This window comes from Oryx dammah, unplaced genomic scaffold (genome assembly GCF_014754425.2).
Source record: "Oryx dammah isolate SB20612 unplaced genomic scaffold, SCBI_Odam_1.1 HiC_scaffold_5, whole genome shotgun sequence".
NCBI classification, from domain to species: domain Eukaryota; kingdom Metazoa; phylum Chordata; class Mammalia; order Artiodactyla; family Bovidae; genus Oryx; species Oryx dammah.
Genome location: NW_024070189.1, coordinates 49,924,526 through 50,193,196, shown reverse-complemented (window position 1 = coordinate 50,193,196; position 268,671 = coordinate 49,924,526). Strand labels below are relative to the sequence as shown.

General features: G+C 40.5%; 2 protein-coding genes and 1 non-coding gene across 9 annotated transcripts in view; 1 reads left to right on the top strand and 2 right to left on the bottom strand.

Moving 5' to 3' along the window:
- The window catches only part of FBXO38 (F-box protein 38), a 66,226-nt gene extending 43,173 nt beyond the window's left edge, over window positions 1-23,053 (top strand). For 3 of the 7 annotated variants that reach the window (XM_040239654.1, XM_040239648.1, XM_040239649.1), the window contains 10 exons: window positions 6,374-6,493; window positions 8,294-8,473; window positions 10,009-10,746; window positions 15,834-15,934; window positions 16,154-16,256; window positions 18,013-18,179; window positions 19,545-19,690; window positions 20,811-20,914; window positions 21,403-21,516; window positions 22,189-23,053. In XM_040239654.1, the coding sequence (XP_040095588.1) occupies window positions 6,374-6,493; window positions 8,294-8,473; window positions 10,009-10,746; window positions 15,834-15,934; window positions 16,154-16,256; window positions 18,013-18,179; window positions 19,545-19,690; window positions 20,811-20,914; window positions 21,403-21,516; window positions 22,189-22,367 (1,952 nt within the window). In that variant the 3' untranslated portion in view covers window positions 22,368-23,053. The remainder of the gene's footprint in view (window positions 1-6,373; window positions 6,494-8,293; window positions 8,474-10,008; window positions 10,747-15,833; window positions 15,935-16,153; window positions 16,257-18,012; window positions 18,180-19,544; window positions 19,691-20,810; window positions 20,915-21,402; window positions 21,517-22,188) is intronic. The other 4 variants (XM_040239653.1, XM_040239651.1, XM_040239650.1 and 1 more) reach the window with 4 other exon arrangements.
- An 8,283-nt stretch (window positions 23,054-31,336) lies between these two features.
- On the bottom strand, window positions 31,337-207,320 carry HTR4 (5-hydroxytryptamine receptor 4). The gene is made up of 6 exons (XM_040241546.1): window positions 207,218-207,320; window positions 121,270-121,432; window positions 119,571-119,771; window positions 93,479-93,632; window positions 89,612-90,180; window positions 31,337-32,297 (listed from the first exon to the last, which is right to left on the bottom strand). Exons 1-6 carry the CDS (start codon window positions 207,318-207,320, stop codon window positions 32,213-32,215), a joined length of 1,275 nt encoding a protein of 424 aa, XP_040097480.1. The 3' UTR covers window positions 31,337-32,212.
- Window positions 107,247-107,318, bottom strand: TRNAE-UUC. The gene has a single exon. It is a non-coding gene; the product is annotated as a tRNA-Glu (tRNA).
- Window positions 207,321-268,671: the final 61,351 nt, after the last annotated feature.

Sequence of the window (268,671 nt, the reverse complement as noted above, 5' to 3'; positions counted from 1 at the left end):
TTGGACTAGTGGCTTGTCAAGCTTTCCTGGTTAGGGGAGCTTGCCTCTGTGTTCTGGTGGGTAGAGCTGGATCTCTTTTCTCTAGAGTGCAGTGAAGAGTCCAGTAGTGAGTTTTGAAGTGTCTATGGATTTGGCAAGGCTTTGGGCAGCCTGTGTTTTAATGCTCAGGGCTATGTTCCTGTGTTGCTAGAGAATTAATGTGGTATGTCTTGCTCTGGAACTTGTTGGCTCTTAGGTGGAGCTTGGGTTTTAGTGTAGGTATGGAGGCTTTGAAATCCCTGGTGGCTCAGAGCTTAAAGCGTCTGCCTCCAATGCGGGAGACCTGGGTTCAATCCCTGGGTTGGGAAGATCCCCTGGAGAAGGAAATGGCAATCCACTCCAGTATTCTTGCCTGGAGAATCCCATGGACAGAGAAGTCCATGGGGTCGCAAAGAGTCGGACACGACTGAGCAACTTCACCTAACCTAAGGAGGCTTTGGGATGAGCTCTTGTCTATTAATGTTCCCTGGAATCAGGAGTTCTCTGGTGTTCTCAAGTTTTGGATTTAAGCCTCCTACCTCTGGCTTTCAGTCTTGTTCTTACAATAGCCTCAAGACTTCTCCATCCATATAGCATAGATGTTAAAACATCTAGGTTAATGGTGAAATAATTTTCCACAGTGGGGGACACCCAGAGAGGTTCAGAGTTACATGGAGAAGAGAAGAGGGAGGAAGGAGGTAGATGTGACCAGGAGGAGAAGACATGGAGTCAAAAGGGGAGAGAGCAGTCTAGCCAGTAATCACTTCCCTAAGTGTTCTCCACAACCCGGAACACCCAGAGATTCACAGTGGTAAGTAGAGAAGAGAAGGGGGAGGGAGGAGATAGAGGTGATGTGGAGGAGAAGAGGGAGAGTCAAAAGGGGAGAGAGCAATCAAGCCAGTAATCACACCCCCAAGTGGAAATGGATACTGAAGATTAGATTCTTAAAAGTAAAAATTGATAACAAATACCAAAAAGCAAAGATTAAGAATCTAGAGTAGAGGTTAAACTCTCAAAAATACAATATTAAAAAAGAAAAATCAGTCACGAAAATTATAAAAAATATATATATGAAATTTGCTTTAAAAATAAGGTATTTTTTTTGCAAGGTAATAGTAGGTTATAAAAATGAAAATTAAAGGAATAGTAAAGAACTTTTAAAAATTGTTTTAATGATAATAATAAAAATACTTCTAGGAATTTCTCTGGAGCTCTTGTGGGCAGTGTGGAGTCAGTTCAGTTTCAGATAGTTCCTTGTTCCTCCTTGTGCTTCTCAAGGTCTCTATAGGCCCCTTCCAGTGCTTCGTCAATGTTTACTACAGGGTTTTAATCTGTTGCATCTGTCACTTCCAGAGTCACTTCCATCTCTTTATTTATTTTGGCTTCCTTTTTGTAAGTCTCTTCAGTGTCTAATTTCTGTCCTGACACAATGGGGCAAAGGTGTTCATTATTTAGGCTCACTTGTTCAATTGTGGAGAGGGAGGAACACTGCAAACAAGTATCACTGGTGTGTGTGGGGAGTGCTCATGGTGTATGGATAGCACTGGGTTTGCCCCAGCTCACTGTGGCCTGTGTTTTCCGGGTCTACACTGCTCAGACTCCAGGTTGCTCTGCAGGAATATTGTCCAAAGCTGGCCTGCATTTTATGCACTTCCCATGTCTAAGCTGCTCAGGTTCAGGTTCTCAGGTACTCCACAAGGGCACAGACTCACTTGGGCATGTGTTTTGTGCCCTTCCCAGATCCCAACAGCTCAGGTGACCAGGTGCTTGGCGAGCACACTGTCCCAGGTGGACCATGCATCTTGATCACCTCCCCGGTCCCTGCCACTCAGTCCCGGGTGTGCCAAGAGAGCACTGTCTCAGGTGTGCTTTGTATCTCTTCTGGGGAGCTGATCTCAGGCTATGACCCTACTGGCATCTGTCAGTCCTCCAGAATCCTAGGGAGACGTGGTTAGCAACTGGGAGCCTGCTCACAGTTTGGTGGAGGATGCAGTATCTGGGGCCGAGATTGCCCCTAGCCTTCTGGCTCTGGCTGTTGCATCCCTGCCTCTCTGCCTCTGGCAGGGGGGCGGGGGACAGGGGGGCGGTGGGAGGGGGGGCTGTATGCAGCCAGCTAGCTCTCCTTTGGTATTCTTTCAATCCTTTGTTCTGTGAGAGGGCCAGGTTAGAGACTTTCGTGGGGAAGTTCTCTTTTTTTTCCTCTCTCTCTCTCTCTGGCTATCCCACAGTTTGTTGCTGTCTCACATTAGCTCCCTCAGATTGTCCTCAGGGCATTCAGGCCTGGTCCTTACCCTAAGCATGCAGCCGAAGCCTCCCTGTCTAGCCCCCACTCACTGGTGGCGGACACAAGTGTCTGGGCTACTTCTCCACTGGGAGTTGCGTTTAGGCGCATATTCTGTGGGGTCTTTTTTTTTTTTTTTCCCCTCCTGGTTATATTACCAGTCCATTCTGAAGGAGATTAGCCCTGGGATTTCCTTGGAAGGAATGATGCTAAAGCTGAAACTCTAGTACTTTGGCTATCTGATGCGAAGAGTTGACTTACTGGAAAAGACTGATGCTGAGAGGGATTGGGGACAGGAGGAGAAGGGGACGACAGAGGGTGAGATGGCTGGATGGCATCACTGACTTGATGGACGTGAGTCTGAGTGAACTCCGGGAGTTGGTGATGGACAAGGAGGCCTGGCATGCTGCAATTCATGGGATTGCAAAGAGTCGGACACGACTGAGCGACTGAACTGAACTGATACTGCCCTGTGAGATTCCAAAACTGCCCACAGACCCTCCAGTGAGAGGGTTTCCTGCCTTGGAAACTTCTTCTTCACAACGACTCCCTCCCCAGGGCGGGTCTCCATCCCTAACTCTTTTGACTCTCTTTTTGTCTTTTATATTTTGTCCTATCTCCTTTCAAAGAGAATGGGCAGCCTTTCTGGGTGCCTGGTGTCCTCCACCAGCGTTCAGTTGTTTTGTGGAAGTTGCTCAGCATTCAAATGACCTTTCGATGATTTTGTTGGGGAGAAAGTGGTCTCCCCATTCTATCCCCCCGTCATCTTGCCTGTCTTTCCCAAGACATTATCCTTTCTTTGCTTTATACCACCACCTACCTGCTCTCTCCAACATGGAGTCTTCAGTAAGTTCTGTTGACTGTCTCTAAAACATCTCCCCAGTGTATCTACATTCTTCTTCCTCATTGTACTAGACCTTTTACAGTAAAATAAGTTCTTAAAGTAGGTAGGGCAATTTTTAAAAAAGAAATAGCAGGCAGTGTTACTTCCTTTCATAAAACTTTCTGACAGCTCCCCTCTCCCTTAGAATAAATCTAGTTTCTTGATTTGGGCCATAAAGTGCTGCATAATCTGGCTTGTTCTCACCTTGTACTACTCCCCACCTCATACACTGTGCTTGAATATGCCAAACTGGCACCAACTGTTGTACTAACTGCTGCCTCTTCATAGAATGTCCTCCCCTCCATCTTTACATGGCTGGCTTCTTCTTGATATGTAGGTCTTAGCTTAAATATTAATCTCAGAGCTGTCTTTCCTTACCACCTTAATCTTTTTTTTCACTTGAGGTATAATTGACATTATTTGTACATATTGCAAAATGATCACAATAAGTTTAGTAAACATCGATCACCATACATAGTTACAGTTTTTTACGGTGATGAGAAATTTTAAGATCTTCTCTCAGTAATTTTCAAATATGCCATAGAGTATTAATAAATATAGTCTGCATGCTGTGTGTTACATTTCTATGACTTATTGAACCTTTTGATCACCTTACCAATTTAAGTGCCACTAATTCTCTTTTATATCACCCTCTTTTAGTTTTATTACATAAGATATTATTTTCTGATGTTTTTATTGTTGACTAAAAAATAATTTTACTAAAAATCTTTTTCTTCCCCAACTAAACTCCATGAGATTAGAGATGTTGACTATAACCACTGTCTTTTAGCACCTAGGAACAATAACACATTGTAGTAAGCTGTAAATAAATATTCAGTGAATGAATGCAATTAAAGAAGTTTAAAATAACTTTGGGGTATTTATAGTATTTCTACAGGTTATTGTGGCAACCTAAAAAGCAATTGCTGAAAGCTTTGAAAATCTTGATTGTGATTGATTGTGAAGTCACTCAGTCGTGTCCGACTCTTTGTGACCCTATGGACTGTAGCCTACCAAGCTCCTCCGTCCATGGGATTTTCCAGGCAATAGTACTGGAGTGGGCTGCCATTTCCTTCTCCAGGGGATCTTCCCGACCCCGGGATCAAACCCAGGTCTCCTGCATTGCAGACAGACGCTTTACCCTCTGAGCCATCAGGAAAGTCTGTAGTTCTGTCCTAGTGGTTTTCTTCTACCTATAAGAGGCAGTTTTAAACTTTTCACAGTCTGGGACCCAGGCTACCTTTTTAACCTCCTTTCCTCTTTCACACCTTTACCGCAACTCAAACTCTTGTTCTTTTTATCACTGACCTACTTACTCTTCGCTTCCTGGTATATATGAAATATCACTCCATCTCAGTGAAACCTTCCCTGTCCAAGACTTAACAGCTGCTTTTTTGTCCATGTCCCCTTTACTTGGACGGTTCTAGCGCTTAGTGAGCATGTTTTGTGCTGTGTATGTGTTGTGCTGTGCTTAGTCGCTCTGTCATGACCAACTCTTTGCAACTCAATGGACTGCAGCTCACCAGCCTCCTTGGTCCATGGGATTCTCCAGGCAAGAATACTGGAGTAGGTTGCCTTGCCTTGACCTTATTTTATATGTCTTGACATTTCTGCTAGAAGGTGTGCGTTCTCTGAGAGCAGGGACTATAAATTTTCCACCTACTCATCGTCCATGTTTTGTAGCAGGCTTTGGAAATGGACCTCATTTCAAATCCCCTTAAATTGCTAACCCTTCTGAGCCTCAGTTTCCTCAACCGCAAAAATGAGACTAGTAATAATACCCTCATAAGATTGCTATAAGAAATAACTAACGTATATGAGGGCATTTAACACAGAGCCAGACATAGTATATGTACACATTAATTACTAGCTGCTATTCATAATTGCTCTTGAGAATTGAATAAAAGATGCAAATTGATTGATGTTTAATCATGTAATATTTCTTGACAAGGTCAGTCCTTTTTTTGGCCCTAAATGAAGTGTAGAAGCTAGAGTTGGGCAAGAGTTCTGGATGGGAGGCTAAACATGAGGGGGAACGTGCTGTTGTGTATTTTCAAAACCAAAGCAAACCCCAGTGTCCCTCTGAATCTCAGACCTCTCTGCTGTATATCCCAGTAGCATTTATCTGAATAGTATGTTTCGGGCATTCTCATATTTTACCTTGTTTCTTTGTTGACTATATGAATTTTTCTTATCTCCTTAAATAGATTCTTTAGTTCTTTCAGGAACAGTATCTTGTTTCCTTCTGTGTCGGTGTCTTCATTTCATTTAAATGGTTCGTTGATTTGATAGCAGTAGTGTGGTACACCCATAGGTGTTAAGTGGTGCACAGGGTAGACACAGCCTGCCACCATCTGGGTCCTGACAATGCTACAAGTGTAAAGGACACTACTGGTATTGTCCTGATTCAAACTGAGAGCAGGCACCCTAGCTTAGGGGTCGGGAGTAAGAGGGTACTGGGGTGAGTGCTTTGAATACGGACTTGAGGGATTTGAATTTAATCTTTTAAAATCTTGAAGCTTATCAGTCTGAAATTATTCAATGTGCTTATCATCTAGAAAAATATAAACATACTCATTCACTGATAGGCACTAATAGCCTTAGAAGACTTAGATGCAGATTAAACATTTGAATGTTGCTAAAATGTTAAAAATGTACTTCCTGTGTTTAATAATCCTTGCTACACATGAGCTGAAAATATGACCGTATTCTCTAGAGAGCAGAAAAAGAAACAATTTGAGCTTGCTTGCTCAATGCATCCTGGTTCAGGCAGCAGATACAAGACTAACTGCTTACAAGATGATCATGAGATCTTGCAGTAGCTGGCTGTCATCAAACAAATAGCTTAGAGGGAGACAAACAGTTGCCTTATATAGCCATCCCTGGTAACATCTTCAGGAATAAATAAGTGCTTTCTTCTTTCAGCTATACCTTTCTCCATCCTTTCATCTTAAAATGATGGACTTTCTCTATGAAGTAGTCCTTTTGCCATCTGTGGTCTCCCCTCCTATAGAATTGAACATTTCTTGTTGATGTCAGTAGAATGAAGCACATTTACATGATATTCTTTTAGAATGGGCCTAATGATCATGAGGCTGTTCATTTCTTAATGGTGCCACAGTTTTGCCTGCCATTGTGGTTTTCTTAGACACCTCCTGGTTTTACTTTGACTGTGGTTATTTTTGTTTAAGCACTGAATGAGATGGAAGACATGGTGCAAGAAGATGCAGAGGTGATGGCCGAGAGTGGACATGAGACTCCAGCTCACAGTCAGGCAGTTATTCCTGTGGATGTTGACGAGGAACAAGCTGGTAATCATGTGACTTCCCACATTCATGGTTCTAAAAACTAGGGCCTGACTTTAATGAAGAAAGGAAAACATTGAGAATGATGGGGTTTTTTTGACATGACAGCTAACGATGTGTTACATGCTGTTTATTTTTGACTGCTGCTGCTGCTGCTGCTGCTGCTAAGTCGCTTCAGTCGTGTCCGACTCTGTGCGACCCCATAGACGGCAGCCCACCAGGCTCCCACCATCCCTGGGATTCTCCAGGCAAGAACACTGGAGTGGGTTGCCATTGCCTTCTCCAGTGCATGAAAGTGAAAAGTGAAAGTGAAGTCGCTCAGTTGTGCCTGACTCTTAGTGACCCCATGGACTGCAGCCCACCAGGCTCCTCCGTCCATGGGATTTTCCAGGCAGGAGTACTGGAGTGGGGTGCCACTGCCTATTTTTTTGACTAGGCTTGTGTTATTTCTTGCTCTGTGTATGTGTGTGTGTATCTTATTAGTTTTTTTTTTATTTTTTTGTAAATGTGGCAGCAGTTCCTCTTTATTGGTATATACACATATGTGTGTATATAGGGAAAATAAAACACTCAAGTTATAAATAAGAAAATAACCTGATTAAATGTTCTGCTTATTCTCTCCCTTCATTTTGGTGGGGAGAAGAAGCAGTGGAGAGGTTGATTTGGTATAATAAAGAGAACAAGATCTAGTCTCAGTTTGGCACTGGGTCATTTAGAGCAGTCATATAATCCATAAAGATTACCTGATATAATCTTTCATCTTTACAGATAGGGAAACTAATATTCTTTGAAAAGTTTGACTGGTTTACTCAAGACCACTCAGCCATTGATCAAGGAACAGAATTGAGATGAGAACTAAAATTTTCTCACTCCTGGTCTGTTCAAATGCTACCTTGCCTTTGAATTGAAAACATCTTTAACTACCCTTGTTTTAAGTGTCTTACAGATGCAGTCACTCACTCAACAAATACTTGAGTGCCTACCCTGTGCCAGGCATTATACAGTATGACAGGAAAAAGGCAGGAAAGTTTCCTCACTTGTCAGAGAAAAGTGGGTTGTGAGAGCTGAAGGTTTACAATGTGCAGTGCCAGGCAGACAAAAAATTTTTTGTTGTTGTTTAGTCACCAAGTCGTGTCTGACTCTTTGTGACCTCATGGACTGCAGCCTGCTGAGACTGCATTGGGTGCCATTTCTTACTCCAGGGGATCTTCCCAACCCAGGGATCAAATCCACGTCTCCTGCAATGGCAGGCAAATTCTTTACCACTGAGCCACCAGGGAAGCCCAAAACATTTTTTACATAAATAATCAAAGAACCAAATTGTAGCATGCATCCAGCCTTTCAAGAACATATCTGTGACATCCAGTGCATTAGACCTGTACTTAAAGAATGCAGAATTCTCACCAGTCTATAGATATCAGAGGCTTGCTTTCACTCAGACATTTGCAAAATTTGGAAAATATCTAGCCTATTTTTCAAATGATTATAATGAGTATTATTTTTAGAATAATTATGTGACTCTTTCCAACAGTGAAGATCTTAAAGGAAGATGCCATATGCTTTTCTGCTTTAATTTTTCTTTATAATGTTGATTGGTACATTAGTCATACTTAATGTTTACATAATGCTTTAGAATTAAAGTGTTTTCACAGTGTCTCATCTGAGTATATGTGCATGAAAATGAGTGATCAGGGAGGTTTCATAGAGCCAAAGCATCTCTCTGATCCCAAAATACTGGAACAATATTTTGAGTGAAAGTTGTTCTTCGGCAAAAATTGACTGTTATGCGTTTGCTTTTTGTTTTAGGACCCAGTGGTCTTCAGCGTGTAGTAAAACCACCCCCAATTACTGTTCATGACTCAGAGAGTGATGATGAAGAAGACAGTCTAGAACTCCAAGAAGTCTGGATTCCTAAGAATGGTTCCCGGCGTTTCTCTGAGCGTGAAGAAAAAAACGGAGAGTCTGTGCAGTCCAGGGAATTATCAGGTGAGAGGTTGTGTCTCACTGTGGCCTGTTGGTGAGAGTCACCACGAGAGCGGACACACTGGTCTTTACATACTGTGTCCCTGCCACAGCCTGTGGTACAGTTGACATGTCCTTATGCAATGTGACAGGGGGCAAGAAAGGCAGCAGAGCAAGCAAGAGAGGGAAATCTGAGTGGCACTGCCAGGGGTGAGTGCAGCACAAGAGTATTGTAGAACTGGGGCTCAGGGAAGAGAAGGTCTGAGGATTGTCAGTCCCATAGTGGAGGCTTTAGGAAATCGTGGCATCAGAGTATCAGGGATTAGTGAGGGGCCTGTGCCTCACATAAAAGATGACAGCCGAGTCATCTAGAGCAGTGAAGAACAACCGTTCCCAGGTGGTCATCTGTCCACTTGTGCTTATTTAGCAAATGTTGGTGGTTAGTTTGGTGCTTGAGGAACTCCTGAAGTATGTTCTTATAATCCCTTGTCTCCCTTTAAATGCAGTCTACAACCTTCTGCCATTTGCCTCACCAAGAAACTTTAATTCTGTTAACTTTTAGGTTTATACTTCTTTCCTTGGTCTTCCCGTCTATTTCTCAGAAACATATGCTTACCATTTTGTGCAAAGGATGAGGTTTTTTTAAATTGTCCACTCATTTTTCCTTGAAGACCCTATTCCTTAATGTATCTGAATGTTTAGTATATATTTGTACACATTTAACACCGAACCTGAAATATACACACATTTCCGTGTATGGTAAGCTGAGTTCTTTAGACTTGGAATAACTTACTAACCACTAACTGATTACTCACTTCTTACTTTATTCCTTTTAAGAAATTCACATTTATCTTTACACTTGTTTAAAGGAGGTTTTATGGACACTGACATTTAGGAAAAGTCATGTGACCAGCTGACTGACCTAATGTTTCCTAGAAAGTTTAATTTCTGAATTTAGAAACCAGATTTTGTGTCAGCCAGACAAAACCTAATATAAGTATGCTTTTGTATATTCATTCAGCCTTACTGTGCCCACAGTTACTGTGTTAGGTGTTGTGAGGGGTGAGATGAATAAGTCTTGACCTCTCTATTTCCCTCCCTCTGTCGGGAACCTCTAGTCTGGTTGAAGAGTCAGATCAGAAACAGATTATATTTTAGGGCATGTACTATTGTGGCTCTGGGGTGGGAGTGCAGAAGAGATTGAACAGATGTCCAAAGCCAATAAAAACGGGTGAGAATAAAGGCTCCTAGGTAATAAGCCAGGGGTATATTCAAAGAAGAGTTTGGGTGGGGGTGTAGAATGTTTATAGACGGGACAAGAATGGAAGGTTAGTTTGCAATTAGGTCATGACAAGCCTTGACAGCTGATATCAAGAGTGTTAATCAGATAGGCACTAGAGAGCCATAAAGAACTCTTGAGCAGCTGAGTGATATGGTCACCATTATGCCTTAGGAAAATTAGTGTATGTTGTTCCTGTTCCAGATTTACTCTTACCTTTTGTCCAGAATTTGTACTGAAATCTTTTCTTTTCCTCGGGCCATTCTTCTTTTTCGGTAAGCAGTAAGTGGAAAAGGCAAGACTCCACTTCGAAAGAGGTACAACTCCCATCAGATGGGCCAGTCGAAGCAGTTTCCTCTCGAGGAAAGCAGCTGTGAGAAAGGCTGTCAGGTCACCAGTGAGCAGATCAAAGCCGATATGAAAGCAGCTAGGGATATTCCTGAAAAGAAAAAAAACAAGGATGTTTATCCCAGCTGCAGCAGCACCACCGCCAGCACAGTGGGAAACTCCAGCTCACACAGCACTGCTTCTCAAAGCCCCGACTTTGTGAGGACGGTGAACAGCAGCGGCTCTTCCGAGCCTAGCCCTGCAGAAGTGGATGTGCCCAGGCAGTGTGTCTGCTCCCCCGGTGGGTCAGAGGACTCTGAGGCTGTGGAGGAGGGAGATGCAGAGAGCTCTGTCTGCCCCAGATGCTGCTGTCACAGGCCCCAGGAGCCCCGCAGGAGAACTGGCAGGTGTTCTGACGAGGAGCGTCCTTCAGCCAGCCGAGCCTGTGTTGTGAATGGCCCGGATGGTACGAGACCCGCCTTTTCCTTTAGGACTCTGCCACCAGGGGGGTCTTCAGGCCCAGCACATGATGCGAGGACTAATGGGAGTGGCTCGGGGGCTACAGGTGAGGACAGGAGGGGGAGCTCCCAGCCTGAGCGCTGTGACGTGCAGTCTAATGAAGACTACCCTCGGAGGCCCCTAACAAGGGCCAGGAGCAGACTCTCCCATGTACCGCTGGTATCTGAGTCAGGTATGACAATGCTGCCAGGATTAGCTACTGCAGGTTAGGACCAGAGAAGAGCATTTGCTCATTCTAAAAGTTTTCTTACAGAAAGCCAGTTTGGCAAATTGATTTCTATGTTTGGGTTCTATGATCATATAGATCTTGAGCTAATTTTCAGCAGTGGGATGGGAGTGGGGAGTGGGGGTGGCATGTGAAACAGCTTGTAAGAGCCAGCCAAGAAAAGCTTAGATAGCTATGCTTCTAAGAAAAGTATAATTGTGTATATGTATTGACCTTAAATACTGTACTGATTCTGATGTCTTATTCCCAATATATAAGCTCTGCTCCCATTCCACATTCAGAAGTCTTAACTTTTAAGACTTAACTAGTTAAGTTTTAAAACCTTAAGGTAAGGACTGTAAGTTGTTGGGTATACCCATATATCTGCTTTTGCAGTATTTAGTAATTTTTTCCGAAGTCTAGTTTTGTTTCCAGTCAGGTTTGCCAGGAGATAAGCAGGTAAGTAAGTGGTTTAGCTAAGAATTATTTTGATGAAGATACATTCAAGATGTACATATATATAGTTTCATTAATATTTATTTGTATGCCAAGGCATTGGATTTGGTAGGGGTAAAGCACATTTCTTAATTATAATTGTTTATATTTTTGATCTTATTTTTAAATACTCTCTGCTGCCTTTATTAAGTTGTATATAGCTGTCAGTGAATAATAATACATTTCATTTTCTCTAAGTCTCACTCAATTTTAAAATCTTTACATCAACACCCAGCACATAGAGTACCTTTTTATATACTAAGTAGAGTTGATTAAATCATGTGGAGTTAAACTAACAAAAGCAAGCTTTCGTAAGGTAAATATGAGACCTTACTTATGTACTGTTATAAGTCATAAAGTATATGAGTTTTATTTGAAGATTTTATTATGCTTTGCAAACATTAGTTCTGCCATGATGAAAATACTTTTCCCAGCTTGAATTTTAAATGCTTTTTATCTTTTTTTATACATAACATGGATTTACCATTTTAATCATTTTATAGTATATAGCTTATTAGCATTAGGTATATTCACATTGTTATGCATCCATCACCACCATCCAGCTCAACTTTTTCATCGCCCCACATTGAACGTCTGTGCCCGTTAAACAGAAGCACCTCATTAGGACACCCTTTGTTGTATGGTTTTTCATATTTGTAAAGTCAGATCTACATGTTTAGTTTTGTCAGAGCTACATGGTTTAGTTCTGATCTACATGTCTAGTTTATTTTTAGGCTGCGGAAAGCCTTCTGTACACCTAGCTCAGATCATTGTTCACATCTTCTCATTCTTTTATTCATGCGTTTACTTATTTTAGTTTAAATCTTTATTATAATCTTTGGGAACTGTTTTTTAATTACAAATGTCACCTGATTGTCTCAGCACTACTTACTGACATCCATCCTCATCGTTGTTTTGAAATGCTCTCTTATCGTGTACTTTGCCTCTGTTGAGTTCACCTCTTGGCATGCTGGCCTATTCCAGGGTTCTGTCCTCTTTCATTACTCTTTGCGAAATGTCCTTGGTTAGTCATGCATTTATCACTTATTTTATAGTTTTATAATTTGTCGAGTTGCAGAAACAAACATTCCTATATTTTGTTTGTAATTCCTTTACATTGATTGACTGAAAAGATAATGATCAGTTTTTGAGTCTTCCTATTTAGGGACTATTTTTGTCTCCTGTGCCTTGGTAAAGTTTTAAGAGTTGTTTCTTTTGTGTGTGTGTGTGTGTGGGGGGTTTGCTTGTGTTTTAATATGGGTCCTTCACATTAACCATCTTAGGGGAGGGAGTTTGACTTCTTTGCCTTATGTTTTGTTATTCTCTTTGCCATTTTCTTCTGACTTATTTCATGACTAGAACTTTTTCTTAGGTTAAATAATTTACTAGAATTAAATTAATGTGCTTTTTACTTTTTTAGGTAAATTATATCTGTTGTCTTATTGATTTTTTTTTATTTCAATTTGGGAAGACTTATAATGTCTATAGTTAATACATATAGTGTATATGGTAGGTAAATTACTTGCTAATATTTTTAAACACAATACAAATGTTCATTTACTTTCAATAACAGCATTTCTGGGGAAATTTCAAACTGCTGATTTTTAAATTTTCCCTATCTCTTTTGGGAAGAACAAGTTATGTGAGTGACTTTCAGTTTGCAATTTTTAATCTAGCATGTTTTTTTTTATATCTGTTGGCCATTCTACTTTAAAAGTTTTAAGGAGAAAAGTCCAAACCAATAAAGGAACAAACTTGACTGAGTGTTACAGATATTTTTAAAGTCACTTCAAAGAAAATATTTGAGTTTTTAATTTGGCTTTTTATTTATGGCCCTATGTCGTGTTAAAACCGTGTTAGAAGTAGTTATTTGTCTTGTGATTTCCTATATTGGGAATAAATGCCTGTAAGTTGTTCTTTTTCTCCTCATTGTATAATGATTTATAAAATAAAATCACAGAAATAACTAACTGGATTGTCAGAGAACGGCATTAAGATGAGTATGGTGCGGGTCCCATGAACCCTGACCTCTTCCCTTAACACCCGTGACTACACTGGTCTGCTTTTCTGTGTTTCTGTAGCATCTTCACTACTGTCAACTACACTGTGTATTGTGATTCCATGTTTTACTGTCTATTTTCCCAATAGACTATGAGCTCCATGAGGGCAGGGACAGTGTCTGCTTGCTCACCGTAATATTCCCAGCTTCTAGCACAATGTCTTACATGGTATGGGTCTTGAGTGAGTAACTGTGAACTTAATAAGTGGTAGGAGCCATCATATGAGGTATGTTGATGCTGGTGGATGTATAAAATCACTAAAGATTGTCCCTAAACAAAGAAGGAGGCATAAGAAAAAAGCACAATGAACTCTGGGAGTTACATTGGGAAGCATTTGTTTTTCAAGATTGTCGACATATACAATGTGACTTAGTTTTATAATTTTTCTTAGAAAACAAACTGCCAATTTAGGTACTCAGGAGAACAGGAAATTTAACTTTGAGCCCCATATTCTGATCAGTTGAAGAGTAGGGGAGGGAAGCAATCCATGACGGTGAGAGGTTGAAGATTGGAGCATGAAAGGAGAGTGCCGTTATAAGAGTCTTATTTGAACACTGTGATGAAGGAATGGAAACAGACCTGTTTTTGCTTTTGTGGTACTGGGAGAAGGAACCAGGACTACTTATTGGTGGAAACAGGTGTGTGAAATTTGACTGTTGTATGAAATGGTGCTGCTGTTAGATTCCCTGTCAGTGAAAATAATTACATTATTCATGAAGCTCCTTCAGGAGTACTGTGTAAGTTGGCCTTCGGAGTATCAGTAGTTTTCTTTTCCAGAAACCCAGGGTTTTGCTTGGGTTCAAAGTCCTTGGAGGAGGTTTGATAGGTAAAAACTCTTGGACTCCCTTCTAGGCTTCAACCAAAGTAGCTGTCTTCAGTTGTTTTGTGTAATGTTTCACAAAGATTTTGAATGGTGGAGGAAAGAGTTCTGGTATATTGAAAAAAGAAAAAAACCACTTGAACTGGTTATATAGGATATAACCCCAGGCCTTCGGAAATTTTCAGTATTTGTACCTTGTTTCCCTTTCTTTGTGGTCTTTTTCAAGTTTGAAGTGAGAGAGTTACCAAGTGGAATTTTTATAATCTAGTAGTAGTGTGCAGTATGGTGGGATTTAATTAATAAATGTCAACCTTACTCCATTCAGTATATGCTCTGCTACAGAATGACTCTAAATGAAGACAGTGATTTAGTGTCTTGTCTTGTCTTGGAAAATATATGTGCTTGTTAAGTTTTTGAGATGAATTTCGAACTTGTACTTAAATAATATCAACATGATATTTGATGATTATATAATTATAATGTTTTAAAACAATACTAGTAAGTGAATTAGAGCCTTACTAGGCAGGGTTTGAAAGTGAAAGTGAAGCATTGGAGAAGGCAGTGGCAACCCACTCCAGTGTTCTTGCCTGGAGAATCCCAGGGACGGGGGAGCCTGGTGGGCTGCCATCTATAGGGTCGCACAGACCTGGGCACGACTGAAGCGACTTAGCAGCAGCAGCAGGCAGGTAGGCTCTGGCAGATAAGTAATTGCAGGTTTTCTAGCACAGTGGTAAATACCTTGGTAAACTGTTTTCTTTTTCCGTGTCTGAGTTTACTTATTTGTAAAGCAAGGAGAATAATCTATCTCAGAGGGCTGTTAACAGGATTAAATTAGTTAATATAAGTAAAACCCTGAGAAAAGTGCCTGACACACAGTAAGCGCTTAGTAAATATTTGCTATTATTGTTACTCCATTGATGTATCTGTGATGCTTTCAATCATTCAGTGAATGTTGAGTGCCATTTCATTCAATAAATGTTCATTTTAGCTCATCGTTAGCAGCTGACGTTGATACAAAGATGAAATAAGACAATGTTGTTGTCTTCAAGGAGCTTTTAGTTTAAATGGAGAAATAAAACATATACAGGGAATTATAGAACCAGATGTTCGGGGATCCAGGTGACTTATTAGAGCAGGTAGCATTTAAGCTGGACCTTTCAGGGATGGATAGTATTTCAAAAATTAAAGTCAGGAAAGGTGGGCAGGAAAAGCTAAAATGATCAGTGACTTCAGAGCCATTGGCAATAGGAGATGACTAGGATATGGTATGGGGTTGAGAAAGGTTGGGGCTAAAGTATAGCTCCAAATGTCAGGCATCAATATGTATTCCCTAAGCAGCAGTCAATGATTTAAAGTTGTTTAGCAGGAAATCGGTGAGTTTAATCTTACCAGTAGTATTTAGGATGAGTTGAGTGTCTAGAGGCGACAATGTTGATTAGATTGTTGGAATGGCCCAGGTATGAAGAGCATGGTGTATATTTGACATTGGTATGTTTGAGACAGTGGAAGGTTATCTTATTTTGGAAGTCATTTGGAAATGGCAGTCTGTTTGTATTCCTTTGAGAATCAAGTAGAATTGAGAGTTGCCTTAATGGAGTTTATACCTATGCATTTGAATGTGCTCTCTTCGAAGGAAAGACAACAAAGCTAAAATTTTAATTTCCCCTCGCCTTTTTTAGAAGTTGCCAAAACAAAGCCACGTCATGCCATGAAGCGGAAGCGGACAGCGGATAAGTCCACCAGTACCAGTGATCCTGTGATTGAAGATGACCATGTGCAGGTGAAGGGGAAAACCTTCACTTACCTTTCAGTCCTGCCCAGTTCCTGAAGAATGTAAAGGAACTAAAGTTTCCGTCTTTACATATTTTCTTTGCCCTAAAGAGAAGAGATTGGTAGTAGTTGCTTCTCAATTGTGCCAGTGAAAACATTAAAGTTTTGTTTTTTTAAAGAAAAAGTACATACTCTAGAAGGTATATCTCTTAAATTTTTTTCCTCGTAGGTCCTTGTATTAAAATCCAAAAATCTTGTTGGAGTCACTATGACCAACTGTGGAATCACCGATCTAGTGCTGAAAGACTGTCCCAAGATGATGTTCATCCATGGTATGTACTCAGGCCCATGTCATACCACAGTGTCTGACTTAGCTTAAAGGATTAAAGTCTCATAAATACTATAACAACATTACTGTATTGCTTCTTCAAAAGAATCGGTTAGATTTTTCTAATTCTGTCCTCATTCTGTAGTTCTCACCTCTGTAGTATTTGCAAGGGGTCATGTGCGGAGACTTAGTTTATCTTTTAATATAGACACTCCTCCAGTTTCCTCCTCAAGACAATTGCAACTTGATCTGATAGAGGTTAAGTCAACAGGATTTTTGGGCTTTGGAGTCAAGTAGGCCTCACCTTGAATCCTTCTTTGCTATTTTCTAGCTGTGGTGTTGGACATGTCTTTATGTGTGTGTTTACAGAGGGAGTAGTGACTGCGCCTTAAATGCTTGACTGCTCTGGATATGATACCATCAGTCATAACCTCAGTTCATGGCACATCCTTAGTCTAGGCCCTACTTTTCTTTCCAGGCCCATTTGTCCCTCATTGCCAGTCCCATTGGCTCCCATTACCTTTGTCGTGTATTTAATATATATCCTTCCAGTACATTTCTCATGTCTTTTTAATATACATATTTATCTCTGAGCAAATAAGTGAGTTATTCAAAGTTTAAAATTTTTAAGTTGAAAATGCATGAGTTAAAAGCTTCAGATACATAGTATGCCCCATGCATTATCTGTTTATTTTTCCATTATTACTCAAAATTGTTTTTGATACTATCCATGTAAAATCATTAAGAACTGACTTGTTTCTTGCTTTGTGCAACTTATATATTCTGCATTGATTTTTTCGATCTGTAAAGTGTACATAATTATACTTACTTTATAAAGCATTTGCCAAGGTTTAATGGAGTGATTGATACATGCTTACACATATGTATATGATATGTGAGATTAAAAAAAAGGAAGGGGGTATTTTTCTGAAGTTGGTATCTTACTGTAGTTAAATGTGTCGCATTTACTTTTCTCCATATCCTCACATTTGTATGTTAAATGGGAAGAATACTTAATCATGTTTCAGAGCAGCACTTTCAGTAGTTCTTTCTGCAGTGATGGAATATTCTGTATCTCTGTTGTTTTATGTGTAACCACTGGCTACTTTTGTCTTTTGAACATTTGAACTGTGACTAGTGTCTGAGGAACTAAATTGTTTTATTACATTTTAGTTAATTTAAATTTAAATACCTCCAGGTATCTAGTGACTACCATACTGGACTGTACAACTTTAGACCAAAGTATCCAGATATTTCTGAGTTTGTTTTTTTTTTAATGTTCTGGTTTTATACTGTGATAAGAATGGAAATGAACACTGCTTATTCCCTATGGGCAAATGAAAGATAACATATGTGAACCATTACCCATAAAGTTGGTATAGTTCAATAGTTGCTATCATTCATCCTCTTCAAGAAACATTTCCTAAACAATTCCTGTATTTAGGCAAGTCATTCTCTGAGACTTGAATTTCTTGTCAGTAACATCTTAGATAGGAAAAGGTACCTTCAGCTCCCTTCTAGCATGAGGGTGACAGTCTTCCTTTGAACGGGACAGAATCATATTTTCAAGTCATTTTGATGACTGTCAGTTGTCCTGTATAATAATACTTGGCCTGTGTTAAAGATATTTTTATCTGCAGTATTTTATGCTAATGAAAGATGTGCCAGTCCTCCAAAGAGGATTCCAAATAGGCTATATTCGTTGCTCTGTTATTTTGTATAAATTATTTGTAGATCTTACCTTTGTTTTCATTTTGTAGCTACAAGATGCAGGGTACTGAAACATTTAAAAGTAGAAAATGCACCAATCGTAAACCGATTTGATTATGCACAGTGCAAGAAACTGAATATGGATCAGGTATTAGACCAGATACTAAGGATGCCTCCTGAAAGAAACCGTATCATATACCTACGCCCCATGCAGCAGGTAACAAGCTCTGCTTCTTTTTGGTGATGACATATTGCACTCATCCTTTATTAGAATTCAGCCTTTTTAAAATTGGCTTTTATTCAGTTGCTGAATCCACAGTAATGTTTCTTTGGATTCTCCAGTCTTTTAACCAGCCTAGACTATCTTGCAGTTTTCTGCATCATTGCTTCTCTAATAGATCATTGTGAGGCTTTTAGCAAGTTATATGATGAAGAGAGTTGTTTTTCAACAAGTTTTTATACTTATTAAAAGTTGCCTGTGATAAAGAGCAGACTCTGGTTTCAGACTTCCTGGTTCCAGTTCTGGTTCACTGATGTGTAACAGATTGCTTGACTTCTATGTTTTAGTTTCTTCATCTCTAAAATTAGAAGAATAAAAACCTGCAGTTACTGTCATGGTTAAACTAATACATGTTAAATGCTGGTACAGTTTCTGGCATATACCATGCAATCAAATGATAGTTGCTGTCATTACCACTATCATTATTAAGAGTAAACATTTTATAGTATCCATATGAGATGATGGCTGTTAGCTGAACCTTTTGTGGTAAAATTTCACAATATATATATTAATAAATCACCGTGCTGTATACCTTAAGTGTATACCTTAAGTGTATACAGTGATATGTGTCAGTTACTTCCCAGTAAAACTGAGGGGAAAAAGAGTAGCATTGCATGTGAAACTGCTTAATGTCGAAAGAACGTTTAAAGGAAACAGTAGCCTTTAAACAATCAGTGTTTGCAGTCAGTGTTTGAACCTGGCCTGAAAAGAGTCATTTCAGTACACAGATTGCTTGTTGAATGTTTATAATTTGCTGAGGCTGAAAAATACACAGGTTATCAGCCTTCCCTTGAGAAATTTGCCTTTCCACAAAGGAGGCAGACATGTATGTCGGTAAGATGGCAAAGTGGGAATTCGTAAGTGTAATAGGGATGCAGTGTGAACAAAGGCTACAAGGAAGCAAGGAGATATGTTCTGTCTTTAGGAGTGGACAGTAGTCCAGTTAGAATGAGGTGTATGGTTCTGCACTCACAGTTCTATAATGTATTGTCTTTAAACCTGTAAAAGACATACTCAGAAGTGAATTGCTGGGATCAGTTACCTAAATCCAGATTCTCTGGTTTAATGTGCATTTATACAACAGTGAGATGTAAATTGTTGAGCTTGCTAGACAGATGAATTTGCTTAGCCTTATTCCTAGCATGGCAAGTTGTGTTCAGGGCAGAATGTGACTATTTGATTTTCAAATCAGCCAAAGATTCAAAAACTGAGGTCCCAAGGAAAGATTGTTCAAGCCCGAGGAGATAGATTGCTAAGGCATTCTCTTCCTTGGTTCCAAATCCTCTCTGGTACTTTCCACAGGTGGACACACTAACATTGGAGCAGAAGCTATTTAGTGGTCCCTACCCCTATCATATCTGTATTATCCATGAATTCAGTAACCCTCCCAACGTCCGGAACAAGGTGCGCATTCGCAGCTGGATGGACACGATAGCAAACATTAACCAGTAAGTAATCTGCAGCCCTGACAGCCTTCTGTATCATTCCGTGGAGCAAGGACACCCAGAAACAAATCCTAATTGTTTTTTATTTTAAATGATTTCATCCAGGCTTTTCAGGCACTGACACACATGAAATAGTGAAAAAAAATGAGGGAAATAAAACTTAAAACTAAAATGCATACATGTATGTTTGTAACTTTTTATTTTCAAACTTAAAAACCACAAGAACAGGCTGTACATGTACCTTTAGTTTCATGCCTTTAGCCTACAGCATGTTTGGTTGGTTGTGGTGGTTTAGTTGCTAAGTAGTGTCCAACTCTTGGGACCCCATGGACTGTAGCCTGCCAGCCTCGTCTGTCCATGGGATTCTCCAGGCAAGAATACTGGAGTGGCAGAAGATCCAGGGGATCTTCCTGACCCAGGTGTCAAACCCAAGTCTCCTGCATTGTAGGCAGACTCTTTAATGACTGAGCTACAAGGGAAGCCCCACAGCATGTTTAAAAGAGATCAAATTAAAGATCTTAAAAACCTCTGTGTTTAAAAACAAAAACAAAAAAATGTTTATTTTTGGCTCCACTAGGTCTTTGTTCCTGTGCGTGGGCTTTCTCTAGCTGCAGTGAGCAGGGGCTGCTCTTCATTGTGCTGCACAGACTTCTTGTCAGGGCGGCTTCTCTTGCTCTGGAGCATGGGCTCCAGAGCACGTTGGCCCCAGTAGTTGGGACCCACCGGCTTAGTTGCCTTATGGTATGTGGACTCTTCTTGGAACAGGGATTGAACCCGTGTCTTCTGCATTAGCAGATGGATTCTTAACCACTGGACTGCCAACCCACTCCAGTATTCTTGCCTAGAAAATCCTATAGACAGAGGAACCTGATGGGTTACTGTCCATGGGGTCGCAAACAGACACAACTTAGCAACTTAGCATGGACCACCAGGGAAGTCCAAAACTGTGATGTTTTATATCATCAGAATATAGGCATCAGTCTTTATGCATTTGTTATTTTAATACTTTGTTTGAGATCTTCATTAGAATCAAGGCAAGACACATTTTGATAGTTCCTTTCTAACTTATATCCCAACATTTTTTTTCAGTTTTATAATTTTTAAATTTTCTTGTTGCCTCCAGAGAGCTCATTAAGTATGAATTCTTCCCTGAAGCCACACGAAGTGAAGATGACTTAAAGAAGTACCCTAAGTATCCCTGGGGTAGAGAAATCTATACTTTAGAAGGTGAGCATTTATTTGTAAATGGTTGGAAAGCTAATAGCTGTTAACTATTAGATGGAGAGACATGTCTTAGGGAAGATAGGAAGGAATGGGAGCTTTACAGTTTGTCAAAATAATGGGAATATTAACTATCTGCAGGTAGCAGGGATGAGATAAATATTGCTCTCCCTGTATGAGTTTTTGCCATCTCTAAAATAATCAATAGTATGGAAACAAAAAGTAAAAGAAATTGAAACTTGATACAGCTTGAGTTGCAGTGACTCGAGGGAACCTGTGTTAGCCTCTTTATTTGTGTATAAACACATACACACACACACAAAGGGAGAGAGACTGAGGCTTAATGAAAGCCAAGGATGATCAAAATCACATGACCAAGTAGTAGCAGAGCTAGAATTGGAATCCATAGCTCTGGTGCTGCTTTTGAAATGCTACAGCATTTGGCCCTGTCATTACTTCCCCACCGGTAGCACTGTTGATCTGTCTTCTTTTAGGTGTTGTGGATGGAGCGCCGTATTCCATGATTTCAGACTTCCCATGGTTGAGATCACTACGGGCAGCAGAACCTAACAGCTTTGCCAGATATGATTTTGAGGATGATGAAGAAAGTAATTATGACCTGACTTGATTTTTATTCTCTAGTTTGAGCGTTAGATCCTGAGTATTTTGTTTGCGTTACAAGCAGTGCAGCTTTTAATCACTTCCCATATAAATGTTTTTGCTTTTTGTTATTAATTTGGTTCTCCCCTTGCTCAAAAAACAGAATAGCTCTAAATGCGTACAATAGGGAATCATTGACTTAACTAGGGATATTTAGGAAGGAACCCTTCAGACAGATTTTCCTGCTTAGTTTTTTTTTTTTTTAAACCTAAATGTTGATGATCTTGTTACTCTTTTATTAAAGAATTGGTCAATTATATTGTTTCAAAATTGTTCCACTTATACTAATTCTTCTAATTATGAGCTGCTGCTTGGGTAGCTTGTGGGGACTTAACAGTTTAGGTACAGATTTTAGGAGGAAATAGATTTCATAAACTAAATTACATATATATGACTTACATCTCTGGTGCATTTTCTCCTTGGGCCTTTAATCATATGCACTGTTTTTGGCATCAAGCATAGTATTATAACCACACTGATGGGAACCCATTCCATGAGCTAAACATATATCAGTACACTGCATGAGAGGATACAGGCATATCTCATGGACCAGCTTAATCAGAGTAGCTTCCCAAATGATTTCGATAATCATGTTTCCCCTTTGCTTTCTACTTTCCAAGGCACCATCTATGCTCCTCGAAGGAAAGGGCAGCTGTCTGCAGACATCTGTATGGAAACAATAGGAGAGGAAATTTCAGAGATGCGGCAAATGAAGAAGGGTGTGTTTCAGCGAGTAGTGGCGATCTTTATCCACTATTGTGACGTCAATGGAGAGCCTGTTGAAGATGACTACATTTAACTGGCCCTCTTCTTTCTAGCTGTCCTGGGAGTGCTGCTGGAGCCGTCCAGCTGCCAACAAGCCCCACAGAGACTTGGCGGTGTGCAGTTGGGAAGCCTGGGCTCATTTTGGTGTATAGAAAATGTATCAGGAACATTGAAGTTGTATACAAAGATTTGTACATAGAGGAGATATACAAAGATACTTCCTAAGTACCAGCTTTATATCATATGTTTATACAATTTAATTTAAAAGTTCATTTTAATGAAGGCAGGTAATTGGAAAGAGTTCATTTTGTTCATTTTTCCAGACTTAGTTCATAAAGTATCACTTTTTGGCTGAGCCCCCATTTACTATATTCTTAATAATCACTGTCATCCCCTTAAATCTGTGCCTTTTTCTTCTCGAGCGAAGCTGTTTGAGTAAATCTGTTGAAGAGTCTTTTTGTCTTGTGCCCTTTTGTGTTTATTAAAACTCCAGCTAAACCTTATAGTCAGAGGCGGCTATATGTTTCTGTACAAAGTTGTGGTTCTTTTTTCTCTTGGTATTATAGTTGCCGTATTTCTTAAAATGAAGTTAAAAAAAGACTCATGAGTTTGAGGGTGAAATGGAAAAGTTTCCAAAGCATTTCTAGTTATTTATTTCCATATTCAGTTGTGTATATGCTTTATCTTGAATATAAAAAATAAAAGTTTATTAAAAAATTTTTTTCTTGCCTTGGAACTGAATCGCTTATTTTAAAGAAGAGGAGCAAATACTACACAGCAAAGGAATGTGTAGAGTTGTGTCTAAGTAACATTTTAGTGTAATCTAATTTCTGATTGCTTTTTTAAAAGTTCTGTGGCTGCAAAATGTTGAACTCACAGAACTCTCGGTGTTCTGTGAGAGCAGCAGAATTCCCCCAGATGCCTTGTCTTCAGGAGGTGTCCTTTCTCAAGGAGAGAAATTTACCTGGTACACAGCAGTGATAAACCCAGTATCACACTGTCCAGGATTAAGGCAAAAAAAGCTTTAGAGCAACACCTGCATTTGGGTGATGGTTTTGCCAGTTAAGTGTCCAACCCCTTCATTTACAGGGGATTAATTGAAGCCTAGAGGGAAAATGGCTTTCCCATGGCCAGGGGCAGATTAAGGTCAAGTTGGACAATAATTCTAGTGTCTGATTCCTACCAGGCTGCCTCTGTCTTCATCGTTAATATTTAAAGAAAGACAAGGTGCTGGCAAGTATTTACTAACACTAACACTGCTAAATCAATTTCTTACGACTTTAATTAAATTTGCCTATTTGTTAGGAAGAATGGTGCCACATTCAGTCATTTCTTTATTACCTTGTTTTTAACTCAGCTACCTCTCTTCTAAGAGTGTATTCCTCTCTCCAGGTGAGAACTGTAACCACTAAAAGGTGGGAAACCAATCACAGGACGTTCTAGATATTTCAAAGTAATACAGAGCCCTCAACTCTCGGCCAAGACTCATCTAAACCTGTTTTCCACTGTAACCACGATGTGTTTATGTGTATGTTAGTTTCTCAGTCGTTTCCAACTCTGCAACCATCTTGACTGCAGCCTGCCAGGCTCCTTTGTCCATGGAATTCTCCAGGCAAGAATACTGGAGTGGGTAGCATTCTCTTCTCTAGGCAATCTTCCTGACCCAGGGATCGAACCCAGGTCTCCTACATTGTAGGCGAATTAATCCAAAAGTTGCTCCGTCTTGCAACCCCATGGTCTATACCATCCATGGAATTCTCCAGGCCAGAATACTGAATGGGTAGCCTTTCCCTTCTCCAGGGGATCTTCCAAACCTAGGAATCGAACCCAGGTCTCCCGCATTGTGGGTGGATTCTTGACCAGCTGAGCCACAAGGGAAGCCCCAAGAGCCATCAGGGAAGCATAAACATAATAACCAAATCTAAGTAATGCTTTTGGCTTAAAACTCAACATTCAGAAAACTTAAGATCATAGCATCTGGTCCCATCACTTCATGGCAAATAGATGGGGAAACAATGGAAACAGTGACAGACTTTATTTTGGGGGGCTCCAAAATCACTGCAGGTGGTGACTGAAACCATGAAATTAAAAGACACTTGCTCCTTGGAAGAAAAGTTACGACCAACCTAGACAGCATATTAAAAAGCAGAGACATACTTTGCCAACAAAGGTCCATCTAGTCAAAGCTTTGGTTCTTCCAGTAGTCATGTGTGGATGTGAGATTTGGAGTATAAAGAATAGCTGAGTGCTGAAGAATTAATGCTTTTGAACTGTGGCATTGGAGAAGACTCTTGAGAGTCCCTTGGACTGCAAGGAGATCCAACCAGTCTATCCTAAAGGAAATCAGTCCTGAATATTCATTGCAAGGACTGATGCTGAAGCTGAAGCTCCAATATTCTGGCCACCTGATGCAAAGAACTGACTCATTTGCGAAGACCCTCATGCTGGGAAAGATTGAAGGCGGGAGGAGAAGGGTTCAAGAGAAGATGAGACGGTTGGATGGCATCACCGACTCAGTGGACATGAGTTTGAGTAACCTCCGGGAGCTGGTGATGGACAGGGAAGCCTGGTGTCACAAAGAGCTGGACGTGACTGAACTGAACTGAAGTGAAATGCTTATATTTTAAGCCACTAGAGGCCGCTGCTCTCTAACTTTTGTGTCTCAATGTCTCACCTGATCCACTCTTAGAACAAGCATACCTACAGCAGGGGGCGCATGAATTATTAAAGATCCCCAGACTGGAACAACTGAGAAACAAAACTTGGAAGATGGCTACCATTGAAGGCAAATTGTCTGTAGAATGAAAGGCTGGATAGTGATTGCCCTAAAACAGCTGTCAGCACACTTTTTCTGTTCAGGGCCAGAGTAAATATTTTAGGTTCAACTATGACAACCACTCTGGTGGCTCACTGGTAAAGAACTGGCCTACCAATGCAGGATACCTGGGTTCAATCCCTGGGTTGGGAAGATCCCCTGGAGAAGGAAATGGCAACCCACTCCAGTGCTCTAGCCTGGAGAATCCCATGGACAGGATCCTGGCAGGCTACAATCCATGGGGTTGCAAAGAGTCAGACACGACTTAGCAACTGAATGACAAACAAAAATGACAACCACTCAGTTCTGCTGTTGTGTGAAAACAGCCATAGAGAAAGCATCAAGGAATGGGCATGGCTGTGTTACAGTACAACTTTATTTTTGGAAACAAATCTGAATTTCACATAATTTTCACAAAATTGTCACAAAATATCTTGTTTTCCAATCACTTTAAAAAGTAAAAACCAGTCTTAGTTTACAGACTAGAAGATTTGGTCCCCAAGTTGTTTGCCCATACCTACCTGCGAAAGAGAGCGGAGCTGTCCTGTTGGTCCATTCAGTTTTGTGTAATCAGCTCTTGGTGCAGTGTCTGGCAGATATTTTTAAAACCTTAAGAAATGTTTCATGGATGGATTACTGAATTAATGTCACTTCTGGAGAATTAGGCCAGGTGTGTGAGTCCTAACAATCTTAGCTGATGCCACAGTTCTTCCAGGAACTTCATATTCGAATAAAAAAACTCAGGCTCATCAGATGACTGCTGGGTGCTGTGGATGGTCAAAACCCTTAGACTGGAGCCTGTTTCCTCATGTAGAAAGGGCTAACACCGGTGCCACTCGGCAGTTGTGAAGGTCCAATGAGAGCTTTCAGTCAACTGGGCAGTGTGATGCAGGTGGAAGTAACGTTGCTTCCACCATAATTCCCTTTACTGTGAAAGGGTTGTGTTTTTTTAAACCTAATTTTACTATAACTTTCTGGTTCCTTAGACTAGATTCCAGGATGATAAGCAGAGATAGAACTGGTGAGGCCATTATGAGGAAGCAATGATACCAAGAGGGCAATCTAGTGACTCAGTGTCTCCACCTGCCAACGCAGGAGACAGGTTTGATCCCTGGGTCGGAAAGATTCCCTGGAGGAGGAAGTAGTAACCCACTCCAGTATTCATCTGTGAAAATCCCACGGGCAGAGGAGCCTGGCAGGCTACAGTCCATGGGTCATAAAAGAGTTTGATGTGTCTCAGCAACTAAACAATAACAATGATGCAATGAAAACATTTTTAAAATGTTTTACCAAGTGCGGACCATATATATTCCTATACCAACAGTTTAAAATATGTATGATCATTAGTTCCCTACTTTATTGCTGGGAAAACTAGTGTTTAATAGGTTTAATTTCTTGCTTACAAACAGACTGCTAAGAAGTGATGGAAGCAATCTGACTCTAAAGCCCATGCAACTGAGCAAAGTGGCTGAGTTCTCAAAGGGAGGGAGGAGACCACGTGAGGCCCATCTGAGAGTGAGCCCCACCCCCGCCCAAGGAAGCTGCCCTATCAGAGTTCCTGCTGCCACTTAAACTTGAAGCAATTTCTTGACCTTCATATGTTAGCACAGCCCCAGAAGAATAGAGGCTGCTGATTTTCTGATGCAGGCCTCAAACGCCCCACTCGGATGTGAGATGCAGTAAGAACATAAACCTAGACAATGTCTCGTATGAGATACACACAGCAACTCAAAAGAATGAGGAATCACGTATTGCTGTGACATGAAGCTATACCTGAGCAAAAGTAAGTTGCAGTTATACACTGCATCATCTTATTTATATATAACAACAAACCAAAACCATGCATTTGTATATGTACATTTTGACATAAATACACAGAATATGTTCTTAAATTATATAAGCCAGATAAGGAGGGCAGTAACTTCTTGGGAGGGGAGTGGAACTGAGTTGGTATCAAGTGGTATTCTGTGGTATCTATTATTTGATCATTTTTACTTATTAGGTCTTTATTATTTTATTATTATTAGATGAGGATGGCATGCATAAATACATTATCTATATAACCCATCATTTATGTAGTCTTAAACATATAATTTGCATATTTAGAAATAAATGTTAAGAAGAGGAAGAAGAAAGCACTCAGCTAGGACTGAGTGACCTGGCATTTCAGCCCCCATTTCTGCCCCATTTATATGCTTATGCTGTGTTCTTGGGCAACTCAATTTCCGTGACAAAGTCTGCTTCCTTTTCTAGAAAATGAATCCCTTTCCCCAGGCTGCTGGGAGAGGCTCAGAGATCCCGCTATGAAAGTGCGAAGAAGCCATAAAGGGCCTGCAGTGCTGAGCTGATGGCACGAATGGGAGCCTGTCTGCGTAGCGTTCCAGGTTCCAGCTAGAAATGTGAGGAGGTCAAGCTGCCCTCCACTGGGGCCCCCCCGGCTGATGGTCAGGAACAAAAGACTCATCTCTTTGGCTTACACACCTGATCCCCAAGGTCCGTTGCTGGTTATTCAGTGACTCCCGGCTGTTGAATACTGAGAAGACTATGAGACGTCAGTAGGGAAAGGCCTTTCCTTCTGATTAATCTTCAATCTGAATCCCTGCAATGTTTAAAGATGGAAATTGAGGCTCAGAAAGTGAAAGGGAGCAGAAGATACAGCGAGTGCGTGGCAGTTTCACTCTGGAGTAGACGTGTCCCTAGCTCCTCTCCAGGCCCGAGGCCTACAGGGAGGGACACTCTCAGGCAGCATAGGACAGGGGCCAGCCTTGTCTTGCTCACTGCTCTCTCCTCAAACAGGGCTCAACATGGGGATGTCGAGTCAGCCAGTCCCAGTAAGGAACTCTGTTGCACGCAGGGCCGTGGGGTTTAGAGTCAGACTGACTGCCAGCATTCCCACTCCAAATCCACAGTTCCCAGGTCTGTTACCGTGGACTAGTCACCAGACCTCTCAGTGGAGGTGTGCTCAACTGGAAAGCAGGGCAAAATCTTGTACTTATCTTGTAAGGAATTTATGAGGATTATAGATGATCCATGTAAAGCACTTACCACAGTGCCTAGCAGAAAGGAGCTCATTAGATGTTCCTTCTCTTATTATTGATACATTATATTATTATCATTTTATTATTACCTAAGACATGTTCTGGGCTGAACTGAAAAAGAAATGGAAAGAAGAAACCCAATCTGAACCTAGTATAACAGTAGTTAAGCAGAAAATATAAGCAGTTTCACTTCCCTTCTATGTTGCCAGAATGTAGGAATGCAGCTTGTCATGAAACGACATTAACTCAAAGTTTGGAAGTTCCTCTCGGGTGAGTCCCCTTTCAACTATTCTTAGCTTAAAGATACCTCATGGGAGGCGGGTGCCCTAACAGCTCTCTGATACTCACTGTTTCCCTTTCTGCTTCTCTGGGAAGCAGAGAGCAGGCTCTATTAAATCTTAATAAGCTTGTTCTGTGTTCATTTATTTCTCTCTATGGCTGCTTTCTATTTATGGCAATACTGATTTTCTATTTGGGGTACTGATAGAATGTTTCTTTCTAAAATAAATCTATGTAAAAAACTTGAATTGACTTAAATAAAAATATTAAATAAATAACAGTAGAGGCAGGACACATGTTTGGTAAAAATCCTTGGGTGACACATGTTAGAACACTCAACAATCCTACCAGCTCAGAGATTTTCTCCATTTTGTACATAAGTAAGTCAAGCGCTGGTTAAGGAAGGTCCAAAGTGACACGGTGTCTCAAACTCGAGCCTTCAAATCCATCCCTGATTTGTTTACATTCAAATCAAATATTCAGCCTCAGTTTTCTAGATTGGATGGAGAAGAGATTGCACGTTATGGCTAGAAGAGGTAAGTGCAGTCAATAGTCTTTTTTCTCCCCGCTCTAGACCAGCTATTGGAGAAGGAAATGGCAACCCACTCCAGTGTTCTTGCCTGGAGAATCCCAGGGACGGAGGAGCCTGGTGGGCTGCCATCTCAGGGGTTGCACAGAGTTGGACACAACTGAAGCGACTTAGCAGCAGCAGACCAGCTATTACAGTAAGGATTTTAACCAGAGTAAACCAGAGTCATACAGAAAAAGAGAAAAACAATATTGATCAAAGCAAATATCTCAAAGAGAAATAGAACACCAAAGAGAAAAACAGATAGACAGCAAGGCACCGAGAAGACGTTATTTTGTTTCTTACTTGAAGACAATGAGGAAGGAATTTATTTATAGCCACTCCCCAGCAGCCCACCCCCTTTCCCTCCCTCATCCACCCCCATGCCCACCCCCCAACCCCCAGCTAGACAGCAATTTGCTACAGCACAGAGCAAGTTAGCAGCATGAAGAGGAAATGGTGAGATGAAAGGTGAAGTCTCAGAAAGGATTTTTTTGCAGACACATACTTGAGTGTTAACTGAAGTTGGTGTTTTATCATCTTTGCTTCCTAGCTGCTGATCATGAGCTGGATGGGGAGTGTCAGGGCCTGTACCTGGATAGCCCTGTGGGCTGGAGAGTCACGGTGCAGAGCAGCACAGGTGATCCCCGTTTATCCCAGGCAGGGGGAAGTCTGGCTGTCAAGGCTAATCTGGCAGATGTGGCTGGGGTCATGTGCCCTTCTCCCTGGGAGCATCCCTTCATGATGTTGCAGGCTTTCTGGAAAAGGATGACCTCAGAGAAGACAGCAAAATACCTCTTCCTTGAAAAGCTCCAGTTCTTCTCCTTCTGACTCTTCCACACACATGCCATATTAACCTAGATTCCCAGAAGCCAGAGGTTTAAGTAATGCCATGCCAGCGGCTGTCCAGATAGAGCAAGTCTGCTTCTGTTTTGTGAGGCTCCAATGTGAGCATCTGGTGCATCACCCACATCATCCCAGCCCTCCTCCAAAGAGACAGCAAAAGATGCTTGTGAGACTCTCTCTGCAAAAGGGACCATCTTCCTGAAAACGGCAAGGGCTCCTGTTCCTGCAATTGCTGTTCTTTCCCTGACCCAGGGTGCATGTGACCTCTACAGACACCATTCATGGGCTGGCCCACATAAGCATATCCAGAGAGTCCAGAAATATGGACCCGTGACATATTGTAATCTTTGGATCCCTGATGAGTTCAAGTTGCCACTTAATATGGGAGACTACCACTGAGAAATATTTTGCATAAGCAGATATGCTTTCTACGCTCCTAGGAAAAGAAACATTTCATAGGGGAGAAATCCTACTGTATTTGTGTGTGCATGTATCACATATGTATTATATAGTAGAAATTATTTACTTCGGGAGGCATTAAAGTGTACCAGCTGCCTCAAAGCTAGGATGGTCTTAGTCTTTCCCTAAGAAGTCCTTTATCCTTTGAGGAAAACAAAGACCACATTTAGATAGCATGTGAAAAAGTCTGGACTTCCAAATTCACTTATTTCTGCCTTTTCCATGAAAAAGTGAAACTAAAGGAAGTGCAATTCTGAGGAGGCATATTAACCCTCAGCACAGGGAGGTTCCCATCAACGGGGTGATCGTTCAGCCTAGTTTATGTGAGATGGAAAAGTTTCCTAGAATGTGGGGCTTTGGGTGCTAAAACCAGGGTGTAGTTCACCCAGATCTTATGTTGAGTCTGACCATCCTGCCCCAAATTGATGGGTCCTTCCCTTGTGGATGAAATGGCTGATAAGGAGGCAACTGTGGCTTCTGGGATCACTTAGGAAGGAAAGTGGGGACAACAGAAAGTAAGAGGGCGAGGAGAACTGGTGAGGTTAGAAACTTCTGGCACTTCTTTATCTTGTAGTTCACATTCCATACACTCCCAACTACCCACCACATTGCCCCTTCTCTAGGCTTCCCCATAAGGACCAGCAGTGAACACTCTCAGTAGGGTTTTTATCAGCAACCAAAAGAGAGACAACTGAAAAACCATAGAGTCTCCAGCTGAGGGGATAATTCACCCCAACATAAAGTCATTTGGTGTTGGCTTTGACATCAGGGAAGCATCTCCTTAGGAGCTGGGAGGAAATGAGATACCTAGACAGATGTAGAAAAATGGTAGCCCAGGAACTTCACAGGAAGGAGGCCAATGAAGTTTCCCAAGAAAGTAAGCCCCTAAAAGGGGCTTATAGGAGCAACTGAGTTTCCCTCCCAAAATCTGAATTGTAGGACAATTCTCAGTCAACATTCTTCGTAAAGGTGTAAGTCCTTTTCCCACTGTCATGGAAGGGGAGTGAATCAAGATTTATTTTGAATGACCTCACATCAAGTCTGCCAATGAGAAAATATCTTTAAACACACACACACATACATACACACATCAGACCAGCTGTAAAGAGGACTTTTGATAATGGATCCAAACCAAAACTTAAGCACAGTTTCCAAAGTCTATCCCCAAGAAAAAAAAGAAGAAAAATGTTCATGTCTATGAACCAATAAACACTGATGCTTCACTTAAGAAAATTCAGTTCTTCTGGACAGACATCTTGGCACTGACATCAACCTAATTTTTTGTGAGAGCCTTGATTAATTCACCCACCAATGCACATCCAGAAGAAGATGGTCAGAATGGAGAGGAAATTGGAGTTGTTGAGTTCAGAGAGAAGACTTTAAAAGGTGGGGTAGGTGGCAGATCATGGTCTTCCAATATTTAAGAGCTCTCAGTGAAAGAAGGGGGCCAACTGCTTGGTCCCAGATGCAAACTACAGCAGAGACAAATTTGTGTCCCAACAAAGGAAAGAGCTTCCTTATAACTAAATCTTCTCCGCAATAGAAGAAGCTGTCTTAGAAGGGAGTGAGCTCCTGTCCCTGGAGGTTTACAAGCAGAGACTGACCAGCCTCCAGAATGCAATGGAGGACACCGCTTCTGTGTTGGCTGGGAGCCTGCATCTGATGGCACCTGAAGCCTCTTCTCAGCTCTGAGGTCCTCCACGCTCTGCCCTTAGGTCCCGTCCAACCTGGTCACCCACGGGCCTTCCCTGGGCCCTCGGCCCCATGGCCCCCTGCCTCACAGGTGGTGATGAGGGTCAGAAGAGATGGCAGGGTGTTCTGTTCATGCAGACATGAATGGGAATGAATGGTTTAGTTGTGAGCCATGTCCTCAATCAGAAGCATGATTCCAGGGATTCCGGGTCATTGTGTATGGGCAGTTTCTCGAGTTCCTGGTGTCCACTGTGCAGAACTGTGTACCTAAGGCGGAAGAAAAGAAAGCTTGAGAATCTGACAGGCATTCTTCAAGTGTACCAAAGAGGGCACTCCCATCATTCTTGATGTCCTTTCCCTGCACACTTCTGAGAGCTTGGTGAGGTGGGGCTGGGCAAGGGCTGGCACTTTAGCAAGAGGGAAGAGCATCTGAACTGCTCCTTTTAACTAAAGTCCCAGAGGAAAGGACAGGTCCAGGGTTATATAGAGTGAGGGGTAGAACTGGCATTGGTACTCAGATTTATTTCCCTGCAATAAAACCTGGAGTTCTTGTGTTACTCATCAAAATGGACCCTATGTACCAGTTCAAGCAATGTCTATTATAAATATCTCAACAGGGATGGTGCTGGATTCAGCAATACCCAAGTTCTGAACTGAGATTCATAAACCACTCAGAGCCTGAAAGACAATGTAGCTGTACTTGTTAGTTGGATTTCTTCTGGTGACACTGGGGACAGTAACTCAATTAGATGGATCCAACAGCATGTTGACTCTAAGCATCAGAGTGAAATTTACTATTTGACAAGTGTTTATTATTTTTCTGCGGTATCACACACTTGCACTCAATATGTTAATTGTGTTTAAATCAGTCTCAATCACAAGAGGGTCTTGTCATCAGTAATCCAGTTTACAGCATCTGACAGTGATTCTTTTGACATTTCTAGTTTAGAAGGGCTATTACCTCTCATTCTCACAGCAAGTGTCAAGTCCATTCAGTAAAATAAACACACGCAAGTTACTTGGCATCATATGCTGACAACCAACTTGTTTGTGGTTTCTCAAGAATTATACTGATGCTTCCCTTCGAATTATATTAAGTTATTGCTGACTTGTGTTGACTGGTTGGTATATAGCAGATACTGTACTAAACTCTCTCCACTCTCTATAATCTGCACAACAACCCTATGAAATAAGATTATGTCTATTTTTCACTTAAGCCAAATTACACATAGCCTCAGTGACTTGCCCAAAGGAGTACAGGTAATATGTGAAGATACAACCTACCAAACCTGGTCTATTTGGTGCCAACACTCATGTGCTTAACTGGTTTACACACAAGTCATGGACCAGCTATAAATTTAGAACAGTGAGTCTCAACAAAAACAATTTGGAGGCATTTTTGCTTGTTGTGGCAGGGGTGATGCTAATGGTATCTAGTGGGTAGAGATCAAAAATGCTGCTAAATATTGTTCAGTACCCAGCAGACTCCCACAACAAAGAATTAACTGGCCGAAAATGTGTATGGTGCCCTGATCTAGAATAAAATGTCCTCCTAGCTGGACAGAAGCAGGTGTTAGCTGAGAAACACAAGAAGAAGGGCATGAGTCTGCTTGCTGACAGAACTGTCACTGCAGATGGTGCTAATGGAGAGGTGAGCACCAGATCTCTGACCTGAAGAGCCACGAGCACCTGCTAGGTGAGTGCTGAGGAGAAAAGCGAAGTGGAAAGAGTTAAAGAAAGGGTTGGATCACACAGTCTCCATGAGGGTGGCCAGGACAGGTCCCAGTGAGATATGTGAGTAAAGGCTTTAGGGTGGTCAGCATTCCAGCCATAGAATCATAATCTCTCCGCCTCAACACCACTCTTCTAAGCTTGGCTTTGTGGTTCAGCAAATCAAATTCTGGATTGTGAGCTGGCTCCTCTCATGCTCCTCCAGCAGAGGACTGGAAGCCTGGATGGAAGAGAAGAGCCTTGCTCCTCCTGCGAGCTTCCTACCTACTCCTGCTTCTCATGAGCATCACCCCACCCATGCTTCCTCAGCAGCAGCGCTGCCTTGCAGTAGCAGCAGAAAGTCTTGTTTACAGTCTTTCCAACTCTTACATAAGCAGCTTCATAACAGCCCCTCAGAGATAGTGCCTCCTTTTCCTCAGAGGCCCAAGTTTCTGCTCTGTGGGATCTCTCTAAGTTTCTAGGTTTTTTGTTTTTGTTTTTTGCGGGCGGGGCTCAGGGTGGGGGTGGTTTACTCCTTTTGTTCTCTCAGCCCTAGAGGGAGCAGTTGCTTCTTACAGTTGCTACCTATTAAAATATTGCTTAAATAGCTGGTGTGGTTTCTGTCTTCTGACTAAATTCTATGAAATATAATGAAGAATGGAGACAGGTGCATATCAGGGAGAAAAGCATTCCAGGTAGAGACAACAGCAGGTGCAAAGGTCCTGAGGTTAGATTCTCTCTGGAAGGTCTGAAGAAAAGCAAGGATGCTGGGCATCGAGGCAGAAAGAGTGAGGGGAAGAGTGGAAGGAATTGAGCGTTGAGGTCAGTGAGGTAGCTGGGGCCAGAGTGGAGGTGGAAGGGCCATGGCTTGCAGATTCCTGTAAAGCTTTGACTTTTACTAGATGTGAGAGGTTTGAGCAGCACCCTGACAACCTGAATGCCTTCTTAGCTGGCTCTCTCTGGTTGCTTTAGGGAGAGTAGACGGAATGGAGTTGACATGAGCACGGGGATTCGGGAGGTTACAGGAATGGTCTGAGTGAGCGCGTAGTTTGCTATCACACTTAATTCTGCCAGGAGGTCTAGCCTTTACAGCTGTCTCAGACTCTGCCGTGTGCGCTGGCGCCCCCTGGCCTTGTCTCACCAGCTAGAGGCTGTGTCATGCAGCAGTGACAAAACCTGTGACGTGAGTTAGCAGACCTTTTTCCCAAACCAGGCTCTTCCACTTACCAGCTCTGTGATACTTAGCAAGTTATTCAATGTCACTATGCCTCATTTTCCTCCAGTGTGACAGAGCGACAGAGACACCTCACAGTCCTGGTGTACGGACCAAATTACATCGTGCGTGAAAAACAGGAGCACAGTCTGACACAAAACAGAACCTCAAAATATTGAAGCTAAATTATTCTATTTACTTCTTTCCCTCAATACCGCATTTAGATGTGAGTATATAATAATGACAATAATTATATATGCATAGCATATATAATTCTAGGCTTAAAAATATTTTCCTCCTTTATTTCCTTTACAGGCAAAACTTAAAAGAAGTCAAGATATTGAAGGTTCCCAGATCTTGTTCTTTCTCCCTTACCAGAAATACAAACTCTCATTTGGCAAGCATGGGCACCAAAGCAGCACTAATTGATTTTCCCACCCATGACTTCATAAGTAGCTTTTCAGGCCAGGCAAGGTAGGCAATAAGACCAACATTATATGGAGAAAAAAGTGAAACTTGGTGTATCCAAGTGAGTAATGAGCATTGTGGTAAGTGAGTGGCAGAGCCTGACCAGGACCACAGTCAGATGCCTACCTGTTTGCTCAAATTCACATCCATTGAGTTGGTGATGCTATCTAGCCATCTCATCCTTTGTTGACCCCCTCTCCTCCTGCCTTCAATCTTTCCCAGCATCAGGGTCTTTTTCAATGAGTTCGCTCTTCGCATCAGGTGGCCAAAGTATTGGAGCTTCAGCATCAGTCCTTCCAATGAATATTCAGGGATGATTTCCTTTAGGACTGACAGGTTTGATCTCCCTGCTGTCCAAGGGACCCTCAAGAATCTTCTCCAGCATTGCAGTTTGAAAGCATCAACTCTATGGCACTCAGCCTTCATTATCATCTAACTCTCACATGTATACATGACAACTGGAAAAATCATAGCTTTGACTATTCAAACCTTTGCTGGCAAAGTAATGTCTCTGCTTTATAAAACACTGTCTAGGTTTGTCATAGCTTTCCTTCCAAGGAGCAAGTGTCTCTTAATTTTGTGGCTGCAGTCATCATCCACAGTGGCTTTAGAACCCAAGTAGAAACTATACCAGGACATATTTTACAGATGAAAAAACTAAGACTCAGAGAAGTCAAGCAATTTGTTTAAGGCCACAGTGTCCACGACACCCACACTCTTAACCTCAAAACACATTCCCAATCCTTTGCCCTTTTCATGGCCAATAAGCCATGCTCACGGGCAATCAATCAAGTCCACATGAAAAGGGTGCCCCGGAAGAGGCATCTTTTCATATTTATATAAAAAGATATGCTGCCATGGAATCAGGCACACCTCCACAGCAGCCTTCAACATGTCTCTCCTGAGTATCTGTTTCTTGTGAGCTAACGAGTGAGTTGTTTAGGAATAACAAGTGGAGACTCCAGAGTTCTGTGGAAAGGCAAAAGCTCCTATTATACATGGGCATGTTTCCTGTTACAACATTTGGATAGTCCTGTCACCATCGTGGGTGATACACCCAGAAAGGAGAGGCCAGTCTGAGATTTCCTCAGTAGGACTCTAGCAGAGGGCGGTGTGTCTTACATGGTTGTCTGACGTGCAAAGGTTTCTCCAAATCTCATGAGACCTATTTTTAATTTGGTATTTTCACTTTGATAGTAAATAAGTAACCTGAGTAGATTTGGGATGATATGGTACACTATCTTATGAACTCATACTGCCTTGTGAGCTTAGGCCCGCCTGATGTGGTGACAGTGACAGGCTTTGGGCAGCGTTTTTCTAATGAGGGTGCATGAAAGCACACGATACTGCAAAACAGCATTCAGACCCTGACTCTACCATTTACTAGATGTGTTACCTAATCAAGTAGCTTAGTTCTACCTACCTCACAGCTTTGTTGTGATAAAATCAACAACTGTAAAGACCTTCACAAAAGGCTGGACATGCAGTGGGTGCAGAAATCTTCACTGGTAAGGAAACCAAGGCGCAAAAAATATGACACTCCCAGGGTCAGAGAAGTAGTTATGTATGAGGTAGTTAGGAATATAGGCTTTTGAGTAAGAATGCCTAAGTTTAACCCTACCTCTAGCACTGACTAGCTCTGTTGATTTACTCAAAATGTTCTGAGTCACTGTGGGTATTCAGTGAAATAACACACAGAAAATGCTTATTAGAACAGTGCCAGTCAGCTAGTAAGCACTGCATAAGTGTTTATGAGAACTGTTGCTATTTGATGATAGAAGTAATTCCTGAACCCAGTACTTGATGACTGATTTGCAGAAATCCATTCTTTAATAATTAATCAAATATTTGTTCACTTAGTCACTGATCATAGGGCTGAAGGAAATCTTCAAGATGGATTTACAGGTAAAGAAACAGCCCCAGAGAGAGGTTGATCTGAGTGACAAAAGTCTCTAGCTCAATTTGGTATAAAATTTGTTTGATGTAAGAGCTGCAATCTTGCAGCTGAATTGTGGAAACCAGACCCCAGATGTGTGAGTGTACCTGGACAGCTCTGAGTCCAGATGAAAAAACCCAACTGCTGTCTCCCAAGCAACAGGAAGGCAGGAGGCAGCTCCCTTCAAGCTGGATTGCTTTCCCTCTCTGCATTAATTTACTCAAACATGACTGAAGCCACATTAGGTTTGGTAATTACCTGAGTCTACAATTCATTCACTGAGCAATTAGCATCGCACTTAGAGCAGCCTGGATGCAGTAATTAGTCGCATGATAATAGCCCCCTCTGCCTGCCCAACCTAGTATTATAAGGAAATGATTAGACTTCATTACACATGCTGCCCTCCCCCTCTTGGCAGTGCTCACATGGGGGCACTTGCGAGAAGATGATTTAATTAAAAATGCAAGGTGCATGAGTTTAAAGAGATTCAACCCTAAGGCAAAGTTTCATGGAAGCCGGAGCACCATCACCTGGAAACAAAGATCTCATATTGGGTGCTTTTTGATGTTCAGGGGAATATGAGATTTTCAAATTCTTAGGTATTTATTCATTCAGCCACTTATTTATTTAAAAACATATTATGAGTGCTTACCACTGTGTCATGCCCTGAAGGTAACAGGGCAGTGAGGAAAAGCTACAGTCCCTGTCCGCGAGGAGCTCACAGGGCAGTGCGGGAGACCCACAGCGAGATGGAAAACGGCTAGCCTGAGAAGAGTTAGGGATGAGAGGTACTTGGCGGTGCTGTGAGAACATGTCATAGGAGGTGTGGCCGAGGTGAGTGTGTCAGGGTAGCATGACTGAGGAAGTGAGGGAGATGAGAGCTGAAAGATGGGTAAGGGTTAAACAGGAAGGAAGATGTTGGCTAAGGTCCAGCAAGATTAGAGGACCACGGTCCTGAGGGCAGGTGTGACCGCAGAACAGGGTGCTCAGCAGTCTAGCAGGAGGGTGAAGGCCCCAAGGCTCACCTTGCTAAAGGCCATTTTGCTCATCCTCAGAGCAGTGGGAAGCTGGCCAAGGGAACGAGAGTGGGCTCATGAGAACTTTATGATTTGGAAGACTATTCTAGCTGTGATGTGTAGAGTGGGCAGAGGTGGGGTTGCAGAGGGGGCCAGAGGCAAATCAGGAGTTATCTTAGCTTCCCATTGATTCTATAATAAATTACTATAAACTTACTGGCTCAAAAGAATGCAAATTTATTATCTTCCAGTTCTGGGGGTCTGAAGTTCAAAATGGGTGTCAGAAAGTCAAGGTTCTGGGTAGAGCTGCACTCTTTCTGGAGATCCCAGGAGGAAACGCCATTCCTCACCTTTTCCAGCATCTAGAGGCCACCCTCATTCCCTGGTCTATGGCCTCACTGCTCTGAACTCTGCTTCCACCATCACATCTCTTCCTCCACCCTGATCCTTATAAGGATGCTTGTGATTACAGTGGGCCCACCCAGATAATCCAGGAAAATCTCCTACCTGTCTCACTACCATAGCTTAATCACATCTACAAAGTCCCTTAGCCATCTAAGGTAATAGATTCATCGGTTTTGAGGATTAGGACGTGAACCTCTTTGGACAATATTTTGCCTGTCACAGGTGATTTTCTTTCTTTTCTTTTTTGTAAGATGGTATATACGGAAGCAACTTTGCACACATGCATGTGCTGATTTTAGGGGCTTCCCACGTGATAAAGAATCCACCTGCCAATGCAGGAGACACAGGTTTTATCCTGGGGTCAGGAAGATGCCCTAGAGTAGAAAATGGCAACTCACTCCAGTTTTTTTTGCCTGGAAAATTCCATGGACAGAGGTGCCTGGCATGTGGGCCACAGAGTCTGACACGACTGAGCAACTGAGCATAGCAACATGTTGACTTTAACATCATTGTTATGCTTATGTTGGGGGAGTAGGCAGTGTGGACTGGCACTCTTTATTTTTATTCTATTTCTTAATTTTTATTGTGGTATAGTTTATTTAAAATATTGCGGTAGTTTCAGGTGTACAGTAAAGTGAGTCAATTATACATATATATCACAGGTGATTTTTAAGGTGTCCAGAGATGTCAGACATCTGGTCCCATCACTTCCTGGCAAATAGATGGGGAAACAATAGAAATAGTGAGAAACTTTATTCGGGGGGGGGGGCTCCAAAATCACTGCCATGAAATTAAAAGATGCTTGCTTCTTGGAAGAAAAGTTATGACCGACCTAGACAGCATATTAAAAAGCAGAGGCATTACTTTGCCAACAAAGGTCTGTCGAGTCAAAGTTATGGTTTTTCTAGTAGTCATGTATGGATGTGAGAGCTGGACTATAAAAAAAGCTAAGCGCCCATAAAGAATTGATGCTTTTGAACTGTGGTGTTGGAGAAGAGTTTTAAGAGTCCCTTGGACTGAAAGGAGATCCAACCAGTCAATCCTAAAGGAAATCAGTCCTGACTATTCATTGGAAGGACTGATGCTGAAGCTGAAACTCCAATACTTGGCCACCTGATGCGAAGAACTGACTCATCTGAAAAGACCCTGATGTGGGGAAAGACTAAAGGCAGGAGGAGAAGGGGACAACAGAGGATGAGATGGTTGGATGAGGTATCATGACTTGGAGATTTGGGATGGTAGCAGTGGAGGTGGTGGGAAGTAGTCAGATTCAGGCTCTACCTTGAAGGTAGGGCTCATAGGACCTGGTGGTGCACTGGACATGGGGATGATGAGGGCTTTCAAGGTTTGGCATGGGCTAGGTGAAGTGTGGAGGCAGGAAAGAGCTTAGAGTGGCATCCTTAGTTTATGGAATGGTGATTGTTCTAAAAGCATCCTACATGGTAGGGATGAGGTTGCTGGGAGATGAGGCTTAGAGGAAGCTGAGGCTCCATGACTGAGGGTAAGGAAGTTGGGCTGAATCTTGCGGTAAAGGAGAATGAAATGAATACAGGCTGCACTGCAGGAAATAACTGGGACAATGGGGACACTGAGACCAGTGTGGAGGCTCGTTCCTCAGGAATAGACAAGACAGGTCATAAGAACAAATAGGAGCAGTAAGTGGGACGAGAGAGAAGGACCTTGCAGAGAGCAGTGAGCAGGACACCCTCACTGGTCCCACCGAGTAAGAGTGTCTGGTCTGTTTAGCCTGCAAACCTAACGGGATGCCAATGTCATTGAGAGCTGGAACTCTCAATCACCTATGCTGAGACTTTTCTTCTCCAGGAGAAACACCTCCAAGTCCTTCAGGATTCCTCATAGGCCAGGGTTCCTATTCTCCTTTGGCTCCCTGGCTGTTCCCCTCTGCACTAGCTTATTTCTGTAATTAGAAAACAGATATTCTTGCTAAAGGACCCTGGCCTCAGGTCTTCTCTTTGATTATCAGTAGAGCCGGGATTAAAATCCACACCTATAATTCAGCTGTTTGTTTTTACACAGGAATTTATAACTACTCCAAAACAGGAAATGTTTCCTTTAACTGTGTTCCTCTCTTGGTCTCCCCACCCCATGCTCACAAGCTCACAGTTTCTTACACGTGCTTCTTTACCACAGCACACAGCCGTGGCTGTGGTCTCCAGCCATTTCTTCCATAATCTAAGGACCAGTCCCCATCCCTGCAGGAGGCTCTACCTCCTGGCCGTGTGTTAGTCAGTAGGCTCTACCTCTTGGTCATGTGTTAGTCACTTAGTCGTGACCCCATGGACTGTAGCTCACCAAGCTCCTCTGTCCATGGGATTCTTCAGGCAAAAATACTGGATTGAATTGCCATTTCCTTTTCAGGGGACCTGACCCAGAGATCGAACCTAGGTCTCCTGCATTGCAGGCAGATTCTTTACCATCTGAGCTATAGGGAAGTCTACCTCCAGGTCATAGCAGAATCCAAAGTTAACTCTGCTTCTATCTCCAGGAAATATGTGACTGGGGAATGTGGAGACATTATCATGGTCTTAGTGCCTGAAATGAGAATGGGAAGGGCTGCCTAGGGGAGCCAGGTTTTACTCATGTGTTCATAGAAGCAAAGAAAGGTGATCTAGAAAGAGAAAAGAATAAAGCTGAAAAATAGAAATAGATTATGGTCTCAGAGAGATGGAAGGAGGAACTTAATCCCTAAAAGCACCCATGTTCCTTATTTGTCACCAGGAAGGCCAGTGAGTTTGCTATTCTGGGGATCCATGAGACATTTCTTTTCAATAAATCTCCCTGTGTTTTTCTTCAGGAAGGATAAATGGGTTTACAGTCTGTAGTAAACATTGTGAGCTATTTAAAGCAAAGTCTCACACATTCTTTTTTCTTTCTAACAGAGCCTGTCTCTGAGTATAGGCAAAAATACCAGGTGCATTACAGCTAAGGGCTTGGCCTGTGATCTTCTTCTGATTAACAAGACTTGAAGGTCTGCTAGGGGCATGGAAAATGTTTTCCTCCTGAATAAAAGACAAGTACAATAAGAGTCTACCTTATCTTCTAGCACTTGGTTATGATTGTGTGAGGAAGATACAATGTTTGAAACTGTTGCAGCTAGTTTGTGACCACAAAAGTATCATTTAGAATGAAAACTAACAGGCTGAAAAGAGCAGAGGAAAAGCAGCTGGGTCCTTCACAGTGCTGTTGAATCACTGGAATAACCAATCCTAAAACTACCAAACTCTACCAAACCAAGCTTTTTATCATGTAAATGGATAAATAATCTTATTTTTAAAGTTAATTTTAGTTAGGAATTCTAGCACTTACAGGCCAAAGTATTCTGAATGACACAATGCCCACAATCCCTGTATTTCATGTCTACAATGATTTCCATATTCTACCGCATCCAAATTCTACCCATTCTTTAAGATCCATTCAATGCCACCTACTTCCAGGAGCCTTCTACACCACCCATGAGCATTTATTATCTGTAGGAACACAAATTATCTGCTAATGTGAAGTGTCTGATTGGACATATGTCTGGCCTCCTGACACTCCTGGAAGGCAGAGCTGACATCTTATTAAAAGAAGAATCAATCTTTTAGCCCTCTGTACCCCACCCTGCACTGAGTACTTTAAAATGTTATTGCATTTAATACTAACAATGAGTCTATGATGTTAGCACTGTTATTTTATATATTTCCATTTCACAGATGAGAACACTGAAACTCAGAGAGGTTAAGATTTGCCAGAGGTTACTCAACTAGCAATGGCAAAGCCAGGATTCAAACCCAGGCATGCTAGAATCCCAAGCCCTTTTTGCTATTAGTACTTGCAGCCTTACTCTTTTTAATACTTGCTACATAGCTCACAATATATAGTGCAGAATATCATAGAATATATAGAAATATTTACTGACTGGATTACAGAATGAGACAATCCTCCTCCACATTGCCTGGAATTTATAGTGATTACAAAGTATGTTGGCAACTGTTCTCCCACTGATCTTCACAGTAGCCCTGTGTGTTCACCACTCAGATTATCTCTGCAATAATGATGGCACTTTCCATTCTTTCATGTACTATGCCATATCTTCCAGAGGATGGGGTGGGGAGATGTAATCCCCTCCAGACATTCCTCTTTTGGAAAAAAACAGGCTGAGGGTATTTCTGGCTGTGGGTATTTCATGTCAGGAGGCCAGACATATGTCCAATCAGATACCTCACATTAGCAGATAATTTGTGTTCTTACAGATTATAAATGCTCATGGGTGGTGTAGAAGGCTCTGGAAGAAGGTGGCATTGAATGGATCCTAAAGGGTGAGTAAGATTTGTATGTGTTAGAATGTGGGAAGTCATTGTAGACGTGGGATACAGGGATTATGGGCATTGTGTCATTCAATCCTTCCATGAGGAGGATACTGAGAAACACAAAACTCACATCACGGGTTGGGTCACTTCCATGGACACTCCCTGGCAAAGAAGCTAGGAGTTTGAAGATTGAAAAAGGAATATCTCTCAGCTGGTACAGGATGGAAACATATTATAAACCGAATGTTTTTATTTTTTCAAAAATTCATATGTTAAAGGTCTAAATCCATTATGATGGTATTTGGAGGTAGAACTTCTGGGAGGTAATTAGGTTTAGAAGAGGTCTTGAGGGTAGGGCATCCATGATGGGATTAGTACCCTTATAAGAAGAGGAAGAAAGAACTGAGCCCTCTCTCTCCATCCCCCACCTCCACACCCTCTGTCTCTCTCTCTGCCATTCGAGGAGAGTGATAAGACGTGTCTTTAAGATAGGGAGAGGATCCTCACCGGGAACCAAATTTGCCTCCACCTGAATCTTGGACTCCCCAGCTTCCAAAATTGTGAGAAGTAAATTCTGATATTTAAGTTACCTGGTCTCTGATATTTTGTTATGGCAGACTGAGCAGGCTGATTCAGGAGGTCTCAAGGAGTCAAAGAAAGAATGTGGACGGAGAGAAAAGAAAACAACAGTATATGTTGTGGAGACAGGACTTTTCACTGCTAGCCGTTAATTCAGGAAAACCTAAGGCATCAAGAGAAAATGAACCATCAGGGGGGCATCTGTATGTCTGTGTTCCTGTGAATCTTTTGCTAGCAACACTTCATTTATCCAAAGGTCAGTATCCAGTGACCTTAATTATCCAGAACCCTTTGGTTTGCTTGTTCTTTTCAAAAGTCTCTGAGTAATCAGAGCAGTTGTCCCAAAGGTGTGGACTTTCCTTGCAGTCTTCCTTTTCTTTCCCTCAGAGAATATGTAAACTTAGTTTGCATCCAACTCTAGACAGCTCCGCCCTTCTACACACAGCAGAGCAGAGACCAGAAACTAGGACGAGAAGGGAAATGTGTGATGCTGCTGTAGATAAACTGATCACAGGAAACAAGGATAGGCGACATGTGCAGAGAGAGCAGAAACACAAGAATGTCTACAAAAATCAGCACAGCAGAACCCGCTGGGACCATGCAGGGCAGAAGAAAACATTTCAAACGCCCCTCAAGGCCTTTACAGTGGCGTAAAATAACTTAATAATGGAAATTCACAATAATGACTTTGAACAAAGTTACTCAAAATCTGATTTGATGCTAGGGGAATCCAAATAAAGTCTGTGTTTCACTTAATAGTATTGGATAAATGCTCATTTTCTAGCTTTTGATGAATGTCCCAAGGTTATATGAACTGTTAGCATGAGGGGAAGCTGCGTGCAAGGCATACATGCACACCATGTACTTACTATCACTGTACTATCCGTTGTAAGTAACTTATTTATATGACTGTGTTGGGTCTTAGTTGTGCCACGTGGGATCTTGGTTACATCATGCAGGATCTTTCCTTGTGGCACACAAACTCTCTAGATGTGGTTCATGACCTTAGTTGCTCTGCAGCATGTGGGACCTTAGTTCTGTGACCAGGGATCAAACCCACATCTCCTACACTCCAGCATTCCTGCCTGAAAAATCCCATGGACAGAGGAGCCTGGCAGGCTACAGTTCATGGGGTTGCAAAGAGTCAGACATGACTGAGCAAGCATGCAGTTTCTTAACCACTGGACGACCAGGGATGACCCTCCACTATTCTTCTACAGATACAAAAGTATTTCAAAACAAAAGGATTTTTTTAAAAACTGAAAGAAAAAAAAATTTAGTCACAATTATTTGTTTGAGAAAGATGGAGTTCACCACTTACAGCCAAGGAGACACAGGATGAACTGGGGCCTGGGAAAAGCCTCCGAGGACCACGGTTAACACTGGTGGAATTCAGCTCGGTCAAGTGCTCATCTGCTAGAGGGCTTGAGAAGACTGTGCACCCAGAACAGGGAAGAAGCCCAAAACAATGTTTAAAATTAAGTGATAGAAAATAAAATAAAGCTCTCAAACCATATGAATCTTTGGCCTTCAGGTCAACAGCAATCAAGGTCCAGAAGGACCTCTGCACAGGCTTCAGCCAACAACTGTAACATCTCCATGTTATGTGATGTGTCCACTGGACTCAGCGTGGCCCAGTGAGGGCAGGAGAATAAGAGAAACCAAGGACCTTTTGTGGGAAGAAGTGAATGGACAGACGCAGGTATACTCACAAAACAGACAGTGACAGACTTACAGAGTACGTTCAGAGCTATACAGGAACCGGTCTATTGCAGAAGAGCAGGAAAAAGCTGGAGACAGAGGAGCAGCCACTTTTAGTTGAAACAGAAAACAGCCACAGAAGTTGTGGGGAAGAAAAAAAACGCAGAGGTTAGTGTACAGGTGATCTTAGCCCAAATGATCATTCTACTAGAATCAAAGTGCCTTTAGGGGAGGGTAAGGAAGGGAGCATAATTATTGCACAACATGGTTATATCACTGAAAAGCATGTACCTCTGAAAAGCACTTTAATAGCTAGAATTTCATTTGAGTCACAGAAATGCTTGGAAGGTTTACACTGTAGGTTGCCATCTTAATTAACCAAGGCAGAAAACAGGCACTGGGAGGAAAGTTACCAGTCCGAGCGCGTCCAGTAGTTAGCATCTGAGACAGAACCAAGGCCCAGTACCCTAAAGTACCTGTTATGGTATTATGGCGCTGCTATGTACAGAAAGCCACCCTCTTTCCTTCCTCTTCCTCTTCCTCATCACTAGCCAGGCCTTGTCTTGTATTCCATACGTGAATCATCCCATGCAATATTCCCATATACAACATCACCATATACGATGTTGCACATAATATTCAAGCCAACCTTGTGAAGTAGACACTATTAACTCTCATTTCCTAATGTGGAAGCTGAGGCTTGGAAGCAGGATTGAATGTGACCAAAATAATCTGGTTAGTAAGAGGGATGGGGGGTTCAGTTCTATGATCTTTGAAAACAGTTCAAAGAGAAAGGCTTAACCAAGAGAAGACTGAGAAAACACTGGAAGTCGTGTTGATTGTTGCATAATGTTGAGTAAAGTTAAAATGGTTTTGTGGGGGAAAAAAAAGAGGGAAAGCCCTGATCTGACCTCAAAGCCCTCTGACAGAACCACACACATTTAAAGTGAGCATCTTGATCACAGAGCCTCCCTTCTAAAGGCTAGAGCAACATATTCCCCATCCCCATCTGGCTAGCCCTCAGTAGATTCTGGATCAGGCAAGGAATAAAGCTCATTTTGAGCTCTGGGTCTCATTCCCAGAAAGAAAAGCCATGCATGGCTTTCTTTTATTTCCCAGAGCAACTCTAATCCCCGCATTAGGAAACCCCATCCAAATACTCCTTCATACCTTCAGGGCCCCAGGTTCTAAAAGTCTCTCCTCCCTTTGCCCACCTCTTCCCTCAACAAGACATCAAATTTCACTTTTTCATGAGGCAAGAGGCCAGGTAGAAAGCCAGGATCCTGGAGTCAGAATTGTTAAGGGCAAGCTGATTAAAACAATTCCCTTTCCCCTCTCCAGGGGATCTTCCCAACCCAGGGATCAAACCCAGGTCTCCTGCATCACAGGCAAATTCTTTACCAGCTGAGCCACAAGGGGAGCCTGAGAATATTGGAGTGGGTAGCCTAATCCTTCTCCAGCGGATCTTCCTGACCCAGGAATTGCACCAGGGTCTCCTGCATCTCCTACTTCCCTGGTGGCTCAGACGGTAAAGCGTCTGTCTACAACGCGGGAGGAAATGGCAATCCACTCCAGGACTGTTGCCTGGAAAATCCCATGGACAGAGGAGCCTGGTAGTCTACAGCCCATGGGGTCGCAAAGAGTCGGACACGACTGAGCGACTACACTTCACTTCACTTCACTCCTGCATTGCAGGCGGATTCTTTACCAACTGAGCTATCAGGGAAGCCCAGAATAATTCATCATAAGAATGAAAAAGCACAGACCATACCCTCTTTGCCTTTCTTCCCTCTTCTTTAACTAACTTCCTATGGTATGTCCGTGCTGAGGAATCTTTGAGAATGTAGTTGGGTAGGGCCACTTCCTCCTTTCAGCCATCTCTGGCCATCTCAGCATGATATTCCCTTTCCCTCTTTTAAATAAACATAGCCCTTTCTGCCTCTATAATTTACTTGACAATATAAACTTCCTTTGTGATAGACCTTACTGTGTCTTGTTAAATACAATTGTACATACACTTGATAGCGTGTTTCCAGATAAATTACAAGCCTCTTGTGGGAAGGAACTATGACTTATTCATCTAGTGGTTTTTACTTTACTGACCATTAGCCAAACAATGGTGGTTAAGAGTCAAATGTTCAGAATTCTAATCACAACTTTATTACTTAGAAGCCTCACAATCTCAGACCTCCCTATACCAGTTTCCTCATCTACCATAGAGATAAGAAGAGTATCTCCCTCAGCTAGCTACGGTGAGACATGATCATATTGCTCATCATGCCTGGCATGGTGCTCATGAACTATTAGCCAGTATTGTGCTGCTGCCGCCAAGTCGCTTCAGTCATGTCCAACTCTCTACGACCCCAGAGACGGCAGCCCACCAGCTCCTCTGTCCCTGGGATTCTCCACCGTCCCTGGGATTCTCCAAGCAAGAACACTGGAGTGGGCTGCCATTTCCTTCTCCAATGCATGAAAGTGAAAAGTGAAAGTGAAGTCACTCAGTTGTGTCCGACTCTTCGCGACCCCATGGACTGCAGCCTACAAGGCTCTTCCGTCCATGAAATTTTCCAGGCAAGAGTACTGGAGTGGGTTGCCATTTCCTTCTCCAGTATTGTGCTAGTCAAACATTAACTACAAGATTTCACAGTGACATGGACCCACATCTTTTTTCTTCCTTCAATTGGTTCTCTCTAGCCCTTCATTAGCCTGATGACATGCTTTTAATATCCTTCACAATCAAGGCTCTCCTAAGGGTTACCATAACAAGTACTATGTTTATTCTATGAAAAGTTTCATTTTCAATAACTCATATACGGTAAGAAAATTTAAGAAAGAAACTCAGAAACTTTCAGTGAGCTGTAAACCATCAGCTGAAGATTTAAATATCTGAGTGTCTGTTTGTATGATTTGTTTTCCTGGAAATCAGACAGTTAGTTCTTGGCTACTTAAACAGTAGGAGCCAGGATGTTTCCGAGTGCAAGAGGAACTGAGACACTCCATGGCTCTGAGCTTCCACAGTTCAATAGTTTCCAGTATTTGTGTGGGGTTGAGATTACACATAGGATAATACAAACTACTATAAATAACTAATACTACAAATATATGTTAGACCTTAATAATTACTTAATTAAAAATTTCATTACTCTTACATTACTCTTACTCCTTACATCCTTTTAAATGTGACTAACAATATTGTTTTTCTTGGATATAACCCTTAACGAGTTTAATGAGCAAATTTTGGGTAATGTATGAGCAATGTATAGGTAAGTTATAGACATGTCTGGAATAGTGAGCAATTCTAGGGGAAAAAAAACTTTCCTTATAAAAATCTCAGAAGATATAAGCTTATAAACACTTTTTTTGTGCTGCACTATACTTAAGCGTAGGGGATGAGATTAAAATTACACATTGCAGAAATGTTAAGATGAAATTTAAAATATTCATATAAAGTTAAAATTTAGATTGTCATAAATTTTATAAAATGTTTTAAAGACTTTATTCCCTGTCACTTGTCCATGTCAGCCTTGCTGAATAGTTTTCCTGTGACCTCTGGCTGTTTGAATTTTTACTGGCTGGAGTGTTTTTTTTTTGTTTGTTTGTTTTTTAATATAACAGAAGTATTTTAATTTTAATTTTTTTTACTTTACAATATTGTATTGGTTTTGCCATACATCAACATGAATCCACCACGGGTGTCCACATGTTCCCATCCTGAACCCCCCTCCTACTTCCCTCCCCATACCATCCCTCTGGGTCATCCCAGTGCACCAGCCCCAAGCATCCAGTATCATGCATTGAACCTGGACTGGCAATTCATTTCATATATGATATTATACATGTTTCAGTGTCATTCTCCCAAGTCATCCCACCCTCTCCCTCTCTCACAGAGTCCAAAAGACTGTTCTATACATCTGTGTCTCTTTTGCTGTCTCGCATACAGGGTTATCGTTACCATCTTTCTAAATTCCATATATATTTGTGTTAGTATACTGTATTGGTGTTTTTCTTTCTGGCTTACTTCATTCTGTATAATAGGCTCCAGTTTCATCCACCTCATTAGAACTGATTCAAATGTGTTCTTTTTAATGGCTGAGTAATACTCCATTGTGTCTATGTACCACAGCTTTCTTATCCATTCATCTGCTGATGGATATCTAGGTTGCTTACATGTCCTGGCTATTATAAACAGTGCTGTGATAAACACTGGGGTACATGTGTCTCTTTCAATTCTGGTTTCCTCGGTGTGTATGCCCAGCAGTGGATTGCTGGGTCATAAGGCAGTTCTATTTCCAGTTTTTTAAGGAATCTCCACACTGTTCTCCATAGTGGCTGTACTAGTTTGCATTCCCACAAAGAGTGTAAGAGGGTTCCCTTTTCTCCACACCCTCTCCAGCATTTATTGCTTGTAGACTTTTGGATTGCAGCCATTCTGACTGGCGTAAAATGGTACCTCATTGTGGTTTTGATTTGCATTTCTCTGATAATGAGTGATGTTGAGCATCTTTTCATGTGTTTGTTAGCCATTTGTATGTCTTCTTTGGAGAAATGTCTATTTAGTTCTTTGGTCCATTTTTTGATTGGGTCGTTTATTTTTCTGGAATTGAGCTGCAGGAGTTACTTGTATATTTTTGAGATCAGTTGCTGGAGTATTAATGTAAGATTTTGCCCAGCTGAATCTATGTTTTTATATACAGCTATTTTCCCTTACATTTGTACTGTAGACCATGATCTTACAAAGCCTTTGACATCCATCATTTTACTTTTTACCCACCACGAACCCAAGAGGTTGCCATTGTGAAAGTATGAGCAGAAAAGAAATCACACAGCCCTTCCCTTGCCCAGACAAGACATATAGAAGACCATGCTAACTGATCAGCCTTACCTTTCTTAAATTCAAACATGTTTGGTCCAGGCAGAGCCTTGGCCTGGCAGCTTGGGACAGAGCTGGGGCAGGTCACAAACCCAGGAAACAGCACTGTGCAGGCTGCCTTGGCTACTGTTTGGATACGGATGTGACAGGCTGGGGATTGGTTGGTAGTTAGCCAACGGCCTGACAGCAGGTGTTAGATAAACTCATAGCCAAAAAGACAATGTTTGGTGGCAGATAGAGGGAAGAGGACAGACAGAGAGCTGGCATCCTAGATAATGGCTGGGAGTGCTTTGAATACCTGGATAGCTCCTGCCGCCTGCTGTGAGTAAGAACCTTGGCTTTCCTGATTAGCTCAATCCCTGTTATGCTTGGAGGAATTCTTTGCTACTAGACAGGGTCTTATCCACAAATACTGAGTTAATACCTTAAAATCATTTGCCATAAGCTCAGAGGAGAAGCCTGTATCTGGCCCGAGGTAGGGACCCACAGCAGTACCCTCCCTGGGAAGGGAGGTCATATCATCCTCTTCCTCAGACTGAGGGCTCTATGTCTCCTGGACAACAGCTGAGGACCAAGTCTCAAAGCTGTTTTTAAGCAAAGCTTAATGCCATAACCAAAGACAGCTACCCCTAGCGTGGCAAATCCCTACAAGGTGTACTTTCATAAATCCTGCCCTATACATCAGGAACAATGATGAAATTTCTTAAGGGTAATTTTCATTATTTTTGCAGCAACAATATCAGGAAACGCAACTTTACATACTGCCCAACAACAGTGTGTGTTTTTAATCTACTGCCTTAAAAACATCTGACCTGAAGTTGTTCTAAGCTAAAGCTGATTGGAAATGACTGGGACTCCTTCCATGAGCTAACTTTGCAATATCACCTATTTTTATAGTCATTAACTCACTCTGAGGCTGCACTACTAACGATCTTAACAACTTGCTGTAACATCACTCTGAGGGCACATTTTGCTCAAATCAAGTTTAGCCAAAGCCAAATAAAATATAGTTCTGATCTGACTACATCAGCCCTGCTGTCAAAAATATCCTGGCTCCTTACCTCACTCTTCCCTATGCTAGGGACCTCTGCTTATCCCTAGTGGGAGGCTAAGTTCTGGCACATTCTGAAGCCACCTCTGCCCTGGATAGGAACTATTAGATGCGATCTGGTTGCTGTTGATGAATTTCACTCTCTGTAGCATTAACAATGAGGTCCTGCAGGGGGGTTGTGTTTGTTTGGTCAGGGCTTTTTCCATTAGGTTTGGTCATCAGCAGTTGGCTGGTTACAAATGCAGCCCTAAGATTGAATGCCTGGAATCCAATTATCCCAGCTTCCTGTCTGCTGAGCCCTGCCAGGGAAGAACACAGTCATGTTTGCCTGCCTTGTCAGGCTCCCAAGACTCAAAGTATATAATTTGGAGAAAACTAATAAACAACAGATCCTCAGATGTTTTGATGGAGAGGCAACATGGTGAGGAAAGAGGATACACTGGTCCAGAACACAAAATCTAACGTGATTCCATATTTTGCCTCTTTCTGGCTCAATGTCTCTCCTTTCATTTCTTTGCACTTTCATTTCTCATTTATTAGAGGGAGATCACAGCACCAACCACTGGGCTGTTGGGAGATTTTAATGAGATGTTGTATGTGAAAGAGCTTTGAAAACTATAATACTGCTGCTGCTGGTGACGATAACAAAGTTAGCTGACATTTACTGAGAGCCTATCATGAAAGGGCACCCTCAGTTCAGTTCAGTTCAGTTCAGTCGCTCAGTGGTGTCTGACGTTTTGCGACCCCATGGACTGCAGCACGCCAGGCCTCCCTGTCCATCACCAGCTCCCGGAGTTTACTCAAACTCACGTCCATCAAGTCAGTGATGCCATGACTATGGTTTTTCCAGTAATCATGTATGGATGTGAGAGTTGGACTGTGAAGAAAGCTGAGCACCAAAGAATTGATGCTTTCGAACTGTGGTGTTGGAGAGTCCCTTGGGCTGCAAGGAAATCCAACCAGTCCATTCGAAAGGAGATCAGTCCTGGGTGTTCTTTGGAAGGAATGATGTTAAAGCTGAAACTCCAGTACTTTGGCCACCTCATGCGAAGAGTTGACTCATGGAAAGGGAACCCTAGTGGGTATTTAATAGACACCATTTCATTTAATACCTACAAAAATCTTTTGAAAAATTGATGATGGTGGTAATAGTGATATTAATAATAATAGCTAACATTTCTTAAGTGTTTACCATATACTGGCCTCCAGTGTCAGCATTTTATACATGTTACATCATGTGAAATAGGTACTTATTATCATCTCTAATTGACACATGTATAGTCAAAGTTATGGTTTTTCCAGTAGTCACATATGAATGTGTGAGTTGGACCATAAAGAAGGCTGAGTGCCAAAGAATTCATGCTTTTGAACTGTGGTGTTGGAGAAGATTCTTGAGAGTTCCTTGGACTACAAGGAGATCAAATCAGTCAATCCTAAAGGAAATCAGTCCTGTATATTCATTGGAAAGCCTAATGCCGAAGATGAAACTCCAATACTTTGGCCACCTGATGCGATGAGCCAACTCATTAGAAAAGATCCTGAAGCTGGGAAAGATTGAGGGCAGGAGGAGAAGGGGATGACAGAGGATGAGATGATTGGATGGCATCACCGACTCAATGAACATGAGTCTGAGCAAGCTCCAGGAGTTGGTGATGGACAGAGAGGCCTGGCGTGCTGCAGTCCATCGGGTTGCAAAGAGTTGGACACAACTCATTGTGATGTATCTCTAGATGGTAATGTTATGTGTGATTATCTCATTTTGTGGGGCTTCCCATGTGGTGCTAGTGGTAAAGATTGAAGGTGGGAGGAGAAGAGTTTGACAGAGGATGAATGGTTGGATGGCATCACTGACTCGATGGACATGAGTTTGAGCAAGCTCTCGGAGATGGCGAAGGACAGGAAAGCCTGGCGTGCTGCAGTCCAGGGGGCCGCAAAGAGTTGGACATGACTGAGTGACTGAACAAGAACAAACTGACACATATGAGAAAAACTGGATATGTCAGTTGGGTGATCTGCTCAAGATTAAGCTGGTGGAAAGAGGCCACAAGGATCCAACACAGGCATTCTGATTCAACAGGAGTTGGCAAACTTTTTCTATAAAAGGCTTGATGTAAGAATTTTAGGTTTGGGGACCACATACCATTTCTGTTGCATATTCCTCTTTTTTGTTTTTTTTCTGAGAGGGAACTCTGTTTAGTTCTTGTTATTGTTGAGTTTTCACACCCCTTTACAAATGTAAAATCATTCTTATCTTAAGGGTTACACAGAAATAGGTCAATGGCTGGACATGGCCCACCATAACTTGATGACCTTTGCTCTAGAGATAATCAATTTCACAGATAAGGAAACTAATGCTCAAAATACTCAAGTACTTAAGTCATTGAAATCAGGATTTTAATTCAGTTTTATTGACTTTCATAAAGTGTGTTAACCCACACTCTATTGCTTTCACATATGCTGTTAAAATGTAAGTTATTATTGCTGAGTTAGGGACACTATACTCATCCCAGTCAATTTCCAAAGAGGACAGGATTTTCCCTATTTGAACAAATTCCCTGTATCTTGCCTTGGGGACAAAATAACAGTCTGAGGTTTAGCAGACCCAGTGCTGTGTACAATGCCTGACACATAGTAGGCATGCCATAAATCTCTATTGAGTGAAAGATTTCTGATTAGATTCAGCAACTAACCAAGATCTCAACCATTTGCTCAAATTCTCTAGACCTTGTGTTTGAGTCTGTAAGTGAAGGCAATGACATATTCTTTGGTCTAGCTCATAGGAAATCTATAACAATTTATGGGATCATTTCCACAGAACTATTTAGGGGAAAGATATTATGTAAAGAAATATGATCTTCACAATGAATTGCTCTATTGACAACAATGGCACTTGGAGACTCTATTTATGACTTTGAGATACATACATCACTAGCCAGAAACAGAACAATAAGGATGAGTCTGTGACTTCATCAAGTTAATACTGTCGTATCCACCAATACAGTCTTATAACAAAGCAGGAATTTTTATTTTAACCTTGGGTTTTTACTTCAGGGAACAAGTGAACTTCTTGGAAATGTATTCAAAATTCTTTCTAGATTTCTAAGGGAAAGGCTATAGATTTTATCAGACTCTCAAAAGAGTTTTATTATACCCTAATTGTTAGAACTACAATAAAATTGATGCAGTGTAGTTTCCACCTGATGAGGAAAAGGGGAAGATAAAACCTGCCAGTGCATAGTGATCAGTGCTAGGATTTCCAGATGTCCTGGACAGGATGATGCTTTGTTATACTCTCAAAATACCCACTTAGGATCCTACAGCAGCTCCCCAGTTCCCCACTAGCACAGGTATCTGGGTCTGGAATCCATCCAGAAGATTAATCAACCATCCATGCTGGGTGAGTGACCAACACTCAGGGAAACCAGCAGGGTAAAAACAGCTACCAATGTAGCAACAGGGTCTCTTCCATTTTTACCTTTGCCCACAGAGGGCGTCATAACAAGCCTGAAGCTCTTTGTTTCCCCCCATTACTAGAACTTAGCTAGCACTTAGTACTGGATTAGTAATAATAATATTACTTTGCATTTGTTGTCCATTCCTATATATTTTAGATAGAATATTGTGTCTTAATTAACCTCACCAAACATCACTTTTTGCCTGGCTTTCTAGTTTTTGTAACCGTATCTTTCCCTGACTACTAATATTATAGCCATAAAAGGCCCATGCCGAAAAAAAAAAAATTGATTTATTTCTCTTTCCTCCAGCAGCACAAAAACCTTTGCCAAGTGAATAAATAAAGTTTGGTATCTGTGAGGTGGGCTACGGAGTTTGTTTCATGAGAAATTTGGGACCCAGAAGGGAAGTGGCTTGCCAGAAGTCACCCAGCTGGTGACTCACAGTGGTATCAGAATTCATGCTTTTTTTTTTTTTTTTTTAGGCTATCACAAGTGAAGCCATCAGTTACAAAGGAAGGTTTAAATAGAAAATAAATGCCAGGAAATTAGAAAATAAACAGAGACTGCTCCCCACCGAGAGGGCTTCTATTAGATGAGACAGAATTCTGGAATGACTTTGGCATTTTACTTTTATAACTCAATGTTTCCGGAAGGCTCTGCATTGAGACGAGGAGATGCACTAATAAGAGTAACCCTGATAAAACCACTCTTTCCTGGTTCCTTCCATTGACTCACATCCCCTTGACCAACTGCCCACTCTCTGGCCAGCTGGTACAAAAGGCCCACTAGAAATGGTGCCTTGGCTCAGTCATCCAGGGGCTTTTCACTTGAAATTATGAATCCCCAGCTTGACTTCCCTTTCGCAAAGCCTTAGTAATGGATGACTCACAGTCTTCTCCATGGCAAGTTCCCGAGGATGATAAAGAGAGATAGCTATAAGGCTTCAGAGAATGAATATGGGGTGTAAGGGGGCAGATTCTGTGTTCTGGCCAAGAATTTCATCATCAAGCAATGGCGTATGGGCCCCCATTTGGACCCAGTTGACAAGAAGACCATATCCTAATGATTACCATGCTAATTCAGGGGACCAAGGCTGGAATGAAATACTATAATCCTTCAATGACATTCAGTACTAAGAAAGACTCAATTGAAATTGAATTATGTGATCTCAACCAAGTATTTTAAAAACACGGATAATGTCTGAGCTTTTATCGAAGGCTCTAGACCAATTTAAAAGACTATCCATCCAGGCTACCAAGATATCCAGACATATTATAAAACATCTTCTAATTTTGGAAGGGGTGCCTCTTTAAAGTTTGATGACATTGTTTCTACACAGGCCGAAAAACAGAGTAGGAACTCTGAACTCTTAGGATAGACAACTCTACGCTTGTATCCTGGCTTTGCTCATTATTACTTGTATAACCTAGGTTCAGAAACTTAGTCACCCGCAGCCTCATTTCAGTTATCCATAAAATGGACTATTATATAAAATGACAAGGACTTCCCTGGTGGCTCAGTGGGTAAAGCGTCTGTCCACAATGTGGGAGACCCGGGTTCGATCCCTGGGTCGGGAAGATCCCCTGGAGAAGGAAATGGCAATCCACTCCAGTACTATTGCCTGGAAAATCCCATGGACAGAGGACCCTGGTAGGCTACAGCCCATGGGGTCGCAAAGAGTCGGACATGACTGAGTGACTTTACCTTACCAATGAAAATAATAATAAAATACCAATTATCTCCCTGGTGGTATTGCAATTGCTATCATATACAAATTTAATTTAAATTATATAACCTCATAAGTCAGGCAGCATTAACACTTCATGAAGAAACTGAGACTCAGAGAAGTTAATTAACTTGCCCAAGGCAACTTAGCTGGCAACTTGAGAAGGATTCAGTATAGTCAATACTATTTTTGAGAATTAAATGCTATAATACATGTAAAGGCTCAAAGTAGTATTGACATATCTTAGGTGCTCAATAAAGTTGTGTCCCTTTACCATCTTAAAAGGTAAAGTGCAGCTACTGCTTAGGAAACTCATGAATTGGAGAAAATGAAGAGACATTTTAGGCTTTCCATAATAAGACACTGAATCAACTAAACTCTTGTTTCTTGCCTACGCACATCATATAAATCTTCTCTGATTCTGTAACCAAATATCTTACCATCTCCAGCTTCTCCTGAATAGTGTTCACAGCCTGCCCTTTTCTGGATTAGACACCTGACATAGAAATAACCACTGCTTGCCACTTTCACCACTTCCCCACCCCTGGTTTCTCAATTTCCTTTCCATATGTCTCTACACGCAGCTTCAGAATTTCAAATGTCATGGAATCAGAGTACTAATAGTAACAGGTACACTTTAGTGAATGTGTATGCCAGGGACTAAGTTCCACTGTTTATGAGCTTTAACCCACTGAATCTCACAACAACACTCTAAAGGATGGGCTATGGTTATCCCTCCACTAACAAGAAACAGTGACATCAAAGTGATGCACAGTCAGTAACTAGAAAAGCCTGAATCTAAACCCATGTCTATCTAATGACAAAGCCCAAGCTCTTAACCACGAAATGCTTCTCAATTTATATTTGCTAAACTGAAGGCAGAGAGAGGCAGGGACATGTGGAGAGTCATACAGTAAGTTAGATGCTGGGGGAAAAGGACACATTTCCTGACATCTCTTGAGCATGCTGTATCATACCCTAGCCTGGGCAACTCCTACATCCTTGGCCTGGACCATCCAATATTCATTCCATTCTCTGTGCTGTGTCAGTAAATGCCATTACAGGTAAAATGGTAGCCAATACTCTCTAGGATTATACAATGTCAAGTAACTCACACTTCAGTCTGATTCACCACCATGTTCTATAAATACAAAACTTTATTTAAGCTTAAGTTCTTTTTCGACAGGCAGACATGAACCAAAAAGGGGGGGAAAGCTTGCCATAAACCATGGAAATAATAGTATTTTAAAACTCTAATCTTTTGCTACTTGCAAGAAATATGATAAAATCTTGATTCTATTCAAAATGGTCACAGTGAAATTTTCTTCTTATCAGAAAGCTGCAGGTACTGCAGTGGATGGAGAATTAAACAGCAGAGGAGCAGTGAGATTTGAGGGTTGAAAGAGCTAAGCAGCCTGTGCAGTGCAGATGCTATAAACAAAAACAAGTTCTTCCAAATAAGTAAATTCAATGAATTTATTGAAAAGCTTCAGTGCATAAAAACCTGTGTTGGGCACAAGGAAAAGGCAAAATAATGATGATTGATAAGAATTGGCTCTTGTCCTCAAGGAGCTCAAAATCTGGGCTCTGGAAGGTAAGCTCAGGATAGGAATCATTAATGAACCCTGAGGGCTTCCCTGGTGGCTTGGAGGGTCAAGGGTCTGCCTGCAACGCAGGAGACCCAGGTTTGATGCCTGGGTTTGGAAGATCCCCTGGAGAAGGAAATGGCAACCCACTGCAGCATTCTTGCCTGGGAAATGCCATGGACAGAGGAGCCTGGTGGGCTTATTGTCCATGGTTCAGAAAGAGTAGGACCCAACTGAGCAAGTAACAATACAAACCACACTGAAAAGCACAGGAAAAAGTTATAGGAGAGCAAATAAAGTGCTTTAGGGACTGAGATAGATTAAACCCTCACAATGTCCTGGAGGCTGGAAGAGACTTCAGTAGAAGGTGGTATTTGAGATAGACCATATAAGAGATGCTAGGAGATGCATGCCCAAGGGAAAGAACAGAAGAATCAATAAACTGAGGATGAAAATGTGAAGAGCATGTAAGGGGAACACGGAGCAGATGGCTTGCTTTGTAACTATGTATAAAGAGAAATAACTGGAGGCAAAACTCTGGTAGACTTAGAAAATTACGGGCAGCCCAGATTTGGTTAACAACGAGGAGTCCTTTGGGCTTCCCTTGTGGCTTAGCTGGTAAAGAATCTGTCTGCAACACGGGAGACCTGGGTTTGATCCCTGGGTCAGGAAGATGCCCTGGAGAAGGGAAAGGCTACCCACTCCAGTATTTTGCCCTAGAGAATTCCATGGACAGTCCATTGGAGGAGTCCTTTGGAGGTTTTCATCTGAGAAACGGCATGCTCAAAGTTGTGTTTATAGCCTAACTCCCCAGTCCAGAAGGTGATAGCATCAGTTGTAGAAGGATGATGTCAAGTAGGATGGAGATTTTAAAAAATGCGTGAGAAAAAAATTTACTGATTACATAACCAGATTCAATTTCCTTTTATTTCTAATGAAATGAATAGTTTTATAGGAAATCACTTTCTGGCTAGATAATAATTGGCTTTTTTACTTCCAAGAGAAGTAAGAGAAGCAGAATATATTAAGAAGAGGTGGCAAGAATATACAGAAGAACTGTACAAAAAAGAGCTTCATGACCCAGATAGTCATGATGGTGTGATCACTCACCTAGAGCCAGACATTCTGGAATGTGAAGTCAAGCGGGCCTTAGAAAGCATCACTACGAACAAAGCTAGTGCAGGTGATGGAATTCCAGTTGAGCTATTTCAAATCCTGAAAGATGATGCTGTGAAAGGGCTGCACTCAATATGCCAGCAAATTTGGAAAACTCAGGACTGTGGCCAGGACTGGAAAAGGTCAGTTTTCATTCCAATCCCAAAGAAGGCAATGCCAAAGAATGCTCAAACTACCACACAATTGCACTCATCTCACACACTAGTAAAGTAATGCTCAAAATTCTCCAAGCCAGGCTTTAGCAATACATGAATCGTGAATTTCCAGATGTTCAAGCTGGTTTTAGAAAGGCAGAGGAACCAGAGATCAAATTGCCAACATCCGCTGGATCATGGAAAAAGCAAGAGAGTTCCAGAAAAACATCTATTTCTGCTTTATTGACTATGCCAAGGCCTTTGACTGTGTGGATCACAATAAACTGTGGAAAATTCTGAAAGACATGGGAATACCAGACCACCTGACCTGCCTCTTGAGAAACCTGTATGCAGGTCAGGAAGCAACAGTTCGAACTGGATATGGAACAACAGACTGGTTCTAAATAGGAAAAGGAGTACATCAAGGCTGTATACTGTCACCCTGCTTATTTAGCTTATATGTAGAGTACATCATGAGAAATGCTGGGCTGGAGGAAGCACAAGCTGGAATCAAGATTGCTGGGAGAAATATCAATAATCTCAAATATGCAGATGACACCACCCTTATGGCAGAAAGTGAAGAGGAACTAAAAAGCCTCTTGATGAAAGTGAAAGAGGAGAGTCAAAAAGTTGGCCTAAAGCTCAACATTTGGAAAACTAAGATCATGGCATCTGGTCCCATCACTCCATGGGAAATAGATGGGGAAACAGTGGCTGTTTTATTTTGGGGGGCTCCAAAATCACTGCAGATGGTGATTGCAGCCATGAAATTAAAAGACACTTACTCCTTGGAAGGAAAGTTATGACCAACCTAGATAGCATATTGAAAAGCAGAGATATTACTTTGCCAACAAAGGTCCGTCTAGTCAAGGCTATGGTTTTTCTAATGGTCATGTATGGATGTGAGAGTTGGACTGTGAAGAAAGCTGAGCACTGAAGAATTGATGCTTTTGAACTGTGGTGTTGGAGAAGACTCTTGAGAGTCCCTTGGACTGCAAAGAGATCCAACCAGTCCATTCTAAAGGAGATCAGTCCTGAGTGTTCATTGGAAGGACTGATGCTGAAGCTGAAACTCCAATACTTTGGCCACCTCATGCAAAGAGTTGACTCATTGGAAAAGACCCTGATGCTGGGAGGGATTGAGGGCAGGAGGAGACAGGGATGACAGAGGATGAGATGGCTGGATGGCGTCACCGACTCAATGGACATGAGTTTGGGTAAACTCTTGGAGTTGGTGATGGACTGGGAGGCCTGTTGTGCTGAGATTCATGGGGTCGAAAAGAGTCAGACACAACTTAGTGATGGAACTGAACTGAACTGAACTTCCAATTATGTGCTATTTGGGATTAGCATGGCTTCCCTGGTGGCTCGGATGGTAAAGAATCTTGCTGCAATGCGGGAGACCCAGGTTCAGTCCCTGGGTCAGGAAGATTCCCTAGAGAAGAGATTCTTGCCTGGAGAATCCCATGGCTAGAGGAGCCTGGCAGGCTACAGTCCATGGGGTTACAAAGAGTCAGACATGACTGAGTGACTAACATTTTCACTTTCACTGGAATTAGGATATGTAAAATAAATGAAGAATCATTACAAATGTAAGTAACACTTCATGGAGAAATAAGGGAGACAAAAGGAAAAAGACAAGGAGAGAATTATCTGTGTTAAGGATGGTTCTTGTTGCTAAAGGGAACAGGTATCAGGTGGATCAAGTCCCCTCAGCTAGTGACAATGGGGAGACAGGCTACACTTGGCAAGTTTTGGGTTCCATTTCCCCATTTCTGGCTCCAAATAATCTCTTTGTTCTTGGGGAAATTCCCGGTTAACTTCTATGTGATGGAAACATGATACCTACCTTGTAGAATTTCAGTTAAAATACTTCCCATAAATCCTGGCCCATAGTAAGTAACTGATGAATGGTAACTAAAATGTCCTTATTATTGTCAATTTTTACTTACTTCTGTGATCCCATCTCCTACCGCTTTCCCCACATTCACTCAGTGCCATGCACACTTACCAGGCTCATTATTGCTTCAGATTCTTTGCAGTTGCTGTTTCCTTTGCCTGATGTAATATCCCCCCAGATTAACACATGCAGACTCCTCTTCAATATTCTTTTCCCAGGTCATAGGGGGCTGATCTCTTGAAGCTTTCTGAATACCTCAAACAATGTCCACACCTCTGCCTCATCTCTTTTGTTGTCGTTCTTCATAGCACTTGTGTGTATATAAACTTGTCTGATTCATGTTTTGTATGTTTCCTTTCTTATTTCCTGGTTCCCAATGAAGGAATCTCATCAGTATTATTTTTTAGTGGATCTTTGACAACAGGCCCTAGCACATGAAGTGAAGAAGAGAAGTCGCTCAGTCGTGTCTGACTCTTTGTGACCCCACGGACTGTAGCCCACCACATAGTAGATGTTTAAAATATGTTCCTCTATTGACAGAAATAAACTATGTAACACACAGAAACCACCCACAACATGGCGACTGTTAAATCAATGTTAGTTCCCACCCCCTTGCATGGGTCTAGAGAATGGCTGCTCCAAAGCAAAGAAAGACAAGATGAAAGAGAAACAAAAGACGGTAGATTTGTCCAGGGTTAGGCTAGCCCAGGTTTTGAGGTCTAGTTCTCTGCCGTGACACAGCGGATGCTTCACAGGAGGTGAAGACTCAGGTGGTCATTCTAGATGGATGTTTCAGGAGATGAGGCTTTTTCTTTATGGAGGAAGAGGTTCTGTAAATAAGTGGACAAGTGTGATTCTGAGGAACGTCATCAGGAAAAATGGCTCACAGGAATCTTACAAATGCTTTAGAAAAGTAAAGAAGGATGGAAAAGCCAAGCACCATCACAGACTTTCAGTGGAGAGTGCCTTTTCCAGCTGCTTGAGGTTTTTAGATGTCAAGAAATCTCCTTCCAACGATGGATCATAATGAGTAGAGATGAGGGAACCCAGATATACCTGTTCTCCACCCTACTTCACCCTACTGCAATAGAGTTCCAGGTAAATCTTGTGTATGAAGAAAGAGCTTTGATTCTTGCCCACCCTCTGCATTTCATATGTGAGATGATGGTGGCCCCAAGGATTAAACAGAAGAACTGGGTGAGTACACTGCCCCTGACTGCTAATGGGGGTCTTTCCATCACCCCATTCTCAGAAGAGCTGGGACTTGAATTTCACTGACATGTATTCTGGGCCTCAATTTCCAGGAACTCCAGAATCCTGAGTTGTTCATGACACAAAAAGAGGAGGCACATGATTAACCACCTCAATTCAAGAGCAGTGAGTATATAGTACAGCCGCCACGCTGACGTGAATGGCTCCTATGGGGTATGCCCTGAGAGTGGCTGGGCTAAAGCCTTCCCTATGCCCTTCCTGGGGTGACGCATGTAAGAGAGATATATCTTAGTACTTGAGGCTGACAAAGGTGACAGGAAGACAGGAAAAATCACATTATTTAGGAGTCCTGGGCTTCTGTCTTTACCTTGAAGAGAGCCTGATGCTGGAGACAGAAAATTTTCCAGCATCAAAGCTTCTGAGGGGTGAGTTGGGCTATGAGACAACAGAGAAGCTGCAGAGAACTGAGGCACAGGATTGACTTTGGCATTTTATTGTATACTCAAAATTCTCCTAATAGTTTTAAGACATTAGATTTCCCTCCATAGATAATTTCTATAACATGTAAAGAATGTACAGATATAAACATATGCATTTTATTAATTTTATCAATAAATAGAATTTATCAATAAAGAAAACAAGCCTCCTGTTTTTCCTAGAACACATTCTTGGGAACTGCATCAAAAAGTGGATTGCATCATAAAGCCAAGGGTATAGAAACAAATTAGAATCAGGGGTCCTAGTACTTCAAAGCGTTAGCTTCAAATAAATCATATGTATAACTAACAATTTCATAAAACCAAAATATAATCATCATTAAAACTTGCAAGCATTTGAAGATATATATTTAAATCCCATGTTCTGTATAATGGGCACACATGTGCTTTATATGCTGATTACACAAGGGGACTTAGTTTGCTAGAAAATGCATGAGTGGCCCCACTTGTAATTCTGCTTTATTAAAAATGTAAACAAAATGAAGGTGCTATCTAGATAACACTAAGTGATAATTAACAATAATTTACATAGACTATCAGATTTTTAAAAATCTCAAATTATTTGCTTCAGTATCTCAATACACCCTTTATATAACTATTAGCTTATCATTCATGATCTAATTCATGTTGAAGGGTTATTTTCATATATATATATAGAGAGAGAGAGAGACAGAGAGAGAGAATTAACAGGGTGGGGACAATTTCGATGACCCACGTCTTTGTCTAAATAAATGTTTTCATGGCAAAATGGTATTTGAATTTATTCCATGTGACTCTGAAGTTACATGAAAAATTAGGCTCATTATCACAAAATTTAGACTGTAGTCCTCATCTCTCTCTACCTACCTCTTTACTTTGAGAACAACAAAACCCTTTAAATGAGAGTGGTTGTGATGTACAAATTTTCAGTGTTGGTGTGTTTTGGGTAGCTTAGAATAATCAAATGCAGAGGGGGTAAATTTGGGCGAATGGACCCCCCCAAAAGATGATCCCTTGGTACTTTCAGTATAGGAAGCTCACTCTCTAAACTGGTCCACCTCTTGGTGAAGAAATTCTTAGACTTTGACTACCCAGGAGCACTCAAAGTAATTCAAAGTCATAGTAAACAAAATGGCATTTTATGATTTACAGAACATCATCACAAAAATTATCTAATTTCCCTCCACAACAGCTTAATGACATAGGCAGGAGAGATTGTTTCTGAGGCCAGAGAAGTCCAGTTACTAGTTCACGGTCACATAGTAAGTCACAGCAGTTGATTCAGGGCCCGTGCAGCTTCTCTTCTCTCGCATCCTAACTGCACGTTCATGGAAGTTGTGGACAATGTGGGCAGCAGCCCAACAGATACAGTGTGAGTCTCACTGCCAGGATCAGGGCCTTGCGGTTCAAGACTTTGCTGATCTCTCCTTTGTATTAGAGGAGGATCATCCTCCTAAAGGTGGTTGCCTCCTAAGCTCCAATCTTGTTAATGGCACAGGGACAGTGACTCAGAAAAGCACAGGCAGTTGGTCCATCCAGAGTCAATGTACAAGACAGGACTTAGATAAACTTTCTTCATATATGATGAGAATAGGTCCCCAGATGAATCTGCTCCCACTGATCAGTGACAACCCCATGCTACACCAGGAGCATTTCAGCATGGTGCATCTTTCTCAACAGCATTTGGGAGTTCCAAGTCACATTTCTCATTAGAGTCTTTTCCTGTTCCCTAACAAGTGATTTTCTCCACATAAAAAATTGTAAGCCTTTGCAGGACTTTTTTCTTTTTTGGCATTTGGATTGTTTGACGGCAATCTTTTAAATTCCAAAGTCTCTTCCAGGCTGGTGCAATTCCAGAAATAAAGTAAACATCAGTGGAAATGATATCTGACTTCTTAAACAGCAGGAACAAGGACAGTATGATGAAGTCCTGAGATGCTATTAAACCACAGCCAAGACCAAAGTGGAAACCTCAAAGGGCTCTGGGACGTGGCAGTGTTTACTTCCCTGGGACCTTCACTCTGGGACAGGTGGCAAGAGCTGTGAACTTAGTTTTGAATGAAAGACATCTAGGTTTATCTGAAGGGCAAAGCTGGCAAAGTCAAAGGTCTAGAAGGCCCAGATGAGGCAGCTAGTTCCTTTGAAACAAAGTCAAAAGGCAGGCAGGTCACACCTTTTCGAGGTAGCTGATGGCTATAGCAGCATCCTGTTGTCATAGAAACATAAAGGAATCTTAGCAATCCCCTGGTCCAAACTTCAGTTGATAGATGAAGAAAGTAAGGTACAGGGAGGGAAGGGCATGGGTCACAATCTCACATCATGTTAGAAGTGGAGCCAGGGCTGGAATCCAGGTCCTCTGGTTTCGAGTGAAACGTTGTTTTTCCACCTTGAGCACTGCTTGGTCCTGCTCCTCCACCTGGGGAAACTGCAGTGAGTGACAAGTCTTGGCAGCGCGAGCCTCCAACAGTTCTCTCCTTTGGGAGCAGCAAGGCCAGATTCAAGGGTTATAAATTGGTACCATGGACTTTGCCACAAGCTCATGGGAGAGATTCCAAAATCTTTCAATAAACACTATGATGTCACTGGTCCTGCCCAAGGCTCTCGAGGAAATTATTTGTTCCAGGAAAGTGAGCATCTCAGAGCAGGAGGGCTTGAGGCCATGGCACTGGTCGGGAGCTGTCTGTCTTCTGCTTCCCTCCGAGGTTGCTGCAGAAATGGTTTTCCTCTGAAAGATGGTTGCTCCGTTTCTTCCATAGTGAATAAATGGAGCATGTCCTGAACAGAATGACTGACACGGACATAAGGAAGAGCAAGTAGAAGTCTGTGATGGACACGGGAGGACGCACAGTTGGACCCAGACTCTGGGTGGAAAGTGTATTAGTGTCTGGCACAGAGTAGGACAGAGATGAGCCAGTGAGCAGTCTGAGCATGGCTGTGACAGACATGAACAAGCAAGAGATGCATGCTTTTGGAACAGAACTCTGACCAAGGCAGGCGCGGGGAGGATGTGTTTTGGCAGTGCATGTGAGCAGGCACAGCAAAGAAGGACTATTTGGAAACGTCTATGATTGAGATAGGACACAGTGAGCGATCCTGTTTGGAACACGAGCAAGACAAACCAGGCATAGTAAGGGTATATATCGGGGACAACAGAGACTATGAGGCAAGGGTGACTATGAGGCCAGAAAGAGGGAGTGCTAGGAAATAAAAAGATCCTTTCTGGGGGGATCTCTGGAGAAGAACCTCCCAGTGAACAAGGGGGCCATCCTGTCCCCTGCCACCTGCTAGAATCCTGGAGGAAAAGCTCAATGGGCACAGGGAGCCTACACCAACAGATGGAATGCTGGGTGAAGAGGACACCAGGTGCAGTCATGCACAGGCAGCAGCTCAGGACCTGCCCTCTCTCGGAGGGATGGCTGTCTTCAGGGTCACTGCCCCAGGGGCCTAAGTGTCACTGGGCTGTGCGGCCACCAGAGGAGAACTTGCTGGGGGGTGGGACTGACTCTCCCATTGGCCACCACATTCCACTGCATCCCTAGAGAGGGGAAAAGATCACAGAACCTCAGAGTTGGAATGGACAGATAGTCTGGTGCAAGAACCCGCCCACTGCAGGAAAGCCCCTTGTGCCATGCAGACAGGTGGCTGTTTAGCCCCTGCTTAGGAGTCTCTACTGACCCACCAGGCCATATTATTTTTGATCAGCTTTAGTTATTAGAAATAGCTTATTAATGTTTTGCCAAAATGAGCCTTCCTACAGCTTCTACCCAGTGGAACCACGATGCCCTCCAGGCCCACTCAAAATTCTTCTCTCTGCTAATTATATCCTCCAAGTTTTCTCTTCTCCAGGCTACACATTTCCATTTTCTCTAATAGTTCATTATATATTATGGTTTCCAGATGATTGCCCATAATGGTCACTGTTCTCTAAACACAATCCTTATTGAAATTATCTCTTATGGAATACAGAACCAGGAAAGAGCCCAAATCTACATGGTGAATCTGATTTATGTCACAAACTTTTCATCATCAATTTAGTTTACTTCTATGGATGTGATTAACATTAAGTTCATTTCCAACAATAATATTCTATTGGCTACGTGTTCAGTTAATTGCCAGGTTTTCTCTTTTTTGATACAAATAGCTGTCAATTCCTGTGGTTCTTTACTATACTGGTGCAATTTTTATTTATGTGTATATTTGTTTATTTATTTACTCATTCACTTATTTTGCCAAAATATAGGACATTACATTTGTCTCAGTTTAATTTCATTTTATTGATTTGGTATCATTTTAGTCAATTGAGGTCATTCTAAATCATAACAATTTCAACATTCAAGATAGGATTATTTAGCACTGACTCAAGTGAGACTTTAAGCCTTCTACAGGCACAAAAGAAGATCAGATATTTGGAACAAGGGGACACATGTACACCCGTGGCTGATTCATTTCAATGTATGGCAAAATCCACCACAATATTTTAAAGTAATTAGCCTCCAATTATAATAAATAAATTCATCTTTAAAAACATGAAAAAAGAAGATCAGATAACTATTGCTACCTAGATCTTTCAGTTTAGTATCATTTGCCTTTTCAGTCAAGAGAAAAAAACTATTGATCAAACAGGGATAAACCAGAACCTGTGGTACCCCAACACAGACTAGCCTTCCAGCAAATGGGTAATTATCAGGGTGCCTGAGAATGGACCCACCCATGGAAGGCTTTGTGCAATGCCTTGCTGAAATGTCTCTGTCAAGCAGTAAGTCTGTCCTAATAGATAATGAAATGAGTTGACATGATTTTTTTTTTTAATGAAACAACACTGATTCTTGCATACATACCATTGTGTAATAACTGTTTTCAATTTTTGGTAAGGTCTATTTCAAGTTGTGAGGCTACAGTCTGGACTCTATTTTATTCTTTTCTTAAGAACTAGGGCAATATTTACTGATCTCCAGGCTGCTATAAAACCCTGAGTCCACAAAAGAGCACCAGTCAGAGGTCTCATCAACCAGTTCCTTTAATCCTCTGAGAAATATTAATAATACATCTTGGCTCAGAGACAGTTAAAAGCTTTCCATAAATCTCAGGCAGCAACTTTCTCCCTGTGATGTTCTCTTCTTTCCAGTTGGAAGACTATTCTTACTGAAGCAGAATATGTAAGATTTCTTCCCTAAATAATGAGAGCTAACTATTTTTGGGTTTTCTACTTGCTCTGAACATAGCTATTGATTCATCCTTAGTTATATTTTCCTTCGTTCAGATTTTTCACATGCCATTTTCAAGCATGAGCTCCCTAGAAAAACTCAAAATGCAACCTCATGTCTTTACATACCCCTTATATTTTCCTCTGTTTTTATTCACTACATATCTATTAAAAGAATGACTGAATAGAAAGGAAGAAACAAAAGAAGGAGAGAAGGAAAGAAGAAAGGGAGAAAGGAAGGAGGGGAGGGAGGAGAGAGAGGAGAAGGAAGGGTTTCTCATTTCTTACTGGCCAAATTCCCTTTGTATCATACTTTTCATTATCATTGCTGCTGCTAAGTCGCTTCAGTCGTGTCCGACTCTGTGCGACGCCATAGACGGCAGCCCACTAGGCTCCTCTGTCCCTGGGATTCTCCAGGCAAGAATACTGGAGTGGGTTGCCATTTCCTTCTCCAACGCATGAAAGTGAAAGGTGAAAGTGAAGTCTCTCAGTCGTGCCCGACTCTTAGCGACCCCATGGACTGCAGCCTATCAGGCTTCTCTGTCCAAGGGATATTCCAGGCAAGAGTACTGGAGTGGGTTGCCATTGCCTTCTCCGTGTTTATCCACCTATTTCATTATTATTAGCAACAATAAAAACAATCACTCATTAGGGTAGCGCCTGTGTGTCAGGGCCTGGGCTGAGTCTGTTATATGCATTAATTAGTATAGTTTATATCCATTTAACAGACAAGGAAACTGAGTTTCAGAGTTAAGTAATTTGCCCAAATTTATTCAGTTAATAAGTAAATCAGACCTTAAAAATTCTGGTCAGTTTTGATTCCAAAATCTGGACCCTGAATTGTCCTGATACACTGTCACTCATCATCTCAAGAACCATTACTGCTAAGTTCAGTATTCAGGTTCTGTGTCTCCAGCATTTCCATGTCCCATTATGATGGACTTAGGGTAAAAGGAATATACACATGGGTGTATACTACATCTACTCCTCCTATGGGAAGCCTACAATATGATGTCTTCTTTTACTGAAATAACAGTTTGACTGGGACACTAACATGGAACTCTTTCCTCTTGCCCACTAAAGGAGCATCTTTGCCAAGAGGTGCACATATTTTCTGTGATGCAGAACCAGGGAGACTAGGTGGAAAAGGGAAAAGAAACTGTGAAGTCAGGATAGCAGAGAGAGTAGAGGAAGGGGTTAAGTGAGTAAGCATAACAAAGAATGAGCAGAGGGGATGGAAGACAGAACAGGAAGACCTGGGATACACAGAACCACTGAGTTGGGTGTGTGGAAGGCTCCAGAGCAGTTGCAGAGCTTGGGAGGAGGTTCTTTGAGAAGTATCTCCAAGAGGTTACACTGGTTCTCTCATATAATCCTTCCAGATAGTCAATTAATGATTGAGACTTCTGCAGAATTGCTATTGGATGCTTGGTACCACTCCTTTTTATCCAGACAATATCAGTATAGCTCTTGTCAAGGAGAGAAAAAAGGAAAATATCCCAGCCTCCTAACTCCATGGAGAACTCACAACTGACTCCTGCTCAGCAGAAAAGGAGCCCTGAGGATAACGATGGGGTGATCTTGCATCCTGGTTGGCCTGTGTCAGTCTTAGTTGACACTACTGTATGAATCACAGTTAATAGTTTAATGTCTTCTCCTTTTAAGGTCTTCATTCAAGATACAGAATCATGGTGCAGTGTGCTGTGCCCCAAGAGATATCATTCCCACATCTCTCCATAGAATTTTCCAAGCAAGAATACTGAGGTTGGTTGTCATTTCCTACTCCAGGGGATCTTCCCAATCCAGGGATTAAACCCACATCTCCTGCATTGGCAGGTGACTTCTTTACCACTGAGCCACTGGGAAGCCTCATACAATGGGAACATGACTTTAACATTCAGTGAGTGCCTTTTGCTTTCAATTGCAAGGCCACCCTATTAACTAAGCAATGCAAACAGCAAACCAGGAGACAGTAACCTGGATTCTGATGTCTTTTTAGCCTTCAGTCATGGCATGCCTCTGATGACTGAGTCCCTTTCCTGAACCTCACTTTTCTCATGCCTTAAACCAGGAGGGTAATCTATGAGATCCTTTGTAGCTTTGACATTCTGGTTCTATGCGTAGCAGAGATGGTGGGTGACAGATACAGGCCTTCTGACTGGGCACCAGCTGTGTGTGGGACTGTTCTCCAAAGCTGTGGGTATTTGAATTTGGCTTTTAATATTCTATTGTTAGTATCTGATACTTTATATTCTGTGTGGAGGGAGGAGGTTTCTCTGGAAACACAGGAAGATAATTTTGGGATTTGTATTAAAGAATCTGAAATACCTCAATTTTTGAATCTGTGAAGTCACACTACAAAGCTGTTAAATGTATCTGGCTAAGATAGGACAGGGAGGGGTGGAGATACCACAACTTAAAATGCAGCGAGATCACAACTGTCTTTCCTCAACCATATGCTTGATCAGAAACATTGGCAGAGCCACTCAAAACCCCTGGTGCAAAACACCATTAAAAAAGAATCTCTGATATTTTAACAGATGAGTTTTTAGAATGCAATTTCTTGTTTTAATAGTTTTACTAAAATCCTCTACAATTCATGAAACATTCTTATATCATTATATCATTCCACATATAACCTTCAACATAACTCTGTAAGGAAGGCAGGTAGGTACAATGTAGGGGCATGGATTGACTGATAGGTAGTAGTGGATCTAGTGCTATCAATCAGGTGGCCTGCCTCCCAAATCAGGAATTCTGTCCACTGGGAAACATGGAAATCATTGTACAGTGGGAAGAGTTTTGTGATGAAGTTTAATATGAATGGTTGATGAGACAGAGTTAAAATTACATTTGTTCCAAAAGAAGAGGGAGAAGGAGGAAAAGAAGGAAAAAGAGGAAAAGAGGAGAAAGGTCACTAAGTCACCTTTCACAAAATTGTCAAGAGACTACGTGCATCAGAGTTATCTTGAATACCCATAACAAATCCAGATTCTTAGGACCCATACACCAGACCTCTAAGGACAGTGTGGGAGTAGGGAGTAGGGAGAGGGCAGAGGTGAGGAGGGGAGAGTAGAAATCTGCATTTTCAAATGGTGCTTTCATTTTATTCTTGGGCACATGGAAGTATGATTCCCCGAGGAGGTGAATGTCCAATTATTCTACTCACACCTGAAGCAGAGTTTAGCAACAGAAACATAGGGAAGAGAAAGGACATGTGAATAGGAAGAACTAGAGTTTGAGGCATTCAGTGATTCTTCACAAAGGATCAGAAAGAAAACATTGAATTGCACGCAAACAGTTCATTTTAGCTGGGTGGACAAGTGGTATTTGTTGGCTTTTATGACATTGATGATGAAATGAGGAAAGATTTGGTGATGAATCATAAAAATGAGATACCAAAAAATGTAAATACACAAGAAATGAGTTGCACAAAGCAATATTTTTTAAGGTGTTCTTTATGTGATGAAAAAAAAAAATGACTGGGTACAACTAACTGATAAAAACTAATAGAACTGTTTATAAACAGTGAGCATGTACTGAGTTATTAGTAAGTTCAATGGCTCAGAAGGTGACAGTCTAGGCCAATTTCTTCATTTGTCTTTAGAGCACTATCAACCAGAACAGAATATTGACGCTGGAAGATCCAGTATTTCCCAAATATGCAGTGCTTTCCACAGATGATATACCAAAGAAAGAGGCATAGCATTAAACAACCTGACTGCAGTAAGGAGATTCAATACTTCTTTCACTCATTCTGCTCATTTTAAAGAGAAATACTCAGTTTGGTCCCACTCTGACTTTAGTAAGTCTCTAGTACCTAATAAAACAGAGAGTAGGCCTTTGCTCAGAGATTTTGGCAAGCAATATTATTAAATTTTAATACTAATAAAAATTTATGCAAATAACAATAATTTGCTTTGTTTCCACTGTATTTGTTTTTTAAATTATCTTCTGTATGTGATTTTGCATTTAAAGTCATGATAGAGTTTCCAATTTCCAGAGATCAAATTGCCAACATGCACTGGATCATCAAAAAAGCAAGAGAGTTCTAGAAAAAACATCTATTTCTGTTTTATTGACTATGCCAAGGCCTTTGACTGTGTGGATCACAATAAACTGTGGAAAATTCTGAAAGAGATGGGAATGCCAGACCACCTGACCTGCCTCTTGAGAAACCTATATGCAGGTCAGGAAGCAACAGTTCAAACTGGACATGGAACAACAGACTGGTTCCAAATAAAAAAGGAGTACATCAAGGCTGTATACTGTCACCCTGCTTATTTAACTTATATGTAGAGTACATCATGAGAAACGCTGGGCTAGAAGAAGCATAAACTGGAATCAAGATTGCTGGGAGAAATATCAATAACCTCAGATATGCAGATGATACCACCCTTATGGCAGAAAGTGAAGAGGAACTAAAGAGCCTCTTGATGAACATGAAAGAAGAGAGTCAAAAAGTTGGCTTAAAGCTCAACATCCAGAAAACTAAGATCATGGCATCTGGTCCCATAACTTCATGGCAAATAGATGGGGAAACAGTGGCTGACTTTATTTTTGGGGGCTCCAAAATTACTGCAGATGGTGACTGCAGCCATAAAATTAAAAGACGCTTACTCCTTGGAAGGAAAGTTATGACCAACACAGGTAGCATATTAAAAAGCAGACACATTACTTTGTTCACAAAAGTCCATCTAGTCAAGGCTATAGTTTTTCCAGTAGTCATGTATGGATGTGAGTTGGACTATAAAGAAAGCTGAGCACCGAAGAATTGATGGTTTTGAACTGTGATGTTGGAGAAGACTCTTGAGAGGCCCTTGGACTGCAAGGAGATCCAACCAGTCCATCATAAAGGAGATCAGTCTCGAGTGTTCATTGGAAGGACTGATGTTGTAGCTTAAGTTCCAATACTTTGGCCACCTGATGCAAAGAGCTGACTTGTTTGAAAAGACCCTGATGCTGGGAAAGATTGAGAGCAGGAGGAGAAGGGGATGACAGAGGATGAGATGGTTGGATGGTATTACCGACTCAATGGACGTGAGTTTGGGTAAATTCTGGGAGTTGGTGATGCATAGGGAGACCTAGCGTGCTGCAGTTCACGGGGTTGCAAAGAGTTGGACATGACTGAGCAACTAAACTGAACTGAACTGAGAGTTTCCTTTAAAAATAGATCTATTCAAATTTCAAAAAATGTATTTAAAGATAGATAGCAAATAGCATGGGCAGAATGCTGATGTGGGTAAAAATTGTGAAAATAGCAGGCAAATGACCCAAAAAACCCCTATCAGACAGATGCAAAAACCTAATTGCAGAGAGTAGTGTCTTGACAAGGACGTAAAGCAATGCACCCTCAGGGTAGAAACTCTGGGATCTTAGGCCAGCACTCTTTTTATTATTTTGTGCTCCTTGCAGAAAGGACCCCAGTTACCTGAATTTCAGTTTGGAATGCCTAAACTTGTAGCTTGGACAAAATATATTTGAAGGGGTTCTTTAGTTGCATCACCAGTGTCAGACATGTCCATGTTTCAACATGCCAAAGTGCAAGATCAAATCAGTACACGTGGCTTATTCTAATCCCAATCCACTTCTGTTTATCCATAAGCACATATAATTAAAGTCAAACCAAGTTGCTTGTGAGACTTTTTTCCATTGCCTACCATAGTTCTTGAAAGACAAATAAAAGACTAGAACTTTTAATCTTTGGGGGATCAGACCGTCTGCCTGCTTCTTCTGCTAAACTATTTTGATATGAAAGAACCTAAAAATCTGCACGAGAAAAATGTCTTAAAGGTATGGATCCATGATAAAATCAGCCAGTATAAATTTAAGTGAACGTTTATTATGTGTCAGTGATTGTGCTAGGCTAATCACGGATTATCTCATGTAATTTTCACAACAATCCTATCACAGAGCCTTTTTTTACAGTATCTAGTTGAGTGGAATGAGGCCTAGCAACTCACCCAAGTCAAAGGCTAGGGAGAGGTGGAGCCACAATCTGAACCAGGCAAATTCAACAGCAGCATGGCTGAATGTGCACCTTCACTCAATAAGTACCCTTGACTCTTAGACACTGCAGGTAGGAAATGGCCTGCTTTCTAGAAGGTGTCCAGGTGAGCAAAGAGTGTTTTAAATACATAAAAGTATTTAAGATCCCACAGGATAAGCTGAGTCTCCAAGAAAAAGAGAAGCAGGTGGTGTGAGGGCCCAGAGGAGGAAGTGATTATCTCAAAGACTGGGGGAGTAGGGATCAGGAAAGTTTAGAGCTCATGCTGGAACCATGCCTTAAGGAATGAGTAGGCTTGTGCCAGGCAAGAAAGTGAGAAAGAGCATTTGGGGCAGCAGAAGTAATTCAGAGGCTGGAGAATTCACTGTTTACCTAAAGACAAATGATCAATCTTGCATGCTTATTGCATAGGGAGTTAGGTGGGGGAGAGTTGGGAGAAATGAGTTGGAAAACCAGATTGGGTCAGGCAAGAAGGACTTTATGTGCCCTTCACTATCTGCCCACTGCAAATCACACTATCTTGCTCAAGGTTATTCTATTACAGCTCAATCCAGTTGGCACTTACAGTTTAAAATCCCACATGCCTGAATGGCTTTAACATCCTCTTAAACAATACATGTGAAATAGCTTCTCTGTCTATGGTGATATTATACACATAGTCCCAAAAGAAAACCAGAGGCAAAAATTTTATAATTTTCAACCCTGCCAATGTCTTGCCTTGGGTAATAGTAAGTTACCCCTTACTGGGAGGAGAAACAGACAACTACCTACCAGATAAGTTATAGAAGATATCACTGCACTGGTTGGGATATTTGACCATATTGCTTCTGAAGCCCAGTCCATGTCTAAGAACCAAATGTCCTCCATTATTTCAAGAGTTTTCAATTAACTAGCAAGGAGCATAGCTTAGTGGTTAACAGCAAGAGTCTGAAACCAGATGAATATCTGTTAGAATCCTGGCCCACCACTTGCCAACTATAGGATAGTAGCCAAGTAATTTAACCTCTCAGAGTCTCAATTTTCCCATCAGTAAAATGGGGATAATAATACTTGCTCCATGGGTTATATTAAGAATTCCATGAGATGATATATGTAATGCACTTAGCTTAATCCCTGACAAATAAAACCAACACTCAGTAAATGGCTGATGCTAAAATAATGATAATAAAGATGGTGATGTCTGGACCAGGAACCAAAGTATTCATAGGCAACTAGTTGGTATACATGACAATCATACACACACATACACACACACACACACCTTCCCCCATAGTCAGAAACTCAAAGCAGACAATGCCAATTCACAAATAGAAGAAAAATTTCATGATAACAGCCAGCAAAGGAAATAAAGTCTGAGAAGAATAAAAGGAACATGAGTAGGCACCAAATATGTTTGTTTGTCAAGTTTATCAAAATACAGACCCATTTCTTAGAGAATAAAAACCTCTCCAAGAATAATTCTAACTGCGAAATGTTTCGAAGAATCTTATAAAAAATGAGGATGAGAAAATAATTCGGAAATCATCTTGTGGAAAGCAGGTTCTTGGCTCTTTGGTTGAACATAACCTGGAGCACACTCAGATGTCTGTTTACATAACCAGAAGCCATCCACCAGCTTTCTTCACCTAAAGGTTAGGGGTGATTTCACAGAACTTCTTGGAGGACAGAAGCTAGAACTTTCTGCCTCACTCCCTTCCCCACAGTTCCCCTTTCCTTGCAGTTGAAGTAATTTTCCTTCTCCTTCTGAATTTCTTGTTCAGGAACTATCCTATACCTTATGAAAAGGATATTATGTGATTTTGACCCCAAACCATTTCCCCTGAGACCCAGTTCTGACAACGAACCAGTGTTTCAGAAATAGGAGCCTTGTCTTCCCAACTTAGAGTTCCTGCTTTTTTCTCCTACTGGATGATGATTATGAGAACACAGTTCATCAATAACTTACTTATTCCAGGCTCCATCTGTATAATATCTCACATCAGCCTCATAATAATGTTATGAGGCAAGAATCATCTTTACTCCCACTTTTGCATAGAAAGAAATGGGGGCACCAACAGGTCAAGGAACTTTCCCAGGATCACACAGCTTCAAAGTAGCAGGACCTGAATTCAGACAGGCTCATCAAATGCCAAGTCCTAATCTTTTTTTAAAATATAAATTTATTTATTTTAATTGAAAACTGGAAATAGAACTGCCTTATGACCCAGCAATCCCACTGCTGGGTATACACACCAAGGAAACCAGAATTGAAAGAGACACGTGTACCCCAATGTTCATTGCAGCGCTGTTTATAATAGCCAGGACATGGAAGCAACCTAGATGTCCATCAGCAGATGAATGGACAAGTCCTATTCTTTTAGCCCCAATACCAAACTGCTTCACCAGTGCTCTGATTTCCTCTGGATTGGGATCCTGCCTTATTACTTTCAGACCAGTGAAGTCTGAACAGTCTTAACTGTTCACATGTAAAAAAGGAAGAACATGAAAACCAGGATGAGGGGATGTTTCTTGAATCTCAATCCTTCTCCTTAAAAATCTTTATCAGCAATTCCTTTCATATTAAAGCTGCAAACAATAGACATTTATCTTGGTGGGTGGATATGACATTTTTCTCAGACAGAATCTCAGGCATAAAATCAGCTGCTTACCACTGAGCATCTACAGAGGCTGGGAATGGATTCCTTCCTTGCACGCATGCATGCTCAGTTGCTTCAGGTGTGTCTAACTGTGTGCAACCCTATGGACTCCTACTCTCTGCCAAGCTCCTCTGTCCATGGGATTCTCCAGGCAAGAATACTGGAGTGGGTTGCTGTGCCCTTCTCCAGGGAATCTTCCCAACCCAGGGACTGAACCTGCATCTCCTCCATTGAGGATGGATTCTTTACCATTGAGCCACCAGGGAAGTCCAGATTCTTTCCTCAGGTGCATCTAAATTTCCTACCAGCCAGAAGAATCATAAAAGAAAAGAGAACTGACAGCATCACTCTGGCATATCTCTTCCCACAAGTAACCTTTCCAGAAAGTCTCCAGCTTCAACTAAAGAAAATACTACGCTGGCTGAAGAAGGTTTGCTCTCTCTTGTGTTTAACTGCACTGTGGGAGGATTTTGTGGATCTGTAACTCACACAATCACAAATGAAGGGTCTGAGAACATCTCCTTTGACCTCCCGCCCCTTCCTTGGCCAAGCTGACTAACGATCAATCAATGCTTCCAGTGACTGGTGATCATCCAATTTTATCCTTCTACTTTATTAGGAACATCTTAGTAAGCAGTCCGTTCCATTTTGTGCTGAAATATGTGTCCTTAAAACTTCAATCCTTTATAACTACCTCTTTTCTTTGGTGTTGTTGTTTAGTTGCTAAGTTGTGTCCAACTCTTTAGGATCCCATGGACTGTAGCCTGACAGGCTCCTCTGTCCATGGGATTTTCCAATCAAGAACACTGGAGTGGGTTGCCATTTCCTTCTCCAGTGGATCTTCCCAACCCAGGGACTGAACCCATGTCTCCTGCATTGGGAGATGGATTCTTCACCACTGAACTACCAGGGAAGCCCACCTCTTTCCCTTGGGATCCTGCAAAACAAATTGGTTCCCTCTTCCTAAAACAGTCCTCAGATATATTAAAAACAACTCTTATGACCTGAATCATCTTTGAGCCCTATGCTCATCATCCCTCATTCCTTACATTATTCTTCACATGGCATGAATATTGCAAAAAAAAAAAAAAATCACGATGTTTATCTTCTCCTGGAGACACTCTTGTTTGTGGACACCCAGAATAAGATGAAGCTTTACCACTGCTATGCACCAGGGCCGAGTGTCACTACAGAGAGGACTAAGCACACATTTACATGGTGGTATGGTTTTCTAGTGGGTCTCTTAGTGTGCTTTGGAAGCGATTCCTTCCTGAACAGCTGCTCTGACTAAATCGGGAGGGCTGTGTCTCTGCCAAGTACATGCTGTAAGGGAACAAGCTTGTAGAGCCTGCCTCATAGAAAGGGCTTATCTGCAAGCTTACTGCCGGCACTCTAACCACGGACATTCAGAGCTCTTCCTCTCACAAACACCTGTCTTTTACAGGGGTTTCCACTCCATTGTCCTGTCTTGGGGGTGGGTGTGGATTAAGAGGAGTCAAATGATGCAGGGGCTGCACGGTAGTAGGCAGATAACAGCATACAGAACTCCTGGCTCCTGCTATCCCCTGGCAGAGGTAAGGAGTTTCTTTGTTGCAAAGCCCAGAGGATTAGTTTAAAGCAGGGTTTCTCAACCTCAGATTTATTTTGAAATTTGGGACCAGACAATTCTTGGGAGGAGTGGGATGTCTCATGCATTCTTGGATGTTTAGTAGCCTCTCTTGCCTCTATCTATTGGCTACCAGTAGCATCCACTATTTTTTTTTTTCTTTTTTGGCCATACCATGCAGCATGTGGAACTTTCCAACCAGAGATAGAACCCATGCTCCCTGCAATGGAAGCACAGAGTTTTAACCACTGGATTGCCAGGGAAGTCCAACATCCACCAGTTGTTAAAACCAAAAATGCTTTCAGACATTGCTAAATGTCCCCTGGCAAACAAAACTGCCCCTAATTGAGAACTGCCAGTTTAAATCTAAACTATCTCAATAGTTTAAGACATGGTGTTAGTTGCTCAGTCGTGCCTGACTCTTTGCAACCCCATGGACTATAGCCTCTGTACATGGAATTCTCCAGGAAAGAATACTGGGGTGGGGAAGCCATTCCATTTTCCAGGGCATCTTCCTGACCCAGGGATCAAACCTGGGTCTCCTGCATTGTGGGCAGATTCTTTACTGTCTGAGCCACCAGGGAAGCCCCTTAAGACATGGAGCTAGACCTAAACTTGAAGCATTATCTACTTCTACTTTCTCATTTTATTGCTGCAGAGAGAAATGATAGCAATGAGCAAGAAATTAGAAGACAAGTTTCACTTGTTTCAGTATACTAATGGTACTCAATCCTGCTATATACATTAGAGCTCCTAAAACATATGCATTTCTGGTCCCTAACCAGACCAATTAAAATAGAATCTCTACATGTGGAAGCCAGGAGCTCCCAGTGACTCTAGCATGCAGCCAGGGTCAAGGGTCAGAGACTCACATCGCACTGCCTCTGTGCTTGCCTCCAATAAACCACCTTGAGCACCTCTGGAGTTGGGTGTGGTTTGTGGTTTGCCCTGCAGGGTGACATGCACAGTGGGGCACCAATCTCAGAGGCCTGGTACATGGGACCCTAATACCCTAGAAACAAGAGCACTTGCAGGGCAAAAGGGGGAAAACAAATACACATAGTGTGTAACCAATTTGTTCAAAAAGCTAGCATGTTTTGCACTGGATCAAAGAAATGCCTACAGGTAATTTAAAAGCCAGAAGTCATATTCAAAATAACAGTCCCAACTGTTTAGCACAGGGCATGATGTACTCAGGAAACAAGTCTTGTCTCATGTTGTTTAAACAATTATTTATAAACAGTGTGATTAATTTCATTTCATTCATTTCTGGCTTTTCTCCTAACAGAGGAAGCTCAGCCTTCCTTGTTTAAGCAGTGTTTATAACATAGAGATTTCTATTGACTCATTCGTCAAGAAACACTTATCAGGAAGTTGAGAAAATAACTGGATAAGTTGTTTGTTTTAACCAAGACATGAGCAATGTTATATCTACAATTATAATAACAATGGTCATGGCAGCTTCCATTCATGGAGCACTTTTCTGTGTAACAGAAGCTGGGCTCAACTCTGCACATATGTTATCATATTTAATCTTAACAAAAGTCCTATGAGATGGGTTCTAATAATATCACTGTTTTCAGTTCAGTTCAGTCGCTCAGTCGTGTCCGACTATTTGCGACCCCGTGAACCACAACACGCCAGGCCACCCTGTCCATCACCAACTCCCAGAGTCTACCCAAACCCATGTCCATCGAGTCGGTGATGCCCTCCAACCATCTCATCCTCTGTCACCCCCTTCTCCTCCTGCCCTCACTCTTTCCCAGCATCAGGGTCTTTTCAAATGAGTCAGCTTTTCGCATCAGGTGGCCAAAGTATTGGAGTTTTACAGGTGAGAAAATAGAAGCCTAAAGATGTTTGGCCACATTGCTAAAGATTATATAGATGGTAAATGACAGATCTGAGACAGGACTGACAGCCAGGTGTGTCAGACTCCAGTCCCTACAGCCGTTATGCTACATTGGGTCGAATGCCTGTTTGGTTACAAACCAAAGCTCACCTTCCTCTGAGTCAGAGACTGGAACTTTTCCTTGACAATATGTCTCAGTGGAAGGGAAAATGTTTAGGTCTCAGCACTTTAGCCCAGAAGTGGGCATCCTGGAGGGCGCTTAAGCCATTTGATTACCAAACTTTTGCAGGTACACTCTGCAAACAGCACTAACTTTTCTAACCCTGAGTATTTGATGAGGCAAGTGGAGCTCTTGTGATGTTATTCTCACTATCTTCTAGTGTGATATCAACAAGAACCATGTTTTGTGAGAGCTGCCTCAGGTAGAGATGGGACAAAATTGAGGACAGGGCCAGCTTCATGGCTGTGTGATCAGAGCAATCACATAGGAACTCAGAGCTTGCTGTACTGCACTGCTTGTCCTCATCTCGGAATTTACAATAACTTTATCTTTGAACTTGTGAACACTGAGGGACAATGAGGCATGCACGTGAGCACAGACATGTGCAATGTGCACGCACACCGTAGTTCCTTGCTGCCTATCACATTAGCGATGCCCCGTGAGCACAGAATTCTGGTAGACCCACCGAACATATGAAGTTTAGTCAGATTCAAAGCAAGCACAATGTGAACATATAATTTATATGAAGTATTTTCTATTCTCCCATTGTCTTTCTGTCAGCAGCTTTTTTAACATGCTTTACCCTGTGTTTGCTGAGTCTTGCTGAATTTCCACAGAACATGGGTCCACTATGAGTCTGCACCCATGTTTCCTATCAACACATCTACCAACACCAGCAGATGACTGGTGGCCCTGAGAGTAAATGTTTTCCACCTGAACCAGAACTTGCCGGATGCAGAAAGAAGGCAGTGATTGTCTAAGGAAAAGAAACCATCAAGGAACCCTACCATGTCTCTTTCACAGTGTTACTCTCCTGTATTAGCCAAGCATTTATGTATAAAGTACTGACATAGAAAGAAAGGATATGATAGAGCAAGTCATGGTTCTTTTCTCTGCAGTCCTTCTTTACTCCTCAGTAAGCTGAGAGGAGAATGTTAGTAGAATATGCATGCATCAAGAAGTAAAATAAAAATAATTGCATTACTTTTATGCACTGTCTGGTAAAAATAAAATAAATAAGCATGTCTGAATTTCAAAATACAATTTGTGTAGTTATGGTTATTCCACATACAAGTTAAACGCTCTTATTTTTGCATTTAACACAGCCACTGCACAGCATAAAGATAGATGGTAAATTTTCTGCTAATAATTTAAAAATGCATTTTGTTTTTCTACTAGAGAACAGGTAAGTAGCAAATAAAATACATATGACAAATTAAGAGAAAGACTGAGGAGGAAAGAAAATGGCTTTACATTTTAATACTTTTAAGAGGAATTTGTTCCTGCCCTTTGAACCAGAAGCCCCACATTTTCATTTTTTACTGGGGCTACAAATTATGTAGCCAGTTCTGGAGGTGACTGAGGAAGAGAAGGCGAGGTCATTCTCATCCATCCTATACTGTCCGAGCTAACAGGGAAGCCCCTCTCATCCATCTTTGACGCCCCTCTCATCCATCTTTGACTTAGCCGGAGTAAGTCTGCATTGACTCAAAACAATGAGATAAATGTTGAATCCAATTGTAGCCTTCAAAGTTCAAGGTAAAGGCCAAAAAAAAAAAAAAAAGGCTTTTAAACGCCAAACAGCTTTTCAACATTAGCAGAAACCTTTAGGGATCTAAAGTAAATCAAACCTAAATTATTTCCTCATCTGTGGGTAATCTTCCAATCTACTAAATGAAAACCTTTATTTAAATACAGAATTCTGATGGGATGAAACTAAAGGTTGGCAAGTGGCTTCACCGTGAATAAAGCAATTATTCCAGTTAAGAGTTAACAAAAAAAAATTTCTTTTTGTGGTGAAAATTTATTTGAGTACACAGTCCTGGTAAATGATAGGGTCTAGGTAGCGGCTGATAAGGGTATCCATCTATTCATTAGACAAATGTATTAACTAAACAATGAGCTACACCCTGTGGGAACTTTTGGGAATAAAATGGACATTATCAGCCCTCAGGGACTGACAGTCTGGTTGCAGATAATAAAGAAGTAAATGAAACATAAATATAATTGAAAATTCTGATAACAGGAAGCAATAATGAACCTGAAGAACTTTTTTCTCCTAGTGTTATTTGGGGGAACTTCATTCTCTTTCTTACTTTCACTTTTTCCTATTTTCACATTTCTCTTTATTGATTCTACATATAAATCTGAATATACTAATCTTGTGCATGGAAATGTCAAAGATTATACAGTCCATCCATTAGAATCATTATATTTATTATTAAGCTCTAGTGGATAATAAGAGTTAATTGTATGAGGAAAAATATATATTGCTTCCTTCCAGAGAGAAGGATCAAATTGCTTTGGAGCAGTTTGTCCACTGGGACTTTTTACGATAAATGAAATAGTCTTTGTTTGCACTATCTAACCTTGCTATATGTAACCACTGAGCTCTTGGAATGTGGCTACCAGACAGGGCAGGTCTAGAGACCTCCAGGTCAATGGAAAGACTTCATCAAAGAGATTGAGGCTGGAGAACAGAAGATGATAGCAAAGTCAGATAGGTAAGAAATTCTTTGGGAAGTGCTGCAGTACTCTTGCCTGGCAAATCCCATGGATGGAGGAACCTGATAGGCTGCAGTCCACGGGGTCGCTAGGAGTTGGATACGACTGATCGACTTCACTTTCATTTTCACTTTCATGCATTGGAGAAGGACGTGGCAACACACACCAGTGTTCTTGCCTGGAGAATCCCAGGGACGGGAGAGCCTGGTGGGCTGCCATCTATGGGGTTGCACAGAGTCAGACACGACTGCAGTGACTTAGCAGCAGCAGCAGCATCAGGAATGTTCAGCCTTCTTAGAAATTAGGTGAGTGACTTAAGTCTGAGCAAGATCTAATCTTGCAGAATGTCAAGGAAGATACTGAAACCTGGCATGAGCAGAGAAACTCACCCCCGAAGCTAAACTTTCCATGCAAATTCTGCTTGTGTTCCCTAACTTATAAATAGTCTGCTCTTATAATTATCTCCCCCATGAGGACAGAGCTTTGCAGTTAGCAAAGCAATTTCACATACATTATCTTGTTTGATTTTCACAGTGAGTTAGGCAAGAAAGGAATTATTTACCCAAAAAGCCCAAACTGGAATTCTCAGTGGATTTCAGGTAGAGAAAGATCTCTGTTCTGAAGTTACTGTTAGCAAGCCAAGTCCCTACTCTGTCAGGGATCATCTGAACTAATCAACATAAATAGAAGAGAAGCTAGACCACGGGAGAAGAAACAGAACCATCCTTCATTCCCCTGTCAAATCACACAATGTTCCAGGCACTTTACTAGGCTCAGAGAACACAGTAGTGAACAAGACTGGCAAAATCCTTGGCATTTATCCAATACACAAAGAACTTCAGAATCAAATCCCTATATAACCCCACATCAATTCAACATGGCTTATTCCTATCATCTGTCACCCAGGTGACTATACATGGTCTCAGTCTATGGGTCCACACTATGCCTCCCAAGTGTGGAGCATCACTTGACTTAAAGAATGACAGCTGAAGCAAGCTTCCAAAGGAATATTCTCCCATATTTTACTGGTTAATATCAGATAAATTCTTCCTTTTGTCATTTGAATTTTGTATACACAATGTTGACCAGCAGAAGTGAAAAGGCATCATTTTCTTTTTCCTGACTTGAGTAGGAAAGCAGCCAATGCTTTCTCATAAGGTTATTTCTTCCTTTCTCTGCCATTATATTTGATGTGAGTTTCCTATAAAGTGACTTCTAGAAGACTAAGAGAGATATTGGCAGATGGGGAAAACCTAGCTATAGAATCAGGTTAAAGACATGACAAGGAGAGAGAAGCTGGCTCCAGATTCACTAACAATTTATACACAGGATGAACCTGTTAGAATCCTGCTCACATGGTACTAGCATTATGCCTCTTTCTTACATATGTGTGCATACAAATTAAAACTGCCCCAAGAAACATTCATATGATATAATTCATGTTTGGAAACTATTTTTTTTAAAGACTGTATAACCTACATATCTGGACAAACTATTTCATTAGATAACCAAATGGTATCTTCACTTCTGTTTTGATTGTGGGCTGGATATTCCCAAAGAAGATAATTATCCAACAGAAAACAACCAAACACAACTGCAGATTATTCTGCTAGTGTGGGCACATTAGTCAGTACAAGCTGAGTGACCAAAGTTCTCGAAAAATGTCTTGCAAAAATGGCTACCCAACTGCCTGTTTAATAATAAAATGTCATGTAAGTCAAAGGGCTGTGAAAATAGGACCAAGTATGAGAAATCTACTGTTTTAAACCACTGAGGCCAGATTGGCTTGTTTTTAATTCAACCTGGAAAAGTAAAATTCCATTTTTTCAAAAAGATTTTAAGAGGAAAAAAGGTCAGAGTCTCAGAGTGCTGCCATTAACTGGCCCTCCTCAGTGTGAGTCTTGGATTGTAGACTAAGTCCTCTACATTAAGAATCTCAAGGAAGATTTAAAAAAAAAAAACAAAAAACTTTCAGTTTTGACCATGTGAATCTTTCATCAGAATGTACTGATCATTTGGTTATATACTATTTTGTAGACACTGTGTGAGGGGTTAAATGGTATACAGAGAAAAGAAAGCCACAGTTTCTACCCTCAAGGAATAACTAGCCTTATAGGGGTTAAATAAGGAACTCTATAATCTCAAGCAGTACAAATGCAAGAAAGAGTACTATAAACAGGTCACTGCCATTCAGAGGAAGTAGAGAAGAACAAATGATCCAATTGAAAAAACACAAAAAGGGTGTTTTCTATAGAAGAGGTTATATCTATCCTGAGATGAGTTTCTATTAAGTTTATTATTTATTTGAATAGTCAATGTGTGCCCAGGCAAGAAGTCAATATGAGATTACGAAGAATAGACTTATCTGATATAACTTTAGTTCCTTTTTAGAAAAGAGATGGAAAAAATGCCTGAATTTGAACAAGTTACTAATCTTCACAGTTTGCAGACAAGATAGAGAAACATGAGCATGATGGCACAGTTGACAGACTGATAAATATCTCATTGGATTTATCCAAAGAGTCAAGATGAACATGAGAAGTGGTAACCCTATTCCTGACTCTAAGTGGGCTGGACAAGACTGAACTCTGGAGTCAGGAAGAGTAGGATCTTGATTCCAGCTTTGAGCTTCATCATTTACTATTACTTGTATGAGTTTGAGCCAGTTACTTACCCTCTCTAAACCTTGGTTTACTCATCATTAAAATGACAATAATGTGAAAATTAAATGCAACAATGATTTCAAAGTTCTTAAATACAGTAATTGGCACACTTTTCTGGAATTATGTTAGGCATCATGATCATAATCATAATTATTAATGATATGGAAGGAGGTCTCTGGTGGGTGCCCCATACTTTGTCAATAGATGCCTTGGAAGAGGAAACTGACACACAGTTCCAAATTTGACATGGAAAGCTATAAATTTGTTCAGGCATCATCCTACATTTCTGTGATTTATATTTTGCTTGTATGGATAAATTTTGCATTTATTTAGATTTAACTCCATATTTCCAACATTGGCTGATTGGTTTTCCTTTCTAAAACCTTTAAGTCTGCCTTCTAACATGTTAGCTCTCCCTCAGGGCCATTTATTAATATGGTAGATGATAGCTCTACTTATGGAGACACGGAAGACTCAGGAAATTTGTGGTTGGGGTGTGAGAAATAGAAGAATTCTATTCTGGAGGCATGAAATTTGATATTCCAAAGAAACACATAAATGGGGTTGTCAAGGAAGCAAATTGGATCTTGTGGTCTGGAGTTCAAAGGGCAGCTATGACCTGGAGATATAAATTAATGAGAGGGCTGACAGCATGATGATTGCATTTAAAGCTATGGATGCTTAAATCACATAAAGTGAGAATGTAGTTTGAGGAGAGTATTAGGAACCAAGTGCTGAAGAATTCCAACATTTAGAGGCCAGATAGAAAAGCAAGAAGCTGTTAAGGATTCTCAGAAGGTACTGCTAGTGAGTTAAGAGGAAAACCAGATAAATATGGTGTTTAAGAAAATTAACTTAGGAAATTTTTCAAGAAAAAAGCTGAGTCAACTGCAAGAGGTCAAATAAGAAGAGTTTTTTTCAAAATTTGAAACTTCTGTAAGAAAAAAGCTAACCAAAGTTCAAAATCAAGCAGAAGATGGGAGTGTGTTTTTGCAAATTATCTAACCAAGGATTAACATTTGGAATATAATAAAGAACATCCAGAAATTAATCAGAAAAATAGAACATAGTTTTCATACGAAGAACCAAATATAGGAAGGTGCAGTCAATAACTAATTTTAAAAAGGGCCAATCTATCAAATCATCTGGGAAATGCAAATAAAATGAAAGAGCATATTTCAAAGTAGTATATTAATAAAAGATGCATAATACCCATTGAGGGGAAAGAGTAGCAGATACTCTCACAGCCTGCTGATGAAAATGCAAGGTACTATGGTGCTCTGGGAGGTCAGTGTTATGGTAAACATAACTTTCTTAAATGCACATAATTGTCAATAGTGCAGTTTCACTTTCAGTAGTTATCTGAAAGGAATACTGGCACATGCACAAAGAAATGTGTTTCAGGACATTAAAAATAGTACAGTTTGTAATAGCAAAAGATTGGAGACACCTACATATCCATTAATGGGAAGTAATTAAATAAAATGTAATATGTATTTTTAGTACAGAAGATTATGTAACAGTTAAAAATAATGAGTTAGATCTATATGTCTGAGTGGGATGATCTCTAAAATGCATTGTTAAAGAATAAAAAGCAAGGTCCAGAAAAGTATACACAGAATGGCTCCATTTATGTAAAATGAAGAGAGAAAAATCTGTGAATCTGTTTTATGAATATTTGTAAATGCATTGAAAAGATTATAGACTAGTGGTAATTGTTGTCTAGGGGCTGGGTTAGTAGGATAAAAGCTGACTTTACTTTTCATTGCTACAGGTTTTATATTTCATTCATTCATCTGAATTTGTTGATGTCTTACTTGCGGGATTTTTAGGAAAAACACACATTTTTCTTTGAGTTAAAATAGTCAATCTGGAGAATTAATTTTATGATTTGTTAAATTATCCATCAAGCACCATATTGTGCATTTGTTATGTCGCAGAAAATAAAACAGGCAGGATTCCTGTCCTTGCAAGGCTTATACTCTAGTGGATTCAAGTTTCAAATAGTTTTCTCTTCTCTGTATAGGCTACCTCCAGTCTTACAAGATTCTTCACCTCCACAGTGAAATACCTGATACCAATTTCCTGTACTTTTCATGGCCTCAGGAAGAAACAAATCTTAGGAACAAAGTGTGAAGAATATACACATAAGCCATCTCTAAACTGCTCTCTCTGCTTAACAATCATGCTGCAGATTTCCAAAAGCAGGAGGGATAAAATAATGCAGTATTAGTAAAATAGGTTTCCTGGGCTGCCCTGCTGCCCTAGAAACCCTAAACTCCATGACTGTTACTGTGGGGAAAAGGCATCAGTTCTAAACAACTGTCTTAATAAAGGCACTACTAGAACAGACTCTCTAAGTAGTAGGCAACTAAGCTTAAATAACTAAAAGCTCTCTGGCACCCACACAGAAGTTCTTATACACAAACTTCACTTTACTGTAAGATCCTTTCTGCGATACTCATGAAGGCGCAATAATTATTAATAAATAAGAATGCCAGCCTATAGGAGTATCCTTTGAGGCCTTTCCACCAGCTGGAATCTCAACATCATACTAGGATTTAACTACAAGTCTGTTCACACCAGTAGCAGAAAACTGAATTTATGTTTCTGAGAAATCTCTGAAGCAAAGTATTGATATTTCATAGAAATTCCTATGTTTTCTTCTTTTCTTACACATGCAAATGAAAAGTCCCCAATTTTCAGCTGCCAAAACAGCTAAATATTGTCATCATCAGAAAAATTAAATGCTTGTCTCAGAGAAGGAACTGCTCTCTTGAAATTCCTGTGCATCTCAGGACAAAGGAAAAAAATGTTGATGATTCATCTTTGCTAAAGGATAAATGTACTTATCATACATGGCTTTTCACAGCTAAGAACAACTGTAAACCAGGGTAGCAAGAAAATTATCAGAGTTTGGAAAGGGGCATCATGCCTAGTCACTGAAATTCAACTCCAGATTTTCTCCTACCTCCATCAACCTATGTGACCTTGGGTAAATCACCTGACTTTCCTCATATTTCTTTCATATTCCAATGCTGCTTTCATATTCCTCATGCTGCTCATTCTATCTGGAATGCCTTCTCTGACATCTTCTCCAAGTCTAAAATTCTTATAAAATGCTGTTCTGTGAAGTTTTCCCTCATTCCCTTAACCAAATCAGCTTCTTTCCTACTCATATCCCCAGTCTACATTGTCCATACTTCCATTATATCATTTATCATATGGCATTACTATTGCACATTTATCACTTTATTTTATTTTAGCTTATCTTGTTATTTTATAGCCATCTTATGGTATCAGGTTATATGCTATTAGTTCTACTCCTACTAATATTTACAATATTATTAGTAGTATTATAAGCACTTTCTATGTGTCAGGCCATATATGAATACATTACCCCTAACTGTCATAAAAGTCCTATATGATAGTGTTATATTTATTACCATTTTTTACAGGTGAAAAAAGTAAAAATCAAGAAAGATTATGCAAATGATTAGTAGTGGCACTGAGGATCAAAATAAAGACTATTTTACTATGGCTTTAATTACTACCCTAAAATAGTACCTGTAAATAGAAGTAGATAATACATACTATATTCTTACTAGGTGTCAGATTCTGTACTATATGCTTTATACATACTAGCTAATATGATTCTCAAAGAAACACTGTGATGTAGAAATTGTGATTATGATTTTCATTTTTTAAAAGAAATCAAAGGTTCAGAATGGTTAAATGACTTGCCTGAAGTCAAAGAACTCTGGAGGCTGGATTTGAATACAGGTCATTGTGCCCCAGTGCCTAAGTGCTTATCCACTACTCTATTCTATTAACAGATGGGAGAAGTTTATTTTAATCTTTGAAAATACTATACAGATTTTTAAGAATAATTCATCTGGAAACAGAAAACTCGAAAGTTACCTCTTCTGAGTCATGCAATTGCACATAACAAGCCCCAGAGCACTCACCTTAGCACATGTGTGGATCCATTAATAGTTGTGGTTGAACAGGGGACAGTCTGGCCCAAAATGGAAGGTCTTCGGTAGCGTTCATCATCACAGCAGAGGATGATGAGGAAGGCACGTCTAAAAGACTTATTCAAGAAGGCGTAGAGAAAGGGGTTCAACCCAGAATTGATGTAGCCAAGCCAGAGGAAAGCGGTCCACACCTGCCCGGGAACAGTATAGTCTACGAATGGATCCACAATATTGGTGACAAAGAATGGAGCCCAGCAAAGGCAGAAGCAACCCATGATGATGCAGAGAGTCTTGGCTGCTTTGGTCTCTGTCCGCATGCGATGAGTGTTATGCTGGTCTGTGGGTTGGAGCCTGCCCTCTGTGGGGGCTCCTGCCCGTTGTAGCATCTGGATCTGGTGAGCGTGCTCCTTAGCTGTGACATAGATGCGGTAATAGGCCAGCACCATGAGGAGAAATGGGATGTAGAAGGCTACCACGGAGCAGGTGATGGCGTAGGGCTTGTTGACCATGAAGATACAGTACGTAGAGTTAGAGTTCTGATTGACTTTCCTTTTTTCTATCTGAGAGTTAGAGGGAAAGAGGAAGTGAAGAAGTAGGGTGGGTGGAAAGGAATAAAAAGGTGAATAGGAAGAAGCAGGAGAAGAATGAGAAAAATTGTAAGAAAATACAAAGAATAAAAAAGAAGAAGAGAAAAGGAGGATTTGGAAGGTTGAACAAAAGAGGAAAGGAATAGAGAAGGAAAGGGAGGGATCGATAAAAGAAAAGGGTGAAGGGAAAGAAAATAAAAAAGGCTTATCAGCAAAGCTTTTGTTTTTCTTCTAATAAGCCTACAGCATATAGAACCATGATGGTAGGAAAGGAATATGCTTTTGGCTGCTTTGGGTCTTCTTATATCTCAGTATTTCCATAAAAATCTTCTAGAATTTTGATAGGAATTAGAATAGCATGACTGAGGAAAATTGACATTTTTTCAATGTTAAGATTTCCAATTCACAAGCATGATAATTCTTTCTCTTTATGTAAGTCTTTCAGAATTTATTTCAGTAATATTTTACATTTTTGTAGAAACATCTTTTGCCAGATTTAACCTAAATATTTGCATTTTTATTCTAATGAAAATAGTACTATGCTAAATTCATATTCCAAACTGTCTGCTGCTAATATGCAGAACTCTGAAAAATTTTTGTATATTGGCTATGTATTCAACAATTTTGTTAAATTAGTAACTAATATTTCATCTTTAGATTCTTCTGAATGTTTTCCATGAATAATCATGTGATCTGCAAATAATGACAATTTCATTTCTATCTTTCTAGTCTTAATACCATTTTTCCTTACATGTTGAACTTAATAAGATCTCTAGTACAATACTGAATAAGAATGGTAACAGTGGACACCATTTTTCCAGTCCCAGTTTTAGGAGGGGAGATTTCAATATTTTACTATTAAGTATGACATTTGCTGTCAGTTTTTTATCAATGCCCTCTATTTGAGAAAGCTCCCTTCTATTCCTACTGTGATGAAAAAAATTTAAAATTATGATTGTATATTGAATTTTGTCAATGCATTTTTGATAGTAATAAGATGATCATGTGGGTTTTCTCTTCTTTCTTTAATTCATACAGTGGCATATAGTGTTACATTACTGGTATAAATCTCACTCGCTTTGAATATTGTGATATACTAGATTCATCTTAGGAACTGAAAGACTTTTTTTCCACCTATAAACTCTGCATGCTGATGGCTCTTAGTTATCAGTCTTCTCTAGGAATAGATCTTGGTTGAAGAGAGCTGTGTAACCCAATGACACTTCCCTTCCTGAGGTCAGCCTGCATCCAGTGTGAACATACACATGAATAGAGATATGAATAAAAATATGTATGATAAATAATATGCTATTTCATTCATTGTGTACTCATTTAGTATTTTGTCTTATAGTATATTGTAAGGTTATAGTCTTATTGAATTGACATTTTTATCAAATCTCTTTTTATCTCAGTATTATTTGCTTCAAGTCACAGGAACCTAATCCTATATTTCACCTAGGAACAAAGATTCATGATTTGCTAATTCAGTATTTGCAGCAAGTTTATTACCATGAATAACAAGGACCAACTACACAGGTATAATGAACACCTGGGTTACACTAGTTTCTCTCAAGGCCAATTCAACGTGCAAATGAGTGAAAGGTATGAAATGCAATTACAATATCATGGAGCAAACACAAAGCATGTTAATAGTAAGCAGATGCCCCGTTCCCCAGTTACATGAATTAAACAGGGGATGCTTCTATCTCACTGTCACAAAAGAACACAGTTCACTAGGTTATTTCTCTTGGAAGTTCTACATCAGAAGGTAAGAGTGCTGAGTCCTTGTTACAAATTATGATGCACAGAAGCTTATACTTCCAAAGGTCTTCTCCATTAGGGATTAAGTTTAGCACAAACTTAAGGACATAGACTCTTGGGTCCAGTAAGCTTGGGCTTAGCTCTAGGCTCCGCCATTCCCTACCAATGTGAATTAACCTCGTTGACCCTCAGTTTCCTAAGGATGATGACAGGATTACTTCACAGCGCTGTTGTGAGTCCTGAGTGAGACAATGATTAAATTAACACAGGGCTCAGCACACAGTAAGTGTTCAACATTTGCTGGCCATTATTATATTTATCTACTCATTATTAGAAATTTGAATTTCATTTCCCCCAAGAATGATAAAACTGAAAGCTTGAAAGAAAAGGGATAGGATTTAAAAAGAATATCCATACAGTCTCCCTTGTACGGATCCCCTTTCATTTCTCCACTCCTCTGTCCCCAGCACTTCTTTCAGAAGCCCAAGGAACTCTCGTTCTGACATACCACATGCAAATCCTGGCCCAGTCTTGGCTTGGATATCCTTTCCTGGACAAAGAATAAGGCAAGATTAGGGGCTAGGAATGGGATGGAGAGAGGAAGGGGCAGCTCCTATTCTGACTGGTCCTCTTGGGTCAGAGTTCACTCTCAATCTCTCCTCCCCATTCCCTGGTCAGAGTCCTGGGATCCATCTTAAAGTGACTGCCTGACAACTTTCTTAGGGGAAAAAATAAATAAATATATATATATATACACACATATATATATCCCTGCTAATGAATCTAGATCATAGCTTTCAATCATAAATGCAAGTTTGATATTGAAAACAAAGTATGTCAGAGTTGGAAACTCTCCAAGAGCATCTAGACAGGAGTTGACAGATGCCTGCAACCTGTGTTTTCCTGCACTGCTCAAAGACACTGTTCCCAATGAGGACCCAAAGATCTTCTCATCACAGCCCTTCAGGAAGTTGCTCAGTGACAGAGCTGGGCTCAGGGTCCAGTTCTCTGGACTTCGGGCCCATACACTCTCTGGAAACCTCCACCCCCAGGACAGGTTTTCCGTGGGTCACCTTAAGCCTCAAAGGGTCTCAGCATGAAATGAGATGAAGGCCTCTTGGGATACATCACATCCCTCAGGCTCTGGAGTTTGTCTGCTAAGCTTTGAATACCTGTTCCGCTATTCACTAGCTGTGAATTCACAGGCATATTACTTCACCATTTTTGAACCTGAGTTTTCTCATCTGTGAAATGGGCAGAAATTATTATAATTTTCCCAAAGGGATGCTGCTGTCAGGATTACATGTATTTAGTGTACTACTTTCTGGTATACAGTAAACTTTCAAAAATGTTAGCCTGCTTTTTGCTGTTGTTGTTGTTGTTATTGTTGTTACTTTGTCAGGATCTTTCTTAGGATACCCACCTAACCTGACATTGTTTGTTTATTTAGAATCCCAAGAAAACAAAGTTAGTCAAACAGTAAACCCATACAGTCTGCATGAGTACTCACCAAATCAATTATTCCAATGTTATTCCAGCCTTGCATTATAGGGAGAAAAGAGATAAACATGGGGATGACCCAGCAGCCTCCCAGCATTAATGCGATGCGCAAAGGGGTCATCTTGTTCCTATAGACCAAAGGCTGGCAGCAGATGGCATAATACCTGGAGAGAGAATAGAGGGGGTGGGTGTCAAGTGAAAGGATAGATGAGAGGGAGAAGGAGGAAGCATAATTCATGAGAGAGAAGTACAGAGAAGGGAAGTAAGAAGAGGAAATAGTGGGAAAGGGGCAAATTAGAGGGGGAAGTAGAGAATATAAATAAAGAAGGAGGAGAAAAGAATGAGAAGGGGGAAATTAGATGAGTGAGTAGTAGAGGAAGGGAGAGAGAAGTGGGAGAAGAACAGAGAAAATAAAAAGCAATTGCACAATAAAATATTGTATTGTCCAGTGAGTTTCTGCTACTATAAATATAAGCTTTAGATCACACATATGCGAACCATTACCAGACATTGGTTCCATATCCCTCTTTCTCTCCCGATACCTGAGAAACTCAACATATACCTGAGAGTCTGCTCCATCTCAGGCACAGACCTAACACTACCCTTATGCCTAGGAATTTTAAAGGCCACTGCCCAGCTCTCTGGGCATCTGCATCCAGATATACGCAGTCCTTTTGATAACAACGTGAGGTAACCCAGAGTTGGCCCTACATCTGAGCTCTAAGAACAGTATCTCAGACTTGCCCTCATCCTCTTGATACCTACCTATACCGAGTTGATGCTCTAAGTCAGTGTTCTTTAAATTTTGGTCCAGGGATTCTGCCCTTCTTCTCTATATTAGACTCACCTGAGGAGATCTGCTTAAAATGCAGATTTCAAAGATCTCCCGAAATAGAGCCTGAGGGGGACGAACCTGGAGTTTGCATTCTGACAAGTGGAAATCATCACTGCTGTTTGCTACATATGTCCAGTTCCTGGCCTCCTTGTGGTTGAGTGGGGCCGATTGACTATTTTGGTCTGAGTCATGAATAAAATCAACATGTGTTATTTCTGGACTGAAGCATTTAATTGTTTCTCTGCTGCCAAGAAAGTAAAGTTTCAAATATTTCCTGCTCCATCATTTCCTACCTACTAGTAGAGACCATCTTATTTCCATTTATCAGGGTCTGATCTTTTTCCAGGGACTCTCTGCTCATGGTTTCCAGAGCTCAGATTTTGCCTATGTTACTGAAAGTGAAAGTGAAGTCGTTCAGTCATGTCTGACTCTTTGCGACCCCACAGACTGTAGCCTACCAGGCTCTTCTGTCCATGGGATTTTCCAGGCAATAGTACTGGAGTGGGTTGCCATTTCCATCTCCAGGCTATCTTCCTGACCCATGGATCGAACCCGGGTCTCCCGCATTGTAGACAAATCCTTCACCATCTGTGCCACCGAGGAAGTCTCGCCTATGGTACTAGCTTTCTTCTTATCTCCAGAGAGAGGTACAACTTGCCCCACTCAATGATCTGGCCTCTAACTCCTAGATTGCTCCTTGTATGTTGTTCAAATCTTGGAGACCATTACTTCCATGCCCAGACAGTTCACTGACTCTGACAACAAGTAAAATATCATGGTAAGCTTATCAGCCATTTGTCTTTGGAAAAGACAAAGAAAAAAAATGCAAAAAGACAGCTTGGAGGCTAAGCCTATTCTTTAAGATTTTATACCATTTAATGATAAGCCACCCCCTTATACCTTTCATTTTATGCAATTCACTTTGTTAATTTTTACCACCTCTTCCTTTCTTTTCTTAATTTCAAAGCCTAACTAATAGAACAAAGGCTATATTCTTTGAAAAGCTGGTGGTAGGATGATTTGGGAGAGAGGGTGAAATGAGAAGGAGAGCCCAGTGTTGGAGCAAGAGAAGAGAGTGCCATAGGATCTGGGAGGGGAGAATTATACCCTTCCCTCTAAGGCATCAAAGAGTAGCTGACCACATTGTGTCAGGGAACTCCCTGTGCCCAGCAAGACAGTGGAGTGTCCTGATCTGGACCAAAGTGCAAAGAACAACAAACCAAAGAATGGGAGAGGGAATTACTCAGGAACTCATTTTCTTTATCTATAAACCTGACATGGTAGCCAAATCTAACTAAGGCTAACTCAGTAATGGAAAGAATCATGATTAAGTGGAATTCTCTTCACACTCTTGACTTATATAAGAAAGGCAATTTTTTTCTGAATGGCTGTATTATAATCATTAGAGGTTTACTTACAAAAAGTTGATGAATTTGGAGTACATGAAAACTTTTTTTTTTTTTTCAAAATTTGCTCCCTTCCTCACTTCCTGCTAGAGGGCCTAGATTAGCTAGATTATATATTGGTTTTGTACATTTACCATCTTCCCTCTTTTTTGTTGGTAATAGCATCCCAAGTCCTTTGGGAATTCTCTTTTCACTTGTTGTTGTATAGTTGGGAAAATAAATGATGTCATTCTGACTTTTCCAGCCAGGGAGTGACCTAATCAGACATTTTCCTGGAACTCTGAATGCCATGCAGAGTGATGTGGAGATGGAAAAGTCAGCAAAGGTCCCTCTATTCCCACAGCTGCCTCCTGCTCTCAGCAGGACTGAGAGCAGTTCCTGTTCCTTAGATATTTGGGCAGTCATGCTCTTGCCCCTTTAGGTTCTCAACTCTTTAGTTCTTCCTTCAATTAAACAAGCCACCTCATATCTTTCCACTAAATTCCCTTTTGTGCAGATGATGTTATAGGTTGAAATGCGCTTCCCTCTCCCAAAAGATATGCTGAAATACAAACCTTCAGTGCCTTGGAATATGGACTTATTTGCAAGCAGGTTCTTTAGAGAAGTAATAAAATTAAAATGAGGTGATTAGGATGGGCCTTAATCCAACATGACTGCTGCTGCTGCTAAGTCGCTTCAGTCGTGTCTGACTCTGTGCGACCCCATAGACGGCAGCCCACCAGGCTCCCCCATCTCTGGGATTCTGCAGGCAAGAACAATGGAGTGGGTTGCCATTTCCTTCTCCAATGCATGAAAGTAAAAAGTGAAAGTGAAGTTGCTCAGTCGTGTCCAACTCTTCACGACCCCATGGACTGCAGCCTACCAGGCTCCTCTGTCCATCGGATTTTCCAGGCAAGAGTACTGGAGTGGGGTGCCATCGCCTTCTCCAACATGACTGAAATCCTTATAAAAATGGAAAGTTAGACAAGACAGACACACTCAGAGACAAAATGGCAATGTGAAGACAGAGGATTGAAATGATGCTTCAGCAAGCCAAAAAAAACACCAAAGAGTACCAGTAAAACACGTGAAGCTAGGAAGAGGCAAGGAAGAATCTTTTCCCTACAGGTTCAGAGGGAGAAGGGACCTGCAAACAGCTTGATTTCAGACATCTAGTCTCTAGAACTGAGATAATAAATATCCTGTTGTTCCAAGCCAGTTTGTGGTACTTTGTTATGTCAGCTCTAGCAAAACCTAATAAAGTTGGCTAAAAGAAGTTTCTGCTACTTGTAACCAAAGTACCTTGCCTCAGTGAAAATGGTTCTGAATGCCAGATATGTCCTTCATAGAAACTTTGTTCTAAGTAAGAATGCTATCATTTTTATTCACTACACCTCCAGGTCAAAGCTCAAATTATAGCATCTCTTCATCCACCAACCCAAAGAAGGCAACCAAAAGATAGCTGAAAAAAGGTGCTTCCCTTTCTTTGCTGAATAACTTATGATTTTTGAGGTTTGGAATGGGTACCATGATACTGGATGAAGACAACAGACTTTAGGAATTGGATCTCCATTGTCATGTAGATCCAAAAATTCAAAAAGACAAAACAAAATCAAATATTTTATAGGACAAAAGGTATGTTTGAAGAGGCAAGATGAAGCTTCTTCTGATTTCCATAAGTAGATATGTATGTTTAGAAGATTATGTTTGGAAGACAATAGAATTTACAGAAAAGGACTATGACCTCATGGTTATACTCATGCTCATTCATAGCTCAATTTGTAAAGAATCCACCTGCAACGCAGGAGACCCTGGTTTGATTCCTGGGTTGGGAAGATCCTCTGGAGAAGGGAAAGGCTACCCACTCCAACACTCCTGAGCTTTCCTTGTGGCTCAGCTGTTAAAGAATCCACCCACAATGTGGAAGACCTGGGTTCGACCCCTGGGTTGGGAAGACTGGAGAAGGGACAGGCTACTCACTCCAGTATTCTGGCCTGGAGAATTCCATGGACTCTATAGTCCATGGGGTCGTAGAGTCAGACACAACTGAGTGACTTTCACTTTCACTTTCTTTTCTAAGCCTAGTTTGGCCAAGGTGATTGTCTGATTTCATAGCATGATGAATATCATGTGGACAATAAGATCTCCCCAAGTTCTGCGTCTAAACGTTTGATGCATTAATTTGCATTGTTGTTGTTTAGTCACTAAGTCATATCTGACTCTTTTGTGACTTCATGGACTGTAGCCTGCCAGGCTCCTCTGTCCAAGACATTTCCCAGACAAGAATACTGCAGTGGGTTGCCATTTCCTTCTCCATGGAAATCTTCCCACCCCAGGGATCAGACCTGCATCTGTTGCATTGACAGGTGGATTGGAGCTGCTGTTACAGAAATAATGGTGACAGGCTCTTTTTTGAAATTCAACTTTAAGAGGCATCCTGTGGGTGCAGTACACATCCTACCTATCCCTTACACATTTACCTACATAGTCTGTGACCTGAATGATGAGGGCCTGGAATAAAGTTGCTTGAAATGTTCATTTCCCAGACAAATAAGGTAGGACATAATGATGGTGTCATGCACAGACAGCTGTAGAAAGTTACTCTTGCATGATGTGAAGTGGGGGCTTCCCTGGTGGCTCAGATGGTAAAGAATCTGCCTGCAATATAGGGGACCGAGGTTCAATCCTTGGGTTGGGAAGATCCCCTGGAGAAGGGAATGGCAACCCACTCCAGTATTCTTGCCAAGAGAATCCCATGGTCAGAGGAGTCTGATGGGGTACAGTCCATAGGGTCACAAAGAGTCACACGACTGAGCAACTAACACACACACACACACACACACACACAAACTGATGTTAGGTGGTGGAGCAAGCCTAGGAAAAATCCTTTATTTCCTACTATAAAAACTAACAATAAGTAAAGGGGAAAAAAGAATTTTATTTTATTTTCTCTAAACTCTATTGCTGCTGCTGCTGCTGCTGCTGCTAAGTCGTTTCAGTCGTGTCCGACTCTGTGCGACCCCATAGATGGCAGCCCACCAGGCTCCCCCATCCCTGGGATTCTCCAGGAAAGAACACTGGAGTGGGTTGCCATTCCCTTCTCCAATGCATGAAAGTGAAAAGTGAAAGTGAAATCACTCAGTCATGTCCAACTCTTAGCGACCCCATGGACTGCAGCCTACCTGGCGCCTCCATCCATCAGATTTTCCAGGCAAGAGCACTGGAGTAGGGTACCATTGCCTTCTCCAAACTATACTGAAATTGTGAATTACAGGTAAGGATGATTAAGAAAAATACTAAATTGTGTCTATGTATGTGTTTTACTTAAATATTCTCCTCTACACTTTCAATCTGGTGTCATGTCCTACAATAAAAATAATATGATTTTTAAGTGACATGGAATAGAGCCTTTAAGACTAAAAACTATAAGGTTTTTATTTGGAGCTCAAATTAGAAAGCTCACTTGACTTTGTGAGCCAAAGATTCTTACCAAGGCCCTGGCACCCTTGAGACAGCTGTTAAGCCACCTCATATCCTTCTAATTTCTTTCCTCATATCTCTAATATTTGCTTTCTAGCAAAGGATCCAGAAAAATAAACATCCTCTTGAAGGATGTAAATTAAGTATGTGAAAATCAATATCACTGAAAACCATGATGAATAAAAATTGAGTTCCACTATTAACTGATTAATGGAGGGAGCTTCTTTAACATTCTAGCTTTGTTTGTAGATCAAGGACCAGATAGATATAAAAAAACTTGATTTTTACCTATCATGGTTGCTTTTAATACTTACTTTTGGATTATATAACCAGTGTTAATAACAAACATATTTTTCCTATAATGACCTGCCCCCCAAACACATGTGCAACATTGGCAGAAATAACTAGTTAAATTTGCAATTTATTTGGGATTTATGAAAAGCATGCTGAGTTAATAATAAGAGCTACTCTTCATTTCCTTAACAAGGAAATTTCCTACTTGTATAATCTCATTTGGTCCTCCTCACAACTACTTTTGAGAAAGGAACTATAAATGCACCCATTTCACATACGAGGAAACAGAGAAGTGTCAAGATTTGTCCAAAGTCCCACTGGTGGTAAGAACCAAGCTGGGATCCGGCCCAGGCAGCCTGACACAAGGGCCAGGACGTTGACCTCATTACTATCACTTCACTCTGTCACTCCCCTGAAACCCCCAAGGGATTATTCTAATTTTTTACAAGCCATTTTAGAAAACAATCAAAACATAAAAAACATTGAATCTCAAAACTTGAAGCATCCTCAAAATCCCCAAGTCCCCAAATCTCTTCTAAAATGAAGCATATCCAAGCCTGCATGAAAGCATGAAGGACTGGGAATTCACCAAGTCCTACAACAGTACACTCTAAACTTAAGACTATCCCGAAGTTAAAAAGTCTCCGTCAAAAGTGATTTTCTGTAACTTCCAGTTTTACCCTCTGTCTCAAATTAAAATTTCTATCTCTGATTCTCCTTCTGCACAGTGGTCCTAGGTATCTAAGGAGAGCTTTTACGTTTCTCTTGAGTTTTATTTTCTGGTAAAAATATTCCTAGTTGCATGCAACCCAGGTTGATTTTTCATACCAAAGTATATTTTGCAATGTACGGAGACATATTTTGTTGTCATAATTGGAAAGGGTGATGTTATTGACATTCAGGGAGCAGGGGTCAGAAATACTGCCAGATGTCTTACAATGCACAAGACAGCCTGCTACAACAAAGAGTCATCTGATCTACAATGACAGTAGTGCTGCAGTTGAAAACCTTTGGTCTAGAGGAGGTGATTTTCACCAATAGCAGGGACTCTGTGTCCCCTGTATGAGTTAGTGTGCCCTTCCCTGTTAAGAATGGTAGCTATAAGGACAGCATAAATCTCTGGTGTATTCTATACAGATCAGAGAAGCCTAGAATATTACCTTCCACTCTACCCACCATAACTTAATACAACCTACAGGACACCCAGCAGTACAGTATAAGAGACCTGCACCTTCTCAGAGCTATTCTAGGACAGGCTGTAAGAAAGTCTACCCCTAACTGATTTATACATTTCACAGATGTTTGCCTGTTCTAAATTGTATCCTCAGTTCCTAGTACAATGCTATATATAGAGTTATACTCACAAAAGGGCTGAATAAATAGTAAACCCTTGATTACTACCAATTAAAATAAATAACACTAAAATGTGGGACCAGGTTTTGAAAATGTGAGAAGCTGCATCTATCAGAGAGATGCAGGAAAGGCTGTCTCCAATAAGTGTCTTTTAAGTTGGATTTTGGGCTTTCCCGGTGGCTCAGAGGTAAAGATTCTGCCTGCAGTGCAGGAGCCACAGGTTCAATCCCTGGATTGGGAAGATCCCCTGGAGGAGGGCATGGCAACCCACTCCAGTATTCTTGCCTGGAGAATCCCATGGACAGAGGAGCCTGGTGGGCTACAGTTCACAGGGCTGCAAAGAGTTGGACTGAAGCGACTTAGCACAGCACAGCACAAGGACAGTGGAGGAGAAAATATGATCCAGGTGTTAAAAAGAGCATGGACAAAGACCTGGGACAGAAATTTTATATATATACACATCCATCTATAAATATACATCCATGTATCCACATACACATATAAATATAACAAAGTACAATGAGCTGGATGGGAGAGTGTTTATATGGAAGTAGAAGGAAGTAAGCCTAAAATAGCTGACTGAAGGGCAGATCTCAGTGCAATGGTTCTCCAATGATGATGTGCTTCAGAATCACCTGGAGAGCTTACTGAAACACAGGTACAGGTAAATCTTGAATGGGGCCTAAGAATTTGCATTTTTGATACATTCCCAAATGATCTGTTGCTGGTCATCCAGTGACCACACTTTGAGACAACTGTCTTAGAGGTTTTTGAATGCTATGCTAGGAAGAGTCAGCAAAAGTTTTTTTGAACTGGGAAATGTCCATCACAATCAACACTGCTCTACCAAAGGAACTGAATTACAACAAATTCAAGAAAAAGAATGGTTGGTTCACAGGCTAGCTGGATAGTATTCATCATAAAAAGCAATTCTGTCTCAGCTGCTGCGGCTACTAAGTCGCTTCAGTCGTGTCCGACTCTGTGCGACCCCATAGAAGAAGCCCACCAGGCTCCCCCGTCCCTGGGATTCTCCAGGCAAGAACACTGGAGTGGGTTGCCATTCCCCTCTCCAATGCAGGAAAGTGAAAAGTGAAAGTGTGGTCGCTCAGTCATGTCTGACTCTTAGCGACCCCATGGACTGCAGCCTACCAGGCTCCTCCATCCATGGTGTTTTCCAGGCAAGAGTATTGGAGTGGGTTAATCCACTGGATTAATCTAGGTCTGTTCTCTAGACTTCCACTGGACAATTCACACTCTTTTTTAAACTAGAATACTTTTACAAAGTGGTTAAGTAAATGTTTAAATGACAAATGAGGTTCCAGATGGCCAGGATTAACTAAAATGTAGCAAGGATATTTACAAAGTAATATATTATGCAAAACATTTCCAAGTATTGCTCACAAAACTCCATTAAAATCCCCTTTGGTAGACCAGTCACTAGCTTCCCCAACTATGCTGCTACTGCTAAGTCGCTTCAGTTGTGTCTGACCCTGTGCAACCCCATAGACGGCAACCCACCAGGCTCCCCTGTCCCTGGGATTCTCCAGGCAAGAACACTGGAGTGGGTTGTCATTTCCTTCTCCAATGCATGAAAGTGAAAAGTCAAAGTGAAGTCGCTCAGTCGTGTCTAACTCTTAGCGACCCCATGGACTGTAGCCTACCAGGCTCCTCCGTCCATGGGATTTTCCAGGCAAGAGTACTGGAGTGGGGTGCCATTGCCTTCTCCTAGCTTCCTCAACTATAGCCATGTGTAATGTGTGATAAATGCTTCTAAGTGTCTCTGGGGACACAATTTACTTTGACAACTTTTAGAAGGCAGTCATGTATTTTTATGTCCCATGCTAAACTTTCCCACTCCTCTTGCAATTAAGGAAAATTCTTCCTCCTCACTTACTACCCTTCCAACCACAGTGAAGGCAGAATGAGCAAAGAGAACAACTTAGAGCCCTAGACTTTCAGAAGCAGAAGAGATTTTAGCAGTCATCTTACGTTTTTGCATCTGGGTACCACCAACTCTGTGGTCTTAGAATCAGTTACTTAACCTCTCCAAGACTCAATTTCCTCATCTGGGACTGTTATGTCCAGCTCATTGACTGGCTGTGAGAATTGATGACCAATATGTTTAAAACTTAGAAAGTTTCTGACACATAAAGCTTAAGAAGGAGTTCAGTTCAGTTCAGTTCAGTTGCTCAGTCGTGTCCGACTCTTTGCAACCCCATGAACTGCAGCACGCCAGGCCTCCCTGTCCATCACCAACTCTCAGAGTTCACTCAAACTCATGTGCATCAAGTCGGAGATGCCATCCAGCCATCTCATCCTCTGTCATCCCCTTGTCCTCCTGTCCCCAATCCCTCCCAGCATCAAAGTCTTTTCCAATGAGTCAACTCTTTGCATCAGATGGCCAAAGTACTGGAGTTTCAGCTTTAGCATCAGTCCTTTCAATGAACACCCAGGACTGATCTTTAGAATGGACTGGTTGGATCTCCTTGCAGTCCAAGGGACCCTCAAGAGTCTTCTCCAACACCACAGTTCAAAAGCATCAATTCTTCGGCGCTCAGCCTTCTTCACAGTCCAACTCTCACATCCATACATGACCACTGGAAAAACCATAGCCTTGACTAGATGGACCTTTGTTGGCAAAGTAATGTCTCTGCTTTTGAATATGCTATCTAGGTTGGTCATAACTTTTCTTCCAAGGAGTAAGCGTCTTTTAATTTCATGGCTGCAGTCATCATCGGCAGTGATTTTGGAGCCCTCCAAAAATAAAGTCTGACACTGTTTCCACTGTTTCCCCATCTATTTCCCATGAAGTGATGGGACCAGATGCCACAATCTTAGCTTTCTGAATGTTGAGCTTTAAGCCAACTTTTTGACTCTCCTCTTTCACTTTCATCAAGAGGCTTTTTAGCTCCTCTTCACTTTCTGCCATAACGGTGGTGTCATCTGCATATCAGAGGTTATTGATATTTCTCCCAGCAATCTTGATTCCAGCTTGTGCTTCTTCCACCCCAGAGTTTCTCTGCATATAAGTTAAATAAGCAGGGTGACAATATACAGCCTTGACGTACTCCTTTTCCTATTTGGAACCAGTCTGTTGTTCCATGTCCAGTTCTCACTGTTGCTTCCTGACCTGCCTATAGGTTTCTCAAGAGGCAGGTTAGGTGGTCTGGTATTCCCATCTCTTTCAGAATTTTCCAGTTTATTGTGATCCACACAGTCAAAGGCTTTGGCATAGTCAATAAAGCAGAAATAGATGTTTTTCTGGAACTCTTGCTTTTTCCATGATCCAGCTGATATTGGCAATTTGATCTCTGGTTCCTCTGCCTTTCTAAAACCAGCTTGAACATCTGGAAGTTCACGGTTCACGTATTGCTGAAGCCTGGCTTGGAGAATTTTGAGCATTACTTTACTAGCATGTGAGATGAGTGCAATTGTGCGGTAGTTTGAGCATTCTTTGGCATTGCCTTTCTTCGGGATTGGAATGAAAACTGACCTTTTCCAGTCCTGTGGCCACTGCTGAGTTTTCCAAATTTGCTGGCATATTGAGTGTATCACTTTCACAGCATCATCTTTCAGGATTTGAAAGAGCTCAACTGGAATTCCATCACCTCCACTAGCTTTGTTCGTAGTGATGCTTTTTATTCCAAGCCCCTCCGATCTTATATGTATGTGTGCGTGTGTTCTAAGTCACTTCAGTTGTGTCAAACTCTGTGTTACTGCATGGTTACAGCCCACCAGGCTCCTCTGTTCATGGGGATTCTCTGGGCAAGAGTACTGGAGTGGGTTGCCATGCCCTCCTCCAGGGGATCTTCCCAACCCAGGGATCGAACCACTTGCATCTTTTACATCTCCTTCATTTGCAGGCAGGTTTTTACCACTGGTGCCATCTGGGAAGCTCTGATTTTATATATATATATGTATATGTGTGCATGTGTATATATATATATATATAAAATATTATTGTAAACAAATTTAAATACATTTTGGAACTGGGACTCTAAATCATTTAACAAATAACATAGAAGCCACTGAGTTCAACCTGGTCATTGATTCTAAGAAACAAAAGGCAAAGAATTGATCCCTCAAGTTGAATGGAAACAATGAGACCATACTGGCTAAAAGCAGTGAGGTTGATTAGATGTAGCATCCTCTCATAGACTTAATCCAGGCCCAGCTTTTCTACCTGGGATGGCTGAAGATCACATCTTGAATGATCCACAGAAATCAAATCTCCCATTAAGATAAGCTAAAGAAAAAAATGTCAGTAACTGGAGAGAAGAGATGAAGTATCTGGTGGCTGATAAGACCTGGATTTTGGAATGGAATAAGAAAACAGAAACCTTTCACCACAAATATTTTCACGATTCCTAATCAATAAAGCACAATCATCTTTAACATCTAGGAGTAAAGTGTTTAAGATCTTCACTGAATCAGCAAACTTAGGATTTACAAATGCATTTTGCCTTTAGCAAGAAAATCAGTAAGTTCTAGTCCCAAACATTTCATGCATGTTCCTTTTGACTTTGGACAAATCTTTGGACACTACACATCTTTGTGTATCTGTTTTCTTATGTGTAAACAGGGTATTGACTTACATCAGAGTTTTTATAAGAGGTTGTAATTGTAATGAATTAAAGATGGCCACATCTCCCATCCAGGGACAGGGCATCTGCACCCTTCCCACAGGGCTGCCCTGTGACTGATTTGACCAACAGAGTACATTGGAAGTGTTATATAACAGTCCCAGGTTCAATTTTTAATAAGACTCTTGGTTTCTTGGAGTCAGGGGCTGTCATGTAAAAAATCTAGCATGCATCAACATGAGATCATGAATAGGGATCACATGGACAGAGAGAAGAGCCTGGCTGAGCCTAGCCTTCCAGATGACCCCACCAAGATGCCAGGTATATAACTAAATGACCTTGGACCCTCCAGGCCAGTTCAGTCTCCAGTTAAAAGCCACCAAGTGACTTCAGCCAAGCCGAAGCTCCTGATGAACAGAACTGTGACATCTAATAACAATGCATGGTTGTTTAAGGCACTAAGTTTTGGGGTAGATGTTACACCCAACCACAGAGGTAATCAGGTAGCATACAGTCGGGGGTAACTGTGGGGTTTACCGGCAGGGCAGTAATTCTCCTTCCAGGAGGTGATCCATATTTAGGGCGCAGAATTTTAGAGAAAAAGACCAATCTTTCTGCTCTTGATTTTTTTTATATTTTAGTTCCCCCAGTTCTCTTTTGAGGAGGTGGAGAAGACAGAAAAGCACCAGTAGCTCAAGAAGAAACTAAAGCCCTTTTTCTTGGCATCCCAAGAGGCTCAGCAAGCTGCCAGCCACTTGGGGGATCAATGGGGAAGACCTCACAGGGATGTTTACCAGGAGCCAGGCACAAGAAGGGGCTGAGAATGCAGCCATGAGCAGAGATAAAACTGTGGGTTCCAGTAAGGAAAAACTATAGGGGTGGAAGGACAGGGAAAGACTGCTTCCTGTCAAAGATGCAGAGGGCATCAGATTGAGTCTTTGCACATAATCCCACATGCAATGTGCAGATCTAATGTTTACTATGTTCTTCTTTATTAAATATTCTTCTGTACACTCACGATAAGAAAACTTGCAAGAAGGGGAATATCAGTTGTCTAGGAAGGTGTCTCCTGAGTTATCACTGACTAAAGAAAAAAGGATAATCCACTAAAAATATAGTCTCCAAAAATCTTAGAAGGGTTTACTGAGCACACACAAAGGTTTCCAAGGTATACTTTGATATACATGAACTGATCAGTCTGTCAGTAGACACTGGATGATTATCCCACTGACCCTTCGAGACTAAGCCCAAGGGTCACATTCCCTGGAAAGTTCTTCTGGCCCCAAAAAGCTCAGGGGAGACTCTGTCCTGTCAGAGATGAGGATTGGTTCTTCATCTCTGCATTTCTTTGGGGGGGGTGGGGCGAGGCATGCCACATGACTTGTGGGTTTCCCTGGTTCCTCAGTGGTAAAGAATCCACCTGCAGTGCAATAGACACAGGAGATGTGGCCAATCCCTGGGTCGGGAAGACCCACTGGAGAAGGACATGGCAACCCATTCCGGTATTCTTGCCTGGGAAATCCCATGGACAGAGGAGCCTGGAGGGCTACAGTCTTGTGCTTAGTCACTCAGTAGTGTCTGACTCTTTGCAACACTTTGAACTGTAGCCTGCCAGATTCCTCTGCCAATGAGGATTCTCCAGGCCAGAATACTGGAGGGGGTTGCCATGCCCACCTCCAGGGGATCTTCCCAACTCAGGAATCGAACTCAGGTCTCCCGCATTGCAGGCGAATTCTTTACCGTCTGAGCAGCCAGGGAAGCCCAGGCTACAGTCTATGGGGTTGCAAAGAGTTGGACATGACTGAGCAACTAAACAGCAGCAGCAGCACATGACTTGCAGGGTCTTAGTTCCCTGACCAGGGATCAAACCCATGCCCCAGCAGTGAAAGTGCTGAGTCCTAACCACTGGACCACCAGGGAAATCCCTCTGCCCTGGTGCTTTACAGTACCTCGTATGTATGTGTGACACAGCATTTCTCTGGCAATATTATAATTGTCCGCTTATTTCTCTGCTACAATTACTACTATTCAAACCATGTTGCTGTTGTTTAGTTGCCAAATTGTGTCTGACTCTTTTACAGCCCCCTGGCCTGTAGTCCCCTAGACTCCTCTGTCCATGGAATTTCCCAGGCAAGAATACTGGAGTGGGTTGCCATTTCTTTCTCCAGGGGGGCTTTGTTACCCAGAGGTCAAACCTGTATCTCCTGCATTGGCAGGTGGATTCATTACCACTAAACCACCAAGGAAGCCCAGTCCTACTATACACACCACCTATTTGTTTAGGACACACTTTGTGTCAGAAGTATTCTATGTTATTTCTAATTCCTACAGCAACTCTGCAAGGCAGCATTTAACATCCACACTTTAAATATAAAGAAACTGAAGCCCAGAGAATTTAATACACTTGCCGAACATCACACAGCCAGATATGATAGAACTGTGTGGGGTTCAGTTCCCACATTTGCCAAACTTCATACCCTGGTGATGTTAACAAAAGGGCAAGGCTTGACACAAGTAACCTTATCTAGAAATAGGAAGGACTGTATGCAACGCCCTATAAGCTTTCTGAGCTGAGGACACAAGAAAACAGACATATTTAAAGATGAAACTGACAGATAAGATAATACACAGGAATAATAACGAAGAAGCTACTGCAATAACCCAGAAACAAGATGAAAAAAGTTTAAGATGGGGAAGATAGATTTGAAAGATATTATGAAAATATAGCTAAGACTCAGCATTTGGCTGGTCATGGTAGATAAGTAAAAGATGCCCTCAAATAATTACCTTTAAATGATGAAAAGTTAACTAATAAATGCACCTTTGATGTACAAAGTGGAAGAGGATAATGTTTATGATGGAGATTTCCAATTTGGGATTAAGAAAACAGAAAAATCTTTAAGGCAAGATGTTGAACAGGCAGCTACCTGTTCTACATAGACCAGAGGCATGAGGCATGGGACATGGGACATAGGAAAAGACAGCAGGAGAGATGAAGGCAGAGGTGCAGATAAAGCCACAGGATGGGTGATCCCTCCAAAAAAGAGAAGGAAGATGTCCAGGGCTGGAAGGCTGAGGGTCTAACCTTGAAGGACACTCAACTATGCAACAGGAAGAAAAAGATGACTATCAGTGTCAGAGAGGGCACTCACAATAGCCACCAGGAATTCGCATTGGGACAGGGAAGCAATAATGGAATAATAATTGTGGCTAACATTTACTGAACATTTACTAGTTGCCACACACTAGTATACCTTTTCTGGGCATATACTCAGTAATTTAATCTTCAGAAACTCCAAACAGAATATGGGACTTCTCAAGTGGCTCAGTGGTAAAGAACCCACCTGCCAATGCAGGAGACACAGAAGATGTGTGTTTGATCTTTGGGTTGGGGAGATACCCTGGAGGAGGAAATGGCAACTCACTCCTGTATTCAAGGATGCTTATTCAGTGGACATGAATCTGAGCAAACTCTGGGAGAGAGTGGAGGACAGAGGAGCCTGGCATGTGGCAGTCCATGGGATGGCAAAGAGTGGGACACAACTTAGCAACTGAACAACAAAATGGAATACACTATTAATATTATTGGACTTCCCTTGTGGCTTAGCTGGTAAAGAATCCGTCTGCAATGCAGGAGACCTGGGTCCGATCGCTGGGTTGGGAAGATCCGCTGCAGAAGGGAAAGGCTACCCACTCCAGTATTCTGGCCTGGACAATTCCGTGGACTGTATAGTCCATGGGGTTGCAAAGAGTTGGACATGACTGAGCAACTTTCATTCACTCACTCATTAATATTATTAATACAATTTTGCTGATGAGAAGATAAAACCCAGAGAATTTAAGTAACTTACTTAAGACCATATAATTGGTAATTAGTCAAAGCTGGGTTTGAATCCAGGAAACCTAGGATCCTAGGTCTCATTCTTATACATGTATATATCAAGACTTCTAAAAGGGTAGAAAAACTAACACTAAAGTCATATCAAACCACAAGTCACACTTCAGAGCATTCTTTGCTCAGCTAAACACGCCTGGAGCAGCTACTATTGATCTGTAAGAACACAGAAACAGACAAGATAAAGACTGACTCTTGAGGAGCTGGTGAGAGACAGATAAATAAATCAAATTTTTTTAAGAGTGATAACTGCTGTGTTAATATTTAACATTCTCTCTCTGTCTCTTTTTAACATTCTGTGGGAGCTCAGAGAAAGAAATAACAAATCTTCTTTGGGAATGAAGCTCAGCCAGTTAGTGGAGAAGGTGAGTACTGAAGAAGGGTGGATATTCACCTGGAAATGAAGAGGAACTCAAGACACAAGTGCAACATGGAATTATGAGGAATCACACCATACTCAGGAAATGATAACAGACCACTCCTGGGTGGGAACAGAGATAGGAAGACATAGACTGAGGATAATTCTGAGGAAAAGGACTGAAATACAAGCTAAGAATTCAGCCTGTATTTAATAATGTGTCACCAAGAAACCTCTGGGGCTTTGCACATGCTGTTTTCTAGAGCTACTGTGCCCCATACTTCACCCTCTCCCTCTTCACCTGCTGGCACCTACATCACCTACAGACCCCAGCTTCAGAATCACTTCTTCTAATAGCTGTCCTGCATAGGAAGTCACGTGCTCCAACAACTGCTTCGACTTCCCCTTATTCTATTTCAATAACCACCAATTTTACTATAATTATCTACCTACTATCTGCATTTTTCACTAAAATCTCTGTGATTCAGAGCTATTCTGATTGTTCACCATTGTACTTCCAGTGCTCTACTCAACTCAAAGCAATTAGTAAGCACTCAATAAATAGTTGATAAAATGAACATAAAAATAAGATTTCATATTCTCTAGCATGAAAATTGTCTAAATGATCTAGATAGAAAGATCCTCCTGGAAGATTTAAAACCTCTTTAAATATGGCTGTGAGAAATGTCCTCTTTTTTTTCTTCTGTATTTCTGTAATTTATTATTATTCTGTAGGACAGTGATTTGTGACCTGGAACCATTTTACTCCCTAGGGACAATTGGCAATGTCTGGAAGCATTTTTATTTGTCAGAATTGGGTATGAGAAGAGTGGTGGTACTATAATATAACTAGAATACTAGAATATAGAATGATACTAGTAGAAGGCCAGAGATGCTGTTAAACATCCTACAATATACAGAATAGGCTTCAAATAATTATCCTGTTGAAATTATTATCAAATAATATATATAAAATCAAATATATAACAAATCAAATAAAATATATATCAAATCAAATATATAACAAATAATTATCCTATTGAAAATATCAGTAGTACTGGGATTGAGAAGGAGAAGGCAATAGCAACCTACTCCAGTACTCTTGCCTGGAAAATCCCATGGATGGAGGAGCCTGGTGGACTGCAGTCCATGGGGTCACTTAAGAGTCAGACACGACTGAGCAACTTCACTTTCATTTTTCACTCTCATGCACTGGAGAAGGAAATGGCAACCCACTCCAGTGTTCTTGCCTGGAGAATCTCAGGGACGAGGGAGCCTGGTGGGCTGCCGTCTATGGAGTCGCAGAGTTGGACACGACTGAAGCGACTCAGCAGTAGCAGCAGCAGCATAAACTTCAACTCAAAAAATATTACTATTATATAAAAGCATGAACTTCAGAGAGTATGTGAGAAGGGGAAACTTGTAATCCCCATTCCTTGCAGAAATGCATTTCAATCCTCTTGGGAAAACAAATTAATTGTGTGACACAAGCTCACAGTGACAGACACTTTTCATTTATACACTACAAAATTGAGTTATGCTCCAGGGAGATCATTAAGAAATGCCAGCACATTTATCTCCAGCACAGGATGAAATAAACAATCTTTGACTCAGAACTGTATGTTTTAGAAGCAAAACTGTTTTAAAAGAAAATGTGTGACTGAGTATCTGCTGGAGGAGTTTTGCAGATAAAACACATATTCCTGGGAAGGATGGCAATTCAGATGGACATCAAAGAGAAGATCATGCAGTGCTACAGATAATGGTATCCTCAATGAAGTGAAAGGGAACTACATTTGAGCCAAATACAGGGCAATACACAGCATGATCAGAGAAAGAGCATCAGCGGCAAAAAGTCAAGAAGTATGGTATGCGCAGCCAGTGGAAGGACCTAGCGATATATGGTGTAGTGTAAAGAAGACTTGGGGAAGACACACCTCTGTCATGTTGTGGAGACTCCATAAAGATACCCATCAGTCTTCAGGTCAGCTCAAGAGAAGCTGATAGCTGCTATTCATGTCGCCCAACATCCCTCTTTCCAGAGCGAAAGAAATGTCATTCTCCTGTGACAGATGCTCCTGGTAAAGGTGGCAGTCACAGGGCCTCATCTCTGCTCAGCAACCATGTGTCAGCCCCACACCATGATGATTAGTCAAGAGGAGAGTGTCTGGCTCAGGCACAGTCAATGGTCTTCAATGAGAAACAGCATTTAGGTTTATCTTCTTTGGATTCATGAGGTAAGGATGCTTTAAGACTCATGTTGCCTACAGCTATTTTTCAACCCAGCCTGAGAATGAATCCAACAAGTAAACAGCATAGGGACAGAGAGGGACAGACACAGAGAAACAGAGACACAGAGAGAGGACAGAGAGAAAGAGAAGGAAAGAAGGAGACAAAGAGGAGAGGGAGACAGAGACACCGGGAGAGAACTAGACTAGATGATAATGGTCAAACCCTGCAGAGCCATGTCTGAAGCCTGACTTTTCAGCTACAAAACAATCAGTTTATTTTCTGTCACACGATAATGAAAAAGACCTTACTAAAATATCACCTGAGAAGCAGGTTGGTAAAAACACTACACTCAGGCAACTCATTAGGATATATAAACAGAAAGCCCTCTTCAAGGTCTTACTTAAAACATAAAACCATTGAGTAAACTAAAAATATATTCACATAACAAGTCTGCTTGTTGCATATGAAATGATTGGCATTTAGAGGGGACTATTATTTACAGTTGTTAACTCTAGAGTATACAGTTGTGGAGGTGGAGAGGAAGAAACAGGGACATTTTTATGTTTTACTTGTGAAATAAAGACTTTTTTACAATGCTCAGATATTGGATGAGTGAAGATGAAGGTGAGGGTCATCGTGAGGAAGAACCTGCTAATAGGAGATGGTGAGGGCTCCCCTCGGAGGAGATTTCAGGGAATTTTGTGAGAAAGCAGAGAGAACTCTTTGGTCAGAAAGATGTCCATGCTCCCCACCTTGTTCTGACCCCAGAGGGAACTTCTCACACCTAAGTCAGAATGTTCTCAGAGATTTGAGGAATGTGCTATTCGAGGAGCATGTCCAGCTAAAAGCCCTCTGTGGACACACTTACAGTCAAGAAGTGTTAACTTCCAGTAAAGAGAAAACTGAGTGCATATTTCAGAAATTAGTAAAAATGACCAAGATCCAAATGACCATCCAGCCTAGCCAACACTACTCTCTACTGCCCCCAGATGACCATTTTAATAGTTTGGTACAATTTCATTCCTACTTTCTCTCATACACACTAACTCATGTACACCCAAATACAAACACCTACATATTTATTTTCCAAAAGTGAAATTACTCTAAACATTAAAGTCTGAAACTTGCTTCCCCGCCCCCCAACCCCGCCACATAATATACCAGTGAAATCTTTCTAGGACATCACACATAACTTTTTCTTATGGTTTTAATGGCTGCATTATATTTCACTTTAAAAATTAGCATTTTATTACAAATACTTGGTTGGTTTTAATTTTCACAGTAAACCTTAGATTTAAAACAATCAATTATATGTAAAGCTTTAATGCTTTTTTTGACCTCCCATGACCCATATTACGTGATGCATGTATTTTAATCATATTTTGGAAATTATTTCCAATGAGTCAATAAACTTTCATTAACAGTTCTCAGTCCTCAAAGCACTAGGAAGCACAGTGGATACAGAAATGCATTATATATATATATATATACATATATATAATTTTAACATTTTATATTGGAGTATAGCCAATTAACAATGCCATGATACTTTCAAGTGCACAGCAGACCAACTCAGCCATACATAGGCATTTAATAATATATTAATGGAGTCTTGCATTTTGCTTTGATACAGAGGTCTACCATCTGGGTGGAATTAGGAATCAAGGTGAGCATTCTTGCTTGAGAGGCGCTACCTACATCAATCACCCCCAAAGACTCAGAGGAGCTTTAGAGAGGACAAGACATCCTTCTAGGCATCACTTAGTGAGCAGTAATATCACACTTCTCTGACACATTTATTCTGTACTTCAGCCCAGCCCGGCCCAGCCCAGTTGTAATGCTGGGAGGAGCACAGCAAAATAGAAGCTAGATATACATAAGATCACACTCTTTCAGGCTAAACTGTCCTGTAACATCTAGAGTGAACCTTCCAGCTCAATGAGAATGTCACTCTAGTGACAGAAAATGATGGGAGATAAATGGCAAGTTTCCAAGACTCTCAGAAGAAAACAAAATCATTTGACTTCATTTATTAATAACTTATGGATTCAGTTCAGTTCAGTCACTAGGTCATGTCCGACTCTTTGCGACCCCATGAATTACAGCACGCCAGGCCTCCCTGTCCATCACCATCTCCCGGAGTTCACTCAGACTCACGTCCATCGAGTCAGTGATGCCATCCAGCCATCTCATCCTCTGTCGTGCCCTTCTCCTCCTGCCCCCAACCCCTCCCAGCATCAGACTCTTTTCCAATGAGTCAACTCTTCACATGAGGTGGCCAAAGTACTGGAGCTTCAGCTTTAGCATCATTCCTTCCAAAGAAATCCCAGGGTTGATCTCCTTCAGAATGGACTGGTTGGATCTCCTTGCAGTCCAAGGGACCCTCAAGAGTCTTCTCCAACCACCACAGTTCAAAAGCATCAATTCTTCAGCACTCAGCCTTCTTCACAGTCCAACTCTCACATCCATGCATGACCACAGGAAAAACAATAGCCTTGACTAGACGGACCTTAGTCGGCAAAGTAATGTCTCTGCTTTTGAATAAGCTATCTAGGTTGGTCATAACTTTTCTTCCAAGGAGTAAGCATCTTTTAATTTCATGGCTGCAGTCACCATCTGCAATGATTTTGGAGCCCAAAAAAATAAAGTCTGACACTGTTTCTACTGTTTCCCCATCTATTTCCCATGAAGTGATGGGACTGGATGCCATGATCTTCGTTTTCTGACTGTTGAGCTTGAAGCCAACTTTTTCACTCTCCTCTTTCACTTTCATCAAGAGGCTTTTTAGCACCTCTTCACTTTCTGCCATAACGGTGGTGTCATCTGCATATCGGAGGTTATTGATATTTCTCCCAGCAATCTTGATTCCAGCTTGTGTTTCTTCCAGTCCAGCGTTCCTCATGATGTACTCTGCATATAAGTTAAATAAGCAGGGTCACAATATACAGCCTTGATGTACTCTTTTTCCTATTTGGAACCAGTCTGTTGTTTCATGTCTAGTTCTAACTGTTGCCTCCTGACCTGCATAGATTTCTCAAGAGGCAGGTTAGGTGGTCTGGTACTCCCATCTCTTTCAGGATTTTCCACAGTTTATTGTGATCCACACAGTCAAAGGCTTTGGCATAGTCAATAAAGCAGAAATAGATGTTTTTCTGGAAGTCTTTTGCTTTTTCCATGATCCAGCAGATGTTGGCAATTTGATCTCTGGTTCCTCTGCCTTTTCTAAAACCAGCTTGAACATCAGGGAGTTCACGGTTCACGTATTGCTGAAGCCTGGCTTGGAGAATTTTGAGCATTACTTTACTAGCATGTGAGATGAGTGCAATTGTGCAGTAGTTTGAGCATTCTTTTGCATTGCCTTTCTTTGGGATTGGAATGAAAACTGACCTTTTCCAGTCCTGTGGCCACTGCTGAGTTTTCCAAATTTGCTGGCATATTGAGTGTAGCACTTTCACAGCATCATCTTTCAGGATTTGAAATAGCTCAACTGGAATTCCATCACCTCCACTAGCTTTGTTCGTAGTTATGCTTTCTAAGGTCCACTTGACTTCACATTCCAAGATATCTGGCTCTAGATTAGTGATCACATCATTATGATTATCTGGGTCGTGAAGATCTTTTTTGTACAGTTCTTCCGTGTATCCTTGCCACCTCTTCTTAATATCATCTGCTTCTGTAATGGAGTAGCCATCATGGTCAAAAAAGATTCCGAAATGCAGTACTTGGATGCAATCTCAAAAACGACAGAATGATCTCTGTTCATCTCCAAGGCAAACCATTCATATCACAGTTATCCAAGTCTATGCCCCAACCAGTAATGCTGAAGAAACTGAAGTTGAATGGTTTTATGAAGACCTACAAGACCTTTTAGAACTAACACCCAAAAAAGATGTCCTTTTCATTATAGGGGACTAGAATGCAAAAATAGGAAGTCAAGAAACACCTGGAGTAACAGGCAAATTTGGCCTTGGAATGCAGAATGAAGCAGGGCAAAGACAAATAGAGTTTTGCCAAGAAAATGCACTGCTCATAGCAAACACCCTCTTCCAACAACACAAGAGAAGACTCTACACATGGACATCAGCAGATGGTCAACACCGAAGTCAGATTGATTATGTTCTTTGCAGCCAAAGATGGAGAAACTCTATACAGTCAACAAAAACAAGACCAGGAGCTGACTGTGGCTCAGATCATGAACTCCTTATTGCCAAATTCAGATTCAAATTGAAGAAAGTAGGGAAAACCGCTAGACCATTCAGATATGACCTAAATCAAATCCCTTATGATTATACAGTGGAAGTGAGAAATAGATTTAAGGGACTAGATCTGATAGATAGAGTGCCTGATGAACTATGGACAGAGGTTCGTGACATTGTATAGGAGACAGGGATCAAGACCATCCCCATGGAAAAGAAATGCAAAAAAGCAAAATGGCTGTCTGGGGAGGCCTTACAAATAGCTGTGAAAAGAAGAGAGGCGAAAAGCAAAGGAGAAAAGGAAAGATATAAGCATCTGAATGCAGAGTTCCAAAGAATAGCAAGAAGAGATAAGAAAGCCTTCTTCAGCGATCATTGCAAAGAAATAGAGGAAAAGAACAGAATGGGAAAGACTAGAGATCTCTTCAAAAAAATTAGAGATACCAAGGGAACATTTCATGCAAAGATGGGCTCGATAAAGGACAGAAATGCTATGGACCTAACTTATGGACTGGAGTTTCTGATGTCCACTCTAAGAGAAAGAAATGGAATTATTGGCAGCACTGTTCAAAAAGAGAAATGTGCTGAACATTCCATTTGTTCACTGGTGTTTGTAAAATTCCTAAATCAGTATTTATGTAATTATTGGTTAACTGACAACCTCCCAAATAAAATGTAGGTTCTGTGAGGGCAAGAGCTGTGTCCTTACTCATGCTCTTGCACTTTTACCCACTGCGGGAGATAGAGACATTTAAGGGAAAAAAAAATGAAAGAAAAATCAATTGTGGTTTTAATCACAATTGCACTAAGTTTTTAAAGGAGAAGACTGGATCTGACCAGCTTGGACAGGACTTATGCAAGAAAGAGAGGACTGAGCTAAAATGTGAAACACATGCAAGAGAGGAGGGAGCAAAGGAGCTGTGTGGGCAGAGGGATGAGCCAAGGCCCTGAGGTGGCTGAGTGCAGAGCACTGGAAAGAGAGAAAGAAGCTCAAGAGTGAGGCTGGTGAAGGACATCAGAAGCATGAAGTGGGCTGGACATCTAGGCGGGAAATAGATGATGCAAAACTCTACAGGCCAAGGAGTTTGGTCTTATTGTTGGTGCAATGAATAGCCATTGAGGGGTTTTAAGCAAAAGAACTGCAGATAAGAGGTGCAGTATTAGAAGACATCTTGTAAACACTGAGTGGATTAGAGGGGATAAAAGAAATATGGAGAAAATAATTAGGAGGTTGTTGCAGTGATATCCAAAAGACGACAATAGTCTGGACTAGAATGACAGAGATGGGAAGCAATAGACTCAGATCTGTGCCAGGAGGAAGGTTAAAGGACTTGTCATTATTTAAATGCAGTGGATATGGAAAGACCAGATTAAGAGTAACTACCTGGTTTCCAGGTGTGGCAGCTGCTGAAAAAGCTACTCACTGAGAAGGAGGTCCAAGTTTGTTAAGAAAGACCATGGGTTGTATGGACAGAAACTGAAATTAGCATCCACTAACATTGAGGGCTGTGCCAAGCTGGGTCAATGATATGCTTTAAATGGATCATCTAATTCATCCTAACTGCCATCCTATAAAATAGGTGCTGTTGCTCCCATTTTTAGAGATGAGAAAACTGAGATTTGGAAAGGCTTAGTAATTTATCGCCATTCTCAGAGCTAAAAATTGGCTGAGCTGGGATGTGAACCTGGATTTCCTTGGTTCTAAAGCAGATGGTTCTTAATTACCAGCCCATACTGCTTCATGACAACTGAGGTCTACTTAGGAAAAATTTCATGGTTTCAAAAGGGCATGATACTTACCCTAGAACTCTGAAGCCAAACCTTCCTCAGAAACCTTCAGTTTTCCTCTCCAGGCCTCCCAGAACAACTGTCCACATCAGCAAGATGATTCTACACTTTGTCCCATCCTTAAGTCCCCACCCACTCAGGCTTTTGGCCAAACTTCAAGGTTACCTCCAGTTGCCCTGATCTCCTCAATTTTGCCTTCCCTGAATTAATATGATATTTTCAGTCTCACCACTTAGTTTGGCAACACTCACATGAGGGCTACCCTGCAGGATGTCCATATATTCTCAACTTCCTCACATTTTATTTTTCCTATTGTGGATTCTTTTTTTTTTTTTTTACAGTATATACTGACTGTCTTATAAAGCCTTTCAAGCACTGAAGTCAGATTGTTGTAAATAAGCTAATAAACACAAAAACCGTGACACTCTGGTTCTGGCTGCCAAACAACAGCTCTGTTTTACCAATGTTATTATCTCTAGCTGTGGAGTGGAATCTCATTATACATTGCATTTAAATTACACACATTCATCTATATATTCTTGGCAGAGCAAGAGACAGAGAACATGCACATTTTAAACAGAGCAGGCCACTATGCATGCCATTCTAATCCATAAGCATGTGTCCCATAAGATAGGAGAGGAATTAACTGATTTGAGTCCCTAAGGATCTTTTCCAGTATGAGTAATTATCTGGACAAACTCTGATTTTAGTGTATAAAGGTACATATTTTAGATAAACCACAATCTCTAATTTTAAGTCAACTATTTTTCCTATTGCTCTATTAAGGAACCTATCCTAGTGACTTATCCCAAGATTAGGGGGAAAGTTGGGTCTCCTGGACTAATCAAGAGACAGTAAGAGATTGTCCCTGGCAATTCTGATAACACAAGACTTTCACACCATACTTTCTTTTGGGATCTCCCCCTAAGATATGACTACAGTGATGGCAGTATATGTTCGGTTAATCATCTGACTTTTAAATTGTATTCTCCCTTTATTATTGAAAATAAATAAGGGAACTAGAAAATGAAAAGTGCTGATACAACTGATAAACACATGTCTCCAACAAATGAGGCAAAGATGGAAATCATTAGGCCTCCTGAAGTCAAATGTGAAAAAAAGAAAAACCCAGCTATGCAAGAGGAATGGAATTCTAACTTGGGTCCGAAAAGCAAACAATTATTAGGGATTTTATAATCATCTTTGATTTTCTGGAAAAGAGCCTCCCCAGTCACAGGCACAAATCTAAATACACACATAAAATTATGATACGGGTGCATTATCAGAAGGTCGTGTTCAAACAGAACTCTATCACTCTGAACTACCCTGCTGCCTCCTGGGCAGATAGATTAATTCTTGCTTCTCAGCATCCTCAGGATTTTCTTCGTGCCATCAGCATACAATTTCAGGCTTACCTATGGGAAACATGGTTGCCGGTACCTATCACTATTTAGACTGTAAGCTCCTTGCAGGCAGCTTCTAGGCCTTACTCATCTCTGTGTCTGCAGTCCCTTAGAGAATGCCTGACTAAAAGAGGGTGCTGTACAAGAGCCGGAGAGTGAATAAATAAGTGAACAGCCAGATTTACCTCTCTGAGATTCATTTCCTCTTATGAATCAGAGAAGAAAAATGACACAGCCCAGTGGCCATCAGGTTGTTGTCTCCAGCACGGAGCTACACTTTGTACATGGCTCTGGCCTTACCTATCCAGAGAAATGCAGCACAGGTGAAAAATCGATGCTGTTGTGAGCAGGACATCCAGAGATGTCCGGACAAGGCAGAACATCTCCCCATAAATCCAGATGTCTTGAACCAGCTCAATGGCACCGAAGGGCATCACCAGCACTGACACCAGCAGATCCGCAAAGGCAAGAGACACAATGAAATAATTGGTTTTTATTTTCCTGTGGATGAAAAAGTGTAAGGGAGGAGGCAGTGGGAAAGACAAAGGAAAGAGGTTAGGGGGAAAGGAGCAGCGGAGAAAAGAGAAGGAAAGGGAAGCAAAGAAATAAGAGAAGAAGGGAGGAAAAAAAGGAGAGAAAAGTCAGATGTGCAACATATTCTGTGAGATTCAGTTTCCCCTTCTGTCTTGTGTGCGGTCCAGTCACTTTGGACTTTTCCAGACCCCTGGCACCATAAGTCCTCTCTTGCCCTCATCTGTGACCACACTGCCCTGACTTGAGCTCTCCCATGCACAGAGACCCTCCCGAGGGTCTTTATGGGGTGTTCTCTCTCCCTACTGTTGGCCTAGCTATACCCTACCGAATCATTGGGGCTCAGTTTAGTTGTTCCCAGGAAACCCTCCAAAGGTGACCCCCCTCACAAAGAGTGTCAAATTCCACCATTTTCCACTTTTAGACTGACTACCATGTGCCTCACATTTGTCACAGTGCTTAGAATTTCATTTTTATGTTTTATGTTGATTAGAGCATGTCTTACTTTAAGAGGAAGATAGCAGCAGATGGGACAGAACTTAACCTTTCATCCCCTTTTGTGGCCTGGTGGATCTTAATCTAGGCTGCACAATAGAATCACCTAGTAAATGTGTCTAAATATCAGTGCCCTGGTCTTGCCCTGGATCTATTACTTCAGGGACTCTGTGTGATGAATCCACTTACCCACCCCTAAGCTCACCAAATAAAATATATGGCACTCAGTTAAATGTGAACCTCAGATACACAACAAATAATTTTCTAATATAAGTATATTTCAGATATCACATGAGACACACTCCTGCAATACATTAGTAATTTTAAAAGGGTCTTTAAGTGATTCTAATTGCAGCCAAGGATGAAGTGGAAAGAGCAGAAGACCAAGGTTTAAATCTTAGATCAGCCACTAGTCAGCTATCCTTTTGGAGCTTCCCTGGTGGCTTAGATGGTAAAGAATCTGCCTACAGTGTAGGAGACCCAGGTTCAATCCCTGTGTAAGGAAGATCCCCTAGAGAAGGGAATGGCAACCCACTCTAGTATTCTAGCCTGGAGAATCCCATGGACAGAGGAGCTTGGTGGGTTATAGTCCATGAGGTTGCAAAGAGTTGGACATGACTAAGCGACTAAGCACACACACAGCTATCCTTTCTTTGAATCAGTTAATAAAGTGAGGAGGTTACATACGCTCTCAGACATTATATATATAGTGATCACAACTATTGCAGAAAAAATAACATAGGAAAAAAGTCAGGATGGAAATGCACTTACATGCTTATACTTGTTATATTAGAACTATGAGATTATATGTGATTTTTTTCCCCTGCTCCATTTTCCAAACATCATTGCCATGTATCTTTTCCCCTTCACAGCTATAAATTCTAGTGGAAATTATAAATTCAGACTCCAGTTCTCCAGGGAGAGCCCTGAACTCCACCCAGGTTTTCTCATGAGATTGCCTCATGTGACTCACCTGAGCTGCCTGTCCCTGCACACAGCCACCATCACCAGCAGGTTCCCCAAGATAGCCATCAGGATAACTGCCGAGAGAAACGTGAGCAGCACGACCTTCTCCACTGACCTGAAACCCTCCTTGGAACTGGAAGACACACAAACACGAAGAACTGAAGGAAACTCTTAAGACACAAAAAGAAAATTAGTTTTTTCCTTCATTCATTTTCAGAAAGGTAACTTCACTGTCGAAGCTGCAAACACACGTGTATTGTACACCTAATATATGCCAATGTTTGCACTTGTCACTTTACATGTTATTTTGGTTAACTCCTACATAATGAGAAGGAGGAGGCTCAGAGAGGTGTTAACTACCCTGAGACTGCACAGTGATTCTCTATGAGAGAACTTGAGGCTTTCCTTCAAGAGCACTGAGCTTAGCTTGTGCTCAGAAAGCTTATTTGGTCGATTCTTGTTTGGCACACCAGTACAGCTAGGTTGTAAGCTCCATGAGGCAGGGACATTGCCTGTTTTCTCCACTGACAAATTCAACTTCAATATATCATTCATATTTAGTGAATGAAGGAATGATGGCATCAAATGAGCAAATGAAGGTAACTTGAACCTGTATCTATGTGAACACAAAGGCCATCTGTGTTCAATATTTCATCCCAGTCCACACAGAAGCTGCTGTGTGCAGGTGGGCTGTCCAAGGACTAGGTCACGGCTTGAAAATTGTTTGTTCCTAAATGGCTGACTTGGACAAACTGTTCTTGGATTATGTGAAGCCCACTGGAAATACAGAATCCATCAATAAATCCAGGGATTCCTTTCACTGCCTTGAACTACATTTCTTTTGGTGCCCAATACAACAGTTCAAATTTGTGTGCTTGTGAATTTCAGCAACCAATTCGTTTCTATAAACTCAACCCTCCTAATGTCAATTCAACATTTTGTCTTACTAACTTGGAAGTGAGTGTTCCCTGTCAATAAAAGCACAATAAATGCAGATTATTCAAAAGCTGCAGGAAAATGTTTGCTTTTTAGTATGTTTTTTTTAAATGTTCTTTTTAAATGACGTTTCAAAGGATCTTAAAACTTTTAGACTCAAACACACATTTCAATATGGAGAAACTAAGACCCAGTGAGAGGAAATGAGTTGCCAGAGTGTGTTAGCATCTAGACTGGGAGAAGCTGCTTGTTCTTTAGGGCACCACTGAGTACTCATGCAAGAGTGAACATCGACATTTTAGGAATCAGCGAACAAAAATGGACTGGAATGGGTGAATTTAATTCAGATGACCATTATATCTACTACTGTGGGCAAGAATCCCTTAGAAGAAATGGAGTAGCCCTCATAGTCAACAAAAAGAGTCTGAAATACAGTACTTGGATACAATCCCCAAAACGACAGAATGATCTCAGTTCGTTTCCAAGGCAAACCATTCAGTATCACAGTAATCCAAGTCTATGCCCTGACCAATAATGCTAAAGAAGCTGAAGTTGAACTGTTCTACAAGACCTTCTAGAACTAACACCCAAAAACGATGTCCTTTTCATTAAAGGGGACTGGAATGCAAAAGTACAAAGTCAAGAAATACCTGGAGTAACAGGCAAATTTGGCCTTGGAGTACAGAATGCAGCAGGGCAAGGCAAACAGAGTTTTGCCAAGAGAATGCACTGGTCATAGCAAACACCTTCTTCCAACAACACAAGAGAAGACTCTACACATGGTCATCACCAGATGGTCAATACTGAAATCAGATTGATTATATTCTTTGCAGCCAAAGATGGAGAAGCTCTATACAGTCAGCAAAAACAAGACTGGGAGCTGATTGTGGCTCAGATCATCAACTCCGTATTGTCAAATTCAGACTTAAATTGAAGATAGTACGGAAAACCACTAGACCATTCAGGTATGACCTAAATCAAATGCCTAATGATTATACAGTGGAAGTGAGAAATAGATTCAAGGGATTAGATCTGATAGAGTGCCTGAAGAACTATGGACAGAGATTTGTGACATTGTACAGGAGACAGGGATCAAGACCATCTCTAAGAAAAAGAAATGCAAAAAGGCAGAATGGTTGTCTGAAGAGGCTTTACAAATAGCTGAAAAAAGAAGAGAAGTGAAAGGCAAAGGAGAAAAGGAAAGATATACCCATTAAAATGCAGAGTTCCAAAGAATAGCAAGGAGAGATAAGAAAGCCTTCCTCAGTGATCAATGCAAAGAAATAGAGGAAAACAATAGAATAGGAAAGACCAGAGACCTCTTCAAGAAAATTGGAGATACCAAGGGAACTTTTCATGCAAAGGTGGGCACAATAAAGGACAGAAATGGTAGGGACCTAACAAAAGCAGAAGATATTAAGAAGAGGTGGCAAGAATACACAGAAGAACTGTACAAAAAAGATCTTCACGACCCAGATAATCATGATGGTGTGATCACTCACCTAGACCCAGACATCCTGGAATGCGAAGTCAAGTGGACCTTGGTAAACATCACTATGAACAAAGCTAGTGGAGGTGATGGAATTCCAGTTGAGCTATTTCAAATCCTAAAAGATGATGCTGTGAAAGTGCTGCACTCAATATGCCAGCAAATTTAGAAAACTCAGCAGTGGCCACAGGACTGGAAAAGGTCAGTTTTCATTCCAATCCCAGAGAAAGGCAATGCCAAAGAATGCTCAAACTACAATGCCATAAGCACTCATCTCACATGCTAGCAAAGTAATGTTCAAAATTCTCCAAGTGAGGCTTCAACAGTACATGAACCATGAATTTCCAGATGTTCAAGCTGGATTTAGAAAAGGCAGAGGAACCAAAGGAAGCAAATATCAAGTTGCCAACATCTATTGGATCATTGAAAAAGCAAGGGAGTTCCAGAAAAACATCTACTACTGCTTTATTGACTATACCAAAGCCTTTGATTGTGTGGATCACAAAAATCTCTAGAAAATTCTTCAAGAGATGAGAATATCAGACCACCTGACCTACCTCTTGAGAAATCTGTATGCAGGTCAGGAAGAAACAGTTAGAACTGGACATGGAACAACAGACAGGTACCAAATAAGAAAAGGAGTACATCAAGGCTGTATACTGTCACCCTGCTTATTTAACTTATATGCACGGTGCATCATGAGAAACACTGGGCTGGATGAAGCACAAACTGGAATCAAGATTGCCAGAAGAAATATCAGTAACCTCAGATATGCAGATGACACCATCCTTATGGCAGAAAGAGAAGAGGAACTAAAGAGCCTCTTGATGAAAGTGAAAGAGGAGAGTGAAAAAGTTGGCTTAAAGCTCAACATTCAGAAAACTAAGATCATGGCATCTGGTCCTATCACTTCATGGGAAATAGATGGGGAAAGACTGGAAACAGTATCAGACTTTATTTTTTGGGGCTCCAAAATCACTGCAGATGGTGACTGCAGCCATGAAATTGAAAGATGCTTGCTCCTTGAAAGAAAAGATATGACCAACCTAGACAACATATTAAAAAGCAGAGACATGACTTTGCCAACAAAGGTCCATCTAGTCAAAGCTATGGTTTTTCCGGTAGTCATGTATGGATATGAGAGTTGGATTATAAAGAAAGCTGAGCGCCCAAGAATTGATGCTTTGAACTGTGGTGTTGGAGAAGACTCTTGAGAGTCCCTTAAATAGTAAGAAGATCTAACCAGTCCATCCTAAGGGGGATCAGTCCTGAATATTCATTGGAAGGACTGATGCTGAAGCTGAATCTCCAATATTTTGGCCACCTGATGCGAACTGACTCATTTAAAAAAACCCTGATGATGGAAGGTTGAAGTCAGGAGGAGAAGGGGATGACAGAGGATGAGATGGTTGGGCGGCATCACAGACTCAGTGGACATGAGTTTGAGTAAACTCCGGGAGTTGGTGATAGACAGGGAGGCCTGGCGTGCTGCAGTCCATGGGGTTGCAAAGAGTCAGACATAACTGAGCGACTAAAGTGAAGTGAACTGGGCACTCAGGTCCCAACAACAAGAAAGAATATCTTCACTTGAGCTCTTTTGATTGAAAACCAAGATAGCTGATAGTATGAAATGGCAGCAGCCCGCCAAGTTTGGGCTCTGGCTTTGTCTGAAACCTTTTTTGTTAAACCTGGCATGGAAGACAAGATGACAACTGGAATAAAGAATCAGAAATTTCCACTCAGCTCACAAGTAGCTTTGTTGCTTCACTGAAATCCTTACGGCTGGATTCAGATGAAAAGAATTTTAGGTTATGTCCATCTAAATCACACTTCTGCACCTAAATTCCAACTATTGCTGGTACTAATCATAGACAGGTGAGATTTAACTCAATGAGGAAAGACTTCAGTAGGCTGTTTAGCCCACCCCAAACTATTTCGATTTTAGGCCATGTTAATTGAGGTAAAGTGTCTAATAAAGGAGGTAATAATGCTTTTTGCCTTGTCTTCTTGGAGGCTCTGACTCAGAACCCCTGTGAAACTTGTTCCCTTCTCTAGGTCTCTAAACCTGTGCATTCTTCCTGGAATGCTTCTTCTCAATATTCAGGTCTCAGATTAAAGTTCACTCCCATTTAATGTGCCACATGCAAACATTTTTCATTTTCTTATAACCTTTATTGTTATCTAGAATAATAACTTTTGTTATTATTGTCTGTGCCCTACCTCGACAGACTGACTTTTGGTTATCTTTTTCACCACACTGCACCTGGCACAGTGTCTAACCTATACTATATGCAGTGTAAAGGTAGATGCAGTATATAAGAAGTGCATAATTACTTGCTGAGAGAAAGATATTGAATCATAATGGTGAGGTTTATTCTTCAATGTCTTTGGACAGGTTGCAGGTATAGAAAAGGTTTTATCTAGACAAGAGGAGACCCAGGGATGAGACATAAAAGCTATTTTTAACTCTCTGAGGACTGTCCTTTGAAATAAGAGTAGATTTATGCATTAATTCATTCAACAATATTTTCGAAGCACCTGCCCTGCATGAGGCATTGTTGTAGCCTTAGAGCAGCAGAAATAAGCAAAACAGAGAGCAATAAGTAGATAAGCAAGAATATAGATACATTTAGCTAGTAATATGAACTGCAAGATGCAGATGACACCACCCTTATGGCAGAAAGTGAAGAGGAACTAAAAAGCCTCTTGATGAAAGTGAAAGAGGAGAGTGAAAAAGTTGGCTTCAAGCTCAACATTCAGAAAACGAAGATCATGGCACCCGGTCCCATCACTTCATGGGAAATAGATGGGGAAACAGTGTTAGACTTTATTTTTTGGGGCTCCAAAATCACTGCAGATGGTGACTGCAGTCATGAAATTAAAAGAAGCTTACTCCTTGGAAGAAAAGTTATGACCAACCTAGATAGCATATTCAAAAGCAGAAACATTACTTTGCCGACTAAGGTCCGTCTAGTCAAGGCTGTGGTTTTTCCAGTGGTCATGTATGGATGTGAGAGTTGGACTGTGAAGAAGGCTGAGCGCCGAAGAATTGATGCTTTTGAACTGTGGTGTTGGAGAAGACTCTTGAGGGTCCCTTGGACTGCAAGGAGATCCAACCAGTCCATTCTAAAGGAGATCAGCCCTGGGATTTCTTTGGAAAGAATGACGCTGAAGCTGAAACTCCAGTACTTTGGCCACATCATGCAAAGAGTTGACTCATTGGAAAAGAGTCTGATGCTGGGAGGGATTGGGGGCAGGAGGAGAAGGGGACAACGGAGGATGAGATGGCTGGATGGCATCACTGACTCAATGGGCGTGAGTCTGAGTGAACTCCAGGAGTTGGTGATGGACAGGGAGGCCTGGCATGCTGCAATTCATGGGGTAGAAAAGAGTCGGACACAACTGAGCGACTGAACTGAACTGAACTGATGAACTGCAAGTGGGGGCTGAAAGCCTGGTTATTAAATGGGAGTTGTCAGTGAAGCTCAGAGATAGGATTGTCAAAGTTTATGACCTACAAGTTATGTAACTATGTGGGACCAGTGAGCAGTCTCTAAACAGTGGCTCTCAACATTGGCTGCATATGGAAATCACCTGAAGAGCCTTAGAAAGTGCTGATGGTAGAACCCGACTCTCAAAGACTCTGATTTAGTTACTCTGGGTTGCAGCCTGAATATTAGAATTTTTAAAAGCTCCCAAGTGATTCTGATGTGCAACCAAAGTTAAGAATCACTGCTAAAAGGAGGGAAGGGATTCCCTGGTGGCTCAGAGGTTAAAGCGTCTGCCTGTAATGTGGGAGACCTGGGTTTGATCCCTGGGTCAGGAAGATCCCCTGGAGAAAGAAATGGCAACCCACTCCAGTATTCTAGCCTGGAGAATCCCATGGACGGAGGAGCCTGGTGGGCTACAGTCCACGGGGTCGCAAAGAGTTGGACATGACTGAGCATGGGCACAATAACTTTCTAATAACTAAGGATGATCCACAGTAGCTTCCCAGTGTTGTTTTGAGTCCCCTGGCTCAGGAAATGTTTAAGAATATCTAGGTGTCAATTAGATACGACTTCACACCTATTAGGATAGTTATTATAAAAACAAAACAAAACTGAGAAATAACAAGTGTTGGCGAGAATGACAATAAACTGGAATTCAGTGCATTTCTGATAGAAATTAAAATGGAACAACTGCTATGGAAAACAGTTTGGTGCTTTCTCAAAATGCTGAATATAGAATGACTATATGATTCAGCAGTATCAGTCCTAGGTGTACACTCTAAAGACGCAAAAGCATGGACATGAATAGAGATATTCACTCCAATGTTCATCACAGCATTATTCACAATAGCCAAAAAGTAGAAACAACTCAAGAGTCCATCAACAGGTGAAAGGATTAAAAGAATGCCGTATATACATACTATAGAATTTTCGTTCAGTCATAAAAAGATATTATGTTCTCATCCACAATACAAGATGGATAAACCCTGAAAATACTATGCTCTGTGAAACAAACCAGACACAAAAAGACAAACATTGTATAATCCCATTTATAGGAAGAACCTAGAACAGGCAAATTCTTAGAGAAACAAAGTAGAATAGTGTTTACCAGGGGCTGGGATAGGTAGAGGAGAGGGGAATAGGGATTTATTTAATGAGTATAGAATCTCTATTTGGGGTGATAAAAAATTCTGGAAATGGATAATGGTAATGGCTGCACACCACTGTGAGTGATCATCTTGTCACTCAATTGTACATGTAAAATGGTTCCTGTATATATTAACTGTAAGTTTTATGTCATGTACATTTTATCACAATAAAAAAGAAGAATACACCAATTCAGTTCAGTTGCTCATCCATGTCCAACTCTTTACAACCCCATGGACTGCAGCACGCCAGGCCTCCCTGTCCATCACCAACCCCCGGAGTTTACTCAAACTCATGTCCACTGAGTCTGTGATGCCGCCCAACCATCTCATCCTCTGTCATCCCCTTCTCCTCCTGACTTCAATCTTTCCCAGAATCAGGGTCTTTTTAAATGAGTCAGTTCGCATCAGGTGGCCAAAATATTGGAGATTCAGCTTCAGCATCAGTCCTTCCAATGAATATTCAGGACTGATCCCCCTTAGGATGGACTGGTTAGATCTTCTTGCTATTTAAGAGACTCTCAACAGTCTTCTCCAACACCACAGTTCAAAGCATCAATTCTTGGGCGCTCAGCTTTCTTTATAATCCAACTCTCACATCCATACATGACTACCGGAAAAACCATAGCTTTGACTAGATGGACCTTTGTTGGCAAAGTCATGTCTCTGCTTTTTAATATGTTGTCTAGGTTGGTCATAACTTTTCTTCCAAGGAGCAAGGGTCTTCCAATTTCATGGCTGCAGTCACCATCTGCAGTGATTTTGGAGCCCCAGAAAATAAAGTCTCTCACTGTTTCCACTGTTTTCCCATCTATTTGCCATGAAGTGATGGAACCGGATGCCATGATCTTAGTTTTCTGAATGTTGAGCTTGAAGCCAACTTTTTCACTCTCCTCTTTCACTTTCATCAAGAGGCTTTTTAGTTCCTCTTTGCTTTCTGCCATAAGGGTGGTATCATCTGCATATCTGAGGTTACTGATATTTCTTCTGGCAATCTTGATTCCAGTTTGTGCTTCATCCAGCCCAGTGTTTCTCATGATGCACCGTGCATATAAGTTAAATAAGCAGGGTGACAATATACAGCCTTGATGTACTCCTTTTCTTATTTGGAACCAGTCTGTTGTTCCATGTCCAGATCTAACTGTTGTTTCCTGATTTGCATACAGATTTCTCAAGAGGTAGGTCAGGTGGTCTGGTATTCCCATCTCTTGAAGAATTTTCCAGAGTTTTTTGTGATCCACACAGTCAAAGGCTTTGGCATATTCGATAAAGTAATAGTAGATGTTTTTTTGGAACTCCCTTGCTTTTTCAATGATCCAATAGATGTTGGCAATTTGTTATTTGGTTCCTCTGCCTTTTCTAAATCCAGCTTGAACATCTGGAAATTCATGGTTCATGTACTGCTGAAGCCTGACTTGAAGAATTTTGAGCATTACTTCACTAGCATGTGAGATGAGTGCAATTGCACAGTAGTTTGAGCATTTTTTGGCATTGCCTTTCTTTGGGATTAGACTGAAAACTGACCTTTTCCAGTCCTGTGGCCACTGCTGAGTTTTCCAAATTTGTTGACATAGTGAGTGCAGCACTTTCACAGCATCATCTTTTAGGATTTGAAATAGCTCAACTGGAATTCCATCACCTCCACTAGCTTTGTTCCTAGTGAATACATGTATGATCCTATATCAGGATGCTGTATGGTTTCTTGTACTTGAGGCAGGTAGGACTGACTGATTTTAGGTTCCTCTTTTGTCTATAGACAGTATTTGAACATATCCTCAGAACACAGATTGTCCATCAACCACACCCTCACCATAAGAACCATCTCCTCTGAACTGCCTTTCCTCTTGCAGAAGAAAAGAACAGACTCAGAGTCTGAAGTGAATACATTTGGCTCCAGAGAATGTATATTACAAATTAAGTGTGAATGTCAGGGTCAGAGATCCCCAAGTTCAGTGTCACAGTTCATTCATGGCATGCCAATTAGGAGCTAGATACAGTGAAACTTTGCAAGTGAAGGGCAAAATGTAACCACAGAATTTTTAATTAGGCAGAATTGTCCTTTGAACTAAATGTAAGTCCAGCCAAGATAATTAAATAAGTTAGGAACTACGTCTACTAACTCCATGGTAGGTCCTTAGATTACCTCTGACACCCTTCAGGATTACTATCAACCACCACCAGACAATTCTCATCTGGTCAAAGGGCTAGCCACTCCACAAATTGGTTCTTTGACAGTTATTCTTATGAGAAATTTTACTTTCTCTCCCTCTCTTCTTTTGCTTTTCCAGTGATCTCTTGACCCATGAATAAGGAAATTCTACAAATTTGCTGGCTCTGTTTACTACTTTCTCTGTTCTTAACAAATGAATATCTATGAGAATAATTCTGGATAAAATTTTACATAGTTAAATACATGAAAATGGATTGTAAATAACAAAATGTAATATAAACAAGTAATCACTGTTATTAATACCAGAAGCCCATATAGGGACAATAGCTAAGGAAGTTTTAGGTTATGCTCTGATATATCATCCAGAATAATTGGTCTCAAGGGCATACACAGACATCTCCTTTCCCCCAACTCCTGCACTCCCACTGGCTTTGTTAAAATAGCTATGTGTTTTCAAAATTTTCTGAGCCTCAATTTCATTCTGGATCAATTGAGGAAGGCACAGTAAATCTCCCATTTATCAGATATGTATTTATTGCCAACCATATGCCAAAATCTATGCCAAGCACTAGGATTCAACAGTAAACAAGGTGGATAACGTCCCCACCTTCATGGAGTTCACCACTGATGAAAGTACACAACTAACAAAGAAATACAGTTTGTGATCAGTGTTTCAAAGTTACACTCTTAAACCTTAGTGCTCATATGTATCTTTGGGGAATATTGTTAGAATACAGATTCTGATTATTTTGGCCTAACATGGGGTCTGGGGTTCTGCGTTCCTCACAAGCCCACATACAGGCTCATGAAGAGCATCAGTGACTCTCTTGCCACTAGTTCATGAATCACACGTGGGGCTGTAAGACTCCCAAGGGCATTGGCATGATGATGATAGAGAACTGGATTAGAGGGAACAGTTAAGCAATCAGGGAACACTGGATTTAGTTGTTCGATACACACAAAGGATCCAAGAGCTAGGGTTAGGGGAACCAGGAGAAGAGCAAGTACAAAGGCCTTGAGACAGGAAAGATGTTTCTTGTTTTCACTATCAGAGAGGAGTGAACAAGGGATAAAAAAAAAAAAAATCCGAGATGAACTTCATAAAGCAGTCAAGAGTCAGATCCAGAGGGTTTTGGATGGGCTGGTAAGAACTTCATGCTTTATTAACCAATAAATGAGAATATAGTAAAGTGATTTAAGGAGAAAAATGACATTGGGGATCTAAATGTGAGAGAAAGTAAGTAAACCCTGGACCTTGCCAGAGTCCAGGTAAGGGAAGACAATGGCTTGGAGTAGGGAGGTGGCCCTGGAGATGCAGAAGTGGGTGGAATAAAGGTATATTTGAGAAATAGAGGGATAGGTAAGAACAATATATTCCATAAGTGGATAGAAACAGAAATGAACATGATAATTCTGATTTGCTCCTCTGAGTAAATGATGGTACCATTAAATGAGATGGGAAACCCATTAAGTGTGAGATATGTATAAAACATTCAAGAGGAGATGTCAAGCAGGCAATTGGAGTTCAGAAAGGATGACTGGGTCTGAGATACACACTTGGGATTTCCAGCATTTCTATGCCATTTAGAACCTTGAGGAAGGATGAAATCATTCAAAAAGAGGGCCAAAGTCTTGATGAATTCTGATACTGAGACATGCAGTAGAGAAGGAAGAACCAGCAGAGGAAACTGAGAAAGAAAGCAGAGGAGACATCACTGGAGGACACCAGGTGAGTGTGTTGCTATAAAAGTCAAGTGCAAAGAAAATGTCAAATGAGGGGAAAAAAATGTTTTTCTTGACAGTTCCCTGGGAATTACCGCAGGGCCCCTTCTGGGAAGGAAGGGAAACAAGGAGACAGGGTAATAAGAGTAGTTCTTTTTCTTTTTGCGTATTGCACTTTGCAATGAAATTATGTTTGACCACAGAGCTTCATCACTGGACCAACAACCTCTGCAGAAAGTCTCTCCTCTGCCAACGCTGTGCATGCCAACCACACAAAAAAACACTCTTCTTGAAAATACACATAGCACATCCATTAAGCATTCCAAACAGTTCAAAATACTCCCTAACCAAGTGCTTTCTTTACCCATCCTGCCCACCACTACGAAGTCCTTTGTCAAATAATTGCAAGTAAATTAGAGAAAACAGTGTTCATTTTCTTACCAATCAACAGTCAGCACAAAGAATGCAAAAGCACTCTGAATTAAATGGGAGAGCCTGACTAAAACTGGATGGTTTCTTCCCAGTGTGAATTTTATTAACCTTAAGTGTAAGGTCCATGGTGTTTCCTATAGTGATAAAAGACTGGATGTTGAACAAGAAGGCCTTAACTTTTTCACTCAGTTTGACTAAACTTCAGATAGACTTCTTATTCCAGACTCTGGCCTCCCTTTTCTTAGAGCATTTACTTCAGAAAACTTGTAAATTCTTTCTCTGCCCTTTGGGATGTAAGTCTTTTTAAAAGCCTCTTGCCAGTTTTTCAAGCAAGGATGTCTTCTGCAAGGACGTGGTAGCCATCCCTTTGAAGTGCAATCAAGGAAGAGAAAGCCCCCACCTCCCAGTCTCTGTGAGAAAGTAGAAACCTATGGTCCTATCTTCCATGGGCACGTTGCTCCAAGTTGTAAAACTACTTTGTCTTTCTTTTGTTGTTGTTCAGTTGCTAAGTCATGTCCAACTGTGACCCCATCAACTGCAGCATATCAGACTTCCCTATCCTTCACTACCTCCTGGAGTTTGCTTAAACTCATGCCCATTGAGTAGGTGATGCCATCCAACCATTTCATCCTCTGTCAACCCCTTCTCCTCCTGCCTTCAATCATTTCCAGCATCAGGGGCTTTTCTGTTGAGTCAGCTCTTCACATCAGGTGGTGAAAGCACTGGAACTTCAGCATCAGTCCTTCTAATGACTATTCAGTTTGATTTCCTTTAGAATTGACTGGTTTGATCTCCTTGCAGTCTAAGGAACTCTCAAGAGTCTTCCCCAACACCACAGTTCAAAAGCATCAATTCTTTGGCGCTCAGCCTTCTTTATGGTCCAACTCTCACATCTGTACACAGCTACTGAAAAATCATAACTTTGACTAAACTTTGTCGACATTCCTTTAAATATATGTCGTTTCTTTCTAGATTTCTTGGGAGATTAACATACAAACAATAGCCAGACCCTATACAGCAATAAAACTCTGGCAGTCTCTGTGGCACCAGCCCAGAAAGGTTAGGACTTGTTCAGTGGCTGCTAGTTTCCATATTTTTCCCCTCCTACTGTTAGGGGAAACATTGACAAAAATCACCCACCCCACCTGCTTCCAACTCAAGACTTACCACAGAAAGCCAAATGCACTCCCCAAAGCAATTACATTAGATGCCCCACTTCTTGTTTGTGCACTTCCTGCTTTCCTAGGTCAACAATCTCTGATCAGAGCACAGCTAAAGTTCTGTTTCATGACAAGCTTTTCTACTCCCCATCCTGTTTGAGTCTTTGCTAAATGCAAGTAATGATGACTTGTTACAGCAAGTGCTGAAGAAACAGCTTCTGTTCTCATCCATGTGATCTTTCTTTTCACATGCTAGATATACACCTATCTGGAATCCTATATTTTCAAACCAGGTAGAATCTTTTCTGGGGAGAAAAAATTTCTTATTTTTTGGCTTATGTTACTTTGGATTTTTAATGGTAACTTTTCAGGTGGCCCAGCTAACTTCTTTTTTTAACAGTATGGTTTTATTCTTAAAAATGCTTAAAAAAAAACAGAAGGACTAAAATAACTCATATGAAATATTTTCATAATAAGAGCATCAGACCTGTGCTGCTCCAGGATCACAAGAGAGCATCAAAATTACCAGGAAAGCTTGGTTCAAACACATGGCTGGATTCACCAACAAAGTTTCAGTACATCTGGAATGAGGCCCCACACCTGCATTTCTTTTTTTTTTTTACTTTACAATTCTGTATTGGTTTCGCCATACATTGACATGAATCCACCACGGGCCCACACCTGCATTTCTAACAAGTTTCTAGGTGATGCTGCTGTGGCTGGTCTGGGGACCACAATTTGAAGACCAGCTGACCAAGAGCATTGTGAAAGATGTCCTAATCCTCACATCTCCACTGCAAATTACTTTCTTTGTTCCTAGATTTAGAACTTCCTCCTTGGAAGTGGGGAGACTGTGACATTGATTAAACTCCTATTACATGGCAAGCAGTTGTCCAAAAAAAGGACAGTTTTAACATTGGCTCATTTCATTTTCACAATAACTATGTCATCTATAGCATGATGCCCTTTTTTCAGAACAGACTGGTACTCAGCATGGTAAGGAGACTTAAGATCCTACTTAAGATCAGTAATAGACCTGGGATTTTAAACCTACACATTCTGATTCCAAGACCAATGCTTTACCCACTAAATGTTAAATGTGCTCATTTGAAATTGAATAAATTTCCTTTTAATAGAAAAAAGACAAGCTAAAGTTTTACTGTGTATCTAGAAACCTAGAATCAAACATGTTGATGATGACAGCTTAATATGCCTTTTAAAAATATGCTGGCTATAGAAAATGCCAGGGAAAAAATTCACACAGATGGAAATTATGCTTAATGGATTTTCTATGCAATTTTAAAAGAACTCCTTTTGATTGTTTTTGAAGACCTTATACAGGAAGGTGGGAGGGTGAGGGTGGGGGTTAGTACATAAGGGAAGTAGGCTAGGTATCTTTCAAATGCCAACACATGGAGGAAAATTCTTATGGCAAGCTCTTAATAGGCTATTCCAGAGCCTCAAAGATCACACACATTGGGAATGAGAAAAACTTCAAAGCCCAAAGAGGATCTGTTTGTACGGCGTATAATAGACTTCAAAGCTGCAAGGAATACAAAAGATATCAGGATCAAAGACACGGTGCTCCAAGGCCATGTCTGGATGTAAGACCAAGCCAGAACTGATGTGACAAGATTCTCACTGCTGCACAGTGTGTAAACTACCAGGGCTTCCATTCTTCCAGGAAATAAAATGCTAGATGACAGTTGCCAGTAAGTTATACCTTAGAGGTGAGTCTCACTTTAAGAAAACCTATTCTTCCAAAATTGGAACTCAGCAAACAGTTCCAGAGATAGATCTTTTTTTCTTTCCCATATGTTATTTCTTCTCTGGTTTGTTTTACAAACATCTCTTTGCCCACATTTGCTCAGGGTATAGAAATATTCATCAGGTACAGAAAGGGCTTCCTTTGGAGTAAAACACATGGCATGTTTTCAGTGTTTAGCTGATCATTTACTTCCTTGAAATTATTATTATGGTTATGAGAAATCCAGCCCAGGGAAAATATGGACCACAGGGAGTCTCTCTACTATGGTCAATCATTTACCAGAAAGATAAGGCCTCAAGGAAAAGTGGAATTTCCCCTCCTCTGATAACATCTTGCTCCCCATTGCTCTGTCATTGGGCCTCACTGCTAATGAATCCAGCTCTACACATTTTGCCATGGTTCTAGCTTGTATGGTAAATATTATGATTTCCTGTCTCACCTCTGCTTCTGAAAATATAAAAATCTTATGTTCAGATGAAAGAAGAAATTGCTTAGTGTTACTCTACTGCAGAAGTAGCCAAACAAAGGCCAATGGACCAAATTCAGCGCACTGTCAGTTTTTGTAAATAAAAGTTCATTAAAACACAGGCACACTCAACTGCTTATGTATTTTCTATAACTGCTTTCCACTATAAAGGCAGGGTTGAGTAATTACAGCAGCAACAGTATGGTCTACAAAAGGTGAAACTATGTTTTGACCCTTTATGAAACAAGTTTGATGACCCTGCTCTTTTGGAACCAGAGATATGTTAGGTCTAGGAGAGACACTAAGACTTTCTGTTTAATTGGGGGTGATTCATTCCTCTGGATGTTCTAAGTGAGAAACAATATCATTCCCGTTGACCAAGCCAGAAGCTAGGCATCTTCCCCCATTTCTTCTCCTTTACCTAAGTTATCTACTTTGAGTATCTCCCTTTCTTTTCTTTTGGCTCTGCGGCATGTGAGACCTGAGGTGCCCCCTCAAAAGGACTGAACCCACTCCCTCTGCAGTGCGGATGCATAGTCTTGACCACTGGACCACCAGCGTGGTCCACTGAGTATCTGTTAAGTCTCTTCACTTCTCTCCAGTCCACTGTCAATACTCTAAGCTCCACCTATTTTGCACCAGGGCAGTTTCATGGAAGACAATTTTTCCATGGACCGGATGGTGGAAGTGGATGGTTTTGGGATGACTCCAGCACATTATATTAGTTGTGCACTTTATTTCTAAGCATCAGCTTCACCTCAGATCATCATGCTTTACGTCCCTGAGGTTGGGGACCCCTGCTCTAATGGAAGTCTTTCTGTCATTTTCATTTGCCTAGACTACTACAAGCAGTACTGTCTGCTCTGTCCTCAGCTACCAGTCTATTCAGTGAGTGAAGTCGCTCAGTCATGTCTGACTCTTTGCGACCCCATGGACTGTAGCCTACCAGGCTCCTCCATCCATGGGATTTTCCAGGCAATAGTAATGGAGTGGGTTGCCATTTCCTTGTCCAGGGGATCTTCCCGACCCAGGAATCGAACCCAAATCTCCTGCATTGTAGACAGATGCTTTACAGTCTGAGTCACAACTGAACTCTCGATTTCCCTCACCTCAAACCTGCTTCCTGTCTCAATAAACAGCAAGTATATTGTTGCTCAGGCCAAACTGTGGAGTAATTCTAAACAAGTTTCTCTCTCAGACCTCACAGTTCAGTTCAGTGGATCAGTCGTGTCCGACTCTTTGCGACCCCCATGAATCGCAGCACGCCAGGCCTCCCTGTCCATTACCAACTCCCGGAGTTCACTCAAACTCATGTCCATCAAGTCGGTAATGCCATCTAGCCATCTCATCCTCTGTCGTCCCCTTCTCCTCCTGCCCCCAATCCCTCCCAGCATCAGAGTCTTTTCCAATGAGTCAACTCTTCGCATGAGATAGCTAAAGTACTGGAGTTTCAGCTTTAGCATCATTCCTTCCAAAGAAATCCCAGGGCTCATCTCCTTCAGAATGGACTGGTTGAATCTCCTTGCAGTCCAAGGGACTCTCAAGAGTTTTCTCCAACCACCACAGTTCAAAAGCATCAATTCTTCGGCACTCAGCTTTCTTCATGATCCAACTCTCACATCCACCGACCACTGGAAAAACCATAGCCTTAACTAGACAGACCTTTGTTGGCAAAGTAATGTCTCTGCTTTTCAATATGCTATCTAGGTTGGTTATAACTTTCCTTCCAAGGAGTAAGCGTCTTTTAATTTCATGGCTGTAGTCACCATCTGCAGTGATTTTGGAGCCCCAAAAAATAAAGTCTGATACTGTTTCCACTGTTTCTCCATCTCTTTCCCATGAAGTGATGGGACCGGATGCCATGATCTTCATTTTCTGAATGTGGAGCTTTAAGCCAACTTTTTCACTCTCCTCTTTCACTTTCATCAAGAGGCTTTTTAGTTCCTCTTCACTTTCTGCCATAAGGGTGGTGTCATCTGCATCTCTGAGGTTGTTGATATTTCTCCCGGCAATCTTGATTCCAGCTTGTGCTTCTTCCAGCCCAGTATTTCTCATGATGTACTCTGCATATAAGTTAAATAAGCAGGGTGACAATATACAGCCTTGACGTACTCCTTTTCCTATTTGGAACCAGTCTATTGTTCCATATCCAGTTCTAACTGTTGCTTCCTTACCTGCATATAGGTTTCTCAAGAGGCAGGTCAGGTGGTCTGGTATTCCCATGTCTTTCAGAATTTTCCACAGTTTCTTGTGATCCACACAGTCAAAGGCTTTGACATAGTCAATAAAGCAGAAGTCGATGTTTTTCTGGAACTCTCTTGCTTTTTCCATGATCCAGCGGATGTTGGTAATTTGATCTCTGGTTCCTCTGCCTTTTCTAAAACCAGCTTGAACATCAGGAAGTTCATGGTTCACATATTGCTGAAGCCTGGCTTAGAGAATTTTGAGCTTTGCTTTACTAGCGTGTGAGATGAGTGCAATTGTGTGGTAGTTTGAGCATTCTTTGGCATTGCCTTCTTTGGGACTGGAATGAAAACTGACCTTTTCCAGTCCTGTGGCCACTGCTGAGTTTTCTAAATTTGCTGGCATATTGAGTGCAGCACTTTCACAGCATCATCTTTCAGGATTTGAAATAGCTCTACTGGAATTCCATCACCTCCACTAGCTTTGTTCATAGTGATGCTTTCTAAGGCCCACTTGACTTCACATTCCAGGATGTCTGGCTCTAGGTGAGTGATCATACCATCGTGATTATTTGGGTCGTGAAGATCTTTTTTGTACAGTTCCTCTCAGACCTCACATATGTCAACAAATCCTATTAGCTCTAATTTAAAAATGTTTTCTGACTCTGGCTCTTTTCCAGCTCTTCTGCCACCCTCGTTTAAACTACATCATGCCTCACCTGGGTGATGGAAAAGGCTCCCAACTGGGTTCCTGCTTCCACCATTTTCTGTATATAATCTTCTCTTCAAGCAGTAGACAGATCGAGCTTTGCAATATGTTTAGGGTGGAACATATCACTGTCCTACTCACCACCCTTGAGATGCCTTGTCATCACACTCAGAATAATACGCAGAGCCTTTACCTTTGCCCAAATGGCTCTATAAGGTTGGATCTTGGCCGCTTCTATGATCTCAGCTCTTGCCACTCTCTCCTTTTCCCAGGCTGCTCCTGCCATGAAGGTTTCCTCATCATTCCCTAAAGGAACCAACCAGGCTCCCCTTTTAGGGTCTCTCATTTGATGCTGCCTCCATCTAGATCTCTTTATTCCAAGGGATCACTTCATTCAGGTCCATGCTCAGACTCACTTCTAAAGAGAGGGTTTTCCTGACTGCTGTATTCAAAACAGGACCTCTCACTCTCTATTCCTGTGCCTTGTAGTTTTGATTTTCACAGCTGTTACTTAGTATGCCCTCCCACACACTAGAATGGCTTGATTGAAATCTCATTGAAAGCAAGAACTTAATCTGTTATGTCTACAGATGTAGATGTATTTCTAGTACCTTAAACAGTACCTTGGACATACAAGTACTTACTAGAAAAGTATTTGTGGAATAAATGAATGAATGGAGTCACCTTTCATTGGTCATCTCTGCCTTGACTCTTCCTTTTCCCACCCATTGTCAGCACTGAAGTCAAAGTTTTCTTTCTGTATTTGTGGGCTAAAAAGAAATTAGCCCATCACCCCTGGCCTGTCCAAAATTCTTAAAGTAGTCTCATTGTAATTTTGGTAAAGTATCAAATTTGACTTCATTTAACCCAGTCCCTACTTAGTTCTCCAGCTTTATTTCTGACATGAGTGCATGCATGCTCAGTTGCTCAGTCATGTCTAACTCTTTGAAACCCTATGAACTTATAGCCTGCCAGGTTCTTCTGTCCATGGGATTTTCCTGGCAAGAATACTGGAGTAGGTTGCCATTACCTGCTCCAGAGGATCTTCCCATCCCAGGGATCAAACCTATGTCTCCTGTATCTTCTGCATTGCAAGATTATTTCTGACACTGCTCCATAACTCTACCAGAGGAAAATACTCAAATGCCCACACAGGGAGCTGGGACACACTTGTTAAGCCCCACCTCTCTTTCCCCTCCTTTACATGGCAGGCTCTTTCATGTCCACTGATACTCAATTAAACGTATTCTCTGGGAATACATTTAAAGATAAGCTGAAGTCCATGGGGTCGCTAAGAGTCGGACACGACTGAGCGACTTCCCTTTCACTTTTCACTTTTATGCATTGGAGAAGGAAATGGCAACCCACTCCAGTGTTCTTGCCTGGAGAATCCCAGGGAAGGGGGTGCCTGGTGGGCTCACACAGAGTGATTGCTGGAGTTTAAGCCTTTATCTGTAGCCTACCAGGCTCCTCCCTCCATGGGATTCTCCAGGCAAGAGTACTGGAGTGGGTTGCCATTTTCCTTCTCCAGGGGATCTTCCCAACCCAGGGCTAGAACCTGGGTCTCCTGCATTCCAGGCAGACACTTTAACCTCTGAGCCACCAAGGACTAATTCTAAGCAATTTCTTCTTTCATCTGAAAGAAGGTTTTTTTTTTTTCCTTTTTTTAAACTAAACAGGTCTATTTAATCCTACATCTAAACCACTCCCTGGTCAGGAGTATTAGGGTCATCAATCATCTCTGTGAATTACAACTTACAATGGCTAACATTACAGATTACCAAATAGTTTGCTAGTTTCTCCAGCGAATAATAGAAGCCTTTCCCACAATTTGCTCTGAAGGATAACAATACTTCCAAACCTATTTCCTAGAACAACACTTCTAAATATATCTTCTAGTCATCTCCTAGGCACTGAAGCTATTGTAAGCAGTAATTAAGAAAATACATGTAAAACACTTGAGATATTGCCTGGCATATACTACATGCCCAATACATGTTAGCTATTAGTATTCCTCCTTTCTGTTCATTTTGAAAATGCACAAATGGCATTTACATTTTTCCTGGTCCTCGAGCTCATAGGACTGCAAGAAAGTCTGGTCGATGACTGATCACTATGACAGCATGTTGTAATTTGGCTGGAGGCCGTTGAAATAACAAGTAAAAATAGAGTCCAGAGATGAGAGATAGTAAGAATGCACTGGAGTTCTTCCAGACAGAGCTAGTAGAAAAGCAAATGTGATTGAACAGAGAAGGAAAAAAATGTGCTGAATGTTCACAGATATGGAGATAGAGTTTGGAAGTTTTCTTGGTTGCTCAGTGGTAAAGAATCTGCCTGCCAATGTAGGAGACAGGTTCAATCCCTGGGTCAGGAAGATCCCCTGGAGAAGGAAATAGAAACCCACTCCAGTATTCTTGCCTAGAGAATCCCATGGACAGAGGAGCCTGTTGGGTTATATTCCATGGAGTTGAAAAAGAGTTGGACATGACTTAGTGACTAAAGAACAATAACATACAAATGTAAGGAGTAAGAATTTGGGAGCATACAGAGCTGCCACAAGCATCAAATAAGTGGGGGATATCTAACATCTTGATAGGCATGAGGATTTTGAAGAGAAAGGCTCTGCGTTCAAGTTCACCATCACACAAGCACACTCATTCACACCTCCATGAATACAACCCAAAAGAGCAGGCTGGGCAGTGATGGGGATAAAGGAAGGCGGGTAGAGAGTAAGTGTGGTGTCAACCAAGGATAGACACATCAGAGTTAGCCTCTCCACCTGGATACTACTAGACATTCTAGAGCTTATAAAGTAAGATCATTTAAAAATGACTGCTGGGATTTCCCACTTGTCAAACCTAAGAACTGTACTGTTTACAATTCATAAATGCATGTCCAGATTATGCTTATGACAAATGTAAAAAGAATCTTAAAGACATTCATGTTCCAATTATTCTACTTCTAAGAATTTAACCTTAAGAAAGTATTAGAACTGCTATTAAAGATTTATGTATGAGTTATAACCATATTGCTTATAATTAGGAAAATTGGAGACAACTTATGTCTAAATTTGAGCATCAGTTATATCAACAGTTTTATATTATATCAACAGTTTTATATTTATTTAATATTTACAAAGCCATTAAAATCCAAGATTGAAAATAATATTTAACAACAGGGGAAAGTTTTCATTAATATTATTCAGTGCTAAAAGCAAGTACTATTTTTTTATAAAAATGTGTCTTTACATAAAGGTCCAGAAAAATAACATTGAGAGATTGATTTGTCACCTTTTTCTTAATACCACAAAAAAACACTAGAAAGAATGAGTAGTTCTCTTCCTCTTCTGTCCCAAGAAGAAAACTAAAATTTGTGTTTTGAATTATTAGCAACATTGGTTATGGGTTTTTTAAGTTGCAGAGTTGAAGGCAGCAGTTTCTAGTATGAGAGCATAGCCACCTGACCTAAAGGCAGAAGTATCCAACTATGGAGGAAGGAAGGTTTGAAGAACTATAACAAGAAGAAAGCAGGGATTTGTAGATTCAAAGAAGAGCCAGAAGGAACACCATACTCCTTCTCAGCATCCATGGAGATCAACGTCTGTAATCAATGTCAACTTGCTATGGAAGCAGCAAAACCACCTTTCTTCTGAGGACCAGGTAAAAGTGGACAACTAGCCTGGTGTGGTAATCAGAGTAGACTAGAAAGTAAAAGGCCCAGCATGTCCCATCAAGTGGGAGAAGCCCTCCAAACGTCTGAGATTAAATTTCTCCCTGAAACCCACTTGAGGGCTATATTAAAAAGGTAACCAATTCAGAGATTAAAAGAAATGAGGCATTTCTTATACTTGAATTTTGTAAAATTCCTTCCAATAGTTTATTTTCCTTCATGACATTTATCTAACATATTGCCTGTCTCCTTGCTTGGTTGTGTAATGCTACTGAATGTATCTCCCACCACACCCCCACCCTTCAGAAGACTGTAAACATCATGAAAGCAGAGCCTTTGTTTTCATGGTGCATAGTGGGCACTCAACAAATATTTGTTTAAGTTAAGGAATAAACGATGCTATAAGATTATCTTGGAAATCATGGTTATATCACTTGCTACAATAATGCCTTAGTTTCAGGCTTCCATAACAAAATATCACAGGCTGAGTGGATTAAACAACAAAAATTTATTCTATCATAGTTCTGGAGACTGAGAAGTCCAAGACCCAGATACCAGCAGATCAGTTTCTGGTGAAAACTCTCTTATAAACTTGCAAAAGGCTGCCTTCTCTGTGTGTCTTTACACAGTGAAGAGAGAGCAAGATATCTGGTTTCTCTTCTTAAAAGGGCACTAACCCCACCATGAGGGATTCTTCTAAATCTAATTATCATTATTTTCTAAAGATGTCATCACCAAATACCACCACACTGGGGGTTAGGGCTTCAACATAAGAGTGGGAGGAGACAAAATTCAATCTGTAACAAATAACATGTAGTTATTTATTTTGACCAAACTACTGCTTTCAGGTACTTTAATAATCTATTTACAAATCAAACATGCTATCTTTCCACAAAGACTTTACATATTTTATGTCCAAATAAAATTACATTTGAACGAAAATAAAACCAGGGAGAGGAGAGCTATGTAAGCATAAAAATACATATATATAATTAAATTCAGAGGTTATGGCCATTTGAATGTACAACCAATTGTCAATCATAAATGTTTTGGGTGGAGGACTAGAAGATAATGGGAGATTTTTTCCTTTGGGATATTACTGGAATTTGAAATGACAAGAATAGATTTATGTATTGCTTGTTCAACTGAAGAATAAGGAAGTACTACCCCCTCTACTGTGAATCTCATCTTGTACTTCTCAACCACAACACTTCTTACTTCACGCTAGAAGGTTAACATATTGTTCTTGCCAAATAAGTCAAACATGACAGCATTAATTTCTCTAAGCAGTTGGGTGTGAGCTCTGCTGTGATTAGAAAACAAATAAATTCACTGACTCAACTAGACTTGGCCCAGGAATGTTAGCATAGCTATAGGCATATGTTTGCTCATTTGTTAATTCAGCCATCTCTTTGTCTAGTCAGTTATTTGTGTATGCATTCAACAGAATATGTGAGGGGCTTTGCTATTTCAGTCACTGAGAAGAGAGAGCAGGCATGGTTCCTTCCCTCGGAAAGCTCAGAGGCTATCAGAGCAGACAGACATGAATCCAACTATGCGTGTACGTAAAATTGCAGCTGCTATAAAAGTGGAGGCTATGAGAAGAGATATACGTGGTGGTGCTAACTTTGTTTCCAGATCAGCAAACACTTTCCTGAAGGTGTGGTCATTGAGCTGCAATTTAAAGGGGGAATGGAGTTAACTGAAAACAGGTAGGAAATGTTAGGGGGGCTTCCCTGGTGGTTCAGTTGATAAAGAATCCACCTGTAATGCAGGAGACCTGGGTTTGATCGCTGGGTTGGGAAGATTCCCTGGAGTAGGGCATGGTAGCCCACTCCAGTATTCTTGCCTGGAGAATCTCCACGGACAAAGGAGCCTGGCAGGCTACATGGGGTCGCAAAGAGTAGGGCATGACTGAGAGACTTAGCACAGCACAGGGTTGGAAGTGTAGCAGTGAAAACGATATGATGTATTCTAGCAGGTGAAAGAAGACCACTGAAACGGGTGCTGGGAGCCAGGGGAGCCACCAGATCAGAAGGGGACCGCAGACTGGGCTAAGAACTTAGGTCTTCCTCATGAGTTCAGTGGAGTCACAAACTGTCTAAAGAAATCTGGCCTAAAGGATGGCATGATCAGGACTTCCTGGTGGTACAGTGGGTGGGAATCCTCCTGCCAATGCAAGGAACATGGGTTCAATCCCTGGTCTGGGAAGATTCCACATGCCTTGGAGCAGCCAAAGCCGATGTGCTACAAATACTGAGTCTGTGTGTCGCACCTACTGAGGCTTGTGTGCCGAGAGCCTATGCTCCACAACAAGAGAAGCCACCCCAATGAGAAGCCCACACATCACAACAAAGAGCAGTCACTGCTCGCCACAGCTGCAGAAAACCCTTGTGCAGCAATGAAGATCCAGCACAAGCGAAAAAAAAAAAAGGATGACAGGATCAGATTTACATTTTGACATGTCTGGAATGCAGAGTGTAAACGGACAATTGTAGGGTTATTTTGGAAGGCCTTTGGCCTTAGTAATTTTTCAAACATACCTAGAACACGGTTCTCAGTAGAAGTGTTAATACCCCCAAAAGCACTTTAAGATCCTTGTGGGGCCTAGGTTTGTGGTTATGACTGGGGAAGACTATAGGCATTTAAGCCTTCCCTGGTGGCTCAGCTGTAAAGAAACTGCCTGCAAGGCAGGGAACACAAGAGATGTGGGTTCAATCCCTGGGTCAGGAAGATCCCCTGAAGGAGGGCATGGCCCACTCCAGTATTGTTGCCTGGACAAGAATGGACAGAGGAACCTGGCAGGCTATAGTCCATAGGGTTGCAAAGTGTCAGATAGGACTGAAGAGACTTAGCACACACACACGCAGGCATTTAGGGAGAAGACAGGTGACATTATAATATGAGGGACAATCTCTCATTAAAAAGATCACATCCCACATTCTTCATGATTAGAATGTCCTATCACCCAGCTGTGTAAGTAAAAATTGGTTTATAATTACTCACCTTAGAACTTAACCCCTTTTACATATAAACACTAATAATTTTTTGCATGGTAATTTATATACACTAAACGAAGGGGAAATTATATTTTCATTTTGTTCAGAACAGGGATTCTCTAAATGTCACCAATAGTTATCCCACCTGTGGTACTAGAGTTGACAATCCAACACACCTGTGCTGACAGTCATTAGTAGGGTGCATTCACAGTGATTTAATGTGCAGACACGTATCTGACTGCTTTATTATGTTTTATACTGTAGACAAATCTGAGCATTTATATAATGAAACATATATTACTTTATTATAAATAACTTTTGCTTTATTGTTTTTTGTATTGTAGTTAAGGAAATATGTGCATAATTTAATTATGAATGCTGCTGCTGCTGCAGCTAAGTCGTTTCAGTCGTGTCCGACTCTGTGCGACCCCATAGATGGAAGCCCACCAGGCTCCCCGGTCCCTGGGATTCTCCAGGCAAGAACACTGGAGTGGGTTGCCATTTCCTTCTCCAATGCATGAAAGTAAAAAGTGAAAGGGAAGTCGCTCAGTCGTGTCCAACTCTTAGCGACCCTATGGACTGCAGCCTACCAGGTTCCTCTGTCCATGGGATTTTCCAGGCAAGAGTACTGGAGTGGGGTGCCAAATAGATAAGTTATATTACCCTCGGATTTCATTTCTGTATAGTCAAGGGTTATTACAAAATATTTGTTTAAAATAGGGCAGGGTAGTGGTCTAGATTACGGTCAAGAATCACTAGTCTAGCAAAGTGTAATGACTTTCAAGAGCCTGGCTTTTCTTCTCCTGAACTTCAGGTGTCTTGTCTAAAATGAAAGCACTGAAGTTTTCCTGATTTATCAGTCCTGGAAAAAAGCAGTTAAAGATCAGTGAATGTCAAAGGTTGGAAATAAAAGAGGAGGGGCAGAGGCAGCATACTACTTATCTACCAAGAAAATCAGAAAGATCTACTCTAGCTTTAAGTTTCTCTCATTCACAACCCTGAAGGATTTTTAACAGCTATAACACACATCTTCTGTAAAAAGCTGTATTTCATTATCTTATGAATATCTAATTTGACAAATCAAGTTTGTGGCATTCTGGTGTGTGTGTGTGTATGTGTGTGTTATTCATTCTCAGTAATTTATGGGGGTAGAAATGCTTCTCTGTCCTAGAAACTGCTGAGCTGGAAAAATTAATTTTTTGGTTAGCTTGAAAACAAATGCTAGGCTGCAATATGTAATGTAACATAATGTGATGTAATATAATTAGGATATTCCCTTAGGGTTGACCGTGGCAATTTTCCAACACCTCAGGCCTCTTTGGCCTCTCTAATAATAATGGGATAAAGAATATTAGTTGTTATCATTACCTTAGTGCCACCACATGCCAGCAGAAGGCATCAACTCATTCCTTTGTCACAACAAGATGGCTGTTCCAAATCTATCCAATTTTCAGATGAAGAAACTGATACTTAAAGATTTGAACTGATGTGCCCAAGCCATACAACCAGTAAACAGTAAATTCAAGGTTTGAACCTAGATCTTCCTAATTCCAGAACCTATGATGTACTAGGATAAATGTTCCAACATGTTAGAGAAAATTCAATAATCAGTGGTATAATTTATGAAGATAATCTAAAAGTTAAGATACATAATCTGGAATACAGATGAGTATAAATGCTACATCTTAAAAATGTTCTAACTTCCTTGAAACTCCTTTGAGAACTATTAATACCAGTTTCTAAACCTGCTCTCCTACAGTAAGCTGTGTTCCATACTTCCTCAGTTACTCCAATGTTCAAACCTTAAATTTATTACCAATAGTTGTAACTCCCAACTACTCAGTTTCAAATATTTCACTCTCCAACCATTATTTCCTATCTTAAGAACCCATTCCTTTAGCAGTATAACTCTAGAAACTCTTGGACTCTCCTAGAATAGTAAATCCATTGATCCTAACACTTTTTAACTAGCCCTCACTCTTCTTACCTTAGAACATCACATACCACCGATAAGTTATGGGATCTTAAATACAGGAATGATTAAGATGCTAGAAGTCTAAGGCTATCCCGAGAATTGTCTTGGATAATGATTATCCAGGGATGTAAAAAATATCTAGAGAAAGTTAAAACCAGAATTTTAAAAAGCCCTTTGAATTATTCCTTGCATCACAAATAGAGCAGCTGAGGAAATGGGGATTTCAGCCTAAAGTCCAAAAGGCTCAGAGGTGCTGGGATGGCAAACTCTAGTCTCTGAAACACTGTCAAGTAGCTCTGAAAAGTGTGATGGGATCCAGTAAGGGAAAATACTGACAGGTAGAATTCAACTCAACCAAAGAGAAAATGACAAACACATTTTTTCTCAGATTACAAGCTTAATCCACTTGTATAGCTGAAATGCTATAGTGGGAAGGTTACTTAGAAAGGGCCTTCAGTCATCATTGTGTCAGTCTGAGTAGGCTAGATTCTTTCTGGTAATGAGCAACTCCCAATCATCAGTAGTTTCAAAGAACAAAGGTTTAGGGAATTCCTTAGAGGTGCAATGGGTAAGACTCCAAATTTTCAATGCAGGGGGTGTGGGTTCAATTCCTGGTCAGGAAACTAAGATCCAGCATGCTGCATAGCATGACCAAAAGAATTAATAATAGTAATAAAATAACAAAGGGTTATTTTTCACTCAATATACATGTTCATGGTGGTTGGTCAGGGAGGCTCTGCTCATCACTTCACTCACAGACCCAGACTGATAGAGTAGGCACCATCTAAAATGCTGCTTGAAAGTTGGACTTCCCTGGTGGCTCAGACAGCATCTGTCTATCAATGCGGGAGACCTGGGTTCGATCCCTGGGTCAGGAAGATTCCCTGGAGAAGGAAATTCCCACTCCAGTACTCTTGCCTAGAAAATACCATGGATGGAGGAGCCTGGTGCAGGCTACTGTCCATGGGGTGGCAAATAGTTGGACACGACTGATTGATTTCACTCACTTCACTCAAAATGCTGCTAGCTGCCATGCCAGAGGGACAGAGAACCCAGGCAGTGGGTGGATGCACGTGTGTATCACAAACCGGTAATGAAATGCTCCTGCCTAGAAGTGGTTCATGTCACTTCCACTCAACAACTGGCCAGATCTAGACACACATCCCCACACATCCATGAGGGGGGATGATATTCAAACCTACAATGTGCCCAGGAGAGAACAGTGAGTAGCATGATGAGCACCATAAGCAGCACAGTGAGCAGTGGTGTACCTCATGGGTCCAGTTAAGACATTCTGGCATTTAAGTCTGATGCTTTTCATTGCTACCTTAATCACCAGAGCTACCCTGCAAAACTCCTCAATGTAGTGAGCTACCCAACAGCACGGGGTGCCAGAAGAGCTTAGAGCACTGTAACTCAGCAACACCACAACGCCTACTCACTATCTAATAGGCTGTGTGCATGTGTGCCCAGTTGCTCAGTTGTGTCTGACTCTGCAACCCTGTGGACTGTAGCCTGCCGGGCTCCTATGTCCACAGGATTCTCCAGGCAAGAACACTGGAGTATCATGCCCTCCTCCAGGGTTGTCATGCCCTCCTCTGGGGGATCTTCCAGACGGAGACACCTCTCCTGCGTCTCCTGCATTGCAGGCAGATTCTTTACCGCTGAGCCACCAGGAAAGCCCCATCTATTATAATAGATTAGAGGAACAATAAGGAAGTCCATGGTTATAAGTTTATACATGAGTTCTTTACCACAATAAAATAAAACAAATTGGGCATTGTGGAACCCTGTACTAAAAGCAGCCAGATCTTTAGAGAGAAATAAGTAGTTCTGAAACCAGCTAAATGGCCAAGCACTGGCGCAAATTTTACTCAGTTGAAACAGACGAAAATGTGGGCTTACCATCACTGTTGCGTCATTGCTTCTCTTCTTCACAAGAGAATCAATCATATTACCTCTCTCCTTGGGGAGAGATGATGATCAGAAAAATCAAACAAAAACAAGGCAATAGACTTCCACTGGAAGAAACCCCTATAGCAAGATTTGTAGCTCTACCAAATTTCTTTATAAAAACCAGAACCTTACTAGAAGCCTCCCTATTCAGCTACAGATAAGACAGCAAGTGGTTAGGTGAGGAAACAATCAGCTGTTCACCCAAGCCCATTAGCAACCAGTCAGACTAAGTAGTGACAGATAAAATATGCGAGAAACTGTGTTTAAGGCTGTCACACACATACACACACAAAAGATTTTTAAAATTAGCATCTGAATTCAGCCTTCAGTTTAATGCACATGTTTCAGAGAAGTTAGGATTGTTACTATAACTGACATTTCAGATAAGGAAACTCAGCTTCAAAAAGATGAACTTCATTCCTTCACTCTTATCTAAGTCTCTCTCTCTCTCTACGGGTGTGTGTGTAGTACACAAGAAAACCTCTGAATGGGTGTGTGCCAAAAACAGACTTCTTGTGTCAAAGTTGACATGTTGACATAAGGGAAAAAGAACCATCTCATCACCCCACTAACACCTCCCCATTGCCAGAGTCAGTGATGGAAGATTGGGCTTGAGGCACCATGAGTCCTGTACTATATATAAGGTACCTTCTTATGTTCTCAGGGAAATTATTTATCTCTGACATTCTACAGTAAGTCAAATTTCCACCCACCACGGAATTCATTTTACTTTTCATAAATTGCCAAGTGACATAAAGTAATTTTCTCTGGTTTATGCTGTTAAAATGTCCTCATAGTGAAGCTGATTATTGTATCCCAAGAGAAGGCAGCATTACAGGATAATTAATGACTCTGGCCGCATGAGAGTTAACCACCAAGCACCCTGAAAATGAGCCACATTATCTGTAGATAAAAGGGCTGACTGTCTGATGGTCCAGTCAAGAGAAGAGCTTCTGAGTGCATCTCCTCTTTGTCTACCTGCTTCTACCTGTCTCTTCTCACCAACTTGGAACCACTACAGGCTCCTCTCAACTTCCAGTTCTGAGGCTAGTATGGGCTTCCCTGGTGGCTCAAATGGTAAAGAATCTGCCTGCCATGCAAGAGATCAGGGTTCAGTCCCTGGGTCAGGAAGATCCTCTGAAGAAGGGGATGGCAACCCACTCCAGTATTTTTGCCTGGAGAACTCCATGGGCAGGGGAACTGGGCGGGCTACAGTCCATGGGGTTGCAAGGAGTCATATACAACTGAGTGACTGACACTTTCACAAAACATAGCCTTTAATAAAAGGAGAGGTAAGCAGCCCTGGTCAGTTACCTAGAGGCCTCAACCTCAGCTCAGCCTGCTTGGGGCTCCAGTTTGGCCCTATTCAAACACCAAAGCTGCACTCTGGTTCAGCAGTGGGATTCCTTTCCTGTGCCTCTTGCCTGATTTCCTTTTTCTCTTTCTCTCTCTCTCTGCCTCTATCTCTCTGACTCCCTCTATCCTCCCCTTCCCCTTTCTTTGTAAGTACATGGGTACATGTAAGTACTAAAGAAGACATGTATATTCTTTAGTAAAAAAATGTTGGATTTGTAATAATTAATATGTGTCATGGCCAAGTGTTGACAGAGATCTGAAACAATGGAGTTTCCTATGAGCTGCTGGTAGAAGTACAGTCACATTGGAGAGGATCTGGGCACTGCCTAATAAAGTCAAGATGTATACCCTACAAACCACTCTTAGGCACAGAATCTACAGAAATGTACACATATACCCAGTGACATGATAATATAATTTTCTGTAATGGCAAAACACTAGAAATTATCTAAATGTTTGTCAACAGAACCAAAAAACAAATTATAGCTGACTATACAGGAGTGAAAAAAATTAAACTAAAGTAGATAAACAATATCAATACATTTTGTACATATGATGCTGAGTTTAAAAAGCTAAGTTGTATAATAATACATACACTATATTATTACATAAAGTTAAAAACATGAAACATGGCAATTTCATTAAACTATAAATAATTTTTAAATACATGCTTTATATACTAAATAGTGTAAGGAAATACAAGAGAACAACAGACTCCAAATTCTCAGGTACAACTGCCTCTGTTGGGGGAAGTAAGGAGATGCAAACATGAGGGACTCAACCATATTTGTCATGCCTTATTTCCTAAACTGGATGATGGTATCTGGGAATTTTTTCTATTATACTATGTGTCGCTTTGTTCATTTGATCTATATCAAATGATATAGATAAATAAATTGTAATACTAATTATTGTAATAATTAGTAATAAATTGTAAATACTCTGGAAACAAATCAAACATTTTAAATAACCTTAAACCTCATTTTGACTATTATCCAATGTCCATTCTGGTCATACTCCAAAGATATACACTGTTATTAATTATTAGTTCTTCTCTACTCAATATATATAGCATGGTTTGAGCAGTGTCTTTCCTTTTTATGTGATAATGTAACATATACTTTCATTTAACATTATCTCTTAATCATTTAAGTACACTTTCCTCATTAACAAAAATACATTTTCCTAGAACTTTAACATTTTTTCCAGGAAGAAGGATCCAGCAACTAATAAAACAGACTTTGGAGACATGCCTGAGTTCCAGTTAATGCTTAATATTTACCTAGCGTAAATTATTCAAGTTTCCCATCTTAGGCTTCTCATCTTTAAAACAGAGATAATCACAAGTACTAATCGCTCAGGATTGCTTAAGGATTGGATGAGGAAATTCATGAAAAGCATTTAGAGAAATGCCTGGCACACAGGGAACCCTTGATAAACACTACTATTATTCTTTACAGCTACTGTCTATTATACATTATGGGGAAGGGTTCTCACGACACCCTTACACTAAGCCCAATGGCCACTCCACAGGACAATTGTGATGTTCCTTTGTCTATCTCTTCCACTTGTGCTAGACTTTGGAAATCAGTTACCCTTCAAAATACCACAGAACCCTTGGCAATGTTCAGCCTCTGGGTTTCTGCACACCAAGTTCTATTTGTCCAAATTCCAGCCATTCTTTTCCTACAGAAGAATTTCTTCAGCTCTCTCATAGCTGTCAGATACTGCCAAGTTAATCTGGCAACTAGAGAAATACACTGAATTATATATATGTCACCATCCTTTTTTTTTTTAATTAAGCCTGGTGTCATGGCCAACTTTCCTCTCTCACATTCATTTTAATAATATTTTAGGTTGAGTTACTCATAGAATATGTTAACTTTCAGGCAATCTATTGTCCTCATAGTTCAGCGTGTTTATTCCAAATCAACTACATCATTTATTAATACTTGTTTAAACTTGCACTAACAATTTAAAATATATAATATAAAATTTGGAATTTGCATCATCCCCCAATATAACAGAGATTTAGAATAAAAGCTTTAGAGTCAGCCAGGCCTGAATTCAAATTCTTGCTCTGTCATTGGCCAGTCAGGTTTCTCAGGGTAAGCACCTCAGTTTTCTATAGCTATATAACAAACTACCTCACATTTAACAGCCTAAAACAACACTCAATCTTTAGTTTATTTTTGTAGGTCAAAAGTCTAAGCACAGTATGACTGAATTGTCTCCTCAGTATCTCACAGGCTGAAATCAAGATGTAGGCAGATCAGGGTCTCATGGGAAGCTCAGGGTCCTCTTTTGAGCTTCCATGTTTGTTGGCAGAATTCAAACCCTTGCTGTTGAAGGACTGAAGCCCCCATTCTGTGCTGCTGTCAGCTGGGGGCCACACGCAGTTCCTGGGGACTGCCCATGTTCCATGCCATGGGGCCTCCTCCTTCATCTTCAAAGCCAGCAGACATTTTCCCCCACATCAACTCCCTCTCCAACTTCCTTAACTTTTACTTCCAGCCCTAGATTTAAAGGGCTCGTGTGATTGACTCAGGCCTACCTGGATGATCTCCCTATTTTAAGGTCAGCTGACCTGGGGCCTTAATTTCATCTGCAAAATGCCTTCACTGCAGTACCCAGATTAGTGCTCCATTGAGTACACAGGAGAAAGAATGAGCATTGCAGAGAGCAAGAAATCTTGGGGGCATCTACAAGTTCTGACACTCATGGAAAGCGACTTTGGCCCCATAAGCTTCGGGCATACAATAGGGACAATGGTGCTCACTACACAGAAAAAAAAATCCATTGGATACAAAGAAACAATGACAACTGCTTCCAGGCACTGAATATGCTCAGGGTTAGTTTCTCTGTTTTCATTATTTTATCTTCTGAGCCAATGTTTGAAATGAACCTAGTATAGAAGCTCCTTGGATGACTGCTGCTGATTAGGTCCCTAATAATTATTCATTCTACAAAAGAATGAGGCAGAGACTAACACACCTACATTTTAAAGATGAATAAATTGAAGCTTAGAGATAATATTTATAAAGTGGTTATTACAGCCTCTGGCATATACAATTAATGCTCATAAATTTATATTAGTTACCACCACCACCACCATCATAATTCTTATATTAGAAAGTGAAAGTGAAGTAGCTCAGTTGTGTCCAACTTTTTGCGACCCCATGGAGTGTATAGCCTACCAGGCTCCTCTGTCCATAGGATTCTCCAGGCAAGAGTACTGGAGTGGGTTGCCGTTTCCGTCTCCAAGGGATCTTCCTGACCCAGGGGTTGAACGTGGGTCTCCCGCATTGCAGGCAGATGGTTTACTGTCTGAGCCACCGGGGAAGCCCCTTATATTAGAAAGGAGAACCTTAAAAGCCTAGAGGAGCACCTACCAAACACCTACTCCTCACACAAGCCAGGAAAAGACCCTGGAGATGGTGAGCACTTTGTAAGGCATTTCTATGGAGCAGCTGTTCTCTGGGAAGATGCTTGCTCATTTTTTTTGGCTGGTTCTTTAATACCCTAGAGTTACTATTGAAACACTAGTCCTAGAACTGACCACATCAGAATCCAGAAGTTTCCAGCCTCTTAATATCAACTTGATGGTGAAATTTGCATTGCGAAGTGCAAAATCCAGTCCTCTTGGCATTTTCATTTGATCTTTGTTTCTTGGTTATACAACTTCCTTTGTCTAGTTTTACCTGTTATTTATTTTTAAGCTTTTCACCCCCTCTCACTCAACTTTCAGTAGAGACAAGTGGTATTCAAAAGCTCTCTCACATCTTATAAAAGCATATAAAACATTTTGTGCCTATTAAACTAACACCCTTCATTCTTTCAACTGTCACTCCATAATCGACATAAATCAGGTCAGCAAAGCATGGTACTCAGAGACACTTTAGATGTCATATTTAGCTTTGTAGAATATAAGATGCAGAAGAGATCTTGGAACAAAGTTACTCCAACCTTTCATGTGGAACAGGAATGAAGTGAAGCCCAGGACTTGCCTCAAGATCCAACTGACTCACTGATTATTAGAGAAATATAAACCAAAACTACAATGAGGTATCATCTCAAACCAATCAAAATGGCCATCATTTAAAAATCTACAAACAATACATGCTAGAAAGGGTGCGGACAAAAGGGAACCCTCTTACTTTGCTGGAAATGTAAATTGATATAGCAACTAAGGAGAACAGTATGGAAGTTCTTTAAAAAATTAAAAAAGGAACTACCATATGACCCAGCAATCCCACTACTGGGCATATTCACAAAGAAAACCATAATTCAAAAAGATACATGCATCCTAATATTCATTGAAACACTATTAACAATAGCCAAGACACAGAATCTAAATGTCCAACAACAGAGGTATAGATAAAGAAGATGTGGTACATGTATACAACAGAATATCACTGAGTCATAAAAAGGAATGTAATTGTGTCATTTGCAGAGACATGGAAGGACCTGGAGACTGACATACAGAGTGAAATAAATCAGAAAGAGAAAACCAAATATTGTACATTGATGCATATATGTAGAATCTAGAAAAATGGTATAAATGACTGTGTTTGTAAGGCAGAAATAAAGACACAATGTAGAGAACAAATATATGGATACCAAGGGAGAAGGGGGTGGACTTAATTGAGAGATTGAGATTGAATTTATACACTACTGTGTATACTGTATAGCACAGGGAGCCCTACTCAGTACTCTGTGGTTACCTAAATGAGAAGGAAATCCAAAAAAGGGGATCTATGTATACATATAGCTGATTCACTTTGCTACACAGCAAAAACTGACACAGCAGTGTAAAGCAGCTATAAAGTGAAAGTGAAAGTGAAGTCGCCCAGTCGTGTCCGACTCTGCGACCCCATGGACTGTAGCCCACCAGGCACCTCCATCCATGGAATTTTCTAGGCAAAAGTACTGGAGTGGGGTGCCATCTCCTTCTCCATGGGATCTTCTGGACCCAGGGATTGAACCCAGGTCTCTTGCATTGCAGGCAGACGCTTTACCGTCTGAGCCACCTTAACAAAAAAAAAAAAAAAACAAAACATTCAACTGACTAAATTAACTAATGTGTAATAGAGGATGAGGTTGGGGGTGAAATCTATCACTGGCTACCTCCCTAAAGAGTTAGATAAATGCTGGATGAGAGAGCAAAAGATGACTGACGATAAAATGCCCTTACATCTCTCATCTCTTTACTCCCTGCTGCCCCCGGTCCTCTTAAACCTCCTGTGATCGATACCCAAAATTCCATCACAGAGTTTCCTTTTCTTTTAATCAGAGGCTGCACACTAGTGGCTCTTGGTCCAAACCCAGCCCCAGAAAACTGTTTGTTCAGCACAATGTTTATGAAACATTTGCACGTGAATGCCTTTCCGTAAGCAGACACTCTCCAGTTCCCCAACACCCACACTGCCCCCTACTATGTCACACCTGCCTGCTTCAGAAATTTATATTACCTCCCTGGCTCCTGAAGACATCTTGGTATCAGGGCCAAAATGTAATTTCCCCAACTCTTAGCAGTAGATAAAACATGACCAAGAGTAAAGGACTCAGGGCTAATTTTGTGGCATGGAGAGAAATATCTTAAAGATATTTACAGTTGCATAAAATATCAGAGGTAGGAAAAAATGTAGACGTGGTCTGATTCCACTTCTTCATTTGAGGATGGGTAATGTGAAGCTTAGAAAGGCAGATTGCATGCTTAAATCACAGAGCAAGCTACTGGAAGATCTGGGATGGGAACTCAAACTTGCTTATATCACAACAAACTGGTCTGGTACAGGGTAGGGGTACTTTGAGGCCCTGGGGATGAGAGGAAGCTGTGTGATGGGGGCGAGGGTTTTCAGAACATCGTCAAGATTCTGTCTGGACTGAGCCTACCTTTTACAGGCTTTTCTTCCCAGCCGCAATCTGAAAGGTAGGATGATTGCTCCTCCCACATAATGATACATTTGTACTTCCATCCTCCTTCACTAATTTGTGTCTGTATCTTTTCTGTCACTTTATGTAACTAATTACTGTTTACTCTTTCCAAGCTGGTTATGTGGGGATCCAAACTGTGGGAGAGAATGATGTTCCTTTAACCAAACCTCTAAGGAAACAAGACAGTCCTGAGTAGAGGGCTCTCCTGTTTTCTTGCCTATCCTCCAACCTGGGTTCCAGAGAAAGTCCTACCAAGAAGTAAGAGTCAGTAAATCAGACTCAACACCTCTCAGAAGACATCAAAGCTGCACATAGAAGGATCTCCTGCTACCTGTTTTGGATTCTTTGCCAACTAAGCTATCAGGGAAGCCCTATCACAGCTGACTACAGGTTAAACTTTAGGATAGCACTGGGCTTTGATGATAGGGAAAAACCAAGTATAGCTAAAAGCTTCCATTCTCCTATGAGGGACAGAGAATTTGTTTCCACTGTCTTGTTATCATAAGCTAACTGCTATAAATATTCCTATTCCAAGTTCAGTTTCTCTAATGAGAAAACCTAGAAGGCAGATTGCTAAGTTACTGGGTGTGGGTTCTTTAATTCTAATGCTCTTCAAAATAGTTATATTAAAACTTTGCAAAATATATAGATGAAAATTTTGCCAAATGGCTCTTTAAAATAATTATATTTTTCAATTATCCCATTAATAAGAGCTCTTGTTTCTCTACAGTATGTGTCAACACTTGGTATCTTTGCCTTATTGATTTTCACCAATATGATAGGTATCAGATGGTATCTCCTGTGTGGTAATAAGTAGTTCCTACAGTGAACATGTAGACTTTCGTTTATTTATTGGTCATTCAGTTTCCTTTTTCAAAAAATTCCCTATTTCTCATTTTCTGGTTGTTTGTTTTTTTTCTCCTGCTTTGTAGGGACTGTATATTCCGTGCACTAATTCTTTGTTGGTTATATGGTTTACAAATAATTTCTCTAGTTTGGCTTGTTTTTTTAAATTTTCTTTTAGTATATTTGCCATATAGAAGGTTTAATTATAATATAATCAAACATAGCAACATTTTATTATAGGTTATGATTTTGATGTCTCATTAAAGATGTTTTTTTCCTATTCCAATATCATTTTTTTTTCTATTTTTCATCATGTTTTTCCTATTCCAATACCTAGGTCTTTGAAATATCCTTAGTTGCACCTTGTTCTTATTTCATCAAATCATTACTATTATTATTTTATTTTCATACAACAGTATAACAGATACTTGCTTAGTATTATCCATATGCTCATCAAATTCTTTGCTTAATATTGCTTTTTGCATTGTATTTCTACTTTCTAGCTCAGTTTCCTTCTTCCTAAATTCCACCCTTAATACTTAAGTGAAGGACTCAAATATAATTGCTCTTAGTCTTGCCTCAAATGTCTTTTTTTAATTAAAATCAAAAGATTTTTGATTAGATACAGATGCCTAAATTAATAATTATTCCCTCTCAGCTCTTTGAAAGTCCTTTGTCTTTCAGCCTTTATGGTTGCTGAAAGTCTGCTGCTGCTCTGCACTTAAACTTTTTCTTCCCTCTGATAACTTTTATTAATAGTCTTCTATACATCTTTAATGTTGTACAAGTTCACTAAAATGTGTTTACAAATATATTTACTCTTCATTTATTCTGGTTAGCATGCATTATGATTACTATACATTAATACTGATCTCCATCAATTTTGGAAATTTTTCAGTCATAATTTCTTTGACTATTACCTCATGACTGTCTTATGGTATTGGTTTCTTCTTTTATAGTTTTATGCATTATAAGCAATTATTTTGTAGCTTCTATTACATTGGTCTATTATCTCAAGTCCTATAAGTTAAAATCCTATTGATTGGGGGGTCTGTTGACTGGCAACCCACTCCAGTATTCTTGCCTGGAGAATCCAGTGCACAGAGGAGCCTGGTGGAGTGCTGTCCATGGGATCGCACAGAGTCGGACATGACTAAAGCAACTTAGCATGCATGCATAGCATAGCATGGCTCACTGACTTTTCAGCAGTCTTTTCCCTCATACACTAAGTTCATCTTTGGTGGGACTTTGTGAGAATTTTAGACGACCTAGGTTCAGCATGTGTCTCTCTAGAAGATATCTAAATTTTCTTCAGGTAGGAGACCTTCCAGGTCCAATTTTATGATATTTTCTTGGCTTGCCAGTTACTGGACTAGTAAAGTAGCAGAAATTCAAATCTCACATCTACCTTACAAAATAGGACTTTTCATCATTTGCTCCAAAATTACTCTTCCTTCTGACTTGATGCCATTAAACTAAGAAAATAATACAACATCCTCCTTCATATGCCTATTATTTCTTTACTCCCTCATCAGGAGCATGTCTTAGAAGGAAAGTTATGACCAACCTAGATAGCATATTCAAAAGCAGAGACATTACTATGCCAACAAAGGTCCGTCTAGTCAAGGCTATGGTTTTTCCACTGGTCATGCATGGATGTGAGAGTTGGACTGTGAAGAAGGCTGAGCGCCGAAGAATTGATGCTTTTGAACTGTGGTGTTGGAGAAGACTCTTGAGAGTCCCTTGGATTGCAAGGAGATCCAACCAGTCCATTCTAAAGGAGATCAGTCCTGGGTGTTCTTTGGAAGGAATGATGCTAAAGCTGAAACTCCAGTACTTTGGCCACCTCATGCGAAGAGTTGACTCACTGGAAAAGACTCTGATGCTGGGAGGGATTGGGGGCAGGAGGAGAAGGGGATGACAGAGGGTGAGATGGCTGGATGGCATCACCGACTCGATGGACGTGAGTCTGAGTGAACTCCGGGAGTTGGTGATGGACAGGGAGGCCTGGTGTGCTGCAGTTCATGGGGTCGCAAAGAGTCGGACACGACTGAGCGACTGAACTGACTGACTGACAGCTTCTCTTACCATTTTTTTCTGGAATGCATTTACTTTCCTCCACGTCTAATGCAACTAATTTAGTTTTTAAATCTCATATCTGAAATACTGTTGCTCTTCAGTCGGCAAGTCGTGTCTGACTCTGCTACGCCATGGACTGCAGCATACCAGGCTTCCCTGTCCCTCATTATCTCCCAGAGTTTACCCAAGTTCACATCCACAGAATTGGTGATACTATCCAACAGTCTCATCCTCTATCACCCTCTTTTCCTTCTGCCTTCAATCTTTCCCAGCATCAGGGTAATTTCCAATGAATAAACTGTTTGCATCAGGAGGCTGAAGTATTGGAGCTTTAGCTTCAGCATCAGTCCTTCCAAAGAGTATTCAGGGTTGATTTCCTTTAAGATTGACTGGTTATACCTTCTAGTTATTCCCTCTGCCACAAGACTTGACTTCTTCTAATTTATTTATCTGTACTGCGGTCAGACTGATCTTTCTAAAACTCAAATCTAATTATATCACTTTTCTGTTTAAAAACCTTTACAGTCCCTCTATTGCCTTCAAGCTAAAACCCAAAATCTAAGATGAAATTCAAGGCCATGGATGATCTGAACTCTCTTTTAAGCTTTCATCTCTTACAAATTTCCTCTCAATGCCTCCAAATGACCAGTGCCTCAACCATCCTAAATTTTTAATCTACTTCAGTTCCCCAGAATATAGTACTTTGAATATACTAAAAAATCAGTGAACTGATCCATAAAGTCCAGGTGCAAGCTTCTCAGCATGAATTATTGTCATATCTTTCCTGACAATTTTCCTGACCAGTACATTCTGAAGGAGATCAGCCCTGGGATTTCTTTGGAAGGAATGATGCTAAAGCTGAAACTCCAGTACTTTGGCCACCTCATGCGAAGAGCTGACTCATCGGAAAAGACTCTGATGCTGGGAGGGATTGGGGGCAGGAGGAGAAGGGGATGACAGAGGATGAGATGGCTGGATGGCATCACGGACTCAATGGACGTGAGTCTGAGTGAACTCCGGGAGTTGGTGATGGACAGGGGGGCCCGGCGTGCTGCGATTCATGGGGTCGCAAAGAGTCGGACACGACTGAGCAACTGAACTGATGTATGGATGCACACTAACATAAGGGGTGGGTTATTTTAGAGACTTCTTGCTGTTGTTTAGTTGCTAAGTCATGCCAACCCTTTGCGACCCCATGGACTGTAGCCTATCAGGCTTCCCTGTCCATGGAATTCCCCAGGCAAGAATACTGGAGTGGGTCACCATGTCCTTCTCCAGGAGATCTTCCCGATTCAGGGATCAAATCTACATGTCCTGCATTGCAGGCGGATTCTTAACCACTGAACCACCTAAGAAGCCCCATTTTAGAGACTGTTGATTGGTTAATTCAGTACTTCCCCCTAACCTTCATTCTCCATGCCCCATCTATCACAGAGGCCAGAAAAGCTAAACATATGCTGTCCCATATGTTCTCCCATATGCTGTCCCCAGGTGAGCTCTTTCAAATCCTGAAAGATGATGCTGTGAAAGTGCTGCACTCAATATGCCAGCAAGTTTGGAAAACTCAGCAGTGGCCACAGGACTGGAAAAGGTCAGTTTTCATTCCAATCCCAAAGAAGGCAATGCCAAAGAATGTTCAAACTAGCGCACAATTACACTCATCTCACATGCTAATAAAGTAATGCTCAAAATTCTCTAAGCCAGGCTTCAGCAATACGTGAACTGTGAACTTCCAGATGTTCAAGCTGGTTTTAGAAAAGGCAGAGGAACCAGAGATCAAATTGCCAACATCTGCTGGATCATGGAAAAAGCAAGAGAGTTCCAGAAAAACATCTGTTTCTGCTTTATTGACTATGCCAAAGCCTTTGACTGTGTGGACCACAATAAACTGTGGAAAATTCTGAAAGAGACGGGAATACCAGACCACCTGACCTGCCTCTTGAGAAACCTGTATGCAGGTAAGGAAGCAATAGTTAGAACTGGACATGAAACAACAGACTGGTTCCAAATAGGAAAAGGAATATGTCAAGGCTGTATATTGTCACCCTGCTTATTTAACATATATGCAGAATACATCATGAGAAACGCTGGGCTGGAAGAAGCACAAGTTGGAATCAAGATTGCCAGGAGAAATATCAATAACCTCAGATATGCAGATGACACCACCCTTATGGCAGAAAGTGAAGAGGAACTGGAAAGCCTCTTGATGAAAGTGAAAGAGGAGAGTGAAAAAGTTGGCTTAAAGCTCAACATTCAGAAAACTAAGATCATGTCATCTGGTCCCATCACTTCATGGCAGATAGATGGGGATACAGTGGAAACAGTGTCAGACTTTATTTTGGGAGGCTCCAAAATCACTGCAGATGGTAGTTGCAGCCATGAAATTAAAAGATGCTTACTCCCTGGAAGGAAAGTTATGACCAACCTAGGTAGCATATTCAAAGGCAGAGACATTACTTTGCCAACTAAGGTCCATCTAGTCAAGGCTATGGTTTTTCCAGTAGTCATGTATGGATGTGAGAGTTGGACTATAAAGAAAGCTGAGTGCCAAAGAATTGATGCTTTTGAACTGTGGTGTTGGAGAAGACTCTTGAGAGTCCCTTGGACTGCAAGGAGATCCAACCAGTCCATTCTAGAGGAGACGGTCCTGGGTGTTCTTTCAAGGAATGATGGCTAAAGCTGAAACTCCAATACTTTGGCCACCTGATGCGAAGAGGTGACTCATTGGAAAAGACTCTGATGCTGGGAGGGATTGGGGGCAGGAGGAGAAGGGGACGACAGAGGATGAGATGGCTGGATGGCGTCACCGACTCGATGGACGCGAGTTTGAGTGAAGTCCGGGAGTTGGTGATGGACAGGGAGGCCTGACGTGCTGCAGTTCATAGCGTCACAAAGAGTCGGACACGACTGAGGGACTGAGCTGAACTGAACTTCCTGACAATGAGACTGTTATTCTTCATTATGCTTAATAGTGAAAGGATATCAAATTGTTGTATCAGCAACAATAGTCTACTTTTTAGGTAATTCTGGTGAAATTATGTTCATTTGTTCATATTCTAGTCATAGCATAATATATAATAATAATAATGTATTTTATGTTCTATAAATATACTGTCAATGGCAAATATAATGATAGATTCTTCATAAACAGATAAATGCTTTTCTTAAGGCAAGTGAGCTCTTAAAAGGGAACTAGCTTCTTAGATATGATCAGAAACTATTAGAGTAAAAATATGAGGTTTTTTCAGCATTCTGTACTTTAGTGTTTTATGTGTGTGTGTGTGTGTGTGTGTGTGTGTGTGTAAAGCTACCTAGTATTATAATAAAGGCAATTCAGTGGGAAAAGTAATAAATCATAGAATATCAGGACAAAAAGTGACCTTAGAGTTAATTTAGGTCCATAGTTTCTCAAATCTGTTACAAGTCAGGAAACTTAAAAAAAAAAAAAAAAACTTTGAAATTCAACATACAAGACAAATGCATGTCAATCTTTTCTCATTTAATTTAAAGTATAGGGCACTGCAGCCCTTGGCACATGTAATCCTTTTATCCTTTGCCAGAAACACAGAGGCTATACAGAACCAAATTTAAAAATCATTCATCTACCCCAATTCAGTCACTGCGCAAATGAAAGAACATAAACCCCAAAAGACGACGATGTACTCAAGATCACACAGTTAGTCAAAGATAATGCTGGCAATGAACAGCATCCCCTAAATCTTCACAAACTGCTATGGCTATGACTCCTATTTTTAAAAAAACAATAATATCAACCTAATCTCAGAAAATCAATAGAATTTCTCATTTCTCATCTTCCGTAAATGGATTAATGCTGTAAAGTAACATATTTCCCCATGTATTTACTATCCAGAAGCTTTGACATAAGAAATAACTTCTACTCATTGTAAAAAATTTCTAAACTGAAGACAAGCAAATACATAAAAGATTGAGATCTCCAGCAATTCCACCTGGCAGAAATAATCACCGAGATATTTTTTTTCTATGCAAACATAATTTCTTTTAGCCAAAGAGTATCATACACGGGTTATTAGCTCGCATTTATATTTGCAAACAGCAAAATACTCTTCAGCTAATTTAGACAGAGAAGACATTTATTAAAAGACATTAGGAAGTTTCAGAATCTCTAGGAAGATAAAAGAGTTAGGGTTGGAGTCCAGTTGACCAGAAAGCCACAAACATTATGAGACTACTTCAGGGAAAATTTCAACATTGGTACCACCTCTGGAAGGAAAGTTATGACCAACCTAGACAGCATATTAAAAAGCAAAGACATTACTTTGTCAACAAAGGTCCATCTAGTCAAGGCTATGGTTTTTCCAGTGGTCATGTATGGATGTGAGAGTTGGACTATAAAGAAAGCTGAGCACCAAGAAATTGATGCTTTTGACCTGTGGTGTTAGAGAAGACTCTTGAGAGTCCCTTGGACTGCACGGAGATCCAACCAGTCCATTCGAAAGGAGATAAGTCCTGGGTGTTCATTGGAAGGACTGATGTTGAAGCTGAAACTCCAATACTTTGGCCACCTGATGCGAAGAGCTGACTCATTTGAAAAGACCCTGATGCTGAGAAAGATTGAGGGCAGGAGGAGAAGGGGATGACAGAGGATGAGATGGTTGGATGGCATCACCAACTCAATGGACATGGGTTTGGGTGGACTCCAGGAGTTGGTGATGGACAGGGAGGCCTGGTATTCTGCGGTTCATGGGGTTGCAAAGAGTCGGACACGACTGAGTGACTGAACTCACTGACTGACCACCTCTGGGCACAGAAGCCACAGTTCACATTCTGGTCTTGGGTAGGCATTAGAACCAATACTACTTGTACTGACCTCCTGCCAAAACCAGATCCTCCACTGCCTCCCAAAGCCAGAAAATGGCTTTCCCATGGCATCTGCATCCTCATATTCTTCTCTTCCAAATACTTCACTGAAGTGGATTTGACTAACAGCATCCAGGACACAGGACATACTCAACTCACAAAGAAGAAAAAATGCCCCAAACACAGGAGAGTTGTTTAAAGATCTTACAATATAGTGATATAACATTTGTTGTTGTTATTGTTTAGTCACCAAGTCGTGTCCAACTCGGTGATCCCATGAACTGCAGCACACCAGGTCCTTCACCATCTCCCAGAGTTTACTCATGCCCATTGAGTTGCTGATGACATCCAACCATCTCATCCTCTGTCACTCGCTTCTCCTGCCCTCAATTTTTCCCAGCATCAGAGTCTTTTCCAATAAGTCAGCTCTTTGCATCAGGTAGCCAAAGTACTGGAGCTTCAGTTTCAGCATCAATCTTTCCAATGAATAGACAGGGTTGATTTCCTTTAGGACTGACTGGTTTGATCTCCTTGCTATCCAAGGGATTCTCAAGAGTCTTCTCCAGCAACATAATTCAAAAGCATCAATTTCTTCAGTGCTCAGCCTTCTTTATGCTCCAACTCACACATCCACACATGACTACTGGAAGAACCAGTTTTAAGATCTTTGTCGCAAAATGATGTCTCTGCTTTTCAAACATATGCTGTCTAGGTTTGTCATAGCTTTTCTTCCAAGGGGTAAGTGTCTTTTAGTTTCAAGGCTGTTGTCAGCATCTGCAGTAATTTTGGAGCCCAAGATGACAAAATCTGTCATTGTTTCCACTTTCCCCCCCATCTATATGCCATGAAGAAATGGGACCAAATGCCATGATCTTAGTTTTTTGATGCTATTTTTTAAAATTTATTTTTAATTGAAGGATAATTGCTGTGAAGGATAACTGCTTTTCAGTATTGTGTTGGTTTCTACCAAACATCAACATGAATCAGCCATAGGTTTACTCATGTCCCCTCCCACTTGAACATCTCACCTACTTCCCTCCCCATGAATACTGAGTTTTAAACCAGATTTTTCACTCTCCTCTTTCACTTGCATAACATTTGTAGCAGGAGAAATTTTCATATATTTCTGTTGCTTTAATTTATGTTGTTACTGTTTAGTCACTAAGTCATGTCTGACTCTTTGTGACCCCATGGACTGCAGCATACCAGGCTTCCTTGTCCTTCACTGAATCTCAGTTTGCTCAAACTCATGTCCATTGAGTCAATGATTACATCCAACCATCTCATCCTTTGCTGCCCCCTTCTCCTTCTGCCCCCAATCTTTCCCAGCATCAGGGCTTTTTCTGAGTTGGCTCATCACATCAGGTAGTTAAAACACTGGAGCTTCAGCTTCAATATCAGTCCTTCCAATTAATATTCAGGGTTGATTTCCTTTAGGATTGACTGTTTGGTCTCTTTGCTGTCCAAGGGACTCTCAAGAGTCTTCTCCAGGACCACACCTCAAAAGCCTCGATTCTTCAGTGCTCAACTTTCTTATGGTCCAACTCTCACATTCATACATGACTACTGGAAAAACCATAACTTTGACTATACTGACCTTTGTCAGCAAAGTGATGTCTCTGATTTTTAATACGCTGCCTAGGTTTGTCATAGCTTTTCTGCCAAGGAACAAGCATCTTTTAATTTCATGGCTGCTTTAATTTATACTGACATCATTATATTATTAACCTGATGAGACTGACACATTGACCTATAAAATCACCTTGGTGAAAGCAATTAAAATTGATTCTAAATGTAGTAAATAACTCATTTGTTCTGTGGTCTTAAAAAATATTCACAACCTAAAAGTTGAGAGCTGTGTTTTATTTGGTGGAGATTTTTAGGACTCCAAGCCTGGGAGACAGCATCTCAAGTAATCCTGAGAGAACTGCTCTGAGGAGGTGAGGGGAGGAGCCAGGTTATGAAGTTTTGCAACAAAAGGCAGGTAGTCTATTGTTAATAAACAAAACCAAATATCCCAAGTTAAGGAATTTAGCAATTTTTTATGTATGGGAAGGTGAAGGAGACTTGGCTTACTGAAATCACTCCTCTGATATGCACCTTAGCTATCTGGGGCCAGTATTGTGTTTTCAAGTCCTGAGTTTCCTGAGTGCTCACCATAGGGAGTGGCTGTAGTCTGATGGCTGCTAGATAACAGGTATTCTTTCCTTCCTGAGTTCCCTCAGAGCTCATCAGCTCACCATCCATGGTGGCTGCAATTGCTGGTGACTGTGACATCCCTGTTCACTGATATGGCAGCAAATATTCCACTTAATCCTTTCCTATTCATTTATGCCAGAGGTGAGAGATAATTTCTAAATTTTCTTTGGATTTTACTTACTCCATCCTCCAGCATTCTCAAAAAAATTTTTATTTAAAAGCTCTTTCCAATTTAAATGATATAAATTCTAAAAATGATACCAATGATTTACAGGGATGAAATCCATAAAACTGTGGGCTGCCTGAGTTAGAGTAGTGACACATTTATTTATCGCTATGACTAATAATCATTGCAACATTATGCTTTTATCTTTCCAAGTTAGTTAAAAATATAGCGCAAAAGATCAGTTACTTCAGACACCAATCAGCAGCCCACAGACTTCTGATCAAAGTGTGTGGCTGGCAATCAAACACAGCGTATGGCATTTCTGCTTCTATTACAACCTAGAGCAGCAAATAAGGACATGGTAGTTAAGCGAATGCTAATGTGCTGTCTTACAACCCAAAACGTATGGACTGTAGTTATTTGACATCTTTTTTGACAAGCACCACATGTGTGACAATGTGCTTATGAAAGCTTTAGGGCATGGTGATAATGGCCTATTAGTAGTCTCTGAATGTATTCCAGGAAACATTTTTTTTTCCCATTACTGCTACTGCTGCTGCTGCTGCTAAGTCGCTTCAGTCATGTCCGACTCTGTGTGACCCCATAGACAGCAGCCCATCAGGCTCCCAAGTCCCTGGGATTCTCCAGGCAAGAACACTGGAGTGGGTTGCCATTTCCTTCTCCAATGCATGAAAGTGAAGAGTGAAAGTGAAGTCACTCAGTCGTGTCCAACTCTTAGCGACCCCATGGACTGTAGCCTACCAGCCTCCTCCATCCATGGGATTTTCCAGGCAAGAGCACTGGAGTGGGGTGCCATTACAATTACCCCTAACTCATTAACAAATAATCCTAATTCAACATCCTGAAACAAAATGCTTCAATTCAGTCACTCCCTATGTCAACCCTAGACTGGGTCTCACTGTGCACCGTTCAAAGTTCAGTTCTTACCGAGGCATTCAAAGCTCTTGACTAAATGTTATTGAAGGCAGAGAAAGGTTTATTTGAGATTACTTAAGTATTTGTCAAGCTTGAATCCAGTGAACTCTGAGATTCTGAGATTAAGAGTAAACAGTAGGACTAGGAAAAATGAAGGTGGAATAGAACAGTCAGAAGGAATGAGAAAATGAGAGAAAAATAGATTGGGTGGGAAGGGAAGGGGGATGAAGAATTGGAATACGAAGGTGATGCTCAGAAGGCTGGAGCTGAGATCAGAGTAAGTGAAATTAGTGAAGGTTAGTGGTCATTGAGATCATCAAGCCATGTAACTTAGCATTTTAAAAAAGTGATGTGGCACATGGAGGGTACTAAATAAACATTTAATAGTTTCTAACCAAATCCCTTTCTACTTAAAATAAACCTACTATTCAGCAGTATGGCTAATGTCCTTGGGCCTGCCTGACTATTAGCTTTCCTTCTGGTAACAAAATTCATGTTGAATTGTAGAGTGAATCACTGGTAGAATTACTGGTGGGTAATCCAGACCTTGGACTTTAAAAAAGACAAAGATTCTAAAATAACTATAATTAATAAATCCAAGAAAATAGATGACAAGGTGGACAGAATTTCATGGTAAAAAAACTTTATTTTTTTAATTGAAATGGAAATTCTAGATCATTAAAATTCAATTATTGAAATTAAGAATGTAATAGATGGGTTTGGGACTTTCCTGGTGGCTCAGTCAGTAAAGAATCTGCCTGTGGGAGACCCAGGTTTGACCCCTGGGTCAGGAAAATCCTGTGGAGAAGGGAATGGCTACCCACTCCAGTATCCTTGCCTGGAGGATTCCACAGACAAGGAGTCTGGTGGGCTACAATCCATGCAGTCACAAAGTCAGACATGACTGAGTGACTAACACTAGAAGAGTTTAATAGCAGATTTTATATGAATGAAGAGAACATTAAAAATCAGGATGATAGGTAAATAGAAAAACGCTGACTGAATCTTGCAGGCACCCAAAGCTGGTGCTCTGTGACAAACTGGAAGGATGCGGTGAGGAGGGAGGTGGGAAGGGGGTTCAGAAGGAAGGGGACACATGTATACCTGTGACTGAGTCATGTTGATGTATGGCAAAAACCATTACAAAATTACATAATTATCTTACAATTAAATAAATAAATTGTAAAGAGAGTTTAAAAATACTGAATAAAAAAATAACATGGTAATAGGATACTTTGACGGAGAAGGCAATGGCAACCCACTCCAGTACTCTTGCCTGGAAAATCCCATGGACGGAGGAGCCTGGTAGGCTGCAGTTCATGGGGTCGCTAAGAGTCGGACACGACTGAGCGACTTCACTTTCACTTTTCACTTTAATGTATTGGAGAAGGAAATGGCAACTCACTCCAGTGTTCTTGCCTGGAGAATCCCAGGGACAGCGGAGCCTGGTAGGCTGCCGTCTATGGGGTCGCACAGAGTCGGACATGACTGAAGCGACTTAGCAGCAGCAGCAAGATACTTTGAAAAGGCCTAATATAAATGAAATCAATATTTGAAGAGAAAGTGAAGAGAATGAAGAGGTAAAGGCATTATTTGAAGACGTTTTAAAAATTACTCAAATACATCAAACTCCAGATTCAAGAAATACTAGCAACAAGATTTATACCAAACTTCTAGTAAGTATACAAACCAAAAGACAATAAAATATTTTTGCAGTGCTGAAAGAAAATAAAAGTGTCAACCTAGGCATTTTGTATCCAGTGAAAATATTCTTAAAAAGTGAAAGAAAAATAAAAGCACTTTCATGCAAGTAAAATTAAAAGAATCATTAGTCCTTCACTAAAGAGAGTTCTCCTTATGAACGAAAATAACCATAGAGAAAAACAAGGGAATATGGATAAGAATAAGGAAAAATGGGAAGGTTAAATACATGCATAAATCTAAATTACTTTTTACTAAAGAAACAATACATAATGTGATGTTTATGTAGACAATATGCAAAACATAAAACAAGGAATAAATATATGGGAAAATATTTAAGAATTTAGGGTTGTCTGAGAAGTGGTAAAAGTACAAATTTATGACTTACAAATTTAATAATGTGTTATTAAACTCTAATAACACATTAATGCATATTTTCATCTCTAGGGTAATGACTAAAAGGATGTACTTCTAACAAGCTAATAAAGAAGATAATGCAATAATTGAAAATAAAGTGTTAGTGCAAAATAAGGCAGGCAAGCAAAGAAAATAATAAAATAGAACAACTAGAAAATAAAAGTTAATTTAATAGTTAATATAAAAATATAACAAAAGTTAATATAATAGTTGATATAATAAACAAGTTATAATATTAATTATAATATGTTATAATTATAGTCTTAATATAATAATATAATAAATAGTTAATATATTTTTCAAGTATATTGGAAAATAAATAGTTTAAATACACCAATAACAAGGAAAAGATAGATGACTAAAAATACAGGCTGCTTATAATATAGTTAAAGGACACAAGTAAAATATAAGCATAAATATAAATATAAATATAAATACAGTTGACCCTGATTAACAGAGCAAGAACTGTATGTTTCCACTCATATGTGAATTTCTTTCAATAGTAAATACTATACGATCCACAGTTGGCTCAATCCACAGATGTGGAATGGGAGATGCAGACAAACCAAGTATACCAAGCTATACCAACTATAAATTATACACAGATTTTCAATTGCAGGGAGGGTCAGCATTCCTAACCTCCACATTGTTCTAGGGTCAAATTGCATTTACATTAATACATACATACATATGCACAAATATACATGACATTACCTAAAAGAAAACTGGCAGAGTTATTGTAACATCAGAACAGATAAACTTAAGGCTACAAGTATTTTGGAGGTAAAAAGAAATATTTCAAAATTGTAAAACTGTCAATTCATCAAGAAGATATATTTATTCCATATTTTTATGTATTTAATATAGCTTCAAAACATATATAGTAAAGAAAAAAGAGACAAAATTAAAAGGCAAAATAGATATATCCACAATCAGAGTAGGAGACATTAATGACCTCTTCTCATGAACTGGTAGCAAGAAAACAGATTTCAAAAAAATCAATAAGGACAGAGAATCTGAATTGACAGATGTGGCTTAATTGACCCATACAACACTGTATCCAACAATGACAGAATTTTTTTTCCAAGTACACATGGAAATTTATCAGACTGACCATATGCTGATCAGAAGCATATCTCAAGAAATTTTTTGAAAAATTAAAATATTCAGAGTAATCCACTGACTACAGTGGAATTAAACTAGAAATCAGTAGCAAAACAATTAGAAGATTTTAAAAAATATTTGGAAATCAAGCAGTATGTCTTCAAATAAACCATGGGCCACAGAAGGAATCAGAATGGGAACTGAAAGTATTTTGAACTAAATAAAAATTAAAATATGACATATTAATACTTGTGAGATGTAAATAAAGAGGTGCTTAGAGGTAAAGTTATAATCTTAAATTCACATGTTGAAAAAAGCATTTATTCAGAACATAATAACTTAAGTAATTTAAATGTTCACCTAAGAAGTTAGAAAAACAAAAACAAGGTAAAGAAAGTAGAATCCCCAAAAAAAGTAGAATGAAGAAAATTGAAAAACCTAAAGCAGAAATTAGTTAAATTAAAACAAACAATGCAGAAAATTAACAAACCCAAACTTCCTTCTTTGAAAAGACTAATAAAATTGATCCAAGACAGACAACAGACATTATTTTAAACATTTTTTAAAGAGAGAGCTAAGGCACCAGTTATTAGTGTTAGAAATAAAATATGGAACATATTAGAGACACATGTTGTGTGTGTGCTCAGTCACTCAGTCGTGTCCAACTCTGCGACCCCATGGACTGTAGCCCACCAGGCTCCTCTGTCCACGGGATTCTTCAGGCAAGAACACTGGAGTGGGTTGCCATTTCCTCCTCCAGGGGATCTTCCTGACTCAGGGATCGAACCCACATCTCTTATGTCTTTTGCAGGTGGGTTCTTTACCCCTAGCGCTATCTGGGAAGCCTATGTAACCTTAGGCAAGTCTTTTAACCTCAGCTAGCAAACTAGGGGTAGAGGGAAATTTCCTTAATCTCAAAGAATAACCTATAACAATATTGTATACCAAATATCATATTCAATAGGGAGATAGCGAAATCTTTTCTATAAGATGAAACCCTGAACTTCCCTGGTGGCTCAGACAGTAAAGTGTCTGCCTGCAATGCAGGAGACCCAGGTTCAATCCCTGGGTCAGGAAGATCCCCTGGAGAAGGAAATGGCAACCCACTCCAGTACTCTTGCCTGGAAAATCCCACAGACAGAGGAGCCTGGTAGGCTACAGTCCATGGGGTCACAAAGACTCAGACACAACTGAGTGACCTCACCTCATCTTTTCTATAAGATCAAAAAGGCAAAGATGTTCACTTTCACCATGTCTATTCAACAGTGTGTTGGAGGTCCTAGCCAGTATAATAAGGCAAGAAAATAAAACACAAAGATAGGAATGAAAAAAGCAAAACTGTCATTGTTTTCAAAGAAATCTGGTTTTATATATATAGAAAATCCAAAATAATATGAAACAAGTTAATTAAAGAATTTAACAAATTTGCTAGATACAAGGTCAATTTAAAAGCAAATTTTATTTCTATATATGAGCAACAAAATAATTAGCATAGGAAATTTCAAATGATGCTATTAACAGATGCACAATCATACATTAAATATCTTGAACTACAGTAATTAAGACTCTGGTGTTGGCATAGGAATAGACCAACAAAAGACTAACAAAAGAACACAATGGAATCCCGAAGCAGACCCCTATCACTGACTTGGAATACAGAGTGCAATGGGAGAAAATGACTTTTTTAATGAGTAGTGCTGGGTCAATTAAATATCTATATTAAAAAAATTCATTTTCATTTTTGCCATATACCATATAAAAAAAATCAATCCCACATGGATTATAAACTGAACATGAATAATAAGGTAACAAATTTCTAAAAAGTATCTTCGGGTATATCTTCCTGACCTTGAGGTAACCAAAGATTTTAAAAAGTACTAACCATAAAAAATGTTATTGATAAACTGGATTGCATTTTTAAGAACTTCTGTTCATCGAAAGTCACCTTTTAGAGAATGGCAGAAGATATTTATAATACATATATCAAGAGAAAAAAAAGTTTAATCCAGAATTGTAGAAAGAGTCCTTAACAGTCAACAAGGAAAAGGCAGTCAATTCAATAGCAAAATGGGCAACAGATTTGAACAAAAATTTCATTAGAAATACCACCATTGGTAAGGATATGAAGCAATTAGAACTTTCATGTACTTTTATAGGAAACTGATAGTTTCTTCTAAGGCTAACTAAACACACTCATATCCGTGGCCCAAGCAATCTCACTGCTAATTCATGTACAATACAAACGGGTATGCATATACACTAAAATAAAAAGTCTGTAGAGCATGAAACATGATAGCCTAAAATTGTAAACAAAGAGTCAACAGTAAAATGAATAAATGAATTGTGGTACACACAACACAATGAAGTACTTAACAGCCTTGAGACTGGACTAACAACTTCTACAAGCAGCAAAAGGAATAAACATCATAAAGATATCTCAAAGATAAAATGAGTAAACACAGAACCTACAATTCCACTTATGTGAAATTCAAAACTAATTTAAGATGTCAGCTGGTGGGAAAATGGATACCCTTAATGGGGAGGGATAGTAACTGAGTGTTCTGGTGTAGGAAACACATTTCTTAATCTGAGTTTAGGTTACATAAGTCTTTTCATTTGAGAAGATTTATCAAGGTGTACCCTGATCTCGGTACATTTCTAGGTACATTTTATAATTCAATAAAAAATTTACTTAAAAATAATTAGCCATATTTGCTTTTCTCATCAGGCTCTTCCCCAACTTGTTTTCTCTTATGCAAGTCATTTCCTAGTCCTCCTGATTTCTTCCTTTGACTTTATAATCCAATTTTCATTTGAAAAGATTCCAGAAACACCTTTATCAAAACTGACATCTTAACAAGATAATAATGCCACTTACATAATATAGAAGGTTACAAATACAGAATACTTCATCCCTCATATAGCTGTAACTGTTGTAAAAACAGTAAAATCACAGGCACAGCTGTTCCAAGAGTAACACTTTTTTCTACCACTTCCTCAAGCCAGCTGGGTAGGAAGATGGAGAAGATGGCTGGCTACCTAGTACATTAAATGAGATGAGGAAGGAAAGCATTTTGCAAACTGTAAACCACTAAGCAAAGTAAGATATTACTATACCCATTCTATTTCATAGCTCAGGCAATATAGAAACTCACTGAAATATCTCACATAGCCACAATAAAGGGTGTTGGCTCAGCTGAGTATGAGGACCAACTGGACCCAACAGATCTAACATGGCCAGGACATGTTCCTGTGTGTTCTCTTGGGGTTTCTATTTTTCTCCAAATGTTTGAGTCTTTCTTTGCTACTGCAAACTAGATTTCCCTAGATAAAGAAAACAAGTATCTGACAGCTCCTGATCCTCATACTCCACAGCTACCACTATGAAGGAGGGTAACATACATTCTCAAGCCTGTACATAATGATGTTTAAAAACCAGCTTTTGAAGTGTTGTAAATTTTATTATAATTTGTGTATGTGATGCTATAGATTAAGTCAGTAGATAATATTTAGTGGTGGGAACCTATCTTTATATATATATATATATATATATATATATATATATATATATATATATATGGTGCTATGCTAAGTCACTTTAGTCATGTCCTACTCTTTGTGACCCCATGGACTGTAGCCCGCCAGGTTCCTCTGTCCATGGAATTCTCCAGGCAAGAATACTGGAGTGGGTTGCCATTTCCTTCTCCAATATATATATATAAGAGGGGTATATAACTCAGTTGTCACCTCCATAGATTAGCTTCATATAAAAAATAACACCATGTTGGAAGTATGCAACTTTTAGTTGAAGGATGTGGATACTCTAGCTATAAAGCCTACCTGTTAATGTTTCCATGCCCCTCTCATTTGAGCAGGGCTCCAGTAAACCATTTCTGAAGAATAAAGCTGGTCCTGCCTCAGTTAAACCTTAATCATCATGGGAGAAATAAAAAGGTATTCTGGGGAAAAGCACTAACTTTGAAATCAGCTTGATCTGGACTAGTGTATAATTCTGTTCCTTTCTCTTCAAAGAAGTTGATTCATCTCTCAGGCATTCAATTCCTCATTTGTAAACTGAAATAAAATACCTGTGTTTTAACATAGTATCGAGGTATATGATATTTACTTCTTTTCCATTTTCTCAGAACACCACATTAAAAAAATGTAGTGGGGCACAGATTGGACCAGACAACTTGAGATAGTTTCAACACTGACCTAGCCTGTCCAATTCTTCACCATCGGAAGTAATAATGAATGTTGTACAAGTGCTATAATTGATTGAAGATATTAATAGTTGAAGGAAATAAAATTAGTCATTTTCAATGGGTCTTTGTTATTTTTATACCCTTCTCTCCAGTATCCTTTCCCCATTTCTCTCCTAACAGTACCTTAAATCGTTTTGACAAATTTCTCCACTCCCCGATTCAGTCCAACTGGCTTGGGGGAGGGAGGGGCACCACTTGCTTTCAGAGATAAAGCATGTGACTCAGACCCAGTCAGTCAGAGAACCAAATTTCTCTGGCAACAGTGATGAAGTGAAAATGATGAAGGAAAATGATGATGAAAGAAAAAATTAAAAGTACGATTTTGATTCAATGGTTCATCGTGCAGATAATCTAAGTTGGACCATTCATAAGAATAAGGATACATATGTAGGAGCTACCAAGAGAAGACTCTCTATTTTTCTTCTTACTATGTTTGAATACTTAGAACATAAAACTTAATTAAGTTCTATGGTTTAAACTCTACCTTACTCAATGACTAGTTTTTAGGTGAGCTAATGTAGAAGTGAAAAAAAAAATGAACTTATTTCTTTAGACTTTCAAAGTTAGCTTGTCAAAGTTTTACACTGCCAAGTCCCTGATCACTGGATTCGTCAGAACATTGGAGGGTGACAGCTAAGATTACGAATGGTCGAGAAGCCTATACACTTACTCTGTACTAACTACAACTAGAAACTCAGGTAGTCTGGATCACCCTCCAAGATCTGAACTCCACCCAAAAATACAGTCTATATAGTCTTGTCTGGACGAAGAGCTATCTTATCAAGAAGCAACTATGGCTATTTTGGAACCCAACATGTAAACCTGGTTTACCTTTGCACTTACTCAACTAGTATTTATTGGGCATAAACTTCACTAAGAATTTGGTTAAAACAAAACAGTTTCTGCCTTCATAGATCTTAAGACCCTGTAGAGAAAACAAACAGGCAATTATCATATAAAATCATAAATATTATAATGAAGTATTAGGAGGATACCTTAGAAGGTTATCTAACCACCCAGGCTTGGGTGGTCCACAAAAGCTTTCTGGTAAAATCGACATGTAAGCTGAGACCTGGAGGATATGATATAACTTACTCAGGTAAAGAAAGGGAGAAGAATGCTCTCAGTAGCAATAGAATGCAGTATATGAGAAAACAGAAGTACTTCACTGGGACTGAATGCAATCAGTAAAGAGGAGAGTGGTATGATGCGAGGGAGACAGACCAGGGGCCAAACTGCAGAAATCCTTAAAAGCCATGTTAAGAAATTTGGATCTAATCTGAGAACCACAGAAAACTGATAAAGGTTTTTAAGTAAGGAAGCAGTGTAACAAGATTCATGGTTTAGAAATGTCACTTCAGATGCAGTGACAGAATGGAATGAAGGGAGAAGAGAGGAAAACATTTCCATCAGTCCTCTGTGTGACCAGCGAAAAGGCTTTTGCAGTAAGCCAGAAGAGAGTCGATAATGTTCTAAGAGACAGAGCACTGGACTTAATATTTTATTAGTTTTTGAGCCTGCCTGATCTTCAGCTATCAACTCCTAGGTGGTTAATCAAGATGATATATTTTATTAAAGGTTTAAATACAGAAGAGATTCTTATGTCAGGTAGGGGGCTGGTTCACATCACTCAGGATCCCTTTCAAGTCTGCAATACTTTGTGCTGGCAACAGGGATTAAGAGTAAATAATTACTTATTCACTGATTTCTTGGATAATAGAAGTAAGGATCCCCTTGTTGCCTAAAAATTGGAAAACTATTAGACATAAAAATAAAGCACATTACTTATAATGAAGTTGCACTGTGCACTCATTTAACTAACCCTGAGAAAAAGGGAGGGGCCAGTTGAATTCTCCAGGCATTCTGCTCACTGCTCCACTGAATGACCACTGCCCCCAAACAAGCATGAGAAGGGAGCCGGGTAATCAGCTGTTCATTCAATCAATTTGACTCCCCCTGTTCCACACTGGGTACAAAACTTGCCACTCTGGTTGTAATTTTGATAATCAAAAACACACAGTTTTGAATTTCTAAGAACATGCTTTCCCAAAATATAAGACAATTGCTTCATATTGTTTTCAAGGGAAGAAAAATGGTGATGTAGCTTTACTGAAAGAGGGCATTTGGTCTCTACTTTTGTATACTGTACTTTAACTTTTATAGCTTAAGGAATTTTTTAAGGATGATTATTTTTTTACTATGAAAATACAACTTAGGCACTGATCTTAAAAACCCTTGAGTGAAATTCAACTTCAAGGAAAAGTAAATAATGGAAGTCAGTATCCTAAAAGTTGTAGAACCTAAAAATTCCAATTGATATCAATTTTATAAGTACTAGAAAGGTTATGAAAAAAACTAGAAAGGTTTCAGAACAATGCTAATATGATGTTATCCTTCCAAAAAAAAAAAAAAGAAAACATCACTCATCACTACTATCCAAGAAAAATAATCAATTGGATTTTTTTCGCAGCCCTCCTGACCCTGCAGATGGATATTCCTGAAGAAATGAGTTTTATGACTGCTTTTCTTTCCAGCTGCTCAGGTAAAATGTGACTCAGGACTTTCATTTGTCAATCAATCCCTCAGGTGAAACCAAAATTATTTTTGTAAAATGTTCCCCTGCCTACCATCTACTCAGATCATATGATTTAATTTGCAGTTGAGAGATACAGTCTGGGCATTTTCTTTTTCATTTTGTTTTCCATAGTTTTTCTTTTCCCTTCTTCTCTCTATTTTTTGATATAAAATAAAGGACAAGACTTTATAGTGATTAAGAAGCTAACATAGCAATTCTACTCATGTTGCTAGGCAACAAGGGCCATGTATGAGCTCAATGAATGGATTCTGAGTATCTGCGTGAAGGAGAAATACAAGGAGCCGATGAGTGAACTGTCTGGATAACTGCAAGGGTTATTACTTTTTGACATACATGCTCCTGGATTTGCCTGAGAATGGAGAAGGCACACTTATTTTAATCCTTTCTGGTGGTTTATTTTTCTAAGATGTGTTAAAAATTGTCTTCAATGGAAAGTTGGCACAGTATGCTATAATGATTATCAGCTCAGATGGAGAAAGTAAGTAAAAATGATCTTTGTCTCTATTTGCCAAGTTCAAGTATGCATTCCCCATAACTCTGGCTATTCCAGCAGCCTTCAGCCTGATCCCTACTTGTTTTCTTCCCATCCACACCAGTTCATCTCACCTAACTTACTAATTACAAGGACGTTTTCTATCTCCTTACAAGCAACTCCCATCCTCTATGATTAGCATTTACCCTATTTAGTTGTGGTGAAAAATATAACATTGTTGACAATAATTAACTCTGGCTTATTTTATTCTTATTATAAAGTAGTGCATAATAATGAACAAAAAGCAGAAAAATAGAGACACATAAATGAACATCAACATCCATTATCCCATTCACGAGAGACAAGCAACATAAATATCTCAGTTCATATCAATCTAGATTATTTTCTGTGCATATACACACAGAATTTTTCCTTACATAACTGCATCACCTGTATACATGAAGTCATAAAGTCAACAAGAGCCAACATAGTATTTAATGGCTTCTATACTGTGCTGGGCTTCCCTGGTAGCTCAGCTGGTAAAGAATCTGCCAGCAATGCAGGAGACTCCAGTTTGACTCCTTGGTCAGGAAGATTCACTAGTGAAGGGATAGGCTACCCACTCCAGTATTCTTGGGCTTCCCTGGTAGCTCAGATGGTAAAGAATTCACCTGCAATGTGGGAGACCTGGGTTTGATCCCTGGATTGGGAAGATCCCCTGGAAGAGGGCATGGAAACCCACTCCAGTATTCTTGTCTGGAGAATCCCTATAGACAGAAGGACCCGGTGGGCTACAGTCCATGAGGTCTCAGAGTCAGATGCAACTGAGCAACTAAGCACAGCACACATCACATACTATGCCATAATAATTTAACCATTTCCATAAAATTGGGATAATTAACAGCATAAATGACCAGTTGCAGATACTTTTACTAATCTTATTGCATTGTTTTGTTCATCTCCTGAACATACCACAGCTAGCTTTATTAATTCCCCAATCTCACATCATTACTTCCTTTCCATTTTTACTAGTATTAACCTAGTACAAGTCTCTTACCTGGCTTCTTACAATTATGAGTTATTTAGTACTCTTTTTGGTATTCTGGCCTGGAGAATTTCATGGAATGTGTACATGACTGAGTGACTTTTTCCACTTCACTTTGGTCCTAAATGTCAGAAACCCCAACTCAAAGCAGCTGAAACAAAAGTAAATGTATAGCTTTACAGCTGAAAGTTTCAGTAGCTGGGGCTAGCTGAATGCATAGTAAAATCCATGAACTCAAATAAAATCTATGGGACAAGGCCTCACTCCCTCTACCTCCTGGCAATTACTTCTTTTGTAAAGGCTTAATTCTTGGGAAGTCTTCCCCCTAATAGTGACCAGATGGCTGGTCAACATCTCTAGGCTTCTACATTCTCAGGAATTCCAAGGGAAAGAGCATTCCTCTGATTTAGTCCTAGAAGTTACTCTGATTGTACCCACCTGAACCAAACACTATGGCCAGAGGCCAGGTGCTCTGATGAGGGCCAGGCCTAGAGGACATGCCCATTCTGGAGCCTGGGGACAAAGTCTACCACATCCAATAACCACAAATCCCAAGAGTCAAGGAACGGTCAAAGCAAAATCAGTGTGCTATTACCAGGGAAAGTGGGCACAGATACTGGGCATTTAGGAACAACAACTGTTCACTGCCATTATCCTCTGTGCCCCATTTGCTCCTTCAGATCCACTCGCCATCTTTCTCCACCTGGGCTCTGTGTAGGGACCATATCAATCAGCTCCCTTTCCCCTGGCTTCTGGCTGGGTTTAGTCAACAGGAGAGTCAGGTCAGAGAATATCTCCATCTCCCTCCTTGCTAGTCTCCAGTTGGCAGTAGCTGTACCCCCATACTGAAGATCATGGCTCCTCTTGGATGAACTTCTACAACCCGCTGCAGATCCTCTTTGAGTTCTATTAATAACTCTCTTCCTTTGCTTCTCAAACACATGGGTGGTAACAGCTCCCTGTTGTGTGAGCTCCACGGTACTCCACTACCCCCTGTTATTTTAACCCTGCACAACTTTACCTCATTCACATTCTCTTTCCTGGGGAAACTTGGCAGGTGCAGCCTCCAATCAGGTTGCACAACTTATCATTGCTCCTTCAGATCAACCATAAATCCGGTTAACCATTAAAATCCTCATTCAAGAAATAAATGTGAACACTGAAAGTTCAAGGCTAAGGGCTACAGTCAATTTAATACAATTAACTGTTACTGTCATCTAAGCTTTGGCAACCACAGAAATACACTGAAGATGATAACACATACTAATCATTCCAACTGCTTTCATATTTGTTGGAGGCGCTAGTGGTAAAGAACCCACTTGACAATGCAAGAGAAGTTAAGAGATGTGGGCCAACCTGGGTCTGGGAGATCCCCTGGGGGAGGGCACAGCAACCCACTCCAGTATTCTTGCATGGAGAATTCTGTGGACAGAGGAACCTCATGGGCTACAGTCCATAGAGTTGCAGAGTCAGACACCAGTGAAGCAACTTAGCACAGCACATCTAGAATATACCTTGTGAAGGTTATACATTAATGCCGTTGATCCAGCTTTCCTAATAAAAACTGAAAGGAAGGAAGGAAAGAAAGAAAAATATAGGGATAAAGAGTTCTGACTTGGGAGTCAGTAAACCTGAAAACTCAACCCAACTTTGCCTATAACAAAGATGTTGGGGTCTTTCACTGGATTTCATTGTCCTGATCTGTCAAATACTGGGACTTTAATAATGTAGTTATTGTAATTATTGTAGTTCATTAAGGCCTAACAAACTACAATAAATGATGTCTGCAAAACAAATGCACTTACAAACACTGCCAGTTCAAAGAAAATAAAGATACTTTACTAAGTTGGATAAAAATGTCTCTCCTGACCAAGAAAAGTAAATTCTTTTTGAAAACCAGGCATTCATTTAAGTCAATAATGGAATGGAAACCTGAAGCACTGACCTCAATTCAAAACAAAATTGTTTTTGTTCGGCTTCTTGCCTCAGACCAAATTTTATGTAGAGACAATGTGGGGCTATCAATAGGAATCTGCAGTGAAGCCCAAGAAAAGCACTAATGAAGCCAGCAGGAACCCACACAGCCTGCCCGTGGACGCAGAGCAAGACTAGAAAGACAGCTGCAAGTCTGCAAAGGAAGGAGTCTTGCACTACTTTGCGTAGTTTGCCTGGTTCAGCCAAGACCATAGAAGCTGTAGGAGGAAGATCAAAAAAAGGCTGAAGCAGGAAATGAGCTGTAACTTGACAGAGTCACACACACACACACACACAAAATAGAAAAACATGAAACATATCAGGTCTGAAGAAGGAGCATGGAAAATGTAGCTTGTTTATTCAAGAATGAGGCAGTTGATATTATTAAAAAGGATTAAAAAAAACCTTTTAAGCTCTGAGATATTTCATGGTAGAAATATCCATTATAAATAGATATAAAAACAGGCAATAGAGAGACTGAGTGTGGGAATCTAAGTTGTGAGTATATTGGGGGAAAACAGAGGGGAAGATTTAGATGTTTACTCAGGAAAAGGTCAAGCAAGGACAGGATACCTGTAGCAGAATCCAGTGAGAAGAATAGAGAGAAGAAATCAGAGGCTGAACTATGTGCACTGGCAAAATGGTTTCAAATCACTTGCCCAGTAACTGGTCATTTGGTAGTGTCTGCCTTAAAACCTGTTCAGAAGGATGGTAAGGTCACAGACCAGACACAGGAACACAGACCAATAAACTGGTCTCTAGCATTTGCAGTTAGGGCGAGGGGTGGGGTAAGAATGGAGAGTGGTGGCTCATTCAAGTAATTTGCTGACCTTGGAACATGAGTTCAAGGGCTGCATTATCCATTATGGTAGCCACTAGCCACACATAGCTATTTAACATTTGAAATGTGCCTGGTCTAAATTCAAATGTGCCATAAGTGAAAAACCATACCAAAATTTGAAGACTAAGTATGAAAAGAAAATGTGAATGATCTCAATAATTTTTATATTGATTACATGCAGATACAATGTTTTGGACATACTAAGTTAAAATAAATTATTAAAATTGATTTGTCTCATTTTACTTATTTTAATACAGTTACCATGTGTTAGTCACTCAGTCGTGTCTGACTCTTTGCAACCCCATGGACTGTAGCCTGCCAGGCTCTTCAATCCATGGAATTCTCCAGGCAAGCATACTGGGGTGGGTAGCCCTTCCCATCTCCAGGGGGGTCTTCCTGACCCAGGGATGGAACCCAGGTCTCTTGCATTGCAGGCAGATTCTTTACTGTGTGAAACACAAGGGAAGCCTAGAATATTTTAAACCACTTATGTAGCATGTATTTGTGTTCTTCATTATAATTTCAACTGGACAGAGCTGTTGTGTAAAGTTCTTTCCTCTCTCTACAGGCTTCTGTGATATTATATTGGAGAAGACAAACTTAACCCTCACTGTCTTTCCTGTCTCAAGCAGAACCTAATTTCAGTCTAAGTAAAAGAAAACCACATTGAGATTAGACAGCTGCTGTATCCACACAACAACTCACATCCACTCAGGAATATATACTTAGAAAAACAGTCATCACCACCTCCTCACATGTACACCCACTTACCCTATATGTACACAACCATACTTATATGTGTCAGAATAATATCCATAAATAGGGAAGGAATATTAGCAAAATCATTAGTTACAGTGAGATTTACATTTCTCCTGTTGATGGAAATCTTTTGTTTGAATGAAGGAGAGTCATTAGTGCTTGCTGATAAGAAGAGATTCTTTAAAATTCAAAAGAATGTTTGAACTTTGTGTTTTCCATTTCCTAACAAGAAACCAATTCACTAAGGAGGCAGTTCTAGCATAAATCTTCTACCTATTATCCAGAGTTCCAGGGCTGCTCACACATAACTAACTGAGTGTGAAAATCAAGCTTCTGTCTTGTAATGAAAACCTCTAGCATGATTTACCAACCAGCACAATTGGATCCCACTCTCTTAGTTGTTTTCTCTGGACTTCTGCTCTTCTTGAATCCTAAGAGCCACCTGATTCTTACAGCCTTGTCAATTTCACTGGAACCTATCTCTTGGACTTCCCTGGTGGCTCAGATGGTAAAGCGTCTGTCTACAATGCGGGAGACACGGGTTCGATCCCTGGGTTGGAAAGATCCGCTGGAGAAGGAAATGGCAATCCACTCTAGTACTATTGCCTGGAAAATCCCATGGACAGAGGAGCTTGGTAGGCTACAGTCCACAGGGTCGCAAAGAGTTGGACACGACTGAGCAATGTTCCGTTCCTATCTCCTGGCACACCCATCTCTCAGTACATGCCAACTGCATCAAACTCTTGATCTAAATTCTGTTTGGTCCACCATGGTGACAGAATAATTTAACATAATGATACAATTATACAAAAATTTGCATAAAGATACACTAAAGGATTTCTTTCACAAAGGAACCTCAAAGAACTCTGACCATTGAGCTTAGTCTCCTCTAAGTAAGGATTTGGGCCCATATGTTGGGCTACAGTCCATGGGGTCACAAAAGAGATGGACACAACTTAGTGACTAAAACAATACAACAGAACATGGATGCAAACTGGTCCAAGGGACTTAACTGTGGGATTCTGTTAGGAAGGAATACCTTTGTTTTATCCATATTAGAATCTAGTAAGATGTAAGTCTAAACGTCAAGGCAGTGCTACATTGAAAGGCCCTGCTTTAGCAGGATGGTAGATCAGAGAGATCAATTTTAAGGATCTTGTTTAAGGCCCTGCCCAGCAAGTTGCACTCCTGAACTTCTCAGCTTGGGGAGCTAATGAATTCTCATTGCTGCTGAAGTAACTTTGAATTGGCCTGAAACTGCAAGAATTCTAACAGCACTCTTCAAATATTTAGCCACTACATGGATAATCTATATTTTTCCTGTATTTTAAAAGCAGCTTCTCATTAAGTCTCTCCTGTTGATGTAAGCTCATCCTGAATTTCCTTTTTATTTTATCCTTTCCAATAAATCATCTGTAGGGTACACTATCTTTATTAGAACCTGCCATGGAGATCTGGTTCATTTATAACGAAGAGAATTCAAAGGTCACTTCAATATTTCATGCTGAGTTACCGACAATGCTTGACATCAAGTCATCCTTACTGTTCATTTGGATTATATCCCAGCTCTGGGCTCTTGGCTTCAGTATAGCGACTGAGACCCAGCTGCCAATTTACATTCCAGCTTTGCTGGTATCCAAATGCACCCCTATGTTTCTGACAGCCTCTTGCAATAACCTCCCCCAAAACTCAGTCACTTTACCATCAGAGGTCTCCCTCACCAGTCTTCCCACCAGTCCCTAGTACATCTTGTGAAACCTGCCTAAGGACAATGATCTATCTATATGATTTTAAATGGTTGATTTCCAGATTCCCCACTGCTGGGTATGAATATTACCATTTGCTGGATTTGCCTGATGCCAGTTGCTTGTTAAAACATCATTTTATGGACTGACCTTTCCATCATGTACCTGTTATGTTTCTCCATAAACAAATCTATCCTGATGGATAATTTGTCTTTAGTTATCAGCTATTTCTCATCAAACTTCGGTTAACCTTTCCACATGTCCCAGCCTAGGACAAATACCTAGGTTTTACATCATGCCTCTAGTTATATATTATAACATCACTGTTATCATGCTGATATGATACTCTTGCATGCACTTACTGCCCAATGTATAGTTTAAAAATAATCTGGGACTGAGAACGAAAACATCTGAGTTCTAATCTTGGTTCTGTCATACACCAGTGGTATGACTTCAAGCACTAAAAATATCTTTCATAACCTCTCAAATTTTTATTTCTTTTATCTGTAAGTTAGGTTAATAATAGTTGCCCTATTTTGCTGGATGCTGTGAGAATTAGATAACAATGGATGTGAAACCACAATGTAAACTCTGAAATACCATGTAAATAAACTGTAAATATGAGGTCTTATCATTAGCCAGAATTACTGTCTCATGTTGCTTTTCAACTACAAATAGCCACAGATATTGTGGATAGTTGGTGAATACTTGTCAATTTACAAATATGTATGTAAGTATTCCTGAAAATCCATTTGTAAAACAAAAGGGAAATGTTTGCCAATGACCTAAGAGGGGTTAGGGGAGATAAAAACATTGAGAAAAGAAGAAGAGGTAGAAATTGATGGGTTGTGAAGGAGAGTAGAAGTCCTAGTCAGAGTGGAAAGGCAAGAGGAAAACAAAACTAGAGACAGAGCCAGAGGGATGCAAGATGACATGCCAGTAACACAATATAGAAGAGGAAGCAGAGGCGAGGAAGACAGCAGGGAACAGGGAAAGGTGACAGAAGAGAAAAGGTACCAGTTATTCTTAAACTAGAGTCATCTGCTTGGGAAACCCAGGGACTGAGTGGAAAAGGGCTCCTGGCTCCCCAGTGGCTTTCAACTGTCTGCCTGACTTTGTCTTAAGGAAAGCCATCCAGTCCAGTGAACTTGTCCCTGTGAGGCAGATGCAGACAATGTTTGCTCTGTGGGAAGAGATGGAGACAGCAACTGGGCAAACAAAGAAGTAGGATGTTGAACTACGGCACAGAAAATGAGAGAAAGAGTAAAGGGACAGAGGCCACATCCTTAACAGTCTATAAAATGAAACCTATTGCCAGACTTGACTATGAAAATATTGTGCAATTTGACACAGTCTCACCATGGTTACCTTTCTTCACTGAAATACAAAACAATCTGGATTGAATGGATGATTAAGTCTAATTTAGCCAATTACCTGGACATACTTGAAAAGAAGATTAGAATTTTCAAGCAGAAGCAGATGTCCACTTTCCAGGACACCACAGTGGGAATTCTGATATATGGGAGAAACTTCAACTCTCTTAAGGTCCCTGAAGAACCATAATTATGCTAACATTCCAGGTCCTCAGGAGCTCAGTCTCCTCTGAGTATGGAAAAAAGAAAAACAGAAGTAATGCCTCTAACAAACTTCTTATTAGACTTGAGGAAGAATTCTAGAGAATGAGGCAGTCGTAGAGAAACAATGCCCGTTGACAAGGACCTAACTTCCTCTGATCACAGAGCACACAGGGTCCTCTCTCTGGGATGACACAGCCTTTCCCAGGGCTGCCCATCTGTATTGTTCCCCAGTGACACAAGGCACTGTCCATAAGCACTTAGCACACTATTCAGAACAAAGAAAGTATTAGAAACTCAAAGCTGTGGTAGTACAAACAGAAATAATAGAATTACAAGTAATAGTTGAAGTAGTAGTACAAGCTGTAGAAGTAAATGAGAAATGGTGGTCTTAGGACTTGATGTAATAATACTGGCTTAATATGTTTCAATGTTACTGTCTATAAAATGCAGGTGATAAGAGCACCCCCTTCATAGAACTATTATATGGAATGAATGAAAAAGAACTTATAAAGGGTTTAGCATAGCACCTACAATATTCTTTAAATTTTATTTATTTGTACTTTATTTATTTTTGGCTGTGCTGGGTCTTCACTGCTGCATGGATTTTCTCTAGTTGTGGTAAGTGGAAACTACTCTCTAGTTGTGGTAAGTGGGAATTACTCTCTAGTTGTGGTGGCTTTTCTTGTTGTGGTACTTGGACTCTAGGGCATGCAGGCTTCAATGGTTGAGGCTTCTGGGCACCAGACCACAGGCTCGATAGTTGCGGTGCCTGGGTTTAGTTCCTCCTCAGCAAGGCGGATCTTCTTAGACCAGGGATTGAACCCATGTCTCCTGCATTAGTAGGTGGATTCTTTACTACTGAGCCACCAGGGAAGCCCCACACCTACATTATTGAGTGCTTGATACCTGTTAGTGAGACACAGCAGGAATGGTGGTGGTGATGGCAACGCTGCAGGAGTCCATCCCAGGTAAAGGGACCATGAGCCCTGTCACTAGAGGGCCCATGCCATGAAATCTGTAAAGAGCCTCACCAGCGAGGCCTTTCCAACTTCAAACAGGAACTGGTATTCTTTCCATCCTCCTATCTCCTCTCTAAATCTCATAGCTTCAGAATCCATAACTGCAAGTGAAATTCAGTGTTTGGGGGGTGGGAGGGTAGAGATTGTTAATATCTACTGGGTGCAAACCTGTCTAAGATAGGCCTTCAGTGATGATGAGATCTTGCCTAAAGCATTGTAAGGTGAAACATAAAGACTTTCTCAATTTCAGCTAAATTTTTACCTCCAACACTATAATATGCTAGACAGTGTACTGCTGCTGCTGCTAAGTCGCTTCAGTCGTGTCCGACTCTGTGCGACCCCATAGATGGCAGCCCACCGGGCTCCCCCGTCCCTGGGATTCTTCAGGCAAGAACACTGGAGTGGGTTGCCATTTCCTTCTCCAATGCATGAAACTGAAAAGTGAAAGTGAAGTCGCTCAGTCATGTCTGACTCTTAGCGACCCCATGAACTGCAGCCTACCAGGCTCCTCCATCCACGGGGTTTTCCAGGCAAGAGTACTGGAGTGGGGTGCCACTGCCTTCTCCAGACAGTGTACTAAATGCTGGCTATATGAAATCCAGGCTTCCCAGGTGGTTCAGTGGTAAAGAATTCACCTGCCAAAGCAGAAGACACAGGTTTGAGCCCTGGGTCAGGAAGATCCCCTGGTAAAGGAAATAGCAACCCATCCCATATTCTTGCCTGGAGAAATCTCATGGACAGAAGAGCCTGGTCTGCTACAGTCCATGGAGTGGCAAAAGAGTCAGACACGACTTAGTGACTAAAGAACAACAAAAACAACATGAAATCCAGCAAAGGAGGCAGACCTATTAAACAAATAACTATAATCAACTGTGACAATTAAAAACATTTGATAACAGCAATTCATATACAGAGCTCTGGGAGCATAGAGGGCAGGGCAGGAAGGCTTGTGGGTCTGTAGAAGATGAATTTCAATTTGAAGTGTGAATAGGAAGTTTACAAAAGACAGGGGATAGGCATGATCAAACTTAAGCTATAGAAGATGGCCAGTCTGGGACTGCTAAATGAATTGGAGGTAGGACAGCCATAGTCAAGAAAGGTGTTTGGTGATGATGCCAATCATAAAAGAAACAGTGAGGTCTAATGACAGAAATGACAGGAAGGGAAGAAGAGGGTTGCAGAGTCAAGGTTACATAATTCTAAATGAAGTAGTTTTAAAATTAAGCTGGTTTAAAAGGTTACTTTTTTTTTTTTTCTCCACAGAGTTAAACCTCATCAGTTCAGCATAATTGGACAGAAGCATGTCACAATTAATCAAATATGAATTACAAAATTTTAAAAAATATGACTAACTGCTTAGGGTTTTTTGACTAGATGAGATACTTTAAATACCTTTCAACTTCCCTGATTTTAATTAGCAGCATCAATGTTCCTGCAAACAATTTAAATAAGGTTCTTTGAAGCAATATTCTTCTCTGAAGTGGATTGAATCTTTTTCTCTTTTGCTCTTCTTCCCACAAATGTGCTTCCCAGATTCCAAAGTTGATCTTTGCCCACAGCCAATTCTTCTTTTGCTAGTGTAAAAAGTCACAGCCCTGACCTCAGGCTGAACTGTTCTGGGACGCCAATAAAATCTTTCAACAAGCTAGACTAGTTGGCTGGTACTTCTTCCCATCAATTAGGAGTGTCAAACTGGATAGCTGTCAACAACATAATCACAGAAAATAACAAGTTTGTAGTTAAAAACAGAAACCCGCCAAATTTTCCTGATTCTCGGGATTCTTTGGGGGCAACTCAATTTATTTTGAAAAACTTCTGTCAGTGATACAATGACAAAATTCAGTTCAATTCCACAACAAGCCACCAAAAAAATCCCTTTTAAGGAGGAAATTTTATCCTATCTTCTACTAAAGTACTACATTCACTGAAATTCTTAATTATAATAGCTTGTATAAAACTCACACCAAATCAATGAACTGTTTATTTTCCAAATACTTGTGCATTTCTTACATCATAATCCTCATGAGTCATTAATTTATTTACCATGAAAAATATTTGACTCAATTCTTACAATCACAGTGACTAGAAATGAAAGTATAAATGAAATAACTTAGTACTTCCAGATGTAGCTTGTTACCATAAGCTTTCTGAGTTTAGAAATTCAATAGGGTCATAGTTGTAACTTTTACACACATACTAATTGTGCCAAACTTCTTTATTACTTGTAAGTTAAAGTATGAAATAATTCCTGAAGCCTCAAGAAAGAAGTTGTTTCATATATAGGCAGTCTCTCTAGAGAGCTACATTCATTTTTCCCACGTCAAGATCATTGAAGCTTTGGGGGTCAATATCTATTCCATTCAATCCATCATGCATCATATGGGACCAGAATCTTTCCCCAAACATTTCCCCTCTGAGCTCCATACTAATTTAGCCAACTTTCTACTAGTTGTTTATCACCAGAATGTCTCACAGTTTCTTCCATCTCTACCAGCTCCAAACTATACTCGATTTCTCTACACACCCTACTCCTCCATGTCACCTTCAAAATGTCTTCCTCTTCTTGCTCATTCAATTTTCTACTGGAAATTCTACTTCTTAACTTCCTCTAGAATCTGTGTCTTATTCCTCTATCCCTGTTCCCTCAATCTTAGTTCTGGTCCTCATCCACTGTTCTCTGGACAAATCTATGGAGCCCCTGAGCCCCTAGCTCCTGTCATCCACTGTAATTCAGCCTGCACTCAGAGTCATCCTCCCACAATACCTGACATGACTTTTCCCTCTTCTGTGCACACTGATCACATTTCTGGACCTTCCATATAGAGTTTTCTTCATTTACTATTACCAATATTTTTCAAATACTGAGAAGTAGTGGGGTTTTTTTTTTTTCATATTTAAAAAGCAACTTAGGAGTTGTATTGGTTCCTGGACAATGGATTGGATCCATGGCAACAGAATGGGAAAGACTAAAGATCGCTTTTAAAAAACTGGAGATACCAGGGGAACATTTCATACAAAGATAGCCACAATAAAGGACAAAAATGGCAAGGACCTAACAGAAGCAGAAGAGATCAAGAAAAGGTGGCAAGAAAACACAGAAGAACTGTATACAAAAAAGCTCTTAATAACCCAGTTAACCATGATGATGTGGTCACTCATCTAGAGCCAGACATTCTGCAGCATAAAGTCAAGTGAGTGAGCACATCATCATGGTTAACTGGGTCATTAAGATCAGTTTTCATTTCAATCCCAAAGAAAGGCAAGGTCAAAGAATGTTCAAATTAGTGTATAATTGCACTCATTTCACACTCCAGCAAGATTATGCTCAAAATTCTTTAAGCTAGGCCTCAGCAGTACATGAACCGAGAACTTTCAAATGCTCAAGCTGGATTTAGAAAAGGCAGAGAAACCAGAAATCAAATTGCCAACATATGCTAGATCATAGAAAAAGCAAGGGAATTCAAAAAAAAAATCTACATATGCTTCATTGACTATGCTAAAGCCTTTGACTGTATGGATCACAACAAACTGTGGCATATTCTTAAAGAGATGGGAATACCGACCACCTTACCTGCCTCCTGAGAAACCTGTAAGCACGACAAGAAGCAACAGTTAGAACTGGACATGGAACAACAGACTGGTTTAAAATTGGGAAAGGAGAGAGTCAAGGCTGTATACTATCACCCTGCTTATTTAACTTATATGCAGAGTATATCATGTAAAATGCTGGGCTGGATGAATCACAAGCTGGAATCAAGATTGCTGGGAGAAGTATCAACAACCTCAGATATGCAGATGATACCATTTTAATGGCAGAAAGTAAAGAGGAAATAAAGAGCCTCTTGATGAAGGTGAAAGAAGAGTGAAAAATCTGGCTTAAAACTCAGCATTCAAAAAAGTAAGATCATGGCATCCAGTCCCATCATTTTATGGCAAATAAATGGGGAAAATATGGACAGTGTCAAATTTCATTTTCTTGGGCTCCCAAATCACTGCAGACAGTGACTGCAGCCACAAAATTAAAAGACAATTGTTCCTTGGAAGAATAGCTATGACAAACATAGATAGTGTATTAAAAGCAGAGACATCACTTTGCTGAGAAAGGTCCATATAATCAGTTATGGTTTTTCCAGTAGTCATGTATGGATGTGAGAGTTGGACTATAAAGAGGCTGAACACCAAAGAATCAATGCTTTCAAACTGTGGTGCTAGGGAAAACTCTCGACAGTCCCTTGGACAGTAAGGAGATCAAATCAGTCAACACTAAAGGAAATTAGTCCTGAATATTCATTGGAATACTCTGTGAAATAAAAAATAAAATAAAATGAATAAAATAATATTCTGTAAATAAAATAATAGATACATAAAATAATATTCTGTGGAAAATTCTGAAAGAGATGGGAATACCAGACCACCTGACCTGCCTCTTGAGAAACCTATATGCAGGTCAGGAAGCAACAGTGAGAACTGGACATGGAACGACAGACTGGTTCCAAATAGGAAAAAGAGTACGTCAAGGCTGTATATTGTCACCCTGCTTATTTAACTTCCATGCAGAGTACATCATGAGAAACACTGGGCTGGAGGAAGCACAAGCTGGAATTAAGATCGCCGGGAGAAATATCAATAACCTCAGATATGCAGATGACACCACCCTTATGACAGAAAGTGAAGAGGAACTAAAGAGCCTCTTGATGAAAGTGAAAGAGGAGAGTGAAAAAGTTGGCTTAAAGCTCAACCTTCAGAAAACGAAGATCATGGCATCCGGTCCCATCACTTCATGGGAAATAGATGGGGAAACAGTGGAAACAGTGGCTGACTTGATTTTTTGGGGTTCCAAAATCACTGCAGATGGTGATTGCAGCCATGAAATTAAAAGACACTTACTCTCTGGAAGGAAAGTTATGGCCAACCTAGACAGCATATTGAAAAGCAGAGACCTTACGTTATCAACAAAGGTCTGTCTAGTCAAGGCTATGGTTTTTTCCAGTAGTCATATATGGATGTGAGAGTTGGACTATAAAGAAAGCTGAGTGCAGAAGAATTGATGCTTTTGAACTGTGATGTTGGAAAAGACTCTTGAGAGTCCCTTGGACTGCAAGGAGATCCAACCAGTCCATCCTAAAGCATATCAGTCCTGGGTGTTCATTGGAAGGACTGATGTTGAAGCGGAAATGCCAATACTTTGGCCACCTGATGCAAAGAGCTGACTCACTGGTGAAAAGACCCTGATGCTGGGAAAGATTGAGGGCAGGAGGAGAAGGGGACAACAGAAGATGAGATGGTTGGATGGTATCACCGATTCAATGGACATGAGTTTGGGTAAACTCTGGTAGTTGGTGATAGACAGGGAGGCCTGGCATCCTGTGGTTCATGGGGTCACAAAGAGTTGAACACGACTGAGCGACTGAACTGAACTGAATTCATTGGAAGGACTGATGCTAAAGCTGAAGCTCCAATAGTTTAGCCACCTCATGCGAAGAGTCGACTCACTGAAAAGACACCTATGCTGGGAAAGATTGAAGGCAGGAAGAGAAGGGGACGACAGAAGATGAGATGGTTGGATGGCATCATTGACTCAATGGACATAAGTTTGAGCAAACTCAGGGATATAGTGATGGACAGAGAAGCCTGGTGTGCTGCAGTTCATGGTGTTGCAAAGAGTTGGACACAACTTAGTGACTGACCACCACCAACAAAAGAGTGGTATATTATCTACATATACACTTTTTCTAGAACTCAACTTTGAGGGTTTGGATTGCAATTATACATAATGAACAATGGTGACAAATGAGATATGGTGAGGCTGAAAAAGCCAGTTACACTGTAGACAGTGGGACCTTACAATAAATATGCATCTATATCTGTTAAGCAAAATACATGATAGTACTGAACATGCAAGGATGAGTACTTTTTATAATACTTTTTTCAAGCACTGAAATTAATAAAGCCATTATAAGTTCAGGAGCAAGTGAGTGGGCAGAGGAAAATGGGGGAAAAGAAAGATTATTCTTACAGTTCTTTAGAAATGCAAATAAGAACATTGCCTGCACATCATTACCTGACTGATAAAATGGTAATCACTTAACAGATATTCAGTTAGAAAGCTGTTTCAGTTCCTTAATTGAAAAAGTTCTTTAATTCAACACAACCCTATTTGCTAACTGATAATAAAAAAAATTTCCAGGGAGAAAAATAGCAGGTACTAAATGTCATAATATGGTCTATAAAATTTTAAATGGTTCTTACCCCACTTTCAAAATTTAATTAATAAAATAAAAAGCCTTTGAGGGTGTGGTAGGCAGATTGAACTCACTGACCAACTGAATGCTATGGCGAGGGAGGGGGTAACATAATGGCTGTTTGCAGATAATATAATTCATTGTTACTCTGGTAAACTGGAGAGTGCCCAGGCTCCCCACAGGCGCTTAAGTCAATTTTTAAAAACTGAGACAGGCCAAACAAATGTATGTGCCAGGCCTTTAGTTTGGAAACCCAAGTCTTAAAATGAACGGAACAGATACTCTACAACACAGAAATCTCAGCACAGCAAACTGTGAAACTTAGACTCTGACATCAAGCAAACCCCAGTGAAAACACTGGCTTCGCCTCTTATAGAAATGTGGCTCCCAATCAGAGAGGGAAGAAATCTAAAAACTCTACTTTCCTTACTTCCTTACTAGCTAGCTTCTGCTTATGTTCTCTAAATAAGAGGTCAAGAATGGGAAACTGGACTTTGAGAGGAAAAAAGAAACATTTCTCTCCAGTACCTGGAAGTGCCATCAGCAGTGAGAACAGTAGTAAATGAGTCTGTAAGCAACAAATGTGATGACAGCAGGGCTCGCAGCAGTTCCCTGAAGATTCATGACCTCTGGTTAACACCTCCTTCTTCCTGTCCTTTCAGGGAGCTTTGTGACCAACGCCCTGCATTAAACCTACCTCTGTTTGAAATTTATTAAACAGCCTCTATTTTCCCAACAGGACACTGATACACATAGAAACAGAAAGAAAAAAGTCAGAGGTGCTTTCCTCTAAACAAAAAATCATCAGTGAAGGGATGCATTGCATATAATGGAGAGATGGCTTTATTGAACAGAGCACAAGACTGAGTCAACAAGACATAGGACTGAATCTTAGATCCTCCAATTCCCAAACAGGAATGGATCCATGTTCATGGAAGATGCAGAGTAAAGAGAAAACAGTGCTGAATAGGGTAGAGAAGAGTATCCCAATTATGCCAGTTGTGAGACCCAGCACTGAAGGTTTTCTATCACCTTTTGGAGAGCCTCAGTTTTCTCAGCAGAGAATGGGCACAATCAAGGACAAACAGTCAAAAAATTGAACAAGTGATTAATAAGGTCAGCCAATTAAATGGATACCAAATTTAAGCAATCAAGACATTATATAGCAGTTAATCAGCAGTCCTCAGGGGTGATCAGTTCAGTTCAGTTCAGTCACTCAGTCGTGTCCGACTCTTTGCGACCCCATGAATCGCAGCACGCCAGGCCTCCCTGTTCATCACCAACTCCCGGAGTTCACTAAGACTCACGTCCATCGAGTCCGTGATGCCATCCAGCCATCTCATCCTCGGTTGTCCCCTTCTCCTCCTGCCCCCAATCCCTCCCAGCATCAGAGTCTTTTCTTCTCATGAGGTGGCCAAAGTACTGGAGTTTCAGCTTTAGCATCATTCCTTCCAAAGAAATCCCAGGATTGGTCTCCTTCAGAATGGATTGGATGGATCTCCTTGGGTGATAAAAGCCTATATCTCATGATTATTGTGATCACTAAAGACAACATTCACCATTTGTTTGATGCACGTATGTGTGAGACACTATGTTAAGAGTATTACATTATTTATAATCCTTACAAAAACCCCATTTTCAAGATGCCAAAACTAAAGGATCTGAGAATGAAATAACTAGTTCAAAGTCATATAACTAGTAAGTAAGAAAGCCAAGACTTGAACCTATGTCGTTTTATTTCCCAAAACCTCACTCTTTCAGCTTCCTGTGATGGTTCCAGTTGACATCATTGTGGTATATGTACTTCGGAAGCTGCACAGAGTGACATCATGTAGAGGACTGCTAGCTCCAAGCCACAACCAGCAAATTTCACACATTGCAAGAGACTACTGTTTTAGGACCAGAAATGTCATCCTCCCATTTAAGGTCCCCTGTGACCCCATGAGGAACAAGGTAAGTTCCAGTTTGTAGGCTTCTGATCTAATCAGAAAACTGACTGAATAATCACCATTGTATCAGTCAAGTAATAACGTTGATATGATTCTCATTTACATTTCTAAAGCAACATAAAAATAACCCCTTTTAAATGGTACCCACTCACTTTCTCCTTATATGCTAATGAATGTCATAATTTCAAAGCCTGAAGAGAGATTTCCTGCAAAATATTTCACTGACTTAAAGTTGCACATGCTCACAGTTGCAATTGCCAGGTTACAAACATGAATTAACTCTGCTTCCAAATCAATTATATATTGATAAGTCTTCAGGGCTGACAACTTGTACACCTTGATTTTAAACTCTAGGAGTTATTTCAAGGCTTTAGGATATTTAGCATTAAAAATTCTAACTTCATCCTGAGTCTTTAGTGAAATCTAAGTATTGTCACCTGGAGAAGGAAATGGCAACCTATTCCAGTATTCTTGCCTGGGAAATTCTAAGGACAGAGAAGCTTGGCAGGCTGTAATCCATGGGTTGCAAAGAGTCAGACACAACTTAGTGACTAAACACATACACACAAGTACTGTCACCAGTGCTAATAATCAAACCAGAAATCAACTCCCTTATTTTTTTAACTTAAAATGTATTTTTATTTATCTTCTAAATTTTATTGAAGGATAATTACTTTGCAATGTTGTATTGGTTTCTGCCGAACAAAAATGTGAATCAGCCGTTAAGTATACGTATAGCCCCTCCCTCCCACCCTATCTCCTCATCCCCCACCTCTAGGTCATCACAGAGCACCAGCTTGAACTTCTCTGTGTTACACAACACTCTTTAATTTGTAAAATTGTTATTTTTTTCTCTTTGCTAAAATTGGATCATTTCAATTAATTCCTGTAATCACATTGATTTCCAATGAATTTTATTTACTGATTTGAAGTAGTGAATTGCAACTTAGTGCCATGACAGAATTAAGGCAATTGGATAATTAGAGTTAACCTTTGAATAACTCGGGGGTAAGGGGGTACTGACTCTCTGAGCAGTTGAAAATCTATGTATAACTTATAGTTGGCCCTCCATACCAACAGTTACACATCCATGGATTCAACCAACCTTAAACCACGCAATAATGTAGTATTTACTATTGAAAAAAATCTGCACATAAGTGAATTCAATCAGCTCAAATCCATGTTGTTCAAGAGTCAACTATAACTTGAAGCCAAATACTTATCATGTCATGTTTTTTAATTAATGTTGTGACACTTGTACAACAGGTGACTGCATTTACATTATGTATATATTTTATATTTTTAAGTATTCAGCTTTTGGTATTTATTCAGATTTATTTATGCTCTATACAAAAGCTTGCCATTTTGATCTTCTGTTCAGTGATGCTAAGTGGCTCCCTGTCACATGGCAAGCCCTACCAAGAAAGAAGAAAGATTCTCTCTTGGGAAAAGCATGCTTCTTGGGTTTTTTCTCCCTCTCTTCCTTCTTCCCTTCATTTCTTAAAGTGGCTTACAAAAATAAACAATATAAGTTGTAGTTTAAAAAAAATCAAAACAAACAAGATGAAGTGGCAAAAAGAGTTGGAAAAATAAAATAAAGGCATGTTAGAGCCACAATAAGTGCCTAGAGATCTTCTATACTTGCTGCTACTGCTAAGTCACTTCAGTCGTGTCCGACTGTGCGACCCCATAGACGGCAGCCCACCAGGCTCCTCCATCCCTGGGATTCTCCAAGCAAGAACACTGGAGTGGGTTGCCAACTTGCTAATGCAGTTCTGACTGCTAGAAACCATAGCAAAAAGGAGGGAAATGCTACCATTTACACAATTCATCATTCCTATATGATGCTGTTTTGGTTGCTAATGAGAAACATTACTGAGAAAGTACAACAGTTATTCTTTAGAGGAGAAACAGAGTCCTAAACCAAGGTGTTCTTACTGAGTAGAGGCAGTGCGCCAGCAAAGTATACTGGAGCAGGGAGATGAGTCAAGGCTGGGAAGAGGCCACAGCTGAAACAACAGACCTGTGGCTACCCAAGGGGCCAGGAGAGGAAGAGCGCAGGACAAATTGAGAAAGTAGCACTGAAACGTATACACTGCCATATGTGAAATTAGATAGCCAGTGCAAATTTACTGTATAACGCAGAAAGCTCAAATCTGGTGCAACCTAGAGGTATGAATGGGGTGGGAGGTAGGAGAGAGGTTCAAGATGGAGAGGACATATGTATACCTATAGCTGATTCATGGTGATGTATGCCGACACAACATTGTAAAGCGATTATCCTCCAATTAAAAATAAATAAAAATTTAAAAATATCCTTGGGTATATAATATATTTGAAGGGAAAACAATAGGAAAATGATTCAAGGTAAGCTTTAAGTATTCTGAACTACAGGACTTTGTCAAAGACAAATTACGGCCGTAGAATAATCTGTACATGATAAACCTCAACAATACAGAATTAAAATGATTAGAAAGAAGCCAAGAGAGGAAGTTAGACAGAAGGTGGAATGGAACCACATATATGAATATGCTACTTTCCAATTAATCTATATTTTGTGCTCAGAAAAGAGTATTTAAAAATCAATAAATCAAGTCATAGAGATGAAAGTGTATATTTAAGGATATAAAGGTAAACACTGAGGAAAATAATATATTCAATTAAAATTAGATAATTTTGAAGGGCAGAGGGAAAGGAGGAAGAACCAAATACTGAAAATTTCATTATCATTCAAATTAAGGAATAAATAAGTAACAAATAAGACAATTGTGTTAGATAATACAATTAAGAGAGCAACCAATAGAATAAAAAATAAAAACCATCACAAAAAATACAAAATCTAAGATTAAAAAAATCTATTTAAGATAAAAAACCTGAAAACAAAATAAAAAGAATCAAGATTAAAAAATAAATTTTCTCTCCATTCAATGTCTGAGCTCTTTATATTGAGAAATCTTCAGAGCAAATTTGTGAATATTTGAACTTCTCTGCTCTTACTTAACTGCTGCCTTAACCCTATACTTTGTAGAATCAGAAACTGTTAGAAAAAAAATTCTTGGAAAGCAGAAACTGTTTATGTGCAATAAACAGCAGGAAGAAAAGGATACAGACCTGGGTCACCTTTAGGACTCACACATGAGCTGAGGAGAGACATATGTCAGTGGGAAGAATCTAGCAGTTAAAAGAAAAAGCATGGGTTAAAAAGCTTCCAGTCTTCAGAATATAAAAATCTCCAGTTATAGTCAATTACTATCCATGTTGTACAACAGATACCTTCTATTTTAGTTGCTAATAAAGGGCTACACAACTTGGGGGGAAAAAGCATGGATTATGTCTGAAGTCAGGCAGTAACTATTTCGGAGCCACATTAAGCAGCCACAGCAGCTCGGGGGTGAGCACGGGGCTTAGGGACTGCCAGGTTCACCGCCCAAATGCAGGCCAGGGATATCCTCAAGGAGAATCTGCTGCAAAGTCACCAAAGCTACTCTTTCCATTTGCCTTTCTTCAGTTCAGTTCATTTCAGTTCAGTTCACTCACTCAGTCGTGTCCGACTCTATATGGCGACCCCATGAACTGCAGCACGCCAGGCCTCCCTGTCCATCACCAACTCCCAGAGTTCACCCAAACTCATGTCCATCGAGTCAGTGATGCCATCCAGCCATCTTATCCTCTGTTGTCCCCTTCTCCTCCTGCCCCCAATCCCTCCCAGCATCAGAGTCTTTTCCAATGAGTCAACTCTTCGCATGAGGTGGCCAAAGTACTACAGTTTCAGCTTCAGCATCATTCCTTCCAAAGAAATCCCAGGGCTGATCTCCAATGCTGTTGTCTTCCAGAGCCCCAACAAGAAGCAAAGAGACCAAAAACTGACATCAGATATGTGTCAGATTGTCTGAAAAGAGATGGCTGCAAGGTTTGAGACACTACTTATCAAAGGTTAGGACTCATCAGGAACTTGCCCCTCCAAGCAGGGCCTGATTCACTGCTGGCTTTTCATCCTGAGTCAATCCATCCTGCATCAACTGCTCTCTGCAATGAAAGCTCTTAAGGGAAAAATGCTTGTAATGTTTCTCCTGTGTCTAAAATCCAGACCTAGTATTTCTTTCTTCTTCTTCTTCTTTTTTTCTTTTTTGTTGTTCAGTCATCCAGTTGTGTCAGATTTGGCAACCCCATGGGCAGCAGCACGCCAGGACTCCCTGTCTCTCACTATCTCCCAGAGTTTACCCAAGTTTATGTTCATTGCATCAGTGATGCTGTCCAGCCATATCATCCTCTGATGCTCTCTTCTCCTTCTGCTTTCAATCTTTCCCAGCATCAGGGACTTCTCTAATGAGTCATCTGTTCACATCAGATGACCAGAATACTGCAGCTTCAGCTTCAGTCCCTCCAGTGAATATTCAGAGTTGGTCTCCTTTAATATTGACTGATCTCCTTGCTGTCCAAGGGGCTTTCAGGAGTATTCTCCAGCACCACAGTTAGAAGGCATCAATTCTTTGGCGTCTGTCTTCTTTATGGTCCAGCTCTCAGAACTGTACGTGACCACTGGGAAGACCATAACCTTGACTATACAGACCTTTGTCGGCAAACTAATGTCTCTGCTTTTCAGCACACTGTCTAGGTTTGCCATTGCTTTCCTGCCAAGAAGCAACTGTCTTCTGATTTCACGGCTACAGTCACCATCAGCAGTGATATTGGAGTCCAAGAAGAGGAAATCTGTCACTACTTCCAATTTTTTCCCTTCTATTTGCCATGCAGTAATGGGGGAGGATGCCATGATCTTAATTTTTTAAATCTTTAGTCTTAAACTGGCTCTTTCACTCTTCTTCACCCTCATCAAGAGGCGCTTTAGCTCCTCTTAGCTGTCTGCCATTAGAGTGGTATCATCCATATATCTGAAGTTGTTGATGTTTTCTCCTATCTATCTTGATTCCAGCTTGTACCTTATAGTTAGTTCACAGAGAATACAGCTCATTGTATATAGCTCACTATTCAGGTTTTCTTGTCATTTTACTAAGTTCTATTTGTGTAACAGTCTTCTAGCTTGAGATCTTTAAGAACAGGCACTTATGTTAACTCTTCCTGGCACATCATTTAGGTGCTTAACTAATTGTATTAAACTAATGAAGGAACGCTTACATATTTTTATTTACCCATGGAGCAATTTACTTATAAATAATATAGATAAATCCAACTGAAACAAAACAAATGGAGTTTGACATTAACATATTTTGGCTACCAAGCCTCAATTCCCCCTTCCTAAAAAGCACCAATTTCTTCAGAGGATTTAACTTTCCTCCATTGCATGCCATCTTCCTGAGTGATACCTACCTCCCATTATGAATGCTGGACAACAAATTGTCACATGACTTGGCCTGGTCAATCAGACATCTGATTCTGATTCTTGAACAGCATATATTGACAGAGCAAATAGCTGGACATCATCCATGATGCAGAAATGTACTGATCACTTCTTCCTATGGTTGGCCATTGTTCCACTTCTTACCTCTACTAGAATTCTCAAAGTTCTTTTTATTTGCAAGCCAAGACCCCCAGAATTTTCACCTTAATTCTTTGAACCTATACATTATAGCTTCCCCAAAATTGCCTTTGAATATATTAGCAAGTTAGTTTCTGATGCTTACAGCCAATAACAGTAGATATACAATAGCAAAGATCAAAATGAAATAAGAAACTCAATTATATGAAACCAAACAAACCAAAAATCAGATGTTCAGTATGGCCTGACAAAATACTTAAATGCTAGACATTTTTATTTAGCCCTAAGTGTCATCCGAGGACCTCTCTGTTCCTTGATATCTGAGAAAAACTGGATGGAGTCTCTCAACTCTATATCCCATAGTAATCTTTCTCTCAGATTTCTGAAATTTCCCCAGGCATTTATAATTCTTCTCCCATCCTGTGCTTTTTAGGGTGTTCATTCTCACATATTCATCCTCTCTTCCAAACTACATTTACCAAAACAGGAATGTCAGCCATCTCACCAAATTACACACACACACACACACACACTCATATAAAATATCTGTAGTATAGTAGGAGGCAATGTGATTTTATTACCTTAAGCAGGTTACTTAACCCCTTTGTATCTTAGTTACCACACATTGTAAAATGGAAGATTGTTTTAAAAATTAAACGAGATGATACATGTTAAGTTTATAGCTTATGATGACCACATATATAGTAAATATTCAACACTGATTTCCTAGCCAAGCTAGAAAATTCTGCTATAGAGCTCAGTGCTGGGAGAGGTCAGCACACACATCATGAATTTTAAACAAAAAATATATATATATGCAACCTAACTCCTCTCAACATTTTACAGCCACCACACAACTAGATACTTCACCTTTTGCTAAGCAGAATCCAGACTGTCCTTCTTGGAATTTACTTTTTTCCTACCTCTCCCTCCTCTGGCTACTCATTTTCCTGTCTTCAGAGCAACTTAAAAAATTCCTCTCCTGTGCCAGGAACTCAGGCCCTTTGGCTTTCACTGTATATGGACACTTTACCAAGTGAAGACATTTCCTTACCAAAGTAAGAATTTCTGGTTTCTATTCTTCAAATAACAAAATTTATTCTATCTAGTTATACCTAGAATATGGGCTTTTGGACCCTAGTTGTCTTGATAGTACCCGTGTGGATTTTTCCACATTTATTTATTAATGAATAGTTTAAACGTACATAATATTCCTTTCCAGCTTTATTGAGATATAATTGACTTATAGCACTGTATAAGTTTAAGGTATACAGCATATTGAGCTGACTTACATATATCATGAAATGAATACCACAATAAGTTTAGTGAACATCCACCATCGCATATGGGCTTCCCTGTGGCTCAGATGGTTAAGAATCCATCTGCGATGTGTGAGACCTAAGTTCAGTCTCTGAGCTGGGAAGATCCCCTGGAGAAGGGAACAGATACCCACTCCAGTATTCTGGCCTGGAGAATTTCATGGACTGTACAGACCATGGGGTCACAAAGAGCTGGACACAACTGAGTGACTTTCACTTTCACCATCTCATATAGATAAAAAATTAAAGAAATAGAAAAAAATACTTTTCTTTGCCATGAAAGTTCTTAGGATTTACTCTCAACAAGAATGAAGGCAGTTAAAAGATGCTAACCCCCAATTACAGGATAAGCTTAACTACAACATGATAAATATAATTAACTCAGTTTTATAAAACTTTTCTTTAAGTAAAACTTATTTTTAAATTTTAAGTAAATGTATTTTAGAAGAAAATTCTATTTCACTACTACCAGTGGCAAAATAGTATTAAGTTTAAATGTTAGTATCTCAGTCATGTCAGACTCATTGTGACCCCATGGACTGTAACCCGCCAGGCTCCTCTGTCCATAGGCTTTCCTAGGCAAGAATACTGGAGTGAGTAGCCATTCTCTTCTCCAGGGGATCCTCCCAATTCAAGGATGGCAGATTCTTTACTGTCTGAGCCACCATTACTTGCCACTATAAGATTACCTTAAAATACTTACTTTAAAATAAACAGATGTTCATGTGCCACCTAAAATCATCATGCATTACTAGTGATCCATACATCACAATTTGGTAAATAAATGTCCTTTCATGGATGCCAATAGTGTGGGCTGGGAAGGAAATGGGTGGGAAGTCTGTTGCATTTGCATATTACTAATACTGTGGGTAGGGAGGGGGAGTGGGTAAGGGTGAATATATATTGATGGGATCAGTTTAGAAATCAGACAAAGAGGATGGTCCAGAGACAAGATTCTGAGGACTGATACCATCTTGTATCCTGCATTACAGTTCTACAGCACCCAAGTGAAAGGCTAATGTTAATTTAATTGAATTGTATTCTGCTATTAGAATTCAAGGCCACTATAAATAAACGTTGAAAAACTAGAAATGTCAGAGATCACGCTATCTGAATTACCCAAAAAGAAGTACATTTTAACCAACTGTTCCACTTTAATACAGTGTCTGAAACTTAAAACAATTTGATAAACTTATCACCATTGACATTGCTCACTTTGGCCTTTTAATTAATAAAAGTAAAATGGAAACTCTTTAGATTCCATTATGCTTTCTCTGTTCAAATAATGTCCCAAACTTATAGAGGAAAATTAAACATGTGACACTAGCCTAAAAATCTGTGCTAAAGTTCTAAGACTCTGCATGTCAGTATGTTAGGTAAATAACAAAACCCATGATGCTTCCATTGGGAGAGTAAAATGCTTTATTGCTGAATATAGAGTCTCTGTGCACACCTAAGTGCACTAGAACATCACCCTATTTGAAATATAAATAGCACAATGACTGGCTGATCAATAACTCCTATTAGGTACCCATCAGGTGTCAGGGATTATTCATGAGACATATTTGACCCTTAAGGAACCCCTGGATTAGGGCAACAGTATATCTTTGCAACTCCAGTCACATTACGTTAGAGTTTCTGTCAAGATGTTTGACAGCTTCATTTTGTCACAGGGTTCTCCTACATCAAACACAGAGGCACGGTGCCCCTGATCTATACCTGAAATGTGCTTTCCTACAGATCTCAAATGAAAGAAAAACTGTTCCTGTGCTTGCACCAAGAGTGTATTTTTTGAGGATGTCTTCCAGTTATTGATATCAATGATATCTTCAGCCTCAAATGCCAAATCATAGCATTTAAATCTCATTGAATCATTTTTTCACATTATTTGGTTGTACTGAATAAAACACAGCAAGCCTTTAAGAAAAAAATTTCCCTAGGAGCCATCCTATTATTTGATCTCCAAGAGTTGCAGGAAATTATAGGAAAAGAAAACAAAAATAATTTAGCTTTATATAACTATATCATGCAACCATTATGTCATACAATAAAATGACCTGGTTGATAAAAGAACTAGCAAACTAGCACTTGTCAAAAAGCTATTTAAGTATGAATCTAAAGTTTAGATACACACATAAATATTCTTAAGGTATTTTTACCGCCATTTAAATAATTTTCTTCCTTTCTGTTACAGAGATGAATATTTTCATGGAACAGCATCTCCTGTAACACTAACTGTTAGCATAGGCATCTGGAATCATTTCAGTTCAGTTCAGTCGCTCAGTCATGTCCAGCTCTTTGTGACCCCATGAATCGTAGCACGCCAGGCCTCCCTGTCCATCACCAACTCCCGGAGTTCACTCAGATTCATGTCCATCAAGTCAGTGATGCCATCCAGCCAGCTATATTATACTTACGCTTTAAGCGTAAATGAAATTTAAAAATTAATAAACAGTACCACATTCATGATTATATTGATATATGAAATGTTGAAGAAAATACATTTATTAACTTTGTAACTCTACCCAAACAGATTTTTCAGAAGTCTTAGAGTTCAAATAACCACAATTTATAGCATAACATATATAAAAATGCAACATACCTCACATTAGCATCAAGTTCGTCCATTACAGGAAATAGGCATGGGTGAGTTGGATATCAGCGCCCACTGGGTACTATAATGGGGAAATAATAAAAAGAGGGTTAGACAAGAAGGCAATGTAGAAAAATAAAAGTCATTAAGGGAAAAAATGCCAAATAATAATTGCTTCCTAAAAATTAAGACTTTTGTACAGTATTGGAAAAGTAATAAACAATATTAAATTAAAAAGTTACTGGCATTCTGAGATATGGCATAGATGAGTGCTGCATCAAAGAAACTCACATATAAGTTTCTTTGCATTTGATTAATCTCCTAGAGATTAACTTTTTGCTCTTCCCAGAAACATAGCTTATTTATATGATCTGCATTAGGACACCAGCTGGTGAAAACTTAGAACACTGTCTAAGATGGTCAGCCATCTTGTTTCCTATGAGAATTTTTCAGGTTGCTATTTTAAAAACCCTTTTTGAGGGTGGATAATCATATCTCTTTGAGACTCTATAATAGTAAACTCTTGAGAACCCTCTTCCTAGGGGAAAAAAAATAGGTGTGCATGCACACACATACACCTTTTCTGGGGAGCCCACAATTCCTTGAGGCCTTTCCATGAACCCCAGGCTAAGGACTCACAATCGAAGAGAAGGTCAACTTTCAAACTACTGATAGTTCCTCTAGCACAGACCTTTAGAAGACCTTACACTCTTTAATGGACAGACACTCACTGATCTCCACCAAGTCAGTTCTCTGACCTGGCTGTGTAGTTTTGGTTCACAGAAAAATTCCTGTACTTCTCACCACATTTATTTCAAAACATGGTGAGTCAGAGAACACAGGGGCAGAGGTCAGTCTGTTTCTTTTGAGGTTACCCTCAGCAAGACCCTTTTTCTTCTAACGACATCATCTATTCAATACTTCTCAATAAACAGAAAGGATGGGAAGAGATGATTGCTGGGTTTACTTCTAGCTCTGATATTCTATAATTCCATCTGCTGGCTTTCTGGTAAAATTTTACAGGGAAGAAACTGTAAATCTGTTTATGTACATAACAGAACCATGAAACTCAGCCTGGGATTCCTTGGTCAGCATGAACCAAACATATATGCCTGGCAGCCAGGAAAAAAATGACAGGCCACCAGAGCTGGAAAGGACACAGATTTCTCTGTGTGTTCTGTGTATGTTTGTATTCTTTCAAACCTGTAAGATTAACATGGGCAACCATGTGCATTTGTGCATCTATGCCAGGTGTGAGGAAGGCTGAGCCTACAGGGCTCAGTCCCCTCCTCTGACCTCAAGCAAAACACCTCTGTCTACCTCTGTCTCCTTTACATTCTGAATCTGGAATAATCTTTTATTTGAAATACATAAGTACAAAGCCCTAACTACTGAAGTGGTGGGATTCCATCCTTTGTACAAGTCTATCTAGAATCATTCCTGAAGTGAAATGATGTGTGTGCATATCTATTTTTTTTCTAGGCAGACAATAATCAAGGGTTTACTAGATTGCCAAAGGGATATGATTACCCACTTCAAAGAAAGAAAGAAAGTGAAGTCGCTAGTCGTGTCCAACTCTTTTCAATCCCATGGACTATAACCCATCAGGCTCCTCCGTCCATGGGGTTCTCTAGGCAAAAATACTGGAGTGGATTGCTATTTCCTTCTCCAGGGGATCTTCCTGACCCAGGGATTGAATCCAGGTCTCCCACATTGCAGGCAGCTGCTTTTATCATCTGAGCCACCAGGGATAAGCCACCCACTTCAAAAAGAGCTTAAAAAACTGAAAATACTCATATTATTTTAATCATAATAATATAGTAACCTATTTATAGTAGTTAGTCCTAATGCAGATCATATAAATAACTTACATCTTTGAAGATCAAAATATAACAGATTACCATTCATCCCCATGTCTTAAAATACAGTCTATTTGCTAAAGATTCTCAAAGTTACAGCTTCACCCTAGGCCCTTCCCAGACTCGTATCACCTACCTGACATCTCAACTTGGATGATTAAAAAAGCATTTCAAACTAAACTCATTTCCCATTCCAGCACAATAACTTGCTCCTCCCCTAGCATCCTCTATCACAGTAAATGACTCCACCATTTATCCAGTTACACTTTTTTTTTCACACCCTACAATTAAACTATTAGCAAACTCCCTCCTCTACTTTGAAAATGATTCCTAAATCTGACTTTTTCTTTCATTACCTCCAAAACCACACCTGGTCCAAGCCACCATCTCCTTTTCCAACTGGTGTCCTAACCACTCTCCTAACTTTCGTAACTGGTCTCCTGCTGGCTCCACCGTCATCTCTTCTCCCCACAGTAGCATTTTTGAAATGGAAGTCAGATCATTTCTTGCCTATATAAAATACTAGTGGCTTTCTGTCACACTTAGAATAAAGTTTAAACCCCTTATCACTTTGGATTTTGCTTAATAGGTAAAATTCAAACTGATCACATGGGTCACAACTTTGTCTAACTCAATGAAACCATGAACCATACAGATAGGGCCACCCAAGATGGATGGATCATGGTGGTGAGTTCTGGTAAAACGTGGTCCACTGGAAAAGAAAATGGCAAACCACTTCAGCATTCCTGCCTTGAGAACCCCATGAACAGTATGAAAAGGCAAAAAGATATGACACTGAAAGATGAACTCCCCAGGTCGGTAGGTGCCCAATATGCTACTGGAGAACAACAGAGAAATAGCTCCAGAAGGAATGAAGAGGCTGAGCCAAAGCGGAAATAACTCCCAGTGGTGGATGTGTCTGGTGGTGAAAGTAATGTCTGATGCTGTAAAGAATAATATTGCATAGGAACCTGAAATGTTAGCTCCATAAAACAAGGTAAATTGGAAGTGGTCAAACAGGAAATGGTAAGAATAAACATCAACATTTCAGGTATCTGTGAACCAAAATGGACTGGAATGGGCAAATTTAATTCAGATGACCATTATATCTACTACTGTGGGAAAGAATCCCTTAGAAGAAATGGAGAAGGCCTCATAGTCAACAAAAGAGTCCAAGAAATGTAATACTTGGGTGCAATCTCAAAAGCGACAGAACAATCTCTGTCCGTTTCCAAGGCAAATCATTCAATATCACAGTAATCCAAGTCTACGTCCTAAACCACTAATGCTGAAGAAACTGAAGTTGAACAGTTCTATGAAGACCTAAAAGACCTTCTAGAACTAACATCAAAAAAAGATGTCTTTTTTATCATAGGGGACTGGAATGCAAAAGTAGGAAGTCAAGAGATAACCAGAGTAAGTCTGACCCCAGAATAAAAATGAAGCAGGGCAAAGACTAACAGAGGTTTGCCAAGAGAATGCACTGGTCATAGGAAACACCTTCATCCAAAAACATAAGCGATGACCCCTACACATGGACATCACCAGGTGGTCAATACCGAAATCAGATTGATTATATTTTTTGCAGTTGAAGATGGAGAAGCACTATACAGTCAGGAAAAACAAGACCAGGAGCTGACTGTGGCTCAGGTCATGAACTCTGTACTGCAAAATTCAGACTTAAATTGAATAAAGTAGGGAAAACCACGAGGCCATTAAGGTAAGATCTAAATCAAATCCCTTACGATTATATATTGGAAATGACAGATTCAAGGGATTAGATCTGATAGAGAGGATGGCTGAAGAACTATGGATAGAGGCTCATGATATTGGACAGGAGGCAGTGATCAAAACTATCTTCAAGAAAAAGAAATGCAAAAAGGTAAAATGGCTGTCTGAGGAGGCCTTACAAATAGCTGAGAAAAGACAGAAAACAACAAAATTCTGTAGAACAATTATCCTTCAATTAAAAAATGAATAAATTTCTAAAAAATTTTAAAAAAGAAGTAAAGGGCAAAGGAGAAAAGGATTGTTATACCCATCTGAATGCAGAGTCCCAAAGAATAGCAAAGAAAGATAAGAGAGCCTTCCTAAGTGAACAATGCAAAGAAATAGAGGAAAACAATAGAATAGAAAGACTAGAGATCTCTTCAAGAAAATTAGAGATATCAAGGGAACATTTCATGCAAAGATGGGCACAATAAAGGACAGAAATGGTATGGACCTAATAGAAGCAAAAGATATTAAGAAAATGTGGCAAGAATACACAAAAGAACTACACAAAAAAGATCTTAATGACCCAGATAAACATGATGGTGTGATTGATCACTCACCTAGAGCCAGACATCTAGGAGTGTGAAGTCACGTGGGCTTTAGGAAGCATCACTATGAACAAAGCTAGTGGAGATGATAGAATTCCAGCTGAGCTATTTCAAATCCTAAAAGATGATGCTGTGAAAGTGCTGCATTCAATAGGCCAGCAAATTTGGAAAACTCAGCACTGGCCACAAAACTAGAAAAGATCAGTTTTCATTCCAATCCCAAAGAAGAGCAATGCCAAAGAATGTTCAAACTACTGCACTATTGCACTCATTTCACATGCTAGCAAAGTAATGCTCAAAATTCTCCAAGCCCAGGCTTCAACAATATGTGAACTGAGAACTTCCAGACGTTCAAACTGGATTTAGAAAAGGCAGAGAAACCAGAGATCAAATTGCCAATATGTGTCAGATCATAGAATAAGCAAGAAAATTCCAGAAAAACAGCTACTTCTGCTTCATTGACTATGTTAAAGCCTTCGACTATGTGGATCACAACAAACAGTGGAAAATTCTTAGAGATGGGAATACCTTACCTGCCTCCTGTAAAATCTGTATGCTGGTCAAGAAGCAACAGTTAGAACCAGACATGAAACAACAGACTGGTTCCAAATTGGGAAAGGAGTACATCAAGGCTGTATATTGTCATCCTGCTTATTTAACTTATACGCAGAGTACATCATGCAAAACACTGGGCTGGATGAAGCACAAGCTGGAATTAAGACTGCTGGGAGAAATATTCCACAACCTCAGATATGCAGATGATACCATCCTTAAGGCAGAAAGCAAAGAGGAATTAAAGAGCCTCGTGATGAAGGTGAAAGAGGAGAGTGAAAAAGCTGCCTTAAAACTCAACATTCAGGAAACTAAGATTATGGCATCCAGTCCCATCACTTCATGGCAAATAGATGGGGAAACAACGGAAACAATGAGATACTTTATTTTGGGGGGCTCCCAGATCATTGCAGATGGTGGCTGCAGCCATGAAATTCAAAGACGCTTGCTCCTTATAAGAAAAGCTATGACCAACCTAGACAGCATATTAAAAAGCAGAGATATTACTTTGCCAACAAAGTCCATATAGTCAAAAGTATGACTTTTCCAGTAGTCATATATGGAGGTGAGAGTTGGACCATAAAGACGGCTGAACATGAAAGAATTGATGCTTTTGAACTGTGGTGGTGTTGAAGACTCTTGACAGTCCTTTAGACTGCAAGGAGATCAAACCAGTCAATCTTAAAGGAGATCAGTCCAGAATATTCATTGGAAGCACTGATGCTGAAGCTGAAGCTCCAATACTTGGTGAACTGATATGAAGAGTTGACTCATTAGCAAAGACCCTGATGCTGGGAAAGATTGAAGGCAGGAGGAGAAGGGGACAACAGAGGATGAGATAGTTGAATGGCATCACTAACTCAGTGGACATGAGTTTGAACATGCTCCAGGAGATGGTGGAGGACAGGGAAAGCCTAGTGTGCTGCAGTCTATGGAGTCACAAAGAGCTGGACATGACTGAGTGACTGAACAACAACAACTTTATCACAATCTGATCCCAGCTCCTCTCCAATGCCCCATCCACTCACTGCCTTTGTACTCGCTGGTTTTGCTTTTTTCACTGACCATCAATGTAGGCTCTCACCTCAGGGCCTTTTCACTTGTTTCCTCTCCCTGGAACGCTACTATGTAGATCACTCCATTACTTCCTTAGGGACACAGCCCAAATGCCACTTTGCTGATGACTTAAAATTTCAGGCCTCATTTTCTGAAAATTTTTGTAATCCACTCTATTTTTTTCTTCTTAGTACATACATTATATATCTGCCTTTGCTTCTTTATTAGTGATCTATCTCTCTGACTAGAATATGTTTCAAGAGGGCATAGTTATATCTTGATCACTATTATAACATCAGATCCTATAAAAATGCCTAACATACTGTATCCCCTTCATAGATATTTCTTGAGTCAACTAAGTAGTTAATTTGTTTTGCAAATGAGGAAAGTGAGGTTTGAGAGTTTGTGACTTTCCCTCTGGGAGGTAGTATATGAACCACTCCAGAATAAATATAATTTTTAGAAATATCAAAATTCAGTTCATCTTATTTATTTACTCTTTAGTATTAACAAGTGCCAAATACAGTCCTTTTCCTTCTCCTCCAACCTCTGAGAATTTATTGTTAGATGGAGAGACTAAGAATCAAAGAGGTCAACTGACTTGCCAAAGTCACATATCTAGTACTTAACCAAACTAGGAAGTGAATTCAGGGCTGAGAATTCTGAAACTCAAGCTTTATCTTGCAGTTCTTTTCATCCTATCACACTTGCCCCCACTGTTAAAAAGGGAAACTACTCATGAAAGGGAACATTTTGCTTTAATTTTCTGCTGACCATTTATTTCCTCTTTCTCTGAGAATAATGCCTTGATTTTCCTTTGTGGAACCCCTCCCCTGCCTCAAGCCCACTGATGAGCACATGACCAGGACTGGCCAATCAGAACAGTTCCTTCTCTGGTCCCAGGGATTCATTAATTCACTGGCTAGACTGTAAAGCCAGCCCTGAGATATCTGCTAGAGTCTGTCTTTCTCCTGGTGTTGCTAAACTTTCAATTTAAAGCTGCTGGTGGCCAACGATGCCACTATGTGGGGAGAGTTTGTCTGAGAATGAAGTTAATACCAATGGAAAGCAGAGTTGTAACACAGAGATTGCCATATCCTGATGAAATAATTTAAGACTTAAGGTCTAGCAGTGTCTTATGACAATTTTGTACTTGAACTTCCCAATTATACTGAGCCAACAAATTCTCTTTCTTCGTGTGTAGGCCAATTTGAGTTGGATTCCAACCGTTATTTGAAATAAAAAAAAAATTCTTGGAGATATACAGGAAAATCAATATTGTATTTGTATATAGATTAGAAGAAAGAAAAGCTGGAACTAAAAAAAAAAAAAACAGTTAAAAGCTAGCTAAATTTGAGTCACTGAAACTGCATTTGGAAAATGTTACAACATGGGGAAAGCTATATATTCATAGCAATGTACATTATTATATTTTGCTCATGGAAACTCAGTGAGCAAATTTTAAATGACTGCCATTTAACAAACCAGTGAGAGCATGCATTTTGTTAGAGATAAAGGAAGAATAACAAAAGAGAAAATGGTGATCAGTACCTATCCTAAATTGATTCATTGATTACAGGCCACTATTTTTTGTCGTACTTACCAGGAATATTTAATCAGAGCTGTGATTATAGGGATACCAGCTGCTGGGAAGAATGCTCAGAGTGACAGGTGTGTGTAAGGAACCATGCTTTTATCTTGCATACTTATGTTTCTGACACCTTAACAAAATACTACCTGGTTAATTAAAAGCACAGTCAACTGAGTATCTCCCATGCTCAGATATAAGCTATGTCACTTCTAAAATTTCTAATTTAAACCCAATTAGACCATGTATGTCTGTGGCACACATGCATGTGTATGCGTGTGTTTTAATGACAGTCACACTGTATCCTTATCTCCTTCGGAAAAACAGTCTTAGATTGTCATACCAGGGGAAAAAAGCACAGCAAGTCCTGGGAAACAAGAGAAAGAGGGAGTCAAATAAGCCTTTCTACCATGTGAGGTATAAATGAAGGTCTCAGTATTATCTCAGCAGTAGGAAAAGCTCAAGCCACTAATTATTCAAAACACTTTGTCATAAAAGTAAAGATACAGAAACATGCAACTCTATCAGATTCCTTGAAGCTTCTTTTCTTTGTTGTATACATTGAGAATTATCTTTCCTTAAAAGGAGAGGAGAAGGAGAAGAAAGAGGTGATATTCTTTGTGCCACCAAATGCTGATTCCAACCCTTAGTTTTCTGACTTACACATTTTAAATAACTAAAGGGCAAACCCTGAAGGTAAGCACATCTCATCTTTACCTGTGTTCTTTTACTAAGAATACTCTGAAAGATTGCTGTGGAACAGTTGTTAATGGTTAACACAAGGTGTGTAGTTGCATCTCTATTATGAGAAGTTGTGAGCACAGGGCTCACCTGTAAATAGTCCTCACCTATTAGAGTGAAATATCGATGTAGTTTGGTGCAGTGCCAACATCTGCCAACTTGGAGCAATGTCATAACTCAGCTTGCTTTGTGGCACTTTGGTTTTTTCCCTTTGGTTTTGGCTGCATGAGCATATATTCATGCATAACTGTGCAAGGATTGACCACGTTTCTTTATAGAGTATGCTTCCATGGGTTAAATTTCTACATCAAAGGGCATATTCCAATACCTTTGTTTTGGACAAGTGTCAGGAATAAGTAAAACATTATTTATCTTAATTGCCAAATTGAAAGAGGGAGCTTGGCACAATGGAAAGAACACTAGACCAGGAATCACTCAGCCTGACCCACTGCTAACTCACTGCTCCTATTCTTAAGCAAGCTTGTTCATCAGTCTGGGTCTCAATTTACCCAATGGTAGAATCAAGTAGGCCAGAGAGTACTGGACAGGGTGAGCAAACGAAGAAACTTCAAGTAATTAGAACTTCTCAGAAGTTAAAGGAAATTTTGAAAAGGTGAGTTGCTTGCCATTGGAGGCATTTAGGCAGCATATGCGTAATTAAGGATATCTAAATGAAGGATACGATTCTGGTGACTGGTAAGGTTTCTTCCAGTGCTAAAACTGTAGCACTGTGATAGTCTATGTTAGTTCTGCTCGAATCCCCAGCAAGAGACTAAGTGTTTTGAATAATTTTCCAATTAAAACAAATGCATGCTCAATTCACCTATACTGTCTCAAACAGATTTCATCTCCTGAGCATTATCCCAGTCATTTCTGAACATGTAGAACTAAAAGAAGAGCACAGAAATGTACAATTAACTAAAGCCAGATATTTGCTAAGAGTTAGCTGTCAAATGTTAGCCTCATTACCTCATTACCCTAACCCACTACCCAGCCACATATACCAAAACAGTCAGTCTCACCAGGATCAAACACACTAGCATTATCCCCAGTCTTCTGCATCCCATGGTGATCATGATTTCCTAGCTACCTTCACTGTGAAAGAGACTCAGGGATAACCTGAAAGATTGCAACTGTGTAAATTCTCACTAAATGGAAGAAAAAAGTCCTCTCATTGGCTATTTACTAAGACTTTGTTTTCTGGAAAATGTTTGGAATCTATAGGATGCTGGCTCAGAAATTTACTTCAATCAGGTGATCATACTCTCTAAAAGAATCTTGCTATAAATTAGTTTAGTAAAAATTCACATTATTTGTTTATCTAGATGTTTGCTCCTTGGAAGAAAAGTTATGACTAACCTAGACAGCATATTAAAAAGCAGGGACATTACTTTACCAACAAAGGTCTGTCTTGTCAAAGTTATGGTTTTCCCAGTAGCCATGTATGGATGTGAGAGTTGGACTATAAAGTGTGTTTCTTTCTAGGACTGGATGTCAAATTGCTATTTGTGCCAAGTCATCTAGAAAGATTTGGTCTAAATAAAAAGCTGTCTCATTTCCATAGCTGAAAATCCATACAGATGCCAATTCAGTTACACTTAAGGGACTATCATGCTGATATATACAATTTGCATGAAAAATGGCTTTTTTTTTTTTTCAAAATAACTAAAAAAATATTCTTCCTAGATAAGTAAACATTTCTCAGCTGGAAACTTTAGTCTTTTTATTAAAAAATGAATACTGAAAACAGCCCTTAACCAATGAAAGACTATTTAAGAGGCATACTCATTCTATCTTTGGGGGAAAAAGTAAATTACAGGAAATGTAAAGGAGGAACACGAATGTCCATTTCATGTAGAACTGAATGAAGTATATCTAAAGCAGTTCAAGAAATCTTTTTTTTTATAAGGCACATATTCTCTACCACCACCAAAGAACATGATGAAGACACTGATATTACAAGAAACCCAATCCCAGTAAATGTGGATATGGGTATTTCATAAAGAAAATGATTCAAGGGTCATTTATTTACATATTTACTTTTCTGATCACTTGATTAATGTCCCACTCCCAACACAGTCACAGGTTCTACAAGGAAAGACACAGTGCATGATCAGTATTTCTTGAATGAATGGCATGACATGATGTGAAAGTTCCACTTGATAATTAGAGAAGGAATTAGACTTGTCTTTGAGTTGCCAAAGGGGAATCAGTGGGAGTCTCAAGAGAAGTTTGAGCCACACTGTGAGGAAGGTCATTTAACACCAGAGCTGTCCAATTATTGACCTGCATGCTTTGGCAAGCAACAAGGTCCATCTCAGTGGGAGGCTCAACAGAAGCCAGAAAACCATCTGTCAGTCATGTTTGAGGGGAAGAGCAAGTCTTGGATGATTCTGAATTCTGATGAAATCCAGGAATGCAATGAAAGCAGAACTAAATAAGAGATTGTTTACTGTACAGCAGTGGTTCTCATGTTTAAGCATGCACAGGAATCACCTGAAGGCTTGTTAAAACACAATGGTTGACCACTAGCCTCAAGTTTCTGATTCGGTAGGTTTAGAGTGAACAATCTGCATTTCTAACAAGTTCCCAGGTATTGCTGATGCTACTGTTCTTAGATGACTGCTTAAGGTAGAACATAGATTTTGCAGGTATGGTTCTCATACCTCCTGGAAAAAGCACATTTTAAGAAGTACCATTGGATTATGTGGTAAAAAATGTGGGTTTTTTTTGTTTTCAATTTTTTTACTGTTACTTACATTGAAGAAAAGGATTCATAGCGTATTGTCAAGTCCTTCCTGATATTTGGTAATCTCTCTTTTATAATGACAAAAAAAAAAAAAAAAACCAGATCAGGGTCTCACAGTCTTTCGTTTGAAGCACTGCTGTCTTCTGGGTCCTCCTAAGAAGCAGATCTTGAAGTGAGGGTTACAGAGATGCACATAGTTGATCTGGCAGTTGCAGGTACACTGGCAGGGAAGTAATGATACAGGAGAAAGGATGAAAGGCAGCTTCTTAAGCTACTGAAGCTTAATTCCACTGGGAAGTTCTGGGAAACAATATAAAACATATGCCTCAGAACTATTCTGAATAAGTGGGGAGGGAACTGGGGTACTGATACTCCCACAGCCATTAGGTATTGCTTAAGAGCCATCCACAGGGAGACATGGATTCCTAGGCACCTTCAGTCATTGTATTTGTAAAAAAGGTTAATTTCAGCAGACCGAGGGCAGCCCTCCAAATATTATACTGGTTCATCATTGTAAGTCAGGATGGTATACACAGAAATGGTGAGAGGATCTGCAGGAAAATGGGAGGAAGAGTTGATAGTATCTGCTCCAACTATTTAGCTGAAATCTAATACGTTGCTTTGTGTGCTTTTTGCATTTTTTTTTTACAGTTACCTTCTATTTCTTTCAACTTATACTGGTTTGCACTTATACTTTTTTTTCTCTGTAAAGTAAATTTATCTAAGGAAAACTAATTGATCTAAAGAAAAGTGCTATGCATATAATGCTCTAAATGCTTGCAAGAGAAGTATTCACAACAGTAGTTATTCCCAAATAACTGAAGTTTGGGAAATGCTAGCATAGCAGTTTAAAGCAGAAATTGGCAGGTTTTTGTTTGTTTGTTTTGTTTTCTGTAAAGGGCCATTTAGCAAATATTTTATGCTTCTTAAAGCATAAGATCATCATCACAACTACTCAACTCTGATGCTACAATGTAAAAACTGCCACAGACAATACAAAAATAAATGAGCATAACTGCTTTCCAATAACATTTATTTATGGACACTGAATTTGAACCTTTAACAATTTTCATGTGTCACAAAATTATTCTCCTTTAGATTTTTTTCAACAATTACAAAATGTAAAAAAAATTCTGAACTTGTAGGCCAGTCAAAAACAGGCAGCCAGTCACATAGTTTGCAAGCCCCTGACTCAAGGCATCAATTACCACTACACCTTTGACAAATTGCTTACTTTCCTTAGCTTCAGTGGCTTCATCTGTATAATAGTGGCAAGGGTAATACCAATGTCACAAAGTTACTGCAAAAAATAAGTAAAGATGAATACTTAAAAAGCAGGTGCCCAGAGATTTCACAATATAATGTTAGCCAGCTACTGTAGCAAGGTTGGTCTCCAGTTTGGCAGTGCCTCAGTCAGTGGAGTCTGAATGTTTCATACTCTGCTTCTCCACAAAGACAGCTAAGCATCTGAGGGCTGATCTTCCCTACTTTGGGATATGGTTACAGAAATTATTCCTCTTCTCTATAAAATTTAGGCCCCTGAAACCTGAGCCTGGAAATGCCCAAAAGGTTTTCTCACCACTGATTTCAGAGGCCTGGAATTGGGAGCAGGTCAAGCTAAAATTTGTATTCCATCAAAATTAAGCTTCCAAATTAGTATTTTAGATCTTGCAGTATTATGTTGCTGACAGTAGTGGTAGTGCTCTCAAACATTAGAATACTTAAAATCACTTGCAAACCTGAAGGTTTGGGTGCCTCATTCAAAGCATTTCTGAATCAGTAGGTCCAGGAATCTGCATTTTAACAAATGTCTCAGTGATTCTGGTGCAGATGATTCATGGAGAGCAGTTTGGAAAACACATCAAGGTTGGACTGCAATCCACCAGGTGAGCACACCCTTCTGAAATTCTCTTTCATTGTTTTCCTGTATCTGTTTAAATACCTCATCGGCTGAGAAACCAAGATTACAGTATTTGCTACGCACACCGAAAGAAAGATCTCTGCCAGTATGTTTATCTCTTCTATCCCCACTCCTTTCTAATTCTTCTAAACCTCTTGGAGTAGAAAACAGTATATACAGAACTCTCTACTCCAGATATCATGTACTGATTAGCATATACAGTTAAGCATGCCAGTGCAATCTCAAAGGACATGTGCTATTTACAGCTTAGATGTAAATTCTTGAGCAGAATCTGCATCTTTACTGGACTGATAAGACGTTACCTCCCAAAAGGCTGCTGCCCACAGTTTTCTACCAGTAGTTTGCAAACAAACCTCTTGGAAAATGTAAAATTAAACTGTAGATTTTAAAGGGGTCCACTTAACACAGATAAGACTTCTAGGGTAAGAAGCAGGAGAAGAATAATGTTCCTATAACTGATATTTGTTTAACACATACTAAGGACTAAATTCTTCACATGCATTACCTCATTTCATCTTCACATCATGCTACAAAGGAGTACTACAATTATCCTATTTCACAGATGAGAAAATTGAGGCATAGAAAGAAGATATTATCCAAGGCCACACCATAGCCCAGACCTTTCAACCATTAAGTTATCTCATGAAGGATCCAGATCTCAATAGTTCTCCACCTCAACTTTTGCAGCTCAATTTTATTAGTTATTTGTGTAGCTCATTAAAACCTACAAGAAAGTCTACTGACACTTGAAGAGAATGCTTTTTTTAAAACAAAGCCCAACTTTGCTCATAGCAGTATGTGACACTAAGTTCCTCATTTTGCTTCCATAATCCCCAGGTCTCCAGCTGTTCAAGGTAGTTTAGATATCCAGCCCACCTGTCTTGCAGATCTGCTATTACTCATGAAGTTCAAATAAGATAACATATGTGAAAGTCCTCTGAACACTGTAAAAAGTTATCTAAAATGATAATTTCCCAGCCTGTTGTTTCCACAAATTATTTTTAAATGTTGAGAAGAAAGAAAAAAGTGTATTAGTTCTGCAAAATCATCTGTGTCAAAAATCAGATTTTCCAGAGATTTTGTAGGTTGTAAAGCACCAAATCTTCAGATATTTGTGGAGCAGAAGAAACCCTGCTTCTACATGGAACGTAGTTTACCATGTACTGTTTAAAGTAGTTTAAAGTACTGTTTATCACGGTTCAATGCAATGGAAATTTGGGGAGCTTGAGAATCAGATGACCTGGTGCTAGTCATTGCCCTGACACTAAGCAACCTTGAGTGAGTCTTTCTTTCTGCCCTTCCAGGAAATACAATACTGCTTGGCGGTTAAGAAAATGGCTTAGGGGAGTCAGAGCTCCAGTGATAATCGACTGCCTCCTCATGAATGACCTCGGGTAAGTCATGTCACCTGTCTTGGTCTCAGTTTCCCAGTGATAAAAATGAGAATTAGAAACAACAGCTTACTTTGAAATCATCGAAAAAAAAAATAATTGCTGAATGGATAGAGGAATGAAGATAGAAATATGATAGTTTTTAAAAAGAAGTTAGTAAAATGTTATTACAGAACCTACTTGGTAACTATTTGGTATTCACTATACAAGTCTTTCAACTTTTCTCTTAAATATATTTTTACAATAAAATATTGGGAAATAAACCCCCCAAAAGGCAACAACAGGGTTGTTAGAAGAGTTGAATGAGATATAGAGCTCTCAGCAATGCTCATGGTAAGTGCCTGGCATACTTTAGAAATGATTTACTATACAGGTAGAAGATGGGACAAGACGATAGATTCCTTCAGCTCATACAATCTGTGAGCTAGAGCTGTTCTAGGTAAGCCAGAGACATGACATGCCTGAGCAAAATGAGAAACCAGGCCACATGGTACAGAGGCCAGATGGACAGAGAGTAGCCAGGATGCAGTTACAGAAGTATCAGAAACCAGGATAGAGACAGGGGGAAAGCGTAAGTTGATCACTCATGTCCAACTCTTTGTGAGTCCATGGACTGTAGCCCTCCAGGCTCCTCTGTCCATGGAATTCTGCAAGAATACCAGAGTGGGTAGCCATTCCCTTCTCCAGGAGATCTTCCCAACCTAGGGATCGAACCCAGGTCTCCTCATTGCAGGCAGATTCTTTACCATCTGAGCCACCCAGGGAAGCCCAGGAGGCATGCACAAATGAAAGCTGTAAGACCCTACACAGGGAAGGTCCAACATGGGCAAACCTTGAAAATAAAGGCAAGTGGCCATTACTACATGCCAAATTAACGTGCTTCTCTCTCAACTATCCCTTTGGTAGGAGAAATGCATCAGATTTAGAGTCAAACTAGAGTTCAGATCCACTCTCTGCCAACTAGTTACGTGACAACAGGAGGTATTCACTCAACCATCTTCTAGATCACTTTTAGTAGGAATACCTACCACAGTATAAGAGTGAGCGCTGGCAACCACTTTTCTGCTATAACCTTAGGCCATCACATCCTTTCTCTTGAGAATTTGAACCAAGAGACAGAATCATGGGAATGTGTCACATTAACTGAAGAGCAATGGGGAAAAGATTGTGAATGCCTGGAACTGAGTTCTCTGGAGATGACCTCCTTCCCATCTTTCCTGGGGTCTCGTTCCTTGATCTACAAGAAGCCCCAGTATCCCTCCAATAAATTTCACTTTTTGTTTGAGCAAACTAATGTAGCCTTTACTATATACAAGAAAATTATATATATTTACTAATACAATACGATTCAGTTCAGTTCAGTTCAGTCGCTCAGTCGCGTCCGACTCTTTGCGACCCCATGAATCGCAGCACGCCAGGCCTCTCTGTCCATCACCAACTCCCGGAGTTCACTCAGATTCACGTCCATCGAGTCAGTGATGCCATTCAGCCATCTCATCCTCTGTTGTCCCCTTCTCCTCCTGCCCCCAATCCCTCCCAGCATCAGTCTTTTCCAGTGAGTCAACTTTTCGCATGAGGTGGCCAAAGTACTGGAGCTTCAGCCTCAGCATCGTTCCTTCCAAAGAAATCCCAGGGCTGATCTCCTTCAGAATGGACTGGTTGGATCTCCTTGCAGTCCAAGGGACTCTCAAGAGTCTTCTCTAACACCACAGTTCAAAAGCATCAATTCTTTGGCACTCAGCTTTCTTCACAGTCCAACTCTCACATCCATACATGACCACTGGAAAAATCATAGCCTTGACTAGACAGACCTTTGTTGGCAAAGTAATGTCTCTGCTTTTCAACATGCTATCTAGGTTGGGCATAACTTTTCTTCCAAGGAATAAGCGTCTTTTAATTTCATGGCTGCAGTCACCATCTGCAGTGATTTTGGAGCCCCAAAAAATAAAGTCTGACACTGTTTCCACAGTTTCCCCATCTATTTCCCATGAAGTGATGGGACTAGATGCCATGATCTTTGTTTTCTGAATGTTGAGCTTTAAGCCAACTTTTTCACTCTCCACTTTTCACTTTCACTTTTCACAAGAGGCTTTTTAGTTCCTCTTCACTTTTTGCCATGAGGGTGGTGTCATCTGCATATCTAGGTTACTGATATTTCTCCCGGGCTTTCTAATATTACAAGAGCTTAAATTCCTATGCTTTGTTTTCCTCATCTCTCTATAAACAAAACCTCATCTCTCTGTGACTGATGGAAAAATAAAAAATAATAGGTGTAACAACTCCACAGCACAGAGTAAATATCCAATAAACATTATTTAAATTGCATCTGAGTTTCAGAATCACTGAATCTTTCTAAGTATTTGGAAATACCTTGTTTGGGTGGAGGATGTGTGATCCTGCAAAAAGAAACACACCCTGGCAGTCAAAAAGAAGGAAGGGGTTGACTGAGTTTGAAATTTGGTTTTAAAGAAAGTTCTCTGATTGAAATTTAAAACAAATTAATCAGTTACCTATTACTGTTTTGACTTGAATTTCTGTTGGGTTTCTTCACTAGGCTGGTACTGATTTAAAAGAGAAAAGAAGTATAAAGCAACAGGAAACAAAAGGTGGATGCAGAGGTAACATCTTTCTTAATCTCAGAAGGACTGGTCAGAATTTATCTGGCAATAGAAAAGATTTTAAAGTACTTTTTATTTGGATTATCCTGTGAATAATGAGGATTTCTGTCACCCAAATTGAGCAGTAGGTGGAAGAAAGGAACAAGAAAAGACCTAAGACCAAAAATATTAACCCAGAAATACCAAAGCTGAAAAAAAAAAAAAAAGGTTTTTCTAAAATTCAAAATAAAAGGCTAAATGAGAGATGTCAATTAGTCCCTAGTAGTTATTGTTCTTTTAATTCTTGGTGTATTGGTTCTTAGAAATCCAAATATTTAGTTATCTTAAAAATAAGATAACTTTTTGTTTAAAAAGTCTCAGTTAGGTGGGTCATGAGCTTTATTTGGTTATTAGGTCTTAACTATGTTGTTCCCAAATTGTGGTCCTTGGACTAGCAGCATCAGCATCTTCTGGGAACCTGTAAGAAATACATATCCTCAGACCCTAGCCTAGAAACACTGAATTAGAAACTCTAGAAGCAGGGACCAGAAATCTGTGTACTGATATAGGGTCTTAGAGGAAAGACCCTCTGAGACCCTCAACCTTGTTAGGACTTGCCTTGGATCCTCAATTGGTAAAGAAAGTAGAAAGAAAGTGAAGTCACTCAGTCGTGTCCGACTCTTTGTGACCCTGTGGACTGTAGCCCACCAGGCTCCTCCGTCCATGGGATTCTCCAGGCAAGAATACTGGAGTGGGTTGCCATTTCCTTCTCCAGGGGATCTTCCCAACCCCGGGACTGAACCTGGGTCTCCCACATTGCAGGGAGACGCTTTAACCTCTGAGCTACCAGGGAAGCCCAGTAATTGGTAATTGGTAAAGTAGTCATTTTTACTCTGACTGTATTTAAGGTTAGCCCTATCGATAAGCCTGTTTAGTGGCTATTTATATCACATTTATATTTCCATCTGTCCAAATGTATACCACTTTCTAATGCCCCATAGTATAAAAACAGCAAGCAGAATGGACGAATGAAAGGGCAGGCCAAGAAGAAAACAGAAGGCGGGAACTGATAAAAGTATGGCGACTTTATCTGGGTGATAAAATGGATATCTAAAGTTTAAATAATAGTAAGGACTTAATGGGAAAAGAAATGTTTCATCCATTGTTTGCTCCCTCCTGCCATTCTTCCTTTCCTCTGAGCCCTTCTCCACTAATTTAACCAAGGCTGCCACCACCTCTCTCACTCTGCATATGCCTTAGAGCTATTTCTGAATAACCTCAATTACAAAGAGACAGGAGAAGACAAAACAGGGAAGAAGTCACAATACATCAACTGAACACAAATATCGACCTCACAGTTTCTAACTTACCTAGAATCAGACTTGATTCTACAGTTGAATTACACCATGTTTAAGATCCTTTCTACCTTGTGACATCAAGATCTCATTCTCAAAAGGCAGTTTCATATGGAGGTTCAGAAGAAAGACTCTGGAGCAAACAGCCTAACCCCAGGTTCACCGCTTTACAGCTGAGAGAACTTGGGCATGCTATTCCACTTCTCTAAGTTTGAGTTACCTCATCTCTAAGATGGAGGAAATAAAGTATCTCTCTTAAAGGATTCTTAATGCAGATTAAATGAGATTATCATGTAAAGCATTTAGAGCTGTGTCTGGCACATAATAAGGGCTGGATTAATGTGAGCTATTAGGATTATTACTATGTTGTCTCTAAAACGTTTCTCAGCCTTTAGGGGCATCTTGAGCATTTCCAGACATAGCAACAAGGCAGTGAGAAACTAGGAGGGATAAAGTTAAACGTGTGATGGTGGCTAAGCTGGAAGCGAGTGGGAAAGCAGCTAACAACACAGCATTCCTCTGTCTATTAAAATACTTTGTTGTAAGATCTTTCTGTTCAAAGTCCCAAAACTTGTGTTTGAATTACAACAATCGTTCTCAGTAGGTGCTAGAGGGGGAACTTTGTCCCCAAAGGAGGTACTAGTAATATCTGTAGATGTTTTTGGTTGTCACAACAGGGAGTTGCTACTGGCACCTAATAATAGCAGAGATGCTGCTAAATATCCTACTATGGGCAAGCTAGTCCCTCATGACAAAAATTCTCTAGCCCAGAACATTAATAGTACAAGAGGTTTGAGAAACCCTAAATTACAATGTTGTTTTAAGTTATTTTAATAAGACTTGGCACTTTTTTAAAATTTTCAAACAGGCAATAGTATGGAAGATTCTGGCACTTGATGGGAGGTGGGGATAGGTAACCTATAAGACATTTTCATCTCTAAGACTTGATGTGTGCGGTAGACTCTCAACCACAAAACAAAGGCAACAGTGCGTTTTCATCCTTTTCTCTTTGCCTAGTTCTTTTCCCTGAAAATAACCTGAATTTTTTTTTTTTAAAGATGGTTGGATGCTGGAAGGTAACCATAAGGCATTAAAAGTTTCTCATAAAAACAAAGAACATCAATGATAAGCAGAGAATTTTAGAGCTGGGAAAAACCTTGGATATGATTTAACAAATAAATTGTACTTGAAATCTTCCATTTCATTTCATAGATAAAGAAAGTGAGATTTTAAAAGACCAAGAGATTTGATCTAGATCACATAATACGCCAATCATCAAAAGGTCCAGATTCTTCCAAAGAATTTATTTATTAGTCACTGATAATACCAAGGTACTCCTCTATATGCATTTATTTTGCATTTTTTCAATGATTACAGCCTGTATCAGTCTCTATCTCTGGAAATCCCTGAACATGGGCTTCACCTGATTAGGTGCTGGCAGTGAGATTATAAAACAAAACAAAACAAAAATATTAGGTTCAATAGGTATTGAGGAAAAATGAATAAGACCTGCCTATTAATTAAGCGATGGCTGCTACTGATGAATTAAGAGAAATAAAGAAGTGACTTCGGTTCCAGCCACAGTGACTTGGAGGATGGTGATGGTTCAATAAAAGACAGGAAAGTCAGGAAGAGGTTGGGTAGCAGGTCATTTACACTGTGTTTCAGGTGCTGTTCTTTAGTCTGTGAAGCTGAAGCAAGAGATGAGGGAATGAACAGTGTTAGGGAGGTTTGGAAGAACTCAAGTGGAAGAAAATGTACTCAGTTTGGTGGTTACAAGGTCACCATGGCCCCTAGAAGGAGCAGCTTCAGGGGCAAAATCCAGATAACTCAGAGGAACCAAGAGCATCACTGTCCTCTGGGCCTCAGCAAGTCCTGAACTGAACACTCGTTGAGGCCCCCACTTGTCTGATGCGCTACAGTTCTCCTGGAGTTTCAGTGATGACCCACTCAGCTGTATAATAATAATTATAATAAAGATATTTCCAAGGTGGAAAATGATACAAACACAGGAGTGAGTTTAGGGTAAGGGTGGCATGGAAAAAATATACATAAGACAGAAAAATGACGCGAGAATGATGCAAATACTTTTTACTATTTTTTCCCCACACTCATCATTTCTTACTGGAGAGCTACTCCTCAGAACTCCATGAGTCTCATCCCATGTCCTGACTTATTCCTTGTTTCTAGGGCACTGCATCCATCATCAGTGTCCTTTCCCTTCATCACCTGGGCTCACCAGCAGCACATAGCAACTTCTCCTACCTCATCAGTGAGGCTGGAGTTCCACACAGGAGCCTAGGCAAACACCACCCACTACCCTCAGAGTCACCCACAGCTTTCTGACCCATGGACTCTGTCGCAGTAATATTAAGACAAGAAGAACAAACTAGCCTAAGGGTCTTTCCATCAAAAGCCACTGTTTGGGTCATGCTGAACCTGTATCTTAAACACTTTTTATCCATTTTAATGAACCAATAGGATCCAAGCCAACGTTTTCTCAACATTGAACTTTAGGAACATGAGTTCATGCCATGACTTTTCAACCTCTGCCAGCCACCACTTCCCTGTATCAACAGCCGCTTCTTCCAAAGGGGACTAACAGCACAGTGCCAGACACTGGGTAGCAAGCTGAACAGAAAGGCATCTTAAACTGGGATTGGGATTCTGTGAAAGACAATCGCACGAAGCTAGCCCTAGCAGCCACCACCAATACTTCATGCAGTACAGCGTGCCCACACACTCATGGTCACTCACACACAGCCACACAGCCAGTTATACACGCTGGATATGCGTATCTTGTTATGCACAGAGGGAGTTAGACAGAGTCCACTCTCTCCGCTATGCATCCAGTATCGTCCATACTGTCCACACATGTACCCTGTCACACACACACGGTTAGATGCACAGCCTGTGTTATGTCTCTCTCTCTCTCTCACACACACACATACATACACACACACGCACACGTTATACTACCTCACAGAGTCAGCAAACACACAAGCAGTTTCACAAGTACTTACGTACCCAAGTGTAGGGCATGAGCCCCAACCCTAGTGGTCCCATGCTGAAGGCATGTACTACACAACCAGCCAGCCCACCTACAGCCTGAGTCGCCACGCAGCCCATCCCTGAGCTAAAGCCAGGTCCCAGGAATCCAGAGTCCCCAACCCGTCTCCGCCGCGCCGCCGCGTCCCCGCGCACGCTTGGGCTCGCAGGGTTGTGACCCGGGGCCCCTCGCCGCACCTACCCTCGGCTGAGGCTAGGGAGCGAGGCGCCCCGGCGGACGGGAACGGCCACCCCTCGCCGCGGAACCGAGCTTCTGCCGCCGCCGCCGCCGCGCTCCCAGCCGCTGCCTGCGCCCTCCCTGCCGCCCCCTCGGGTGCGGGCTCCAGCCCCCGCGCTTGGAGGCCGGCGAGCGAGAGGCGCGAGCCCGCCTGGGGCTGCGGCGGAGAGCCCCCAGCCCCGGCTCACCTGAGCGCCCCGAGCATCGTCCTCCTCTCGGCTGACCGACGGTGGCTCCGCGGGCTCAGCAGCCCCCAGCCCGCATCCTCCCCGCGACAGCCCCCTCCGGAAGCCAGGGATGGCGGGGGCGCGGCTGGGTGCGCACGGGAGTGGGCGCGGCGGGGGCCAAAGGGACCTCACTCCTCGGGGACCGGCCAGCGGGCGCCTTCCCCGGAGACCGCTGCCCAACCGAGGAAGGTAGTCCTGGGCTCACTGCTGGCTCCTGGGTGACCTTGGGCAAGTTGATTAACCTCTCTGAGTACCCACTCCTCTAGTGAAAGATAATAAACATGAAAAGCGTAGGTGCCTGTGGTGTCCGTTCCAGGGGAAATCTACAGTCTACTTCCTTCTCAGCCTCTGACTCCGCCAGGGCATGGTTAGTTGGGAGCAGGGTTCAGAGTGAGATCCGTAGTCCCTTAGATATAAGGCGTCCAAGTTTCCGGTCAGTGTTTCAACTGACTAGTCTTCCCAAGTGATCCTGCCAATACTCGTTTTGCTTCCATAATCTGGAGGAAGCCTATTCTGGCTTTATCAGTTTCTGACCTTGAGCGAGGGGTTAGACAGAAGACTAGCCCCTCTGCTCCCATATGTAAAATGGGGACCATAAATTCCCAGTTGTGTTGAGACTTACCAACGCTCCTGCCTGTGTGTCACTAGTGCATTGTAATATCTGTGAGGAATCGTGACAGAATGAGAAATATTTTTCCTCAACACGTCTTTCCAAGGCCTCCAATTCCAGGGACAAATCATTTCAAGAATTAAGTCATTTAGGGAAGGGAAGGGGAAAGTCTTCCTTTAGTGAGACAGGTTGGGGGTGGCGAGGTGGGGTGGGAACGGGGGAGGGTCGGGGGAGGAAGGTGGCAAAGGGCTATTGGGAAGATAATTCACCCCACTCCCCCACTTCCTGGACCACAGAGTCTTCGGGGAAGCTTGACAAAACAGAGGAGCTGTGATAGTAATTAACCTCCGAAAGCAAATAAATCTTTCCAGACAATCTTAAAAATTATTAACTTACAATTGTGAGCACAACCCAAGTGAACGGGAAATTTAAATTGACCAACGAATTCATGCCAGAAACCTTTGAGCTGGTCCCTTTCTAATATTCTCTCTGTTGATACTCCTGCCTCTTACTTCCTCCTTCTTTTGTCAACCTGGCCCAATGGTATTTCTTCCCCATCTTACTTTCTCTCTTTGTATCTTTCTCTCACTTGTATCTCTCTCTCCCCATCTCAGTCTCTCCCCACCCTAGGTGTCTCTTCTTTATCTTCTTTGTGCCCTGTCTCTATCTCAACAGGTCTCACTCTCAGTTGTTCCCACCCATGATTTCTCTCCCTGGCTTGTATGTCTTGAATATTTATTGATCATACACCCCCCCCATTCAAAATTTGAAAGTGGAAACGTTATCAGTTATTTCTCTAAAGATCCAAACTTAAATTTACCATTGTGTCACTTCCCTAAACCAAATATTCCTGATGAATATTCCTGCATGCAAAGCCTGATTCATCTCTGACAACTGTACCTCCCTCCCCTTTCCCCCAGTTTCTAGTCAATCTCTTCCCATTTCCTAGAGAGTCTCTCCTTACTCTGACACAGGCAACTGTTCTTTCCTCCTCTTCCCATTGGACCAAATCAAGTGTAAGTTAAGGATCTTGAGATGAGAAATTGTCCTGGTTGCAAAGGTAGGCCTTTAGAAGGGTCCATGAAAGTAGAAGTGAGAGGCAGGAGAGGAGGTCAAGAGTGATGCAGTGTGAGAAGGACTTGACCAGCTGTTGCTAGCCTTGAAGAAAGAAGAAGGGGTCCCTTGCCAAGGAATGCAGAAGCTGAGACATGGGGCAAGGAGACAGATTCTCCCTGAGAGTCTCCACAAAGGAAGGCAGCTTTGAAGACACATTGATCTTAGTGCAATAAGATTCATGTCAGATCTCTGCTCTAGAGAGTTGTACAATAGTAAATTTGGGTTGTTTTAAACCACCAAGCAATTTTTTGTATAGGTAACAATACAGCAGGAATAGGTAACTAATACAACACTGCTCTTTTACTTATGGTGTGTGTGTTAGTCGCTCATTCGTATCTGACTGTTTGCAAACCCATGGATTGTAGCCCTCCAGGCTGCTCTGTCCATGGAATTCTCCAAGCAAGAATACAAGAGTGGGTTGCCATTCCCTTCTCCAGGAGATCTTCTTGACCCATTGCAGGCATATTCTTTACTGTCTGAGCCACCAGGGAAGCCCTTTTTAGTTATGGAGAAACACACAAATGTCTTGTCTTATTATTAACAGCAATCCAAGATAGCACCTCTTTTCAGTCACCTTGGCATACCCAAACCTTGTGTTTCAAGCAATCTGTCCCCTGAACATTTGCTTTTCTTTTCGTGTCTGTACCAGTGCTCACAGTGTTGTCTCCAGAGTGCCCTCCTCCAGATGCTGCCTGACCTACCTCTCTTCAGTGCTCATGGATTCCATGGAACTGTTTGTGATCTCTCCCTTCTCTGATTCTCCAGAACTCTGATTTTTCAAGGTATATTCCAGTTCAATTGGTGCTTTCTAAGGGGAGAGAAGGGAACAAGAGAGAAGAATGGAGTTTACATGCACAGGTTGAAACTGCTCCAGGTTCTCTCTTCCCACAAGGCTGTTTTCCTCTCTCTGCTGCAGCAGTTACCACCACACTGTGTTACTATGAGTTATTTACGGGTCTGTTTGGCCACTGGATGACGAGTGCCTCCAAGGTGGACACCACATCTTACCTCCCTTTCTGGGTCTTAGCCCCTAGATCCATGCTTTGGCCACTGGATGATGAGTGTCTCCAAGGTGGACACATCTTACTTCCCTTTCTGTGTCCCAGCCCCTAGATCCATGCCAGGTACACAGTAGGGATTCAATGACTATTTCTTGAATGAATAGATGATGAGAGCAAGTGCAATGTCTGGTTGTGTTGAATAGATGGGACTATTAATAATTTTTTCTTGCACCATTTGTCTCTATTTAGTTGGGCTGGTCATTTGAAGCACCTCAGTTAATGTGCTAGGGTTTTAAATGGCACTGCTTTGATGCATAGCTTAAAACATAGACTTTTCTTTCCTTTTCTTTGTTTTATTTTTTTTGTTTTGCTTTTTCTAAAGAAGACTCCCACTGTAAAAGTTTCTTTTCATCAGCTTTATTTAAAAGGTGCTACTATTATAAGTAAAATTATTATAATCAGGCAGGCTCTTTTCCCCAACAATTCTACTACTAAAAAGATATCATAAGGATAATAAGCCTATGTACACAAAGGTTTACCTAAGAGCATGTTCAGTGTGGGATCTTTTATAAGATTAAGAAATAGCCCAAATGTAATGGTGCTGTAGTAATATGTAGTTGCCCAGTAGGGTCTGACTCTTTGCTACCCTATGGACTGTAGCCCTCCTGGCTCTTCTGTCCATGGGATTTTCTAGACAATAATACTGGAGTGGGTGGCCATTCCCTTCTCCAGGGGATCTTCCCAACCCAGGGATCGAACCCAGGTCTCTTGCATTGCAGGCAGATTCTTTATCATCTGAGTCACAAGGAAGTCCCCAAAATGTGATGAGGGATTATCTAAATAAATTATCTCTACCATGAGATACCATTCAATTATCAAACATGATTTTGTCAATTGATATTTATTATATAGAAAGATGTTTGTGAATACTTTTATATACTTTTCTATGTTTATTTTTGTTTTCTAGCCACCATATAATAAGCTTATATTTAAAACTTAGGTTTAATTGTTATTTTAAAATAGTTTTGCCTCCAAAAGAAAAATTGCATAAAACTTCAATATTTTTTCAAATTCCAAGAAAACTCATCTACAGATGAGATTCAAATTCTCTGACTATGACAAAAGCAGCGTAAAATCACAAAGCCTTGAAATATAACTCATTCCATTAATTCATTCACTCTAGGAACATTTATTGTACCTTCTCAATTAATGTCTTTGACAGCAAGCAACAGAAAAGGATTCTAGGAAAGTTAAGCAAAAGGGAAATTATTGGAATATTATTTAGGGATGCAGAATTGCTGAGATTCTGGAAGCCAGGCTTAGAGAAGCAGGTACCAGGAGAGCTCCAGAGAACCAAAAAAGAAGAAAGTTAAGCCCCTGGTTCACAGAGGAACTCCATCAGGACCATGTGCCATCCCTCGTGAAGCGGTGAATGGCCTCTACCAGTTCTCCATCCTTGACTCACTCAACCAAGTCCAAAGTTACTGGTAAACACACCACACAGGCACAAGTTATCTTTGCGTCTGCTCCTTCCCCTGTTCTGAATCAGAGAGTGAGGAGGGAATATCCAGCGCCTCCACAGAGACTACAAACAGGAGGGGAAATTTCATATCCCCAGTAATTTTGGGGTGTTGTTAGGAAGGCAGAATGGAAGTTGACAGCCCCAAAATAGTAAATGATCACTCCAAGCCCCTGGGATGTGCCAGGCATCCTTCTAGACTCACTTTCTCTACTAGGAACCTCTGGTACAGAATTACCACTCAGGGAAGATTTAAGAAAGCTTTGATTTATTATTTCACTTATAAACGTGAAAATGTTAAGATTTTCTATTGTTAATTTATTCTAGTCTGCAGGAAAAAAAAAACAAACCAAACTATTTTCTTCTTCTAGTTGTCCACACTTTGCTTGGCTGGTACAAAAGTCCTCTTATGTATTTACCCCATAGCAGCCTACCACGGACTGAAGCATCTTCTCAGCAACACAACATGAGGGTTATCTTCAAAGGTTCAAAGCTTGTTTTAAGTTTATTTGGCTCTGGGTTCCTTAGCTGCAAGGTGGAGGGGTGTGTGTGTGAGAGAGAGAGAGAGACAAGGAGGGAGGGACAGAGAGGGAGAAAGAAAGTAGGCAGAGAACAAAGAGAAAGGAACAAAGAAGATAGAAATCAAATTCCAAATCCAAATTACTGAAATAAATCAATGCTTCTCTTGAACTCACAAACTCGAGGTCTGCATACCTTCCATCCACTTAAGAGCTCCTAAAAATTTAAACAGTTGAACAAACAGTTTTAATGCAGCTGCAAAAGAACGGAAACCAAACTGTGAATACCTTTCCTGTAATGAAGCCAGGGTAGTTGCCTTCATTTTAATAAACACCACAGAATAAACCCTAGAACAAGACACTGTGGCATCATCCTATGTCAAGAAACAACTTCTAACAATATCTCCTCTAAATTAAGTTGAAAGTGGAGAAACATTTGCAATCTGTTGTTGGTAAGAATCAAATCTCCCAACAGAGGGTTATGTTTATTCTTACTTTGCTACACACCCTGGAGTGTATGATTATCTCCTACATCCCCTAACCCAAAGCAGACCTGTTGAGCAAGGGTTGTTGCTCAGGCTCCTCAACTCAGGCGCCAGGGAGGTTTTGTCTTGAGCTTGCTTCCACTTCTAGCCCAGCTCACACGCTGTGCTCTCCCACTGTATTCTAGCCATCCTGGGCTATTGTGTCTAGTCATGCATGGCTCTCTGGCCTGGGGACCTTTGCACTTACTGTTTAATAAACCTGAAATGCTTCTCCTCTGGTCCAGCCTTTTACAGAGAGGTTTCCCCTTGACTGGCTATCCCCATCCCATTATTTTCTGTTCTGGCACTCTGTTTATGTCACCTATAGACCTCATCTCACTCTGTAACTAATTCATTGGCATTTTTTTTTTTTTACTTGCTTACTCTCTGCCTCTCCAATAAAACATAAGCTACTAGAGGTAAGAGACTCTGAACTTCAGGAAGAGCCTGGGTTAGAGTGGATACTCCTTGGTATCCACTCCCGAAATATGAACGGGACACTAGAATTTGAGACTGTGCTTTCCAGTGAGTCAGAGTTGCCCAAGAACCAAGGAAACCAAAAGAACCCATAACTCTGTGAATGAAAGGACGATCATTCATTTCTGTGAGAGGATGTGGCTTTGGGACGTGTGTGGGAGGGATGCTCTGACATTATACCTGCAACTGAAAGCAGATGAGGATCCAAAGGAGGTGAGAAGCTTTAGGTTGCCTCTAACTAGGAAGAGCTGCCCAGAAGTCAGTTTATTCCAAAAGGGATTAACAATATTAAGTAACAGAGTACGAGACCACAAAAATTCAGACAGGCTGTTCTTAGTAACTTGCTACATGTCAAAGTCTATTATGAACCTGCTTTGAACGCTGCAAAGATGAGTGCCTGAAATGGCAGAGAACAGAGGCAAATAAAAGTAGCCAAGCAGAGTAATCATGTCCAGATAAGAGGCTACTGGCCCTTTTTGTGCTTTGCTGTTCTTTGTCCTCTAGTCATTCTGATATTGTTGGGTTTAATCTATTTACGGCCATTAACTAATCCATGTTTTATTATTGATAAAAATCAAATAAATGAATATTTAGTCTTTGGGAAGGAAAACTGGAAAATAAAATTTTCCAAGAACAGCCAAGTCACAAGAAAAACATCGTAAGTGTGATCTGCCAGGTAAAACTCTGATGCAACTGAAATTGTACAGCTTTGTTTTAAAATGTCTATGTAGTAAAAATTTACTGGTTTTTCTTTTTTTTTGGTGTGTAGTGTTGTGAATTTTAACAAATTTATAGAGTTCTGTAACCACATTCAGGATATGGCAAAACTAAATTTTAATATGGACAAGGGTAAATTTTAAATATTATATTTAGTGGGATATTTTTAACTAGCTTTGGCTAATGTGAACAAATCTCTTCCCCCTCCACACTGCTCATCCTTCCCTGCTTTATATCAGTTTGTCCCATTAATGAATTTGGAAGCTTTTACCCTGTAGCTAGAAGATGGGGCTCTGATGAGGGCAGAAGCTACAGTGAAAAGAGAACAATGGAGGATATGGAGTGGCCTCTCACCCCACCAGATTCCTTGGACTGGTTTGAGTTATAGCAAAAAGGGATTAGAAGCAGAAACCAATGGGAGCCTTCAGGAAGGATTTGAGAGAGGCTGGGCACAAGTCAAGACCCTGTGTTTAGGATTCAACTAGTGAAGCAGAGCTCAGACCCAGGGAGGAAGCCTGTCCTTGCACCTGAAGAGGCAGGTCATTTGGAACCAGACCCCTTGGCACAGACACGGGCAGTCCCAGGAAGGGTAGAGGCAGCAAGAAGCATTGAAGGCAATAGAAGTGGTCAAAGCAAAGAGGGACAAGGTGAGTATGCATGATATCGCTGGATTCTAGGTACATGTGTGGAATCATTTTGGGGTCTCCCACAGATAATAAGGTAGCACTTAAAATAAGATGACTGGGCTTCACTGGTGGCTCAGATGGTAAAGAATTCACCTGCAATGCAGGAAACCTGGGTTTGATCTCTTGGGTTCGGAAGATCCCCTGGAGGAGGGCATGGCAACCCACTCCAGTATTCTTTCCTAGAGAATTCCCATGGACAGAGGAGCCTGGTGGGCTAGAGTCCATGGAACTTCGAAGAGTCGAACATGACTGAGCAACTAAGCACAGCATGCCACATAACAGAATGGTTAGTGAAGGATTTCAACTCTCATTTTATGTTTAAAGAAGGGCTATCCGTGTAGCTAGGGGGTTGGCTAGGTGTCCCAAATATCTGTTTCACAAATGATTTACTAGTTTTCTATGTGGTAGGCCCTATGCTCCACTATGAGAATATGGTGATTAAGATAAGAGGATGGATCCTTCTTTTCAAAGCACCCAGAGCCAATCAGAGGAGACAAGGTTGGGCACAGATAATTTCAACACATTGTAAATGTTAATAAGGTAAGCATAGGTGGTAAACAGAGCTCACTGTATTTATTATTGCTATTATTTTATTATTACATAACAAATACTTTTCAGTTCAGTTCAGTCGCTCAGTCGTGTCCGACTCTTTGCAACCCCATGAATCGCAGCACGCCAGGCCTCTCTGTCCATCACCAACTCCCAGAGTTCACTCAAACTCACGTCCATCGAGTCGGTGATGCCATCCAGCCATCTCATCCTCTGTCGTCCCTGTCTCTTCCTGCCCCCAATCCCTCCCAGCATTAGAGTCTTTTCCAGTGAGTCAGCTCTTTGCATAAGGTGACCAAACTACTGGAGTTTCAGCTTTAGCATCATTCCTTCCAAAGAACACCCAGGACTGATCTCCTTCAGAATGGACTGGTTGGATCTCCTTGCAGTCCAAGGGACTCTCAAGAGTCTTCTCCAACACCACAGTTCAAAAGCATCAATTCTTTGGCACTCAGCTTTCTTCACAGTCCAACTCTCACAACCATATATGACCACTGGAAAAACCATAGCCTTGACTAGACGGACCTTAGTTGGCAAAGTAATGTCTCTGCTTTTGAATATGCTATCTAGGTTGGTCATAACTTTCATTCCAAGGAGTAAGCGTCTTTTAATTTCATGGCTGCAATCACCATCTGCAGTGATTTTGGAGCCCCCCAAAATAAAGTCTGACACTGTTTCCCCATCTATTTGCCATGAAGTGATGGGACCAGATGCCATCATCTTCATTTTCTGAATGTATTAAGTGCTATTGACTATTGACTATTAACTATTGACTATTAACTATTGACTATTAAATGTATTGACTATTTGCTAGTCAATCACTATGAAAGTTTAAGGAACTTGGTATTAAGAAGACATGACATGGCTGGAGCTGAAGCTCCAGTGCTTTGGCCACCTCATGCGAAGAGTTGACTTATTGGAAAAGACTCTGATGCTGGGAGGGATTGGGGGCAGGAGGAGCAGGGGATGACTGAGGATGAGATGGCTGGATGGCATCACTGACTCGATGGACGTGAGTCTGAGTGAACTCCGGGAGTTGGTGATGGACAGGGAGGCCTGGCGTGCTGCGATTCATGGGGTTGCAAAGAGTCGGACACGACTGAGCGACTGAACTGAACTGAACTGACTGACATGGCTGGAAAGTGTCAGAGTCAAGGTTAGAATTAAGGCTGTCTGAATTTAAAGACTTTGCCAAATCAACTGTGAAATAAATATAACAATAGTAGCAACAATATATAAACAATGTTAATTGCTGATGTGTTATATGTATTGGGCATTTATCTATGTCAATGTGCGTTAGTCACTCAATCGTGTCCAACTCTCTATGACCCCATGGACTATAGCCCTCCAGATTCCTCTGTTCTTGGAATTCTCTAGGAAAGAATACTGGAATGGGTTCCCATTCCCTTTTCCAGGGGATCTTCCCAACTCAGGAATCAAACCCAGGTCTCCAGCATTGTAGGCAGATTCTTTACCGTCTGAGCCACCAGGGAAGCCCAAAGTATGTGTTAGTCACCTCAGTACCATGTCACTCTTTGTGACCCCATGGACTATAGCCATCAAGGCTCCTATGTCCATGGAATAGTCCAGGCAAGAATACTGGAGTGGGTTGCCATTCCCTTCCTCAGAGGATCTTCCTGACTCAAGGATTAAACCTGAGTCTTCCATATTGTAGGGGGAGTCTTTACTATCTGAGCTACCAAGGAAGCCCAAAGTGTGTGTTTGTCATGTGTGACTCTTTGTGACACCGTGGATTATAACCCACCAACCTCCTCTGTCCATGGAATATTTCAGGCAAGAATCAGACTGGGTTGCCATTTTATTCTCCAGGGCATCTTCCCAACCCAGGGATCAAACCTGAATCTCCAAATTAAAGGACACTTGCTCCTTGGAATAAAAGCAATGACAAAACTAGACAGTGTATTAAAAAGCAGAGACATCACTTTGTCGACAAAGGTCCATATAGTCAAAGCTATGGTTTTTCCAGTAGTCATGTATGGATGTGAGAATTGGACCATAATGAAGGCTGCGTGCCAAAGAATTGATGCTTTTGAATTGTGGTGCTAGAGGACTCTTGAGAGTCCCTTGGTCAGCAAGGAGATCGAACTGGTCAATCCTAAAGGAAATCAACCCTCAATATTCATTGGAATGACTGAAGCTGAAGCTGAAGCTTTGGCTACCAGATGTGAAGAGCTGACTCATTGGAAAAGACTCTGATGCTAGGAAAGATTGAGGGCAGGAGAAGAACAAGACATCAGAGGATGCGATGGCTGGATGGCATCACCAACTCAATGGACATAAGTTTGAGCAAATTTCAGGAGACAGGAAGGACAGGGAAACCTGGTGTGCTGCAGTCCATGGGGTCACAAAGAGTTGGACATGACTTAGCAACTGAACAACAACACTTAAACTATCTCATACTATTCTAAGAACTATTATTCAGAGAGAAAAAATAAAATCAGTCTGAATTTTTGATGCATGAGAAAGCAAAACGGGGGCCAGGATATTATGGAGAAAAAAATCCAGCTTGATGTTAAAACTGTCTCAACATTTGGAGCTGTCTAGCACTGTAGGTACCAAAGCACAGGCTGAATGCCATCTGTCAGGAATGCTGAAACAAGAACTCCTGTTCCAGATGCAAGGTTCAACATCACTTCTGCTACTGCCCCAGCTCACTGATTTTCTTCTGTTGAAGTTTGGAAAGCTCAGTATCTTTTGCCAGCACCTTCTCTAGCTAACACTTAAATGTCAAAACTTTTACTCTTCTTTCACTTTCTGTAGGCCCCTATATTATTCCATCCACTGTGTTTGCTTTTTAATTATCATCTATATGCTAACAGGTACCAAACTCCAGCCAAGAATCCTTTTCAGAGCTTCAGTTACATCTCTTGAATGTAAGATATCCAGGCTGCTGGTCTTGGGAATACTTGGTCTAATTTGGCTTAGACGACCATGGAATAAATCGCTCTATGGAAAAACATAAAAAGAGGTGAATCGATTTAAACAAGATCTTAGAAAACTTACAGAAATGGTAACAGTGTTTAGTGGTGTTTAAAAACAGAAAGATTTTAGGACTTCCCTGGCAGTCAGTGGTTAAGACTCCACACTTCTACTTCTCAGAATTTGATCCCTGATCAGGGAACTAAGATCCTGCGAGCCCTGTGGTATGGCAAAACAAAACAACAATAAAAACAGAAGGAGGGATTTTAACTTGAGTGGCACAGACTTGCTTCTTTGACCACCTGGAAAGAAACATAATGTAAGCATATCATTTGGATGTTCACGGACAAAATAATATCATAGTGATTTAAGTGTTATTTTCAGCCTGGAGACAGTTAAGAACACTTAACTAAGATGGTCAGGCTGTGTATTTCTCAACTTCAATATTGTATGAATAACAGTACAACTGACAAAGTTTGAGAGGTAAAAGTGAGAAGGTGTGGTAAATGAATGAAGGTGTGGTAAATGTCCTTATCATACAGCTTGGGAATCAAGAGAATCCCTGTGATTAACAGAATGAGAAATGAAGGTTTAATTGTGTTATTTAAAGTTGTAGAGGTGACCAAAGAAGGGATCGAGACTATGATATTGGGAGGTCAATAAACAACCACAAATGAAGAAATTTAAAAGTGCCCTTCTCTGACAGTGAGGTATAGATTACAAAATCATGAAATGCTGCAGCCATCTCTGTCATTCTAGGCAGAGCCAGTCTAGGGGTAAAAACAATGCATGAGGAGGATGAGCCAGAGAAATGAACAAAAGTCCAAATGATGCCATCATCAGTGGTATCATACTGTACTTGGGGCCATAGATAAACCTTGACTTACTTAGTTATGTAAAGCAATATATTTCCTGATTGCCTACACAGTATTACTCATCTACTTCTATGGGCAATAAAATCTCAGTTTTATTCAGTGGTGCACTGATCCCATATAAATATTCTCAACTCCCAGCACTGGCCAATGAAATTTAAACAGGTGTGCTGTATGGAACTTCCAGGAAGACTCCTTCAAGGTTCTTAATGTAGCTAGAGCATGCTGTGTTTCTTTTGCTCCTTCCTCCTTCCTGTTGTGTGGATGGAGGAGCTTCAGCAGCAAGCATTTGAAACCTTGAAAATGGAAGGTATGAGGAAGTGGGAAAATAGCAGAGCCCAGGTCCCTGATGAATGTAGAGCTTACATAGCAAAGACTGATTGTGTATCTTTAGGCTTCCTTTTACCTAAGAAAATAAATGATAAAGTGTTAAAGTTTCTATTAATTTGTATTTTCCACTATATTCAGTAAATCTATTCCTCACCAATATAGCTGGTGTTTCTATAATTTAAAAAATTGAATAATCCTGATAGATTAACTGAAACAAAAAATTCTCTTCTCTGGAGACCACTGATTCTCAGACAGTTGAAAAAGTAGACAGATGACTATCACTTTTCCTATAAGCACTACATTATTTGATTTTTGAAACTTTGACATAAAAAATAAAAGAAGGAAGACAATATAACAAGTCATGGAAAGGCCACAGAGTAAGAAGTAAACACTAAAATACATGATTTAAGGGTGCTCTAGGACTACCACTTATGAAGATTAATGTTATATAGAACCCAAGATAATTCTCCATCTAAGGGAAATTTTAAATTATGGAAGAAATCACTAGAAAGCATTGTGTTCATGTGTATACACACACATAAATATACTCAAACAGGTCTCATAGACTATTAAATGATATGTAAAAATGTTCACAAAATAATACGGAGAGAAAAAAGTGGAATGCCTAACAGCACATTTAATAGCATCCTACTTGCAGAAATGACTGTGATACAGGACTAAAAATCTATGAGGAATTTTCTGGTATTTCCCAAAATATTAGCAGTGGTTGTCTCTGGGTGGCAGAATCATAGTTCATGCTTGCCTTTTTGTCTTATACTTTTCAGTATTTGTCAAATTTTCTACATTGAGTATATCTTATTTGATAACCAGAAAAAAGCAACATATAATACTTTTTTCCAAATGTGTTTAAAAATAATTTTTAATTAAAAGGAGTCCTGAGCATTGATAACATAGCTATTTTGGAATACCAGCTGGTATCAGTTGTATTGAGGGAGATTAAAGCAGGGGATGTGACCACACCTGGTCTCAGAGTGATGGGAAATGAAGCATCCTGGCCCTAAAGGCTAACTGGGCTGTCCTCATAGTCATGCCAAGGGCCACACTCTGAGGGTTCAGAGCAGCAGGTATAGCCTGAGACAAAGCTGCTTAAGCAGGGAGTGCAGCCCAGATACTCTAAGCAGACATGAACAGAGGAGCACAGCAACTCACCTCCATGTAGGGGAAGATAGACCCAGGCAGCCAGGTTTTACTGTGGCTTCTTTCATCCTCTGGCCAGGAATGGACCCGGGAAAGTGGAGTCAGGAAGACAGAGGAGCACGTGACAGGGGCATGAAGTAGCACATGCTTAGAGCTAGTGTCCTTCTGCACACACAGGTGATAACAAAGCCTGGCTTTGTGTGTTTTACAGCTTCTAGTATCTTTCTGATCCAGAAGGCAGCCTGGGTCATAAAGCACCCTGAGGAGAAAACATGAAAGAAGGTACAAAGTTGATAAAGATATTCTCTCATGTTGGCACCAGTGAGTACAATAAACTCCAGATTAAGAACATAGAGTCAAAGAGGAGCCTTTGAAATGAATTAGCCAATTGACTTTTAAATACAAAGCAAAATCATCATAATCTTAAGAGGAAAATGAAGAAAAATTTTTGAAAGGTAAATATTTAATTTGAGGCCCTTCTCTAGCTTCATTTTATAGTCTAAAAAATGAGATAATTAGGTAAGATCAACGTTTTTAAACTTTTGGTAAGTTACACAGTAAAATTACTGGAAGGGCATGATTCCAATATAAGATTGACACCAGTTCATTAACATTAATCCTCTTGTCTGCACTTGTCATCAATAGTTTAAAGCAAAAATAAACAAATGGGGCATAACTAAACTTAAAAGCTTTTGCACAGCAAAGGAAAGCATAAACAAAATGAAAAGACAACCTATAGAATGGGAGAAAATATTTGCAAATGATGCTACCAACAAGGGATTAATCTCCAAAATATACAAACAGCTCATACAGCTCAATATTAAAAAAAAAATCAAAAAATGGACAGAAAACCTAAATAGAAATCTCTCCAAAGAAGGCATACAGATGGCCAAAATGCACATGAAAAGATGCTCAACATTACTAATTATTAGAGAACTGGAAATCAAAACTATAATGATGTATCACTTCACACCAGTCAGAATGGTCATCATTAAAAAGTCTACAAATAATAAATGCTTGAAAGGGTGTGAAGAAAAAGAAATCCTCCTACACTGTGGGTAGGAATTTAAACTGGTGCAGCCACTATGGAGAACAGTATGACGGCTCTTTTAAAAGCCAAAAATAAACTACCATATGATCTGCAATCCTACTCCTGGGAATATATCCAGAGAAAAACATGGTCCAAAAGGATACATGCCATCCCAATGTTCATATCAGCACTATTTCAGTAGCCAAGACACGGAAGCAACCTAAATGTCCATTGACAGAGGAAGGGATAAAGAAGATATGGGTACATATATACTATGGAATATTACTCAACCATCAAAAAGAAGGAAATAATTCCGTTGGCAGCAACATGGATGCAGTTAGAAATTATTATGCTAAGTTAGCCAGACAGAGAAAGACAAACATCATATGATATTATTTATATGTGAAATCTAGAGAAATAATGCAAATGAACTTATATACAAAACAGAAATATACTCAGATACAAAAAACAAACTTATGATTACCCAAAGAGGGAGGAAGGATAAGAAGGATAAAATAGGAGTTTGGGATTAACATAAACACACTACAATATGTAAAATAGCTAATGAACAAGGACCTACTGTATAGCGCAGGGAACTATACTCAATATTTTGTAATAATCTATACAGGGAAAGGATCTAAAAGAGAATATATATATTATATATGTGTGTGTATATATGTATATAATATGTATATATATGTGTATGTAATATATGTATATATATTACATATATATAATATAGATATAGCTGAATCACTTTGCTATGCATCTGAAACTAAAAACATTGTAAAGCAACTATACTTCAATTTTAAACAGCAAAATATGTTCTTTGTTTTCTACTCAAGTTCTCACAAGGTTTGTGTCATGACTTCTCCTAAGCACGAATGTTTTCCCACTCTTACCACGCAGCCTTCTGCAATAAGACCTCTCAGGTGCCAGGACCTTTTCCCAATATTCCTTTTCTTTCTAGCTTCTGCCTCCTCCTTTTTCTAATAATAATGATAGTAATGACAACAAATAAAATGTGAACAATTCATCTGACTCCTTGGGAACAAAATCCAGAATGCTTCTGGTTTTTTTTTTTTTTTAAAGAGAAAATCTTTTAAGATTTCTGAGTGGCTGAGAACAAAGATGGCCTCTTAATTTACCTCTGACTCCCTAGGACCTGGTACAGAATCAGGCAGAGAGAGGACACTCAGTCATCTTGTAAAAATAATGAATGAGCTCACGAATTCTTCAAGCCCACTTAAGATAAATACTTTACCCCCTGCTCTCACAGAATTCCCCTCCTTGAGGACTTTTATGCATCATGGACTCATTAGAAGCCAATATTATTTACCAGAGGCCTGTGAGGTAATATGCATGTTCATTTAACTTACACAATTCAATTTATATGTTTGTCAAAAATAGAGAAAAACAACAATTTAAATACATTAAGGCAATTCTGCCCTCCATTTCCTTCAAGAACTGTGTGTCTTAGACTTAACATGAGATGAGAGAAATGAATTTCATTTCCCTCATTTGATCTCAGTTTTCCTGCACATTTGTTGAAATGAACATCTCATTATGCTAAGTGTGATTTTACTGTCTAAAGTGATACATTTTTTATATAACATATCCCCTAAATACAAACAACCAGTCATCTGATACTCAACTAAGGAGCTACAATTGATTTTCAGCTGGAGAAGAAATTGGTTGAGTTGGGTTTATTCTGAGATAGAAGGTTGGTTTCCAATGTTGTCCCTGACAAGGATTCTATTGACACTACAATTTTTGCCCATATATATTATTTTCACATTTCAACTAACTTTGGAGACCAAGTCTAAGATACAACTGCACTGTAAAATGTCTACAATATCTGGAAAGAGTGATTTTCAATGTGTGCGAATATGTGTATGAGTGTGCCTGTGTGTTCCAGGACACATGAGTGTACATTGCTGTGACAGGTAAGATGGTTTAGGCAGAACGAAAACTCACTTTCCATCACAGAGCTTAACATTTTGTCACCTTCCTTTGGTAGTTAATAAAGTCAATTTTGCAATAATTGTAGAGATCCCTGTTACAAGAGATTGACTTTTTCCTTAAACTGAGTATGTTTTTTACAAAGAGAAAATTAGATCAGAATTGGAGGTAAAGTTAGTTGAGGAGTTATTCCATGATACAGTGGCTACCAGAGAAAGGTGAATTCAGTGAGAGAGAACCACAGAAGCATACCCATGGCATCTATGTCTTGAAAAGTACTTGTATTCCATCATTCATAGGAATTGAAGCTACACAGGGAGCATCCAAGTTACAAACTTTGTAACACTGAACAAGCTACTTCCCCTCCATGCACTTCATCTCTAAAATGAGTGTAACTATGGTACCTACCTCTAGGTGTTACAGTAAAGATTAAATGAGATAATATGTGTAAGTGCTAAGGTATTAATTCATTATCAGGCATGCAAAACTTACTCAATAATGAATTATTGTTATCACTCTTCAATCATAAAATGAGGGATAAGATTAGACAGTCCCTCCCAGTTTTGATATTTTAGCATATCGCTGTCCAATAGAAATACATAAGCTACATAATTTTAAATTTTCTAGTAGCCATATTTTAAAACGAAGAAACAGGCAAAAGTAATTTTATATATCATATAAGAAATGAATCGCCAGTCTAGGTTCGATGCAAGATACAGGATGCTTGGGGCTGATGCACTGGGATGACGCAGAGAGATGCTATGGGGAGGGAGGTGGGAGGGAGGTTCAGGATTGGGAACACGTGTACACCCGTGGCAGATTCATGTTGATGTATGGCAAAACCAATACAGTATTGTAAAGTAAAGTAAAATAAAATAAGATGAAATCTGAAAAAAACAAAAACATAAATAAATATGTTTTATATATACATGTAAGTTCATTTCAGCCTGTAATCAATATCAAACCCATTAATGAGATATTTTGCATTCTTTTTGTTGTACTCAGTATTTGAAGTTGAGTGGTAAAGACACTTAGAGCTGAGTGGTAAAGAATCCACCTACCAATGCAAGAGATGTGGGTTTGATCCCTGGGTTGGGAAGATCCCCTGGAAAAAGAAATGGTAACCCACTCCAGTATTCCTGCCTGGGAAATCTCATGGACAGAGGACCCTGGTGGGACTACAGTCCACAGGGTTGCAAGAGTCAGACACAACTTAGCAAGTAAACAACAACGATGTGGGCATTAGGAAGTTTTACAGAGGAAATGGAGAGCTTCCCTTAATTCAGTGACTCATGTAACTGAAGGTCAGCTACAAAAATACCTATAGTAGCTGAGATGTAGATGTTCTGTGTTGTTGGTTGATAGATAACATGATGACACTTAATGTGTACACATACTAAGTTGCTTCAGTTGTATCTGACTCTTTGCGACCCTAACGACTGTAACCGATCAGGTTCCTCTGTCCATGGGATTCTGCTGGCATGAATACTGGAGTGGGTTGCCATGCCCTCCTCCAGGGGATCTTGTCAACCCAGGGATCAAAACTGCATCTCTTAAGTCTCCTACATTGGCAGGCAAGATCTTAACCACTAGCACCACCAGGGAAGCCCGATGACACTTAATTCAAACGAGTTGCATTTCATGTGCCCAACAGCCACGCTTTGCAGTTGAACAGCACAGTTCTAGAATAACAATGAGTTCAGTTTTAAACTTATTCAATTTGCTTTGCCTGAAGGACATGTAGAAAGCAATGCCTCCAAGTTACTTGAAGATTAAGCATTGGGACCTTGGATGAGAAATTAGGCTAGAAATGGAAATGAAGAAGTTATTCACACTGTTAATGTCATAAATATGGATGACCACCACCAAGCTTGAAATCCTTCCTAGGGGGTCATCCATTAGGTTAAGGCATTATTAGTTATATCCACAAAAAGTTACAGGAAAATACATTACCTTGAATAATGGCTGCTACGACTATTTGGATTTCTCCATGGGTTGGTGAGAGAGCAAGAGAAATTACATTATGCTTGCATTCCTGATCAAAGCTCAGTTACTTAACAGTGACTGTGTCCTATTTATTTTTAATAAAAATTAAAAGTTAATAGACAAGCGGAATTGTAGCAATCAGCAAAGGAATGTAAAGATAGTTTTATGTTAGTACTTGAGCCAGAAAACACCGACAACGAATTGTGAAGCAAAAGAGACAATCATGGTGTGTGTGTGTGTGTGTATGCACGCACATGCGTGCATGTGCATATATGACCAGTGGGGCCACACGATCTGCTCAGGAAGCACTGACTTTGCTGTTGACCCAGAAATCCAAAAAGATTTCTAGGAGACACACACTGGAAGCCCAGGGTGTAACAAGCAGACAGAATTTCAGATCAGGAACCGATAAGATATCAAAACTGTCACCAGTGATACTTTGGTTGGTCTGTCCTAAAGGGGCTGTCTAATGAGCCTTCTCACAGCCCATGCAAAAGAGTCCCCTGAAATTAACCCTTTTCAGGGCTCTACACACAGTGGAATCTGCTTATTCTCATGGCATCCATCTATGACTACTAGACTGTGGAATGTAAAATGATCACACTTTTGAATCAATTTATTTTGTCTTCTGATTGTAAAATGGACAGATTAAGTTACCAGATGCTGATTCTACCATACCTAGGCTTGGAGTCTGGCTCTACCATCTGACCTGGAAGCTAATCTCTCTAAACCTCAGTTTACTAAAATGAAAACATGACAGCCTGTCATTCACAAGGATGTTGTAAGGGTTGCACAAGGTATCCAAACCCCTAGGCTCAGAGCCAGGCATCTTGTTGTTATTACAGTTTGTTCTAAACTCCCTCTTTGCAAGGTTTTAATTTGGCAGATCATAACCGACTCATTGGAAAAGACTCTGATGCTGGGAGGGATTGGGGGCAGGAGGAGAAGGGGACGACAGAGGATGAGATGGCTGGATGGCATCACTGACTCGATGGACGTAAGTCTGAGTGAACTCCAGGAGTTGGTGATGGACAGGGAGGCCTGGCATGCTGCAATGCATGGGGTCGCAAAGAGTCAGACATGACTGAGCGACTGAAATGAACTGAACCAAGAATAAGCATTTGGATCATTCTATACATTTTGCTCCATATTATGCATTTAATTATTTTGGGTAGTTGAGGGGAAATAATCAATAAAAATGCCAACAAGAAGGACAATTTTAAAAAACATTATAACCAAATCCAAACATAAAAATAGAAGGGAAAAAATGTATTCTAGCTTCATGAGGAGAATCTTTAACGTAACATTATGAACCCACTGGGACACAAGAGAATCTTCTGGGGATGGGAATTCAACAGAATGAAATTAAGTTCTGAGCCTCATTCAAGGGAGTTTAGCTATTAAAATATGAACATATGGCCTCACGTATCAGATAGCTCCTGGCCTTGAGAAACTATTCTGGCTTCCCTTTCTGAGGTACGTAGAGGAGAAGCCAGAATAGTTTCTCAGGGCCAGGAACTGTCTGATACGTGAGGCCATATGTTCATATTTTAATAGCTAAAATATCTCCCATTTCCTTCTGCTTCTCACATCTTAGGATTCTATATCTGTGGCAGGATTGAGTTCTGCAGATTCAATTAATGAGCATTTGACAAAATGACAATAGTTGTCTTTTGAATGTCCTTCTCTGCCTGGGAAGAGAATCCTCCCTATCTTTCTTGGGATTACAAGATCCAGGATCAAAAGGAAATGATGCAGGGTGAGGGTAACAGGCAGAACATGAGGATTTGGTGAGAGAGAGGGCAGAGAACCTGGAAAGGAGAATTGGCAGTTTGACAGGTGGCTGGGAGAAAGCAGGAAAAGGGGGAATTTGAAAGTCCCTAGGGTTTATGTTTCCCCTTCAGTCACTGAGACAAATTTACAAATTTGTTTTTAAATGATTGTAGACAACTGGGTATGTTTTGATAAAACACCAGTCCTAGACCAACCAGGGCACTGCCCCACTCCATCCCACCCTCTAACCTGTGGCACTATCAGTCTTCCCATTGGCTGCAGAGAGCCCAGGAGTCACCTGGGCAGGTTTACCCCCTTTCAGATGGATACACCCCTCCCAACCCTACATGCACTCTAAAGTAGTCTCTTAAATGAGATTATTGAAGATATCCCCAAAGTGGCTTTTTGGTCTGGGAAAAACCTAAAATGACGGAAGTTTAGTTATTTCCTTTTCTTATATAGTTCACAGTTTTCTTTGCCTAGACTCATGTCCATCCTTTGCAGAGGACATAACCAATGGGCAGAATATATTTATATTCTTTTGGGAAGTCGGATTCCTTTCATTATTTTTCCTTATGTGTTTCAACTCTTTTTAATGCTCTTACGTTGAAATGGGAAAATAACTGATAAATGATGATAGATTTCCTCCCACTCTTCTCTCCTCTCCATTTTTTGGGGTAACTCCAGGACAATATTCAAACAATTTAAGCATTGTCTCTTTAGAAGCTCTCTTGACATCTCTCTTTAACACACAGCACCTTGTGCAAAGATTATCACATCACTTATTACACTGTATTAGGATGTGCAATGTACCCCAGATCTCTCTGGTAAGCAGAATGACATAGCTCATTTACCTCCTTTTCTACAATGCCAGACACAGCATCTGGCACTGAGCAAGTCCCAGCAAATACTTGTCCTCAATCACCTGTTGAACAATGAATTTTGAAGCAGCTCTTGAAGAATCCTTTATGGTCAAATTTCCTTTACTGAAGCCCAAAGGGGTATGGAAAATAAGGAAAGTACCTCTCTATGTTCCCATGGCAATCAAAATAAACACAGCAACAATTAGAAATGACAGCTTATAAAATGATGACTTTTTGTTACTTACAGAGCTTACTTCTTTTATCCTAATTATAAAATTTATTGCATGGTGCTATGGGCCACATATTTATGCCCCTCCCCGAAATGCATTTGTTGAAATCCTAACTCCCAATATGACAGTGGGACCTCTGGGGATGTAATTAGGCCATGAGGATGGAGCCACCCTGAAAGGGATTTGTGTCCTTCTAAGAACAGATTCTGAAGAAGCTGAAGTTGAATGGTTCTATGAAGACCTACAAGACTTTTTAGAACTAACACCCAAAACAGATGTCCTTTTCATTATAGGGGACTGGAATGCAAAAGTAGGAAGTCAAGAAACACCTGGAGTAACAGGAAAATTTGGCCTTGGAAAACGGAATGAAGCAGGGCAAAGGCTAATAGAGTTTTGCCAAGAGAATGCATTGGTCATAGCAAACACCCTCTTCCAACAACACAAGAGAAGACTCTACACATGGACATCACAAGATGGTCAACACCAAAATCAGATTGATTACATTCTTTGCAGCCAAAGATGGAGAAGCTCTATACAGTCAGCAAAAACAAGACTGGGAGCTGACTGTGGCTCAGATCATGAACTCCTTATTGCCAAATTCAGACTTAAATTGAAGAAAGTAGGGAAAACCGCTAGACCATTCAGGTATGACCTAAATAAAATCCCTTATGATTATACAGTGAAAGTGAGAAATAGATTTAAGGGACTAGGTCTGACAGATAGAGTGCGTGATGAACTATGGACAGAGGTTCATGACATTGTACAGGAGACAGGGATCAAGACCATCCCCACGGAAAAGAAATGCAAAAAAGCAAAATGGCTGTCTGAGGAGGCCTTACAAATAGCTGTGAAAAGAAGAGAGGCAAAAAGCAAAGGAGAAAAGGAAAGATATAAGCATCTGAATGCAGAGTTCCAAAGAATAGCAAGGAGAGATTAGAAAGACTTCCTCAGTGATCAATGCAAAGAAATAGAGGGAAAACAACAGAATGGGAAAAACTAGAGATCTTTCAAGAAAAGTAGAGATACCAAGGGAATATTTCATGCAAAGATGGGGTTGATAAAGGACAGAATGGTATGGACCTAACAGAAGCAGAAGATATTAAGAAGAGGTGGCAAGAATACACAGAAGAACTGTACAAAAAAGATCTTCATGACCCAGATAATCACAATGGTGTGATCACTCACCTAGAGCCAGACATCCTGGAATGTGAAGTCAAGTGGGCCTTAGAAAGCATCACTACGAACAAAGCTAGTGGAGGTGATAGAATTCCAGTTGAGCTATTTCAAATCCTGAAAAATGATGCTGTGAAAGTGCTGCACTCAATATGCCAGCAAATTTGGAAAACTCAACAGTGGCCACAGGACCGGAAAAGGTCAATGTTCATTCCAATCCCAAAGAAAGGCAATGCCAAAGAGTGCTCAAACTACCGCATAATTGCACTCATCTCACATGCTAGTAAAGTAATGCTCAAAATTCTCCAAGCCAGGCTTCAGCAATACATGAACCGTGAACTCCCTGATGTTCAAGCTGGTTTTAGAAAAGGCAGAGGAACCACAGATCAAATTGCCAACATCCACTGGATCATAGAAAAAGCAAGAGAGTTCCAGAAAAACATCTACTTCTGCTTTATTGACTATGCCAAAGCCTTTGACTGTGTGGATCACAATAAACTGTGGAAAATTCTGAAAGAGATGGGAATACCATACCACTTGACCTGCCTCTTGAGAAACCTGCATGCAGATCAGGAAGCAACAATTAGAACTGGACATGGAACAACAGACTGGTTCCAAATCGGAACAGGAGTACATCAAGGCTGTATATTGTCACCCTGCTTATTTAACTAATATGCAGAGTACATCATGAGAAACGCTGGGCTGGAAGAAGCACAAGCTGGAATCAAGATTGCTGGGAGAAATATCAATCACCTCAGATATGCAGATGACATCACCCTTATGGCAGAAAGTAAAGAGGAACTAAAAAGCCTCTTGATGAAAGTGAAAGAGGAGAGTGAAAAAGTTGGCTTCAAGCTCAACATTCAGAAAATGAAGATCATGGCATCTGGTCCCATCACTTCATGGGAAATAGATGGGGAAACAGTGGAAACAGTGTCAGACTTTATTTTGGGGGACTGCAAAATCACTGCAGATTGTGACTGCAGCCATGAAATTAAAAGACGCTTACTCCCTGGAAGGAAAGTTATGACCAACCTAGATAGCATATTCAAAAGCAGAGACATTACTTTGCCAGCAAAGGTCAGTCTAATCAAGGCTATGGTTTTTCCAGTAGTCATGTATGGATGTGAGAGTTGGACTGTGAAGAAAGGTGAATGCCGAAGAAGAATTGATGCTTTCTAACTGTGGTGTTGGAGAAGACTCTTGAGAGTCCCTTGGACTGCAAGGAGATCCAACCAGTCCATCCTAAAGGAAATCAGTCCTGGGTGTTCTTTGGAAGGACTGATGCTAAAGCTGTAACTCAACACTTTGGCCACCTCATGCGAAGAGTTGACTCACTGGAAAAGACTTTGATGCTGGGAGGGATTGGAGGCAGGAGAAGAAGGGGACTACAGAGGATGAGATGGCTGGATGGCATCACCGACTCGATGGACATGAGTTTGAGTGATCTCTGGGAGTTGGTGATGGACAGGGAGCCCTGACGTGCTGCAATTCATGTGGTCGCAAAGAGTCAGACATAACTGAGCGACTGTATTGAACTGAAGAACAGACAGAAGATAAAAGATTCTTCTTTCAGCCATGTGAGGATGAATGAGAAGATGGCAGTCTGTCAACTAGGAAGAGGACTCTCGTCAGACACCAGAACTACAGGGACCCTGATTTTGGACTTCCCAGCCTCCAGAACTGTGAGAAAGCAATGTCTGTTGTTTAAGCCTCCTACTCTATGATATTCTGCTATAGCAGTCCATGGTGACTGTACCAGAAAATATACACATATGTATATAAACAGGTCCGTGCAGGGTCTGTATCGATGCCCATCTCTCTTCTTTTTGTTTATTCATTCAGACATTTTTTAAACAAGTGCTAATGATAATGTTCCAGACATCATGGTCAGCTCTGGGGACAGAACCCTGACCGAGAGAAATTCTTCCTTCAACAAGTTCACAGTCAACAGAAGAAATAGATAAAAAGCAAGCAAACAAAACACATTCTTACTGACTGCACAGGGCAGGTACAGAAACCACAAGGTGCTCTCATAGAAACTGATGGAGGGACAGTGGGTATGGGCCTCTCTCAGGAAGAGGCTTCTAAGATGAGAAGGGTCTGGTCTATGAAAAGCTGGTTGTAGTTGTTTACTCACTAAGTGAGTTATGTTATGTTCAACTCTTTGTGACCCCACAGACTGTAGCCTGCCAGGCTCCTCTGTCCATTGAATTTCCCAGGCAAGAATACTGGAGTGGCTTGCCATTTGCTTCTCCAGGGGATCTTCCCCACCCAGGGATTGAACTTGCATCTCCTGCACTGGCAGGCAGATTCTTTACCACTGAGCCACCAGGGAAGCCCCTATGAAGAGCTGGGAGAGGACTGTTCCAGGCAGGTGCAAAGAGCTACAGGCAGAGTCACAGGGTTGAGGAATGGAAAGAAGTTTCATGGGTCTCTTAGCAGAGCACAAAAGAAGGAAATTGACTAGTGTGGTAGAGAGAAATTCAGTCACTGAAGTGTTATTAGCAGGGGTGTGTTATAATCCAGTATATATTTCAAAGATTATGTGGTTGCTGCCTAGAGAATAGTTTTGACAGGATGAATAACAAAATGTGAAAGCCAGGCATGAGATTTTCAAGAATTTCAACAAGAGACGGTGGTTTAGACAAGTATAGTGGCAGGAGAGACAGGAAGATATGAATGTGCTTGGGGAATATCTTGAAAGGACTTCTTGTGTCATTCCTCTATTCAAAACCCTTTGATAGCTCTTCTTATGACTCAGAGTGTAGGGCAAGAGTCCTGCAGGATCTGTCCCTCCCCTCACCTCTCTGCTCTCATCTCCCATTCATTTGCTCCATTCCAACCACACTCTCCTCCTTGCTGTTTCTTGAACATTAAAGCCATGTTATCAGTTCTTCTGTTCCCTCTGCTTGAAATAATTTTCTGGATGTCACCATTTTCCTTTCATGGTTCACTTCCTCAAATCTTTCCAGCTTTGCACAAATGAATCTCATCAAATCCCTCATTGACCATGTTCTTTGAGATTGCATGTCCCTACACTGGCAGTCCTTATAACCCTTCTGTCTTAATATTCTTCTTGGCACTTGCCACCTTCTAACATGTTGTCTTATTTTGTTTTTTATCTTGTTTATTGTCAAACTCCTTGCAATAATCTGGAACAAAGTCTGCTACATGATAGGGACTCAATAAATTTTGCTTTATAAATGTAGGGGGTCAGGGAAGGGATCAAGAATGACTCCCAGGTTTTGGGTATAAACAATTGGGTTATGCTTTTTAGCAACATGAGAAAAACTAGAGGGAGGATTGTTTTTATTTTATGATAGAATGAAAACAAATTCAACACCATTTTATCCTATGATAAAGTTAGTGTTTAGAATAAAATGGGTTTGAACTCATTTTCTTCCAGAAAGTGGGAAATACTAATTTTGAAGAAACTTAGAAATCTCAATAGAACAGCTAACAAGAGAGTTGAATTCTCCATCTCTCACCCTCTATCTCTTCTCCCTCCTTCCCTCCACCACTTGCTCCCTTCCTACACACATCACTGGGCCTTCCTTATCCTGAAGCAACCTCCTCTTTTTTTTTTCCAGAACAAGCTCTATATCCTAATTCTTTCCATGGGTGCCTACTAGCACCTCCTATATCTGTCACTTTCAACCACTCATAATCTGGTTTCTGAGACCCCTACAAACAAACACAATGACTTTATCATAGAAGAAATCCTTCTACTAATTTTCCTTGATTCACTCTTCCAAACTACTCTTCCACTTATAACTGCATGAAATATCCTCTGGGCTGATAAATCTAGAAAAAACATACATTCCCCATCCACCTACTTTTTCAGACTTTTTCTCTTCAGCAGGCTCACCTCATTCCTCTTTATTATCTTTTACAATTAAACATGGGATTTAAGCTGCAGTGACATGAAATAACTAGTGGTTTTGGACCAAGAAGACTGCTAGAAAACCTTTAGTGAGTAAACACTGGCAATCCACAGCAGAGCCATGAATTCATAAAAATTCAGTCTTAATTGCTCCCTTAACACTTTCATCATGATGTAGGCATCCTGCTCCTTGCTGTACTGTTAGAAGAGAACTCTTTCAGTTTTCTGTTTGAATGACATACTGTTGCAGAGAGGATTAAATAGGGGTGTGCATGCATATGTGCTAAGACGCTTCAGTCACGTCTGACTCTTTGTGACTCTATGTATGGACTGTGGCCTGCCAGCCTCCCTGTCCATGGAATGCTCCAGGTAAGAATATTGGAGTGGTTGTTAGCCATCTGCATGTCTTCTTTGGAGAAATGTCTGTTTAGGTCTTTGGCCCATTTTTTGATTGGGTCATTTATTTATCTGGAATTGAGCTGCAGGAGTTGCTTGTATATTTTTGAGACTAATTCTTTGTCCATTGCTTCATTTGCTATTATTTTCTCCCATTCTGAAGGCTGTCTTTTCACCTTGCTTATAGTTTCCTTTGTTGTGCAGAAGCTTTTAAGTTTAATTAGGTCCCACTTGTTTATTTTTGCTTTTATTTCCAATATTCTGGGAGGTGGGTCATAGAGGATCCTGCTGTGATTTATGTCGGAGAGTGTTTTGCCTATGTTCTCCTCTAGGAGTTCTGGTCTTACATTTAGATCTTTAATCCACTTTGAGTTTATTTTTGTGTATGGTGTTAGAAAGTGTTCTAGTTTCATTCTTTTGCAAGTGGTTGACCAGTTTTCCCAGCATCGCTTGTTAAAGAGATTGTCTTTTCTCCATTGTATATTCTTGCCTCCTTTGTCAAAGATAAGGTGTTCACCGCAGCATTGTTTATAATAGCCAGGACATGGAAGCAACCTAGATGTCCATCAGCAGACGAATGGATAAGAAAGCTGTGGTACATATACACAATGGAGTATTACTCAGCCATTAAAAAGAATACATTTGAATCCGTTCTAATGAGGTGGATGAAACTGGAGCCAATTATACAGAGTGAAGTAAGCCAGAAAGAAAAACACCAATACAGTATACTAACACATATATATGGAATTTAGAAATATGGTAACGATAACCCTGTATGCAAGACAGCAAAAGAGACACAGATGTATAGAACAGTCTTTTGGACTCTGTGGGAGAGGGAGAGGGTGGGATGATTTGAGAGAATGGCATTGAAACATATATAATATCATATGTGAAACAAATCGCCAGTCCAGGTTTGATGCGTGATACAGGATGCTCAGGGCTGGTGCACTGGGATGACCCAGAGGGATGGTACAGGGAGGGAGGAGGGAAGGGGGTTCAGGATGGGGAACACGTGCACACCCGTGGCAGATTCATGTTGATGTATGGCAAAACCAATACAATATTGTAAAGTAATTAGCCTCCAATTAAAATAAATTTATATTTAAAAAAAAAAGAATATTGGAGTGGGTTGCCATGCCCTCCTCCAGGGAATCTTCCAGACCCAGTGATTGAATCTGTCTCTTATGTCTCCTGCTTTGGCCGATGGGTTCTTTACCACTAGCGCCACCTGGGAAACCCAAATAGGGGTAATACACGCAAAGCAATTAGTACTGTACCTGGCCTCTAACAGATGCTCAATAAATGTTAAGTGTTCTGAACTATAAAAACCCTCTCCCTCTGCCTGCTATCAGATTGGGGCTCATCCAAAGAGAAGTCGCTCGAAAGGATTCTCAAGATCAAAGTGAAGCTTTCTCCTTCCTGCAAAATTTCAATTGCAACTTTATATGATAAATCCTGTTAATCTTCATCTGCTTTCAGCCAGAAACCTGATAAAGTAGTTGAACTTGATTTTTTTTCCCTACTGACCCTGAAAAATTAAGTTGAACAAAACAAGATGGTTAGTAAACTAAGAACCATGCATCTCAGACTTGGTTGTGGTCTCTCAACTATAGGAGTACAATTATAAGTATAAAGTGAGAATGTGAGCCCTGAATAACATCTTAGATGTTTAATTTGTCTAATTTTCCATTTTTTTGTTCTTACAGGAAATTGAAGTCCAGAGGGAGAAAAGTAATTTGCCTAGGGTTATGTAGTGAGTTTGTGGAGGAAACAAGGATGAAACCAAAGTTTCCAAATTGCCATGCAATACACTTCAGACTTCCTTCCTTCACTGGCAGGAGATTCCTCACAGAGTTGTGGCCAAATTTCATTGTTGGGGTCTCATTCCACATAGGGACAAAGAAAGGGGATCCTTTAGCTGTGGAGGACCTAAGACACTGACAGTACCCCCTCAATCATGCTAATGTTTTGGGAGCAGAAAGACAGCCAGAAACCAGAGCAAACTTTCTTGTTGGTCAAGGATGAATCCTGATTTGAACTGAGCCAAATGCCAATTTACAGAATCAAGAACAAGCCAAGGATGGGATAGGAATGGGGAAGGGAAGTGGTATGCACATTTCATGTTCAGTTCAGTTCAGTTCAGTTCAGTTCAGTTCAGTCACTCAGTCGTGTCCGACTCTTTGCAACCCCATGAATCACAGCATGCCAGGCCTCCCTGTCCATCACCATCTCCCAGGGTTCATTCAGACTCACGTCCATCGAGTCTGTGATGCCATCCAGCCTTCTCATCCTCGGTCGTCCCCTTCTCCTCCTGCCCCCAATCCCTCCCAGCATCAGAGTCTTTTCCAATGAGTCAACTCTTCGCATCAGGTGGCCAAAGTACTGGAGCTTCAGCTTTAGCATCACTCCTTCCAAAGAAATCCCAGGGCTGATCTCCTTCAGAATGGACTTGTTGGATCTCCTTGCAGTCCAAGGGACTCTCAAGAGTCTTCTCCAACACCACAGTTCAAAAGCATCAATTCTTCGGGGCTCAGCCTTCTTCACAGTCCAACTCTCACATCCATACATGACTACTGGAAAAACCATAGCCGTGACTAGACGGACGTTAGTCGGCAAAGTAATGTCTCTGGTTTGAATATGCTATCTAGGTTGGTCATAACTTTTCTTCCAAGGACTAAGCGTCTTTTAATTTCATGGCTGCAGTCACCATCTGCAGTGATTTTGGAGCCCCCAAAAATAAAGTCTGACACTGTTTCCACTGTTTCCCCATCTATTTGCCATGAAGTGATGGGACCAGATGCCATGATCTTCGTTTTCTGAATGTTGAGCTTTAAGCCAACTTTTTCACTCTCCTCTTTCACTTTCATCAAGAGGCTTTTTAGTTCCTCTTCACTTTCTGCCATAAGGGTAGTGTCATCTGCATATCTGAGGTGATTGATATTTCTCCCGGCAATCTTGATTCCAGCTTGTGTTTCTTCCAGTTCAGCGTTTCTCATGATTTACTCTGCATAGAAGTTAAAGAAGCAGGGTGACAATATACAGCCTTGACGTACTCCTTTTCCTATTTGGAACCAGTCTGTTGTTCCATGTCCAGTTCTAACTGTTGCTTCCTGACCTGCATACAGATTTCATGTTGTGCTTCCTTAAATCAAGTAACACATTTTTGTAATCTTGCATTTCTCAATATTCATTGAATGAATGAATAAATTCTCAGCCTTTCTCTGCTATTACCCTAAAACAATATGTTAAACATGCTTTAAAACCCATCAGAGCATCAGACAGAGTTATATTAACCTGACAGTGTAAGAAGTAGACAAAATTAAAAGCTGAAAAATGAAGTAGACCAAAAACTGTGTTCCAAATAAAAGTACCTAAGTAGCTCATTTTCCAGCTCATTTATCTTATCCAATGCAATTTCCCAGTTCCATGTTTGTCTTAAAAGTCTTCCTATTTTAACAATTTTTAGACAAAATGTACATAGTCCCTCCAGTCATGGAGGGAAGACAGTAATAAGATGATCACACAACTAAATGTATAATTAAAGCAATGTCAACCCACTCCAGTGCTCTTGCCTGAGAAATCCCATGGACGGCAGAGCCTGGTAGGCTACAGTCCATGGGGTCATGAAGAGTTGGACACGACTGAGCGACTTCACTTTCACTTTTCACTTTCTTGCACTGGAGAAGGAAATGGCAACCCACTCCAGTATTCTTGCCTGGAGAATCCCAGGGACAGGAGCCTGGTGGGCTGCTGTCTATGGGGAGGCAGAGTCGGACATGACTGACATGACTTAACAGTAGCAGTAGCAGGAACAACAATGACCTGATTAACAGAGGTCAAGCTTTCAGAATGTGGGAAGTGATTTTCTGTTGCAACTCAGACTCTTCTTTATGTTTGAATTCTGAGTTCAGTTCCAATTGCTTTCACTTTAAGACCCAAGCAAGTCATTCTCCTATTGCCTCCACAATTGGTCTGACTTTTCAAGTGCCATTTTTAGGGGACCTGCTTCACTTCAAAGCAGGAACAGAAACAAAGGAAAACTATATTTCATTCATTCATCAAACATTTATGAGGTCCTTGCTATGTTTCAAGCACTTTGACAGAGCTTAGGATACAGTGGGTGGTGAAAAGGATGAGTATGGTTTCTCTTCTGATGCTTTACAGTTTTGTAGGAGATCAAGTGCAATCATCTGCTCTCACAAATAAAGACATAAATGCAAATTATAAGTGGCCAAAAGTATAAGAACATAAGAGAAAACACAGTTGAATTCCAATTATGATTCTTGAAAGACTTTTCTAAGAACTGAAGTTCACATTGAATTTTTTAACTACTTCATGAACTTCCAGATGTTCAAGCTGGTTTTAGACAGCTGGTTTCCCTCTAAACCTCTGCTTTATTGACTATGTCAAAGCCTTTGACTGTGTAGATCACAATAAATTCTGGAAAATTCTGGAAGAGATGGGAATACCAGACATCGACCTGCCTCTTGAGAAATCTGTATGCAGGTCAGGAAGCAACAGTAAGGAACTGGACATGGAACAACAGACTGGTTCCAAATCGGAAAAGGAGTACATCAAGGCTGTAAAGCAGAGACACTACTTTGTCAACAAATGTCCATCTAGTCAAGGCTATGGTTTTTCCTGTAGTCATGTATGGATGTGAGAGTTGAACTGTAAAGAAAGCTGAGTGCAGAAGAATTGATGCTTTTAAACTGTGGTTTTGGAGAAGACTCTTGAGAGTCCCTTGGACTGCAAGGATATCCAACCAGTCCATCCTAAAGGAAATCAGTCCTGAATATTCATTGGAAGGACTGATGCTGAAGTAGAAACTCCAATACTTTGGGCACCTGATGCGAAGAGCTGATTCATTTGAAAAGACCCTGATGCTGGGAAAGGTTGAGGGCAGGAGGAGGGGATGACAGAAGATGAGATGGTTGGATGGCATCACTGACTCAATGGACATGGGTTTGGGTGAACTCCGGGAGTTGGAGATGGACAGGGAGACCTGGCGTGCTGCGGTTCATGGGGTCACAAAGAGTTGGACACGACTGAGTGACCGAACTGAACTGATTAAGGTGTTATTGACATGTTAAAAAGCTTTACATATTTAGTATAAACAGCTTAGTGAGTTTATAAAACACTCGAAACCATCACCACCACCATAACCACAGACATATCCATCATCCCTTGGTTTCCCCCTGTTCTTTGTATTAGTGTGTGTGTGTGCATGTAGTAAGAATATTTAACATAAATATCTACCCTCTTACAGATTTATACAATACAGTAATGCTAGCTACAGGTACCATACTGAAAACTGGATCTCTAGAACTTATCTTGCTAAACTGCAACTTTGTATCCTCTGGCCATATTTCCTCCCCATATTTCCCTTCCCTTGGAACTCACCATTCTACTCTTTGCTTCTTTGAATTTGATTATTTTAGATACTACATGTAAGAGAGATTATACAGTATTTGTCTTTCTCTGCTTGACTTATTTCAGTTAACATAACTTCCTCCAGATCCACCCATGTTGTTGCAAAGGACAGGGTTTCCTTCTTTTCCAAGGCTAAAAAACAACCACGTGCAAAAGAATGAAATGGGACCACTATCTCACACCATACACAAAATCAGCCAAAATGTAACACCTGCAACCATAAGACTCCTAGAAGAAAACATAGGTAGTAAGCAACTTGACATAAATCTTGGAAATAATTTTTGAATTTGACACCAAAAGCACAGACAACAAAAGCAAAAATATACAAGTGGGTATACATCAAACTTAAAAGCTTCGGCACAGCAAAGGAAACCATTAACAAAAATAAAAAGGCAACCTATACAGTAGGAGAAAATATTTGCCATGTATCATATAGGCTATATATCTCATAGGGGATAAATATTAAAAACATGTAAATAACTCAAGCAATTTGATAGCAGATAAAGCAATAATATGATTTTAAAATGGACAAAGGACTTAAATAGACATTTCTCCAAAAAAGACAAACACATGGCTAATAGGTATTTGAAAAGGTGTCAAATCACTAATCCCCAGGGAAATGTAAATCAAAAGTGAATGAGATTATCACCTTACACCTGTCAGAATGGCTATTACTGAAAATACAAGAGGTAACAAGCGTTGGCAAGTGTATAGAGAAGAAGAAACCCTTCTGCACTGTTGGTGGGAATGCAAATTGGTACAGATGTTATGGAAAGCAGTATGGAGGTCCCTTGAAAAAAGTAAAACTACTAAAGTGAAATTTAAAGAATGTGTAATAGTTAACAAATCAGAGAAGAACAATTTCATCATATAAATACTGAGAAGACATTACCATCAAGCCAGGTTGTTCCTGGCAAATCATTTGACTTCATAATTGGCTGAGTATTCCAGCGTAATGAGTTAAATTACTAGGACCAATGAGGCAAATATGGCACTACTGCCTGTCTTTTTACAGCTCATGAGATAAGATTGGTTTTTCTTAAGTGATTGAAAAAAATCAAAAGAAGAATAGTTCATAACATATGAAAATTATATGAAATGTAAATTTCTGTTCCATAAATAAACTCTCATTGCAACATGGCCACACCCCTTCTTTTACACACTGTCTACGACTCCTTTCATGCTACAGCAGCAGAACTGAGTAGCTGTGACAGAGACTATATGGCTTGCAAAGCTTAAAATATTTGCTCTCTGGCCATTTACAGAAAAAGTTTGCCTTAACTTTTTTTGTGGATTATAAGAAAGTGTTTCTTTTCAGAAAATAAAATTGCCAGTATTGAAATTGCTGCTTGAGGGAAGGATTTAAATGTTTATAGCAGTGGAATTATATTGGCTCCAGGAAAAGTACCTTCACCGTGTGAAAAGTTACTTGCCTATTCTCTGGCCCCTGGTGTGCCTAAGAGATAACTGAGACTTCAGTTGAAGCCTTCACTCCCATATCATAAGCCACTTTGCCCCTGCTAGGATGAGGCAGTTACTTCCAGGGGTTGGGGCATGTGAGTTCCATTAGCAGTGCCATATCTGGAAAAAGAAAAAATCCCTGTGGGACTTGTCATCACCCATGTCAGAAGCAGACAGCCAGCATCTGGTGACACCAAGGCTGCCAGGGCTTAGGATCCTCACTTCTTTCATCCTTCTGCTCAGACACAGGAAGAGTATAAAGAAGGTTGCATTTTTTTGGAGTGCTAACATTCTCCACACCCCTCTGTTAGGGTCAGGTAGAGGATGTGAATAAAAAAAAGCATACATGATTGGTGCCATGTGAATTGGAAAACTTGCAGAAACAGGGCCAAGAAGTTCAAAACAGAAAATAATCCTGCTTTCGTCCCTTTCTTGGGAAGGAACACTGTAAAGAGGGGAAGAGTGTACCAAGAAGAGGGAACAGCATGCTTGTTGGTTCTCAAGTAAGAAAGAGCTTATGTAGTGAAGAACAGCGAGGAGGCTGGGGTAGCAGGAGCTCAAAGAGCAAGGTAGAGAGTATAGGAAATGAGGTCAGAGAGAGGTTGGAGTCAGATTTTGTGGGGTTTTCTTAGTATATTGAACTTCATCATATGTGTCATCAGAAATCAAGGAAGGGTTTTAAGCTCTGGAATTGATTGAAGGTATTGAAATGTATGGCTTATTATGCTTTCCAGAAATGATCACAGCAAATATCCCATTCCACTTGCTCATCTTTCACTGTAACGTAGACACCCCTCCAGAGAGAGATGGGGTCTGTCTTTACTCCCCTTGAATCTTGGTGAGACTGTGACTGTAAGTGAGCTTACATGAATTCCTAGGTAGGTCATAAAAAGGGTTGCAACTTCCACCTGGTCCTCTGAGATTGCTATGAGGAAGCAGGAAGACCACATGGAAAGACCACAAGAGATGTTCCTGCCAACAGCCCCCACTGAGGCTTCAATGGACAGCTAACCTCTAGATATATAAGTGAATAAGCCTTGAGATGATTCCAACCCTCAACTGTCATGTCACTACAGACCTTTCAGTGTTTCCAGCTCAAGTCTTAAACACTGTGAAACAGAGGCAAGTTTCCCTTGACTTCTTGACTCCCCAAATCAGAAACAATAAACTGGCGTTATTTTGTGCCACTAGCTTGCAAAGGGGAGGAATTAGGTTAGATGGCAAGAGATAATCAGAACAAGAGACTAAAAATTTAAAGTCTCAGTTCAGTTCAGTCACTCAGTCATGTCCGACTCTTTGCGACCCCATGAATCGCAGCACGCCAGGCCTCCCTGTCCATCACCAACTCCCGGAGTTCACTCAGACTCACATCCATCGAGTCAGTGATGCTATCCAGCCATCTCATCCTCCATTGTTCCCTTCTTCTCCTGCCCCCAATCCCTCCCAGCATCAACTCTTTTCCAATGAGTCAACTCTTCGCATCAGGTGGCCAAAGTACTGGAGTTTCAGCTTTAGCATCATTCCTTCCAAAGAAATCCCAGGGCTGATCTCCTTCAGAATGGACTAGTTGGATCTCCTTGCAGTCCAAGGGACTCTCAAGAGTCTTCTCCAACACCACAGGTCAAAAGCATCAATTCTTCGGCGCTCAGCCTTCTTCACAGTCCAACTCTCACATCCAAAATGACTACTGGAAAAACCATAGCCTTGACTAGACGGACCTTAGTTGGCAAAGTAATGTCTCTGCTTTTGAATATGCTATCTAGGTTGGTCATAACTTTTCTTTCAAGGAGTAAGTGTCTTTTAATTTCGTGGCTGCAGTCACCATCTGCAGTGATTTTGGAGCCCCCAAAAATAAAGTCTGACACTGTTTCCCCATCTATTTGCCATGAAGTGATGGGACCAGATGCCATGATCTTCGTTTTCTGAATGTTGAGCTTGAAGCCAACTTTTTCACTCTCCTCTTTCACTTTCATCAAGAGGCTTTTTAGCTCCTCTTCACTTTCTGCCATAAGGGTGGTGTCATCTGCATATCTGAGGTTATTGATATTTCTCCTGGCAATCTTGATTCCAGCTGGTGTTTCTTCCAGTCCAGCGTTTCTCATGATGTACTCTGCATATAAGTTAAATAAGCAGGGTGACAATATACAGCCTTGACGTACTCCTTTTCCTATTTGGAACCAGTCTGTTGTTCCATGTCCAAAAACCATTTTTGTTAATCCCCTTGCTTTTTCAGTTTATAGAATTATCTACTGGTAATATTTCCCTGTGGGTGTTAACCTAACTACATTGGATGACAAAGAACTGTAGCCAGGGCTTAAGTAGGCTGCTCCTATTAATTCTGTTCCAGTGACTGCAACTCACAAGTTCACTTCTTTATCAGAACATAAAAACCCATAGTATAACCTAAGAGAGCATTTGAAAAAAAAATTTTTTTAAGAATTTGAAATTTTATCTTTCTTCTCTTCAAAAGTATGGGTCCTTGAAGGGAGGAAAACTGTTAAGCAAAAGCAGTGTTAGTAGCTACTGAAGGTTAGAAAAGATGTGAATATTGTAGGCAAATCTAGTTTCACCTTACCACAAAACAACCTGGGCAAAACAAACACCTGCTCACAAATTGTCACCTTTCTCACAAATCTTGGCACGATTCACTATTTAATCTGCAGGTATATTTTATCAGAACACTGCTTTCTTACTCATCACAGCCTGTCTTCTTGGAATCAGACCTTTCCTAGGATTGCAGGAAGTTTGACGTAAACTCTCAGGTTTCCCCAAGTGCTGGAAGGGAACTGCTGCTCTGTGGGTATCTTATGCCAGCCACAGCCTTTCTGGCCTACCACCAACCTGTCCATCTTCTTGCCCTGATACTACAAGGAAGAGGCTTCTAGCTAACAGGAAGGAAGAAGAAAGCAACTAGCCATCTCTCTGCTCTGGTTCCTGGCTTTGCAGCGTCTCTTCATTCACAAAGAGGAGCAAGTAAATAGTGGCTCCCTGCCTGATTGCTGTTTCCCGCCAGAAAGGAGTCATAACCCTCAAAGAGAAGAAAATCTTACTCTGCTTTTGATAGGATTTTCTACTGCTTCTTCAAGCACTGTTTGATTTAAATATAATAGTGAAACTCTGGATCAAACACTTTTCATTTCTAAGAGCAGATCAATTCCAATTTACTTCTGAAATTCTACTTTCATGAAAAAACCTCTTTTGCGGTCTTATGGGATTCCAGCTTTTGTGAGATATCTTATTGAGTTGCTGAAGACTGATGAGGTGTGTATGTGTGCAAAGGTTTTGCAAAGCCTAAAAAGCCACAGTAAAGGAAGAAGAATCCAGTGAGCAGTACTGCTAAGACTTTGGGGCATTTATGCCAGGCCATGATGATAAATATAATCCACAAAGGATTTTGTTGAATTCTCCAACAACCTTGTGATTTGAAAATAAAGTTGTCAGAATTTTAAGATGAGGAAACTGAGGCTTGGAGAGCTTAAGCAACTTTCACATGGTCAAACAGCTGGGTAGACACAAAGCTGGGATCCAACCCAGGTCAAACAGCTCCAAAGCCAAGACTTACGAAAATCCACAGTTGATTCTGACATGAAGCCAAGTTTGGGAACTGACAGATAAAGGTTTCCAGGTTTCATCCAGTTCTAATCAGGCAACAGATCAACCACACACAACACAGTTTTGCAGGATGTCTGATCTCAGTTGATGAATGATAATCACTTCCCACAATGTTTTCAATTTTTCTTCTTGAGTGTTTGGATATGGTTGTTTTTTTAAAATCCTTGAAAAAGTCCTTAGCACCTAAAAACACCCTTAGTAAATTATATAATGTAGCTTCTATTTTTAATGTACTTAGGATGGAATGCACAATAATCATAGTATCAAAAGCAGGGGCTGCCCAGGGTTCAAGTTGGAAAGTCTAGACTGTAATTTCTGTTCTGCCCAGTTTTGCTGCTGGGTCAGGGAGGGTGGCAACTTGGGCCAAAGATAAGTGTCCCCAACCCCACTTTGCATGGTCTCGTGGGGTATCAGTCAAGGGCCCCTAACCTCTACAGACTTAGGGTGGTTCCATGCACATATCAGGGTGGTCAGATTTTCTGGGAAAGTAAGTTTAACACATGGAATTCAAGGAAAGCACAAAAAAGTGGAACATAATAATCTCCAAGAGAAGACTGAAAAGATGGCTTCAGAGCTTTGCGCCTTGGAGGTCCAGACCTGCTCTTTCTAAGGTCTGGTATGTCAACTTCCCTTGGAATCTGTGACTTACCCCAGATCCTCAATAAATTCCTCATTGGCATATACTAGGCAGAGTGGGTTTCCATTGTTTAAAACCAGAGTGGGTTTCTGTTGTTAATAACCTAGCACAGAGCTTATTGGAAAAAAAAAAGTCAAAACCACAACCTAGATGACCCCTAAAATCTCCTCCAATCCTAGCACCTCATGGTTTTAAATTACTGTCTTCCTAGGACTTAAATTGTTTCTCAACCAGAATATCTACCCTTCTGATAAAGTCTGAAAAGAAAGGAAAAAAAATCAAGCCATTTGGCATTTTCCCCACAAGTTTTCAAATAGCTAAAAAGCTGAAAATCTGGGAAAGTCTGCCTGAAACTTCCAGTCTTTGTATATGCTGTAAAAATGTGATTATGGTTAAGTCTGAGGAAATTAGAATGAGCTTTGGGGCTAGAGGATTTAAAATTATCATGCCACTTATTAGTGCTTAAACTTGTATGAGTTGCTTCATCTCTCAGAATCTGTTTCCTTATCTATAAAGTGAGTGTGGCAAAGTGATTTATTAAAATAGTAAATTGTGTTTCACTCTCGCTCTATTTTGACCAACCTCCCCACATACATATGCATCAGTGTAAATGGATGTTGTTCTTGTTGTTTAGTTGCTTAGTCGTGTTCAACTCTTTTGCAACCCCATGGACTGTAGCTCACCAGGCCCCTCTACCCATTGGGTTTCCCAGGCAAGAATATTGGAGTGATTTGCCATTTCCTTCCCCAGGGGATCTTCCTGACCCAGAGATTGAACCCACATCTCCTGCACTGGCAGGCAGATTCTTGACCACTAAGCCACCAGGGAAGCCCACACATGTGCATTTAGACAAATGTATATGCATAAATCCTTATACAAGTACACACATAAAACTCCAAGAAGTATTCCAAGATTTCCAGGCCTTTTGTGTCTCTTTGACTTAGAGCCAAAAAAAAGATGCCTACAAATAAAACCTGCTTCTGGACCTTGAACTTATGGAGTGATTTGTGCTAAAATTCGGAGTACTAGAGATAGGACAATCCTCAAGACAGGCAAGAGGGCACAGATCTTTGCATTCCAAAAGCAATAGGAACTTAGGCTACAATTTCCAGGGCCACTCTCAAGGAGAGACCAGGACCTCAGAGGGTTTTCTCAGAGGGAAAGTCTAGTCTCACTAAAGATTTTCCTCCAAGCTTGGCATGTAAAACAAATTATTGCCCAATCAAGGACCCATGCAAACGTGGACAAAATAGGTATCAGTGGCCACAATAGGAGAGTGGGACCAGGTAATTTGTATGTGACTCTAAGAAGAGGTCAAAACACCCTGAAAATCATGAGGCCTGACTATCTTGTCCTCCTGACAAAATGGGGACTCAGAGTTAGATTTCATTTGATTCAAATATATGTATGTATGTATATATACATACATACATACATACATATAAGATTAAGCACTAATATACATATAAATAAAGACTGTGGAAAATATATGCACATATATATTTGTTCATAAGAATGGAATTATTTAATATACAACATTTGCACTTTTTTCAATTTGCAATATATTTTGTATCCTTTTCATAGTAATAATAACAGTCAGTTCACTTCAGTCACTCAGTTGTGTCTGACTCTTTGCAACCCCACAGACAGCAAAACACCAGGCCTCCCTGTCCATCACCAACTACTGGAGTTTACTCAAACTCATGCACATTGAATTGTACAGAAGAACTATACAAAAAGATCTTCACAACCCAGATAACCCAATGGCATAATCATTCACCTAGAGCCAGACATCCTGGAATGTGAAGTCAAGTGGGCCTTAGAAAGCATCACTACAAACAAAGCTAGTGGAGGTGATGAAATTCCAGTAGAGCTATTTCAAATCCTGAAAGATGATGCTGTGAAAGTGCAGCACTCAATATGCCAGCAAATTTGGGAAACTCGGCAGTGGCCACAGGACTGGAAAAGGTCAGTTTTCATTCCAATCTCAACGAAAGGCAATGCCAAAGGATGTTCAAACTACTGCATAATTGCACTCATCTCACACGCTAGCAAAGTAATGCTCAAAATTCTCCAAGCCAGTCTTCAGCAATTCATGAACCGTGAACTTCCAGATGTTCAAGCTGGTTTTAAAAAAGGCAGAGGAATCAGAGATCAAATTGCCAACATTCGCTGGATCATCAGAGAAGGCAATGGCAACCCACTCTAGTACTCTTGCCTGGAAAATCCCATGGATGGAGGAGCCCGTTAGGCTGCAGTCCATGGGGTCACTAAGAGTCGGACTCGACTGAGTGACTTCACTTTGAATTTCCACTTTCATGCATTGGAGAAGGAAATGGCAACCCACTCCGTTGTTCTTTCCTGGAGAATCCCAGGGACGGGGGAGCCTGGTGGGTTGCTGTCTACGGGGTTGCACAGAGTCAGACACAACTGAAGTAACTTAGCAGCAGCAGCAGCAGCTAGATCATCAAAAAAGCAAGAGAATTCCAGAAAAACATCTATTTCTTCTTTATTGACTATGCCAAAGCCTTTGACTGTGTGGATCACAATAAACTGTGGAAAATTCCGAAAGACATGGTAATACCAGACCACCTGACCTGCCTCTTGAGAAACCTATAGGCAGATCAGGAAGCAACAGTTAGAACTGGACATGGAACAACAGACTGGTTCCAAAGAGGAAAAGGAGTACGTCAAGGCTGTATATTGTCACCCTGCTTATTTAACTTATATGCAGAGCACATCCTGAGAAGCGCTGGACTGGAGGGCGCACAAGCTGGAATCAAGATTGCTGGGAGAAATATCAATAACCTCAGATATGCTGATGACACCACCCTTATGGATGAAAGTGAATAACTGAAGAGCTTCTTGATGAATGTGACAGAGGAGAGTGAAAAAGTTGGCTTCAAGCTCAACATTCAGAAAACTAAGATCATGGCATCTGGTCCCCTCGCTTCATGGCAAATAGATGGGGAAACAGTGGAAACAGTGGCAGACTTTATTTTTTGGGTTCCAAAATCACTGCAGATGGTGACTGCGCCCATGAAATTAAAAGACACTTACTCCTTGGAAGGAAAGTTATGACCAACCTAGATAGCATATTAAAAAGCAGAGACATTACTTTGTCAATAAAGTCCATCTAATCAAGGCTATGTTTTTCCAGTGGTCATGTATGGATGTGAGAGTTGGACTATAAAGAAAGCTGAGTGCCAAAGAATTGATGCTTTTGAACTGTGGCATTGGAGAAGACTCTTGAGAGGCCCTTAGACTGCAAGGAGATCCAAACAGTCCATCCTAAAGGAGATCAGTCCTGGGTGTTCATTGTTGGGACTGATGTTGAAGCTGAAACTCCAATACTTTGGCCACCTCATGTGAAGAGTTGACTCATTTGAAAAGACCCTGATGCTGGGAAAGATTGAGGGCAGGAGAAGAAGGGGACGACAGAGGATGAGATGGCTGGATGGCATCGCCAACTCAATGGACATGGGTTTGCGTGGACTCTGGGAGTTGGTGATGGACAGGGAGGCCTGGCGTGCTGTGGTTCATGAGGCCGCAAAGAGTTGGACATGACTGAGCGACTGAACTGAACTGAACTGATGCCCACTGAGTGGGTGATGCCATACAACCATCTCATCCTCTGTCATCCCCTTCTCTCCTGCTCTCAATCTTTCCCAACATCAGGGCCTTTTAAGATGAGTCAGTTCTTCGCATCAGGTGCCCAAAGTATTAGAGTTTCAGCTTCAGCATCAGTCCTTCCAAGGAATATTCAGGACTGATTTCCTTTAGGATGGACTGGTTGGATCTCCTTGCAGTCCAAGGGACTCTCAAGAGTCTTCTCCAACACCACAGTTCAAAGGCATCAATTCTTCAGCGCTCAGCTTTCTTTATAGTCCAATTCTCACATCCATACATGACTACTGAAAAAAACCATAGCTTTGACTAGACGGACTTTTGTTGGCAAAGTAATGTCTCTGCTTCTTAATAAGCTGTCTAGGTTGGTCATAACTTTTCTTCCAAGGAAGAAGCATCTTTTTAATTTCATGACTGCAATCACCATCTGCAGTAATTTGGGAGCCTAAAAAAATAGTCTGTCACTGTTTCCATTGTTCCCCATCTATTTGCCATGAAGTGATGGGACCAGATGCCATGATCTTAGTTTTCTGAATGTTGAGTTTTAAGCCAACTTTTTCACTCACCTCCTTCCTGTTCATCAAGAGGCTCTTTAGTTCTTCTTTGCTTTCTGCCATAAGGATGGTGTCTTCTGCATATCTGTAATAATATAAATATGTTTTTCATGGTTAAGCAAATCCTATAAGGTGTAAAATACAAAGTAAAAATGCATCACCCAGTTGCAGAAGGAACCACTGTTCATCACTCCATGTATAATCCAGTTGAATATTTTAAGCATATGTGAGAATATATTGTCCGCTTTTGATTTTCTTAACCAAGATCAGCTATTGCAGTTCCCATTTCTTCTCTCCGTGTGTCTATCTGAACTGTCCCTCACCCAGAAGGCCCTACAATGTAATTTCCAGGTCAGTCCCTAAATGGAAGAGTGGTTAGAAAAAGG

Bases quoted from the DNA above. Each gene is read 5' to 3' on its own strand.
- HTR4 (XM_040241546.1), bottom strand. From the start codon at position 207,320: ATGACGGTGGAGCCAGCAGGAGACCAGTTACGAAAGTTAGGAGAGTGG. The intron at 119,772-121,269 runs GTGAGTCACATG...TTTCATCCACAG, and splicing joins TGCAGGGACAGGCAGCTCAG to GAAAATAAAAACCAATTATT. The intron at 90,181-93,478 runs GTGAGTACTCAT...TCTAACTCTCAG, and splicing joins ACATTGGAATAATTGATTTG to ATAGAAAAAAGGAAAGTCAA.